Genomic DNA, 208,830 nt, shown 5'->3' on the forward strand with positions numbered 1-208,830 from the left:
CACAGTGTGAGCAGGGAAGGGGTAGAGAGAGGGAGACACAGAATCCAAAGCAGGTTCCAGTCTCTGAGCTGTTAGCACAGAGCCCAACACGGAGCTCGAACCCACGCACCCACCAACCGTGAGATCATAACCTGATCTGGTGTGACACGTAACTAAGCCACCCAGGTGCCTCTGTCACAAACCCACCAACCGTGAGATCATGACCTGATCCGAAGTCTGACGCTTAACTAAGCCATCCAGGTGCCCCTGAAGTTCCCTTTTAAATTTCTTAATTGTCCCATCATTTCACATATCTCACTGTCTCCTTATCTAGTATAGTTTACAAAGCCTTAAAGTATCCCATGATAAACGCTTCTGGCTCGTGCTTCTAATTTGCTCCTAGAGAGAGGGTCGACTCAAACTGCAAAGATCCACAGTTCTAGAGGCGGCTTCTGCGAGTCTCTGGAGGAGGCAACTAGACTCCCCGGTCCCGAGCTACCACGCTGGGTGCCGTTTCGGAGTTGTAGGAAGTTATCTCGGTTCGCTGGAGCAAAACGCAAAGCAAGCTGCCGTAGCGGGTACACGAGCGGCTCGCGCTTAGCTGCTTTCGGGCGAGCCCGGGCCAGGTGGGCGCCCGGGGGCCCGGGAAGGGGCGGGGCGGCCGTGGGCGGTGGGAGGAGCCTGACGGCGGCCCGTGCCGCCAATGAGCTCCCGAGCCGGCGCGGGCCGTGCGCGTGACGCTGCGTAGCGGGCCGCTAGGCTGGGGGCGGAGGGGCCGGGGAGTGAGGAGCTTTATCTTCGCTTGCGGCGGGGCTGATTGCGCTGCCGGTCTTGGACCCCGGGAGAGCTGCCCGTAGCCCACCTTCCCGCCAGCCTCGCTGCGAGGGCTTCCCGGCTTTGGCGTTCTCGCCCGCTGTCGGGCTCCGGCCCCAGGTAATGCAGATGCTTCCCCATCCCCTCCTCACTTCCCGCCCGGGTCCACCCGCGTCAGCCGGAGAGGAAGGGGAAAGAGGTGGCGGCTGCACCTCGGCCGAACGGGCCTGGCCTTGCCCTGGGCCAGAGGACGGAGAAGGCGGCCCGGAGCCGAGGGAGGGGGAAGCCGCCGCGAGTCGTGGCGAGTTTGGGAGGGTGGGGAGGGCGCGAAAGTTACGGTGGGCGCCCGCGTGGCTGGCAGCCCTTTGAACCTCGGAGGTTTGTTGCGTGCCTCCCAGATCCCGTGGCATCCCTCGAGCTGGTAGTAAAGAAAGTTATGAATTAGAAGACATTTTATTCTGTAAGAAGCGAAACCAAAAATGAGCTCAGGAAGTTAGCTTTTCATTGATTTAGGATAAAAGTAGATGGCGGGCACTTCAAGATTCGAAATCTGGGCACCAAAGCCTTTCATCAAGCTCCTATTTTATTTTCAAATATTAAGGTGTAATTTTCTGTCACTGAAATGTTAACAGCCATTCGGTTATATTTAGAAGTCATTTGTAACCGAGAAACAAATCTAAATGCTATTTTTCATATTTATGTATAGATTAAGTTCATTGGTCACTTTCTAGGTCGCTGCCATCGTTTAAACTATTTTTTCAGAGAACCTCCCTTTGACATAGAATTCAACTTGAATCCACCCCCACCCCCTCATGTGTGTAATATCCATGAATGACTTGTTAGGGAAATTTGTGTGTTGTCTAGGCTTGAGAGTGGCATTTGTTAGGAGCTCTGATGTAGTCAAGAGTAATTCTTTCAAAATGCACCTGTCCCAGTGCATCACGTGATTGGGACTCTCAAACCTTTCGCATTCTCTTAGGATAAAGACCAAAATACTGCTGCCATTCTTTCCATCCATCTCCATTTCTTTTTGGCCACTTCCCTCCTGGTTCTCTAGGCTCCAGCCACATGGGTTTTATTTTTGTTCCAAGAAAGCCTCTTTCTCTTTACTGTCTTCTAGTCTTTAGGGGTTTTCTTCACCTCTAATGTGCCATTCTCTCCTTTCCCCAAATCCAACATATTTCTCAAGTGTCATTTCAGAAAACCTATCTCTATTAAGCTGTCATACTACTCTGTTTTCCTTAGCAGTTAATCATCAATTGTAATATGTTTGTTACTTAGATACTTTAATTGTTTCCTCTCGTAGCATGTACATTTCATGAAGCCTGGGCTAGTGTATCTTGTTTATGTCTGAATTATCAGAGTCTGGTCTAGCACCTGTGGCACAATGAAAGAACAAATGAGCTGGAGAACAGAGGAAGGAAGTTTTCAATGGGAAATATTAACTACATAAAAGTGCTTGTTTCCTTAGGGAAGGAAATAGGAAAAGTTTTTTTTTAAAAAAGGCCAGTTAACAACTTTTTTTTCCTCTGAAATTTATCAACATAGGATAAATGATTATATTGACCATACAAGTGTGAATGAGAATTTATGTGGGTTCCTTAGTGTAGCCAACTGGCTTAATGACGTAGTTCTTTGCTATAGAAGTGTTGTAAGGGGGGCGCCTGGGTGGCTCAGTCGGTTAAGCGTCCGACTTCGGCTCAGGTCATGATCTCACGACTTCGGCTCAGGTCATGATCTCACGACTTCGGCTCAGGTCATGATCTCACGGTCTGTGAGTTTGAGCCCCGCGTCGGGCTCTGTGCTGACAGCTCAGAGCCTGGAGCCTGTTTCAGTCTGTGTCTCCCTCTCTCTCTGACCCTCCCCCGTTCACGCTCTGTCTCTCCCTGTCTCAAAAATAAATAAAATGTTAAAAAAGCATAAAAAAAAAAAAAAGAAGTGTTGTAAGGTTGTACTTGGGTAAACCTTTGCTTGGAGGGAAGGGGGAGAAACTTTAAGTTTTGAATTGTAAATTTATCTGCAATTGTTCTCTTTTCCTCCATTGAATGTGAGAGTGACATAGCAAAGTTGGTCACGTTCTATTTGTTTTATAGATTTATAGCTTCTTTTGAAAGCCTTATTTATTAAAAAAAATAATGTTTATTTATTTTAAGAGGGACAAAGAGTGAGCATGGGAGGGACAGACAGAGAGGGAGAGAGAATCCCAAGCAGGCTCTGTACTGTCAGTGCAGAGCTGGATGCGGGGGTTTGACCTCAGCAACCATGAGATCATGACCTGAGGAGAAATCAAGAGTCAGACACTTAACCCACTGAGCCACCCAGGTGCCCCTGAAAGCTGTATAATAGGAACACTGCAGGCAGGCTAAAGTTGACATTCTTTCCAACATGGTTCATTTGTTTCTTAAATCAATTTTTTTTCTGTTTTCCTTTCTTAAGGCAAATGAGATATGATGACACTGAACATTATGAAATCAATGCACAGATTGGATTCTTAAGAAATAGTGTCTAGTCTCTGTGTGGTATTTTGAAACAGCTATCTGGTCAGCTCTTTGTCACCTCAGTGTAAATGTTTCCATTGACACTTACTGGTGGTGTGACTTTGAACAAGTTTCATAGGGTTTCTGAATCTTCTGTATCTTTTAAAATGCAAGTGTTCAATGAGATGAGATGAGGTTCATCGCACCTGCCCTGCTACCCAGCACTAAATGTTACTGGCTTAGTAAACATTAGTTCCTGGTTCCTTTATGGCCAGACCTCTTGAGAGACTAGTCTTGTGATCACTGCCTTTACTTCCTCAACTCATTTTGCAGCCCAACCCAATAGATTTCTTTGTCCTTGAAATGAACCATACAAGTAAATTGTAGCTATTAATGTCCCCAAATTGTGAAATTTCCTGTGTCCAACCCTCCTTTTTTTATTTCCTTCTTCTTTTTTTTTTTCTTTTTTTTGGGTCTTACTTGAAGTTTCCATGATATTGATCAGATTACTTCTTGAATCTTCTAACTGGGTTTCTAATATTACTTGCTTCTGGTTCTCTAATCTCTCTTAGGCCTTTTCACTGTTCTTTAGGTACCTTATAATATTGGGAAAATGGCTTAATCACCGGGAAAATGGCTTAATCACCTGTAAAATGGGATAATAGTATCTACTGCATAGATTGTTGTGAGGATTAAAGGAACCATAGTAAGTGTTAGGTAAATGTTAGCTTTGATGTTTCCTGGGTAATTTCTTATTTTTTTTTAAGTTTATTACTAATTTTTTTTTTTTTTTTTTTTTTTTTTTTTTTTTTTTTTTTTAAGAATCTCTGCACCCAGCGTGGAGCTTGAACCCACGACCTGGAGATCAAGAGTTGCACACTCTTCTGACTGAGCCTGCTAGGTGTCTCCTCCTAGGTAACTTGATTTATGGTCTCTCCCTGGGTGATTTCCTTCCTGTGCTTTGGCCATAGCTGCTGCCACCGATGAATCCAGATCTCTGTCTCCAGTCTCGACTTGTATGTTCACCTGCCTGCTTTTCATTGTCACTGGGCTGACCCACAGGCACATCATGCTGAACTTACCCTCTCCTTTCTCTTCTGTAGTCACATATCTCAATGGTACACCCATAACCTTAGCCGAATTACAAAACTCTGGGTCTACATTTCTGGATGCCTTCTGGATGTAGCCACCTGGATATCATCAGTGCCTCAGCTTAATGTTTGTAGATTTATCTCCTTATCTCTAATTTCTTCATGAAATCATTTGTTCATTTAATCATTACCTGCCGTTTGAGCCTTATTTCAGGCCTTTATCTTTTTGTGTGTATGTGTACTAATTGTTCTCTCTGCCAGTCTCTCATCTTCTACATTGGTGTCTGAATTATCTTACTGAAAGACAAATATGAAGTCACCTTCCTGTTTCTTTTTTATGTATATATTTTAAATATTTTAAAAAAAGTAATCTCTGCATGCAACCAGGGGCTTGCACTCACAATCCCGAGGTCAAGAGTGACATGCTTCGCTAGCTGAGCCTGCCAGCCTCCCCACCCAGTTGTTTAAAAACCCCTGCAGCTCCTTGTTTTTGTAAGTTGGAAACTCTTTCTAATCAGCCCTAAGGGCCCTTGACCTTTTGTTCTTGTCCTTTCATGCTCCGGCATTAATCCTTCTCTTCCTTTAAGATTTAACCTAGATTTTCCTTTTTTCAGGAGACCTTTCCTGATGGCCCCTAAGTCCTGTTGGGCGCCAGGCCTGTATTTCCTTAATACTCTGTGCATCTCAGCTACTGCTGTTCTATAATATCACTGGGTGTTATAATTATGTTATAATTATATTATGTTATAATTTAAAAATAGCTAGATTTTTAGTCCTTGAGGGCACAGGCTGTTAGAGTCATCTTTGTATCCCAGGGCTTGGTACTGCAGTAGACCTCAATAAAATACTTGAAATAGTGAATCTGTCACCAAGGTCTCTACTTGTCCATGCTTATCGTAGAATGCTCTCTTCTTCCCATCCTGTTTTGATACATTGGAACTTCTGTTTTTTCTTTCAACTCTGGCTTTGATATCATTTCCTCTGTGAGGATTTGTTTGACTTCCCTAAATGGTTTGTTATACCTTTTCGTGTGTGTGTGTGTGTGTGTGTGTGTGTGTGTGTGTGTGTACATACACAGGGTAATGGGGTAGACCTCTGTATTATTGCAACACATTTATCTACCATCACTGTAGAAAGAGATACTTAATCTACATGAATTTTCACATAGTTGGTATATACTTTCAAGTGTCAGAAACACATTTTTTTCCTTTTTCTATCTTTTTTAACACATTTTTTTCAATGCAAATTAAAAAGCTTTCTTCTTGCCTTCTGTGTTTAAACTAACATAGCCTTTTTAAGGTGCACCAGGGTCATTAGAGCATGAACTTGAAGGTCTGCTTTGACACAGTGATGATTTATGGGACTTATTAGTAACCTAACCCGTTTGATCCTACACTGAAAGACCTGTTCTTGCTCTCATTTTTAATGTTCATTCCTTAAAAACTTTTAAAAGTTTTTTTTTTTTTTTCTTTACTGTCATCTATAGTTATGCTTCCAGCAGTCACTGCCCTTTTCTGGTTGAGGATGCCGCCAGGATTACCTATTTCCTAGGGTTATTGTTAGGATTAAAGGAGGTAATGTACAAAAAGTCTTATCAGGGAGCATAGCAGATAGTAACTACCCACTAAAGGAAACTTACTAACCATTATTAATAATATTTTTCTAATTATTTGAATCACTTCAGGAGGATAATCTCAAGTTTAAGAGATTTTCCAGTGGAGCAAAGGGCATGGCATTTGTCAGCAAATTGTTTCTTAGACAACCTGAGTGTAGAATTGGGTCCTGAATAGCACTTGCTGATGAAGAATCCTGAGCTCTAGAACAGATCATTTTTATGTATGTTTATTTTTATTTATTTATTTAATTAAAAAAATTTTTTTAAAATGTTTATTCATTTTTGAAAGAGAGACAGAGCACAAGCAGGGGTGGGGCGGAAAGAGAGAGGGACACAGAATCCAAAGCAGGCTCCAGGCTCTGAGCTGTCAGCACAGAGCCTGATGTGGGGCTCAAACCCACAAACTGTGAGATCATGACCCGAGCCGGAGTCGGATGCTTAACCGACCGAGCCACCCAGGTGCCCCATTTTTATGTATATTTATATGTAAATACATAATTTAAATCCCAAGCTAGGTAAATGCCCTCATTAACTTTTATATTTATCTTTTGGTGTTCATAGGTAAAGTTAGAGATAAAAGTGAACACCATTTCAGCTTTCTTGCTGTTTGTTTAATGATCACTTCAGGACATAGGAAGTGGACGTTTGTTTCAGTTCCTTCATTTCCTCTTTATTTTTTTAAGTAGTATTTATTTATTCAGCACTTTTTTTGTGTGTTTTTAAGTAGGCTCCATGCCCAGTGTGGGGCTTAAACTCACGACCCTGACATTAAGAGTCCCGTGCTCCACTGACTGATCCAGCCAGGTGCACCAGTTATTTCATTTCGTTAACACATGTGAAAATACTTGGTAACACTTTATTCACTTAAAAAATGTGTATTAAGTGCAGTGTATGTGCCAGGCATGGTTCTAGATACTTGGATAAAATAGTGAACAAGACAAAATTCTTTTCATGGGGATTGTCGTCTTGTGGGTTGATAGACAATAAACACTATAATGCGTTGGGCAGTAAGTGCTCTGAAGGAAAGTAAAGGAAGGTAAGGGATAAGAGTAATACGGTGCAAGAGCGTTTAGTTAAGGTAGACAGGGGAGACCCCAGGGAGGGGATGTTTGAGCAGAGAACTTAAATGAAGTGAAGGAGAAAGCCTTGTATTTGAGGGAGATAGTCCAGGCAAAGGAAATAGCAAAGGCCTGTGAGTAGGAATGCTGTGGCTTATTACGGGAACAGCAAAAGGCCAGAGTCACTAGAGCAGAGCAAGTGAAAGGGTTGTGGGAAGTTGAGGGTGCAGGGGAGGGGCAGGGAGTGAGTGGCAGATCATGGAAGAGTTATCAGACAATGGTGAGGAGTTGGAACAAAATTCAGTGTTTGAAGGGTTTTGATCAGGGGAGTGACTTGCTCTGACTTAACCTTAAAAGGATTAATCTGGGTACTATGTTAAAAAAAAATAGACCAGAAAGGAGAAAACGGAGAAAGACCAGTTAGGAGGCTACAGTGAGATGAGACAGTGACTTCGACTCTGGTAGAGGTGGGGGATGTGGTGAGAAGACATCGGAGTTGGGTATTTATTTTTTGAGGGCAGCCTGAAATGGACTTGCGGCTGGATTGGGTAAGGGAAAGTAAGGAATTGAGGATGGCTCCTAGGCTTTGTTTAAAATCTGGGCAAAGACTAAAATGGGGAAGACCATTAACCATTCACTGAGATAGGTAAGGCCGTGAGAAGAATGGCATTGGAGGGAACATCAGTAGTTCACCTGCTGGAAATCAGAATTATGGACATGGTACAGTTGTTGGTTAACAGTGAGGTCAAGGGGAAGGTATGACTGGAACATGAGAACAGCTTGTTGGAGACGGGAGGAAGTCAGGGCGCTGGCGGCCCAGGGTATTGGATGGATCTGTGTACGTGGATGTTGAAGTTAAAGAAGTGTGGAAAAATCAGCGGTGGGGAGAGATGGGGGGAGTGAGTGAGATTCAGATATCCCCTCATAATCTTATGATTTACATGATCTGAGGATTTGATCAACGTTGAGGTGAGCCATTTTAAGTGATTTATCTTTCCTAACATCTGTATGTATGACAGTAATACGATTTGTTAATGTTTTCTTAGAAGCCACACGTACTTGAGCTGCATTTGAGAAGGTAGATAAATATGGCCCTTTGTTTACCCTCATCTGGTACATCATAAAAGCAAACACTAGAATTTGAGGGATGATGTGGCTTAATGTTTGACTGCCATTTAGCATACAGGAGGTAGATATGTGCATATCAGATTACTTAGTTAATTTTTCAAACGTGGTTGTGAATAATGATGGCACTTTAGTGTGTATTATCTTCTTTTGTTATCGCTCTGTGCAGTAGTATTTATCTTCATTTTCTAGATGAAGAAACAGGTTCCAGAGAGGTTGGAGGATTTAGCGAGGATACCGTGATATGACGGAGCTGGAGTGTAAAGTACTTCTTGGGGCACAGATGTCAAATCCTGTGCCTTCGTAGTTGTCACTTCCTGCTAAGTAGGGGAAATCAAGGCCAAAGAAGTTCGTGTGGATTAGGATACAAAGATTTTGTTATGTAAACACTTTTCTTCTTGGGCTCACTTCTAAAATAAGTATTTATTTTAATACTTTAATAAGTATTAATATTTTAATAAGATTTAAATTGTGGCACAATAATTGTACAGACTTCGTACCTGTGCTTTCGCTTTTGAAGTAAAGCTTTCTTCTCTAGTAACCTGGAAGAACAACCTAATGGTTGTTGGCCCCTGGTCTCCTTACCAAGAACTCTTGTAGTAATGTTTTCATTATTCTGTAGGGTATCCGGGCTTAAGTTTTTTGTTTTTTGTTTTGGCTTTTTAAGCAGCATTTATTTGTCAACTTGTTTTAGTATTTTTTTCACCTCTTATTTAGTGCTTTTAATCAGCTTGAGAATTGATTTCTCAGTGAATTGATAGTCTCGGCCAAAAGCAAAGTAGCATTGTTTTAGCCATCCTGTACAGCTTGCTTTATGTAATAAAATGTGTAATTATTTATTTCAGTTATTGAAATAATTGAAGTTTTTGCATACCCTAGAAATCTAGGGCACCCCTCCCTAGTCTCGATTAAGAACAGTTGTCATAGATCTTGCTGAGTAGGATACATAAAGGTGTTTATTTTCTTTAATTTTTTTTTAAGTTTATTTATTTTAAGAGAGAGCAAATGAAGGAGGGGCAGAGAGAGAGGGAGAGAGAATCCCAAACAGGCACCGCACTGTCAGTACAGAGCCTGATGTGGGACTCAAACTCACGAACCATGAGATCATGACCTGAGCTGAAACCAAGAATTAGACCCTTAACTGACTGAGCCACCCAGGTGCCCCTTGGATCTTTCTATCTGTGTTGTTTTCTTCCCTGATTTCTTTTCTCCCTGCCCCCCACCCCCCACCCTTTTGTAAGGTTATTTATTTATTTTGAGAGAGACAGAGACAGCATGAGCAGGGGAGGGCAGAGAAAGAGGGAGAATCCTGAGCAGACTCTGCACTGTCATCACAGATACGGGGCTCAAACCCACGAAACCATGAGATGACCTGAACTGAAGCCAAGAGTCGGATGTTTAACTGACTGAGCCGCCTAAATGCCCACTGATTTCTTTTCTACTTCCTGATGTCTCACTCTGAGGGCATCCCCCAGTGGTCAGTTCTTCTCTGATCTTTCTGTTGGAGAGTTGGATGCCCTTCTGGCTTCCTCTGTCACTGTTAACACAAAGCACTTTTAATTAAATTCATCAGTTGCCCTGACCTCTTTCCTAGGTTCCTCTGAATTGGCTCTTAGGGGTCTCCTAAAATTTCTACTTCATGTATTCATCTGCTGTTCCATAATTTTGTTTCATTTATTTGATTTCTGAAAAAATTAGAAAGAAATTGATCTAGATTAGCCAGATTTTTACGTTGCTGAGCAGTGATATTTAAGGAAACAATCAAACTCTCCATGTACTGCATTTTGTACGGGAAAGGACATGGTAACATAAAAGTTTAGAAAGGCCATAATATTAGAATTTAAAAATATAAGGCTTTAAAAATAAGTACTTTGTTTTTCTTTTTGCTTCACATTAAGGAAAACACAGTAAAATACTGCTTTAGAGTTAACCCTGTACTGTGTTGATCTGCCTCAAATTTGACTTTGATCATATTTTTCAGTGTTTAGAATGGGCTTACCACTGCCTAACTGAAAAATAAGTGCTCGTTTCTTAGGCCTTTATAGTTTAGCTCTCCTTTCTAGTCTTTTCCCTCATCACATTTCTCTGTTACCGACTTAAAAAAACCATGCAGATAGTTAATGATGTTTGTGGTTTGCATCTGACCCAGGTTAAAATCTGGCCCTGTGTGGTCCTGGGCAAGTTACTGGGAAGAGAAGGAAAGCCTTGGCATCCCAGAGCTGTGCTGATACTGTCAACGAGGCCGCGATGTTGTGGGCAAGCCTGGCATTTACCATCTGGGTCTTCTTGGTGTCCTTCTGTTGACCACAATTTCACTGAATGTCAGCATCAGACAAGGCTACTCTGTGATCGTGGTGGATCAAGACAGAAACAACATGCTATAATCATGTCTTAACCTAGACAAAATGTGAACATCGTCCAAGTCATAAAATTTCTACCACCCCCCTCTCCAGGCTAATGTGAATGATTGTTGCTGCTCTACTGGTTATAGCTTTAGCCTCTCTGTGGAGAAGATTTGTTATGCCCTTCTCCACAGAGAGATCTACTGATCATAACATTGTTCTGCTTTCTGACTGCACCCAAGCCAGAGTCAACCCCTACTTCTTTGGACTTTTCCAAAAATCATCTAGCCAAGTCCCAAATCTTAAGTCATTTCTGGTATTCTGAGATTCCCCACAGTTTCCCTTCGTGCACATTGTTAATAAACTCAACTTGTTCTACTATAGGTATGTTTCTGGTGTATGCACAGAGGGCATTGACAGGACTACTCTGAGCCTTATTTTTTCTTATGTGAACTGCGATTAATAATATCTTTTTTGCAGAGCTATGAAGATTGGATGAAAAAACTTAAAGCACCCAGCAGAGTCCTTGAACTTTTAGATACTCAACAAGAGCTTGTTTCCTGTCCTCTAGTAAAGTAGTCTGATCAATTTATGATCTCTAACACATCTTATAAGGACCTTGTTTTAATCCTTTCCCACTTGTTCTCATCCTTTAGGACTCCGTTCAAATACCTTTTCTGTGAAAACTTTGCATCTCTTAGTGATCTCTTCTGTCTCTGAATTTCAAGTATTGTTTTTACCATTGACTTGACTTTTTTTTTATGTTTATTTATTTTTGAGAAAGAGAGAGCAGGGGAGGGACTGAGAGAGAGAGAGAGAGTGTCCTAAACAGACTACACGCTGTTCAGCACAGAGCCTGATGTAGGGCTCAATCTCATGAATCATGAGATCGTGACCTGAGCTGAAATCAAGAATCAGACGCCTAACCTACTAAGCCACCCAGGCGCCCCTTGATGTTAAGTGTACCCTACTTTGTGGTGTCTGTGTACTTACCTTCTGTTATTTAATTCTTAATTTTTCATATGCATCTGCCTTGTTCAACTAAATTGTTCTTTACAGATGGGGTTTTTGTGGGGCACCTGGCTGGCTCATCTAGTTTAGCATCCATCTCTTGATTTTGGCCTAGGTCATGATCTTGTGGTTTGTGGGTTCGAGCCCCGAGTTAGGCCCTGTGCTGACAGCTCAGAGCCTGGAGCCTGCTTCAGATTCTGTGTCTCCCTTGCTTTCTGCCCCTCCCCTGCTCGCTCGCGCTCTCGCTCTCCAAAAAAAAAAAAAAAAAAAAAAAAAAAATGGGGCTTTGTTTAAATAAGGGCCTTTGAAACCTATTATTTTTTTAAGGACTAATTTCTTTAAAATTTTTATAATATGTTGTACTCAGAAAATGCTTACCCAGGATGAAGGTAAAACCAAAAGAAGAGAATGTCATTTTCCACCTCTCCTAAATATGGTGATACTGTGACATTTGCTTAAGCCAGATACTTTAAAGTGAAGGGGAGCAAATATGCCACCCCAGAATGTGCCACTTTGGCATATTGATTATTTTGAATTAAAGTTACTTAACATCCAGTGCAAGGAAGACACTCCAACCCTCTTTTGTCTGCCTGAAAACAGACCTCTGAAAACAGAGGATACCATGTGAAAGGTATCCTCCCTGTACTAGGAGGGTAGAAGGCATCCCTATCACCAAGGAATTTAGGGCTGAGAAGGCTGTTTTTTTTTTAAGTTTATTTATTTTTTAATTTAATTTAATTTTTTTATTAATTTTATTTTTTTTAGTTTACATCCAAATTAGTTAGCATATAGTGCAACAATGATTTCAGGAGTAGATTCCTTAACGCTCCTTACCCATTTAGCCCATCCCCCCTCCCACACCCCCTCCAGTAACCCTCTGTTTGTTCTCCATATTTATGAGTCTCTTCTGTTTTGTCTCCCTCCCTGTTTTTATATTATTTTTGTTTCCCTTCCCTTATGTTCGTCTGTTTTCTCTCTTAAAGTCCTCATATGAGTGAAGTCATAGGATATTTATCTTTCTCTGACTAATTTCACTTAGCATAATCCCCTCCAGTTCATCCATGTAGTTGCAAATGGCAAGATTTCATTCTTTTGATTGCCGAGTAATCCACCGTTGTATATATATATTACATCTTCTTTATCCATTCATCCATCGATGGACATTTGGGCTCTTTCCATTCTTTGGCTACTGTTGATAGTGTTGCTATAAACATGGGGGTGCATGTGTCCCTTCAAAACAGCGTATCTGTATCCCTTGGATAAATACCTGGTAGTGCAATTGCTGGTCGTAGGGTAGTTCTGTTTTTAATTTTTTGAGGAACCTCCGTGCTGTTCTCAGAGTGGCTGCACCAGCTTGCATTGCCACCAACAATGCAAAAGAGATCCTCTTTCTCTGCATCCTCACCAACATGTGTTGTTGCCTGAGTTGTTAATGTTAGCCATTCTGACAGGGGTGAGGTGGTATCTCATTGTGGTTTTGATTTGTATTTCCTTGATGATGAGTGATGTGGAGCATTTTTTCATGTGTCGGTTGGCCATCTGGATGTCTTTTTTGAAGAAGTGTCTATTCATGTCTTTTGCCCATTTCTTCACTGGACTATTTGTTTTTTGAGTTTGGTAAGTTCTTTATAGATTTTGGATACTAACCCTTTATCTGATATGTTGTTTGCAAATATCCTCTCCCATTCTGTCGGTTGCCTTTTAGTGTTGCTGATTGTTTACTTCGCTGTGCAGAAGCTTTTTATGTTGATGGGGTCCCAGTAGTTCATTTTTGCTTTTGTTTCCCTTGCCTCTGGAGACGTGTTGAGTAAGAAGTTGCTGTGGCCAAGATGAAAGAGGTTTTTGCCTGCTTTCTCCTCGAGGATATTGATGGCTTTCTGTCTTACATTTAGGTCTTTCATCCATTTTGAGTTTATTTTTGTGTGGGGTGTAAGAAAGTAGTCCAGATTCATTCTTCTGCATGTTGCTGTCCAGTTTTCCCAGCACCACTTGCTGAAGAGACTGCCTTTATTCCATTGGATATTCTTTCCTGCTTTGTCAGAGATTAGTTGGCCATAGGTTTGTGGGCCCATTTCTGGGTTCTCTGTTCTGTTCCATTGATCTGAGTGTCTCTTCTTGTGCCAGTACCATAATGTCTTGATTATAGCTTTGTAGTATAGCTTGAAGTCTGGGATTGTGATGCCACCTGCTTTGGTTTTCTTATTCAAGATTGCTTTGGCTATTCGGGGTCTTTTCTGGTTCTATACAAATTTTAGGATTGTTTGTTCTAGTTCTGTGAAGAATGCTGGTGTTATTTTGATAGGGATTGCATTGAATATGTAGATTGCTTTGGGTAATATTGACATTTTAACAATATTTGTTCTTTCTATCCTGGAGCATGGAATCTTTTTCCATTTTTTTGTGTCTTCAATTTCTTTCATCAGCTTTCTATAGTTTTCAATGTATAGATTTTTCACCTTGTTGGTTCTATTTATTCCTAGGTATTTTATGGTTTTTGGTGCAACTGTAAATGGGATCGATTTCTTGATTTCTCTTTCTGTTGTTGCTTCATTATTGGTGTATAGGAATGCAACCGATTTCTGTGCGTTGATTTTATATCCTGCAACTTTGCTGAATTCATGAATCAATTCTAGCAATTTTTTGGTGGAATCTTTAGGGTTTTCCACGTAGAGTATCATGTCATCTGTGAGGAGTGAAAGTTTGACCTCCTCCTGGCCGATTTGGATGCCTTTTATTTCTTTGTGTTGTCTGATTGCAGAGGCTAAGACTTCCAATACTATGTTGAATAACAGTGGTGAGAGTGGACATCCCTGTCTTGTTCCTGCCCTTAGGGGGAAAGCTCCCAGTTTTTCCCCATTGAGGATGATGTTAGCTTTGAGTCGTTCATATATGGCTTTTGTAATCTCGAGGTATGATCCTTCTATCCCTACTTTCTTGAGGGGTTTTATCAAGAAAGGATGCTGTATTTTGTCACATGCTTTCTCTGCATCTATTGAGAGGATCATATGGTTCTTGTCCTTTGTTTAATTGATGTGATGAATCACGTTGTTTTGCAGATACTGAACCATCCCTGCATCCCAGGTATAAATCCCACTTGGTCGTGGTGAATAATTGTTGGAGCTGGTTGGCTAATATCTTGTTGAGGATTTTTGCATCCATGTTCATCATGGAAATTGGTCTATAGTTCTCCTTTTTAGTGGGGTCTCTGTCTCGTTTTGGAATGAAGGTAATGCTGGCTTCATAGAAAGAGTTTGAAAGTTTTCCTTCCTTTTCTATTTTTTGGAACAGTTTCAAGAGAATAGGTGTTAACTCTTCCTTAAATGTTTGGTAGAATTCCCCTGGAAAGCCACCTGGTCCTAGACTCTTGTTTTTTGGGAGATTTTTGATTACTAACTCAATTTCCTTACTGGTTATGGGTCTGTTCAAATTTTCTATTTCTTCCTGTTTCAGTTTTGGTAGTGTATATGTTTCTAGAAATTTGTCCATTTCTTCCATATTGCCCATTTTATTGGCATATAATTGCTCATAATATTCTCTTATTATTGTTTTTATTTCTGCTGTGTTGTGATCTCTCCTCTTTCATTCTTGATTTTATTTATTTGGGTCCTTTCCTTTTTCTTTTTGATCAAACTGAGAAGGCTGTTTAACAAACCTTGTTACTTCACTAATTTACTACCTCAAGTCCAAGCCCTTTTGTCTTGTCAGTTCTTCACACATTGTTTCTTTGTCTAAAAAGGTACAGGGTTGCCTGCTTTGTTCACTTCTTTTGTCCCCAATTTTTATGGGCTCCTGTACATACAGATTTAAATTTGTATTTTTCCTGTTAATCTGTCTTATGTCAATTTAATTATCAGACCACCCCAGAAACCTGGAAGGGAAGAAAGGAAGTTTTCCTCCCCTACAAAAGCTTTTCATGTCTTCCTAGACATTACAATGGTGGGTGAAGAGACGACATCTCTCAGAAAACGGCCGTCAAGGTCCGGGGAAAATTTTGAAGAAAAGGAAGATGAGAGAAAGCCTTCAGAAGAGTCCCTAGGGATATCTAGTAATGGTAAGGTCTTTACTTTTGTTTTGTTTTGTTTTTTTCCTGGCTACTTAAGTTTTATTAATCTTCCTCAGTAAATACATAGACTGTTAAGTAATTTTTATTATTTTATTTTATTTTATTTTTTTTCTGATTCTGCTTTCTGTTTATTCATTTTTTTAGGGATTCCACACGAGTGACATCATGTGTATTTTGTCTTTCTCTGTCTGACTTATTTCACTTAACATAATACCTTCTGGGTCCATCCATGTTGTCACAGTGTGTCTTTTTATGGCTGTATAATATTCCATTATAGATATGTATTACACCTTTCTTGTCTGTCCATCATGGACACTTAGGTTGATTTTATATCTTGGCTATTGTAAATAATGCTGCAATAAACATAGGGGTGTGTATATCTTCTTGAATTGGTGTTTTTATTTTCTTTGGGTAAATACTTAGTAGTGGAATTATTGGATCATATGGTAGTTCTGTTTTTACTGTTTTGAGGAAATTCCATACTGTTTTCCCCAGTGGTTGTACCAATTTACATTCCCACCAACAGCACATGAGGGTTCCTTTTTTTTTGCTTCCTTACCAATACTTGTCATTTCTTATCTGTTTAATTTTAGCCATTCTGATAGGTATAAGATGATATCTCATTGTGATTTTGATTTGCATTTTCCTGATGATTATTGATTGTGACCATTTTTTCATATGTTTGTTGGCCATTTGTATGTCCTCTTTGGATTAATGTCTATTCAGGTCTTCTGCCCATTTTTCAATCAGATTATTTGTTTTTTGGATGTTGAGTCGTATCAGTCCTTTATACACTGTTTTTTTTTTTTTTTCAATATATGAAGTTTATTGTCAAATTGGTTTCCATACAACACCCAGTGCTCATCCCAAAAGGTGCCCTCCTCAATACCCATCACCCACCCTCCCCTCCCTCCCACCCCCCATCAACCCTCAGTTCTCAGTTTTTAAGAGTCTTGTTAAGTAATTTTTATAGTGAAGATTGCTTAGGACACTGAAGAGGACATTCTTCGTTACCATTGATTCTGGGACCTTGCTGGCAGGGGATGACTTCTTATCTATTGCCTTGATAACTTCAAGGGCCACTATTTGTCTCATGTCCCTAATGGCCTAGTGGCGGGTACTCAGAGAAGGTCTCCACACTCAAGGCCTTGCTGGGGACTGTTTGCACAGTGGCTGCATCACCAGGCTTCAGGGCTTTCAGTTGTCTTCTGTCTTCTTGCCCAAGTGTTGGTCAGTCTTTTCCCTCAGTTCAGGAGATGTGAGCTGTATGGCTGTCCAGCACCGGGGTTTGGCCAGCACGGATCTGCCTAGGGTGGTTTAAGACAATCACCTGTGCCACAACATTGCCACCTTCCATGGGGGGAGTTGTTCCTGCTGTTTTCACCTACTTTTCTATGAGGAATGTCTTTCACAGACACATTCTTCATGTTGAAACCCACGTCGTCACCAGGCAGGGCCTTAGACAGGCCTCGTGGTGCTTCTCCACAGACCTCTGGTGAGGGTTGGTGGAGACGAGGGTGACCACTGTCCCAGATTTCAGGAAGCCAGTCTCCACTGGCCCCTTGGCACAATGCCTGATCTTTTTCTTTCTTTCTTTTTTTTTTTTTTTAAGTTTATTTATTTAATATGAGAGAGTACACATGAGCCAGTTAGGGAGAGGCAGAGAGAGGGAGAGAGAATCCCAAGCAGGCTCCATGCTGTCAGTGTGGAGCCTGATGTGGGACTTGAACCCATGAACCGTGAGATCATTACCTGAGCTGAAATGAAGAGTCAGACCCTTAACTGACTGAGCCCCCCAGGTGCCTGCAGTGCCTCTAATCTTGTACATGTCTCGCAGAGGCAGCCTTAGGACTTATTGACTGGGTTAGTGGGTGGGAGGGTAGAATCCGGAGACTTCTAGCTGTCACCGGGTGGTGTTTTCATCTGTCCTACTGACCTTCCAGCCAGGGCATGTTGTCGCTGTGCCAGCCCGAGATGGGCACAAAGGCCATGCGGCTGGATTGTAGCTGATCTTCTTGAGGTAGGTGCTCACTTCTAAAGCGACCTGGAAGCGCACAGTGCTATAGGTAGGCCTCGTGGAGTCCCTCTTATTAGTGGCCATCCCGAGCCACGGGCTGCTTCAGGCCCAGCATGTAGGCCACAGCATGAGCTCGAAGGTCTGCCCTTCTTGGAGATGCCCACTTCAAACTCCTGCAGGACACTGCCATGATGAACACGGCGCATTGGCTTCAGATGTCCAGTGATCACATTCTTGATGAAGTCCCTATGGCCTGGGACATTGATGATGGTGATGTATCAGACTTCCATAGGGATGGGAGTGGTGATGCCATACTCTCCCTCCACCTTAGGCTTGTGTAGCACCTGGGCATATTTGAAGGAGCCCTTATCTGCTGCCTCCACTTCTTGATGGTTCTCCTGTTAGTGCCCCCGCCCCCGCTTGTAGATGAGATGCGTGGCATTGTTGGGCTTGCTGGAGTCCACATGGCCCATGCCGATGATCTTGATGAGGGTCTTCTCTTTGCCCATGGCAGTGGGTTCATTAGTCGCTGCTCTAAAGAAAAAGAAGCAAACCTGATCTGGAGATCAAGAGCTACAGCAGCTTTGAGACAGGCTTTTAATTTTTTTGAGGTGATTTAATGAAATAAGAACAAATTCAGCGTTTTAGAATAGGGATTGCCCCCCCCCCCCCCGTCTTTAAGTTTTTACCATTTTTAGTAACCTCTACACCCAACACAGGGCTTGAACCCACAACCTTGAGATCAAGAGTCACATGCTGTTCCTACTGAGCCCCCTGGGCACCCTGGGATTGCGGTCTTTTTAGCTCTCTTTATAAGTGGGTGTGCTGGTAGGCAGTGTGAAGGTACACAAGTGAAAAATAAATTGATAAAGAGAGTAGAAAGGAACGCTTGATTTAAGTGCCAGTCACAGCCACCTGTACTGGTGACGCTGGTGTGCAAATTGCTTCATATGTCATACAGGTGAGCCTTATTGATACAAGTGGAGTTTGGTGTGTCTAATTTAGGATTTATATTACATGGAGTTTTCTATATCTGGGAACAAAAAATTAGAAAATAAGCCCTTGTTAATTACTTCAGTGAACATTTTTTGGGCATCTACCGTGTTTTAGACACCATTCATCCATTTATTCATTCCTTCAGCCCCCAACCCATCAGTAATTAGTGGTGCCTGGTGAGGTGCTGGGCCTGCAGCAGTGATCAGTACATGTGTTTGCCCTCATGGAGCTCCACATTAAGTGAATGAGAACTCCTCCCCCAGTTGCATAATTAGATTACTGCAAATAAGTGCTACTCATTACTCTTAACAGATGTAATGAGCATAGAGTAACTAGCAGAGTACCTAACCTGATTCAGCACAGGGTTATAACGCTTGGGGGAGAGAGAGATTAGGGAGCTCTTTTACTTCTTCTATCCAGGTTTGCTTAACACACAAATACAAAGAGTATGATGCTGGGCTTGTTGTTAAGGTCAAGGCCTATGCTTTAGATGGATAGACCTGTAAACACAACTCCAGCTGATGTCATCTGTTGCATCAGCGTATTTAGTTTCACAGTGACATTTGTATGGGTTTGACTTCTATAAGGATATGAAATTTGAGCCTTGTTTGGTTAACAGATAGGGATGGAACTTTCTGAGACAGTTGTCTTGGGCATCGTGAGACTTCTTTCATAAAAGAACGTTCTTTTGCTTTTCCTCCTTAAATTTAATTGTAAATACAGCAAGTGGATCTCACCAGGAATATAAATGTCGCTGCTTAAGTTTGCATAATGACATTTATTGATTGTTAGGCTCTTAATTAGCCATTTATGAAATATCTCTATTACACATGGCTAGTTTTAGTGTGATATAAAATGTGAAATTTGTACACAGGGATGAGCCAACATGGAGTAGAAACGTTCCCCTTCTGTGATTTCAGAATTTCGGATAATGCATGTTGTCTGTCTTAGAGACAGAAAAATCACTTTTTATTGCAACATTCTGTCACCAGATAAAATTTTCTCTTTGTGTCCCAATTTGTAAAAAGCTTTTAAATGACTCTAATTTCTATATGTTTTCGGTATTCTCTATTGTCAGTTCATTAAGGTTTAAAATTCTGGGTTCTAGGGGCGCTTGGGTGGCTCAGTCAGTTGAGCGGCTGACTTCAGCTCAGGTCATGATCTCACGGTCTGAGAGTTTAAGCCCCACGTCAGGCTCTGTGCTGACAGCTCAGAGCCTGGAGCCTGCGTTGGATTCTGTGTCTCCCTATCTCTGACCCTCCCCTGTTCGTGTTCTGTCTCTCTCTGTCTCAAAAATAAACAAACATTAAAACAAATTAACAAAAAAGAATTATTTATTACATTTTAAATTTCTAATTGTGGTAAGAATATATCTAACAATATTTATCGTTTTAATCATTTTTAAGTGCATAGTTTGGTAGCATTCAGTATATTCACATTGCTGTGCAACAGATCTCCAAAAGTTCTTCATCTTGTAAAACTGAAACTATATCCATTAAAGAACTCCTCATTTCCCTCAGTTCCTGCCACCATTCTCTCTTTTCTGTTTTTGTGAATTTGACTACTAGATGTCTTTTCGTTTATTTAGATTGTCTTTAATTTCTTTCAACAGTGTTTTATATTTTTCAGAGTAGAAGTTTTGCACTTTTTTGTTACGTTTATTCCTAAGTATATTGTTCTTTTTGATGCTGTTGTAAATGGAGTTGTTTTTGTTTTCTGGAAGTAAATGGAATTCATTTTCTGAGTGTTGCTGCTGTAGACAAATGTAGCTGGTTTTGTATATTGATGCTGCATCCTGCAGCCTTGCTGAATTCCTTTATTGGCTCTAATAGTTTTTGCCTGCATGGTTTTTGTAGTATTTTCGAATGTACAAGATGATGCTATCTGCCAAGAGTTAGTTTTACTTCTTTATTTCCAGTCTGCATACCTTTTCATTTTGTTGCCTAATTGTACTTGCTAGAACTCCAGTACAGTAGTGAATAAAAAGAATTGGCAAGAGTGAACAAACTTGTCCTCGTTCTGATGTTAGGGAGTAAGCTTTCAGTTTTTCCATTAATTATGATAGCTGTGGGCTTCTTGAAATCAGGTTGAGGAAGTTCTCTACCTTTCTTCTAATTTACAGATAGTGCTTATTCTTCACTACCTTTGATTTTGCTGTTTTGTTCCCTTTTATAACTAATTAATCTACTACTACGAGCCACTGACATTGGTTTCATCACGTGCCAGGCACTGTTTTAAGTGTTTTACAAATAAGAGCTCAGTGGATATATTTTAGTTCTCAGTTTCAGTATTTTTGATATATGTCTGAACATTGGAGAGCATGCCTGTCGTAACAAGTTTTGAGAATCCTTTGGCAAAAATATATGAAAAAAAGTTTTAAATATTGTTGTTCTGTAATCATTCCCCTTTGTCCAGTAGATGTATCTAATCATAAAACTGGCCAGTCCACACAGAGTTTTGATCAACTGAGTAGGTTGAGAGCACATTTTGTTGTTGCTGTTAAGATAAAAGCAAAACATGTTTACTTTAGAAAGTGCAGATAAGCAAAAGCTCAAGTGTGTGCGATTTTTCCTTGGGTGCGTTCCTAGAAATTGTTTCAGGTCAAAGGAATACATTTTTCTGAGGTTCGTGTGGTAGGTATTGCAAAATTGTTCCCTGAAAATAATGTACTCCTAGTAGCAATCTGTGAGTGCCTGTTAGCAACTTTTTTCAGTCATAGATGATACGAACTTTGGAATAAATTATATGGATTTTGAGAGATGAAAAATTCCACTTGAAAAATGCTTTGATGAGACATAACAATTGCCATCAGCAATAAGTTTATTGAATCTTAATTAGTACTTTTTTAAATAGCTTTTAAGGTCAAAGGAGTAAGTTTGAAAGCCTTAATTCATTACATGAAGATTAGGCAAAAGAAATGGAAAATACTAGCTGAGACTTTCTCTGACAGCTTTTTAACTTAAAAAAAGAAAATCATGCTAAACATAGTCCTGAAAAGGTTTCAGATTCTAAGAGGGCAAACAAAATATTGTTAATGATTATTCTTTTCTGAATTATAATGTATTTGAGGCAAATTTGTGTTTGAGAAGAATTGCTAAACATCATTTGAATTACAGTTTTGCCTAGGTATGATAGTACATAAATTTTTAAATAACAGGATATGAAGTATAACTTGACTATTTTGAAAGAAAAGGCGGTCAATAATTGTCTTTTGCTTCTAATGAGGTAGTCTTCCTGGTTCTACCTCTATATGTTGCCGACCCTGAAACTGGAATAGAATTGCAAATTGTAACAGTGTACTGATGGGGAAAATATACAGTCAACAGTTTTGTTAATTTTTTTTAATGTTTAGTTTTGAAGGAGAGAGAGAGAGAGAGAGAGAGAGAGAGGGAGGGGGAGGGGCAGAGAGAGAAGGAGACACAGAATCTGAAGCGGGCTCCAGCCTCTGAACTGTCAGCACAGAACCCGACACGGGGGCTTGAACTCACAGGCTGAGAGATCATGACCTGAGCCAAAGTCGGACGCTTAACCGACTGAGCCACCCAGGTGCCCCTACAATCAACAGGTTTTTTAGGCTGTGGTTGCTAGAGATGTGTAAAGTTGAAAAGTTTGTGGGAAGAGCTTGCATTTTCAAATCTTTGTTCTATGAAGAACATTCTGGTATATAGATTGTTTTAATAATATTATTAAAAGTTTCAGTCTTGAAATTCTAGGTTCTTAGAATAAGAATTGCTCTTAGCAGTTATTTATTTATTTTTATTTTTTTAATTAAAATTTTTAGTAGCCTCTAATCCAACATGGGGCTTGAACTCATAGCCCCGAGATCAAGAGTCGCATGCTCTTCCCACTGAGCCAGCCAGTGGCCTCAGCAGTCATTTGATTATGCCCTCCTATGTAACATACATCTCAGATTAAAGTCTGGTTTACTGCCTTTTAGTCAACAGGTTAATCAAATGTTAGTTTTGATTTCAAAGTACCTTTGATCTAAAAATAAGGCATTATACCAGGTTTGCTAATTAGGGGAGTTTGGGTGAATAAGATACTAAAACAGAAAACAGTCCTGTGTTGTAAATAATAATTAAGTAAATTAGTAGTAACTAAGTGGTGTAGGAGACTGACGGAGTTGGGGACGAGGCTTGGTTTAGAATGGAGGGAAGTGTCTCACAGAAGTAGAATTTGAGTTTGGTCTTTGAAGAAGAGACTGGAGGAGGGCTTTCAAGCCAGAAGGAAGGTGTGAGTTTGCAAAGGCATGGGGTTGAAGACCGTACAGTGTTAGGTGCTTGGTGTTTGGATTGGTCGGGCAAGGTGGGGAGGTAGTATAGATGGATTTGTGGTTTGTTTTCATGGATAGGAAGCCAAATGGAAAGGCAGGAGGAAGTAAGAAAATGTGGCTTGAAGTCTTGCTGTGTAGTCATTGACTGACTACCTATGTGGATGATTTCTAGCCTGTCAGTACTTAGATTTCCCCTTACTGCAAAACCAAGGAGAGCAAATAGTACTAGGTTTGTTAAGGTATTTTATCTTCTCATTGATGCTGTGGACTCTTCGGTCCCAGATACTAAGGAAACCTGGTAATTCCCTGTGATGTAATATATAAACTGAGAATTGTAATCTGGATGAAATCTTGTATTTTTATTTATTTATTTTTTTTACCAGAAAGTATCTACTGATTTTAAAATAAGGTCATATGGAGTTGTGAAAATTTAATGATAAACAGGCTAATTCTCTTACTGGGTGTGGCAGTCCACCCACACAATTGATAACAGGTGTGGTGATAAAAGAAAAATAAACCAAAGTTAACTCTAGCTGAGTAATCAGTTTTTAGGTTGTTTTGATTATAGAATAGAAGCCTGTTTATAACTATAGAGGCGCCAGGTGGCTCAGTTGGTTAAACGTCTGATTTTACAAAACTACACTCAGATATCACCTCTCGTCAGTCAGAGTGGCCAAAATGAACAAATCAGGAGACTATAGATGCTGGAGAGGATGTGGAGAAACAGGAACCCTCTTGCACTGTTGGTGGGAATGCAAATTGGTGCGGCCACTCTGGAAAACAGTGTGGAGGTTCCTCAGAAAATTAAAAATAGACCTCCCCTATGACCCAACAATAGCACTGCTAGGAATTTACCCAAGGGATACAGGAGTGCTGATGCATAGGGGCAATTGTACCCCAATGTTTATAGCAGCACTCTCAACAATAGCCAAATTATGGAAAGAGCCTAAATGTCCATCAACTGATGAATGGATAAAGAAATTGTGGTTTATATACACAATGGAGTACTACATGGCAATGAGAAAGAATGAAATATGGCCCTTTGTAGCAACGTGGATGGAACTGGAGAGTGTGATGCTAAGTGAAATAAGCCATACAGAGAAAGACAGATACCGTATGTTTTCACTCTTATGTGGATCCTGAGAAACTTAACAGAAACCCATGGGGGAGGGGAAGGAAAAAAAAAAAAAAGAGCTTAGAGTGGAAGAGAGCCAAAGCATAAGAGACTCTTAAAAACTGAGAACAAGCTGAGGGTTGATGGGGGGTGGAAGGGAGGGGAGGGTGGGTGATGGGTATTGAGGAAGGCACCTTTTGGGATGAGCACTGGGTGTTGTATGGAAACCAATTTGATGATACATTTCATATATTGAAAAAAAATTTTAAAAAGTGAATTATGAATAAAAAAATAAAAATAAACGTCTGATTTTAGTTCAGGTCATGATCTGATGGTTTGTGAGGTTGAGCCTGGCATTGGGCTCACTGCTGTCAGCATGGAACTGGCTTCAGATCCTCTGTCTCCCTCTCTCTGCCCTTCCCCTGTTCACTGTATCTCAAAAATAAATAAACATTAAAAAAAAAAAAAGAAACCCGTTTATAGCTTTAAAAAAATTATAGACCAGTTGTGATTGGTATGTCCATTTATTGCTTTTGTAGATCACCCATAATACACCTTGAAAATCTCAATCTTCTGTTCTCATGCTAAATAATTTGGGGCTATTAGTCTTTCATTAGAAATACAAGATAGTCTAGGGGCACCTGGGTGGCTCAGTCGGTTAAGTGTCCGACTTCAGCTCAAGTCATGATCTCCTGGTTCATGAGTTCAAGCCCTCCGTCAGGCTCTGTGCTGACAGCTCAGAGCCTGGAGCCTGATTTGGATTCTGTGTTTCCTTCTCTCTCTGTCCCTCCCCTGTTCAGGTGCTCTTTCAAAAATAAATAAACATTAAAAAAAATTTAAGTACAAGATAGTCTGGTTTCATTAAAAAACAAATTGTTGGAATATGCTTGTAAATATTTAAATTTATAGTGTGTTCTCATGGGAAAAAATCAAACACTGGAGATGGTTATAAAGTAATAACTCTCTTTCCCCTAGGTAATCATTTTCATTTCCCTACATGTAGGATCACATTTGGGATCTCTCCTGTAATTTGCCTTTTCTAAAGTTAGTAAATATTAGATGTTTTTTTATTCAGAATATGTAATACTTTTATTTAAGTGTAATAAATACTTCTAAAAGTATTTATGTGAGTATTTCTGTTGTACAAATGCTTGGTAATTTATTTAACTTACCCTTTATTGACTGGCATTTAAGTTGTATCTAGCATTTCAGTATTGTAAACAGTGCTGCAGAGAGCATTCTTAAAACAGTGTCATTGCTTACTTGTGCTAGTATGCTTATAGGATATTTAAAAGTGAAATTACTAGATCAAAGAGTTTTTTATTCAAAATTTAGATATTACTGAGTTTTCTTTTAAAAATGTTACATCAGTTTACACTCCCACATACGTTGTTTCCCCATACAGTTACCAGTATGTCTCACCAATCTTTTAAATTTTGCTAGTTTGCTTGTTGGGATGTTCACTGGGTGCTGTATGGAAACCAATTTGACAATAACTTATATTTAAAAAAAATAAATTTTGCTAGTTTGATGGGTGAAAAATGGGAAAAGCGTGAATTTGTTCTTATAAATTATAAGTGAGGTAGGGAGCTTTTTTCATACATTTGTTGACTTTTTATTTTTTCCTTAAAAACCCTATTCATATTCTCTGCCCATTTGTTGTTGCCTACCTAGGTGGCTATATTTTTCTTCTTTTAAAGAATTCTTTCTGTATTAAGGAAATCTTTTTTTTTTTTTTTGGTGCCAATTTTAAACACAGTTTTATTTAAGACATTGCGTTTTCCACTTAACAATACAGCGCTTATAAAGTGCAGTGTTGTATTTCCTTTCCTGGTGCACATATTCCATATTCAAGTATCGAGAATCCTCAGTTGATTAACTGCAGCAGCTCAACTTTAAAACTGCCATGGAATTTGCTACCGATTCGGGTCCTTCAGATGTTTTGTGTGGAACAGTGCTAGACCTATTCTCGGGTTGGCTTAATCAACCTCTTCAGTGGTGGGCCCAGAGGAGGCACCACCAGAGGGAGGAGCTCCACCGCCAGGGAAGCCTTCAGGCGTGCCTCCTGCACTCTGGTACAGCTTTGTAATGATGGGATGGCAGACCTTCTCCAGCTCTTTCTGCTGATGTTCAAATTCTTCTTTTTCTGCGGTCTGGTTCTTATCCAGCCAGTTGATGATTTCATTACATTTGTCCAGAATCTTCTGTTTGTCCTTGTTGTTGATTTTACCCTGAAGCTTTTCATCTTCAGCAGTTGCTTTCATGTTGAATGCATAAGATTCAAGGGAATTCTTGGAGGACACCTTGTCTTGCCACTTCTCATCCTCAGCTTTGTACTTCTCAGCTTCCTGGACCGTGCGCTCAATGTCTTCCTTGCTCAGGCGACCTTTGTCGTTGGTGATGGTGATCTTGATCTCTTTTTCTGTACTCCTATCCACAGCGGAGACATTGAGAATGCCATTAGTATCAATATCAAAGGTGACCTCAATCTGAGGAACGCCATGGGGGCAGGACATATGCCTGTGAGTTCAAACTTGCCAAGTAGGTTGTTATTCTTGGTCATGGCATGCTCACCTTCATAAACCCAAGTGAGCACACCAGGCTGATTGTCAGAGTAGGTAGTGAAGGTTTGGGTCTGTTTGGTAGGAATGGTAGTATTGCGCTTGATGAGAACAGGCATGACTCCACCAGCGGTTTCAATGCCAAGAGAAAGACGGGTGACATCCAACAGCAGCAAACCTTGAACATTTTCATATTTGTCTCCAGAAAGGATGGCTGCCTGGACAGCTGCACCATAAGTGACAGCCTCATCAGGGTTGATGCTCTTATTCAGTTCCTTCACGCTGGAAATGTCTTGTAGAAGTTTCTGAACCTTGGGGATATGTGTAGAACCACCCACCAAGACAATAGTGTGGACCTGAGACTTGTCTAGCTTGGCATCCTGAAGGGCTTTCTCTACAGGGTCCTGGGTGCCACGGAACAGTTCAGCATTTAATTCTTCAAACCGGGCATGAGTAATAGAGGTATAGAAGTCGGTTCCTTCATATAGAGAATCAATCTCAATACTGGCCTGGGTGCTGGAAGGAGGCGTGCGCTTGTTGCGCTCCCAAGCAGTATGGAGGTGACAGACCGCCCTGTGGTTCTCGCTGAGGTCCTTCTTAGGTTTGCGTTTGAATGCTGCAATAAAATGGTTTACCATTCGGGTGTCAAAGTTTTCTCCACCTAAGTAGGTGTCTTTAGCAGTAGATTTGACCTCAAAGATCCCATCTTCGGTAGTGAGGATTGACACATCAGAAGTGCCACCTCCCAAGTCAAAGATCAGCACATTCCTTTCGGCTCCAACCTTTTTGTCTAAGCCATAAGCAAAGTAGCAGCAGTGGGCTCAGTGATGATTCAAAGTACATTAAGACCAGCAGTAGTTCCAGCATCTTTGGTAGCCTGACACTGAGAATCGTTAAAATAGGCAGGTACTGTGACTACAGCATTGGTAACAGTCCTCCCAAGGTAAGCCTCTGCGATTTCCTTCATCTTTGTCAAAACCATAGAAGACACCTCCTCTGGATAGAAACTTTTGGTCTCTCCCTTGTATTCTACTTGGACCTTGGGCCTGCCAGCATCATTCACCGCCATGAAGGGCCAATGCTTCATATCAGATTGGACAGCAGCATCATCAAATCTACGTCCAGTCAGGCGTTTGGCATCAAAAACTGTGTTGGTGGGGTTCATTGCAGCATCACCAATCAATCGTTCCGTGTCAGTAAAGGTGACATAACTTGGGGTGGTTTGGTTTCCCTGATTGTTGGCAATTATTTCCACTTTCCTGTGCTGGAAGACACCCACACAGGAGTAGGTGGTGCCAAGATCAATGCCAACTGCAGGTCCCTTAGACATAGTTGCTTCAATGTGGGCCCGGCCTGGCTTGTAAAGAAGACAGCTACCTGGAGAGCTAATGCCATGTTCAATGAGTGGAAATTGATCCTTTGAATGCAGTGTGAATATTAAAAAAAAAAATTTTAATGTTCATTTTTGAGAGAGCGCACACGTGAGAGGAAGAGGGGCAGAGAAAGAGGGAGACGCAGAATCTGAAGCAGACTCCAGGCTCTGAGCTGTCAGCACAGAGCCTGATGTGGGGCTCAAACTCATGTACTGTGAGATCATGAGCTGAAATCAGATGCTCAACTGACTGAGCCACCCAGGTGCCCCACTGTGAATATTTTGTAAACTAGCTGTTTGTTTTTTGACTTTGCTTATGGTGTGCCTTGCCATACTTAGTTTTTATATTATCAAATATTCTTTTATTGCTTTAAGATTTCTTGTCATGCTTAGGGATTTTCCAAGATGATGAAAAAGGAAAACAGAAGAAATTTTTTGCAATAATTACTCTTTAGGTTTTATAATTTATTTAAATATTTTATCCGCCTGAAATTTATTTTGAATGAGGGATCTAACTGTGTAGTTTTCCAAAATGGCTAGTCAGGTTTTTCAACATTATCTATTAAATCACCTTTTCTATATGAATATATACCGATTCTCATTTCTAGTTCATATTCCATTTTTGTGAAGTTAGTACAGACCTGTAATAATTGGTAGTTCTAGAAGATTTTTGAGGTCAGTGGAGCAGTAGCAGGTGATAGGTGGATTATACTATCTTATCTCCCCTTTTGCTTTTAAGATTGATAAATGATTGATTCTCTCAAGGGATGCTAACCACAGCCATCCTATGGACTTAAAGTGACTCTTAGATTACTTCTGTCTCTGTGGAGAAGGAAGTGAAGCTGCGATGAAGATCTTCTAAGTCATGGTCAGTGAGAGTTTTTTTTAGAAAATAATCAGGATTTTATTTTATTTTTTAATTTAATTTAATTTTTAATTATTTACTTTTTGTTTATTTTTTTATTTTTGAGAGAGAGAGAGAGAGAGAGTGAGCAGGGGAGGGGCAGATAGAGAGGGAGAGAGAATCCCAAGCATGGAACCTGATGTGGGGCTCAAACCCAGGAAACCGTGAGATCGTGACCTGAGCAAAAACCAAGAGTCAGATAAGCTTAACTGACTGAGCCACCCAGGTGCCCCTAATTTAATTTAATTTTTAAAGTTTTATTTATTTGAGTAATCTCTACACCCCATGTGGGGCTTGGACCCATGACCCCCAGATCAAGAGTGGCACGTTCTTCTGACTGAATCAGCCAGGAGCCCCATGATTGGGATTTTAAAATGAGTTGAATTTCTCTAGGCAATAAAACCCTGCTAGTCAGTGCCTGTCCGTTAGCTAATTCTGCACTTGCCTCAAGGAGGCAAAGAAAATGTTTATTAAAAGAATTACAACTTGAAAAAATGGTTTAGTCATTGCTTATTGCTTAGAACTCTACTTTTAATGTAGTCACTATAAGTAGGCCTTGATTTCTTTTCTTTTTTTTTTTTTTTTTTAAATTTAAATTTTATTTTTTGTGCTGCTTGTTGCGTGGCTAGGGGTTAGAAGACAGGTATTCGTTCGGGCTTAGTTACTTACTGGCCAGGCCATGTGACTGTGGGCCAGATATTTAATTGCTTTGAATCTTATTTTAAAAATAAAATAACCATCTTGCTTATCATACAGGGCTGTAAAGAATATATATTGTTTAATGTGGTGCCTGGGTGGCTCAGTTGGTTAACCAACTGACTCTTGATCTCAGCACAGGTCTTGATCTCAGCCCTGTGTTGAACCTGCTTAAACACGCACACACACATTATTAAATAAATATGTAACACTTGACGAATGTTGGTAAAACCCCAGATTTAATTTTGTGTACCACTGGGGACATCCATATCATAATTTCAGAAACAATTTTTAGGGAGTAGGTTGGCTCTGAATGTAAATGTGGACAATATAAATGATTTACTGTGTTGAGAGCAATTTGAACAGTCTCTCTAAGGATATGGAATGATCAAGGCAATAGTTTGAAGAGTTACTATTGAAAAAGAGATGGCCTTTGCCGTCCTCTGACATGGGAACAATGGAGAAGAGGGTTGAAGATTGTGAAAAGTAAGAAAGAGAAAACATTTAAGGACTTTGTACCCAAGGGATCAACTGGAGGTTGCTTGGTACGGCTGGACTTGAGGAAGGTAGAAAATGTTGAGAGCTATGGTTGTGAGGGCTGTTAAATTCATCAAGAGGTCAAGAAAAGATTTCATTATTCTTTTGCGGGGCTGGTTAGGACTTGACAGCATCAGTTTAGAGCGGGCCCATTTTCTTAATACTCTCTGTAGTGCATGACCATTTGGAATCGGAGAGAGCAGATAGCAGACAGTATCTGGGTTTGGAATATGGCGTGGTGGGTCCAGGAAATTGGTGGCATTGAGGAGAGAAGAGTGGAAATAATGACAGAGGATTAGTAACTCCAGGGTGGGTAAGAAAACTGGTGACGCAAACAAACTAAAAAACAAAACAGTCTCAGTCAGAAGAAGAGAAACGATTTCCCTAGGTTTCTCTTTAGAGCAATGAAACTTAACTAGAAATTCCCCAGCAAACTTCTTATGTCTCATTGGCCATAATTAGATTACAGGTTATGCTGGATATCTTCCTTTTGTCTCTCTACTCTTTTCTACCCTATTTTGTGTTCTGGGAGGCTGACCTTACTGGACTGTATCCATAGGTTCCCATGCCCTATGGTTTCTGGTAGAGTTTGGTCATGGGGGTTGGGGTCCGGCTGATGGGGAGGGAACTGACAGATCCAAGGGCAGAGAGAGGAAGGTGAGTGTGTTTATAACTTTCGTTATAAAGTTTTCCCTTTATTTAAAGTTACTTTCCTCCGTCTGGGTAACCGTCACTCCTGTCTGATAGTTCTCTTAGAAATTCTCTTTGGGTTTCCTTAACCATTTCCCTCCTTTGCCCTTTGAAGCCTAAGGATAGCTTCCCTGGTATTTGTTACTAGCCCTAGAATTCCACACTATCCTTTGTTGCTTTTCTTTAACTCTGCCCGCACATGTATAAAAGGGCCCTCTTTGAACTCCTCTCAGTAAACTAGCTTGAGTGAGTCATTTTTATGCTGTCCTTGCTCTGACAGATACTCATGCCCAGTCTTAAATCAGTCTGGCAAGGGGAATGAAACACATGCCCTTATTGGGGAAGCAGCCAACAGCATTTGCCATAGTTAGGTTAACTTAACAAAAAGTCGTGTACATACCTATCAGTTTTGTCAGCCAGATTTACAGTAAATTAGCCATCTAGAACAGGAGTTGGCAAACACAGCCATGTTTGTGTGTGGAGTGAATGGACCATATGGCTCGCAAAGCCTGAAATACTTGCTCTCTGGCCCATTGCAGAAAAAGATGTGCTGACCCCTCATTTAGAGCTACACCATTCATGGGACACCTGAGTGGCTCATTAGGTTAAGTGTCTTGACTCTGGATTTTGGCTTAGGTCATGATCTCACGGTTTGTGGGGTTCCTTGTAAGAACAGCAGAGCCTGCCTGAGATTCTCTCTTTTTCTGCCCCTCTTCCTCTGTCTCTCTCAAAACAAATAAACTTGAAAAAGAGCCATGCTGTTCAGTATGGGAGCTAGTAGACCTACATTTCAGTATCGTCTAGTTTAGCACTGGAAATGTGACTAGTCTGAATTGAGATAACACTGTAATTATAAAATACCACATTTCAAGGACTCATTTATACCTGTTGTGGCTCCTAGAAAAGTTAAAGTTACGTATGTGGTTCACATTATATTTCTGTTGGACAGCACTCATCTGGAAAGTTGGTCATTTAGCAAGTAAGTAGATAAAAAGCTACCCTTAGGCAAAAAGCTTATTAAAATCAGTTTTATAAAGCAAAGCAAGCATGGCACCCAGAGAGACATTTGACCCAGGTTCAAGTCCCAAAAAACCCAAGTTTTTATAAGTCTGTATGCTCACTCTTTCCTCTATAATAATCTGTCTAGCACCTGTTCACTATGATTTTTCTTTATCATCTGGGACTCAGCTCAAATATTGACTTCCTCTGCAAAAGCTCACTCCACCCCACAGTCATCTGTATGTTGAAATTATCTACATTCGCACATTTCTCCTGAGATTCTAAAGGAAGGGTTTAGGATATGTGTGTACTACCCTTTATATATTGGGTACTCACTGGGTTTTTACTTAATGAATTGAATATATAATTGAATGAATAAATGAGTTACCTATTTAACGAGCTTGGTTATGTGTCTTTTCCTTCTGGGTAACCTTGGCAATGGATTTGGCATAGCAGTGTAAACATAGGATTGTTAGAGGAAGCGGATTTGATACAAAGCCATGAAGAGACCGCCCCATCGAAAGGCACAGCTCCTTGGAGTTGTTTGGTATAGTCCTGATTGCTCTCATTTCAGTTTTACTGTAGGTATTGATAGCATAGTACAATAAATGATCTCTTTTACTGGACATAAAAAGTATGTAGGATACAGTTGGGTTTTTTTTTTTAAGGTGGTATATGATAAGGTGGCATGTGATAATTTTAGAAAGCTCTTCATCACAACTGGTTAAAATAAGATTTTTGATATTTCAGGGAATAAATTTTAAGTATTCCCATTAAATAAATATAGACTTCACAAGGGTTAAGTAGCGCTCACAAAGGTAAATGTTGCAAACCTGGTTTATTTGTTGGAGATGAGAGTGCTAGGAGAAAACAAAATGTACAGTAGTTTGTTTGTTTTTTTTAAGGGATTTATCCTTGGGTCTGTTAATTAGATGTTACCAGTTAATGATCAGTTTTCAAGGATATTAATGTTACAAGTTAGTGATATCAGTAGACCTAAGAAGATCTTACAGAAATTGCATGATCAATGTTTTAGAAACCTAGAAACCTTGAGTTGAGTTATATGGTTGGAAGTCTGTACTTTAAATCATTGCATGTTAGAAGGGCACCTGGGTGGCTCAGTTAAACATCTGACTTCGGCTCAGGTCATGATCTCATAGTTCGTGAGTTTGAGCCCCCTTGTTGGGCTCTGTGCTGACAGCTCAGAGCCTGGAGCCTGCTTGTGGATTCTGTGTCTCCCTCTCTCTGCCTGTCCGCCATTCGTACTTTGTCTCTCTCAAAAATAAATAAATAAATGTTAAAAAATTTTTAAGAAATCATTGCATGTTAGCTTTAAGGGCATTCTTCTTCTGGATTTTTTGACATTTAATTTTTTAATTTTTTGGTAATAAGAAAGTAAATCTTTTGAATATGTGTGAAATTAATTTTAAGGTGAAGGAACATGAGTAGAATTGGCTTTTTAATATATTTTTCTTCCACTGTGTAGTTTTAATGTCATTGAGGGAGGCTTTCAGAGGCTAGTCTAGCTGTGAGCAAAAATACTCCCTATTTTCCAGTTCCCAACTAGTCAAAACCAGTTTGTAATGGTGGTTATGTTATTTATGGATAAATAGATGCCTTTTGGAAGTGATGTACAGGTAGTGAGAATTAATCTTTTACAATGATTCTCTCCCCATTCCCCCATGGTAATTGAATTAGTTGAAGGGAAGAAGCTTCAGTATTCATTTATTTATGAAATAGATTATTTATGAAACCATGGTCCGATCGTAGATGGTAGAGAACTAAATAAAAAAGGTGTTATAATTGACAGAAAAATCAAATTAATATTTGTCTTAGTCATATTTCTTGCCTATTTAAAGTTTGTGACTATCTTCAAAATTTATCTTCTCCTACCTACCCTCATTGCCATTTGTTTTGGTTTATGACCTCATTTCTTGTCTGAATTTATTGCATTTCTCTCTTCTGTGGTCCTTTTCATTCTGCCAGAGTGGACTTGCCCATATCAAATCAGTTATTTTCCTGCTTAAAATTCTTAGTTTCCTCATAGCCCTTGTTAAAATACACCCAGGCTCTTCATGACATGATCTCTAGCCTCCTTCCCAGTTACAAACTCCACCACTGTCAAAGGTTGAAGATACTGATCCACTGTCTGGTGGCTTCTGTTGTTGGCATTGGTAAGTCAGGCATAACTGCAATTCTTTCATAGGTGGTACTTGCTTTCTGGCTGCTTTTAAGAGGTGTTTTTTAAAATAAACCTGTGTGTTACAGTTTCACTATGATAGATCTTTTTTTTTTGAGCATGTAATTTATTTTATTTTATTTTATTATTTTTTTAATATGAAATTTGTTGTCAGGTTGGTTTCCATACAACACCCAGTGTTCATCCCAGCAGGTGCCCTCCTCAATGCCCATCACCCACTTTCCCTTCCCTCCCATCAATGTTCAGTTTTTTTTTCATTTTTTAAGAGTCTCTTATGGTTTGCCTCCTTCCCTCTCTAACTCTTTTTTTCCCCTTCCTCTCACCCATGGTTTTTGTTAACTTTCTCAGGATCCACATAAGAGTGAAAACATATGGTATCTATCTTTCTCTGCTTGACTTATTTCACTTAGCATAACACTCTCCAGTTCCATCCACGTTGCTACAAAGGGCCATATTTCATTCTTTCTCATTGCCACGTAGTATTCCATTGTATATATAAACCACAATTTCTTTATCCATTCGTCAGTTGATGGACATTTAGGCTCCTTCCGTAATTTGGCTATTGTTGAGAGTGCTGCTATAAACATTGGGGTACAAGTTTGCCCTATGCATCAGTACTCCTTTATCCCTTGGGTAAATTCCTAGCAGTGCTATTGTTGGGTCATAGGGTAGGTCTATTTTTAATTTTCTGAGGAACCTCCACACTGTTTTCCACAGCGGCTGCACCAGTTTGCATTCCTACCAACAGTGCAAGAGGGTTCCCGTTTCCCCACATCCTCTCCAGCATCTGTAATCTCCTGATTTGTTCATTTTAGCCACTCTGACTGGTGTGAGGTGATGTCTCAGTGTGGTTTTGATTTGTATTTCCCTGATGAGGAGTGACGTTGAGCATCTTTTCATGTGCCTGTTGGCCATCTGGATGTCTTCTTTAGAGAAGTGTCTATTCATGTCTTCTGCCCATTTCTTCCCTGGATTATTTGTTTTTCAGGTGTGGAGTTTGGTAAGCTCTTCATAATGGATTTTGGATACTGGCCCTTTGTCTGATATGTCATTTGCAAATATCTTTTCCCATTCCATCGGTTGCCTTTTAGTTTTGTTGATTATTTCCTTTGCAGTGCAGAAGCTTTTTATCGTGATGAAATCCCAATAGCTCATTTTTGCTTTTAATTCCCTTGCCTTTGGGGATGTGTCAAGTAAGAAATTGCTGCGGCTGAGGTCAGAGAGGTTTTTTCCTGCTTTCTCCTCTAGGGTTTTGATGGTTTCCTGTCTCACATTCAGGTCTTTTATCCATTTTGAGTTTATTTTTGTGCATGGTGTAAGAAAGTGGTCTAGTTTTATTCTTCTGCATGTTGCTGTCCAGTTCTCCCAGCACCATTTGCTAAAGAGACTGTCTTTTTTCCATTGGATATTCTTTCCTGCTTTGTCAAAGATTAGTCGGCCATACTTTTGTGGGTCCAATTCTGGAGTCTCTATCTAAGTGTAGATTTTTATTTATCCTGCTTGGGATTCTTTGACCTTATTTCATTTGAGGATTGGTCTCTTTCCACAATTCTGGAAAGTTCTCCGCCATTATTACTTATTTTTTTGTCTCTCATTATAGACCTTTGATGGGGTGCATTTTGGACCTTCTCATTCTCCATGCCTTTTTTCCAAGTGAAGTATTGTAAAAGGGTATAAATAATCTAAATTTCCAATGGGGGATTAAATATAGTAAGTTTCAGCCATAAAAACAGAATAATAGGCAAATAAAAATGATACAGAGGCATATGTAGTGACATGGAAAGATATTCACAATATATTAAGTGAAAAAAGCAAGTTCCAAAACTATGCATGAGTCCACTTTTATAGTATGTATATTTGCCAAAGTAGAAGGACGAATGGTATCTACCAAAGTATTAATATTAGTTACTTGAACACTATAGGACATAGGGTAGTTTTGTTAGAGCTCTTTTGGGAGAGAGCATTTGGGATTTTAATTTCCTGTAATGAAGATTACTTTTAGAATAGGGAGAGAGAGTTATTAAATTTAAATTAGCCCAAATATGGGGTGCCTGGGTGGCTCAGTCAGTTAAGCATAGGCTCAGGTCACAGTCTCATGGTTCGTGGGTTCGAGCCCTGTTTTGGGCTCTGTGCTGACAGCTCGGAGTCTGGAGCCTGCTTCAGATTCTGTGTCTCCCTCTCTCTCTCAGCCCCATGCACGCTCTCTCTCAAAAATAAACATTAAAGAAAAAAAAATTAGCCCAAATTTGCCCTCAACATTCATTCTGGTGTTAAAGAACAAAAATTCAACTGGGTGAATTTGAGGATCTAATTGGCTTTATTAATTGATTCATGAATCGGACATCAACCCATCAGGCAAGTAGAGGGGAGCTCAGAGGAGCTGTACAAACTGGAAAGATTTTATAGGCAGAAACTGGGCAGGACGATTAGTAAAAGAAAGGGCAGGAGTCTTATTGGGTGGATTACCTTCTCTTCCTTTGGGAGGGGGTGGGATGTAGAAGGCCATGTGACTGACGACCTCATTGATACTGACCAGAGAATTCCTGATTGGGTAAAACTGCATTTCAGGAAGTGGTAGAAACTTTAATTAGGTTAGGTTCCTAACCTAATGACTTGGCCTGGCATATGTGACTCCCATTTTTGGCCTGCGGTTTTCTTTTTTAACCTGCAAAGTAAGTATTTCTGGGAAATTACTTAGAATGCCCTTCACTCCTTCTTTTAAGTAGAATATACAGTAGCAATTGTTGATTCTGAAACAAAAATACTCAGGTAAATTTTGCCAAGGAAAATAGGTAAGAAAATGTAAATTCTCATTAAAAGATACTACTAAAATGATACAAAGTTACATTATAGGTTTTTACAAAGACAGCAAAGAGAAGTGGTGGTCTTCCTATGTTTCAGCTCGCATTCTGTTCTGTTCTATCCATTTATTTGTGTGGAAAATCTCTCTACACATGATGATGTCTGATATTATTGGTTCCTATAGTAGAGTAGACACCTTGACATTTCAATTAAAAAGATAAAATAGGAGCGCCTGGGTGGCTCTGTCCATTGAGTGTCCGACTTTGGCTCAGGTCATGATCTCATGGTTTGTGAGTTCGAGCCCCGCGTCAGGCTCTGTGCTGATAGCTCGGAGCCTGGAGCCTGCTTCGGATTCTGTGTCTCCTTCTTTCTCTTCGTCTCCCCACTCATGCTCTGTCTCTTTCTGTCTCTCTCAAAAAATATAAATAAACATTAAAAAAATTTAAAAAAGATGAAATAGCATTTAGTATCAGATTATAAAATTCCTTTTCTGGAAGAAGATACTATAATATCTGAAGGTATACTTTGAAAAAAATACAAAAATGAAAAAGGTACCATTTCAAGATCACTAAGTCTATGTTGAACTTAAGTGAATTTCAGTAAAACTCTAACTCAAAGGAAAATCTAACGTTAACAAGAGGTTCCAATAACATTATTTTAGTAAGCAAAATGAGCAGTATATGCAACTGTTAATGGGCACCAAGTTCAATAGAGTAGACATTAGCTTCTGCATTGACATTTAATTTTTCAAGTTATGTTAAAAGTGTTGCTTTAAGCTGTGAATCTTTTGCCAAAGAAAAACTTAAAAAAATTTTTTATTTAAATAATTTTGTTTTCTTTCTGTAGATAGGAAGGATGCAAGTTAGAAATTTTACCAAGAAAACTTAAATGTTTAATAAAGATATCAAAAGCTAAAACTTGGCTAAGCTATTATGCAAGATACTATGTGTAAAGACAGACTCATGAATGGAGGCAAATTTCATTCAAAATGAACTCTACCCTTATTCTATTAAAAGGGCAGACAGGTGCCTGGGTGGCTCAGGCGGTTAAGTGAGTGACTCTTGGTTTTCGTCTCAGGACACGATCTCATGAGGTTGTGAGTTTGAGCCCCACGTTGGGCTCTGTAGCTAGTAGCACGGAGCCTGCTTGGGATTCTCATTCTCTCCCTCTCTCTCTGCCCCTCCCCTACTCACAATGTCTCTTTCTCAAATAAATGAACTTTAAAATAAAATATAAAGAATAAAAGAGCAGACAGTCTGCCTGCTTGCTTAAATTATAGTAGTACTGTGATTCACTGTGAAGTTAAGGAACTGTCTTTGAGTCCATGACAGTCATAAATCACAATGTACAGTGGGTATGGGAGTCATAAAGAACAACAGGTTCTCATAAAAAACAAATATTTTAAGACCTTGAAAATCAACTTTTCTTGAAAATCATGAAGAAGGTGCTCAGGTTAGATTAATTAATAATAGACTAATAACCTCAGTTAAATTAAACATTAGGGAGCTACATTAATGCGACTTAATATACAGAAAGGAATCTTTCAGAATAAGGAGTTTAGAATGAAATGAATTTTAGATTATTTTCTTCCCCCCCCCCCAAAAAAAAAAACCCCAAAACAACCGTGTGCGCATTATGCAGGCATTCCCTATTCCTCACCCTCCTGCCCCTGACGCCTGGACAACCACAAACCTTCTGTCTCTGTAGAATTGTCTCTGCTGGATTTCATGTAATGGAGTCCTACAACGTGTAAGTCTTTTGTGACTGACTTTCATTCAGCATGTTTTCAAGTTTCATCCATATTGAAGTGTGTATGAGTGTTTCTCCTGTTATTGCTGGGTGATATCCCATTCTGTGGCTCGACCACATTCTGTTAATCAGTTAATGGATATTTGAGTTGTTTCACTTTCTGTTAATATGAATAATGCTTCTATAAACATTCATATACCAGTTTTTGGCTGGGCATCAGATTGTGACCTGAGCTGAGACCAAGAGTTTGGACATTTAACCTACCGAGCCACCCAGGCGCCCTGTTACGGGTGTTTATAGACACTTCTCTAATTGTATCATAGAAGAGCTGTCACATCCAGTCCTTAAGTAATACTGTTCTCAGAATTTCCTACATGTACAGCTCTTTTTTCCCCACCAGCATGATTGAGATAAAACTGACGCATTAACATTGTATAAGCTTATGGTATACAATGGCCAGCACTTGCTATTTTTGATGATAGCCCCCTGGTGGGTATGAAGTGGTATTTCTTCATGTTTTGATTTGCGTTTCCTTGGTGGCCAATGATGTGGAGCATCTTTTCATGTGATATTGGCTATTTGTGTATCTTTCAGGGAGCAATGGTTGTTCAGATACTTTGCCCATGTTTAAATTGAATCACTTGTCTTTTTATTATAGAGTTGTAAGAGTTCTTTATATATTTTATTTTTTTTTTTGAATGTTTATTTTTGAGAGAGAGCGAGCAAGTAGGAGAGGGCAGAGAGAGAAAGTGAGAGAGAATCCGAAGCAGGCTTTGCACTGTCAGCGCAGTCTGACGTGGGGCTCAATCTCACAAACCCATGAGATCATGGCCTAAGCTGAAATGAAGAGTCGGCACTTAACCGACTGAGCCACCCAGGTGCCCCAATATATATACTTTAGAGTGCTCTATACATACGAGTTCCTGATCAGATTTGCAGATTTTTTTTGTCTTATTTTGTGTGTTGTCTTTCTGCTTTTCTCATGTTGTCCTTTACAGCAAAAAAAATTTAAAAAATTTTTGATGAAGTCCAATGTATCTAATTTTTCTATGGTTGCTTGTGCATTTTAGTAGTTACAGTTGCAAGATCCATTCACAGAGTCTAACTTCTCGTACTGTCAGTATTGGATCTTATAGCATCATATGATTAATGTTGTGAACGTTGTATGTACATACAGTAATTTTTTTTTTTCGAGAAACACGAGGGAGGGGCGGAGGGAGAGAGAACCTTTAAAAAAATTTTTTTAATGTTTATTTTTTTTATTAAAAAAAAATTTTTTTTAACGTTTATTTACTTTTGAGACAGAGTCAGAGCATGAACAGGGGAGGGGCAGAGAGAGAGGGAGACACAGAATCGGAAGCAGGCTCCAGGCTCCAAGCCATCAGCCCAGAGCCCAATGCGGGGCTCGAACTCATGGACCGCGAGATCGTGACCTGAGTCGAAGTTGGACGCTTAACCGACTGAGCCACCCAGGCGCCCCTTAATGTTTATTTTTGAGAGAGAGAGAGAGACAGAACATGAGTGAGGGAGGGGCGGAGAGAGGGGGAGACACAGAATCCGAAGCAGGCTCCAGGCTCTGAGCTGTCAGCACACAGCCTGATGTGGGGCTAGAACTCAAACTGCAAGATCATGACCTCAGCTGAAGTCGGACACATAACTGACTAAGTCACCCAGGTCCAGAGAGAGAGAGGGAGAGGGAGAGAGGGAGACTCTTAAGCAGACTCCACTGTCAGCGCAGATCCTGATGCAGGGCTCGATCCCATGACCCTGGGATCATGACCTGAGCTGAAATCAAGAGTTGTATGCTCAACTGACTAAGCCACTCAGGCACCTGTCTTCTTATATATAAATTATGTATAAATTTCCTTCTACTGATAGTGCCCATGCTTCATTTTTTAAGAGTTGTCACGTTTTGTGGTTTTACCGTAATTTACATAGTCATCCTCTTCTGCTTGATTTTTCAACTTCATGATTTAAATAGTACTGGTTAGGGGCGCCTGGGAGGCTCAGTCAGTTAAGAGTCTCACTTTGGCCCAGGTCATGATTTCATGGTTTGAGAGTTTGAGCCCTGTGTTGGGCTCTGCACTGACAGTATGGAGTCTGCTTGGGGTTCTCCCTCTCCCTGCCTCCCCTCCCCAAAATGAATAAATAAACTTAAAAAAAAAGAAAAGAAATTGTGCTGGTTAGCTGTATCCGTCAACTTAAAAGTTACCTTTTTTTCTTTCTTTAGGTAGGATTGACATAAAACAGTTGATGGCAAAGAAGCTACGGTTGACAGCAGAGGCAGAGGTAAGTAGCTCCATGTTTTAGAAACAAGAGTGTAGAGTTAGGGTAGGGAGCTCTGTTTCCTAAAGTTTTTAATGCTCACTTGCTTAAGGATTAATTTACCTTTCTTATCAGTTGACACTGTCCTGCTGTGGAACAGGAAGGTAAGGTCTGCCACTTTGCATCCTACATTTAAAAACCAGATTGCTTTTTTCTCTTCCATCCTGTCCATCACTCTCACTTCGTGGCTTTTGCCAGCAGAACTTGATTTTTGTGAACCACAATACAGTTGAATGTGTGAATGTCTGTGCAGGTACTTTATGAAAGGATCTATTGTGGTTCATAGTAAATAATAAGTCTCCAGTAAGATTCCTTATTAGGGATAAAGAAGAAATACCAAGTCAAAAACAACATGGAGCCATTTCAAGTGAGGCAGACTGTTCTACAATTCAGAATTCAGTGGTGCCCTCAGGAAATGCTAGAAGACAAAGAACATTTTTTTTTTTTTTTACTCTGAACTAATACTGTATGTGCCTAAATGTAATGTGACTTCGAATCCAAGGCAGTCTTTTTTCCAATGAGAAGATCACTTCCAAACCTTACTGGGTCACCTTGAGTGTGTACACATCCATTAATGATGAAATAAGCCTGCTTTTATTTATTAATTTAGTGTGCATATGTGCCTTTATATAGGATAATTTAAATTTAGATAATTTTGTAATCATATTTCATAAAACACTATGTGCAAGATTATTTACATCCGCTTTGGTATTAGTGTCTTGTAATTATAAGTGCTCGTTTTCCAGTTGTTCTCTAGTCCGGGACAGAAAGCTTTTCCTTTTGTCTAATCTTTTGGAAGTACAGCACTTTTTCAGTCCAGGGATGATGCTGGCACTGGAAGTTTTAGTACAAGTACCTATTTGCTTAACATTAACAGACCTCTCTCTACCCCCACTCATCCGTTCAGTGTATTTGTGATTTCTACAGTGTAATGACTCACTGTATTTTTTGTTTGTTTGTTTACTCATTTTTTGAGAGAGCGAGCGAGTGAGTGGGGGTGCAGAGAGAGAGAGGGAGAATCCAAAGCAGGGTTTAGGCTCTCAGCTGTTGGCACAGCCCAACACAGGGCTCAAATTCACGATCTGTGAGATCATGACCTGAGCCTAAGTCGGGCACTTAACTGACTCAGCCACCCAGGCGCCCCTGACTCATTGTATTTTTATAAAGTAGTATTCAGTGGTGTATTTACTATGCTTGAAACCGTGAGTCTAGACTTCGAGCTAACAGTGTGTTAAGTTTTTATTTATTTTTTCTGATTTTATTGGGTTACCTGTATAAGCCTTCACGACTGCAGTGATCAAGATCATTTCTGGTGCATGTCTTTTCCATTTAATAATTTGTTCCATTGTGAGTGACTGTTTAAAGAGTTGATTATTAGGTAACCTTCACTTATCTAAGGGATAATTTATAATTTTGGCTAGCAAAAGAAAAATCTTTAAGGGCGCATGTGCTGTTTTTAAGGGCTTATTCTTGCAAATATAGTGATAAAAGAAATTTTGTTTTTGTGGCAGGCTAGACTATTTCTGACCCTTATTCCTGTAGACTGGCTGGACACACCTGGGTTTATGTTCTGTTACTTTTCTGATTCCCCTTCTGTTCCTCTTGTTCCTTCTCCACCTCCCAGCAAGAACACAAAGCCCTTATCTGTTCTGTTTGTGAGGGAAATTTTCAAATAAGTGAACCGGCTTTCGTTACTGTTTGTTTAAAAAAAAAAATCTGAAGTGGGAGAGGAATTCTTTTTGAATGCAGAATCTCAAATCCAAAGAGGAAAGGGAGGGAGTATGGAGTGGGAAGCAGAGGTCAGGGGAAAGCCACATGGTGGGCAGAGGGGGGATGTTTCAAGGATTTAAAGTTGCAAGCTTTGTTATGAAGAGAATATCCTACTTATCCGCTTTACATATTAATCAGTGAATAAAAGAATTACGTTTTTAGTTTGGTCAGTTAGGAGGATCTGAAGGAGAAAGAAATGAATGAAAGAATGGAAAAGAAACTGAGGGGAAAGGGAAGGTGGATATTGGTTAATCTAGTATTTATTACTCTGTGTTGTACAAGTGCGGGTGACGTAGTGGAGCAAGATTCGCTCCCTGTTGTTGGGGAGGACGTAGCTCGAGCACAAGTGTGGAGGTAAGAGGCTCACGCCGTCTCTCAGAAATGACACTTGATCAGCATCTGCGCCCCTGTTGGGGCATGATAGAAAGAAAAATACAGTTGCAAAATTGTAGAGCTAGATTGTAAAACATTTGCTTCTCTGCCTTCATGCCCTGTTCGGAAAGCTCCTTCCACTTGAAACTTTCTTTAACTTCCTGTTTCACCAGTCAGAATACTGTCTGTCCTTGAAGTTGTAGTTCCTGTTGCCGCTTCCACAGTTTTCTAAGTACCAGCTTGAAACGATGTCCTCCCTCCTTTATACTTTATACTATACACCTAGTGTATACCCTGAGTCTGTACTCTGCCTTTATTACACAGTGCTTTCTAAATGAAATCACTAAAATTCTTTTGGTGAACTTTTGGTGATTTGACTTAGGAATGTTTTTATTGGCAATTTGATATCTAAAGAGATAGAACATCTTGCATTGTTTATTAATTGGAATGCTTTTGAGGGAGATGTATTAAGAATGCAGTGCTGATCTGAAGTTGAAGATGATGTATAGAGTTTGGAGACAAAAGATAGGAAGCTATTGTGATACTTTAGTATTACTGAGTAAACAGGCAGGGAGGAGAAGGGAACTACATCTAGATGTCTTGTTATGGGCCACAACTTGTTGTACTAGGTGTTTTACGTTTTACGTACATAATTTCATTAAATTATCCCACTTACAAGAGCGATTTCTTAACTGCTTATATTTTGTTGTTTTGTTTTGTGACTTGATATTTACTAATGTGAAATGGCCATTGAGGTGACAGGTATGTGAATATTGTTTGGAGCCATAAAATTGACTTCTTTTCTCTTTTGGGTTTTTAGAAATAATTTTTAAAACAAACGAAAATCAAGAATCTTTGTAGTTATTTGTAATTTGGAGTCCTGCTCTAACCCATTTGGTCACTCGACTACATTGGACCATCTTCCCCTAATCTTTAAGGTGAGGACATGGGGCTAGCTACCACCAGGGCCCCCTTCAGCTCCAATAGTCTGTGCCATTGTGTCGCTCACTTAAACTTTTGTTCCTAATTCACTGTTTTTGTGGTGTGAAGGGACTGGGTAGTCTGTAGATTTTATGGGGCGACTCTTTCAGCTCCACAGAACTGGAGTTGTCAGATAAAGTACAGTAGGCTTACGTTTATTTGTTGTTTGTTTATCCCAGATAAACGACAAATAGTTTTTTAGTCATCATGCAATATTTGAGACATAATTAGGCCAAAAAAGTCCTTTGTGTCAAGTTCACATTTAACTGGGTGTACTGTATGCTCATTTGCTAAATATGACCGACATGGAAGAGCTCATGTTAAAGAAAGGTGTGCAAAGGGTTGTCAAGTACTGAGCAAGCTCTTCAGTCTGAAGGGAAGAGGAACAAGAGATGATGAAACTAGTGGCTGAACTGATTGAATCTCTTAAGGTCACATCTAGGTCCAAGTGCTGTCATCAGAAAGTTTTAAGTACTTAATTACAAAAAAAAAAAAAAAAAATCCGGTGCTGGTGGGATCATACAACATTGTGTAACCCCGAGTCGTGACCTTTTGAAATGCTCAGAATTGTGTTGTAATCAGACTTAAAAGCGCTTGGACTAGTCCAAGAGAAATTCAAGTGATGAAGTCCCAACCAACTTAGGTTAATAAATCAGCTTCGTTTTAACATTGTGTTAGTGAAACGATCAAATTATTTCTTTGGTTGCAAGTAGAAGAAACCTACTTTGGCTTATTTAAGGAAAAGAAAATACATTTGAAAGATATTAATGTATCTCTGGGAATCCTAGAAGTTGAACACTTTAGCTTTTGAAAATGGGAAAGGGCTTTAGTAGCAAGAGTTCAGATATTTCTGAATTTTTCAGTTAGTAAGGTTTTTGTCCCTCTTTTTAAGCTCAGAGTTGTAGATCTTTGAGAGAGAGAATTGGGATTTTGGCCAGAAGGGCAGGGCTGTATGGTACAGCCCTGGCCTAGACACTCAGTTCCTGTCTTTACCCTTGAGGACAGTTTCCAGAGAAAAGAGGATGAGAAGAGTTAAAAAGGGAGTGCCTTGATGCCGTTGATTATCGTGGAGCTTTTATTAACGTAGACAGCTTTGTAGAGGGAATGCTAGGTCTCATGTGAGGGGATGAAAAATTACTTCCTGTTTCTATTTCTTAAAAACACATATTGCAACATATTTCATTTCCTTCTGTTGTAGCATTTCCAATATTATTTTACACATCAATATCTTATGCTATTGCCTAACTATTACAAATGAGCAAACTGTCATGAGTAAGGCTGGGATGGCATGTCTGCAAATGAGGACTTCCTCTCATGGTTTATTGCTCATCCAAGTAACCTCTTCCAAAAAAGTTTTTGGAGAGTGCCAGTCTATTTGATATATTGGCAAGACTGCTGGAGACGTAAGTAAGTCTGAGTCTTTTCGGCCTAGAAATTCTTTGATTATTGTATACTTTGAGGTTAGGTTGTGCTCACCCAAGATAAACACAAGAGAAACACAAATAATTGTGGCTTAAACAAGATAGATGTGTATTGCCCTCTCATGTAAATGATCTAGAGGTGGGAAGTCTAGGACGGTTATGGTGACTCTGTGGCCCTCCAGGACCCTGGTCCCTTCTACCTCTGTGCTGTACCATTGTAGGCTGTGATCCTCTTTTTTGTTGTCCAAATGATTCCAGCCATTTCATCTAAGTTTCACGGAGCAGGATCGAGTTAGGAAGAAAAGTAGGTTGACACCTAACAGCCTCTACTACAACTGTCCATTCTACTTTCCTTCCCTTGACCTTCTGGTCAAATCTTTTGGCTGTGTGACTGTAGCCTTCTGGTATTTCCCTTTCTCATTTTGCCTAAATGCGTAGATGAGTCAGTCTCTAGTCTCCTTTGATGAACCTTGGGAAAATCAGTTTATTGTTCTTAGGATTTCGTCGGTTATAAAATGCAGATAGGTGCCTGTTATATTGCCCTCTCAGGGAATGTTCAGTAATCTAGCTCCTTGAATTACCAACTAGTCGGTTCCTTTGTCAGGCAATATGTTAGGTGCTGGGATTCTGAAGAAGTCATGTTTTCTGTCCTCATGCTGGCTCAGAACGCTCTGTATAGAATAGGTTAACAGAGGAACAACAACTGAATCAGATACTTTAAAAATGCTCTTTGGAAGCTATAAAGTGGTGTCAGTGTAAGTTGCTATTTATGGTAAGAAGTTACATAATTTTAGAGCTTTATTGAAAACCTTATAGGTGGTAGTTACTCCTTATTTTACATTAGTGAGAATCCAAAGCATCGAAACTAGTCAGATGGTAATGTTCTGCATATCACCGAACATTCTGGTTCTGCTCTACCCCCCAGTATTTTGTTTTCTTTCTTCCATCATACACACAGATCCATGCAGACAGTGTAGACACATGTAGGCGTGTACATCATAGATACATCGGCAAATAAGCAACAATTTATATGTTCAGTTATATATTTTTAAACATTTTGTGGGGTTTTTTTTGTGTGTTAAAATGTTCTTTGACAATATGATATAAAATGATTTCATGATAGTCATTCGTATGAATGTATCATTGGTTAACTATGACACTTCCTGGTTTTCTAGCGTTTAACGATGGCTTAGGAAGTTGGTAAAGATGATGAGAAATAGCAAAATACATCATTTGGATAAGATGAGGGAGCTGCTTAAGCAGATGAAGATAAATAAATGTGTTTCACCTCAGTTTAGATTGATAAAAATAAGATATCAGGAATATCATGGTCTGACTTAAGTTGGGAGACAGCTCAGGATGAATTTTATTTTAAATAAAAGGGATTATAATTTAGAGCTCTAATTTCATTAGCCACTGGGTTATCTTGAACCTTCGGCTTCTTGTTTTAAGGATTATGCAGTAGTTACACTCAAGACTTAACTCGCAAACAAGTGTTTCTTTTTAAATATGGAGGAGGAATTTATTATAATACACTATGACTGTAAACCTCTTTTACGTTAGTGCGTTGAAATGAAATGCAAATTTCATGAAATTTTGTGATGGGACTAATTTATTAAATTACCTACTATTTTCAGGCTACATGTACATTGTTCCCTTTTTTTTAGGTTTTTGCTTTTTTGGTTTATGGTGCTAATCATAAAGAAAATATTTTAGCTCCAGTATGGTAGAAAGTGATATAATGTTATATGATGTCTAAGGTCATCTAGACCGGGGGTTCTAATCCTGGTTCTCTAGTTTACAAGGTCTGTGACCTTGGGCAAGTCACATTACTTGATTTGTTCGAGCTTAGATCTCTCCTATGTAAAGTAGGAATTATGTTGCCGATTTTACGAAGATTGTTTTAAGACTAATATATAAAGGCCCCTAACACAGTATCACCAGACATTAAGTCACAGCCATTACTAACAATAGCAACAGTAGTGATTTTTAGTCCCTTTTCCTTCATAGCTTTTAATAAGAAATCAGGGTGAGGGAATTCTTCTAGACAAGTACTTTCTGCTTTGTAATAGACATTGAGTAGTCAGCAGTGGTATGAGTAGGAGTTTCACTGCTAGGGGTTGGTTTCCAAAGCTGTTTGGAAATACACTTAACACGTAAACAGTCTTGCAAGTTGCTTTGCTGAGAGCTAGATGTACAGTGGTTAACAAGAAGACATACTGTTTAAAGTCAGGTGGGGGAGGCAGACATTAAGACACCAAAAAATAGAAATGTATATAATGTTAGATGATATTAAGTGCTATGAAGGAAACGAATAAAGTAGTGTAGCTTTAGTGTGAACTGTTAGGAGAAACCTCTCTTGAGGAGTTAGTTTAGTTTAAGACCCAAACATTATATTACCTGTACTATTGTCTTATCTGTTTTGTTCAGAAAGGTCAGGTTTCTGGTTCCATGCCACTGTGAGGTTAAAAGTTCTCTGTGCAAAGCCGGGCATTGAGTCAGAGACATAAGTTCATGGACTAGCAATGTGACCTTGGAGTCAGGGTGTAATTTTTTACACACCGTCCTCAGTATGTATTTGTACTTTGTATTTCTTTCTCTGTTTACTTTTTTATTTTTTCCATGCCTCTGTGCCTTTGAAGGGGTGATTTTATCTATCCATAACTGACCCTGCTCTTGTCTCGTTTTAAAACTCAGTTCAGGGTAACCTGTACTTGGAAGGCTTTTTAGAAGAATTATTTCTCTAAAATGCAAATCGGAACATGCTTATAAAATGTGTTTAAAACCTCATTGTGGGTCACCTGGTTAAGCGCCCAAGGCTTGATTTCTGCTCGGGTCATGATCTCATAGTTGTGAGATTGAGCCCTGCCCGTCCAGCTCGGTGCTGAGCCCAGATCCTGCTTGGGCTTCTCTCTCCCCTTCTCTCTCTGCCACCCCCCCCCCCCCCCCACACCACATGCACTCTCAAAATATATAGACATTAAAAAAAAAAATCATTGGTTTCCTGTTGCCTTTATGATAAAACGAACAATTCTTATAATGGCCTGAAGGTCTGTCACAGTCTGGCCCCTTTGCTTCTTCAGCCTCATCTCTGATCGCTCATGCGCGCCTTCACTAAGCGTTTGGACCATAGGATCTTTGCTTCATGATGGTTGTTCCCCATTGTTAGAATCTTAGAGGTTGTCCAGTTCAGCTGCTTATTTTTAAAAATGAGGTTTCTTTCAGAGGGGGTCTGGTGGGGGGATGGGCAAAATGGATGAAAGGGAGTGGGAGATACAGGCTTCAGTTAATGGAATGCGGAAGTCATGGGAATTAAAGGCACAGGTTAGGGAATATAGTCAATGGTATATTGTAAAAGTGTTGTATGGTGACAGATAGTAGCTACCTTTGTGGGCACAGCATCACGTATAGAGTTGTCGAGTTACTGTGTTGTACACCTGAAACTAATGTAACATTGTGTGTGAACTCCACTCAAAAATCGTTTTTAAAAAATGAAGTTTCTTGGGGCTCTTAAAATACGGTGATTCTGTTTAAATAGATGAAGCACGCTGCTTTTCTAGTTTCTCATTAACTGCCTGCCTCCTTCCTTTGGTCGTCCTTCCGTCTGTCTGTCATCATGCTGGGACAATCATGGGCCATGGGCCGGGTGAAATTAATGTTAATAGAGATGAAATTGAGAACATAAGCAAGTTAGGAAGCCTGTAACACCCCAACCTCCTTTTCAGGTTGCTGATACCAGCTATTCAGATTTCTAGTGATCACACTGTGAAGTTCTGTAATTAGTGACAGTCTCCTGTTCTGGACGAACTCCAAAGGCAGAAGTGGAGCACTGTTCTGTATTTTTCTATATTTGCTCTTATAAGGGGAGTGACAGTAACAAGCAGTCACTATTTTCATCAGTATTTGGATCCATGAAATGAGGAGGCTGAGGAAACTCCGTGTCCACAACAGAGTTCTTCCTTGTGTCTGGGTGGCCCCAGCTTCTGTTAACTTTGATTCCTCAGAAAAAGGACAAATCTGGGCACTAAGTAATGAATATTAGACATCTTGTGGATACGGTGCTGTGTATAGGAACGTGGTAGATTTGAACCTTTTAATAGTTACAGTGCAATGACGTGGATACGGCTAGAGGGTATGATGCTAAGTGAAATAAGTCAGAGAGACATTGCACTCATGTGGAATTTTAGAAACGAAACAAATGAGCCAAGGGGGAGAAAGAGCGGGAGAGGCCAACCAAGAAATGGACTCAACCTTAGGGAACAAACTGCTGGTTACCAGATGGGGGGTGGGGTGGGGTCGGTGTAAATAGGCCATGGGGAATTAAGGAGGGCACTTGATGTGCCGAGCACCGGGTAACGTTGAAACACTATATTGTATACCTAAAACGAATATTACCCTGTATGTGAGCTAATTGGAATTTAAATAAAAAATGATAAATCATTACAGCACGATTTTTATTTTACATTGGTTTTGTTTGTCTGTTTGTTTTTCCTTCACTGGTTAGCTCTGACTGGGTCGGAGCAGCAGATGTCGGTCTGTAGGGTGGTAACTATGTCAGATCCTGTGCTGGGCATTTTTTGCAGGGGCTTTTGTTTCGGGACTTTTTTTTTTTTTTCACACCACAGTTTAGCAAGTTAGATGTTTTTTGTCTGAGTTTTGCACATGAGTAACTGTGGTAAAAGTGAAATAGCTTGCCTGAGGCCACACTCAAATGGTGGAGGTAGAATTTGAACCCAGGTCTGCCTAGCTGAAAGCGTGTGTTTTTCTACTTTATTACTCAACACTAAAGATATCTTTTTCCTACCTGCATATAAATTCTACCTCAGGAAAAGGAGACATAAGTTAACCATATTAAAATAGTACCTTTTGGGGGCGCCTGGGTGGCTCAGTCGGTTAAGCACCCGACTTCGGCTCAGGTCATGATCTCATGGCTCATGTGTTCGAGCCCCGCGCCGGGCTTTGTGCTGACAAACTCAGAGCCTGGAGCCTGCTTCGGATTCTGTGTCTCCCTCTTTCTCTGCCCTCCCCTGCTGACGTGCTCACTGTCTCTCAAAAATAAATAAACATTAAAAAAAAAAAAAGGTACCTTTTTAGCTCAGCATCCCCAAGAAGTGTTCTGTCCTGTCCAGGGTATGAGTGGTTGAGGCCATATGTGGGGGGGAGGGGATTGTGAAAGCAAGTTACAAGGAGGCTTGACATCTGTCACCACCTTCTACTGGCCCTCACGCTATTGGGATGACTGATTTAATTCTTTTACCTTGTCTCTTCTCTTTCTGTTTCTCATCACTCTCAATGCCACTTTGTGGTATTCCCTGCACCATTAATAATTTATGTTGTTCCTCTTTAGACGGTGAGCTCAGTGAGAGCAGGGCTGTGTCTGTCTTGTTTATCACCCTAGGTGCTGAGTAAAGTGCTCTTTGTCCTCCAACTGGGTTTGGTTCTGGGGATTGGATAGTGGGTTGGGAGAGCAAGGGGACGCTCTTATTTGTGGAGCGACTGGAAAAGAAGAAAAGGTAGGAGTTTTGGAGTATGGAGAAAAAAGGGAGAGAAGGAAGGGGAAAAGAAGAGGGTACAGTTGATGAAGAGGGTGAGGGTTGGGAGATTGTACTTTGCTCACTACAGGACCAGAGGCTGCAAGGTCTTTGGAGTGTAAGGCAAAGGCTTGTCTGGGGGGTTGTAGTGTGTAAGGCCAAGAGCTTGTGACAAAAGAAGCTGGCTCTGTACCCTATTCACCTTGAGTTGGGTGGGTTAGGACCTGATTTTAACGATTCTTACTGACATTTATGTAACATTATGATTTTTTTTTTTTCTTGATTCTGGTCTACTTAAGCCAGTACTTAATTGGGAAGGGGACTGGTTCCAGAATATGAGGAATCCTAGCTAAAAGGAACAGCTTGACTCCCTTTGCCACATTTCAAGATTCCAGGCTTTTTTTTTTTTCTTTAATTTTTTTTTTAAGTTTATTTATTTATATTTGAGGGAGAGAGGGAGAGAGAATCCCAAGCAGGCTCCTCACTAGCGAGGCTCGAACTCATCCATGAACTGTGAGATCATGACCTGAGCTGAAACCAAGAGTTGGATGCTTAATGCACTGAGGCACCCAGGTGCCCCCGCCTGACTTTTTAAGTTTTTTTTTTTTTTTTTTGAAGTTTATTTATTTTGTTTGAGCATGCAACTCTTGATCTCAACGGTTGTGAGTTCAAGCCCCACATTGGGTGTAGAGCCTACTTAAACAAAGGAGCTGTTCTAACAAGGGCCGCACAGCATCCTGAATTTAAATGGACAGCCCGTGTGCTCGCTTTGGCAGCACATATACTAAAATTGGCACGATGCGGACACCAGCATGGCCCCTGCGCAAGGATGACCTGCGGACTCAGTGGACAGCCACATTGTAGCAGGCGTCTGCATACCCTGCTGCAGGTTTGACTCTCTAAGGAAAGTCCTTGCAGAGCCCTGCCTGGGGCTCATTCCCACGAACCACGAGAACCCTGAGAACCTGAGCTGAAATCAAGAATCCAACACGGAACTGTAACCGACTGAGCCTCCCAGGCGCCCCGCAGGTTTCTTTTTTTAATGCTGAGCAAAATTTCAGTGGTCTGATTTGAATAGGGAGCAGAGTATTAAGACCTTATGCTGGGTAGCCCCCCGCCCCCGTCCTGCTTCCCTCTCCTCCTTTTCTTGTTTCAGGTAGGCTCTGCGTCCTACTTTGGGCTTGAACTCATGACCCTGAGATCAGGAGTCACGTGCTCGACCATCTGAGCCAGCCCCACCGCTCCTTCTTTCTGACCTCAACTCTTATCACTCCTCTTCAGCTGTGACATTCTGCTTCCTTAATATTTCTCACATTAGCTCAGGGTGTTCCCGCCTCAGGGTTTTTTTGCAATGATCCTTTTTTCTTCCTGATACTTTTCCCACAGATACTCACTAACTTGTCCTCTTACCTCCTTCACATCTTCTCCAGTGTACTACTATCTTTGAGGCGAAATTTCCTTGACCTCTGTGAAAAACACCTTCCCCTGCCCACCCCCCATCCCCAATACCTTTGCATTATTTCTTTCCGAAACACCTGGCCTGCATTCTGTTATGTCCTGTGTACCCTCGTTGGAATTTTAAGCTCCATGAAGACAGGGACTTGGTTTTGTTCATTTTATCTCTAGTGCCTGGAACTGCATGGGACAACATTTTCATACGAGCCGGAAAAAAAAAAAATCTTTATTAATCAGTCCAACTCTAGAGATTAAATGAGAACGCACCTTTTTTGTTTGTCACTTTTTTTTGGTTTTGTTTTGTTTGTTGGGGAAACATTCTATTGAAAAATTTCAAAATATGAGGATGGACATATAATTGAAATGGAACAGGCAAAAGAACTAAAATAAAATACTAGGAGGTAACCTTCATATGAAAAAATAATTCTATAAAGCGTTTTATTCTTTCTTCCAGGGAACATAGGTCCTTAATAATACTTTGTTCTTAAAAGCAGCCTGTGTGGTTCACTTCTGCTGTTTTGGCTCATACTTTCCTATCTCTCTCCATTTCATCACATCGTCTCCTTCTGGCACTTTTCCTTTTTTTATTTTATTTTATGTTATGTTATGTTATGTTATGTTATGTTATGTTATGTTATGTTTTATGTTATGTTATGTTATGTTATGTTATGTTATGGTTGAGGTTTCAGCTCCCAGTTCAAAAAAGACACTTCCAGTCATCTCCTACTTGCTTTCTTTGCTGATATCCTGTATGTTGCTCAGGTGACACTTAGGTGGTCCACTGTGTATTGTTTATATGTGTATATCTTGTATTTTCCATCTCTGTCTGCTGTCTTGCGGCAGCTGGGATTTTAGTGTAATCTCACTGCTCAGGACCCAAAAGGCATTTGGGAATTGCGGGAGCAGTTTTGATGCAGATGGACTGGGTCTGAGGACCCAGAGAGAGGGGGTGTCCCACAGGACCAGCCAGGAGGGTCCTTGGCTTTGTGCAAGATGGAAATCCAACACCCACTGAGAGGAAGTGAGAACAGAGTTTATTGAACACCAAGAGTGAAGATAAAGGAGTGTCTGGGAAACTTGGAAAGAGGAGTGAGACTTGTCTTTCCTTGCAGTCCAGGTTTTTTATTGAGGATTGTGGTCTGGTGACATGGAAAATCTGTCATGACCACCCCACCTGGTCACTTTTAGGTGTTATCTCTTGTGCTGCAAGACTCCAAAGAAATCACTAACTCCTTGACCTTTCTAGGGAGGGCTTACATTATCTGATCTGTAAGGTGTATCTAAGGCAGGGGTATGAGTCCTAGTAAGAATAGAAGTAGGAAAAGGAACAGAAAAGCAGTATTTCATGGGATCCCTTTAGTTTCCCTGTCACAGTTTGAAAGACCTTCATGTGCTTCCATTAGATACATTGATATTTTTAGGCTTACTTTTAAAGACTTAGTCAAACTCTTAGTGTAACACAACCTAGAAAAATGCTACTTGTGATATTTTAGGCTCAACCTAAACAGTTTAGTTAGGGGAATGAGCATTTATTTCTTGAAACAATTGTAAGACTTTTTCCTTTATGTGTATGAGTCCTACCAATTTAAAAAAGCACAAATTTACAATTTGAATACCTATAATAGGTGGCCCGTTATAACCTGAAGAAAATGTTTTTGGTTCATACTTTTTAAAAACTGTGGATATGTAAGTTTTAAGATGGCAAAAATAGTTTGAGAGCAAAATATATAACAATTTTATGTTGTGAAAGTGTGCGTGTGTTACGGTTAGGTAAATATATAGTTGTGGAGGTAGTAACAAATATTATCGTATAAATGTTGATATCCTGTGGAAATGACATGACCTAAAATATAAACAATGGGTCTTTGTGGGTGTAGGGGTGGCTTGAGAGGAAGAGGGACTTAAATTATATAACGATGCCATAAAACTGACTTTTTACTTTCTGTTATTTTGCACATAAAAATTGGAAGAGAAATAGATTGTCATTTTTATCATTTCTGTTATTTTGTTCTTATACATCTTTTGTAGAAGTTCGTTTAGTAGGGGATTACTTTGATACTTTGATGCATAAAAGGGTTAAATTTTTAAAAAGACATAAATTAGCATGTTGCTTTTTCAATAGCCATTTCTGCATCTGCAGCTTGGCTGTGGAAATCAGTTTTCTGTTTTTACTTCTGTGAGCTCACTGAACATGGATTTCTTTTCTTTTCTTTTTCTTTTTAATAATTTATTGTCAAATTGGTTCCCATACAACACCCACTGCTCATCCCAACAGGTGCCCTCCTCAATGCCCATCACCTACGTTCCCCTCTCCCCCACCCCCCATCAACCCTCAGTTTGTTTTCAGTATTTAAGAGTCTCTTAGGGTTTGCCTCCTTCCCTCCCTATAACTTTTTTCCCCTTCCCTTCCCCTCCCCCATGGTCTTCTGTTAAGTTTCTCAGGATCCTCATAGGAGTGAGAACATACAGTATCTGTCTTTCTCTGCCTGACTTATTTCACTTAGCATAATACTCTCCAGTTCCATCCACGTTGCTACAAATGGCCAGATTTCATTCTTTCTCGTTGCCAAATAGTATTCCATTGTATACATAAACCACAATTTCTTTATCCATTTGTCAGTTGATGGACATTTAGGCTCTTTCCATAATTTGGCTATTGTTGAAAATGCTGCTATAAACATTGGGGTACAAGTGTCCCTATGCATCAGTACTCCTGTATCCCTCGGGTAAATTCGTAGCAGTGCTATTGCTGGGTCATAGGGTAGGTCTACTTTTAATTTTTTGAGGAACCTCCACACTGTTTTCCAGAGCAGCCGCACCAGTTTGTATTCCCACCAACAGTGCAAGAGGGTTCCCATTCTCCACATCCTCGCCAGCATCTATAGTCTCCTGATTTGTTCGTTTTAGCCACTCTGACGGGCATGAGGTGATATCTCAGTGTGGTTTTGATTTGTATTTCCCTGATGAGGAGTGACGTTGAGCATCTTTTCATGTGCCTGTTGGCCATCTGGATGTCTTCTTTAGAGAAGTGTCTATTCATGTCTTCTGCCCATTTCTTCCCTGGATTATTTGTTTTTCAGGTGTGGAGTTTGGTGAGCTCTTCATAGATTTTGAATACTAGCCCTTTGTCTGATATGTCATTTGCAAATATCTTTTCCCATTCCATCGGTTGCCTTTTAGTTTTGTTGATTATTTCCTTTGCAGTGCAGAAGCTTTTTATCTTGATGAGGTCCCAATTGTTCATTTTTGCTTTTAATTCCCTTGCATTTGGATATGTGTCGGGTAAGAAATTGCTGCGGCTGAGGTCAGAGAGGTTTTTTCCTGCTTTCTCCTCTAGGGTTTTGATGGTTTCCTGTCTCACATTCAGGTCTTTTATCCATTTTGAGTTTATTTTTGTGAACGGTGTAAGAAAGTGGTCTAGTTTTATTCTTCTGCATGTTGCTGTCCAGTTCTCCCAGCACCATTTGCTAAAGAGACTGTCTTTTTTCCATTGGATATTCTTTCCTGCTTTGTCAAAGATGAGTTGGCCATACATTTGTGGGTCCAATCCTGGAGTCTCTGTTCTATTCCATTGGTCTATGTGTTTTTGTGCCAATACCATGCTGTCTTGATGATTACAGCTTTGTAGTAGAGGCTAAAGTCTGGGATTGTGATGCCTCCCGCTTTGGTCTTCAATGTTACTTTGGCTATTCGGAGTCTTTTGTAGTTCCATGCAAATTTTAGGATTGCTTGTTCTAGCTTCGAGAAGAATGCTGGTGCAATTTTGATTGGGATTGCCCTGAATGTGTAGATTGCTTTGGGTAGCATTGACATTTTAACAATATTTATTCTTCTAATCCATGAGCACGGAATGTTTTTCCATTTCTTTGTACTTCTTTAATTTCCTTCATAAGCTTTCTATAGTTTTCAGCATACAGATCTTTTACATCTTTGGTTAGGTTTATTCCTAGGTATTTTATGATTCTTGGTGCAGTTGTGAATGGGATCAGTTTCTTTGTCTTTCTGTTGCTTCATTATTGGTGTATAAAAATGCAACTGATTTCTGTACATTAATTTTGTATCCTGCAACTTTGCTGAATTCATGTATCAGTTCTAGCAGACTTTTGGTGGAGTGTGTCGGGTTTTCCATGTATAATATCATGTATGTCATCTGCAAAAAGTGAAAGCTTGACTTCATCTTTGCCAATTTTGATGCCTTTGATTTCCTTTTGTTGTCTGATTGCTGATGCTAGAACTTCCAACAGTATGTTCAACACCAGTGGTGAGAATGGACATCCCTGTCGTGTTCATGATCTCAGGGGAAAGCTCTCAGTTTTTCCCCATTGAGGATGGTAGTATTAGCTGTGGGCTTTTCATGTATGGTTTTTATGATGTTTAAGTATGTTCCTTCTATCCCGACTTTCTTGAGGGTTCTTATTCAGAAAGGATGCTGTATTTTGTCAAATGCTTTTTCTGCATCTATTGACAGGATCATGTGGTTCTTACCCTTTCTTTTATTAATGTGATGTATCACATTAATTGATTTGTGAATATTGAACCAGCCCTGTAGTCCAGGAATGAATTCTGTTTAATCATGGTGAATAATTCTTTTTATATGTTGTTGAATTTGATTTGCTAGTATCTTGTTGAGAATTTTTGCATCCATGTTCATCAGGGATATTGGCCTGTAGTTGTCTTTTTTTGCTGGGTCTCTGTCTGGTTTGGGAATCAGAGTAATGCTGGCTTCATAGAATGAGTCTGGAAACATGGATTTCTTTTGATCTAGCTCTGTTTAAGAGAATCCTTTGGAAAAATGTTAATAACCTGCAAGCATGTGCTAGTTCCTAATGTGTTTTTTTTTTAATTTGTTTTAAAATTTAGGAATTGAAGCCATTTTTTATGAAGGAAGTTGGCAGTCACTTTGATGATTTTGTGAACAATCTCATTGAGAAATCAACATCATTAGACAGTGGTGGGTGTGCCATCACAAGCTTTTCTGTTCTTGAAGGAGATAAAAACCATAGAGCTAAGTAAGTATGAATATTAGTTTCTTTTAGTGCAAACATGTACTCTGATCATGCTCAGTAGTCAGAATATGGACTGCAGGAAAAATGCCTGGATTCACATGCTAATACCACTTTTTATTAGCTCTGTGTTGTCTTGGGCAAATGAACCACTTGAAGGGTGGGTTTCTTCATCTTAATATGAGGATTATAACCAACATGTACCTCATTTAAGACCATGCCTTTTTTTTTTTTTTTTTTTTGAGGGAGAGAGGGCGCAAGTGAGCAAGGGGCAGAGAGAGAGAAGCTGGGCTCACCCAAAGTGGGGCTTCTGTTTTTTTGTTTTGTTTTTACCCAAAGTGGGGCTCATGCTCACCTGAAGTGGGGCCTGCGGTCGCCCAAAGTGGGGCTCAAAATCGCAAAATGTGAGATCATGACCGGAGCCGAAATCAAGAGTCAGATGCTTAGCCAATAAGCCACCCAGGTGCCCTGGCATCATAAATTTCACTGCAGTTTCAGAGGACAGGCCAGTAACAGCGTGTGAACTGGAGCAGGGCTAGAGGCCTGTTAGGAGAAGAGAGTGGCTGTCTGTGTGATGGCAGGCATGCATTTCCATAGGGGCTGGGCTATGGAGAGCCTTTGAACCCTGCTCTAGTGACATCTCTTCTTTCCTAACCAGATAGGCCTGTGTATAGCTCACAGCATTGTTCAACATTAAATGATACAACATGCATAAAACCCTTAACATGGTGCCTGGGTCATAGTGAGAAGCTGCTTTATTAATGTTATATGCTATAGTTTCTCTTATCTATAGGTTTACATGTCTTAAAATACTTGCTGTGTTTATATTTTAATTTAATTTTTTGCTCTTTCCAGAGATCTCAGAGCACCTCCAGAACATGGAAAGATTTTTGTTGTAAGGCGGTCTCTCTTAGAGTGAGTATTTTTAGTTGCTTTTATTAAATTCTTAGTTTGAATTAAAAGTGTTCTGATTATTAAAATCACTGCTTAATCTACACATGTTTAGTGAGTTTGTTCTGTATTCATATAAATCATTGGTTTTGATACTTCTTGTACACTTGCTGTCTCTTTTCCTCCTCTGTGATCTTCTGGTTCTATGTCTAGTTTTAAAGGAGGAGTTAGCGGTAACAATGGTTAACTGTCCTCTGATAAATTCCTTGAAGTTGTGATGCAGAGAACCTATTACTTAAAAAGCTAGAACAAAAGTTTTCTGATTAGGTAAACCCCATTATGAGAGTTCTGGTGTTGCTGCCTTCTTGGAATATTTTTCATGTCTTTGGCTAGCCAGCCCAGAGACTTGATAGTTTTCTCAGATTTAACTTAGTTTAGGATCCTGATTATGCGAATTTTATGGAAAAAAAAAAAATCAAGCAATGTGTATTAATCGTGGCGACCTCATTTGTGAACTGCAAATTAAAGGTGTACTTTGGGTAGGTAATGATTGTTTCTTTTATAGTATTCTCTGAGTAGATCATTTATTTATTTACTCAGTCATATATTCATTAACAGACTACTATAATTTCACCTGCATTAGTACAGGTCATCTGAAATAGTTGGGCTGGTGAAAAATTACCTTGAGTGTCTTAATGTGCTTTTTAAAACCAATACATCTTCAGGGTGCCTGTGGCTCAGTTGGTTAAAGCATCTGATTCTTGATTTCAGCTCAGGTTATGGTCTTGGAGTTGTGGGATTGAGCCCTGCATTGGCCTCTGAGCTGGGCGTGGAGCCTGCGTGAGATTCTCTCCCTCTCCCTCTGCCCCCCCTCCACATACACCACATCCCACGCACGCACTCTCGCTCTCTCTCAAAACAGAAAAAAATAACCATCTTCTACTTACCAAAATTTGCTTTCTGTGAGCCAACTTGATCTGTATTACTTAATTTTGATGAGAAGAAAAGAGGGGTACAGAGGATCTGAAGCAGGCTCTGTGCTAACAGCAGAGAGAGCCCCACGGAGGGCTTGAGCTCACGAACTGTGACATCATGACCTGAGCCAAAGTCGGACACTTACCCAACTGATCCATCTAGGCACCCCAAGAAGGCCAGTTTTCTGGACCTGTTATGTTATATAGAATACAGTTTCAGTGTTTGCCACACTGTTGTTTGAAGAAATTTATCTTTTAAAATCTGTGTCTGGGGGAAATGCAGGCTTTTCACATAAAAGGGAAAATAAATGATTTTGAACATTGTAATGAAGGTTTTAATGATAGAATTGTGCTATATAAAAAAAGAACATTCAAGTATCTGATAATTATAAAACATTTTTCTTTAAGTTTATTTATTTTTGAGAGAGAGACAGAGTGTGAGTTGGGGAGGGGCAGAGAGAGAGGGAGACACAGAATCTGAAGCAGGCTCCAGGCTCTGAGCTGTCAGCACAGAGCCTGACGCGGGGCTCGAACTCACAGACTGTGAGATCATGACCTGAGCCGAGGTTGGACGCCCAACCGACTGAGCCACCCAGGTGCCCTTATAAAACATTTTTGTAACCAAGGAAATATTTTATGGCTCAGGTGGGTTTTTATTAGAATTTGAAGATTCCTAATCCAGGGCAATCTAAAATATCATCGAAAAGTTGTTTAGATGATGAGCATACATCTTTGCAAAAACAAAGCTAAACAAACTTGTTTTAGTCAAATATAAAAAATACCTATTTAAGAAGGTGTCATCTAGAAAGTCATTGCTGTATTTTAAAAGTAGCCCTATATTAAATGAAAAGATCAATGAGGATAGAAAATAAAAACATTTGTAAATGGTTAAGTTTATAGATATGTAGGGTAGGGGTTGATTATCATCGTTATAGAAATGCATACATATGAATTTTTTTTATGTTTTTTAAAAATGTTAGAGAGAGAGTGCAAGCAGGGAAGGGGCAGTGAGAGGGGGGACAGAGGATCCAAAGCAGTCTCTGCATGACAGCAGCGAGCCCCATGTGGGGCTCGAACTCACAAATGGTGAGATCACAACCTGAGCCAAAGTTGGACGCTCAACAGACTGAGCCACCCAGGCTCCCCACATGTATGTGAATCTTAACATGTTGGAAATAGATAGCACTTAATGTAAGTTAAGTGTAGGGAGTGGAATGTAAGAATAAGATTAAAAAAAAAACTTGTAATCTTTGGAATAGCTTTTGTGTTTCCTGTTTTCATTGCCTTTTGCCTACTTACAAAACAGCCACTTCTGGCAGGTTTTCAAGAATGCCCATCATTTGTTTTAAATGTTTGATATCCATGCTATTTCTAGAAGGCAGTATCATTTTATTAGAAAGAACTTTATGCTAAGCTTTTACATTAAGTTTTTACCTTGGTCATGTCATTGACTATCTCTGCTTCAGATTTAATATTCTGTGATTACTACTGGAGATGTTTGCTCATGATTACTATTCAAGGGTAGATTAAACCCCTGCCGAACTGCCTTAAGTGTTTAATATGTGGTGTTTTAAAATTAAATATAGATAATTAATTTATTGGTTTGAACTGCATTTACAGCGAGCTGTTTGAGGTGGACCACATCAGAACAATATATCACATGTTTATTGCCCTGCTCATTCTCTTTATCCTCAGCACACTCGTAGTAGATTACATTGATGAAGGAAGGTAAGGCAAGAAAACGAATGTTTGGCTAGTTCCTGCATGGGGTATTGGGAGCTTTTGTGACATTTAAATTTTGGTAAATTTTGGTGATTTGGTTAAGTTTGCTTCAGGAAATCCCAGAGCAGCTCACTGGAGGATGAGATTCCTCTCTTTCAAGAGCACAACTAAATGGAATATTGGAAGTTTCATTAGTTTTATTTTTCAAATGGTCTTTTTTAGTACATTTTAGCAGTTTCTAAATAATTTTCCTAAATGGGAAAATTGTGTATATACTGTTTATCAATTTTCTACTACGGTATGCATTTCAGGTTGTTACTAAAAATAAGTAGCTTATTGGAATTATGCTTGAAAAACATTTCTTTTTAATGTAAAAATGAAATTATAACTTTAAAAATGACAGGGTGGTAATCATACATTGAATTATGTGCATTATTAGAAAGTCACATTTTGACATAATGGTTTAATAGTATATTAGTAGAGTTTTGAATTATTCCTATTCTTAAAAATCATCTTTTGGACGTAACAGTGATTGCTATTTCAATACTTTAGATATTCACTTTATAATATCTTAGAACTGAAAATTTATGAATGTTAGAATCTAATCACAGGAAGTTTAAAGTTTTATTCTTTTAGGTTATCTTGGGTACCTTATGTTCAAAAACTGTATTATATTAGGGCTTTTAGAAAATTTGTTGTTGGGATACATTGTGAAGCAGAGGCTTTGGAGCAGTTCTCTCTCTAGCACAGCTCTTACCTCCACAACTAGAGTAGATTAATGTTGTTGTGTTTCCTAAGGTTCAGAGTTTTAGGTCTGAAAGTTTGGGATTCTGTGAGTCAACGCACATTAAAAATTTGTGTTCTTTCTCTGTGCTTCTTCTCCCTAGGCTGGTGCTTGAGTTCAATCTCATATCTTACGCTTTTGGCAAATTTCCTATTGCCATGTGGACGTGGTGGACCATGTTCTTGAGTACACTTTCAATTCCCTATTTCCTCTTTCAACATTGGGCCAGAGGCTACAGCCAGAGTTCTCATCCAGTGGTCCATTGTCTCATCCATGGCTTCCTTTTCATGGGCTTCCTGATAGGAGTTCTAGGTTTGGGACCAACATATGTTGCATTAGCTTACACGCTCCCACCAGCTTCCCGGAGCATTGTCATACTTGAACAGGTAAGGTTTTGAATGTTGTCCAGTGCAGTGCAACTTAGTTATTTTAACTTAGTTAAAATAATACTGATGTTCTGTTATTTTTAGTTGTATTAGTTGGATACATCTTTCTATCTGGTTCTTTGTGCTATTATTTATAAAATTAAAGTGGTAAACTAGATCATCTCCTATCTTAAAATTCATACTAGTTTCAGTATCCTCTGATTCTTGGTAATTATATTGAACTGTGCTGGGTGAATTCAAATTTTGTTCTTGAACACGTGTAGAAATCATTTAAAGTATAAAATATTTTTGTAATTAAAAACTCTACCTTTGAGGTGTCCGATTCATTGTTCTGTCATATAAACGGTTCCCATCTGAATAAAGGATTTATTTTGTTCATACACCCTTTAGAATTTTCTGACTTACATTGGCTGTCTGTAATGTTCTGTGTGACTAATGGGAAGGACTATTTCAGGAAACTTTGTTTGAATAGGTTTTTTGTTTCTTACAGTAATACGGTTGTAATAGATAAAATGCTGTTAGATGCAAAATAATTTGAGTAATAACATGTCCTTCCTTAGAGTTTGTTTTTCATTTGTTTTATTCCATAAAAGTGAACTTGAGTTGGTGTATGCAAAATTAGGAAGTTCTTTATATGATTACAATCTAGTGATGTTCTGGGGTTGCTTGTGGAGACAAGACGATGGTAGAAAATTCATCTTTTCCCCCCCCTCCTTTTGTAGATTCGTTTCATAATGAAGGCCTATTCATTTGTCAGAGAGAATGTGCCTCGGGTACTAAATTCAGCTAAGGAGAAATCAAGTATGTAATTTCATTAGGTCAAGGATTATTCAATAGAATATTTCAACCTTTGGTATTTAGTGGGATGGCTTATTACATTCTGTAGACGTTATGTTCGATTTCAGATATGTAGGATCCATACTGATTCGGAAGACTGTCTTACTGTTTCCTGATTGTTCCCGTTTTGCCTTCGTACCTACAATTGAAAAACATTGATCACCAGCCTCTTACACTTGGTCTTATTTTTATAGGATGTTAATAGACTCATTACACCCACGTGTGCTTCCCTTTGAATTGCTGCTTCAAACTCTAGAAGGTATTTCTAAGTCACAGGAATAACTTAGTTTAGACAGATCGGTAACATTGAATCCGTATAAGAATAAGAAGTCTTCATCTGGGGAGATCAGGAAGAAGTGACGTGGGCTAAGAGAAGTCATTTTATTCTTCCCTATTGTGTGCTTTCTTCTCCCTTTTAGTTTTGCCAGGAGAAGTTGAAGAGTGTCTGATCTAACCACAATTTTCCTTTTCCAGAGACTGTTCCAGTACCCACAGTCAACCAGTATCTGTACTTCCTGTTTGCTCCTACCCTCATCTACCGTGACAACTATCCCAGGTAATGGTAGCGTGAGGTTCGAAGAGTGTCGAGCACCAGAAGTGTAGCCTGAGTGAGGTGGGATAGTAAGCAGGGGCCAGTTCATACAGGATTATAAAGAGTATAGGATGAGTTTTAATTCTCATGCTGGCATGGGAAAGCCCCAAATGGTGATTCTGGCAATCCGATTCGATTGCAGTAATTCTGGACAGAATTATACAGGCATTTCCTATGCCAGAAATGATGTTCTGTGTTCATTAGCTTTCTTTAGAAAACTTACTTTGTTTCTTCCTTTTTAGGACTCCCACTGTAAGATGGGGTTATGTCGCTATGCAGTTTTTACAGGTGAATTTTTTCTTTAACCACCTAAGGTTTGTTGATTGGTGGGAGATGGGGATTCAAATTTATAATACTAATTTAATCTATTGAAGCTCTTGGTAAATTCTTGTCATCTGGGGACTCTGGAACGCTTTTTGAAGTCTTTTAAAATGTTACCAGTACAGTAAATGGTATTTGTTTTGTCAACATCAGAAGTCATTTCTTTCAGTAAAAGAATTTATTTTAATTAAGTCATTTCATTTGGTAACTTTAGTAAGCCTTTACATTTATTTCTCCCTCCCCTTATGGTTTTTTATTTTGGGAAATATACGTGTGGGTATAGTTTGAATGATAAGAATCATAAATCCCAGAAGTTTCCATTTTAAAATCTTGTCTCAACCAAATACCCATTTATGAAATAAGTTCCTCTGTTCTGGGTTTTATGTAGCAGGATAAGCAGGTTCCAAGGGTTTGGTATGTCATTTGGTAAAGGCTTGAAAGAAGGTATGATAGAAACTAGGCTTGAGTAATATCTGTGAAGGATTGTAGGTTGGCAACTTTATGTAGTAGCACTAAATGGAACACAGATGGAAACATCAGTCTGAGGGTCACATTTCTCTTCTATTGAAGGAAAAAAATCCCCGTCTTTCCTTATCAAGCCATGATTAGTATGTCCTTTTATTTTCCAGGTTTTTGGTTGCCTTTTTTATATGTACTACATCTTTGAAAGGCTCTGCACCCCCTTGTTTCGGAATATCAAACAGGAGCCCTTCAGCGCTCGCGTTCTGGTCCTATGTGTATTTAATTCCATCTTGCCAGGTAACATGGGTACTAGTTAATGTGGCTATTGATGCAGGAAAAAGAGGGCTATGGAATATGCACTTTTTTGATTTACCTGCTTTTTGCTATGAGCTCATCTGTACATCTGTACCCATGTCACCCTCTTTCTGTCTGTCTCCTAAGTAAGTATACTTCCAGTTTCAGCCCAGTCTTCCCATTTGTCTTCTGACTTCCACTCAAGTTTTGCTTTCTGTGACTGTGGATAGTCCATATTTACACCTGATCTTCCCGTTCACTGTCCACTTCACTGTAATCTTCCTCCGACTCTATCCAGGCCGCAGACATGGCCTTTATTGAAATCACTGGTTTAGCCTTTATCCTGTTTCCTCTCCAGGAAGCATTTGTTGGATGCTGTCGACCACGTTTGGAAACCTCTCGCCGCCTGTTCTTACCCTCCTGTCTTTCTGGCCATACCTCTATCTCCTAACTTCATTCATTCCACTTAGTTCTTTTTTTAGAGATGTAGGAGTACCTATTATGTGCCAGGTGCTGTGGACCTAGTAGTGAACTGGACACACATACTCTACTCTCTGGAAGCTTGCAGTTTAATTATATTTACAGTTTCCTTTACTTACTTTCTTTTTTCTCTACCTCTTAAATGTTGGTTATGTCTTTTATTACCTTCCTTCTTCCTTTCCCTCTCCCATGCTCCTAGGTAACCCTTTATGATTGTCCCCCGAGATTTACTCCAATAAATTATTTTATCTGTCCCTCTAATAGAATATGTATTAAATGCATATCTTCCTCACTAGGCTGCAAATTCCTTGAGATCAAGGATTGTGTCTTACAGCCCGTCAGCCAATCACAGTCTTTCCGATATTGTCTAATACATAATAGATGCTCCATAAATATGTTTTGATATTTTTTGAATAAACAGGTGAATGAAAGGGGTAGGCATATAAACAGATATTTCACGATATAATGTATAATATAGGTTACAACGTAATATATATTAACTGGGATGAACAAGGTGCTGATGAACTTCGCATCACATCGGACATGACATTTGATACTGAGTATTGAAAAACAGCTAGATGTTCGGCAGAGAACTGGTGGAAATGTGCTTTTAGGTGGTGGGATGGAAGCAGAGGCATACGGAGGATTTTAGGACGGCAGGAGTCCAGTCATGGACCATGTTTACAGCAGTGCGAGTAGAGTCAGATTGGTTAACTTGGTCACTTTGGACATTTTGCTGGATAACTCCGTTTGGGGAGGCTATCTTGTGTATTGTAGGATATTTAGCAGCATCCCCACCTCTCTAATTAGATACCAGTAGTACAGCCCCTATCCCTTGAGTCGTGACAATGACATGTGTCCAGAATTGTCAGATGTTCTCTGAGGAGCAAGATCTCCCTCCGTTTTTGTTTTTGTTTTTTTTTATCTTTATTTATTTTTGAGAGAGACAGAGTGTGAGCAGGGGAGGAGTAGAAAGAGAGGGAGATACAGAATCCAAAGCACGCTCCAGGCTCTGAGCTGTCAGCACAGAGCCCGATGCAGGGCTCGAGCTCGTGAACCGTGAGATCATGACCTGAGCTGAAGTCGGATGCTCAACCCACTGAGCTACCCAGGTGCCCCAAAATCTCCCACAGGTTTAAGCAGTTGGTTTAGAGGAATGCATGAGGGCCAGATTTTAAAAGGCCTTGGGTACCAAGTTAAGCCGTACATTTAGGCATTTCTTTTTTTCTTTTAAAATTTTTTTAATTTTTATTTTTGAGAGAGAGAGAGAGAGTGTGTGTGTGTGAGCAGGAGAGGGGCAGAGAGAGAGGGAGACACAGAGTCTGAAGCAGGTTTCATCTAGGCATTTCTATTAAAAACAGGCTGGGTCATGGGGTACCTGGGTGGCTCAGTTGGTGAAGCGTCTGACATTGGCTCATGTCATCATCTCATGGTTTGTGTGAGTTTGAGCCCCGCATCAGGCTCTGCACTGACAGTGTGGAGCCTGCTTGGGATTCTCTCTCTCTCTCCCTGCCCTCCCCCTCCCCCTCCCCCACTAGCATTCCTTCTCTCGCAAATCAGATAAACTTAACAAATGACCTAGGTTGGTTTTTTTTCTTTTTATCTTGAAACCCACTTGGAAGGTAATTATTGCTTTCTAAAATTAAAATCACTTTCAAAAGAACATTCTGTCATCACTTGAATGGGTGAGCTGGAACAGTAACTTTTATTTTACAGAAAAATTACGACTAAGCAAATGGTGACATAAAATTAATTGCTGGGGGGTGCCACGGTGGCTCAGTCCATTAAGCGTCCGACTTTGGCTCAGGTCATGATCCTGTGGTTCGTGAGTTTGAGCCCCACGTTGGACTCTGCTGTGAACGCAGAGTCTGCTTCAGATCGTCTGTCCCCCTCTCTCTCTGCCCCTCTCTCATTTGTGCACGCACTCTTTCAAAAATAAATAAACATTAAAAAAATTAACTGCTAGGTATATGAACTATTTGGAAAGACTCTTAATATTGTTCATCTTATTTTTAGGTGTGCTGATACTGTTCCTTATGTTTTTTGCCTTTTTGCACTGCTGGCTCAATGCCTTTGCTGAGATGTTATGCTTCGGTGACAGGATGTTTTATAGGGTAATGTATACTTGCGCTTCTCTTTCTTTTCCCATTTTTCTTAAGTACTTCCATCTTCGTTGTTAAGTATTTGAACATTGTTGGCTACTAGCTTTTTAACATAAACGTTGTGAAATTTTTTTTCCATAAGTTTTACCAACATTAAGTCCGAAATTCTGATACTGATGCAGTTAGCACAGCCTCACAGCCACATCTTCTGCCTCTAATATCTGCTCCCTTAATAAAGTGTAAAGTTTCTGCTGGTACCTGTGTGGGTGATGAAGTGGGAAAGCAAGTGTCCAGAGGGCATCATGAGACTTTGCTGATCCTTCATCTGAAATTGGCTCTCTGGTGCTGTAGGAGCGATCTTCTTAGCAACTTGTGTAGGATTGTGTAATAGTTCATAAAGGAAATCACTTTTCCCTCCTTTATTTTGAAAGGCCTCAATTATGCTTAAGATAGTATTCTTATACTTGCAAAGTTGGAATTAAGCTTCACACAGGAGCGGGGTTGCTCACAGTGTTCTGTGACCCTGCCTAAAGCCCTCTGGAGGTTTGTTTCTTCGTGGTTCATCTGGCAACACCCAAAGCCTTGCACTCCTTTCTGAAAGAAACTGGGAGTGTGGGTTGTAAATTGTAGCTTTCTGATTCCATTGGTTTGATCTGAAAGTAGGGAGCAAGATATGTATGAAGGCGCACCGGGACTTGCAGGTAGCCATTGTCTCACTCCCTTGTGCAACGTAAATTTTGTCCCTTGTGGTACCAGTGGACGTTTCTTCAGGTTTGCACACTAAGTCTACATGACCTTAGAATTGTCTCCTTGTGTTTTAGCAAGGTAAGGGGATTTGCTGTTTAGATGAACCTTAGATTTAGTAATTCTGTATGTTCTGTATCTTCCATCGTAACTTCTTTAATAATGAGACAAAATGAGCTTAGGGACTTCAGAACCAGAATTCATGTCTTATTGAACACTAATAACCAGAATGCCTTTTAAGTTTTTTCTGACATCAGCGTATGGACTAACAAATTATAACACACTGGATATTATGTTGTGTGTGTGTGCTCTTTAGGAACGTTCAGCGTGTTTTGCTTTGGTTCTCTGTGTGTGTGTGTGTGTGTGTGTGTGTGTGTGTGTGTGTGTATGTAGTTCTGAACCTTTGCTTTTTTTCCCTCAGGATTGGTGGAACTCTACATCATACTCTAACTATTACAGGACCTGGAATGTGGTAGTTCATGACTGGCTGTATTACTATGCTTACAAGGACTTTCTTTGGGTAAGCAGCAAGATTTAGTTGATGTTCAAAAAATGGAGATTCTTTTCCAGAAGGTATTAGTATTGTGCCGCTGGAAGAAGTTATACTTAGTTGTCTTCAGTTTGCTGTGGGCCATTTAGGTCTATATGTCTAAGAAACCTTATGCTTTGAACACTACTCCTTAGAGACTAGTATGTACAATTACTAGATCTAATACCATGGTTTTGCTTTGGGTTTTAGTTTACATGGTTACAGTAAGAACGCATGGAGGCATTTGGAGACGTTGAAATCATCTACCAGTAATGGATCGTTTCTTTGAATCTGATTGCCAACAAATAATCTAGCTTCTTGGTTTTTGTTTTTGTTTTTGTTTTTGTTTTTGTTTTTGTTTCTTTGCGAAAAAAAGGGAAACATTTATGTTTGGTGTATCTCCAGTTGGTGATATGTGTCTTTGAGACCTTCTTTAGAATGGAATCTATTTAGACTGATGAAGTGTAATCTTGAATCTCGTGATTGATTAATGCTGGTATCTCTGGATTGCAGATTTTAGTTGTTAAGTAAGTGACTGTTGGGTTAAGCAATAGCATGATGTGCAAATAGCGCTATAGTCGAGTGAGTGTTCTTTCATTTGTAAATATAGTTTCACTTATGGACAAGGCATGTCGCTTCCTTCCAAATAAATCATAATTTAGTTACCTGTGAAAATGGGGAGGATGCCTGTCCTATCTATCGTACAGTGTTACTCTGAACGTTGAGATTGGATGTGATGTGTCCATCTATATATGAAAACTGTGGTCTGTGGTAGTGAATTACAAATAGAAGTTACAAATAAGTTTTTGAAAATATGCCCAGATCCTTTGACATTAATGGCTTTGACAATGCCTCATTTTACTAAAATAAGGATTCTTAAGCATTAGATGTTTTTTGTAATTATTTCACTACATTTCATTTAATCCAAGGAGTAGATCGGAAAAATCAAATACCAACATAATTAAATAGGTGCCTTTAGCATGTGATAATTTTAAGTCTTATATACAGTTAACTCTTGAACAACACAAGGGTTAAGAGTGCAGACCCTCCCACACAGTCAAAAATTCGCATATAATTTTTTGAGTCCCCCAAAACTTAACTACTAATCACCTACTATTGGCTGGAAGCCTTACTGGTAACAAATAGTTGGTTAACACATGTTTTGCATGTTATATGTATTTATTACATACTATATTCTTACAATAAAGTAGGCTAGAGAAAAGAAAATGTTATAAGAAAATCAAGGGTCAGCTGTGTATAGTTCATGCTTATTACTTTTTAAAAAATGACTTTTTCCTATTCTCCTTTTATCCTAGTTTTTCACAAAGAGATTCAAATGGGCTGCCATGTTAGCTGTCTTTGCTGTGTCTGCTGTAGTGCATGAATATGCCTTGGCTGTTTGCTTGAACTTTTTCTATCCAGTGCTTTTCGTGCTCTTCATGTTCTTTGGAAGTAAGTATCTTGGCACGCTGTGAGTACCGAGTATCAAGGTAAAAGAGAAATTGAGAAAATACAAGGCAGCATAGAGGCAAGGAGTTAAGATGGTGGAGAAGTAGGGGGATCCCTGGGCTTTCCTCATCCCTCAAACATAGCTAGTATTGAGGTCAGATCACTTGAAACACCCGGGAAATTGATCTGCGGAGTGGCGGAAGAATCTCCACAGTTGGAGGAAGAGAGCTTGGCAGATACTAGGCGAGTGGAAGTGAATTAGGGGAGAGGAAAATGGCAATGCCATGGAAGGGAGGGAACCCTTTCTGTGAAGAGACAAAAGGGAGAGAGAGAAAGAGAGAGGGATTTAGGAAGTGTGGCACTGGGTTAGCACAAGAGGAAAAGTTCTCTGGACCATGGACTGGGGAGCGAGAAGCACCGAGTGTCTAGTTCTGTTTTTGTGTTTGTTTGCAAACTGCATTCCGAGCTCAAACTCTTGAGGTTTTGGAAGTGTGCAACCTTCTCTGGATTGGAGCTGTTGGCGTGCGCTCCTGGGGAGGAGGGAGTTGGTCCTGGAGTGTATAGAGTGGTGTAGAGATCTCTGGGGCGCATTGGGAGGGAACATTCTCCTTCCTGGAGTACTCTTGGAAGAGGGTTTCTTGCCTCCCCAAGGACAAAAGACCCAGTAGGTGCCAGCCAAAGGCCTTTCATCATGAAGGTAGAGAGGCTCTACCCCAGAGGAGGGGAGCGGATCTGTATGATGCTGGGTCCTTTTAGACGCTGGGTTTTGGATCCCAGCTGTCTGCAAGGAGAAGGTGCAGGATAGTTGTAGCACAGGGCAAGCTGACTGCCCTCGCTATTCGGTGAGGGCTGCCTGAATACCAAGAGGTATGAGATCCCCGGTCCAGGGTTGAGAGATTGGGATGGCACCATTCCCCCCCCCCCCGCAACATCAACACTGTGGGACTTCAGAGAACAACACAGCTGCCCCCAGTGGAGGCAGGACTTCCTTACACCAAACCCCGCCCTTTCGTGCCTGGCAACTGCTTATTTACTGGAGCAAGACTGGCTGACCCAACTCAACCGCAACTGGCCTCTCCTCCAGACCAGCACAGCCAGCACCCAGCATGCACCAAGTGCACTGAAAATCGAGTGCTTGACAATGACACCTGCAATTCTTTTTTCTTTTTTTCTTTTGGAACCAGGCTTATAGTTTCTTGTTTGTTTTTTTCATTTTCTTTTCTCTTTGTTTTGGAAGGGGCTTTTTTATTTTTTCTTCTTTTTCTTTTTTTTCCCCTTTTTGTTTGGAATCAGCCGTATAGTTTTTTGATTCTCTGTTTGAGAGTTTTTTTGTTGTTATTGTTCCCTTTTGTTTCCTTTTTTTTTTTTCCTTTTTGGTGGTGGGTGGGGGGATCAGGCTTTCCCTCTCTCCTCCTGTTTTCCAGGGTTACTCCAACAAACAAATCAAAACACAGCTAGTTAAAGGTCCAAACACTCCCTCACTGCAGACAAGGAGGAGCTCTGCAGAGGACTGACCAGTGGGAAAGAGCAGCCAGAATGCAACAGCAGGGTGCACACCATATACCAGAAACACTTCCTCGAGTGCCAGGCCCCAGACAGTGTACAGCCCCTTTTTAACAGCATTGCTCTCAGGTCTAGGAAATGTAACAAGATTTTAAAACACACAGAAGACAGAAACTTAGCCAAAGTGACAAGACAGAGGAATTCTCCCCAAAGGAAAGGTCAAGAAGAAATCATGGGTAGGGACTTACTCAAAATAGACAAAAACAATATATCTGAACAAGAATTGAAAACAAGAGTCGTAAGTCTACTAGCTAGTCTTGAAAAAAGCCTGGAAGACACCAGAGAACCCTTGCTGCAGAGATCAAAGACCTAAGAACTAATCAGGCTGAAATAAAAGATCCTATAACTAAGATGCAAAACAAACTGGATACAGTGAAAACGAGGATTGAAGAAGCAGAGGAGAGAATAGGTGATATAGAAGGTAAAATTGTAGAAAATAATGAAGCTGGAAAAGGGAAAGGAAAGTGTTAGATCACAAGGGAAGACTTAGGAAACCCAATGATCCCATGAAACGGAACAATATCTATATCATAAAGTCCCAGAAGAAGAGTGGGAAAGAGGGGCAGAAGGTTTATTTGAACAAATTATAGCTGAGAACTTCCCTGATCTGGGGAAGGAAACAGGCATCCAAGTCCAAGAGGCAAGAGAACTCCCACCGAAGTCAACACAAACAGGCCAACACCATGACATATAGCGAAACTTGCATAATACAAAGATAAAGAGAGAATTCTGAAAGCAGCTAGGGACAAAAGGTCCTTAATCTACAAGGCTAGACACCTAAGGTTAGTAGTAGACCTGTTCACTGAAACTTGGCAGACCAGAAGTGATTCGCAGGAAATATTCAATGTGCTGAATGGGAAAAAATCTGCAGCCGGGAATGCTTTATCCAGCAAGACTGTCATTCAGAATAGAAGGAGAGATGAAGAGTTTCCCAGACCAGGACACCTGGGTGGCTGGCTCAGTTAAGCGTCCGACTTCAAGCCCTGCTTCGGGCTCTGTGTTGACGGTACGGATCCTGACTGGGATTCTCTCTCACTCTCTGCCCCTCCCTACCCCTCTCTCATTAAAAATAAATAAACTTAAAAAGAAAAGCTTTCCCAGACAAAAACTAAGAGTTCATGACCACTAAACCACCCTGCAAGAAATTTAAAGGGGGTCTGAGTGGAGGAAAAAAAGACCAAAGCAACAAAGACTACAAAGGACCAGAGAATGTCACCAGAAACACCCAACTCTACACATAACACAATAGCACTAAACTCCTCTATCTTTCAATAATTACCTGGAATGTAAATGGACTAAATGCTCCAACCAAAAGACATAGGGTATCAGAATGAATTAAAAAACAAGATCCATCTGTATTCTGCCTACAAGAGAGCATTTTAGACCTAAAGACACCTGCAGATTGAAAGTGAGGGGATGGCAAACCATCTGTTATGCTAATGGAGGTCAAAAGAAAGCCGGAAGAGCCATATTTATATCAGACAAACTATTTTAAAGCATAGACTGTAACAAGATGAAGAAGGGCATTATATCATAGTGGGTCTATCCATCAAGAAAATCTAACAACTGTAACAACACTTACAATGTGGGAGCACCCAAATATATAAATCAATTAATAACAACATAAACTCATTGATAATAATGCCATTATAGTAGGGGACATTAATATCCCACTAGTAGCAATGGACAGATGATCTAACAATGGACAGAAAATCAACAGTGGCTTTGAGTGACTCACTGGATGGGTTGGACTTAACACATATATTCAGAACATTTCATCCTAAAGCAGCAGAACATACATTCTTCTTGAGTGCACATGGAACATTTTCTGGAATAGATCACATACTGGGTCACAAATCAGCTCTCAACAGGTAGAAAAAAATCTGTATCATACCATGCAAGTAAACCACAAGAAAAAATTTGGAAAACTTTCAAATACATGGAAGTTAAAGAATGAGTTAACCAGGAAATTAAGAAATAAGAAAAAAACAAAAAAACATGGAAGCTGTTTAAAATGAAAACATGACAGTCCAAACCCTTTGGGTTACAGCAAAGCAGTCAGAAGAGGAAAGTACATGGCAATTCAGGCCTATCTCAAGAGGCAGGGAAGGTCACAAGTACACAACCTAACCTTATACCAAAAGGAGCTGGAAAAGGAGCAGCAAATAAAGCCTAAAGCCAGCAGAAGAAGGGACATAATAAAGACTAGAGCAGAAATAAATGATACAGAAAAACTAACAGATCAATGAAACTAAATGCTGGTTCTTTGAAAGAATAAACAAAATTGGTAACCCCCTAGCCAGACTTACCAAAAAGAATGAGAAAGGACCCAAATAGGTAAAATCATGAATGACAGAGGAAAAATCACAACCAACAGCACAGAAATACAAGCAATTATAAGAGAATACTATGAAAAATTATATACCAACACACTGGGCAATCTGGAAGAAATGGACAAATTCCTAGAAACCCACACACTACCAAAACTGAAACAGGAAGAAATAGAAAATTTGAGCAGGCCTATAACCAACAAAGAAATTGAATCATTTATCAAAAATCTCCCAACAAATAAGAGTCCTTGGCCAGATGGCTTCCCAGGGGAACTCTACCAGACACTTAAAGCAGAGTTAATAACTATTCTTCTCAAACTGTTTCAAAAAATAGAAATGGAGGGAAAGCTTCCAAACTCATTCGATGAAGCCAGCATTACTTTTATTCCAAAACCAGGTAAAGACCCCACTAAAAAGGGGAATTAAAAGGCCAGTATCCCTGATGAACATGGATACAAAAATTTTCATCAAGATACTAGCAAATCAAATTCAACAGTACATTAAAAGGATTATTCACCATGATCAAGTGGGATTTATTCCTGGGCTGCAGGCTGGTTCCATATTTGCAAATCAATCAATATGATATACCACATTAATAGAAGAAAGGATAAGAACCCTATGATCATCTCCATAGATGCAGAAAAAGTATTTGACAAAGTACAGCATCTCTTCTTGATGAAAACCCCCAAGAAAGTAAGGATACAAGGAACTTACCTCAACATCTTAAAGACCATTTATGAAGATCCCACAGCCAATATCACCTTCTATGGGGAAAGACAGAACTTTCCCCTAAGATCAGGAACACAACAGTGATGTCCACTCTCACCACTGTTATGTACTGGAAGTCCTAGCATCAGCAATCAGATAACAAAAAGATAAAAGGCATCCAGATTGGCAACGAAGAAGTCAAACTTTTACATTTTGCAGATGACGTGATACTCTACATGGAAAACCTGAAACACCCCACCAAAAAACCGTTAGAACTGATATATGAATTCAGCAAAGTTGCAGGATATAAAATCAGCGTAGAGAAATTGGTTGCATTTCTATACCCAAATAATAAAGCAGCAGAAAGAGAAATCAAGGAGTCTATCCCATTTACATTTGTGCCAAAAACCATAAGATACCTAGAGATAAATAACCAAAGAGATAAATGATCTGTATGCTGAAAACTATAGAAAGCTTATGGAAGAAATTAAGGAAGACACAAAGAAATGGAAAAACATTCCACGCTCATGGATTGGATGAATAAATATTGTTAAAATGTCTGTACCACCCAAAGCAATGTACATTCAATGTAATCACTATCAAAGTAACACCAGCACTCTTCACAGAGCTAGTACAAACAATTGTAAAATTTGTATGGAACCAGAAAAGACCCTGAATAATCTAATGTTGTAAAAGAAAACCAAAGCTGGAGGCATCAAAATTTTGGCCTTCAAGCTTTATTGTAAAGCTGTAATCATCAAAACAGTATGGTACTAGCACAGAAACAAACACATAGATCAATGGAATAGAATAGGGACCCAGAAATGGACCCACAAATCTATGGTGTACTGATCTTCAACAAAGCAGGAAAGAGTGTCCGATGGAAAAAAGATGGTCTCTTCAGCAAATGGTGCTGGGAAAACTGGACAGTGACATGCAGAAGAATGAAACTGGATCACTTTCTTACACCATATACAAAATTAAATTCAAAATGGATGAAAGACGTAAATGTGAGACAGGAAACCATCAAAATCCTAGAGGAGAAATCAGGCAGTAACCTCTTTGACCTCAGCCTCAGCAGCTTCTTACTAGACGTTTCTCTGGAGGCAAGAAAACAAAAGCAAAAATGAACTATTGGGACCTCATCAAGATAAAAAGCGTCTGCACAGTGAAGGAAACAATCAGCAACCCCAGAGTCAACTGATGAAATGGGAGAGGATATTTGCAAATGATGTATCAGATAAAGGGTTACTATCCAAAATCTATAAAGAGCTTATCAAACTCAACACCTAGAAAAGAAATAATCTGATGAAGAAATGGGCAAAAGACATGAATAGACACTTTTCTAAAGAAGACATCCAGATGGCTGACACATGAAAAGATGTTCAACATCACTCCTCATCAGAGAAATACAAATCAAAACCACAGTAAGATACCACCTTACACCTGTCAGAATGGCTAAAATAACTGAGGAAACAGCAGATGTTGGTGAGGATGCAGAGAAAGGGGAACCCTTTTGTAGTGTTGGTGGGAATGCAAACTGGTGCAGCTACTCTGGAAAACAGTATGAAGGTTCCTCAAAAAATTAAAAATAGAACTACCCTACCAGCCAGCAATTGCGCTACTATGTATTTATCCAAAGGATACAAAAATGGTGATTCAAAGGGGGCACATACACTCCAGTGTTTATAGTAGCGCTATTAACAGTAGCCAATTATGGAAAAAGCCCAGATGTCCATTGACTGATAGATGGATAAAGAAGACATGGTTTACATATACAATGGAATATTACTTAGCGATCAAAAAGAATGAAATCTTGCCATTTGCAACAACATGAGTGGAACTAGAGTGTATTCTAGGCAAAAAGTCTGTCATAGGAAGATAAATATCATTGATTTCACTTGTGGAATTTAAGAAACACAACATGGACATAGAGGAGGGGAAGGAAAAATAAGATAAAAACAGAGAGAGGCAAACCATAAGAAACTCTTAACTACAGAGAAGAAAGAGGGTTGCTGGAGGGTGTTGGGTGGAGAGATGGCCTAAATGGGTGATGGGCATTAAGGAGAGCACTTGCTGGGATGAGCACTGCATGTTATATGTAAGTGATAAATCATTGGGCTCTTCTCCTGAAACCAGTACTACACTGTATGTTAACTGACTTAAATTTAAATAAATTAATTAAAAAAGAAAAAAATCTATAAGGCAGTCTAGAAAACCAGATGTTAGTTAATACCATTTCGAGGCAGTGTTTGTGAGATGCTTACAACATTGATTTTGAGTAATTTAAACACACACTGTTGCAGGGTGCTTAAATTTGAAGTAGAGAAATGGACATAAAGAGCCTTGAAGACTAATGACAACAGTAATTTGGGAGGTCATGAAAACTTTAAACAATTCAGTGTTCTCTCCCTGAAAAACATGGACCCTTTTTTGGGTGGGTGGGTGGAGGGACAAGGTTAAATATGAATGAGTCCATGAAATATATTTTCACCTGTCCTGAATATTATTTTATTTCCAATTAATCACTGATAAATTTTAACTCTGAAGTTTCATTTTCACTTATAAGACCTGTATACCTGTATAAATAAATAAACCTGAATACCCACAGTTGATGCTCATTGTGATGATGATCAGAGCATATATCTGAAGCCACTTATTTCCTGACAGACTGTTACATTTTTTATCATCTTTCTGACTTCAGTGGCTTTCAACTTCATTGTCAATGATAGTCGGAAAAGGCCATTTTGGAATGTTATGGTGTGGACTTCCCTTTTCGCGGGCAACGGAGTCATCCTGTGCTTTTATTCCCAAGAGTGGTATGCACGTCAGCACTGTCCTCTGAAAAATGTGAGTCCTCATTCAGGCTGGAGCGGAAAAGCAATGTTTTCGCCCCCTGGTTGTGAGGGTTCGTGGGCAATATTAAGAAGAGTAGTGGAGATGATGCCAGATTAATGTTAAGGGGAGGGAGGTAAAAGGGTTAGCTTATTGTTTGATCTTACTGCACACTCTTTGAAATTTTTCTTTTCTCTGGTTTTGTTTACACTGAGCACTCCTAGTTTTCGGTTCTCTCTCTCCTTTTTTCTCCCCCTTTCACTGCTTTTTCTGTAGTGTTTTCAGATTTTCTTCCTGAAAATTTTCGTCCTGAAAATGTGGTGTTCTGCAGAGTCTTCTCAATGGCACGTGTGCCCCTCCTGCCACCACGTCATCCCAGAATAGTGAACTGTTTGTGAAAAAGTCCAGCTACACTCATATGCCTAGGATCCCTTTTCCCTTGATTTTGTTGTTGTTGTTTGTAATTATGTACGATTCTCATTTTTAGAGCCTTCACTTTTAGTTGCGTATGGAGAACTCCCGAATATTTAATGGTGCCTCCTTGATCTATCTACTTGAGTATCTCTCACGGGGACCTATGACTGAAGTTGCCTAGAGTCCAGTTAATCAGCTTCTCTCCCAAAGCTTCTCCTACGGCCTTGTTTTTGTTATGCTGCCCCAATGCTCCCTCCTTATTTCCTGTTAACCCCCTTTTTACATCTGAACTAACTGCTTTGGGCTGTCTCTGGTTATGGTACTCTCTGCACTCCAAATCCACCTGTCAGATTTTCTTTTCAAATCCGGTTTGGATGCAACATCTTCCAGCTTTTTCAGATTCTTGCTCCAGTCTTTTCCCATTTCTGACCTTTCACGGTGCTTCATCTGTTCTCATTTAGATAATTTAGTCATTTCAAACCTCATATTATAGTAATTTGTGTATATATTTCATCATCCTCACCCTACCACCATTTAGATTTTAGACCACCAAAAGTAGGCCTGTGCTAAGATAAAATGCAAGATACAGGAAAGAGGTAGTGCCTGTTTGGAATTTGGTCAGAAGCTTTGTGTAAAACTTGTAAATCGGTATAATCTGTATTGCAGATAAAAATCTTTTGAATTAGTGAGCTGCTTACAGCTTAGAGGTTACGGAAGTGCTGGGAGGCATTGTAAAACTGTGCGGTGTGTAGCATTAACACCCCTATCTACCCTGACACCTCGTGCTCACAGTGCCTGCAAATAAGCCACTCTTCCCTTCTTTTTTCCCCATCGAAGCCCACATTTCTGGATTATATCCGTCCGCGTTCCTGGACTTGCCGGTACGTGTTTTAGAAGCTTGGACTCCCGTTTCATTCCTTGACACTGAAGATGGGATTTCTGCCTGATTTGGGGCCAGCATCTGTTTCCAGCTGTTACTGAAGTTATCTGTGCTATTTGGACCACTCCAGGCTTTACAGATGGCTTACTCCATTCCTAGGTCAGCTGAGATGTTGGAAGTTTACTGGAATCTTGTGTACTTGAAGCAGTACTTTTTTTTTTTCCCCCTACCTTTGTGGGAGAAGGGAGACTTATAGCTGACATAATGACAGATTTTTGTTGGCTTTTTGTTTTTTGACTCCATTTAAACATCATGACTAAATATGTTTTCTTGGCCACTGAATTAGCTAAAACACGAAGAAATCATTTAAATATTTTAGGCTTAGAAATTTTTTCATGCACACTGTTGGAATGTATGCTAATTAACTGTGTACTTGGGAAAGAAAAAATAATGTGGAACATCTTGCTGTTTTTAGTAGAGGGGAAATAACTAGTTTCCAAAGATAATCTTGTTATACATCTTAGTTGTATTTTTTTTTTTTTTTTTTTGGAAAGAAGTACAGTTCTATTCAGTTTTTGCCTTGTTTCTCTATAAGGTGTAGGTCATAATTTCTGTGAAGCAAAATTATACCGTTCATTTTGAATTCCTGAGTTTACATCCGAAATATTATAAACTGAGGGGGACAGAAGTAGGAAGGGAAAAAGAAAGAAGTGACACAGGACAAAGAAAAACGCTTCCTTGTACAGTTTCCAAAGCAATTTTTAAAGACTTGCTGCATCAATCGTGTGTTTAAATTATTTTATCATGGAATTTATGTGGAAGGTAACTGCTTTGTTTAAATTTTAAGGTAATAACTTTTTGGAAGTTATTTAGAAGTACCCTTTGGTATACTTATTGTTTAATAAATACTGACTTGAAACATTTTGCACACTAATAAGTCTGTGACATATAAGTATTAATCACCTCCATTAATATTAAAGTGATTTTTAAAGATCCAGAAGCTGGCTTCTGCATTGCTCAATTATGGCATTTTTAATGGTAGTACGCTTTAGGTGAAACAAATTAATATGTGATCATTTTGAAGAAAAGGTACTCTATTATGTGATGTTTCCGTGTTATAAGATGCCCATTGCTGATAAAGTGTGGTGTGCAGGAATTGTTTTGTTCATACGTATGAGGTGTGATTATGTTTGTAAAGACCAAGCACTGAACGGGATACCCGCGAAAATGTAGTTGAAGTTTCCACTCAGTGAAGTGAGACCGAAGGATTACCCAAAAGAGGATTCTTACTTGGAGTAGCCACCTTGAGAAGTTATCTTGCTATTATAACAGCCCTACTTCCATCCAAAAAGTTTTGGGACATCTTTTTGGAATTGTTTTAAAGTCTGCTTGAGTCTCATAAGAAGGTAAATAGACTTTGTTAGTAAACACACCTGAATTTGTACCACAAGTATCCAGCCTCATTACCAATTTTATTCCAATACCTTTGATCCATATGAGTTCAGGCCATTCCCAAACACCAAATCTAGCTTTTTAACAGACAAAAGTGCATGTGAAAGGAGGTTATTTTTTAAAAAGTAACTCCCATGTTCCCAAGCGGTAATTGTCTATACAGTGGTCTGGTAATTGTAATGGAGCCATAACCTCCACAGATTGCTTTAATATAGCTTGTACTTTCTGGCATTTTTATTAAAAATTAAAATGAGTCAATCACTTGAGTTGATAACTCTGTTTTTAATATGACGAGGGAGTTAAGAAAACCAGATTGATCTAAGACTTATTTATGCATAAGTCATCTACTTAAGGAGTGGTAGATCTCTGAGACCATGGAATTCTTAGATCTGTATTTCTGTTAAGTGCTGTGGATGTTACACTCTCATTGACGAGGACTTTGTTGCTTTGTACTGATTCTGAATACTGTATTTGTTGGACTGACCAGTGCTGTTTTTTTTTTAAGCTCTCCTCTTCCTTTTATTGGTGATTTTGTTTTTCTGCCCAAAGACTTGGATGTGACAACAAATAATATGCTTAAAACTAAAGACTCTAGAATGATAAGAATGCTCTAAGAAATTTTCACAAACACTTAAAAAATAGCTGCTTTCCGTGAGAGAAACTAGTTTGGTAGCTGTGGCCTTCCTGCTAGCTGCTTTCAGCAAAAGTCTTTTTCTTTAAATCACTACTGTGGTGCCTGGGTGGCTCAGTCAGTTGAGTGTCTGGCTCTTGATTTCGGCTCATGTCATGATCCCACAGTTTGTGAGATCGAGCCCCGCGTGGGGCTCTGCACTGACAGCATGGAGCCTGCTTCGGATTCTCTCTCCCTCTCTCTCTCTCTCTCTCTGCCCCTGGCTCCCACTCGTGTGTGCACTCTCTTGCTGTGTCGCTGTCTCTCAAAATGAATAAGTAAATGTTAAAAAACAAAACAAAACACTACTTACACTCCTAAATAAATTAAAACCTCTATATGTTTTAGGATGGTTTATTGATTTTTCCTCTTGCTAATAGGGGTCAAAGTTAGTTACAGGACAATACTTTTTTCCTTATGAACAGGAAAGAGTTTCAAATTTTGTTCCTGTAAGAAGTATTTTAAGTTTGTTTATTTACTTTGAGAGAGCAGAGAGGGTGTGTGCATGCATGAGTTGGGGAGGGGCAGAGGGAGAGGGAGAGAGAATCCCAAGCAGGCTCTGCCCTGTCAGCGTGGAGCCCAATACAAGGCTCAATGTCTGGAGGGGGTTTGATCTCACAAACTGAGGTCATGACCTGGGCTGAAATAATCGAGTCTGATGCTAAACCTGCCGAGGCCCCCCAGGCGCCGCTCCTCTTCCTGTGAGACGTATTAATGATAGCAGCCATTTTTGTGTTTTTTTCCCAAAACAACAGCTAAATCTCAACCTTTGTCATATATCTGTTAGATGCTTTCATTTTCAGTTCTGGATAGTGAAGGAAAATGGGTTTTGTTTGTTTTTGGTGGATTAATCTCCTGCAATTGCCTAAATAAAGTTGCTTGCTTTATGTTAGAATTTAATCAGAACACTGAGGCTGCTTGTGACCTTTCAGTAACTACTATTTTTATTTGTTTGATAGTGGACTTTACTGGGAAAAATTAGCGTAAAAAACATTCAAATGCATAAAATTTAAAGAAGACCATAAAAGTATACCTTTTAGCTATGGTAGTCATAATAGCAATCACAAATAAGATAAACCCTAAATTATTGCCTAAGCAGACGCTATTTTGTCAGGCTTCTATTGCAAAGCCCGAGGCAGGAAATACTGTAGTTATTAGAGGTGAGCCCCAATGATGAATTTGCATTTGAAGCTGAAGAAAGGGAAAAAAAACCCAACATGACAGTAACTACTTTTTGCTTTTGGAAGCATAAGGAGTGGGGAAAATGTTGTTTTCCTTTTAGTTGTAGGGTAAAATAGGTGACATTGGCAGGTTAATAAGGTGTAGGGTGTAAATACTCTGTAATTGCAAACACATTATGTTGCACAAGTAATTCATTTAGGATAGGCAGTTTTCATTGAATTTTAAAATTCCACTTGCCTGAAAAATGGAATCCTGAAGTCTTTGTAGAAAGCCTAACAGGGGCGCCTGGGTGGCTCAGTCGGTTAAGCGTCCGACTTCAGCTCAGGTCACGATCTCGCGGTCCGTGAGTTCGAGCCCCGCGTCAGGCTCTGGGCTGATGGCTCAGAGCCTGGAGCCTGCTTCCGATTCTGTGCCTCCCTCTCTCTCTGCCCCTCCCCCGTTCATGCTCTGTCTCTCTCTGTCTCAAAAATAAATAAACGTTAAAAAAAAAAAAATTAAAAAAAAAAAAAAGAAAGCCTAACAGAACAGTGTGTATTTAAAGATTGGTCATGTGGGCCATGTAGCCTAAAAAGATATAATTTATGAATCGTTGAGGCCCTTTATGCAAAAAGATAGGTTTGCTTTGTGTGGCCACAGGTAATTTTGCGTAAAGTTTATTGTTTTGTATGGCGAAAAATAACGAAGATAAACTACTACAACTGTGGTAACCAGAGGCCTGATGTAGCATTTGTTTTAATTATGGAACCATTAAAAAAAGTAAATTGTTACACATAAGCCCAGCATGCAAAACAGATAAAATATAGCTGCTTCTGGTTGAGATTGGGATGGCTGGCTGGAGCCCTGTTCTTTGGTACACCTGTTCTCTCCTACCCAGAATACCCAGTCAGAGCATCACGGGTGCAGCAAAAAAGCGTGCACAGGCATTTGATGCAGACAACCCCATGCTTACTAGCGGCAGGACAGTGGGCACAGTTGCTTCATTTATCAGAGCCACAGTTTTCCTCATCTATAAATGGGGGTGATAACTACCTCATAGGTTTGTTGCAGAGCACTAGTTCTGGCCAAAAAAGGGCCTCGTTATCCTCTTACCCTCCGTAAAGTCTAAATCTGAATCCTTATTATCTTGTTGGAATCTTTTAAAAATGTGAATGTTTCAAATGCTGCACACTCCCGAGAATATGTGCTCTCAAACAGACTCGAGATGATGTCAGTCCCCATCATACCTTGACTGATTTATAAGCTCTCCCAAAATGGAACCGACAAGAATTGAACAAGATTGAGTGGCACTCATGTTTCCGCCTCCAAAATTACTTTCATCTTTATCTTGTTTAGCATAGGGGTAAGCTGCTAAAAAGAAAAGTATGTCCGCTTTTACCTAGGTATTTAAGTCAAGTGTTAGAACTAATGTGTATATTTTATAGTTAAATTTTAGAATTTATGGAGAGGAAGGCAATTAATGAGGCCTTACTTTTGCCAGTGTAAAGAATGCTTATCGTCTTGGAAGGCAAAATTCTTAATGGAAGACATAGTTCATACTTTTGTTAATGTGTAACGGGCTTGCTTACTAATCTTGTGCAAAACTTTGTGACTTATGTAGTTTATATAAGACAGTTTATATATGTATGCGTATATACTATCCGAGAAAGGCCTTAGACATTGCTTTACATATCTTATCTCCAGGCTTTACGTTTATGGCTCAGAAACCGAAGAAACTGGGACATAAAGGTTTTGAGGAATAAAATGAGTATTATTAGTAAAGCTTACATAAGCATTTGAGTAGTTTCTAGCATCACTAAAGTTTCTATCCGGTATATCAGGTAATAGAATGTTGGAACCCAGTTTATGAAGGAGGTAAAACACGGCTTCAACTCTGGTTGAAATAGGGAGAATAAAGGCCTTCCGGCTTGCCACCCCCCAATGATCTTCTCACCATAACTTAATGCTCTGTTTGAACATCAAGAATGATAAAATTGATCGGCTTTACATTAGTAGGAATGCTGTACAATCTATATAATCTACAAAGTTCTCAATAAAGTTTCCATTTTTTGTGTGCGTATAGCATAAAGACTTTTTTTTTTTGAGAGAGAGCGCGTGCAAGCGGGGGAGGAGCAGAGGGAGAGAGAGAGAGAGAGAGAGAACTAACAGGTTCCACGCCCAGCACAGAGCCCAAAGCACGGGGCTCGATCTCATGACCCTGAGATCATGACCTGAGCTGAAATCAAGAGTTGGATGCTAAACTGACTGAGCCACCCAGGCGACCCCATAAACCATCAAGACTTTTAAGTAGCTAATTTGGACTTGAGAAAAAGAAAGGGTTAATCTCAGAAGTAATGTTTTTTTTGTTTTTGTTTTTGTTTTTTTAATTCCAGATTGCCTCTTCTGTATTCCTTCTTTCTAAATGCTTTCTTCTTGCTTCTACATTACAACTTTGCATTCCCATTTCCGCTGTCAGGATGCCCGTCCCGGTGGCGTGCTTTCAAGCTGGCAGAGACTCCACTGTGCTTCGTGGTGGTCATGTTTTAACAAAGTGGCAGATGTACTTTTCTCATTGTTTTAAATAATGCTGAAACAGGAGGAAGTCTGTGCGTCCAGTCGATTAGGGATACAATTCGAATTCCCGTGTGCGAATGTGCCAACTCTTGGGTGAGAGGAGAGAGCTCAGGCCCCAGCCAGCCAGCACTCTGCCGTTTGGCCGGTGCGGCAGCGTCCTTCCTGGGTCTCCACCTGTCCAGCTTGTGCTTTAAATCTGTCATGTTCTGAGCGCAGCAGAAGGGTCATGGAGAACCCGAGGTCTTTTCTAATTCAGTCGTGTTTACTCTTTTTCTGAGTTTCTGATTCAGGAGCCCCATCCCCTCGTCCCCTCCCCTGGTTGTCGAATCACCGGTACCATCACTTTCTTTAGTATGCACGGTCTTAATGTTAACTTAAAATCTACATTCAAAAATGGTAACCTGTTGCATATTTGAAGAGTGTGGGGAATAAATATATTTGGAGTGAAATGCCCAGAGTCTAAGAGACCCCCAAAAACGAACCACCAGAGTCCAGAGTCAAAGCTAAGCAGCAAGGGTCATTTATTGCAAGTTCGAACCTGGACCTCTTCGCCCCCGTTGCCGGTGACGCCAAGAGGCCTTGAGAGAGGTTTTTACACCCCTTTTATAGACAGGTACAAACAAGTCATGGGGAAACCAGGAATTTTCCACAGTTACAGAGCTGCGATTGGTTGGTGTTTAAAGTTGGACACTTAACAGTATTCGATTGGTTCCTGCCTTTAGGTCAGACCACAACCGGGGGTACGGGTATCACAATGATTGATCAGGAGTACACGGATGTGCCAAGTAACAATGGTTGATCAGGAATATACGGATGTGCCAGGCAACAATGATTGATCAGGAATACATGGGCGCGCCAAACAATTGTACAGAAGCGGAACAAGCTGGTTAAGCTTGGTTAGGTTTCAGTTTCCCGTAACTTAAGCTTTTAAGTTTTAATTTTCTCAGGCCTCTCAGGAGAAAACCTAGTCTCTGTTGTTTTCACAGTAACTTCCAAGTTTATTCCATATCATCTATGTATTTCATAATTATAAATGTTTTTCATCTCCATGTCAGGCAGCTTTATGTGAAGATAGCCAGAGAGAAGGCAAAGAACAATTTTCTTATCCAGAATGATAGAGGAGGAGCCAGGTTACAGATGCCAGGTTAATAAATAGCAAGGCCCAGTTGTGACAGTGACACTTGGAGCCTCCTCTTTATTGTGGTCTCTGCTTGTTGCTTGCTTGATTCCTTTTGCTCTTGGCCTCTTAAAACTTGTGAATGGCTGTTTGTGAAAATGCACCTACCCCCTCCCCTAATGGGCAGAAATGGACTTCGTTTTCTAATGAGAGGTGGAAAATCTGTTGGTCAAGAAGTGTGCCTTTTCAGAGAAGACTTGGGGAAACTGATTTTGAAGCGAGAGACATTGCTTTCCTTCCTCCAAAGAGTCTCCTCCTAATAGAAACCTATTACGACCAGGATTGGATATCACAACACTCTTTCCATAAAAGCATTTATCACACGGACAGCCAAGAATTTCTCTAGTCTCCCATGGTCTAGCTCTACCCACCTGCCTCTGCAGGACCAGAGGAGTGGGAAGGGGGAAGTCCCTTCCCCCTTAGGTGTCCCCCTCCCGCCCTGTTTCTTGGACCATGTGAGTACTGATTGGCACTAGGGGCGAAGCCACAGTGTGGTAGTTTTCCTTGATGAACTTACCGAAGTTGAGGGTGCTGACCTTTTAGGCTCAGCTTGCATTTGGACTCAACTACCATGGATCTGGTGAATAAAACTGGCATACCGGTTTGTACATGTACCACGGGAAATCGTACATGGACGGGCACACTCAGCCCAGCACGGTTGCTGACTGAATTTGCTCTGTAGAAGCCCACTTATGGTCTGATGAGAAAGATGAGTTTGTTCTAGACTGCATCAATGCCATGTTCCGGTACTGTGCTCTGCACTGAAGATAATGCTTGTGAACAAAGCCGAAAGCATAGTTCTTCCTGTAGGCACACCCACGGGGAATCGGGAGGAGGGTACTTAAGTGAATTGAATGATGGAACTGAGACCGGCTGAAGTTCCGCTTCCCCTGAGAAGTGCTTGGCTGGGCAGTACTTTTCCTAACGTCTTGATTTCTTTCCCTCACGTCTCTTTCACAACATTTATTGGTAGCTTCGTTCTTTACATTAAGTACAAGCACTGGCCTACTTCCCACTCAAACTCCCTCCTGGAGCCATGCATGCGACATGTAAGTGCCCGCAGGTGGGTGTCCAATCCCTGCCCACACATTTAGAAAATGAATTGGTACAAAGGAGATGGGTGCAAACACGCTCCCTCTGTTTGTAGTTTCTTTTCCCAGTTGAGGGCATGTTTAGTGATCACACTGACTGGTTCTGTTCTGAGATCACGTCCACTCGAAGCCGGAGGACCCTCCTGCTGAGTTGGTGTTAAGCTGCCACCGAAGTCAGCCAATGCCAGCCAGCTCAGTTAGCCCTGCTTCTACCTTGGGCTGACATTTTTACTATTGTGAGGTTTTCTATTTAGGAAAATTATTACCTGCTCATCTTGGATTTTGCTGTGATATTTTCTCCCTTCCCTTCCCTTCCCTTCCCTTCCCTTCCCTTCCCTTCCCTTCCCTTCCCTTCCCTTCCCTTCCCTCTTCCCTTCCCTTCCCTCTTCCCTTCCCTTCCCTTCCCTCTTCCCTTCCCTTCCCTTCCCTTCCCTCTTCCCTTCCCTTCCCTTCCCTCTTCCCTTCCCTCTTCCCTTCCCTTCCCTCTTCCCTTCCCTTCCCTCTTCCCTTCCCTTCCCCCTTCCCTTCCCTCTTCCCTTCCCTTCCCCCTTCCCTTCCCTTCCCTCTTCCCTTCCCCCTTCCCTTCCCTTCCCCCTTCCCTTCCCTTCCCCCTTCCCTTCCCCCTTCCCCTCCCTTCCCTTCCCTTCCCCCTTCCCTTCCCTTCCCCCTTCCCCCTTCCCTTCCCCCTTCCCTTCCCTTCCCTTCCCCCTTCCCTTCCCTTCCCTTCCCTTCCCCCTTCCCTTCCCTTCCCTTCCCCCTTCCCTTCCCTTCCCCTTCCCTTCCCTTCCCTTCCCCTTCCCTTCCCTTTCCTTTCCTTTCCTTAGGTTTATTTACTTGAGAGAGCCAGAGAAGCAAGTGGGGGAAGGGCAGAGAGAGGGAGAGAGAGAATTCCAAGCAGGCTCTGCACTGTCAGCACACAGCCTGATGTGGGGCTCGAACTCATGAAACCGTGAGATTGTGCTCTGTGCCGAAACCAAGAGTCGGACACTTAACCGACTGGGCCACCCAGGCACCCTTTGCCGTGATATTTTCCATCAAAGACCTCAATAATACTTTACCTTTGTCCGCTTTAGGTTCCCTTGCTAGCATTCAAAATTACAAGAGGAATTTCCCAAGAGTAGCAACTGTATTCTTCGATAGCTATGGTCTTACTGTAATTTTTTAAAAAATTTTTTATGTTTGTTTTTGAGAGAGAGAGACAGAGTGAAAGTGGGGGAGGGGCAGAGAGAGAGGGAGACACAATCCAAAGCAGTCTCCAGGCTCTGAGCTGTCAGCACAGAGCCTGACACGGGGCTCGAACCCATGAACGGGCAGATCATGACCTGAGCCCAAGTCGGGTGCTTGACCGACTGAGCCACCCAGGCGCCCCAATTGTGATGTTCTTAAATTCTCATCTGTTCTTATTACTCCATACCCTTCTACAACTTTGCTCAGGAAACAGCCTGTGTAATCACCACACCCCTGCACAGGACAGAAAATGAGAAGTTAAACTTTGCTGTCTTATTTTTCATATTACAGAGCCAATCACTTCTCAAAAACTATAGATTTTACTTGAGAAAAAAAAAAAAGTTTGAGAGAGCGAGTGCATGGAGGAGGAACAGAGACAGAGGGAGAAAGAATCCAAGCAGGCTTCAGGCTGGCAGCCAAGAACCCCAGGCGGGGCTAAATCCCAGGAGCCCTGATAGGACCTGAGCTGAGATCAAGAGTTGGACGCTTAACCCACCGCACCACTTAGGTGCCCCTGGATTATACTTCTATGTATCTCTTGAATCTGTTTGCGGGTCTTCACCTCTTCTATCAATGTCCTACTGCGATTAAAACAACAACAACAACAACAACAGGTTAAGAATATGTAAGATGAATTATTTTGTTCTTCCAGTACCCAAAGGCTTGATAAACCGTATAAGCCGAGAGCTGTAATTTTAGGGCCTCTGAAGTTCAGTCTTCTTATGGTTCCAAACTAGAAATGTATAGTCACAACACCGATGAAGATGGAGAAACACAAATACAATTTGCAGGAAAATTACTGTCCACCTGCTTCTGCCTTGTTTCTGCCCTTAGCCGATTTTGGTGACTGCCAGTTCATGTGTGCTCTACGAGTGCTATGTGTGTATTTTAATTGTTGGAAAATCTAGAGAAAAACTAGGGTGATGGGATAGGGTTAAAGGCTAAAATGCTCAGACAGCCAAGGTGGTTGCCTAGGAGAATTAGAAGGGGCCACAGGCATTGTGCTGGTTTTATTTTCAACACTTGCTCATATTTTTCATTGCTATTCCCCTGAACATCAGAAACCAAATCCGTCAGCACAGGACAGTAGAACGGTCCAGTTGATTTTCAAATACCATGGACTGAAGGTGTTTGGGCCGGGCTTGTACTGTGCTTGGTACTAAGGAATGGGGCTGTTGAACAAGATAAGTTCCCTTTCCTTTTAAAGTTTATTTGCTAGACTGGAGTCATCCAGACACTGGGATTCCAGCCATCATTGTTTGGCATTAAGGCTCCATCTTAACAGAAAATGATCCTTGGGGGCGGTAAGGGGCTGGGATCTCAGTTCCTCCTCTCAGTTCCCCGAGAACAGGTTTTTAAGAAGACCCAACGATGTTACTTGGGTTGGTTTCGCCTTAAGTGTAGTCTCCTTCCCTGCCTCCAGCCACAACAAGCCTAGACCTAAGAATGCTTTCAGTGTGCTGGGCCGGTTATGGGGTGGGGCAGAGGGCTGTGCTTAAGCGCCCAAGAAGACTTGTTGGAGATGTCAAGGCCAGGGGGCAGCATCGGCAAGGAAGCCTCAACTGCTGGGGACCCAGAGCTTTTGATTCCCTAATTTCTCCTTGAATTTGGCTTTTAGAAAAATATGCAGAACAACATAAAAGTGGGAGAGATCGATGGAAAAACAAATCTCTTACGGGAGGCTGGCTCCAACTCATCGATACCTGCTGTCGGGAGCCACTGAGGTCCTTCCCGGGGGAGGGGAAGAGCGACCCTGGCCACTGCTAGCGCCTGCGCACTGGCGACGACCTGCGGGCGGAAGCACCGGGATCTAGACACTTTCGCACTCCGTGAGAACGGCCCGATTAAATATTTCTGTATTCTGTTGCTGCTGAACCTATGCCGCGGTGAAAAACCCCGAATCCCCGAGTGTTGGGATTGTTTGTTAGCTGTCTCTCCGCTCCTCAGGCACCGCCCAAGACAGCCCCCAGTGAGAGTTGCGAAAGCTCGGGGTCCTGGGTTTCTATGACGACACGCAGGCGTTCCGGGAAAGGGCGAAGCGACCAGATGTCTGGCGGGAAACACAATTCACAGGTACCGGCTCCAAGTGCGTGTTTCCCATCACGTCCATTGCCGCCTGGGCGCGCCCCCTGCCCCTCCCAGAGTCCGCGGAGGCGGCGTGCTCAAGGACGCTGCGTGTCGGGAGGCCGGGGACCGGAGCTCCCCACCTGGACCGAGGGGCGCCCTTCGGGTGGGGCCCGCTGTAGGTGGGTGGGCCGAGCGTGCCCTTCCCGGCCTGGACCCAGACCCTGACCCACCCGTAGGCTTCAGTCGCGTCAGGTGATGTGAGAGAACCCAGAAGTCTCCCCAAAGAAGGAAAACCCACTCCAGATGTATTATAAACTCTGATCTTAAGACTCAAAACTCTGATCTTTGCATATTTTTCTAAAATGCATATTTTTCTTAAGCACTTAATGGGACTCCGCCCCCCCCCTTTTTTTTTTGTCTGCAGGACAGTGTGGCAAACCTGCCAAATCCCAGGACGCCGAGGATTTGTTTCTAAGTTAGCTTTTTGGAGGGACGTTCCAAATTACTAAAGAAAGTGGTAGGAGGCATTGTTGATTATGTCTCTTCCAAAAACGCCCTCCACATTGCTAACCTCCGTGTTAACGGCAGAGGGCAAAAAATTAAAAGTCTCTGCATCCAAGGAAGAGACAGGTAAAGTTCTTCATGGATCCCGCAGACATCAGTGATCACGGCCGTAGTCGGAACTCACAATCCACAATCCATTCACCTTTTTCCAGAATCTGAGTTATCAGGCTACCTTAATTAGTTGCATTTTCCAGTGCACTCGTTTCAATAAAATAAAAAAAAACCAAACATTCCTTTTATAGTATTTTTGAGTCAGAGTCCTGCCTCACTACTCCACCTAAAGACTAATTTTTGTTTTCAGATGTTGAGTTTTTTGTTTTATTTATTTATTTTGAGAGAGACAGCACAAGTGGGGAAGGGAGAGAAAGTATCCCAAGGAGGCTCTGCGCTGCCTGTACAGAGCCTGATACAGGGCCAAAACCCAGTAAACTGGGAGATCATGACCTAAGCAGAAACCAAGAGTCCCACGCTTAACTGACTATGCCACCCAGGTGCCCCAAATGATGATGAGCTTTATATTGTGTTATTATTTAAAATTTTTTATATTTATTTATTTTTTAGAGAGAGTGAGTGAACAAGCACAAGGAGGGAGGGACGGGGGGTGGGGGGGGGAACTAAGGATCCATAGCAGGCTATGTGCCGCGATGCCCAGTGAGGGGCTGGAACTCACTGTGAGATGATGCCCTGAGCCCAAGTCTGACGTTTAACCAACTGAGCTGCCCAGACGCCCAGTTTTATATTGTTTTAAATTCACCCATTTTAGGTACCAATAGTTGCATGAAACTACTTTTTTTGGTACCTGGTCTTTGACTTTAAGGAACCAGTTTGTATCGGGTTTTAGTAATTATTCTAAAGACAAGCATTCCTTACTTAAGAATTTTCATTCATATACAGATAATGCAGATCTGTACTAGAATAATAATCACCTAGACTCATTCCTACTCCCATGCTAAACTCCCTCCAACAATTTGATCTTGTTTTTAGGGAAGATTTCGCTAAAGCCCTACCCAGCATTTTTTTTTTCCTGCTGTGATATTCTAACTCCTTTTCAAACATTCAAGAGATAAAGAGATTTGGTCATGTGAACTTGAGAAGTTTTGTTGGTGAACCAGGAAGGTGTGACCTCCTTGTAGAAATTAACAGAAGCCATACTTTGTGAGGGATGCAGATCTGTTAAGAGTGACAGCCCAACCCTCCTTGACTGACTTCATAGGAAGCCTTTTCCTATTTATCCCCCCCCATCCCCCATCTTCACAATCCCTCTGCCCTAGTCAGGCTGAATGGAACATTCGTACTGTTCCTGCTCAGCCCATTTTCTCAGATGATTCCACTCTTCATTGCCGACAGTCCTAATCCTGCTTTTCCTCTTAAACCCGATTCTGATCCCTTCCACTCTACAAATGCCCCAATTCAATGTCGATTATTCTCACCTTTGACTTTACACAGAAATAATTACTCAATAATTTGACAGTTTTGAGGAGAGATCTGTCATTCTCACATCAAAGGGGAAATAGACATTTCCATCATTTTAAGACTATCCCGTTTCATTGAGCAAGTGAAGTGAGTTTAGTTTTCAATTTGGAATGTGGAATAATTGTGCATCAGTTTTTGAAGCTGTGTGTGGTGTAAAAGTGAGGGGGGCAGGCAATTTTTTTTTTCCCCTTGACAAGATGATGTTCAGTGTTTAAAATAGCGTTATGTTTCTGGCAGCTAGAAGCAGTGTTTTCTCTGTTGGAAATATACAGATGGTATTGAGGCAGCGTGGGAACCTCCGAACTAAATCTACAAAAAACTACCGCAGGTTTTTCTTTCCCGTTACTTTCTTAGGACTGCCTGAACTAAAGGAGAAAAAAACTATGGTGGATCGTTCAAAACCCCTTCCTTCATCCCTTCAGAATGAGTTCATCCCTGAGGAAGTTCTTCTTTCTCTGGCCTCTGCAGCCAATGCTGGTCCTTGTCCTGAAAACTTACTGCCTCCTAAGAAGACTAAAACCCCAAAGGTGAACATACACATACATCGAGTACTTGGGAACACCTGTCTTCTTGGTATCCAGCTCATTAAGTATTTATTGAGCGTGTTATTGTTAAAAACCAAAATTCAACTGAGTAAATTTGAAGACCTAATTGGCTTTCTTCAGCAATTCATGAATCGGGCAGCATCCCATATAGGAAGTGGAAAGGAGTTCTGAGGAACTGTACAAAATAGAGGGCTTTTACTGGTAGAAGGGGTCAGGGACAAGGAAGTCATTAACAAAAGAAAGGATTATTTCAGGCAAGGTCATCTTCCCCTTGGGGGAAGGGTGGGAGCCTATCAGGCTGATTACCTCACTTGTGCTGATCAGGAACTTCCAGCTGATGGGCTTAAAACGCCCCTTTGGGAGATGCCAGAACTGCGGTTAGGTAAGATGTTACGGAAATGTTGGTTTGCTGATGTGGGGCTTAGCCCATCTTACTCCATTTTGGGCCTGTTGTTTCTTTTTTTAACACTATGTTATTCTTGATTGTCTTTCAAAATACTTTAAAATTAATTTCCTAGTTTGAAAACTAAAATCGTTTGTACCAGTGTTGCCAAGGAAATGCTTTTTTTTTTTATTGAGAATTACATGTTTATTTTTTTTATTTTATTATTTTTTTAATATATGAAATTTATTGTCAGATTGGTTTCCATACAACACCCAGTGCTCATCCCAAAAGGTGCCCTCCTCAATACCCATCACCCACCCTCCCCTCCCTACCACCCCCCATCAACCCTCAGTTTGTTCTCAGTTTTTAACAGTCTCTTATGCTTTGGCTCTCTCCCACTCTAACCTCTTTTTTTTTTTTTTTTTTTTTCCTTCCCCTCCCCCATGGAAATGCTTTTTTAAATGTGATTTACCTAAGCGAGCATTACTACTCTTAGTCTTGATATTTTCCTTTCACTTTGGAATTGTCCTAGTTTCACTTTTCGTCCACAGTATTGAATGAGAATTCTTTTTCTCCTCAGACTATCCAACTGCCCTTAATGTAAACCTTGGAAAGGATTAAGGATTGATTTCATTTGACTACAGCGCCCTCTGCTGTGTATTCATATATTTGCTTTTTTTATCCCCAGGGCACTCTTCCGCGTCCGACTGACCAAGTCTGGCATCACCCTATTCGAAGAACTAAGTTCAAGTACCTGATTGACCATCCTGTCTCCCTAACGGGTGCTGGAAGGTAAAGAGGCAGATGCAGATGAATTGAGTCATTTTCTCATTTTATCTCATTTCTTTGGGAGCATCACAGTTGGAAAAATCATAGAATCAAAGATTTTAAGTTTAAAGCCTGCAGTATATTTGATGAAGCAGAATACAATCTGAAGAAGGTACAGGACCATCCTTCTGTGTGTCTGGTTATTATCTCTACCTACTTTTGGTTTGTTTAGATTTGCTTTTGCATGCCTTTCTGTGCTTGTCCTCACTCTTCTGTCCCTTGTCGTCCCCTAGTAAAAGAGACCAGATCTGATAGAGTGCCTTTAATGCCTCTTCGCCTGTTCATTTAAGAAGAGTGAGGTAGCATAGCTTCATGAAAACCTTGAAAAGCAAGTGCTTACTCCCTGGTTTTCCTCGGAGTGAAAGCTTAACTTTTACACTGTTTCAGATCAAATCAGCAAGCACTATTTGTTGTTTTTATACCATTCCTAAAAATATTCTAAATGTCACCATTTTCCCTGGGAGGATTGCGACCTGCTCATTTTCTCTGCCTGGTCCATTTATCAGTTGTATGCCCCTCATGAGACCGCTTCATCTGAAAGAAATGTTGCATAGGTTATTTAGTCTGAGTTCCATTTGCTCATTTGTAGGAAGAGAATAGTGGACTTACTCCATTTTGTGTACCTCCCAGGGATATTGTGAAAGAAGGTATTATAAAGGAGATAATGGACAATGCTGTCTAGCTAGCTAGCTAGCTATCAAGCTCTACACCCGACATGGGGCTTGAACTCACGACCCTGAGGTCGGGAGTTGCATGCTCCACCAACTGAACCAGCCAGCTGCCGGTAAATATAAGCTGCTATTACCCAGCTATGTCTCAGTGCTAGAAAAAGTGGCAGGAACTTGGGCTATTAACTTTTATGTCCTGGGGCTTTAGTGTCAAAATATCTATACTTTATACCTTCAGATCATGGTTGTAATTATTAGTAGTAATAATTGGTAGTTACGAGATGTTTGAAGTACTTTGAAAAAAATAATAAGCTATATCTGAATGTGGCAATAACCCGACATTAAAGTTCTAATGTCAAATGGCTTCTGACTTGGAAGTTTTAAACCATGAAGATCCTCACTGTGGTAAAAAGGATAATGGCCTTCCCCCAGATGTTCTCACTGTAGCTCAGGACCTGAGTACATACCTTACATAGCAAAAGACACTCTGCAGATGTGATTGAGGTTAAGGACTTTGCCATGGAGAGATTACCTGGATTCTTGGGATGGCCCAACCTAATTGCCTCAGTCTTCAGAGTGGAGAAAGAAGGAAGTTGAGTGGTTGGAGAGATGAGGTGGAAGGAGGACAGATTCAAAGCGCGAGAGGGAAGGGATTCAGCCTACGGTTGCTGGCTTTGCAGATGGAGGAGGGGAGGATACAAGCTAAGAATTGCTGTTGGCCTCTAGAAGCTGGGTATGGCCCTCAGCTGCCAACTTTCCAGGAAACAGGGACCTCGGTCCTAGTACTGGAAGAAATTTGAGTTAACTCCAGTGGACGTGGAAATGGATCTTCCCCTAGAGCATCCAGAAAGGAGTGCAGCCCTGCAGACACCTTGATTTTACCCCGTGAGACCCATGTTGCGCTTCTGACCCACAGACTGTAAGATAATAAACCTGTGTTGTTTAAGCCGCTAAGTTTGTGGTGATTCATTACGGCGCCAGTAGAAACCTAGTACATGTATGCATGTATGACATGAGAAAGCTTGTACATGTATACATGTATGACATGAGAAAGCTTGTCTAGCAACCTTAAATATTTAGAGCACAGCAGTAAAATAGAAAACAACCCAGCAAATAGCCTCTGAGTAATATTTTTCAACAGCTTTATCAGTCAGAGTAGAGGGCAGAAAATAAAACCTATCTTAGGCAGCAAATCAACTATTTACAAGGGCTAAAGGAGCAGGTGTGAAGCACTACTTTTGGGAATAAGGCTCAGAACAGAATGGAATTCACCCCTGGTGCAGGCTACTTACCTCCAAGGCTGCGAGAAGAGGGCCCCTTGGGGCCCCTGTCAGTTAAGCATCTGATTCTTGATTTTAGTTCCAGTCATGATCCCAGGGTGGTGGAATCGAGCCCTACATCAGGCTCAATGTGAGTGTGGAGACTGCTTGAGATTCTCTCCCTCTCTCTGCCCCTCTCACCTACTCATGCATGCTCTCTCTCTCAAATTAAAAAAAAAGTGTATGCCCCCTTGAACAGACATTTGTCCAAAGAAGATAAAACGAGCCAATATGCACATGAAAAGATGCTCAATATCATCAGCCATAAGGAAATGCAAATCAAACCACGAAGAGATGCTATTTCACACCTGCTAGGATGACCATAGTCAAAAAGCAGACGATAACGGGCATTTATGAGGATGCAGAGACGTTGAAAGTGTCAGACGTTGCTGGTGGGAATGTAAAGTGGAGCAGCCTCTTTGGGAAACAGTTTGGCAGTTCCTCAAAAATGTAAACATAGGCCCCTCATATGACCCAGCAATTCCACTCCTAGCTGTGTACCCAAGAGAATTGACAAGATATGTCTGCACAAAAACTTGCATGAGTGTTCATGGCAGTATTATTCGTGCAGCCAAAACGTGGAAACAAACCAACTGTCCATCAATTGCTGAAAAAATAAACAAAATGTCATCTACCATAGAATATCATTCAGCCATAAAAAGGAATGTAGTACTGATACGGGCTACAACACTGACGAACCTTGAAAACGTGCTACGTGAAGGAAGCCAGTCATAAAAGGGCACATGTGTGTTTCTGTTTCTATGAAATGTCCAAGATAGGCAAATCCGTAGAGACAAAATTAGATAACTGGTTGCTGGGGGTGAGGCTGGGGAGGAGAGTGGGGAATTACTGCTAGTGGGTAAGGATTTTTTGGGGAGATGATAAAAATAGTCTAGAACTAGATTCTGGTGGTCGTTATGCAACTTAATGAATATATTAAAACCTGTAAATTGTGAATATAGTAAAAACTTGTGACTAAACTAAAAACTTGTAAATTGTACTCTTTAAAAAGGTGAATTTTGGGCGCCTGGGTGGCTCAGTCGGTTGAGCGTCCGACTTGGGCTCAGGTCATGATCTCACAGCTTGTGGGTTCGAGCCCCGCGTCGGGCTCTGTGCTGACTGCTCAGAGCCTGGAGCCTGTTTCAGATTCTGTGTCTCCCTCTCTCTGACCCTCCCCCGTTCATGCTCTGTCTCTCTCTGTCTCAAAAATAAACATTAAAAAAAAATTAAAAAAAAAAAAGTGAATTTTATGGTATGTGAATGATACTGCAATAATAAGCAAAAAAAGTCCCCTTAACTGTGATCCAAGGATCAAGAAGCTGAGATCATAGAGCTGTTACTGCTGTCACTGTAATGCCCCTCTGGATCTGGGTAGCTGGAGAGTGGATTCTGGCATGTTGCTTCAGGAAAACCACTTCTCCATGGTGTTGCTGGCAAAATCCACTGAAAGCATGACAAGAAAATGGCTTCTCTCTCACTTCTACCTCTAAAATCTTGCAAAAGTGCATCTACTGTGGAACTTATTTATTTTTAAATACGGAATGCTTCACGAATTTGCATGGCATCATTGCACAGGGGTCATGCTAATCTTCTCTGTATTGTCCCAATTTTAGTATATGTGCTGCCGAAGTGAGCGCTACTTGTGGAGCTTAATTCATGCCCAGAACCCTGGCTGCAGGGGTGTCTGGGAAAGTGCTTTCCAACCCTTCCATCCGAAGAAGGTATCCTCCCTGCCACCCCCCCCACCGACCCCCAACATCAGTGCCTGCCATATTCCGGTACTGACCTAGGTTTCAGAAACATAAACCAGACTGTCCTCAAGACACTTCTAGCTTAAGAAGTCATTACCTGAATCGTCAAGAAAAGATTATATTGAGTTACACATATTCTGTTCAAGAAAGCCACAGAGTTTTAAATACATTTTAGAAAGACAATGTTTTTCAAAAAGCATACCGCAGAGATTTGGAAAATCACTATCTCTGAAATACCTCATTCCCTGACAACTTCAGATAAAAGACATGCTTATTTGTGAACATAACTCAACCAGTGTTGATTTGAAGAAAACATTTGAAGGATGAATTTAGTTTGATAATGTTTTTATCCAGTTTTCATATTGTGGATCAGAATCAAAGTTGTTTTTGTTTTTTGCTTTTTTTCTAAATAAAAATAGGTTTTCCAGAAGAGTGGAAGCAGGTGATTTTCCACAAGAGTTTTATGAGAAATAAAGCATATCTCTATTTTTTAATGAAAAGTTATATTCCAACAAATAGACCAAATGTCTCCCCTAAAAATAAAGATAACCAATAATTTAATAGAAATATAAAGCCTCCTAAAATTACTCTGAGAAAATTTGAATGACATTTACCAAACCAATATTTCCCTTCAAAAGATGTATTTGTGTATGTATGTGAACCATTCATTGTTTTTAGCTAACAAAGTTGTATTGGCCAATTTCTGGCAGTTACTGGTGTAATAATGACTAACGTCCCATCATCCTGAGAGCGTCTTTCTGAAAAAACAACTTTATTGAGATATCTTTGGCACAAAAATTGTGTATATTTAAGGTGTACAATTTGATGTTTTAATAAATGTATACATTGTGAAAAGATCACCATCAAGCTAAATAACTTATCTGTCACCTCTATATAGTTAGCATTTATGTGTGTGTGTGTGGTAAGAAGATTAAATTTAAGATATATTAGCACATTTCAAATGTACAATAGAGTATTGCTAATTAACATCACCATGCTGTACATTAGATCTCCAGAACTCATTCATCTTGCATAACTGAAACTTTGTATTTTTTGACCAACATCTCCTCATTTCTCCCCCTCCCTTTATACCCTCATTTGACATATGAATGAAATCATACAGTGTTTGTTTTTGTCTGGCTTATTTCACTTGGCATAATGTTCTCCAGCTTCACCCATGCTATCACAAATGGCAGGATTTCCTTTTTATTTTTATTTATTTATTTAAATGTTTTATTTATTTAAATGTTTTATTTATTTTTGAAAGAGAGAGAGAGAGTACAAGTGGGGGAGGGGCAGAGAGAGAGGGAGACACAGAATCCGAAGAAGGTTCTAGGCTCTGAGCTGTCATGTCAGCACAGGATTTCCTTTTTAAAGGCTGAATAACATTTCAGTGTGTGTGTGTGTGTGTGTGTGTGTGTGTGTGTGTGTGTGTGTACATTTCTTCATTCATTCGCTAATGGACATTCAAGTTGTTTCCATATGTAGGCTATTGTGAATAATGCAGCAGTGAACATGGAAGTGTAGATATCTTGTCAAGAACCAGGTTATTTTCCTTTGGGTATAAACCCAGAAGTGGGGTTGGTAGATCATATGGTAGTTCTGTTGTTTATTTTTTAAAGGAAGCTCCATACTATTTTTCATAATGGCTATACCAATTATAATTGGAGGGACAGACATGTGAAAATCACGTGCAGTAAGTGACATGATTATAACTGTGCTATAGGACGATGAATCTGGAAGAAGTGTGTAGAATATACTAGAGAGACTTGAGAATCCACATTAAAAAGTATGGACAGCTTGGACTAGTGATTTGGCATTGGCAAGAGACAATAGGATCCAATACTAGAGTGATAATGAGGGTGACTGTAAAATTAATGAGTGTTAGTGATATATGGAAATTAGGGCAATGGATGGGAAGGAATCAACTGTATATGCTGAGATTTTGATGAATGGAGTGGTGGTACTTCCTGACAGAATTAGTGAGGATAGGAGGGTGAAAAGTTAGAATGGAGCGAGAATTATCCAGTGGTATATATATAGAGAGGTAACAAATGTGATAAGGTGAGATTTGATGGCATTGCTTAGAGAGAAAGCATAGGGAAAGAAGACAGAGGGATGAGGTCAGAATGTTGCAGAACATTTCCCTTTAGTAGGCGGGAGGTCATAGAGAAGTCCAAGAAGGAGTAGTTACGGCAAAAGAACAAGGAGAATCCAATAGCACAGAGGATAGAGGAAAGGAGAGTGTTTTTAAAAAGAGAGATGATCAACCCTGGGAAATATTAAAGGGAAATAGTGGAAGGGAAGAACTGATGAGTTAGCAGTGGAAAGTCATCAGCTTTTTAGAGTGGTTTCAAAGAGATGGAGATGGAAATCAAGATTGCAAGGAAATTTCAAGGAATCTGATGTTTAACAGAGTGAGAGATCCATTGATCAATAAATAGGTCGTGATAACATGACAGCAGTGCATGGTCAAGGGAAGATTTTTAGAAGGGGAAGAGACTTGAGTTATAGACCAAAGGGAGTATTCCAAGAGAGGGGGAGACACACAGAAAGCAGACTGATGGAATGAGATCCCAAAGGACGTGGCTAAGGATGAAATCAAGGACATCAATGGAGGAAATAACCCTGGGGAAGAGAATGTATCTTAGCCTGAAGTTGAAGGAGGGGAAAGAATTTGTGAAGTGAATGAGAAATGTGAGGTGGAGAAGAGGAAGAGTGGGATGGGGGTGGGGGTGGTTCATGTCTAATACCTCAGCTGTCTTAGTGACGTATGAGGACAGGAGACTGGTTCTGTGTCCCTTCTCATGCACTAGAAGGACCTTACCTACTCTTATCCAGTAGCCAGACAGAAAATTTATTTTGTGAATATATTTTTCTTATTTTTTAGGGATATTTCTTTTCTGTATGATGTTAAATATGTTAAAGGAGAGACTAGGGAGAGTTCGCTTTGTCCCCCACGTTTGGACCGTTCATTACAGTCAAATGATGGTGTCATTGTGCCTCATAAGGTAAATAGAGTATTTGACAAATAATTTCCTCTTTCTGTACTTAAAAAAATCATTTCCTCAAAATATAAAGCAATGTTGTACTATAACTGTATTGCTTATTAGTTTTTGTAGCACTTTCTAATTATTTCTAGGAAAGGGTATTTAGTGTGAAAAGATCTAGAATACCTTATTTATCTAAGTGGATAACTATATAACTATAGTTATAAATTAGTTATAAACTAGTTATAAACTAGTTATAAACTAGTTTCTAGTTAAATCTAGAAAATACAGTATAGGAGACTGGATTTTTTTAAAATTTACTGTTTAAGGCTGTAGAATTCTTATCTTTGGCATATTGCTAAGGTGAATTTTAGAGTCAGTGGGTTACTGAATGTAGGGACATGTGTAAATAATACTAAAACCAAGGCTCTTTAATTTATGGTTATTTTTTTAATGTGTTCTCTGCTAACAGTTTTTTACTACTTGCCATGATCCATATTAGTTACTGATACTGTTCTCTCTGTAATCAAAATCGCTTAACTTAATAAATAGTATCCCTTTGGGATAGGAGTGTTGATTTATGCAATTCAGTTTTTTCATTTACTAATGTTTTCGTTCTTGTCCATCTTTCTTTTTAAGCCAAAGAAAATAACAGACACTTTGATTCCTGAAGAATTTCATATTGTGTCAAATACAGGAGTTTCAGGTTTGGAGTGTTATGATGAGTGAGTACTGTGATATGCACACACTGCCTATCTGACAGGTGAAACTGTTTCCTCCTTCCCAGACACAGAAGAACCTGAAAACGGTGCACCCATATCTACACTGAAATAGGGAAACATTTGGCTTTCCTTCCTAAATTTAAGAAAGGTGCCAAAAACTAATGAAAAAGTTTTACTGAAAAAAGTTTCGGATTTCACTGGTCAAATTGTTCTGTGTCTTTCCCTACTGTTTAATTTTGAAATAAACAATTGATCTTTAAAAAAAAGAAAAAGGAGCTTTGTTCTGAATGCTTGCCTGTGCCTCTTTAGCAATGGGTTTTGAGCCATGGCCATAGAGACAAAGGAAAGTAGCCCTGTGAGCTGACATCTCATAACTAACACACCCTTGATGGCTTCGCTCCAGCCTGTGCACTTGTCATCTCCAGTTTTCTTTGTCATTCTGCTTATGGGGTGAAAACTGGGATCTTGCTTATATTTGCTGAAACAGTGTGTGAATGTTTCATAGTTTAAACAACAAGAACTTTGGACTAAGGTCTTATAACAAAATCTCCAGAGGCTGTCTTGCCAGTTCATGTTATACGACATGTCCTTATGATAGTGGCTTTCAGAACAATATTTTGCCAAAGAGAACTAAATGGAATTTATTTGGGGGGGGAATTTTTATTTTTATATAATTTCAAAAATTATATAAAAGTTATAAAAATAGGAAGGACAAGGAGCTCTCATGTACTCTATTTTAACTCACTGAGTATTTACATTTTGCCTTATTTGTTTTAAAATACACATATACATAAATACATTAAAACTATTCAAAAGTAAGTTGGAGATGTCCTGACCTGTTATCATCAAATATTTCAGTGTAAATTTCCTAACAACCCACCAGCTGTAGATATTTTTGATGACTTTTTTAGCGTCATCATTTCTCATCTGTTTATTAGTTAGCATTTTACCATATGGACTCAAGGATTTCTTTTTTTTTTTTTTTCCCCCCAGGGAGTTATAATTCTTTACTGCAATTATTTATTTTTATGTTCAAAACTTCTTTGATTTGGCCAGTGTTAGCTCCTTTGATCTGGCTTGTATTCTCTTTGGACATGTCCCCATCATTCTTTGAGTGTTTCCTTATTTTCTGATTCAATAAGATTTCCAGGTTCGCCCTGTATTTCCCAACTCAGGCTGTGGAATGAGCTATGTCGCTTCTCCTGGGAGTACTGATTCCTTTTGGTGGAGAATGGTACTTAGAAATCACGATCTAGATAGTGGGTGTGTCCGTTGCTCCTGGGGTATCATTGCTTCTGGTTTCTCTCGTTCTTGAAACTTTATTTTGAATTTTTATGTTCTCTGGAGATTTTTCAGTGATCTAAATTCTGAAAGTGGACCTTATTAACCAACTTGAGTTCTGGCAAGGGACAGAACCAAAGAAAATGCTTATTAACTAGGGGAAGAAAAAGATACATAAATAATAATGAATTAGATGAATTACCATGTGGTTCTCATTGTGATACTCATTTAAATGTAAATTTAAATGTGACACTCATTTAGATATGGTTGGGAGTTAGGTAGACTGGGTTCTAGTTTCATCCTTGCTTATTTATTTTATAACCTGTTTCATTACTTAACTTTGTTGACTTCGGTGTTCTTAGAACACCCTTCCACCTTTGAAAAGGCATTTAAAAAGAAGAATCAAGAAAGTTTTCATATTTTAACATATGAAGAATGTGATTAAAGTTCCTTTAGTGAAAATATTCCAAATATGATAAATATCATTACATCTGTGTCTGTAGATATGTAGCTATGATCTTGTGTGTAAAATGATGCACTGTTTTGATTGCCTCCGACCTTCTCCATTTGATTAGGTTTTAGGTTCATCACGTTGTCATATGTGATAAACAGGCCAGTTAATTTTCTCCCAATAATATTGACCCGTTTTATTTATTGCAGCAAATATACTACTCTCCTCACAGATAATGAAAACAGGCTATTGCTCTTCCCATCCATGTAAGTATGGTTTATATTTGAAAGTATTTCTTAGAAGGAAAATATGCATATTTTTATTTTTCATAGTACTTTGTTATACAGAAAATATTAAAATTGTAGCAGAAACCCAATAATTGTCCATATAATTTAAATAATTGTCCATATAATTTAAATAATTAAATTCTAGCATTTAATCAGTGTTTTCATTTATCCAATTGCATATTCACCTTTACATATTTATAATATTTAAGTACTGCAAAATATTTTTTTTAGTTTTAAATTTCTTTCTTCTAAAATTTTATTTTACTGTGGAAGGAACACTTAACATGAGATCTATCTTCTTAATTTTTTTTCAATACAGTGTCAATGAGTCTAGGCAACGTTGTACAGCAGACGTCTGCTACTGTTGTCTCCTTTTTCCTTCTTCTTACCTCTCCTTTTCTTCCTATCTTCTCTCTTATCTTTCCTCCCTTTTCTTTTCTTACACTGTGAAGTAACCAGGATTAACAGGTTGGTATTTACCTCTCCACATTTTTCCTCTGTTCTTACAATCCTACACAATAAGTGTAGAGAATTTTTGGAGGGAACTATTATTTTCTTTACAAAAAAGAGGATCATACTGTTTACATTTTCTCTTTCCTTTTTCTTCTTCTTTTTTTAATATTAGTACTGGTATAACCCACTAGATCAGTACAAGCGCTACTAGATGTAGTAGGGCTAATGCTTTAAAATATCACAAATATTCGATACTGTATACGTTTTCTGTATATTATATTCTTTTTGTCAGGTGAGGATGACCTGTTATAACACTAATATCATAAGTCTGCCGCCTTAATCTTTTAGGAAACCTAATAAAAGAGTAGAAGTGGTCCAACTGAATGATGTGATGGACGCCATGCTAGAGAGGGCTGGTGTGGAGAATCAGGAATATACAGGGCCAACCAAGGTAATTGCAAAGATCATTGTAACCTAGTGGTTACGAGCATACATTCTGAGGGGCGCCTGGATGGCTCAGTCAGTTGAGCGGCCGACTTTGGCTCAGGTCATGATCTCACGGCTTGTGAGTTAGAGCCCCGCGTTGGGCCCTGTGCTGACAGCTCGGAGCCTGGAGCCTGCTTCCCATTCTGTGTCTTCCTCTCTCTCTGCCCCTCCCCCTCTCATGCTCTGTCTCTCTCTGTCTCAGAAATAAATAAACATTAAAAAAAAAAAAAGCATGCATTCTGGGAGCCAGAAAGACTGGATTGAAACCCTACCCTGCCATTTATTAGTTAGTGAACTTAGACAAATCATTTAATGTATTTGTGCCTCAATATCGTCATCTTTACATTAGAGGTAATATCTCATGAAGCGAAAAATAGAACTATCCTACGGTTCAGCAGTTGCACTATTAGGTATTTACTGAAAGGATACAAAAATACATATTCAAAAGGGTACATGAACCCCAAGTTTATAGCAGTACTATCAACAATAGCCTAACTATCGAGGGAGCCCAAATAACCATCAACTGATGGATGGATAAAGAAGATGTGGTATATATATACAATAGAATATTACTTAACCATCAAAAAGAATGAAATCTTGCCATTTGCAATGGCATGGATGGAGCTAGAATGTATTACACTAAGTGAAATAAGACAGACAAATATCATATGATTTCACTAATATATGGAATTTAAGAAACAAAACATGATGAACATATGGGAAAAAGGTGGAAAAAAGAAAAGAGGGAAACAAACCACAAGAGACTTTTACCGATAGAGAACAAACTGAGGGTTGATGGAGGGAGGTGGATGGGAGATGGGCTAGATGGGTGTTGGGTATTAAGGAGGACATTTGTTGGGATGAGCACTGGATGTTGAATCACTGAACGGTGCTCCTGAAACCAATATTGTGCTGTATGTTAACTAACTAAAATTTATATAAAATAAAATAAATTACAGGTAATAATAATATCTACTTCATAGGACTGTTGAGATTAAATAGCATATGAATATAAAAGGTTTCGATAGTGCTTGGCATGTAATAGACACTGTATAACTGTTAGTATTATTATTACCGTATTTCATTGACTATAAGGTACCACTGATTATAAGCCCCTTATTATTTTATGTACCATTACCAAACATTGCCAATTAAACCATGCTTTCTTACCACTTAAATTTTTATTTTGTTAATGAAAAGAGCTCTTTCAATCTTACATAATTATAGATATTTTTCTTTATGCAGGCCCTTTCTGTTTTGTAAATTTTTATTTTTACAGAATTTGAAACTTATAGACAAGTTCAGTATAAGACATTTCTATGTAAGCTTTACCCAAATTCTCTAGTAGTTTACATTGTGTCCTACTTGCTTATTCGTTCTCTCTTCCCCCCTTCATACATATCCTTATATGTATATATTTTTTCTGAACTATTTTAGAGTAAGCTGGTGACATCATGCCTCTTTATCACCAAACATTTCAGGGTGTATTTCCTATGGATAAGGACATTCTCTTACATATGCATAATACAGTTGCCAAGTCAGGCGATTTAACATTTATGTGAGAGTATTATCTGTCCATATTCAAATTTCAGATTTTATCAATTCTCCCTATATTGGTTTTTATAGCTATTTACCCCTCTGTTTCAGGATTCCAGGATCACATAGTGCTTTTATTTATTTATTTAAAAACTTTTTTTTTAATGTTTATTCATTTTTGAAAGAGAGAAAGAGAGCACCAGTGGCAGTGGGGCAGAGAGAGAGAGGGGAGACACAGAATCTGAAGCAGGCTCCAGCCTCTGAGCTGTTGGTACAGAGCCTGACGCGGGGCTCAAACCCATGAACCACGAGATCATGACCTGAGCTGAAGTTGGACACTTAACTGACTGAGCCACCCAGGCGCCCCCTCACATTGTGCTTTTAGTTGTTGTGTTCTTTTAGACAATTTATAATCTGAAACAGTTTTTTTGTTTTTCTTGACCATGATATTTGAGCAGATGCCAGTTAATCTGTAGAATGCTCTTCAGGTTTGGTTTGTCTGACATGTACTTATGATTAGATTCAGGTTATATACTCTTGTCAGGGATGATATAGAAGCAAACCGTAACGTCATTGCACCATATAAAGAGGTACATGATTAAACATAGATGTTTAAAAATAATATATCATTTGTGTGTATATATTTATAAGGAAAATATAAGTGACATAAATTATCAAGGTGTGTCTTAAACATTCACATTCAGAGTGTTTACCTCCTAAAATGGGTTTTTACTGACAAGACTGTAATAAACACTGATGATACTCCTTATCTTCTGCCAGATGCACAAACTACTGCATATGCTGAAGAAGGAACAGACTATTTACAATACAGTATTTCATGAACTTATTCGACAAGTCAGTGTGGACTGTGCAGATAGAGGAGAACTACTGTCCAAAATCAGGTTAGAGCTGTTATTGGAGTATCCTGGTTTCCTTTTGAGTTTTATGTTACAATTATGTTTATATCTGTTTTTGAGAAAATCACAGAAGTTCCCTTCTTTATCCTATTGGTAACAAGGAACTGAATTGCATTTCTGTTATTTTTTCTATTGTAAAAATATAATAGTTGAGAACTTCCTTAAAATGATTTCTGTTGGGATGTTTGATACCGTAGTCTTTTATGATTAGGAGTGAAGTGCTATGTGAAATACTAGAAAAAGTATACATTTTGGAGACAGACTGATCTGGTTTAAATCATCACGTAGATGTGTGACTTTGGTAAAAGTGTGAGCCTTAGTTTCCTCATCTGTAAATGCAGGTAATAACTACTGTGAACATATTCTTTGCCCATTTGTTCATTCATCACTCAGTGATGTCTGTTGAGTGTCTGTGTCAAGCCTTAGGATGCTTCATAGGATTGTCACGAGAAGTAGATGCTCAGTACATATAATTATTACAGATGATCGTGATAAATACTATTGTCGTATAATGCTTCTTATGACTGTGGTACTTTACAAAAAGCTGGAAGGAATAGTGGAATTAGAATACTGGGTTCAAATTTTGTATCTACAGTTTACTTGCCATGGAACCACAAGCAAATTATTAGCTCTCTCTGAATGAGAATTAATAACATAAATTTGCCCTATTTGCCTGCTGTCTGATTTATGGAAGCTGAGTCCTCCTATCTGATGGTGCTGAGAAATGAAGAGCAAAGCCGTTAATAAGAGACTGGTCAAGATTAGATACTAAGGAGTAGGTTCTTAGAACACCTCAACAGCTGGAGAATGCAAATTAGAATGAAGAAAGGGACAGCTGAAGTTTGAGTTGTCATTCTAAGAACAAAGCCTGGGATAGATGAGGAAGCACGATAAAGGAGCCTGATGACTCAGGGTGGATCCAGACTTGCCCCTTATCAGCAGTAGGGATGAGTGGGACTCTTCCAGCTGATTTCAGGAGTTAGCTTCTAGGGGCCCAGATCAGGTGGGGTTCTATCCTAGGAAGTCTGACAGAAAGAGACAGGCAGGCAAGCCAAAACCAAAAATCGTTTAAGAAAAGTTGAGTCACCAGGGAGACAAAAACACTAACTTCAGAGTACCAGATTTAGGATTACAGTAGGGCTTCAAAGCCAAGGATTTATAATAAAGTTGGGAATTAAGAATATAAAGTAGGTAATGGGGCACCTGGCTGGCTCAGTCGGTAAGGCCATGTGACTTTTGATCTCGGGGTCAAGAGTTCAAACCCCATGTTGGGGCTTTAAATAAATAAATAAGCAAATATATACATGCATAAATAGAAAGTGTATGTGAGTGTGAAATATTCTTTAAAAAAGGAATACAAAGTAGGGTTGAGGCTAATTGCTGCAAATATTCATGATGTGGCTGTGGAATGGTGAAATACCCAGTAGGTTCAGAACAATCTAGTGGCCAGCATTTTCTTGTGATAGGAGGTCTTTTGAAGTAGGGCTCACCTTCATTGGGGAGGACTCTGGTTGTCCTGAGCCTGGTATCTTAAAAGAGTTTTCCCTGCTTCCTAAGGTTATTGGGAGGATCCAACAGAAGTCCCCAAGGAATGGTAACACCACGCATGCCTTGCAAACACTTGCTGTCAGCCTCTGGCTTCCTCTCTCTGTTTGCATGTTACGGTAGCTCTCTGCCCCTGCTCTCCTTGAGTGCTTTCTGATCGGCTTGTGTGTGTCTCTGCTTTTCATGTAACTGCCTCCAGGCCTGTTGCAGCAGAAGGAAGTTTTCACGTGCAACAGAGTTTCATAATAACATTTTATCTTATAGGGGAGTAATAACTCCCAGATTGGACATGAGCTGAGTAAGATTCTCACATTACTAAGAAATAGAGCTGCTGCTATAATCTTTCTGGTCGACACTATCAATATCTTTAGATGCAGACACCTGCCTTTTTTTTGGTTGCTGTTATTTTTACTTTTACAATATTTTATTATGGAAATTTCCACATATCTGTAAAAATGGAAGTAATTTTCATGTGAGCACACACATACCCATTATCTAGATACTGCCATTTACATTTTACTCTACTTATTTATCACTTGTCTGTCCAGCTAGTCATCCTTCTATCCACCCACCAGTTTCATGTACTTCAAAGTAAATTGCTGACCTCAGTATATTCCCCCTTCTTTGTCATGTATATCATTACCCAGACAGAGTTCATTATTTACTTACCTTTTTTTCCCTTTCGAGTAAAATTTATGTGTATTGAGAAACACAAATCTTATCTGCCTTTGTTGACTTTTGACAAATACATACACTTACATAATCCAAACTCTTATCAAGATATGGAGAATTACCATCACCCCACAAAATTCCCCAAATTTGCTCTTTCTCAGTAAATACCCACCCCTACTTTTCCGGAAGTTCTGACTTCTTTCCCTCTTAGATTAGTTTCACCTATTTAGGAACTGTGTATAAATGGGACCATAGAGCACATATACAGTTAACCCTTGAACAACATGTGATTGGACTGTGCAGGTTCACTTACAGCAGATTTTTTATGGTACAGTACTGTAAATGTATTTTCTCTTCCTTATGATTGTCTTAATGATGTTTTCTTTAGCTTACTTTATTGTAAGAATACAGTGTATAATACACATAACATACAAAATATGTGTTAATTGACTGTTTATGTTACTGGTAAAGCTTCTGGTCAACAGTAGACTATTAGTAGTTAAGTTTTTGGGGAGTCGAAAGTTTTATGTGGGCTCTTTCTGCCGTCTTTCCGTGCTGCCCTAATGGTGCGCATGAATGTCCTGGCAGATGCTCTCAAGAGTATTAACGGTGCTGAAAAGAGAGGCAAACGCCAGGTTCTTATTAGACCATGCTCCAAAGTCATCATCCGCTTTCTGACTGTGATGATGAAGCTTGGTTACATTGGCAAATTTGAAATCATCGATGATCACAGAGCTGGGAAAATTGTTGTGAACCTCACAGGCAGGTTAAAGAAGTGTGGAGTGATCAGCCCCAGGTTTGATGTACAACTCAAAGATCTAGAAAAATGGCAGAATAATCTGCTCCCGTCCCGCCAGTTTGGTTTCATTGTACTGACAACCTCAGCTGGCATCATGGACCATGAAGAAGCAAGACGAAAACACACAGGAGGGAAAATCCTGGGATTCTTTTTCTAGGGATGTAATACATTCATACAAATAAAATGCCTCATTGGAAAAAAAAGTTTTATGTGGATTTTTGACTGTATGGGGGTTAGTGCCCCATAACCTCCACATTGTTTAAGAGTCAACTGTACCTTTTAATGTAAGGCATCTTTCATTTAGCATGTCATCTATGTTGTTGCATATACTGATGGTTCATTCCTTTGTATTGCTGGGTAAACAGTTTATTCATTCTCCTATTGATGGACACTGGGTTCTTTCCAGTTTGAATAAAGCTACCATGAGCATTCTTGTATGAATCTTTTCCTGCAAGTGTATTTTCATTTCTTGGGTAAATATGTAGGATGGGATGAGGTGGGTTTAAGTTTATTTTTATTATTTTTTAAAATTTTTATTTTTTTTAATGTTTATTTTTGAGAGAGAGAGAGACAGAGTGTGAGTGGGGGAGGGACAGAGAGAGGGAGACACAGAATCCAAAACAGGCTCCAGGCTCTGAGCTGTCAGCACAGAGCCCACTGTGGGGCTCAAACTCAGGAATGGCAAGATGTTGACCTGAGCTGAAATCGGATGCTCAACCAACTGAGCACCCAAGGCTCCCCTAAGTTTATTTTTTATAAGAAGTTGTTATACTTTTACTTAAAATGGTTACACCATGATATACTCCCACTAACAATGTATGAGGGTTCTGGTGGTTCTATATTTTTGCCAACATTTAATTTTGTGAGTTTAAAAAATTTTGGCCATTCTGGTGGGTATGTGATAATATATTATTATGGTTTAAACTTGCATTTTCCTGCCAACAAATTGTGTTGAACACATTTTCATGAGCTTATTGACCATATATTATTTTTATAAAATATCTGTTCCAGTATTTTGCCTAATTTTAAATTGGTTTGTCTTTTCATTATTGAGTAGGAGTTCTTTACATATCCTAGAAACTAGTTTTTTGTCATGTATGTATGTGTGTGTGTGTATAATCTCATATTTACATATATTAAGAATATTTGTAAATATATGTACTTAATATGTGCTCCTAGTTTGTTACTTGCCTATTCACTTTTTAAAAAATGTTCTCATCTGACTCTTTTAAAAGATAAAAGTTTTTTCTTGAGAGAGAGATTAAGAGAGAGAGTGTGAGTGTGCAAATGTGTGAGTATGGGAGGTACAGAGGAGGTGGGAAAGAGAGAATCTTAAGCAGGCTCCATGTCAAGCATGGAGCCTTATGTGGGGCTTGATCTCATGACTCTGAAATCATGACCTGAGCCGAAATCAAGAGTCAGACGCTTAACTGACTGAGCCACTCAGCACCCAGCAGGCACCCCTTCTTCTCTCTTCTCTTCTCTTCTCTTCTCTTCTCTTCTCTTCTCTTCTCTTCTCTTCTCTTCTCTCTTTTTCTTTCACAGAGAGAGAGAAGATAAAAGATTTCTTTTTTTTTTTTTAACGTTTATTTATTTTTGAGACAGAGAGAGACAGAGCATGAACGGGGGAGGGTCAGAGAGAGGGAGACACAGAATCTGAAACAGGCTCCAGGCTCTGAGCGGTCAGCACAGAGCCTGACGCAGGGCTCGAACTCACGGACTGTGAGATCATGACCTGAGCTGAAGTCGGACTCTTAACCGACCAAGCCACCCAGGCATCCCTAAAATATTTGAAAATAGCCATTTTTGTCTTCTCTTTTATGCCTTCTTTTATCCAGGCTAAACATCCCCACTTCTTTCAAGTTTTCTTAGTAAAATATACTGTGTGTGGAAAGCACACTAATTAGTCAATATTGATTTCATGCCGTATCACCGCCATTACAATGTCATAGAGAACAATTTCATGCCCCCGAGCCCCCACATGTCACCTATTCATTCCTTCTCCATTCCCATTCCCTTGAACCTGTAGCAACCACTGACCCTTCTACTGTCTCTATACTTTTTTCTCTTGCAGAATGTGACATAGTTGGGATCATGCAGCACGTAGTCTTTTCAGACTGGTTGCTTTACTCACACCTGAATTTTAACTGCTGACATATTTTCTGACCATTATTTTGTGGAATTCATTAAGTTGTGAGCATCGTATCATTGCTTTTGAACAATTTGATTATGATGTGCCTTGGTATAATTTTCTCTATGTTTCTTGTGATTGGTGGTCATTGAGCTTTTTCGATCTGTGTGTATGTTTTTCATCAAATGTGGGAATTTTTTAGCTAGTTTTTCTTCTTCAAGTATTTTTTCTACCCTCCCCCCTTTTCAGGAGAGTCCATTTACTCACATATCAGCCCACTAATAATGACATAGTCCTGATAATGTTTTGAACATTTTTTCTTTTAAAATCTTTTTCTGTTCATTTTATATAGTTGTTCTACTGCTTGATTGCTTGATTTTGGAGAGAGAGAGAGAAGAAAGTGCAAGCAGGGGAGAGGGGCAGAAGAAGAGAGAGAATCTTAAGCAGGCTCCATGCTCAGCACAGAACCTGATGTGGGCTTCTATCCCATGACCATGAGATCATGACCTGCACTGAATCAAGAGTTAGATGCTTAACCAACTGAACCATCCACCCAGGGGCCCCTCATTTTGTATAGTTTCTACTGTTCTATCTTCAAGTTCACTAATCTTTTCTTCTAAAGTATCTAATCTGCTTTAAATCCCATCCAGTGATGTTTCCAACTCAGATATTGTAGTTTTCATCTCTGAAAGCTCAATTTGGGTCATTTCAAAAATATTTGCCATGTCTCTACTTAACATTGCAAACATACAAAATATAGTTATAGGTTTTTTTTTCCCCAAAGCCGATATATCTATTTTATAATGGAAGCGAGTACTTTCAGTATTTTTAGTTGCTGCATTTTAAAAACATCTAAAGCTATTTGTGTGGTTCTTCCCAAACCCTCAATCCTGCCATGGGATCCCAGGCCAGGAGGCTATAGGAAGGACTATTGAATTTCTGAGTGCAAGAAAATGGTGTCCCTTGCCCAAAGTTTCTCCAAGCAGAGCCAACCGCTCCTCCAAACAGGGCTGATGAGGCCGTGTCAACACCCCTAGGAAGTGGTAATCCTGAAGGCAGTACTTGGAGGGGCGCCTGTCGGATGGGGGAGGTTTCAGGCTAGCCTTCCCCAGATCCCTAACCAGGGTGATCATCACTGGCTACTGTAAGGATCAGGCTGTAAAAATATTTTTGTAGCTCAAGTAGGGACCAGAAGTAATGGGAGATGACTTTCTTCTCTTCTCAGCTATGGGCATTTCTGTGTACGTCTACTTATATCCATCAGGCAGGGGTCCTAGCCAAAGTCCTATCAGCCTCAGAGCACCACCATCTGGCCCCAAGCTCTGGCCCCTGAACGGGCACACTGGCCTCCTGGGGTCCCTGATGCTGAGCAGAAATGTGCAGAGCACATGGGCAAAGTCTGTCCTGGAACCCAGCCAGGAGCTGGTTCAGACTTTTAGGCTTTAACTTTTCTGGAAACCACTGTATATAGGGGCCAGGGAGACCCCTGAAAGCGTTGAAGCACAGATTTGTGTCCTCCACCAGTGCAGGCGCCTGTACCTGTAGAGCCGTCTCCTGACACTTCTATATGGAAATCTCATCAGGTCCACCCTGAGACTTTGGCAAGGCAATTTTCTGTGCCACCAAAGTGCATGAAAACTTACCTCCTAGTATCTGAATGACCTCTTCCAGCTTTGAATGTCCTTGTCTGTTAATTCTAACATTTATGCCAGTTCTGGGTGAGTTTTTTCTCCTCATAGGTGTGTTCTCTGCTTTCTTTGCATGCCTGGTAAATTTGATTGGATGGCAGACATTGTGAATTTTAGCTTATTGGATGCTGTGTATTTTTGCATTTCTAAAAATATTCTTGAACTTTGATTTGTGACATGATTAAGCTACTTGAAAACAGTTTGGTGCTTTTGGGCCTTTAGGCAGACCAGAACAGTGCTTAATTTATGGCTAATTGTTTGTAAATACTTTGGCAAGACTTTTCTTTGAATCCTAAGTTTTTCCAGACTGGCTGGTTAGAACCAGCACCATTTCTAGCAGTGTGTGAGTGCTGGGTGCTCTTACCTCCCGATCCTTTCAGATGGTTTCTTCCCCGGCCTCAGGTAGTTTCTTCACATTTATGATCTTTCCTGATCTTGATGATGATCCTGATCTTTCCTTAGCTGATTACTTGAGAAGGACCCTCTGCAGACCTCCAGAGGATCTCTCGGAATAGCTCTTTTCTCTCCAGTACCCTGTCCTCTGAACTTTTGCTGCTTTCCTCTCCCTAGGCTCCTAGCTCTGTCTCCTTAACTCAGAGAGTCCACTGGGCTTCTCCAGCGTTCTCTCTCCTTGTGCTTTGGCCTGGAAACTTTCAAGTCTGCAACTTGGAGCAATCATAAGGCTTTATTTACTTCTAGTCTCTCACTGATTACTCGCTTTCATTGCCTTGTATTCAGTGTCTTGAAAATTTTTGTTTCACATGTATCTTGAAAATTGTTTTACATACTTTGCCTTTGTTGTTGTCGTCGTTGTCATTGAGGTTATTTCAGGCAGAAGAATAAATTTAGTTCCTCTGGATTTATTTTTATTTTTGTATCTATATCTATACCACAATCCTATGTATAGGTTAATATCCTTAATAAGTTTTAGAAAATTATCAGTGGTGATCTCTTTGGTAAATATCTGTTCTCCATTTTCTCTGTTTTCTCTTTTTGGAACTCTGATTAAATTTATATTAGACATTCTCATCTGTGCTTTTTGTCTCTTTATCTCTTTTTCATAATTTCCATCTCCTTGTCTCTGTACTATATTTTGGGTAGTTTTTTCAAAGATATTAATAAGCGCTTTAGCTGCATCTTTTCTGCTAAAACTCATCTTTTGAGTTTTATAATCAATAATTGTATTATCCACCTAAGAGTTCTGTTGTTTGTTTTTGTATCTGTCTCATCATATTTAATATTTTTTATTACTCATTTATTTTTAGATTCAATCTTTCATTTCTCAAACATTTCATGGATGGTTTCATATTCTAAATCTCATATTTCTAATATATGAAACTATTAGTATCTAGAATTACTATTTGTTGTTTCTTCTGGGTCTCATTTATGATGGTTTATTTACATATTTTGCGATATTTGCTTTTTTTTTAAATTTTTTTTAACGTTTATTTATTTTTGAGACAGAGAGAGACAGAGCATGAACGGGGGAGGGTCAGAGAGAGGGAGACACAGAATCCGAAACAGGCTCCAGGCTCTGAGCTGTCAGCACAGAGCCCGACGCGGGGCTCAAACTCACGGACCGTGAGATCATGACCTGAGCCAAAGTCGGACGCTTAACCGACCAAGCCACCCAGGTGCCCCGCGATATTTGCTTTTATAGCTAACATTTGGTTAATCTTAATCATGAAATCCTCAGAATGTAAATCATGGATGCTTCCTGAAGAGAGGATTTGTATTTTCTTCCTTCTGGAATCCTGACCGTATGTGATAGTTCAGTACTCAGGTCTCTTACTTTGAAGCCAGTCCAAGGCTTAGTGTCAGACCCAAAGTTGGTATTTTAAAAAATTTATTTATTTATTTTTAATTGAAGTGTAGTTGACATATAATATTATATTAGTGCCAGGTGTACAACATAGTGATTTGACATTATATACGTTACAAAATACTCACCATGATAAGTCACCATACAAAAGTAATACAATACTTTTTACTGTATTCCCTGTGCTGTACTTTACAGCTTCATAACTTATTTATTTTATAACTGAGAGTTTGTACCTCTTAGTCCCCTTCAACTACTTTGCCAATCCCTTTATCCCCTCTCCTCTGGCAACCACCGGTTCTCTGTACTTGTAAGTCTGCTTCTGTTTTGTTTTCTTTGTTTTGTTTTTGAGATTCCACATATAAGTGAAATCAAAATGGTATTTGTTTTCTTTGTCTAACTTATGTCTCTTAGCATAATACCTTTAGGTCCATATCACAAATGGTGAGATTTTTTTTTTTTTAATTTTTTTTTTCAACGTTTTTTATTTATTTTTGGGACAGAGAGAGACAGAGCATGAACGGGGGAGGGGCAGAGAGAGAGGGAGACACAGAATCGGAAACAGGCTCCAGGCTCCGAGCCATCAGCCCAGAGCCTGACGCGGGGCTCGAACTCACGGACCGCGAGATCGTGACCTGGCTGAAGTCGGACGCCCAACCGACTGCGCCACCCAGGCGCCCCTGGCGAGATTTTTTTTTAATGACTGGCTAATATTCCTTTGTTTATATATACAACCATTTCCTTATCCATTCATCTATTGATGGATACTTACGTTGCTTCCGTATCTTTGTTATTGTAAATAATGCTGCAATAAACACAGGAGTGCACTTTTCTTTTCAAATGAGTTTTTTTGTTTATATATATATTCTTCAGATAAATACTCAGAAGTGGAATTACCGGATCATATGGTATTTTTATTTTTAATTTTTTGAGGAACCTCCGTACTATTTTCATAGTGCTGCACCAATTTACATTCTCACCAATAATGCATGAGGGTTCCTTTTTTTCCACATCCTCACCAACACTTGTTATTTTGGACCACCCCCCCCCTTTTTTTTTAAAGGTTTTATTTGTAAGTAATCTCTACACCCAATGGGGGTCTTGAACTCACAGTCCACAGATCAAGAGTCTTACACTCCACTGACTGAGCTAGGCAGGTGCTATTTTGGGTCTTTCTGATTCTAGCCATTGTGACAGGTATGAGGTGATACCTTATTGTGGTTTTTATGTGTATTTCCTTGATGATTAGTGATGTTGAGCATCTTTTCATGTGCCCGTTGGTCATCTGCATGTATTTTTGGAAAATTATCTATTCACATCTTCTGCCTATTTTTAAATCACACTGTTTCATTGGTGTTAACTTATATGATTTCTTTATCTATTTTGGATATTAGCCCCTTATTGGATGTATCACTTGCAAATATCTCCTTTTCAGTAGATTGCCTTTCGTTTTGTTGATGGTTTTCTTCACTGTGCAAAAGCTTTTTATTTTGGTGTAGTCCCGCTTACTTTTTTTTGCTTTTGTGTGGCCCTTTTCTGAAGAGAGGGATCCAAAAAATATTGCTAAGACCGATGTCAGAGAGATTATGGCCGATGTTTTCTTTTAGAAGTTTTTTGGTTTCAGGGCCCACATTGAAGTCTTTATTCCCTTTTGAGTTTATTTTTGTGTATTATGTGATGTAAGAAAGTGGTCTAATTTCATTCCTTTCATTATGTTCGTCCAGTTTTCTCAATACCATTTATCAAAGAGATTGTCTTTTCCCTATGGTATAGTCTTGCCTCCTTTGTCATAGATTAATTGACTATATAAGTGTGGGTTTATTTCTGGCCCTCTGCTTTACTGCATTGATCTACGTGTCTGTTTTTGTGTGTGTACCACGCTGTTCTGACTACCAATGCGTTGTAGTATAGTTGGAAATCTGGGAGTGTGATACCTTCAGCTTTGTTCTGCTTTCTCAAGATTGGTTTGGCTCTTAGGGTTTTTAAGGTTCCATATGATTTTAGGATTATTTGTTCTAGTTCTGTGAAAATTGTTGTTAGCATTCTGATAGAGATTGCATTGAGTCTGTGGATTGCTTTGGGTAGCAAGGACATTTTAATGATACTAATTTTTCTGATCCATGAGTAGGGTGTATCTTTTCATTTGTTTGTGTTATCTTTAATTTCTTACATCAATCTCTTATAGTTTTCAGAGTATAGGTCTTTCATCTCCTTGGTAAAATGTATTACTAGATATTTTATTATTTTTGGTGTGATTATAAAAGAGATTTTTTTTCCTTTTTTTAATTAAAAAATTGTTTTTGTTACTAAATGGGATTGTTTTCTTTTTTTTTCAGTTTATTCATTTTGAGAGAAAGATCGAGAGCACAAGGGGAGGGGCAGAGAGAGAAGGAGAGAGAGAGAATCCTAAGCAGGCTCTGCTCTTGTCAGTGCAGAGCCGAACATGGGCTTGATCTCACAAACTGTGAGATCATGACCTGAGCTGAAATCAAGAGTCAGAGGCTTAACCGACTGAGCCACCCAGGCACCTCAGATGGGATTGTTTTCTTAATTTCTCTGTCTGCTAGTTTGTTATTAGTATATAGAAATGTAACATTTCTATATATTAATATTGTATCCTGCAAATTTACTGAATTCATTTATTCTAATAGTTTTTTGGGGAAGTCTTTAGGGTTTGCCATATATAATATTATGTCATATGCAAATAGTGACAGTTTTATTTCTTCCTTACCAATTTGAATTCCTTTTATTTTTGTTTCTTGTCTGATTGCTCTGGCTAGAACTTCTAGTACTATGTTGAATACAAGTGGTGAGAGTAAGTATTTTTGTGTTGTTACTGATGTTAGAGAAAATATTTCACCTTTTAACCATTGAGTATGTTAACTGTGAGTTTGTCATAGATAGGCTTTATTATATTGAGTTACGTTCCCTCTGTATCATTTTGTTGAGAGTTTTATCACGAATGGATGTTGAATTTATCAAATACTTTTTCTGCATCTATTGAGATGAGCATATGGTTTTTATCCTCTATTTTGTTAATGTGGTATATCCCACTGATTGATTTGTGGACATTGACTCATTCTTCCATCCCTAGAATAAATCCCGCTTGATTGTGGTCACTGATTCTTTTAATGTGTTGTTGAACTTGGCTTGCTAATATTTTGTTGAGGATTTTGGCATCTATGTTCCTTAAGGATAATTGACTTCTAATTTTCTTTTTTTGTGATGTCTTTGGTCTTGCTATCAGGGTAATGCTGTCTTTAAGAAAACAATTCTTCCTTTTCTATTTTTTGGAATAGTTTGAGAATAGGTGCTAACTCTTCTTTAAATATTTGGTAGAATTCACCTTTGCAGCCATCTCATCCTGGCTTCTGTTGGTTTTGAGGTTTTTGTTTAGTGATTCAATTTAATTACTAGTAATTTGTCTGCTTAGATTTTCTATTTCTTCTTGATTCATTCTGCTAAGGTTGTATGTTTCTAGGAATTTATCCATTTCTTCTAGGTTGTTGGAATTTGTTGGTAAATAATTTTTCCTAGTAGTCTCTTGTAGTCCTTTGTATTTCTGTGGAGTCATTGTACCTTCTATTTCATTTCTGATTTTATTTATTTGAGTACTCTCTCTTCTTTTCTTGATGAGTCTGGCTAAAGGTGTACCAAGGTGTTATTTTCAGAGAAATGCCTTTTAAGTTCACTGATCTTTTTTTTTTTTTTCAGTTTATATTTTCTTTTTTTTAATTAAAAAAAATTTTAAGGTTTATTTATTTTTTGAGAGAGAGAAAGAGAGAGAGAGAGAGAGAGAGAGAGTGATAGAGTGCTAGCAGAGGAAGGGAAGAGAGAGAGGGAGACACAGAACCTGAAGCAGGCTCCAGGCTCCGAGCTGTCAGTACAGGGCCCGACATGGAGCTTGAACTCACGAACCGTGAGATCATGACCTGAGCCGAAGTCAGATGCTTAATCAACTGAGCCACCCAGGCACCCCATATTTTACTTATTTCTGCTCTCTGCTTATTTCTGCTCCCTTTAGTATTTCCTTCCCTCAACTAACTTTGGGCTTTATTCTTCTTTTTTCTAGTTCCTTTAGGTGTAAGATTAGATTATTTGACATTTTTCCTATTTCTTGAGGTAAGCTCGTATCACCATAAACTTCCCTCTTAGGACTGCTTTTGCTGTGTCCTATATATTTGTAAACAATGTGTTCCCATTTTTATTTACCTCAAGGTATTTTTTAATTTTCTGTTTGATTTCTTTGTTAACCCATTTTTTTCTTTTTAGTAGCATGTTGTTTAGCCTCTAGTTTCATACTGTTGTGATCAGAAAAGATGCTTGACATGATTTAAATCTTCTTAAATGTATTAAGACCTGTTTTATGGCCTGATATATGACCTATCTTGAAGTGTTTCAGATATACTTGAAAAAAATGCATTCTGCTGTTTTTGCATGAAATGTTCTCTATATATCTCTTGAGTCCATCTGATCTAATGTCATTCAAAGCCACTGTTTCCTTATTGATTTTCTGTCTGGGATGATCTATCCATTGATGTAAGTGGAGTATTAAAGTCCCCTACTATTTTTGTATTACATCAATTTCTCCCTTTATATCTGTTAATACTTACTTTATAAGTTAGATGCTTCTATATTGGGTGGATAGATATTTACAATTGCTATATCCTTTCGCTCCCGTTAGCATTATGTAATGCTGTTCTTTGTCCCTTGTTATGTTTTTTGTTCTGAAGTCTATTTTGTGTGATATAAATATTGCTACCCCAGCTTTTTTTCATTTCCATTTGTATGGAATATCTTTTTCTATCCCTTCACTGTCAGTCTGTATATGTCTATATGTGAAGTGAGTCTCTTGTAGGCAGCATATAGATGAATCTAGTTTTTTTGGTTTTGTTTAATCACTTAGTCACCTTACATCTTTTGATTGGAGCATTTGGTTCATTTACATTTAAAGTAATTATTGATATTTGTGCTTATTGCCATTTTGTTCATTGTTTTCTGGTTCTTTTTGTAGTTCTTCTCTGTTCCTTTCTTTTCTTGCTTTCTTGTGATTTGATGATTTTCTTTAGTGTTATTCTTGGATTTCTTTGTCTTTAAAATTTCTTGTGTATCTGTTACAAGTTTTTGGTTTGTGGTTACCATGAGGTTTATATAGAACACCCTATGTATTTAATAGTCTGTTTTATTTTATTTTATTTTCAAATTTTTATTTAAATTCTAGTTAGTTAACATATAGTGCAATCTTGGTTTCAGGAGTAGAATTCAGTGATTCATCACTTACATACAACAGCCAGTGCTCATCATAGCAAATGCCTTCCTTAGTACCCATCACTCATCTAGCCCATCCCTCACCCGCCTCCTGTTTGCTCCCTATTTTTGGAGAAGAGACTCTCATGGTTTGTTTCCCTCTCTCTTTCCCTGCTGCCCCATATGCTCATCTGTTTTGTTTCTTAAGTCCCACAAATGAGTGAAATCATATGGCATTTGTCTTATTTTGCTTAGCATAGTACATTCTAGCTCCATCCACATCATCGCAAATGGCAAGATTTCATTCTTTTTTATGGCTAAGTAATATTCCATTGTGTATATATACTGCATCTTCTTTATTCATCCATCAGTTGATGGACATTTGAGCTCTCTCCCTAGTCTGGCTATTGTTGATATTGCTGCTGTAAACATCAAGGTGCATGTACCCCATTGAATCTATATGTTTGTATCCTTTGGGTACCCATTGAATCTATATGGTTGTATCCTTTGGGTAAATGCCTAGAGTGCAATTGCTGGATCATAGGGTAGTTCTATTTTTAACTTTTTGAGGAACCTCCATACTGTTTTCCAGAGTGGCTGCACCTGTTTTCATTCCCATCAATAGTGTAAGAGGGTTTCCCTTTCTCTGCATCCTTGCCAACACCTGTTGTTTCTTATGTTGTTAATTTTAACCATTCTGACAGGTGTGAGGTGGTATCTCATCTTGGTTTTGATTTCTATTTTTTGATGATACGTGATGTTGAGCAGCTTTTCATGTGTCTCATAGCTGTCTGGATGTCTTCTTTGGAAAAGTATCTATTCTTGTCTTCTGCCCATTTCTTCACTGGATTACGTGTTTTTTGGGTGTTGATTTTGGTAAGTTCTTTAGAGATTTTGGATACTAACCCTTCATCTGATATGTCATTTGCAAATATCTTCTCACATTCTGTCAGTTGACTTTTAGTTTTGTTGATTTTTCCTTCACTGTACAGAAGATTTTTGTCTTGATGAGGTCCCAATAGTTCATTTTTGCTTTTGTTTTCCTTGCCTCTGGAGACATGTCTAGTAAGAAATTGCTATGGCTGAGGTCAAAGAGGTTGCTGCCTGTGTTCTCCTTTAGGATTTTGATGGTTTCCTGTCTCACATTTCGGTCTTTTATCCATTTTGAGTTTATTTTTGTGTGTGGTATAAGAAAGTGGTCCATGGGGCACCTGGGTGGCTCAGTCAGTTAAGCATCTAATTCTTGATTTCTGCTCAGGTCATGATCTCATGGTTTCATGAGTTCGAGCTTCGCATTGGGTTTTACACTAACAGTGCAGAGACTGCTTGGGATTCTCCCCCTCTCTTTGCCCCTCCCTCACTTATGTTTCTCTGTCTCTCTCAAAACCAATAAATAAACTAAAAAAAAAAGGAGGCCCAGTTTCATTCTTCTGCATGATGCTGTCCAGCTTTCCCAACACCATTTGTTGAAGAGACTGTCTTTTTCCATTGGATATTCTTTCCTGCTTTGTCAAAGATTACTTGACCATATAGTTGTAGGTCCATTTCTGGGTTTTCTATTCTTTTCCATTTATTTATTTATTTATTTATTTATTATAAATTTTTATTTATTTATTTTTTCTGCTCCACTCTCTTCTGTCCATTGATCTATGTGTCTGTTTTTGTGCCAGTACCCTAGTGTCTTGATGACTGCTGCTTTATAATAGAGCTTGAAATCTGGAATTGTGATGCCTCTAGTTTTGTTTTTCTTTTTCAAAATTGCTTTGGCTCTTTGGGGTCTTTTCTAGTTCCATACAAGTTTTAGGATTGTTTGTTGTAACTCTGTGGGAAATGCTGGCGATATTTTGTTGGGGATTGCATTAAATGTGTAGATCACTTTGGGTAGCATAGACATTTTAACAGTGTTTGTTCTTCCAATCCATGAACATGGAATGCTTTTCCATTTCTTTGTGTCCTCTTCAATTCTTTTCGTAAGTCTTCTATAGTTTTTAGAGTGTAGACCTTTACCTCTTTGTTTAGGTTTATTCCTAGGTATCTAATTGTTTTCGGTGCAATTGTAAATAGGATCGCTTCTTTGATTTCTTCTGCTGCTGCTTCATTATTGGTATATAGAAATGTAATAGATTTCTGTATGTTTATTTCATATCCTGCGACTTCAGCAATTTTTTGGTGGTATCTTTTGGGTTTTCTTCAGAGTATCAAGAAGTCTGCAAATAGTGAAAGTTTGACTTCTTCCTTGCTGATTTGGAGGCCTTTTATTTCTTTTTGTTGTGTGATTGCTGAGGCTAAGACTTCTAGTACTATTTAACAGTCTATTTTAATTTGATGTTTAAGTTTAAATACCCTCTAAAAGTAGTAAATTTTACTCCCCACACAGCATTTTATGTACTTAACATATTTTACATCTTTTTACTTTATGTGTCCCTTAGCTAATTATTGTAGATATAATTGGTTTACTGCTTTTGTATTTTAACCTTTATACTACTTTGTAAGTGATTGATCTATTACCTTTATTACATGTTTGCTTTTACCAGTGAATTTTTTTGTTTCATAAGTTTCTTCTACTGGTGACCTTTCCTTTTCTGCTTAAAGAAGTTCCTTTAACATTTCTTGTTAAGGCCAGGTTAGTGGTGATTAACTCCTTTAACTCTTGTTTGCCTGGGAAACTCAGTTCAATCTGAGTGAACTCCTTTAATTCTGAGTGATAGCCTTGCTGGGTAGAGTATCCTTGGTTGTTGGTTTTTTCCTTTCAGCACTTAGAATATATCATGTCATTCTCTTCTGGCTTGCAAAGTTTCTGCTGAAAAATCAGATGATACTCTTATATGTGTTTTCTTGTACATAACTACTTACTTTTCTCTTGCTATTTTTTTAAACTAGTTTGCTTTCTCTTTTTTTTTAGATTTATTTTTATTTATTTATTTTAGAGAGAGAGAGAACACAACTGGGGGAAAGGAAAATAAGGAGAGAGAATCTTTTTTTTTTAATTTATGTTTATTTTTATTTATTTTGAGAGAGAGATAGAGAGCAAACAGGGGAGGGGCAAAGAGAGAGGGAGACAGAATCCCAAAGCAGGCTCTGCACTGTCAGCACAGAGCCTGATATGGGGCTCAAACTCACAAACTGTGAGATCATGACCTGAGTCAAAGTTAAGAGTCAGACGCTCAACTGACTGAGCCACCCAGGTACCCCTTCTCTTGCTATTTTTAATATTATCTCTTTATTTTTAGTTTTTGGAATTAAAATGCCATTAGGCATTAATATGTGCCTTGATGTGAACATCTTTGGGTTCATCTTGTTTGGAGCTGTCTGTGTTTCCTGGACCTGGATGTTTGTTTCCTTTTTCAGATTAGGGAAAATTTCAACTATTATTTATTCAAATAAATTTTCTACCCCTTTCTTTCTCTCTTTTCCTTCTGAGACCCTATAATATGAATGGTTGTGTACTCAATGTTGCTCTGGTGGTCCATTACCCTATCCTCATTTTAAAAATTCTTTTCTCTTTTTGCTGTTCAGCTTAGATGATTTTCACTACTTTGTCTCTAGATCATTGACCCATTCTGTATCCTCTAATCTTTTTTTTTCTTTTTTGCATCCTCTAATCTGCTATTGATTCCCGTTAGTGTATTTTTCATTTCAGTTATTGTATTCTTCAGCTCTTATTGGTTCTTTCTTACATTTTCTATCTCTTTATTGAAATTCTTACTAAGTTCATCTACTCTTCTCTCAAGTTTGGTCAGTATCTTTATTATCATTACTTTGAACTCTTTATCGGGTAGGTTGCTTATCTCTGTTTCATTTAGTTCTTTTTCTGAGGTTTTGTCTTATTCTTTTATTTGGAACATATTCCTCTGTCTCATTATTTTGTCTAACTTTCTGTGTTTGCTTGTATGTATTAAGTAGGTCAGCTGTGTCTCCTGGCCTTGAAGAAGTGTCTTTGTGGGGCCCAGTAGCACATGGGGCCTGCTGGTCTCCCAAACCACATGATCCAGGGATGACCCTTGTGTGGACTATGTGTACCTTCTTGTTGTGATTGGGCCACGACTGCTGTGGGTGCACTGGTAGGTGGGGCTGGTCCCTGGCACGGCCAGCTCTGAGGCCCAGTTGGACTATTGTAGACATGGCGATGGGTGGGACTGGCTCTCCCTGGAGAAGGAGTCACTTTAAAGGAATGTCTGTGCTGGCTGAGGCTAGCTGCTGGGTGTGACAGAACAGTAGTTGTTTAGGAAGACACTTGTCAGGGTAGGCAGGTTGGGCAGGATGGATCTGGAAGGGGATGCTGGGATGGGTTCAGTGGTGCTAACAAGGTAGATGGAGGGTGCCAGAGCCAGCATCCCCCAGTGTCAGGCCATCTCACCTGAAGGAGTGGGGAAAAAGGCTGCTTTCCAGCACTTCTCTTCCTGGAGAAATTTCTTACAGACCCTTGTCCCTCTATCATATACCCTAAAATTTGTCAATAAATCTTTACTACATTCTAGGTGCTTTTCAAACTGCTGCCTTTGTGTTGGATCCTAGAATGAGTGATATAATGTGGCAGCCCTTTAAGAACAGAGTCTCAGTTCCTATAACCCTCTAGCTCTTCCAGAGTTAAACCCTGCTGATTTTCAAAGCCAGATGTTATGGGGGTTCATTTTGCCAGTGCAGATCCCAGGGCAGGAGTTGCCCAGTGTGGGGCTTGAAGCCCTTGCTCTTCGGTGAGGGGACTTATCACACTTGTGATATCCCGCCTGCCTGTGGGGCTCTGTACCAGGGTTAGTTCCTGATGGCATCTTTGTCCCTCCCACCTGTTTATTTTAATTTTATTTATTTATTTATTTATTTATTTATTTATTTATTTATTTAATTTGTTTCTATTTATTTATTTTAGAGAGAGGGGGGAGGGGAGAGAGAGAAAACAAGCAGGGGAGGGGCAGAGAGAAAGAGAGGGAGACACAGAATCTGAAGCAGGCTCCAGGCTCCAAGCTGTGAATGCAGAGCCTAATGTGGGGCTGGAAGCCATGAACCATGAGATCATGACTTGATCATGATCAAGCACCCCTGTGTGACTTTTTATTTATATCTTTAGCTGTGAAAGTTCTGTTCTGCTGCCTTTCTGGTCTTTCTCAGAGTAGGGTTGCACTGTATGCAGTTGCAGCCTTGGTATGTCTATGGGAGGATGTGAGTTCAGAATCTTCCTACTCTGCCATCTTACCCTCTTCAAGCAGTGTTGTTATTTTTACTGGGGCAACCGTGACTTTGGGTTTGCCTAGTGAATACTCATTACCATCTCCCACTCCATTCTTAGCTTATTTTGTTTATTGTTTTTCTTTGTTGCCCCTCGAGATTTCTATTTTTTTCCTGCAAACCCAATAATGCTTCAGAAAGTATGCTATGTCATGGATGTAGTTGTAATAAGAAGACCCTTCAGGGGTGACTGGGTGGCTCAGTCAGTTAAGTGTTTGACTCTTGATTTCGGCTCAGGTTATGATCTCATGATGGTTCATAGGATTGAGCCCTGTGTTGGGTTCTGTATTGACAGTATAGAGTCTGCTTTGGATTCTCTCTCTCCTTCTCTCTCTGTCCCTTCCCCTCTCATGTGCTCTGTCTCAAAATAAATAAACTTTTTTTTTTTTTTAAAGCAGACCTTTCAGACTATTTGGTCCCTCTATTTCAGGAGGAGAAGTCTTAAAGAAGGTGGTTTTTTTTTTAAATTTTTTAAAATGTTTTTATTTATTTTTGAGAGAGAGAGAGAGAGAGAGACAGAACTAGTGAGGGATGGGCAGAGAGAGACACACACACAGAATCTGAAGCAGGCTCCAGGCTCTGTGTTCTCAGAACAGAGCTTGATGCAGGGCTCGAACTCACAAATTGTGAGATCATGACCTGAGCTGAAGTTGGATGCTTAACCGACTGAGCCACCCAAGCACCCCAAGAAGGTGGTTTTTAAAATAGACACTTCCCTATGTGTGAACTGCATAAGGGTTTAAGCAACGGCTGCATAATTCTTTCTGTTATGGGTGAGAGATTAAATGACCATTCCAACTGAAAGATATAACTCAGTGGTCTCAGGCTTAGGATATAACACCTAGGTCACTTTTTTTTTCTTTCAATATATGAAGTTTATTGTCAAATTGGTTTCCATACAACACCCAGTGCTCATCCCAAAAGGTGCCCTCCTCAATACCCATCACCCACCCTCCCCCCCTCCCACCCCCCATCAACCCTCAGTTTGTTCTCAGTTTTTAAGAGTCTCTTATGCTTTGGCTCTCTTCCACTCTAACCTTTTTTTTTTTTTCCCTTCCCCTCTCCCATGGGTTTCTGTTAAGTTTCTCAGGATCCACATAAGAGTGAAACCATATGGTATCTGTCTTTCTCTGTATGGCTTATTTCACTTAGCATAACACTCTCCAGTTCCATCCATGTTGAAACAAGGGGCCATATTTCATTCTCTCTCATTGCCACGTAGTACTCCATTGTGTATATAAACCACAATTTCTTTATCCATTCATCAGTTGATGGACATTTAGGTTCTTTCCATAATTTGGCTATTGTTGAGAGTGCTGCTATAAACATTGGGGTACAAGTGCCCCTATGCATCAGTACTCCTGTATCCCTTGGGTAAATTCCTAGCAGTGCTATTGCTGGGTCATAGGGTAGGTCTATTTTTAATTTTTTGAGGAACCTCCACACTGTTTTCCAGAGTGGCTGCGCCAATTTGCATTCCCACCAACAGTGCAAGAGGGTTCCCGTTTCTCCACATCCTCTCCAGCATCTATAGTCTCCTGATTTGTTCATTTTGGCCCCTCTGACTGGCGTGAGGTGATATCTGAGTGTGGTTTTGATTTGTATTTCCCTGATGAGGAGCGACGTTGAGCATCTTTTCATGTGCCTGTTGGCCATCTGGATGTCTTCTTTAGAGAAGTGTCTATTCATGTTTTCTGCCCATGTCTTCACTGGATTATTTGTTTTTCGGGTGTGGAGATTGGTGAGCTCTTTATAGATTTTGGATACTAGCCCTTTGTCCGATATGTCATTTGCAAATATCTTTTCCCATTCCATCGGTTGCCTTTTAGTTTTGTTGGTTGTTTCCTTTGCTGTGCAGAAGCTTTTTATCTTCATAAGGTCCCAGTAGTTCATTTTTGCTTTTAATTCCCTTGCCTTTGGGGATGTGTCGAGTAAGAGATTGCTACGGCTGAGGTCAGAGAGGTCTTTTCCTGCTTTCTCCTCTAGGGTTTTGATGGTTTCCTGTCTCACATTCAGGTCCTTTATCCATTTTTATTTATTTTTGTGAATGGTGTAACAAACTGGTCTAGTTTCATTCTTCTGCATGTTACTGTCCAGTTCTCCCAGCACCATTTGTTAAAGAGACTGTCTTTTCCCCATTGGATATTCTTTCCTGCTTTGTCAAAGATGAGTTGGCCATACTTTTGTGAGTCTAGTTCTGGGGTTTCTATTCTATTCCATTGGTCTATGTGTCTCTTTTTGTGCCAATACCATGCTGTCTTGATGATTACAGCTTTGTAGTAGAGGCTAAAGTCTGGGATTGTGATGCCTCCTGCTTTGGTCTTCTTCTTCAAAATTACTTTGGCTATTCGGGGCCTTTTGTGGTTCCATATGAATTTTAGGATTGCTTGTTCTAGTTTCGAGAAGAATGCTGGTGCAATTTTGATTGGGATTGCATTGAATGTGTAGATAGCTTTGGGTAGTATTGACATTTTGACAATATTTATTCTTCCAATCCATGAGCACGGAATGTTTTTCCATTTCTTTGTATCTTCTTCAATTACCTTCATAAGCTTTCTATAGTTTTCAGCATACAGATCTTTTACATCTTTGGTTAGATTTATCCCTAGGTATTTTATGCTTCTTGGTGCAATTGTGAATGGGATCAGTTTCTTTATTTGTCTTTCTGTTGCTTCATTATTAGTGTATAAGAATGCAACTGATTTCTGTACATTGATTTTGTATCCTGCAACTTTGCTGAATTCATGTATCAGTTCTAGCAGACTTCTGGTGGAATCTATCGGATTTTCCATTTATAATATCATGTCGTCTGCAAAAAGTGAAAGCTAGACTTCATCTTTGCCAATTTTGATGCCTTTGATTTCCTTTTGTTGTCTGATTGCTGATGCTAGAACTTCTAATACTGTGTTAAACAACAGTGGTGAGAGTGGGCATCCCTGTCGTGTTCCTGATCTCAGGGAAAAAGCTCTCAGTTTTTCCCCATTGAGGATGATGTTAGCTGTGGGCTTTTCATAAATGGCTTTTATGATCTTTAAGTGTGTTCCTTCTATCCCGACTTTCTCGAGGGTTTTTATTAAGAAAGTTTGCTGAATTTTATCAAATGCCTTTTCTGCATCGATTGACAGGATCATATGGTTCTTATCTTTTCTTTTATTAATGTGATGTATCACATTGATTGATTTGCAAATGTTGAACCAGCCCTGCATCCCAGGAATGAATCCCACTTGATCATGGTGAATAATTCTTTTTATATGCTGTTGAATTCGATTTGCTAGTATCTTATTGAGAATTTTTGCATCCATATTCATCAGGGATATTGGCCTGTCTCTGTCTGGTTTAGGAATCAAAGTAATACTGGCTTCATAGAATGAGTCTGGAAGTTTTCCTTCCCTTTCTATTTTTTGGAATAGCTTGAGAAGGATAGGTATTATCTCTGTTTTAAACGTCTGGTAGAACTCCCCTGGGAAGCCATCTGGTCCTGGACTCTTATTTGTTGGGAGATTTTTGATGACTGATTCAATTTCTTCGCTGGTTATGGGTCTGTTCAAGCTTTCTATTTCCTCCTGATTGAGTTTTGGAAGCTGTGGGTGTTTAGGAATTTGTCCATTTCTTCCAGGTTGTCCAGTTTGTTGGCATATAATTTTTCATAGTATTCCCTGATAATTGCTTGTATCTCTGAGGGATTGGTTGTAATAATTCCATTTTAATTCATGATTTTATCTATTTGGGTCATCTCCCTTTTCTTTTTGAGAAGCCTGGCTAGAGGTTTATCAAATTTGTTTATTTTTTCAAAAAACCAACTCTTGGTTTCATTGATCTGCTCTACAGTTTTTTTAGATTCTATATTGTTTATTTATGCTCTGATCTTTATTATTTCTCTTCTTCTGCTGGATTTAGGCTGTCTTTGCTGCTCTGCTTCTATTTCCTTTAGGTGTGCTGTTAGATTTTGTATTTGGGATTTTTCTTGTTTCTTGAGATAGGCCTGGATTGCAATGTATTTTCCTCTCAGGACTGCCTTCGCTGCATCCCAAAGCGTTTGGATTGTTGTATTTTCATTTTCGTTTGTTTCCATATATTTTTTAATTTCTTCTCTAATTGCCTGGTTGACCCATTCATTCTTTAGTAGGGTGTTTTTTAACCTCCATGCTTTTGGAGGTTTTCCCGACTTTTTCCTGTGGTTGATTTCAAGCTTCATAGCATTGTGGTCTGAAAGTATGCATGGTATGATTTCAATTCTTGTAAACTTATGAAGGGCTGTTTTGTGACCCAGTATGTGATCTATCTTGGAGAATGTTCCATGTGCACTCGAGAAGAAAGTATATTCTGTTGCTTTGGGATGCAGAGTTCTAAATATATCTGTCAAGTCCATCTGATCCAATGTATCATTCAGGGCCCTTGTTTCTTTATTGACCGTGTGTCTAGATGATCTATCCATTTCTGTAAGTGGAGTGTTAAAGTCCCCTGCAATTACCACATTCTTATCAATAAGGTTGCTTATGTTTGTGAGTAATTGTTTTGTATATTTGGGGGCTCCTGTATTCGGCGCATAGACATTTATAATTGTTAGCTCTTCCTGATGGACACACCCTGTGATTATTATATAATGCCCTTCTTCATCTCTTGTTACAGCCTTTAAAGTCTAGTTTGTTTGATATAAGTATGGCTACTCCAGCTTTCTTTTGACTTCCAGTGGCATGATAAATAGTTCTCCATCCCCTCACTCTCAATCTGAAGGTGTCCTCAGGTCTAAAATGAGTCTCTTGTAGACAGCAAATAGATGGGTGGGTCTTGTTTTTTTATCCATTCTGATACCCTCTGTCTTTTGGTTGGCGCATTTAGTCCATTTACATTCAGTGTTATTATAGAAAGATATGGGTTTAGAGTCATTGTGATGTCTGTAGGTTTCATGCTTGTAGCAATGTCTCTGGTACTTTGTTTCACAGGATCCCCCTTAGGATCTCTTGTAGGGCTGGTTTAGTGGTGACAAATTCCTTCAGTTTTTGTTTGTTTGGGAAGACCTTTATCTCTCCTTCTATTCTAAATGACAGACTTGCTGGATAAAGGATTCTCGGCTGCATATTTTTTCTGTTTAGCACACTGAAGATCTCGTGCCAATCCTTTCTGGCCTGCCAAGTTTCAAAAGAGATCAGTCACGAGTCTTATAGGTCTCCTTTTATATGTGAGGGCACGTTTATCCCTTGCTGCTTTCAGAATTTTCTCTTTATCCTTGTATTTTGCCAGTTTCACTATGATATGTCGTGCAGAAGATCGATTCAAGTTACGTCTGAAGGGAGTTCTCTGTGCCTCTTGGATTTCAATGCCTTTTTCCTTTCCCAGATCCGGGAAGTTCTCAGCTATTATTTCTTCAAGTACCCCTTCAGCACCTTTCCCTCTCTCTTCCTCCTCTGGAATACCAATTATGCGTATATTATTTCTCTTTAGTGCATCACTTAGTTCTCTAATTTTCCCCTCCTACTCCTGGATTTTTTTATCTCTCTTTTTCTCAGCTTCTTCTTTTTCCATAATTTTATCTTCTAGTTCACCTATCTCTCCTCTGCCTCTTTAATCCGAGCCGTAGTTGTCTCCATTTTATTTTGCAGCTCATTGATACCATTTTTTAGCTCCTCCTGGCTGTTCCTTAGTCCCTTGATCTCTGTAGCAAGAGATTCTCTGCTGTCCTTTATACTGTTTTCAAGCCCAGCGATTAATTTTATGACTATTATTCTAAATTCACTTTCTGTTATATTGTTTAAATCATTTTTGATCAGTTCGTTAGCTGTTGTTATTTCCTGGACTTTTTTCTGAGGGGAATTCTTCCGCTTCGTCATTTTGGATAGTCCCTGGAGTGGTGCGGGACTGTCGGGCACTTCCCCTGTGCTGTCTTAAATAACTTGCGTTGGTGGGCGGGGCCGCAGTCAGACCTGATGTCTGCCCCCAGCCCACCGTTGGGGCCACAGTCAGACTGGTGTGTGCCTTCTCTTCCCCTCTCCTAGGGGCGGGATTCACTGTGGGGTGGCGTGGCCCGTCTGGGCTACTTGCACACTGCCAGGCTTATGGTGCTGGGGATCTGGCGTATTAGCTGGGGTGGATCGGCAAGGTGCACGGGGGTGGGAGGAGTAGGCTCAGCTCGCTTTTCCTTTGGAGATCTGCTTCAGGAGGGGCCCTGCGGCACCAAGAGGGAGTCCGACCCACCGGAGGGATGGATCCGCAGAAGCACAGCATTGGGTGTTGGCGCGGTGCAAGCAAGTTCCCTGGCAGGAACCGGTTCCCTTTGGGATTTTGGCTGGGGGATGGGCGAGGGAGACAGCGCTGGCGAGCGCTTTTGTTCCCCGCCAAGCTGAGGTCTGTCGTCTGGGGCTCAGCTACTCTCCCTCCCGTTGTCCTCCAGCCCTCCCGTTCTCCAAGCAGAGCTGTTAGCTTATAACCTTCCAGATGTCAAGTCCCGCTTGCTGTCGGAACACACTCTGTCCGGCCCCTCTGCTTTTGCCAGCCAGACTGGGGGGCTCTGCTTGGCCGGCGGGCCGCCCCTCCGCCCGGCTCCCTCCCGATAGTCCGTGGAGCGCGCACCGCCTTGCCGCCCTTCCTACCCTCTTCCGTGCGCCTCTCGTGGGTGCTTGGCTCCGGAGACTCCGTTCTGCTAGTCTTCTGGCGGTTTTCTGGGTTCTTTAGGCAGGTGTAGGTGGAATCTAAGTGATCAGCAGGACTCGCGGTGAGCCCAGCGTCCTCCTACGCCGCCATCTTCCCAGCTGTGCCTAGATCACTTTCAATATAAATAAAGACTGCTCAGCATGGTATTTGAAATTTATCATTTGTAATCCTTCCAAATATTTGGTTTCATTCAAAACTGAGAGAAATGACTTCTTTGTATTTAAGGTCTTTGTTCATTTTTAAACAGTTGGTATATTTTTACATTTATCCAACTTGAGAAAAGTGGTTTTATTCATGAATTCAACTATTTATAAAAACTCCATTGTATATAAATTCATAAGACATGGTTTTTATCCTCATAGAGTTTATAATTTAGAAGAAAAAAGAAGTCCTCATTTTGTTTTATATCTCAGTATGTTCCACATAATTATGACTCTGGTTAAAGTCCTCCACAATTCATTTACTTGTGTGAGCATGGCAGGAAAACACAGGTTAGATCTCTTTCTTTTCCTATCTTGTTCTTTTCACATATCTTTTATGAGTGTCTGCCTATTTCTTTCCCTAACATTACTTTCTCTCTCACATATTTTCTGGCTCTTTTTTTCCTTTTCTTTTGCATGATACCTTGTTTTCTTTCTGTCTCATGCAGAGAGCGGTATGTACAAATGCTTGACCAAATTGCCCGGCAGATGATTGACTTCTACAAAGACATGGTAACTCAGCGAATAATGGACCAGCGCATTTTGGAAGAATTGTACAATTTTAAGAATGTTACTGAAGAACTGACCAGGTAAAATCTGTGATTATCTTAAACACAAAACACAGGCCAAAGCCATGTCTTTAAAGAGAATAAAAAACAGGGAAAGTAGAATGGTTAAAAGTGAGGACTCTTTTTTTTCTTTTGTGGGGTTTAGGAAGAGAACGGAGAGGACTGGATGTAGATGTAGAGACATGGGTTACAAAGGTTAACACAAAACTAGGGCTCTGCGTATGTTTGATAGGGAAAAGACTCCTGTTCTCCTTCCAGGCCTGAGATGTTGAGATCTTAATCATGTTTACAGACAGTGCCATGATTACAGATGATAAGGTTTAAATCCCAAAGAGGAGGATAGGCATTAAGTAGCAGTCAAGGTTAGTGATCATCTAAGCTCGCGTCAAGATGATTAGTGGCAAGAATGAAAAAGATAAGATAGGCATGTCAGAAGGTAGAACGGAGCAGCCCGGTGGCCTGGCCTGTTAGCGTCCGCCTTCTCTCCATTCTGGAGGATCTCCCACATCATCTTTCTGCCCTTTCTAGCCAACCTGATTCCGTTACCAAAGCTGCCCGAATTCCATCCAAATGTATGCTAGATTTCTTGATTTGGTTTCTAAGGAGTGAAAACTAGGGAGAGATGTACACATAACTGAGAAGATTCCTGAGTATACAAATCCGATTTCCTGGAACTCTTCAACTATGAATGTAAACTTTCTTTGCTTTATTTCAGGGAGCTGTGTCTGGTTCGGGCCCATGATATGAAATTAACAAAGGAAGCAGAGAAGATCCATAGGGATTTGGCACAAGCTCTCTTAGATGCTGAAAAGAATGCTAAGTGAGTTACCAAATGTTAACCATTATGTCATCAGGCCTCACAGCTTATTTGAAGGAACAAAATTTTATAGAAACATTTGAAGTTTTTTATTACAACAGTGCTGGGAGGGATTAATATATGTAAGGAACTTTTATGTATATTAACCCCTCCAGGCACCACTTAATACACATCTTGTAAATGTCTTCCTGTGTGAGTTTTCCGGGGCGTAACCCTAGAAGTGGAATTGCTAGGTCACAGGCTACACACAGCCTTGTCTTGCTAAATGTTGCCAAATGCCGTATAAAGTAGTCGTGCCAGTGCACCTTCCTGTCGGTGTAGGAGATTTTCCTTTTGTCCATATTTTTTTTCAGTCTGATGAGTATGAATAAGTGTCTGGTTTTTGTTTTGTTTGCCACTAATTTTCCTAATTAGTAGTGTGAGTCTAGTTCTTTTTTTTAGATTTAAATGAATCCACTACCATCTTAGTGTTTTATCCTATTTCTGGGGTTAGCAAACTTTTTCCATGAAGGGTCAGATGGTGAGATACGGTTTCTGATGCAACTGTGCAATCCACTCCGCCTTTGTAACGTGCACCACCATGGTGAAAAGGCAGGCAAGGACGATGCCAGGACAGGGCTGTGTTCCAATAAAACCGTTTAGTGACACTGAAATTTGGATGAAAATAAAACATTTTCACGTGTCACGAAATACCGTTTTTCTATTGCTTCTTTAACCATTAAACGTATAAAAAGTAAAATAGGTAAAAAATTAACAATCTGAAATTCTTTGCTTATGTTCTATGCAAAATGCACGTGGTGAGCTGTCTTTAACCCACAGGCTCTAGTTTGCTGAGCCTGATAATTATCATTATCAAATGATAATTTGAGTGCGTTTTTAGTTTTTCTTATTTAACCGATTAAAAAGTAATATTATTATACTATCATAGAAGCAGTATTGTGCCCTGTAAGTAAAGTAGAAAATATAAGCAAGCAAAAATGAATAAAAAATATTATAGTTTCACCACCTAATAGATTACCGATATACATATCTTAGTATATATTCTTTTTTTCTATGTATATGTGCACACATGCATTGTTTTAAACCAAAATTGTACTGCATATACTGTTCTACAGCCTGTTTTTTTTTTTTTTTTTTTTTTTTTTAGTCAACAGTCTACCCATTTCAGTAAAGTTTCACTTCTTCAATTACCCAGATAATATTCAAATTTTCCCAGTGTTCCCCAAAACGTATTTTACATTGGATTGTCCAAATCAGTATCCAATCTAGGGCCACACATTGTATCTTGTTTTATATTCCTTTTAATCCAGCATAGTCTTCTGCTTTTTATGTGTGTGTGTGTGTATTGAAGAGTGACTGGCATGTCAGCAAAAACACAAATGTACACAAAATCTAAATTCAAAGGTATATTCTTTCTTTTATTCTATTTTATTCCTTACTAGACTGAGAAGGATACCTTGATCATCTTTTTAGTGTTGATTTATTTATTTTGAGAGAGAGAGAGAGGACATGAGCATGAGTGGGGGAGGGGCAGAAAGAAGCAGAGAGAGAATCTCAAGCAGGCTCCATGCTCTTAGCACGGAGCCTGAAGTGGGGCTCAATCTCACAAACTGTGAGATCATGACCTGAGCCGAAATCAAGAGTCAGACACTTAACCCACTGAGCCACCCAGGTGGCCCACCTTGACCAGTTTTTGCTCACTGAATATACTACTGTTTTCTGTAGCTGATTCACCCTTCTTGTCTTAGGAGATAACTGTTCTATACTTTGTCTTCTGTCCTCATTTGTCTAATAGTATCTCACCATCCTCTTTCTGAGCTGAGGAACTTGCTTTCTAAAAACTAGAAGCAAGCAAGCAAACAATCAAAAAAGTAGATGCAAACAGAAGAGAACTCAAGCTCTCACCCCTACATCTACCCACGCCCTGCAGCTGTGCTCATACATTCTATCTTCCCAGCTTTTCCTGTGGATGAACTGTCTCTTCCCAAGGCAAGTCTTTCCACTTGTGTACTGTTACATCCCCACATATCTACTTGAGATATTTTCAGCAAATATTCCCTCTTTCTTCTCTAGCTTTAATGTTTCCCTCTCTGCCTGTTTAGTCCCATTAGTATACAAATATGCTATAATTAACACCCATCTCAAAAACAACAACCAAAAAACAAAAAGACTCCCATATCTTAAGACGGCACACGTATCCCCTTCTAGCTATGGCCCCGTTACCCTGCCCACCTCCCGTCCTCCCCCCAGCCCCCTGCCATTATACTAATCTTCTTTAAAAAATTGTCATACTCAATATGTCCACTCCTGGTCCTCCCCTTTGTCACTTGTGAACCCACTCCAATCAGGCTTTCACTCCCCCAACCCCACCAAAATGCACTTGTCAAAGTGACCAGTGACTCATGTTGTTGAGTCTGAAGGTCGCTTCTCAATTCTCATTTAACCTGACTTAACAGCAGCATTTGTCACAACTGACCAGCTGCTCTTACTTAAAACAATGTCTTTCAGTAGGTTACACTCTCCTAGTTTTCCTCTGCTTTACTATCTGCTCCTTCTTACTGATACCCCTTGCAGGTTCCTTTTCATCTCACCAATTTCCAACGGGCAAAGTGCTTGTTCCTTATTCTGTAGATCTTTTCTGTGTCCATATTTGCTTCCTAAATTACTCTCTTCATTTTCCTGGCTTCCAATGCCATCACCTGTATATACTCAGCTCACAAATATGTATCTGCAGCTTCACCCTTCTTCGCAAATCTGTACCCCTAGTTTCATTCTTTCTCCTTGAATTCCAGACTTACGTATTCAACAGACTTAACACTCTGCTTAGATGCCTAATGTCCCCAACGTGTTCTTTCCCCCAAACCGACTCCTTCCACATTCTTTTCTCATTTCAGTTAATGGCAACTCCATCCTTCCAGTTTCTGGGGCCAAAATGCTTGGAGTCATTCTCTGTCCCTTTCTTTTTCTCACATCTCACACCTCTCTAGTGGCAGATCCTATCTCCTTTCATGATCTGTGCTGACCCCTCACCTCTTTCGTTTGTGCCCTCTGCATGCCTTGCCTGGGGTGTTGTGGGGACCTCTGAATCTCCTTTTTACATCTGCTGTAGTAAGCCCACCACTGTGGGCCTTTCTTCACATTCCAGCCAGTACTGTTGTCAAAAACCAACTTCTGTGTTCTGTAGCTGAAATATAACTCGAAGACAAAGTTTGGGGATAAAGAGGAGTTTTATTACTTTAAGGCAAAGGAGGTTAGAGCAGGCTACTGCCTTCAAAACTGTAGACCTGCCCGGGGTAAAAGGCTGATCTGGATGGTTTCGCTAGGAATCTGGTATGTGCTGCCAGCCACGTTCCTCATGCCTTCAAGGTGACCTCATGACTAGTGCTGGTGTGGGCCATCTGAGACTTGTGACTAAGTATCAGCGTCGATACCAAGTTCTTGGAACAAAGGATTCTACAGAAAAATAAGTGAAGGGAAAGAGAAGGCTTCAAGAATGAGGAAGAGAAAATTTCATTCAGCTTGAAGTCAAACCTTGCCGAAGCATTAGTGCGTCCATCTGAATTTCCATCCATCTTTACATTTCTATGTGGTGTCAGTATTATCTATTAAAAATTTGACTCAAATAGAATAATGTCATTTCTCTGCTCGAAATTCTGTAGTGGCTCCCCATCTTACGGTAAAAGGCCACATTTTAAAAACATGGCTTACAAGACTCATCCAACCAGAATTTCTCTGACTTCTACTTTATTTCAGTCATGTTGCCTTTGTGCTGTTCTTGAACATACCAGACAGACTCCCCCCTTGGGTCCTGGAACTCTCTTTCCCAGAGAGCTCCCTAGCTTCCTCCTTCCTTCCTTCAGACCTTGTTCCTCCCCCCCCCCCATTTAAAACTGAGAGCATTTTGTGCTCTCAATCCCCTCTCCCTGATTTATTTTTATCTATTGCGCACTATCACTACTTAATATGTTTTCCTTTTTTCTTTATTATCTTTTCCAAATAAACTTTGTAAGGGCAAAGCTTTTGTTTTTGTTTTATTTTGTTTAGTTTTGAATAGCACCTGGCATTTGGTAGGTGCTAAACAGATATTTGTTGAATGAATTTAAAAAATAAGCTAGAACTTCCTTTGTGCTAATGTTCATTATAGGAGCAAAACATCTAAAACCAGAGAGAAAGGGAAGGAGAAGGAGAAAGAAATCTCATTTTCTTTAAAAATTGATGGTTCTGAAGTGGGACTTTTTTTTGTGGTTAGAAATTTTTAGTAATACTTTTTTAAAAATAATAACCATTTGATTGAAGATTAGGAAAAACAGAAACACATAAATAAGGAAGTAAGTATCCATAATTTGTTCTCTGAGTTAAATCACTATTAATATTTTGATATATTTTCTTTTTTCTATTTCTATGTATTTTTTATATAAATGAGATCAAAATGGGTATATAATTTTATCATTTGGGTTTCTCATGTTACAACATGAAAAGTTTTCCCATGTACCAAAGTATTAACAACAGGATCTTTAATTAGCTATATCCTATTTTCATCACAGAGCCATTTATTTGGCCAATCCCTTGTTGTTGGACATTGAGGTTATTTCTGAATTTTTTTCTTTTGCTATTTTAAACAAGGGTCATTAGTTACCTTTTCAAAATCAGTGTCTAACTTTCAGACAGTAAAGTGCATAAATCTTAAGGGGATATAACTTGTTGAATCTTCATATGTATATTCCCCTGTGTGACATCTAGGGTGATTAATTTTTCTTACTTACTTTGAACAAGTGGAAGTCTCCAAACAGAGAGGGCTTTCAAGAACTGATGCTGGTAGTTCCTGGCTTTCATCAAAATTAGAAGAATTCTATGTCATTGGCCTTTAATTCTTGTAGCAAAGTTAATATCCCATAGCAGGTAGTGTCTCAAATGGCCTGTGAAATGCTATCCCTTTACAACTTCTGTGTTTGCATTTAATCTCACAAGTGCTTTTAATTCCAATTTAATTGTAAACTTCGGTGTAAGTTTGGAAGGAAAAGTTATGTTCTGGTAAACATGAAGAAAAAATAGTTAAGAAAAAGGTACTTAACTTGAATATACTTAATCTTTTGGTTGGTTGGTACAGAATTTCTTTAAACCTTATATTAATTATATATAATTTAAAAGTATAGCAGCTCATAATTACTGGGCTTTGTGTTTAAAAAATTTTTTTTAATGTTTATTTATTTTTGAGAGACAGAGAGAGACAGAGAGCGAGCAGTGGAGGGGCAGAGAGAGGGGGAGACACAGAATCTGAAGCAGGCTCCAGCCTCTGAGCTGCCAGCACAGAGCCCGCCGTGGGGCTCTAATCCACGAGCCGTGAGATCATGACCTGAGCCAAAGTCGGACGCTTAACCAACTGAACCACCCAGGCACTCCTGGGCTTTGTGTTTTTAATGAAGAAGCCTGATTCAGGGTGCCTGGGTGGCTCAGTCAGTTAAGCATCAGACTATTGATGTCAACTCAGGTACTGATCTCATGGTCGTCAGATCAAGCCCTGTGTCAAATTGGGCTCCGAGCTGTGCGTGGAGACTGCTTAAGATTCTCTCTCTCCCTATGCTCCTCCCCCATTTGCATGCGTGTGTGCATGTACACGTGGTCTCTCTCTCTCAAAAAAAGAATTCTAATTCTATTCTGTATCCTGAGTTTTTAAATGAGATATAGTGTTGTTATTCTGTTGGAATACCATGTTGTGAAAATTCTAGCAAATAAACAATATGAAGAAAAGTGTTTAGAGCAGGTAAAAGTATGTTGAATTTTTTACTTTAAGACTTTTATAAGCTTTATAAATGTGACTATTTTTTCTTCTATTTCACTGTATATTAGTGTTATTAACGTATCCAGCAATTATACCATAATTACTTTATGATGAGTTTTAAAGGAACAAATTGTCTATTTTAGAACAAAGTTGTTTATTTTATTAAAAAATTTTTTTAAAGTTTATTCATTTATTTTGAGAGAGAGACAGCATGCATGGGGGAGGGACAGAGAGAGAGGGAGAGAGAGACTCCCAAGGAGGCTCCTCGCTGTCAGCACAGAGCCCGACATGGGGCTCGAACTCACAAACCATGAGATTGTGACCTGAGCTGAAATCAAGAGTCAGGTGCTTAACCGACTGATCTACCCACATGCCCCCAAAGTTGTTTTTTTTTAAATGTCCACCATCATAACAATTATTCAATATATGTGAATTCTCAAAAATAAAGTCTGTATATATTTTTTAATTTTTTTTAGGATTGTAGAAGAATACCATGACTTATACACGTTGCAAAGAGGAAGGATGGAGTGTGATATTAAACAGTTAATGTCAGAAAGAGATGTCTGGAGCTCAGCCACATATGAATTGGCCCTAAAGGTTGGTTCATCTGGAATCATAACTCAGACTTCTTTTTTGCTGGATCAGTTTTGCTTTACCATTTTTTTTTTTTTTGCTTTACCATTTTTAATAATCTAGACAAAATTTAAAAAATGAAGATGTGTATTTAATTTATGAATAATGTGGCTATGATTGATGGGCCTTGAGAAAGGAAAGTTACGTTTTTTTCTTTTGTTTCTTGTCTATTGAGTACCTGGCTATTGCCCAGTTAAGGGCTCTTTTTCTCACCAGAATCTAAGAAGTATAAGGAAGAATACTTTTTCTATTGTTTGTGAGCATGTTAAAATTTTCAACTTCTGCTTATACTAATTATAAACTAGGAAGTGTTATTTATATTTTTCACACAGTGTAACCATATTAGGATTATATCACTTTGGTTCTATTACCTTGGCATCTAAGATGACAAATGAATTGAAATATGGCAGTCTGTAGGTCATTACTGTAATACTTTAGGCAAGTACCAAACATCTGGGACTTGTGTTTACTAAGTATTAACCAGAAATTATGACCCTCAACATATTCACACTTTTGTCTCATTTTCCTCTGGAATGGTCAGACCTCATCTAGTATACAATGTTTCATCCTGATGCAGAATTTTTAAATGACACATCAAGAAGAAATAATCATGACAGTAAATATATAAGAATATATAAATCAGGGAGCCAGGCATGTTCAGTAGGAATAAAGAAGACAAGTGAGTTTCTTCACTCTAGTAGTATTTAAACAATAGAGAACTGACCCCTTGTAGTGGCTTCTGTGGAAAAATACCTTGAATTGGTGGAGGCTTTGTGTTAGCTCATCCCTAAAGCCCCTCCCAACAGGAAATGACAGCTAGAATGTCACCTTCCTGAAAATAACGACTTTGTCTCTTTTGTTTGTGTCTGGATGCACAGTGTCTAGAAACAGTCACTCATTGAATGACTGTATAATTGGTTCTGTATACCAGTGGTTCTCAAAGTATGGTCCAAGGACACCCTGCGCCCCCTCCCCGCCTCACCAGGGATCCCTGAGACCCTTCCATGAGGTGAAAACTAGTTTCTTCATTATACTAAGAAGTTATTTGCCTTTTGCAGTCTCCTTTGCACACGAGTTACATTGGCTTTACAATGGGATGTTGCAGCCGACTGAATGCAGAAACAAATATGAAAATCCAGCTCTATTAAGGCAGACATTAAAGAGATTTGTAAAAAAGTAAAACAATGATGTTCCTTTCATTATTTTTTTGTTTTAGAAAATATGGTTATTTTTTCATAAAAATACTATTTATGTTAACATATAATGGATTTATTGTTATGTTTAAGTGAATTAACAAATACATATTTTATTTAAAAAATTTTTTTAAATTTTATTTTTAACTCATTTTATTTTTTATTTTTTTAAATTTACATCCAAATTAGTTAGCATATAGTGCAACAATGATTTCAGGAGTAGATTCCTTAATGCCCCTTACCCCTTATCCATTTAGCCCATGCCCCCTCCCACAACCCCTCCAGTAACACTCAGTTTGTTCTCCATATATAAGAGTCTCTTCTGTTTTGTCCCCCTCCCTGTTTTTATATTATTTTTGTTTCCCTTCCCTTATGTTCATCTGTTTTGTCTCTTAAAGTCCTCATGTGAGTGAAGTCATGTGATTTTTGTCTTTCTCTGACTAATTTTACTTCGCATAATACATTCCAGTTCCATCCACGTAGTTGCAAATGGCAAGATTTCATTCTTTTTGATTGCCGAGGAATACTCCATTGTATGTGTGTGTGTGTGTGTGTGTGTGTGTGTGTGTGTGTGTACCACATCTTCTTTATCCATTCATCCATCGATGGACATTTGGGCTCTTTCCATACTTTGGCTATTGTTGATAGTGCTGCTGTAAACATGGGGGTGCACGTGTCCCTTCGAAATAGCACACCTGTATCCCTTGGATAAATGCCTAGTAGTGCAGTTGCTAGGTTGTAGTTCTATTTTTAATTTTTTGAGGAACCTCCATACTGTTTTCCAGAGTGGCTGTACCAGCTTGCATTCCAAACAAATACATATTTTAAATAAGTTCAGTTTTAATTTCCAAAATGGTAAATAGCAAATAGATATAATGCATATGAACAAAAGCTCTTTGGAATCTTCGCTAATTTGTGAGAGCGTTGCTTGGGAGTCTGTGCTATATGTTATCCTTCAGTTTGGTTCCAGTTCAGTAGTTTTAGAAAACACAAATTTATGATTCAAATTAGCTCATGACTTAAATAACAAACTGTGATGGAGTTAATGATTCGATGGAAAATTGATATGTGAAATTGGTTTGGGTTTAATAAATCACAGTGGTTTATTAATATCTTAGGTTCCTCATTTCAGTACTTTTTTCAAATAGGTAATTGAAAGAAATAGAGTTGTGTTGGCTAAAAGACTTTACCTCAATGAAAAAGGCTGGAATAAATATGCTAAGCATTTCATCATACTGCTGTCAGCCAAGGTAAACATCAGTTCACTTAAGTTATGGGAAAAGAGACTCCGGCCTTTGAGGGTTGAAACTGTAAGACGTGTTTGCTAAGTTTATAGGTTACATTTTAAATATAGTTTTGTATTTGTGCTTTATTGTGGGTGGAATGAAAAATCTAAGGAAATGTAAACAAATGCTTTTTATATAATTGTCTTCTATCCTAATTAAAGCACTGTAAGCAATTTATCTAAGTTAATAATACTGAAAATGTTATTTATAGACTTATCATTCTATTAGTGTTTAAGCTAAAAGTAAAATGTAGGTAGCTGTGCATTTTTTGCAATTTTATGTGAAAATTCAAAGAGCATACTTGGTCGAAAAGGAGAGAAGTGGCATTTAGTGTGTTCTGGGGTCATACCATTTACACTTGTCATTTAATTTAATTCTTTTTTAAAAATTTTTAAACTTTATTTCTTTATTTTTGAGAGAGAGAAAGAGAGACAGACAGACAGAGAAAAGGAGTGCATGCGAGCAGGGGAGGGACAGAGAGAGAGGGAGAGAGAGAATCCCAAGCAGGTTCTACACTGTCAACAAGGAGCCTGATGTGGGGCTTGATCTCATGAACTGTGAGATCATGATCTGAGCCAAAATCAAGAGTCAGACCCACTTAACCCACTGAGCCACTCAGGTGCCCTTTATAGTAGGGTCTTTATTTTTTGGATAAGAAAAATTAACCCCAAATAAATGAAATCGTCTCCCCCAAGGTTACATAGCCAATAACTGGCTAGGATTCACATTTGGTTTTGTTTGGCTTTGAAATTCCTGTTCTTTCCAATGTACCACACTACCTCCCATGAAAGTGGGGAAATTGGGCTCATGTTGCAAAGGAAAAAATCTTGTCCCTAATATTTTATGTACCGTGGAAAATCTACCAGCAAAGGCACTATGTGATGTTACTGATGATATTTTGAAGGAGAACTATCTTCTCAATTTTGATCCATTTTCTATGGATATCTCTAGTATTATAATATCAATACACTAATTAACATTATTAGCATATGCTAATAAGTATCATGTGAATAAGTGAATAAGTGGTTTGATTTTATGCGTATTATCTAGGACACTGCAGACCTTGCACTGTTGCAGAAATTGACACAGAAATGGAGAAACTTAATGAATAAATTCAAAAACGAAGTGGAACAAAATGAAGAATCTGTAAGGGAGAGATTGCAAATTGTTAAGGATGGCCTTACCAAATGGCAGCAGTTTTTCAGAAATAATAGGTGGGTTACAAGAATCTTTTTTTTTTTAAGTGTTTTGTTTTGTGGGTTTGTTTTATTTTAGAGAGAAAGAGGGAGAGAAAGAGTGGGGGGGGGGAGAGAGAGAGAGAGAGAGAGAGAGAGAGAGAGAATGAATCTTAAGCAGGCTCTACCCTGAACGTGGAGCCCAGTGAGGGGCTTGATCCCATGACCCCAGGATCATGACCTGAGCCAAAATCAAGAGTTGGATGCTCAATTGACCGAACCACCCAGTTGCCCTGGGTCTACAAGACTCTTGGTTTTGATTATATTGTGTCATGTCTGGTAACTCAGTCCAGTTCTTTCTTTCTCTCTGGTTCTCTTTTACCATGTAATAACTCTAACATTGATTTTGGTGGGGTAACTAGCAGCCTTTCCAAGGGTGCAGTCCTGCTAGGAGCTTGAGTGGTTTTGTGGTTTCTGGTGCTAACCATCTCTATAGTCCATCCTGACCTCTCTACCCAACTGCTGCCTCTATTTCAGTTCAGCTTCTTTCCTTTTCTTTCCTCCCCTCTTCTTCCCTCCCCTCCCCTCCTCTCCTTCCCCTCCCTCTCCTCCCCTCTCCTCTCCTCTCCTCTCCTCTCCTCTCCTCTCCTCTCCTCTCCTCTCCTCCCCTCCCCTCCCCTCCCCTCCCCTCCCCTCCCCTCTCCTCTCCTCTCCTCTCCTCTCCTCTTCCCTCTCCTCTCCTCCCCTCCCCTCCCCTCTCTCCTCTCCTCTCCTCTCCTCTCCTCTTCTCTCTCCTCTCCTCACCTCACTTCCCCTCCCCTCCCCTCCCCTCTCCTCTCCTCTCCTCTCCTCTCCTCTCCTCCCCTCCCCTCCCCTCCCCTCCCCTCCCCTCTCCTCTCCTCTCCTCTTCCCTCTCCTCTCCTCCCCTCCCCTCCCCTCTCCTCTCCTCCCCTCCCCTCCCCTCTCCTCTCCTCTCCTCTCCTCTCCTCTCCTCTCCTCTCCTCTCCTCTTCCCTCTCCTCTCCTCACCTCACTTCCCCTCCCCTCCCCTCCCCTCTCCTCCCCTCTCCTCCCCTTCCCTTCCCTCCCCTCCCTCTCCTCTCGTTTCCTTTTCTCTCATGTCAACATATGTCATTATTATTGGCAAACCTGAATATCTAGATCCATCTGCATGTGCAGAGAAATAGAACCAGTGGGTGGCAGTTATAAGGAGATTGATTCTGATTGGTGTTATACTTTATAACAATTAGAGAAATCTGACAATGGCTGCCTATAAAGTAGTTAAGTCAAGGTGGGATGATGAAATCACAGCTAAAGTTAGTGGGAATCTGGACTTTGAATCTAGTCTTGACTCAATGATTTCTAAGGTTTTTTAAAACTTTAAGATGCTTGGTTTGTTGAGGAAACACATTTAGGAACCGGTTCCATTTCAGATTGAGGACAATGGTATCGGTTTTTCAGATCCTCTAAGGTTTTCCGGTTAGTAGATTTTTTGGAAGTTCTGGAAGCTGAAGCTTGTACATATCCAAGCTGGTGACTACTGCCATTTCCTGTTTTTGCTGTTTGTTGACTCTTAGCTGGTTAGGGGAGCACGGAGAGCAGGGTTCACTTTTCCCTTTCTCTTCAAGAACTTCTTTATCAAGAGCTTTCGCCTTGTGAGACTTCAGAGATATTAAAAGAAACTCTTTCTTGCCAGAAGTTGGGACTCCTGAACTAAATGTTGAGTCTTAATTATTCATTAGGCTTCCTATTCATTACATATTGTTTTGGCTGCTGTATTTAACAGGAATTATTCTTATGATGATCTAATTTTGGGTGTCAGAGACCCAGACACTGCCCTGTCAGTACTCTTATGGCCTCTGACCTTATAACTTGATTGCTCAGGTCTGATTGGAGCCTGAATTTATGTTTATACTTATATTTACATTTGCAAATTTAAAGATGAATGCCTGTAAGGAAAGGGGCTAACCCTGGAAGGCATGCTTGGAAATCATTCAGGAGAAACATAATGTTATTATGCAGTATACAGATTCATGATTTTCTTTCTTCTTTTTTTTTTTTTTTAATGTTTTTATTTATTTTTGAGACAGAGAGAGACGGAGCATGAGCAGGGGAGGGGCAGAGAGAGAGGGAGACACAGAATCTGAAGCAGGCTCCAGGCTCTGAGCTGTCAGCGCAGAGCCTGACGCAGGGCTCGAACTCACGGACTGCGAGATCATGACCTGAGCTGAAGTCAGACGCTCAACTGACTGAGCCACCCAGGCGCCCCAGATTCATGATTTTCTTTGTTTATATACTGTTCTGAGACCCTGCTCTTATTCTTTTTCCTTCTTCCAGTGAAAAAGACATTTTATCTTCTGATAAAGAAAATATATTTGAATCAGTTATTCCAGATTTCAAGCAGTGGCAAAAGGTAAGACATTCTAATGAACTGTTTGGTAATCAAAGTGCTGTTTGTAAATTGCCACTTTTCACCAATGAATGAGTCACATCTCATCCTTTAAGAATGCCATATGGCATTTTATGAAAGACAGAGAAAATAGCAAGACTCCAGGGACTTTTAAAAATACGCTTAAGTATTTTATTTTCAGTTCTATTTTAGATTCGGGGGCCAAATAAAGTTAGGCTGCCAGAAAAAATTGGGAAAAGATACTTGGGTGGCAGTGAGGGTCATTCTGATTCTCTCTTCTAATCATCAGATAGAAGTAACGTCTGTACCTCTCCCGTACCTGGCTTTTGTCTCAAGAACAACTTGGACTTTTAAAATTCAGAACATCTTTTTAAAAAATTGGAGTCTGATATAGACATACCATAAAATATACCAGTTTAGTGACTTTTAAGTGTGCACTTCAGTGGCATTAAGTGTACTTATTGTTTGTTGTGCACCCGTCACCACCGTCCATGTCCAGACTTGATTCATCTTCCTGAACTGAAACTTTACCCAATAAACACCAAGCCTCCTCTATTTCCTTCTCTCTAGCCGCTGGCAACCACCATGTGCTTTCCGTCTCTATATTTTTGACTACTCTGGGCACTGGAATTACAGTATCTGTCCCTTTGTGACTTATTTCCTTTAGCATAATGTCCTTAAGGTTCATCTGTCTGGTAGCATGTGTCAGAATTTCCTTCCTTTTATAGGCTGAGTAATACTCCACTGCATGTATATACTACACTTTGTTTATTAATAACATACATTTATTTATTTATTTATTTTAGGTTTATTTATTTTGACAGCAAGGTAGAGCATGAGCACGGGAGGGGCAGAGAGGGAGGGAGAGAGAGAATCCCAAGTAGGCTTCAAGCCATCAACACAGAGCCTGACACGGGGCTTGAACTCACAAACTGTGAGAATGTGACCTGAGCCAAAATCAAGAGTCAGTTGCTCAACCGACTGAACCACTGGGGCCCCAATAACATCTTTTTAAAAGAGTTTGAGCTTTGAAAATAGATTTCTTTAATCAAACTACTGTTCTGTCCTAGCAGTCTGACAAAGGAAAATATATAAGATATTGAAATCCTCCAAAGTGAATGTGAGACTCATGGCCTGAAGAAGTCTCATCCAGATCCCAGGAAGCCGTTTTCTTGTCTTATGGAATGACTTGAGCAGAATATTCTCAAAATTGAGGATGTTTTTTGTCCTATTTATCATATAGCTAGTTTAGTGACTTTACTGTTTATCTGGCAATTTTGACATTGAATAGGTAAGATTGAAAAAAAATCATGCTGCTTTATTTAGTAGGAATAATAATTCTCATTCATTAAGCACTTTGTCAGGCTGAAGGTACTTTCCATACATTACCACACGTACCAAGGGATACAGGTTTTATAATCCCTGTGCCAGATGCGGAAGTGAAATTTAGAGATGTTAAGTAATTTACTGAAGTTGTCTATTAAATGGTAACTGGCAGAGTCAGACCAGTCCAGGTCTCTCTAGCTACCAAATCCTTGCCCTTAATTGCTCTGCTACATTGCTTCTTTGTACTAATTCCTCTTTTTGAAGCATGGGTGATTTGTTTGCATTTTCTGAGTCACAAATATGTAAATTGCACTTTTATAGGCTTTGGACTTGGGGTTAGACAAATAGAACACAACAGATACATTCTAGCAACTTTCCCAGTCTAATGGGGATCACGTAAACAGGTCTATTATATCCTCACCAAAGCACATAGTAATTAAACATGCTCAGCTCCCTGGTCCTTCTTTGCCTGTCATTCGTTTTTACTCAAATAGGACTTAATATAATTATTTTCATTTTGGTAAGCTATGGGTTATCTTATGGGGTGTTATAATTAATTTAAATTCACTTAATTTTGAAAATGAAGCTATGTCATATGAAAAAATGGTATGAACAGATAATAATAGGATATATAACTCCAAAATAATTGGTAGATACTGGGAATTAAAGATATGGGTAGACTTTGATGAAATCATTAGGGAATAATAGTCTAATTTCCTTACCCTCTCTCATTCTCTAGATGCTGAATGAAGATAAAGAAAAGTTTACTGGAGATTTTCTGGTGTCGAAATATGATTCTCTCAAGATTATTAAACATTTACAGGAAAACTGGACAGATATTGGGTTTGGGATATTTGGTCGCCATAAAAGTATGGAGGGGGAGCTGCCACCAGAGCAACAGCACATGAAGGAAATTGTGAAAACCATTGGAAGACTCTACAAAGAATTTGAAATAAGAATAAATGGGGATAATGGTAAGGAAAAAACAATGATACAATGCTTGACATTATGACATTATAAAGCATTTTGATAGTAATTATTATTTGTATTACAATTACTATTTAAAATCTAAATAATAGTGATTATATTTATAATACAACTAATATTTAAAATCAAAATAATACATACACATGGTTTTAAAAATTAAGCAAAAGAAAGCACTGAGCACTGCTTTATTGAGATGTAATTCATATGCAATGCAATTCCCTGTTTAAAGTATACAGTTCAGTGATTTTTACTACATTCACAGATGTGAGCCACCATTACCACAGTCAATTATAGAATATTTTTCTCAAAAGAAACCCTGTACCCTTTAGATCTCGCTCTTTTGTCCTCCCATCCCTGATTTTCTGTCTCTGTGGATTTCTCTATTCTGGACTTTCGTGTGAATGGGATCATATAGTACGTGATGTTGTGTAACTGACTTCTTTCATTTAGCGTAATGTTTTAAAGGTTTACCTGTGTTTTAGCATGTGTCAGTACTCTATTCATTTTTATAATGAATACATTCCATTGTATGTGTATATCACATTTTGTATATCATTTATATATAGTTTCTTTTTTTAATGTTTATTTTTGAGAGAGAGAGAGAGAGAGAGCGTACACACAAGTGGGGGAGGAGCAGACAGAGGGGGACAGGGGATCTGAAGCAAGCTCTGCATTGATAGCAGAGATCCTGATGTGGGGGCTTGAACTCACAAACCACAAGATCATGACCTGAGCTGAAGTTGGACACTTAACCAACTGAGCCACCCAGGTGCCCCTTGTGTATCATTTCATACATTGATGGACATTTGGGTTGTTTCTACTTTTTGGCTATTATGAATAATGCTGATACAAATTTTTGTTTACACATTTCTGTGTGGAAATAGTTTTCATTTCTCTTAGGTATATATCTAGGAGTAAAGTTGTTGGTCAACTAGTAACTCTATCTTTAAGTTTTTGAGAACTGTCACACTGTTTTCAAAGACGCTGGATCGTTTTATATGTCCATCCCCAGTATATGAGGGTTCTGGTTTCTCCACATCCTTGCCATCGTTATCTGACTTTTTGATTCTAGCCATACTAGTGAATGTGTAATAGTATCTCATTGTGGTTTTGAGTTATGTTTTTCTGATGATTACTGACGTTGGTATTTTTTTTTTAATTTTTTTTTTTTAACATTTATTTATTTTTTTGAGACAGAGAGAGACAGAGCATGAACGGGGGAGGGGCAGAGAGAGAGGGAGACACAGAATCGGAAGCAGGCTCCAGGCTCTGAGCCATCAGCCCAGAGCCTGACGCGGGGCTCGAACTCACGGAGTGCGAGATCGTGACCTGAGCTGAAGTCGGACGCTTTAACCGACTGAGCCACCCAGGCGCCCCTGACGTTGGTATTTTTTAAGGCTTATTAACCATTTATGTTTCTTCTTTGGAGAACTGTCTATTCAGACAGATCCTTTGTCCATGTTTTAATTGGGTTATTTATTTTTCTGTTATTGAGTTGTAAGAGTTCTTTATAGGTACAAAAGCTTTTTAAGATATATGAATTGTATTTTCTATGATTCTATGGGATGTTTTTTTCATTTTTTTGATGGTGTCCTTTGCAGTGCAAAAATTTTAAATTTTGATGAAGTTCAATTTATCTTTTTTTCTTTTTTTTTTTTTGTTTGTGCTTCCAGTGCCATGTCTGTGAATCCTCTTCCAAATTTAAAGTCATGAAGTTTATCCTTATGTATTCTAAGAGTTTTACGGTTTTTGCTCTTATGTTATGGTATTTGACCATTTCGAGTAATTTTTGTATATTGTGTGAGGTAAAGGTCTAACTTCATTCTCTTGCATGTGAATATCTAATTATCCCACTACCATTTTTTAGAAATGTATTTCCCACATTTAAAGGCCTTGACACCCTTGTCAAAAATTAGTTGATGGTAGTGGTTTATTTCTGGACTCCTAATTCTTTTCCATTGATGTATATGTCTGTCATTGTGTCAGTATCAAACTATCTTAATTCCTCTTGCTTTGTAGTAAGTTTTAAAATTGATAAGTGTGAGGAGTCCTACTTTATGTGTTTTATGATTGTTGTGGCCATTTTGAGTCACTTCCAATTTCATCTGAATTTTAGAAACAGCTTATTAATTTCTATAAGGAGAGGATATGCTTGGATTCTGATAGGGATTTTATTACATCTATGGATCCGTTTGGGCAGGTTTGACATTTTAACAATGTGAAATCTTCCAATCCATGAACATGGGATGTTTTTCCAATTATTTGGATCTTTAGTTTCTTTTAACAGTGTTTTCTACAATTCTGAGAATGTTTTGCACTTCCTCTTCTCCTCCCCCTCCTCCTCCTCCTCCTCCTCCTCCTCTTCTTTCTCCTCTTCCTCCTCTTCCTCCTCCTCCTTCTTCTTCTTCTTCTTCTTCTTCTTCTTTCTTCTTTCTTCTTTCTTCTTTCTTCTTTTTTAGGAGTGGTCAAAAGAACAGATATTAACTTATTTATTTTATGTTTTTGTTTTGTTTTCAGGAATAGAATTTAGTGCTTCATCACTTACATATAACACCCAGTGCTCATCGCAACAAGTGTTTTCCTCAATGCTTCTCATCCCTTTAGCCCTTCCTCCCCCTCCACCCAACACCCCACTAGCAACCTTCAGTTTGTTCTCTGTATTTAAGAGTCTCTTATGGTTTGTCTCCCTCTCTGTTTTTTTTTTTTTTATTAATGTTCATTTATTTTTGAGACAGAGAGAGACAGAGCATGAACGGGGGAGGGTCAGAGAGAGAGGGAGACACAGAATCCGAAACAGGCTCCAGGCTCTGAGCTGTCAGCACGGAGCCCGATGCGGGGCTTGAACTCACAGACTGTGAGATCATGACCTGAGCCGAAGTCGGACGCTCAACCGACTGAGCCACCCAGGCGCCCCTCCCTCTCTGTTTTTTATATTATTTTTGCTTACCTTCCCTTATGTTCATCTGTTTTGTATCTTAAATTCCATATATGAGTGAAATAATAAAAGATTTATCTTTTTCTGAGTGGCTTATTTCACTTAGCCTAATACATTCTAGTTCCATCCGTTATATTACAATATAATTTATTATTTATTGGCATTTTATAATTTAGTATTAAAATGGCAGACTTATGACTACTTTTAAAAGTTATTACTTTTCTCACTTTTCTAGGTATCTCTAAAATTCTTTCAAGTTTGATTAGTTCTCTTGAATTCTGTTCTTTCAAGATGGAAAGTGTCCTGGAGTTTCCTGAAATGTATCTTAAAGAATACGAGGAACTTAATGAAAAAATTAATGAAATAATATCTCAGTTGGATGCCTCATTAAACATTGTTGGTACCATCCCTCCGTATATAGACACGGATTCTGGCTCGTAAGTTCCCATAGCTTTCTACGGGACAGAAGGGAATCCCCACTTCTCCACTGCATTTTCCCAGTACCTAGCCTCAGCGACGGGCAAGGAGTGGGGGTGGGGGTCCGAGGAGAAACCTTGGATGTCCTTTTCCTTCCAGGAAAAAAGCCCTCAACTGGGAACTGGAAGATGAGGGAACTCTGTGTCCATAACTCCAGCAGTCTGGAGTGGAGTGTCTGCCTCACTGAGCACCGAGGGGAAAGAGAGAGAAGAGTCTTGTTTCAAATACCGTAGACTCTCCTTGCCTTTCTTACTGAATTTTCACAGATTGTCTTGTCCACATGTTTCTGCGGTTGCTGTTCGTTCCAGAGGCTTTCAGTCGTTTGGTTTTGTTTTGTTTTTCAAACAGTTCTCACCCAGATTCACTAAGGAGTGGATCAGCTTTGCTCCTCACACTGTCATGTTGGAAACTGATCTCTTGAGAATTTTAAAATTCATTTTTCTCACTTTGTGATCTCACTGCCTAGAAGTGAATGTAAAGGGTAGGAGTGTGAGTTTCTACAGTAGAGAGTTAGCACTGAAGGTAAGATCTACATTGTCCCAAGAGCATCATGCCAGTTGCTACCTGCATGGGGTTAAGAAGGCGATGACAAGGAGTAAGCCATTATACCAGGTGATTTAAGGTTTTGATTCACCTTTCCTGAATTCTCAAACAATTGGCAACACCTAAGTTTACTAGGTCCGGTGAAATAAAACCCTTTCTTTTAGCTGATAGTTTAACTTTTATACTCTATGTGAGTCACTTATCTTTATTTTGTTTGACTTTTCCTTCAGGGTGCTTCAAGCACAAATATTTAACATGATTCAACAATGGCTTTTGAAGATAGGCAATGAGATTAACAATGGTAACATTGAACTTCAGCACCAGGTATATACTTGTAGGGGGTTGTGAAATTATATTTTGCCTTGGCTGGGAGTTTTCTTAAAAGAAAAACTAGGTCATAACTATCCAATTGAAGCAGGAGGTTGGGAGGGCAAAATGGGAACTTATGTGATGTAATTACTCAAATGATTTGTATGGATATTTATTTTTAAATTTTATTTTACTTTATTTTTCTTCTTGAGAGAGTGTGCAGGGGAGAGAGAGAGACAGAAACAGAGAAAGAGATAGAGACAGAGAATCTTAAGCAGGTTCCATGCTGAGTGTGGATCCCACAACCCTGGGATCATGACCTGAGCTGAAGTCAAGAGTCCCAGTGCTTAACCAACTGAGCCACCCAGGTGCCCCTGATTCTAATTTTAAATTCAGCTATGAACCTAAATTCAGCATGCCCTAGATTCTACCATTTAATCTCTACAATACAACTTTGAAATGAAGATAATAATGTTTCTGTTTGTTTATTAGGGATGGTTCAAGGATCAATTAATATTTTATGTAAGCAAAAATGAGTTATTTGAATGAGGGTGTAAATCCAGGCCATTGATATAGGAAAGAACAGTTAGGAATTTATTTACTTTGAGAAGCAGCAGGGGTATAGCTTGTGAATGTGGGGGGAAATATCTTTAACTTGTGAAATCACAAGTCAGGAAGTGTTGCCCTTTTCCTGGTGTGTTAATTAAGTTATAAAAACACATTCATCAACATTCCTTTAGGTCATTAACAACCTTTCCTTCCGAGGTGGGGAGCTTGGGTTTTAGTACCAGCTAGGCTCCCAAGTTTGATTTTTATTTGTCCATTTAACAACATTTATTAAGCACTTAATTCTCTGTCAAGTACTATGTGTGGTTTTGAGGGATAAAATGATGGCCCATGTCTTAAAGAGACGCATAGGCTAATTGAGGTGACAGATGTGCAAACAGTTCTAATAGACATGTGTACAGAACAGTATAGAAACGTGGGGAAAGGATCAAATTAAAGCCAGTGGAAGTTAAAAAGACTTCTCAGAGTAGGTCATGTGTAAGCCTAGAAGAATACTTAGGGACTCATCAGAGAAAGGGGATAGGGCATTTGAAGGGTATGGCATGTTTGACTTTTGCATTTCATGATGTTTTCTGCATTTTATGTCTGGGACCGAGCCTCAGCAAACACCATAATGCAGAACTTCCAAAACTTGACTGGTTCCCACTGCTGCCTGTGCCTCAGTGTTCTCGCACTCCTAAACCAAAAGAAACCCCTCACAGTTCAGTTTATTAAGTAGATAGTTTCGAACAACTTACTAAATATTTGTGTCCTAATAACTTAGTAACTGTTTGGAAAAGCAATACGTGTTAAAATAGTTAAACAAGGAGGCCATTATACTGGGGTAGCTCTGGTCCCTTTGGTAGCCTCTATAAACAAACCAAAGCCAGAGTCAGTACTTGAATCTAAGAAAACAAAACCCAAGGACTGATCATAAACAGGCAACTAGATTTTCTTGAATATGAAAAAATGGAACTCGGGAACATCTGTCACAAGAGCCAAATAACTAAATTTTCCCAAATAAGGCAACATTTGAGTTATAGTCAATTAAATAATTGCATTGCTTTGCTTCAGTGTCTTCTCTATAAAAATCTTTTTCCTGGCCCCTGCCTGCAGAACGCCCCTGACCATTTTTTGGTTTTGACACGGCCTGATTCTAATTGCTTGCTCAAATAAGCTTTGCAAAATTTAATGTCTTAGTTTAACTTTTTAGATATACATATGTTGAAAGAAAAAGAAACCCTTTTATTCTCATTTAATCAACATTATTTACTAATACAATGTATGCACTTAACTACTGGACAACTTCTCTAACCTTGAAACCTGATGGGACGGTGCCACCCTCATTTCTTGTTGAACCTCGATTTTCCCAAAGTACTTTTTTTTTTTTTTTTAACCACACAACCACCAATAAAACCAGCTTTGCCAAGGAAAGATGTCATCAAAAGTGATAGAGTGCATCCAGTGTTGAAACTGTGAACTATGTCAAGTTCATGCTGTGCTGATAGGTGTCACACATCGCTGTTATTTCCCTCAAGAATTTAAAACCCCATGACATCCTTGAGAATTTACTTTAGAGCTCTGCAATGTCTTAGTGCACAATTGGGGAACTGCAGCTTTAATGGGTTAATACCCTTGACCAAACTAAAGAGGAAGAGGGTAGTGTAATGTAGTATAATGAGCGAAAGAAAACAAGGTTATCCTAGCTGAGTAGTGATGATTTGATTTCATTAAGAATGGTAGTGTTCATATGTGGATCTTGAGAAACTTAACAGAAGACCATGGGGGAAGGAAGGGGACAAAAATAGTTACAAACACAGAGAGAGGGAGGCAAACCGTAAGAGACTCTTAAATACAGAGAACAAACTGAGGGTGGATGGGGGGGTCGGGGAGAATGGGTGATGGGCATTGAGGAGGGCACTTGTTGGGATGAGCACTGGGTGTTGTATGTAAGTGGTGAACCATGGGAATCTACCCCCAAAACCAAGAGCACACTTTACATACTGTATGTTAGCCAATTTGACAATAAATTATGTTAAAAAAAAAAAAAAAAAAAGAATGACAGTGTTGTTGGAGCACTTGGGTGACTCAGTCATTTGAACTTCCAGGAAACTCTTGATTTCCCCTCAGGTCATGATCTCAGGGTCATGAGATCGAGCGCCCTGTTTTGGTCTCTGTGCTGGGTGTGGAGGCTATTTCGGATTCTCTCTCTGTTCCTCTCCCTCTGTCCCTACCCCCCTCAAAAAAAAAAAAAAAAAAAAAAGAATGGTAGTGTTGTTGCAAGTTAGAAACAGGTATGCTTTCTATTTTTAAATTTGGTATTGTTTTTACTGTTTGATTTATTTAAAACGAGTCATTTATATTATAATCATGTTTTAACAGATGGATGAGTTGCATATATCTATGATCCAGTGGATGGTAAGCTTGCTGATTTTAATGGTGCCTGACTTTACTGACCAAGACACTCTCCCAAAGTTGGAAAAGGAAAGTGCTGAGAAACATGATGTAAGAGTTGCAAAGTTAGAGCTGGACGCAATCGCACTGGCCAGAAAGTTGTCGCAATACTCCAGCTATTTGAACAGGTGAAACTATCTGATTATTTTATTATTGTCCTTTTGAAGATTAAATGTGACATAAAGCAGAGGAGATAAGGGCGGTGAGGTAGCAGCAATCAGGGATTGTTTTCAAACCTTGAAAGAAATATTAGTTCAGTTTTTAAACCAGCTTCGACACTGCCCGGTTGAAATATGTGATTTTAGTGTTTTCCCATTGGCTTTAGAATTCTTTTGAACACAGTGTTACCATAGGCAAGTTGGGAAGTGTATACTTATACGGGAGAATTAGTAAAAAGAAAACCAAATCAAACCAAAAAGGCCCACTTGTTTGCGTTAATAAGATACATCTTGCATGTTTGCACACACTGCGGGGGCGGGGGGGGCATTTTTGAAGAAGCTTGTAATTCCCTATGTAATTCCATGCAAAACTGAATGTACACTTATATTCACTAAATCTATTTAGTTTCACCAAACACCAACTGAAACGTCTCTTAAGAAAACCCAAATGAAAAAACCCCTATATCTGAAAAGCTAGAAGATTCTTATCAAATACAGATAAGGTCTGAAAAATTATAATTTTTTAACTAGGAAGCATAGGTTAGTACAATTGCTTCAAATTCAGGAAGTAGCTTTTATTTTCATTCAATGTTACCCATGGTCAAGAGTGAGAAGAATGAAGAGGAGGAACAGGACAAGGGTGAGAAACTTGAGAGACAGATTATTTTCCTTCGTGAGTCAATAGTTTAATTATTATGGTAAACTTCCATGGTATCTGAATTTAAAACACTTAGAAGAGGAACCAATAATAAATAGGTCATGCTGTGTGTGTGTGTGCTTTTATTTTATTTTATTTTTTCCAGTTGTTGCAAAGGGATGGTAACAGCTATGGCTCTGAATAAAGCAGGTCACTTAGAAAAAAATCCTACTAAGGATCTTCATGAACTGAATGAGATGAAGGTAACACTATCTTCCCCTTTTGTTTTGTTTGTTTGTTTTAGCAGACTTCTTAGGTTGACTTGTATTACAACAAACTACACGTATTTAAGGTGTACTGTCTGGTAATTTCTAAATTATGGATACACCCATACAATGATTATTATTTAAAAAAAGAGAAAATATCTAACACATTCAAAGTTTCCTTGTACCCCTTTGTAATCTCTCCTTCCAGCGTCATCCTGCCCCCATGCAAGGTCTGATCCATTTTCTAACACCAAAGATTATTTTTATTGTCTAGAATATATAAATAGACCCATTCAGAATGTGTACTTTTTTGATCTGACTTCGTTACTTGGCATAATTATTTTGAGAATCACACATATTGTTGCTTTTATTAAAATTGCATGCTTTTTAGTGCTGAGTAGTATTTCATTATATGGATATACACAATTTATCCATTCTCTGTTGATGGGCATTTGAATGCCAGTTTGGGTTATTACAAAGCTTTAATGCATATTCATGTATATATGCATCTCTTTCATTTCTCTTGAGCAGATATCTAGGAATGGAATGTCTAAGTCACATGGTATGTATGTGTTGAACGTTTTAAGAAACTGTCAAACTATCCTCCAATGTGGTGAAACCATTTTACACTCCCCGCCAGCAGTTTATGAATGTTCCCCATGGCCACTTCCTCACCAATACTCACCGTGGTCTGTCATCCATAGTGGATATTGTTCTAGACATTCTGTTGTGTTCTCTTGATCTGTTTGTTGACATTGTCACCATTATCAAGCGGTCTTGATTACTATGGTCATAGAAGAAGTTTTGAAATCCAGTAGTGTGTATCCTTCAAATTTGTTCTTCTTTTTCAAGATTGATCAAGCCGCCTGGATTAAAATCCAAGTGCTTTGCTTAACTATATATATATGACCTTGAGCAAGATGATCAATTGCTCTGTCCTTCAGTTTCTACATCAAAAAAATGAGAAGAATAATGGTACATATTTCTGTTCTCATCACAAGAAAAAAATTTGTAACTATGTATGGTGACAGATACTAACTAGGCTTATTGTGGTGATCATGTTGCAATATACGCAAATATTGACTCATCAGGTTGTTCACCTCAAACGAATACAATGTTATTTTTTGTGTGTGCATTTGTTTTGGGGTTAATCCATTTTTTAAAATTTTAATTTTTTAAATTAATTACGTTTTTAATTAAATTGCAGTTAACATTACAGTATTATACTAGTTTCAAGTATACAATATAGTGATTCAACAATTCCCTGCACCACAAGTGCCCTCCTTAATCCTCATCGCTTATTTCACCCATCCCCCCAGCCACTTCCACTCTGGTAGCCATCAGTTTGTTCCCAGTGTAATGTTATTTCAATTATACCTCATAAAAAATAATAGCACATATTACATACTGAATGAATTAATATTGCACATGCTTAGAACAGAGTCTGGCATATAATTAAAGCCAATTAAATGTGGGCTATTTCTATTGTTATTGCTATGCAATCACAGTTGACCTGGTCAGCTGCGAAACATTTGTTGGGACCGACCGTTTGCCTGTAGTAAATGCAGCAGCCTTTCTGCATCTGGTTTTATGGCACAGCACAGCTCCTTGCCCCATTGCAACCCAGATCCCCAAATCCTGTTGATAAGAGATGGTATGATTTCAGGTCTGTGTTCATAGAGACTCATTTCTGCACAAATCTTTGAACTGAAGTGATAAAAAGTTAATTGAATGGAGTTGTATTTAGAGTTGTACTTAACAGCTCCTCGATAGAAGGAGTGAATAAATGAGTTGTTACAGTCTGATTTTTTCTGCTTAGTAATTATCTTTGATCTCTTCTCAGAGAGAATGTCATGAGTGGATCACCACATGTTCTCACCTCCTTTCTGGGCTTAAAGGCAGAATAATAAAGTTACTGACACCGGAAGAAAAGGAGTACCTGTTTGGAGAAGAGGTATTTGCCATGTGTTGGCATTGATCATTATTCAGCCTCGTCCTGTATTGCAATAGATAAGGTTTCAGTGACTTTTTCCTATCAGTGTTCTGAGTCCTCACTTATTTACCAGAAGAGAATGTGGTCCCTGACCAAGAGCATTAGTAGTTCTTCTCCCTTCTAAGGGAGAAAATCATCCACCTAAGTATCTCTCCTCACTTTCTTAGCGGATGATTTTGCTTTATCCTTCATAAAGGAAAGGATGGCTTTCAGAGGGGAGCTGCCTGTCACATCCTGAGGCAGGTCCTCAGACTGGTCTGCTTTTGTGTGCACACTTCCTCATCCCCTTCAGGCTCTGTCTTCCATTTAAGGTTATTTCTTCTCTTGAGCACCTAACCCAGCCCATTGGCCTGTCTCTTTTGTGTCTTAAAAAATTTTTTTTAAGTTTATGTTTTATTTTATTTTATTTTTTTTTAGACAGTTAAAAAAAATTTTTTTTTAACGTTTTTTTAATTTACTTTTGAGACAGAGAGAGACAGAGCATGAACAGGGGAGGGTGAGAGAGAGAGAGAGGGAGACACAGAATCTGACACAGGTTCCAGGCTCTGAGCTGTCAGCACAGAGTCCGATGCGGGGCTCGAACTCACAGAGTGAGAGATCATGACCTGAGCTGAAGTCGGACGCTTAACTGACTGAGCCACCCAGGCGCCCCTAAGTTTATTTATTTTTGAGAGAGAGAGATAGCATGTAGGCAAGTGCTGGAGGGGCAGCGAGAGGGGAGTACAGAGGATCTGAAGCAGGCTCTGTGCTGACAGCAGAGAGCCCAGTGCGGGGCTCCAACTCACGAACTTTGAGATCATAACCTGAGCCGAAGTCAGACACTCAACGGATGGAGCCACCCAGGCGCCCTGTGGGACTTGCGTTTTATATTGAAACACCAAAGAAACACCACCTTTCTAAATTATACACCTTTTACGAATGCTTATTTTTCTTTGCTGCCCAATTCTTGGCCAGAATTATTTTGAATTAGCCACTGAATGATTTCAGAAAATTAAGTAACACAGACGTGATCTTGGCTACGCAACAGATCTATGCAAAAATTAAATTCAAGAGCTCTGCACAATCATAGGGAACAGAAAGGATTTTAAAGGTGATTGAATTCAGCCTAACATCAGATGTGTGAAACTTTGCATTACCACCCATCCTTGATCTATGCCTATATTTGAGCATCTGCAGTGGCAGAGACCTACTTTCAGAATTAGCCATGTGTTTTGGTGAGCACTCACTAGTAGAATGTTATTCTTTCTATTGAACTAGATGAAATACATTTCCTTGTAACTTTTTCTACTCACTGGCCCTGTTCAGTCTTTGGGTTGATGTGAACAAGGTGGATTTGTCTTCCACATTATACTGTTTCTAATATTCCATGTTGTAGTGTTTTCTAACATTTGAAAATAGCAATATTCCACCTAAGTCTGTTTCTGGAATTTATTTTCTATTTATCTGTTCATGGGTCATCACCACAATATTTTAATTTTTGAGGCATTATGGTGCATTTTCATATCCGGTAGGGTCAGCTCTCCTCACTGATCTTTTTCATGGGCTTCAGGATTTCACCATTTTTGCTTATTTATTCTTCTATAGAACTCTATAATCTACCTCTAGAAAAAATAGGAATTTTGAAAACTGGGATCATTCTAAATTTATATATTAACTTAGAGCAGAGATACTTATGTTGTTGGGTTGTCATATCCAAAAATGGGGGATACAGGATGTCTACTTTTAATGCTTTTTAATGATGTTTTATGGTTTACTCATTTTGTGCATTTCTTGTGAGGTTTATGTCTGACTGTTTTATTTTACTGCTATTTAAAAAAAATTTTTTTAACGTTTATTTATTTTTGAGACAGAGAGAGACAGAGCATGAACGGGGGAGGGTCACAGAGAGAGGGAGACACAGAATCGGAAACAGGCTCCAGGCTCTGAGCTGTCAGCACAGAGCCCGACGCGGGGCTCGAACCCACGGACCGTGAGATCGTGACCTGAGCCGAAGTCGGACGCTCAACCGACCAAGCCACCCAGGCGCCCCTTTTACTGCTATTTTAAATGGGATCTTCTTTTCCATTGTATCTTATAATTGAGAACTGTGTATATGTTATTGATCTATGTATTTTAATTTTATATTCTGTGACTTTACTGAATTATCTTACTGTTTTCAGTAGTTTTTAATAGATTCTTTTGGGTTCTCCAGATACTTAATCAAATCATCTACAAATAGAGATAATTTGACCTCTTTCTTTCAATTATTATGGCTCTAATCGCTTTTTCTTGTCTGATTTCAATGGGTAATTCGTCCAATTAGGTGTTAAATAGTGGTAGCAATAGCAAGCATCCTCTTCTTTTTAAAAAAATTTAAAAAAAATTATTTTTTTTTTTGGATAGAGAGAGTACAAGCAGGGAAGGGGCAGAAAGAAAGAGGGAGGCATGGAATCGGAAGCAGGCTCCAGGCTCTGAGTTGTCAGCACAGAGCCCAACACAGGGCTTGAACTCACGGACCGTGAGACCATGATCTGAGCCGAATTGGATACCCAGCTGACTGTGCCACCCAGGCGCCCCTTTAATTTCTTTATTGTTCCTTCATACATCCCAGATCTTCTGCCTGAGATCATTTTCTTTCTGCCTTGACCTTTACATTTTTCTTTAGTGAGGATTTACTGGAGGCAAACTTAATTTTTGTTTGCCTAAAAATGTCTTTATTTCACTCACATTCTTAAAATTTTTTTTTGCTGGGCATACAATTCTAGGAGGGTATTATTTTCTCTTAGCCCATTGATGACACTGTTCCTACTGTTTTCTGGATTTTATTGTTACCAAAGTGACAGTTGAGAATTCAGCTGTCAGTTCCTTTGAAGTTAACCCTCTCTTCTCTCTGGCTGCTTTGAAGATCTTTTTATCTTTGGCATTTTGCATTTTCACTCTGATACGTGGTGAATGTGGAGTTCCTTTTCTTTTTAAATTTTGCCGTTAATTCTCTTGGTTTCCTGAATGTTTGAGTTGGTATCTTGAATTAGATATGGAAAATTCTGTTTTTGTCTCTTCAAATATTGTCTCTACTATATTTGCTCTCTCCTTTCTTTCTGGCTGAATGGATATGTATTAGAACCTATGCGCATGTCTTTGAACCTTATTTCATATTTTCTATCTCTCTGTGTCTGCACTGCATCCTGAATAATTTCATCTGGTTTACCTTCCTGTTCGCTAATCTTCTATTAAACCTTTGTGTTCAGTTTTTATTTTATTTTATTTTCTATTTTTTTGACTGGACTAAGTGGCTTTATTGGGGAAAGCCAGGATTACATCAGACGTAAGAGTTGGCATTGGGGCCCTTCTTCTTTCTAAAGGTGGGCACAACGTTGACAAAGTGCCAGTTGTATAGTATCCACCACTTGGCTCTGCCTGTCTTCTTCTTCTTCTCCTTCTCCTTCTCCTGTTTGGCCACCTTAGGAGTCTGCCCTCTTACTTTCCCTGCACGGGTCAGGGAACCATGGACTTTACCTTCAAGCCTGCGGCAAGCTACTTCCAGGGTGGTCAGAGCCTTTTCTCCACACTGACCCAGGGTAGCCTCATCCTCTAGGGGCGTGCCTGCCAGGAGCACGACTTGATCTTCTGGAGCGACGCCCTCCAGAGAGGCTACATGAACCTTGATCTGGGCGACCGTCTCCTGGCCGATCACCTCGAGGGTGTGTAGCTCCTGGGCATGGACAAAAAGCTTCATGTCGGCCACTGGACGACGGCCACTGCAGCCGCGACCACGAAGATGGAGTCGAGAAAGAGCTCTGTTCAGTTTTTAAATTTAATTGTTAAAGTTCTATTTGGTTCTTTTTCGTGTCTGATCATTTTTGTAATCTTTGTCTCTTTATTCATATTTTCAATCTTTTATTTCTTTAGACAGGTTAATATAACTTTGTAGTCTATTTGATAATTCTAATATATGATATATCTGTATAAGAATGTTAATTACAAACTGGACAGCAACATGCAAAAGAATGAAATTGGACCACTTTCTTGCACCATACACAAAAATAAATTCACAATGGATTAAAGACCTAATGTGAGACCTGAAACCATAGAACTCCTAGCAGAGAGCACATAAGATAATTTCTCCAGCATCAGCCATAGCAACGTTTTCCTGGATACATCTCCTAAGGCAAGGGAAACAAAAGCAAAAATAAACTATTGGAACTATTCAAAATAAATAGCTTCTGTGCAGCAGGGCCCCTGGGTGCGGTAGTCGGTTGAGCGTCCAACTCTTCATTTTGGCTCAGGTCATGAATCCTGGGGTTGTGGGACTGAGTCCTGCATTGGGCTTCACAGTGAGCCTGGAGCCTGCTGAGGATTCTCTCCATCTCCTGCTCTGCCCCTTCCACTGCTCACCTGCTCTCTCTCTATAAAAAAGAAGAAAAAAGCTACACAGTGAAAGGGAATAATTAACAAAACTAAAAGAGAAATACCGAGTGGGCAAAGATATTTGCAAATGTCAGCTCTGATAAAGGGGTTAGTATCTGAAATATATAAAGAACCTCTGCGACTCAATACCAAAGAACCAAATAATCCAATTAACAAACGGGCAGAAGACATGAACAGACTTTGCTCCAAAGAAGATGTTCAGATGGCCAACAGATACTTGAAAAGATGCTCAACATCACTCATCATCAGGGAAATGCAAACCAAAACCACAATGAGATATCACTTCACACTTGTCAGAATGGCTAAAATCAAACACACAAGAAGCAAGAAGTGTTGGTGAGGATGTGGAGAAAAAGGAACCCTTATGTACTGTTGGTAGGAATACAAACTGGTGCAGCCATTGTGGAAAACAGTATGGAGGTTCCTCAAAAAATTAAAAATCAGACTACATGTGATCAAGTAATCCTACTACTGGGTATTTAAGCAAAGAATATGAAAACACTAACTCAAAAAGATATATGCACCCCTATGTTTATTGCAGCATTATTTATTATAGACAACCTATGCAAGCAGCCCAGGTGTCCGTCGATAAGTGAATGGATAAAGATGATGTGGTAATACACACTCACGTATGCACGTGTGGATACACACACACACACACAGGAATATTACTCAGCCATAAAAAAGAATGAGATCTTGCCATTTGCAACAACACAGATGGATCTAGAGGGTATAATGCTAAGTGAAATAAGACAGAAATTTCTAGCTTCTGTTTTTTACACATCGTTGCTGTGAACATCTGAAGGACATTTTTCAGTCGATCATTGTGTAGACTTCTTTGAGGTATTCAACACTGTTGACTCCTTCTTTCTCCTCTTTTGGCTTTCCTGGTGGACCTCTCAGACTTCTGACATGACTTCTGGCCTTCTCTGGGGGCTCGTCTTTCTTCCCTAGCCCTTTATGTGACTAGGTTCCTGTCCTAAGGCCTCGTCCCCTAACACTTCACAAGGTCTCCTTTGGTGATGTAATTTACCTTCTTGGCTTCAACTAAATTCAATTAAATAATTGTTAAATGATTATCTTTAGCCCAAATGCCTCCATGTAAACTCTAGATCCGAATATTTCCAGTTGGATATCTTAGTGGTAACTCAAAGTCACATAGCTGAGTCTGAACTCATCTGTCTTCCCATACCTGCTTATGCAACTTTGTTCATTATCTCTGTGAACGGTATTATCATCTATGTAGTGGCCTACACCATACATCAGGTATCATTCAAGATGCTTCCATTCCCTAACTATTCCATATCCATCGAATTACTCAAGCAGTAAGAGTTAACTCGTAAATAACCTCTTGAATCCTTACCCTCCTCTTCATTTCTGAAACCCTGTGTTGTTCATACTCTACTCTCACCTTTTCTCCTTCTTTCTCTTTCTCCCTCCCTCCCTCACTCCTCTCTCTCTCTCTCTCTCTCTCTCTCGCCTCTTTCTCTTTAAATCTACTCTCATGTTGCTAGAGTGATTGTTTTAAAATTAAAACATATCAGCCAATTTATCAATACCTCATTGCCTTCAGGATAAAATTGTTTCCCTGAAAAGCCACTGGAGCCCTTCCTCTATGATTGTGCTCCTGTCCATCTACCCCTAAATTTCTGTCCTACTGAACTACTTTGTCCTCAAGAGCCAATCATGCCCATGCAGCATCCTCTGCCTAGAATACCCCATGCTAACTATCTTTTTCCCTTACTCATCCTTCCAGAAGAAACTCAGACATTACGTCCTCCAGGAAACCTTCCTGACCAACCCTCTCACCCCTATCCACTACCAGATCTGGATTAGGTGTTCCTACCATGTGACTATATGTATCCATAGCATTTTCTTGTCCACTAAATTGTAAGCTTCTTAAGGACAGAGGCCATTCTTATTCACTTTTTTGTCCTTATGCCCAGCACAGTATCCAGTTGGAAGATTAGTACGCATTAAATACTTTTGAATGAATAATTGGTATATACTACTCAATTATTAATATACACTAAGCTATAATTATACTATTGTTTTATCTCACAGGATTTTGTAAAAGAATTAATTGAGCCTGAAACAGACAGGCTTTTTAGAGAAGATGAAGAAGAAAGTATGGAGGATAAGAAACTTGAGAAGGAAAAGGAAGAAGAGAAAGAAGAGGTAAGATGTTTAGTATTATCTTTTCTTTCCCTTTATGTTTTTAAAGAATATGTTTAGAGGTACTAGTGAAAATAGAAATAGATCATCTGGCATAAATCAAGTTGCGTCCTTTCTTCTTGTAGATTTAGCCATACCCGCAGACACCCTTAGCTCTTTGTTTTCCACGGAAGGAACATCCTTTTCCTTTTCAAAATCCACCTACTTCCCATCAGCCTCATTCACACCTGTCCTCCTATTTCCTACACTATCTGCCTTTCACTCTGATGCTGTTTCTTTATCCTTTCATTGCCAGATTTTTCAAACAGTAATGTAAACTCTATGTGTCCACTTCTTCAGCTCCTGTTCTGGGCTGCCTTTCCCCTGCTCCCAGGCCCACACCTTCCTTCTCCTTACCCTGTCCCCACCCCTGCTGAGGCATTAGTAGTAATAACAACCCTTCCTGGGGCACTTATAATAATGATGAAAATGCGACGATAACCACCACTAATTGAGTGCCTACTGTGAGCTACATGTTCTGTACATGTTATCTCTTATCTACACAGTACAACTTCAAGGTAAAAATTATTGTCCCATTTTACAGATAAGAAAATTGAAACTCAGGTTGACCGACTACCCTAAGTCAGATAGCTGTAAGTGGCAGAACCAGCATTCAAACCCAGATTAGTCTGGCAAGAGCCCTTTGCTGATTCCTGGATTGACTATTGTCTTTGGCTCTTAGAACTCGTGATCACCTAACATTCTCTGTACTGTCTTAACTTACTTCCCTGATGTTTCTTCTCTGTGAATAGTTTAAATGTTGGTATGACTCCAGGCTGTGACCTAGGTCCTCTACTCACTGTATATGCTGGACAGCACTACAAAAATATGATAACAACACCCAAGCTTCTTTGGACCAGCATTTTCTGTTTTATTTCTGCTATAGTCCTTGGCATATGGAAGACACAAAATAAATGGAAAACAGTGTTATGTGGCCACTAAATAATGTCATACCCTTTAACTGTATAATGCATTCCCTCCTCTCCACCTCTGAGGCTTTAGTCCTGGCTCTTTCCTCTCTACGGTACAAACTCTTGTTCAACCTTCAGGTATCACTTTCTTTCTCAAACTTACCTGAGTGTCTAGGCAGAATTCAGGGCTCTTTTCTGGATGCACACAGCTTTTGGAACCCACCTCTTTGCTAACAGTAATGTGGCATACCATAATTATTTTCTGGGCCATCTCTCCCACTGTGCTATGAATTCTTGGGGTCTGGAAGAAATCCTCTGTTTTTCTCACATTTTCTTCCCTGGTCTCCGCTTCCCCGTCCCCACTAATTTCTCACACAGTGTTTGCTCTAAAGTCTTCAAAATGCTCGTTGAGTGACTAGAGCAAATGGAAAATTAAAGCTTCAGACACTCCTCCAGGCAACTTGCCCTGTCACTGTGTCCCATACCAGCTCACTAAAGGGACGTTCGTGTTTCTGTGCCCTAGAAGCCTTCAACATCCAGAGAAGAGGAAAGACTCATTCGAATAATTGAAAAAGATGAAAACATTCATACCAAACCTCTATTTGAAACAGATGTATTCTCTTCCTGGGTATGTATCTGAAACCCAAATCGGAGATTCAAAACTAGAGAAAAAAGCCAGGAAATTTAACGGTATGTAAAAATGATATGGATCTGACATAACTTTTAGCTCTAAGAGGACCAGGAGCTCCTACATAATATATTTTTCAGGGTTTTTTTTTCCTCCCAGCGTCATCCCTGGAAAACTCTTGTTTTTCACCGTAACTTTATAAAAACTTCTCATTCTCTTCTTTAAACCTCAGTTTAAAGATTTTTTTTTTTTTTAAGATTTATCTATTTTTGAGAGATAGAGCACAAGCGAGGAAGGGGGAGAGAGAGAGGGGGACAGAAGATCTGAAGCGGGTTCTGTGCTGACAGCAGTGGTGAGATTGATGTGGGGCTTGAACCCATGAGCGGTAACATCATGACCTGAGCCGAAGTAGGACGCTCAACCGACTGAGCCACCCAGGTGCCCCTAAACTTCATTTTAAAATGAGCTTTTCATTGACTTTCTTAATTTAATAATATCTTGGTCAAAACTTGACCTATTTTTTTTTTTTTTTTAGAATATTCATTTAGCAGATTCTATTGAGAACTGTGATCACCATATACTTCCAACCACAAGAATTAATGGGAAACTGGAAATTTTTAGAAACTCAGCAGGTGGGACGCCTGGGTGGCTCGGTCGGTTAAGCATCCGACTTCGGCTCAGGTCATGATCTCACGGTTCGTGAGTTCGAGCCCCACGTCGGGCTCTGTGCTGACAGCTCAGAGTCTGGAGCCTGTTTCGTATTCTGTGTCTCCCTCTCTCTCTGCCCCTCCCCTGTTCATGCTCTGTCTCTCTCTGTCTCAAAAATAAATAAACGTTTAAAAAAAAAAAAAACTCAGCAGGAAAATAGATTAAAAAAATTTTTTTTAATGTTTATTCATTTTTGAGAGAGAGAGAGACAGCGCGCGAGAGAGCATGAGCAGGGGAGGGGCAGAGAGAGAGGGAGATACAGAACTCGAAGCAGGCTCTAGGCTCTGAGCTGTCAGCACAGAGCCCAACGTGGGCCTCCCACTCACAAACCATGAGATCATGACCTGAGCCAAAGTCGGATGCTTAGTCAACTGAGCCACCCAGGCGCCCCAGGAAAATAGATTTAAGATTCCTCCACAGAAAGTTCTAGGACCGTGGTAGACGTAAGTCAGTTCTAGATTGGCGTGTCTCTGTGTACAGGAGGTCATGCCTTCATCCCATTAATCCCCCAAAATGGTATGTAGTGTTTCGTGTGTATGTTTATACTGTGCATTTTCCTGGTGGGGGGTGGTGGTGCCAGAAATCCATATATCGAATCCAGTTTCACCCCCACAGTAATGGACCATTTCACTGTCAGAGGTTTGGTCCATCTGAGCAGGTGGGTGCAGTGGGGCTGTGGTGAGGGTCAGGCTGGGCAGCAGCTGGATGACTAAGGCAGAGGTGTGGCCGATTGCAGGGGTATATGTCCAGGGAGGTTGTGGGAAGTAGGCTCCAAATCTTATAGGAAGAACTGGGGGAAATCACGTGGAGAGTCAGTCAGGAGTCATGTGCCGTGAGACACATACGGAAAGGGCACCACCGTTTGATCTCCTAACCCCACCAATCCCACCCAAGGCCCTCCTGCCTCAGATGGTCTCCCCTGCTGTGCTGTCTAGGCTAGGAGTCAGTGTCAAGTCTCCCAGATACCCAAACCAGGCAGGAAAACAGCCTATAGCCTGGGGCAAAATTGAGGGGCACAGAGCTTGTCTTTGGTGGTGGTGGCGGGAGGACGGGGGGGGGGGGGGACTGCTCCAGGATACCACCTTTCCATCTGACACGGTGCAGTGCCATGTGACTAGCTCATCTGGGACGATGTGGCCCAGAAAGTCTGTCTCCAGGCTCTGGAAGGTTGCTAATGCTGCTACTATAGATCACTGAAGATTGAACCATTTACGTGCTCGTTGACTATAAGGTCTGGGGAATGGAGCAAAATGCCAGCCGGGTATATAATTATTTGCAAGTTCCTGGAGGTAAAGGAGAATCACGTTCATCCTATGTGGTGGTGGCTGGAACACTCGCGGGCGGAAAGGGATCACCAGGTGCTCCAACAGAAGAGACCTAATTGTGCTTGGCCAGCAGAGACAAGGTTGATATTTGGGGCTGTGGGTGCCCAGAGAATGAAGGTTCCTTCAACTGGCTTGTGAGGTCAGAGATTTGGGGCAGGAGGTGGAGCTGGGGGGAGCGCCATCTTGGACTGTGCTGCAGGCCAGGTGGAACAGGTGGGGCCTGGGCTCCGTGTGCCTGTCACTTACAAAAGTACTAGGACTCCCTGAGGGTGCTTTAAGCTTTCAAATCTTCTATTGTAAGTTTTTCTTTTGCTTTTGTTTGCTTGTTTATTTCCCTTATTTATTATTATTATTATTATTTGACAGTCTCTGGTCCTAAGAACATAAATAACCATTTTGTAGGGATACAGGTTCAAGGCACCAGACCTAACAGGCAGCTGCACTCTTTTGCTGGTCTAAAAACACAACTCCCAGGAGGCAGTACATTTGATTAACCCTGGGGAAGGCAAGAAAAAAGGAAGGGATCGGGAAGCAGAAAGCCTGTGGTGTGCAGGTATAACTTGTCATGTCCCTGGGAGTTGAGTTGTAAAACTGGAGAGCTCCAAGAGATCGAGGAGCCCCAGGTTTTTCTAGTGAGAAATAGTGCCAGACCCTTGGGAAGCTAGTGACCTAAGCATGGAGAATTCCAGTTACTCTTAGTATCCCCTCCTGCAGATGACACCAGTGTGGGATTTTCTGAGGGTTGAGATATGAGTGATATCTCAACAGGGGTGGTGATAAGTCACCACCAGCTTGGGGAGGCTGATAGCTTGACCTGGTAAACCAGGGCCTCATTCATACCGTTACCCAATGCCCTAGTGTCTACCACAATGGGGCTGGACCGTCCACTATTCAAACGCTCCTCAATTAGCCAGGAGTTAGGGCTTTGTGGAAATTCGTGAGGACTGTACTCAAAGCAGGCCCTGTGTGCATAACGTGGCCAGCTCCGTCTGAAACAGGCACATCTAATTTGTCACTGTGCCTGATGGACTCGTGAACCAAGCGATCCCTGTAGGCGGTGCTGGCTTTGCTGCCGTCCTTCCTGGGAGAAGGCTCCTCTGCTTTCGGAGGCAGCCCCGTTCAGTCAGTTCTGGTTACTTGCTGCAACGCACCCCTTGTGGCCCTTTCTGAATCAGAATCATTCCAACATTGTTCCTGTAGGACAGGCAGCCGGAATTCTGTAACATCTCAGCTGGCTGGTGGAGACGTGGGATGACTAAATCCGGCAAGCTCCCCCCGAGGCTACCAAAAGTGCTCGGAGCTACCCTGGCCCCCCAGTGCTTCCTCTTGACCGCATGAGTAGGGCTGGCCACAGCTCAGCTACCCCAACAAACAAGATATTGGAAACGATCTCTTTCAGACTCATCTTCACACCGTAGGTTCTGGGTGTCCATAAAGACTTATAAGTGTATGAAGATGATAGGAGATTTTGCTGAATCACCTGTGAACTCCTGCAGAAAGATGAGCAGGCACCAGATTTGGGGGGATCAGCAGTATTTTTAACATAAGATTAGACATTCTGCCCTTCTGTCATTGGCCTGAAGGTGGCCCTTAGAAGTCTGTTTCCCTCTCACAATACCACGTACTCCAGAGCAGTGACTAATTTACGTATTTTATAACCGCAACAGGGAAGGGCCCTTGGATTGGTGGTTCTAGAAATTATGTCCAAAGCTGCTGCGGCGCTATGTCAGTGCTGGGAGTTGGATCCCAAAGAAGTAGGCCTGGAGTAAGATCCTCCCTGAGATAGTGTCAGGCTAGAGCTATTGTCCAATTCAAAGCCCATTAGTGGAGTCAAACCTGAGGAAGACCAAGTCAAAAAGGCCAGAGACAGAATTGGAGTCAGAGACGAAGTGCAAAGCTACAGCAGATTGGCACAAATAAGGAAAGTCCAATGCAATTATTTCCAAGAGCCACGAGGCCCGTGTTTGTCTCTCTTAAACAGGGTGACAGACCACAGAAGCCAGAGGAAGGCTAGGCGTAGGAGAATAGGGTCTAAAGCCATGTCTGTGATTAGCCTTGAGGTGTCAGTATCATTATATGGGTGATGCGGGGGAGGCTGCCACCAGCCATACACAGAGGATGCCACAGGAATTTCCTCTGGAAGGATTTGAAATGGACCACAAAACGTTAATCTGTACTTGCCAGTGTCAAAACAGGGACATTTTCCTCACACACTGTAACTAAATATACGGTGGACTCTTGAAGAGCTCAGGGGTTAGGGACACTGACTCCCTGCACAGTCAAAAATCCGTATGTAACTTTTGACTCTCCAGAAACTTAACTAGTAATAGCCTACTGTTGACTGGAAGTCTCACAGATAACACGGACATTCAACACATATTTTGTATGTCACACGAATTACGTACTGTATCCTTACAATGAAGTAAGCTAGAGGAAAGCAAATGTTATTAAGAAAACGATAAGGAAGCGGAAAGACGTTTACAGTACTGGACTGTGAAAAAAATCCATGTAAAAGTGGGCATGCACTGTTCAAGCCTATGCAGTTCAAGGCTCCGCCGTGTATCCGTTGAATGAATGCGCGTCTGAAGGCTCCGGTGTGCGCAGAGTACGGTACTGGTTTACTTTGGTTTCTACCTACAAAGTTGTTCCGTAGAGCTGTAAACCATGTGAGGAATTCCAGTTCTAGAAGCCTCCGCTCTGAACACCTTTCTTTTGGCCTCACAGAACAAATAAGTTAGTGGCAAGTGCTGTGTGGCCACAGCCAAGTCACATGCTTCTGGTCCAGGCTGGACAATGATAGCATTTACTTTCCAAACAAACTACCCAAGAAAGGGGAGCAAAGCAGAAAGACAAGAGTAGGTGACTGGGACAATAAGAAGAGAGTAAAAGAGCTAGGGTAACAGTGAAAATGTTTCACGTGGTTTTTCTCTGGTTTTCCTTTAGAAAAAGCTAGCATATTGCCATGGGCTGTGTGGGTGAGAATGAAGAGGCCCAGATGAGGGTTTTGCTTTAACCCACTAGATCCTTCTGTGTGGATGGAAGGCTGCCTACCCTCTCAGAGCTCCCTTTCCATCTATAATGTGGGGCTTACCTTTTACTCGCCTCAGGTTCGGAAACATGGATACATGAGACTTTTAACACAGTTGTGGGCAAAAAGGGGCGAAGGGGAGTGGGAGGTACAGGCTTCCAGTTACGGAATGAATAAGTCACGGGGATGAGAGGTACAGCACAGGGAATATAGCCAGTGACGTAGCAATGGCATCGTATGGTGACAGATGGGAGCTACACTTGCGGTGAGCACAGCATAAGGTATAGATTCGTCCAATCAGCATGCGGCACACCTGGAAGTAGTGTAACATCGTGTGTCAACTATCCTTCAATTTTTAAAATGTACAGTTCTGGGAAAATGTCACATTTATTTTAAAATATGCTTACAATTTTTGTTTTCTAAATACCTTCTTTTACCTTTCTTTTGTTTCCTAGAATGTATGTAGAGTCAAGATAAATGAAAGAGGCGGGTTTTTTTTTTCATACTTTCACTGCCTTGATATTTATTGAGTTCCCTAAGGCCCTGAGAGATCTGATTGGATGTTGCAATGTTATGTGCTTGGTGAAGTAAATTCTTAAGAAAAATAGTTAATTTCCTTGATCATCAACTTGATTTATTACAGAAACACATTTAGCCTTCTCTTTATTTTTAAACCTTTTCTTCTTTCCTTGTTTCTTTTTGTTGATATTATTTTCCCTGCTTCTTCACAGTTCTAATCAAATTTATATCCACCTGTAGCGTGAATAATTTGGAAGCTGGTATGCTGTGTGGCCATAGGTAGTCCCTGTTCTTTTTTGGTGTTAAGACTGCTTGATCATTTACTATATAAATATGGAGAGTATAAAAAAATATTCTGGAAGGCTTAGTCCAAAACATTCTGAAGAAGTAGAGTATTGACTTTTGGGATTCTCAGTTCACTCATACTGCTTATTTCCTTTGTCAGAGAGAATCAGCTAGTCAAGGCACACTGGCCCCAAAGTATCTAGAAGCAATGGCTGTAATTGAACGCACACAGGAGAAGCTGATGTAAGTATGAGGCTCCACGATGGTAACAACAAAGATTGCCGGCCAGGAGGTTTAGCTGAGAAATCCACACTTCGTGGCTTACCTGTGTTTCTTCTGCTCCCTTTATCCTCACTAGTTGGTTGGGTATCTCCAAGTCTTCTGCTAATGGCAAGGAAGTACACTGCTTCCACAGGAACATCCGTCCTCGCCCACGGTGGAGATGGAGGGAGGGAACGTGTGTGTATGTGGGGAGTAGGGTATTAGGAGGGTCTATTCAGTGTGTTTCTAAGAGATGAGCTAGAGACGGAGCTGGGAGAAATACTCTGCAAGAAAGAATGCTACATAACCCCAAGAGTAGGAAGGGCGATATAGTCAAGATGGTCGTGAGCGCCAAGAGAAGAGCACAGCCATGTAGACATATAACACGCACTCTAGGAATTAAGAGGCACGTTTCAGATTGGTTTTATTTACTGTCAGATCTGGTTTTAGAGGTACTGGAAAAGAAAGGACACTATTGATTTAGTATGTTGGATCACATCAATGAAGAGGAGCCAAAATTAGCTACTGAAAAAGGGGTTCCTTGGCTGTTGACGAGAAATCCAAATACCCAAAGTCAGATTTCACTAAGAAATTATAAGTATGTTGCATCCTTCTTTTTTTAAGTTTTATGTTATTTTTTGAGAGACAGAGAGAGACAGAGCATGAGCAGGGGAGGGGCAGAGAGAGAGGGAGACACAGAATCCAAAGCAGGCTCCAGGCTCTGAGCTGTCGGCACAAAACCTGACGCAGGGCTCCACCTCACAGACCGCGAGATCATGACCTGAGCTGAAGTCGGACGCTTAACCAACTGAGCCACCCAGGGGCCCCATAAATATGTTGCATTCTTAAATCACAGCATGACTGCCACTCTGATATTGCCATCCAAGTAGCTTCCAGGACCCCAGTTCTGGGTTAACGATTGATGCTGCTGCCTCCCTTCTTTGTACGTTTTGGATGGACATATCTAATTCTACTGCCTCTTCTAGATTATGTGTTCCTATTCATGAAAGATACTTTTTCAAACCTTTCCATTTTGTTGTGTTTTCTCTGGCCTTTGTCCACATCAGAGAGTTTGAAAGCAGAGCCAGACAAGCAGAGGAGAAGTTTGAGGAGGTAAATGAGAAACTTCATCATACCCTCATAAGAAATAAAGAACTAGAGAGGGAAGTAGAGGATATTTTGATAAGGTCTCAAGAGAGGGAGGCTGAAACACGAAGAGAAGAAGAAAATGAAAGAGGAGGAGAAGAAGAAGAAAAAGAAGAAGAGGAAGAAGAAGGAAACAAGGCAGTAGAATGTTCCTCAAAGTCTCTAAAGAAAGGTGAGGCTTGCTTTCTCATTTTGCTTTATTAAGGTTTTACTAATGAAATGAGACTTGTTTGGGTCTCAAATTTGTTTGGGTCACAAATATCTTAGAAGAATATTAACATATTTAGTGATTTACTGGTTCATACTTTTCACAGGAATGCACATACATTTAACCATGTTACTGTCTTATGTGGACAACTCACAAAAAAGAAACCCAAACGACTAACAATTGCCGACAATAAACTAACATGAGATACAATTTTTACTTCTAAAACTGGCAAAGAGTTTTAAAAACAAAAGAACATAATGCTGATCAGAAGGGGCAAAGTAGTTCGTTTTACAGATGATACTCGTGGTTGGATAGACATATAGCTCTTTGAGAAAATAATTTGAAGGTATGTATGGATATGCCTTTAAAACATGCATATACTTTGACCTCTGACTGAGTAATTTTACCCTTGAGAATCTAGTCCAAGGAAATAATCCTAAATATAGAAAAAAAGATTAATGCACAAAGATGTTCAATGTATCATTGTATATAATAGAAACAACCTACCTCCAATCATGGAAGAAGGGTTAATTAATAATGCTATACTAATATGCTTGAATATTATACCACTATTAAAATGGTTTATAATGACATGGGAAGTTCTTATATTTAAATATCAAATGTAAGGAAACAGGATATGACACACTTTTTTACAGCATTATTTAACTCTTATTTAAAGCGTTTTTAAACTCTTTTTTAAAAAAGACCAGAAGGAAATTGTGTCCAAATATTGACACACATTGTCTCTGGTTGATGGAGGTTTATGGGGAATTTTGAGTTTAGTTTTTGATACTTGTTGCATTTCCTATGATGAAAATTATTCTTCTACAGGAATTATTATTATTCTACAGGAAAAGAGTTAACTCTTTATTTTCTGGTCTCTAATTAATGCTATAACCTGCCCTCAAGCAGTTTCCCGTATCCCCAGTTTTGGAGGCTATTTTTTGATTTTTGTCTTCATCTTCCACCTGTGGTCTCATCCCAGGACAGCTGCTAGTATAAGGGATAGCACCGGGAACATAGCTACTTGCTGTTTTCTTTGGTCACTCCTGGCTTCACCTACACCCCCAGCGAAAGCAGTAGGTTAGCCGGTGCCCCACAGCCTCCCGCCCACGTGTGCTGTATCCGTACTGTCACCAGACTGAGCTCAGTTTCTCTCTTTCTGTTAACTGTCCACTAGTAAAACGCTGATTATTCCAAGTGTGACAATCCTTTAGCTTTACGTTTGACTATAAGTGAGATAGTATTCATGGATTAAAAATTTTTCATCTTACACTGTGTAATTTTATCCTGACGGCTTGCAAACTAGACTTTTTCCAGATTACGGAATAATAAATATGCAAACCATGCCAAAGGCTTTCGCGTTAACCTGGAGAGGTTACCTCAGTATGGAATGAGTGACTTTGTTTCTCTCGATTTCCATAAAGATCGTGGGGATGAGGTTAAATCCAGAATAGAAAAAGTATTAATAGTTTTAAGTAGAGGATGACTGTATACAGTGTATCCCCAACCTATAAACAATTACCTACACAAACATAGCCACCCTGCCCCTTCCTTCCAAATACCCCTTCAGAGTCATTGTCAGGGGGGCTCAAAAGTGGAGGATGAGAAGCTTTGCAAGGCTTAGGAGAGTTGGCTCCTAAGCCTGGCAGTCCGCACACCATGCGGGAGACCTGACCACTTTCCCCGGAAAATCCATAAATTGGACATTCCTTAGGGTGAGCAGACAGCTCCTTTGAAAAATGCAATGAGACCAATGTGGGACTTGTATGGCACATGCAGTGTCATATTTGTGTTAGATGGAGCATGAGATCACCTTCCCCAAGAGATGGGCTGCGAAGGGACGCTTACACACGGTAAAAGGACGAGGCTTGTGCACGCTGGGTATGGGGAAGATCTGGACGGAGTAGGAGACACATTTGTTTTTGTTTTATGTCAGTATTTTTCATATTTGGCAAATCATTGTGCTCTGAGCTGTGAATGAAGACAGGAATCGAGAGGGAAGTTGACAAAGATGAATGGTGGCTTAGTCTCTGATCTCAGCGAGGCCTGCCTCGGTTAGGAGCTGGGAGCTGGGAGCCGGGAGATACACTAGGAGCAAGACGAGGGCGTGAACAAGAGGACCGAATGCAGGATGAGGTGGCAGCAGCCAGTCGGAAGGATCTGAAGTGAGAAGCCTGGTGTCATGGAGCAGCCAGGGAGAGCCGGCTTGATGGCAGGAGGCCCCCTGCACCCGTCCCGAGGGCGGCGCTGGAGTAGGGTCTGTGTGCAGGAGGCGGGGAGACAGCAGTGCAGCGATGGATGGGGATTCTGGATCCTGGCTCTATTTGAATTTTTTTTTTTCCCTGCCAGTCTCGGGATATGTATAGGAAGGAAGAGGAAATCCCTCTCCTTGACCACATAGTCCTCTTTTCCGGGACCCAGAACTCAGGTGACTAGCTGGCTGCACTTTAACTTTGGGAAAATGTGCTCTGAATCCCAGTAACCAACTTAGAGTCAAATTTGGGGTAGGTACATTGCCTGTTTGTAGCTTGGGAGGTACTCAGGCAGAATGGAATTTTTTAAACACTGTGTGAAGTTAAAAGTCCTCCGTAAATATTAGATGTCGTTACTACAGTATTCTAATTGTTTTTGTCTTTTCAGAAGCGCAGCGCAAGGAGGGTCTTCTCAACCCTAAGTCCAGGACCCGGACTAAACCCAACTATAAGACCAAACCCAAGTAACATCCTCAGGGTGCTGGGCTTCAGCATGGCTGCCCTCACCGATACCCGTGTGCTACCGAGCTGACAGTGTGGCTCGATCCGAGGGACTTCCTGCGCAACAGCTACTGCAAAGGCCGCGAATATTTTGTTTTTCCAAGTCGCAGCAGTGGCTGGAGGGAATAAGTGCATTAGCTTATTTCCCAGATTAAAAATAGCTGGTGCGAAAGTTTGCTAGCCTCTTCAGCTGAGTTCCTAACAGAGGTCCGTGAAAAGTATCAGTTACTGTCAAGAAAATAATGCTTTTTGAAGACTCTGAACTCTGCAAAGAAGAGTGGCAAATAAAAAGCATTATTTTTTCGATTTAAAAGAGGGGAGCCTGACAAGGCTCTCAGGTTTCTGCAGCATTTTCAGATTTCTTATGATTTCGGGCATCCTTATGATTTATTTGATTTTCACAACACCACCACAAAGTAGGTCGGGGAGATACTATTATCCCCATTCCTCAGAAGATGAAACTGAGGCCCCAAAGGGTTATACGACTCCCCACGGTCACAGAACTGATCGGTGTCAGGGCCCCCAGCTTACTGGACCTGTGTCCAGATGTTTGACAATGGTGATGGAACACCAGGCCATTGTTCAGGTGGTTTCCTTCACAGGGAAAGGACGGAAGGTCGTTACTGAAATTTAAGAATATTGCTGAAGATTCACCCAGAATCTCCATTTTGTGCTTCAATCGCCTCACATATCTGATCTGTTCATGACCCTGGATCCACATAGGCACTAGAGATGGACTAACTTGCAAAAATGAGTTGCAAGTGACAAATGGACATTCTGGGCGGTCACTCAGCAAGGACTCCCTCCTACCTCACTGCTCCTGGTACGCTCGCACTTGCTCTGATCTCGGGCCCCAAACACCTGTGCTGAGATTTCTGTACCTGCTTTGGCTCCGCGTATTTGGTGTTCCTTTGGATTCATCTCCTGGAATTTTGGACCTTTGCCTGTTCCTTACTCCTCAGAAACCCCGTGACCCAGAGTCCCCAGCCTTTGTCAGCCCAGTCGCTGGCCAGGCCTACGTCTGGCCACCATCAAAGTGTGGGTAGGATGAGTTTCAAGAATGCGTGGGGTCTACCGAAGCCTGCGGGATGGCTCTAAGTCTGAGGGAAGAAAACGGGACTTCAGACAGTTGGCTGTGTTTGTGGCTCAGCCGAAAGCCAAAGCTGATGTTCCCACTTACAGCTCATTTGCTGGGGCAGAGCCAGCCCTACCCTTTTGCTTTCCCAGAGATTCTAGATGATTCTAGCAAATTTGGAGGCTTCTTGGTGGGATTTCAGAATACTTTTTAATTAAGTTCCCACTTTGCAGCAATGAGTGGTCATTTCCGTGCAAATCAGCAGCCCCCATCCCTGAACACGAGAGCCTTGCCCCTCAGAACACGGCAGCTCCATCAGGTGCAAGGCTCCATCTCTAAAGGCCAGAGTTATGGCTGCTGCCACAATTAGAATGAGACGTTTGGCACCATGCACCTAGCTGGGTGGTTTGCTTGCGAGCCACAGAAACCCACTCTTGCAAACACACGAAAGTGTGTTGGGGAGCCCAGGGGGTAGAGGGAAGTCTTAAAGAGCCAGGCCAGGAACAGATGGGACCAGACAGTTTTAGATTTCAGGAGCAAGAACTGCTTCACCATGTGCCCCAGTTGCTGTCACCAAACAAACTCCAGTCGTTTCTTCCGTCTTTAAATGATTGTGCTAAAGTCTGAGTGAGAGAAAGGCTACCCTGTGGTCACAAACCACCCCGTGGATGTACCAGTGGTGGCAAGAGGATGTCTGGGATCTCTAGCTGCCTTAAAGGGAAGGGAGGACACCTTGCTCTACTCTTCCACCAAAACAGATCACAGTATGGGGAAAGGAAATGCCCAGAAGACAATGAGGTTGGTGGTAAGAGGGCATAAGGGATGTGAAGTGGGTTAAAGAACAAAACGTGTGCTACAGGAAAGGCGTCTGCACCGGTGCTCCCTAACAGCCTGGGCAGCTCCGTTTTCCCAAAGAGCTGACTTGTGGGCAGTTTGAGATAGTCCTCAAGACCTTGCCACACCTTCTCAGAGTGACCTTTGAGATAGTCCTCAAGACCTTGCCACACCTTCTCAGAGCTGGGCTCCCGAGAGGCCAGCCGCTCTGCTCGGATGTCCAGACAAAGGCGTGCTGACCTCAGCTCCAGAGAGCTGGCCTGACCCTCCCGGAGAGGAAACTGGATGGGCCTCATCGTACTCCTCTGTGTTCCCCCTACCCCCCAATCTCAGTGCCTCTGTACACCTTGACAACAAATGCTTGAAATCTTGAGGTGGGATTCTAATACAAGAGACCCCGTGCGTTAAGTTCTTCAGCTGGTCCCGTCCAAGAACCACCGCCCTGGGGGCGGGAGCTACTGGCCGTCAGGGCTACCTTTGAAGCATGGGGGCAACCTATGTAGGGGGCCAGTCTTCTGTTTGTGTACAGCTTGGTCACTGTCATTTAGAGCTGCTGGGGTAAAACCAGAAAACAGTAATAGCCGTTTGCTGAGGATTTACTTGGCGTCATCACTGTGCCAAGCACTTCGTATATTATCTCATTTAATCACAACACTTCTGTGATGTGGGTCATACTTTTATCCTCATTCCTGTCAGGACAAGTAGCGTGTTTAAAGCTAAACATCTAGTGAGTGACCAAATCTGGTACGTCTAACAGCCGAGCACAGGCTCTCAGCTACAGTGCTATACTGCCTCTCCACATCAGAAAAGGCTGCAAGTGCAGTTGATGGCCCCTCTTGTTAAAAAAAAAATTAAAAACATTTTTTTTAACGTTTTATTTATTTTTGAGACAGGGAGAGACAGAGCACGAACAGGAGAGGGTCAGAGAGAGGGACACACAGAATCTGAAACAGGCTCCAGGCTCTGAGCAGTCAGCACAGAGCCCGACGCGGGGCTCGAACTCACGGACCGTGAGATCATGACCTGAGTCGAAGTCGGCCACTTAACCGACTGAGCCACCCAGGCCCCCCGCCCAAAAAAAATTTTTTTATGTTCATTCTTGAGAGAGAGAGAGAGAAAGAGAGAAGGAGAGAGAGAGAGACAGAGTGCAAGTGTGTGTGTGGGGGGGGGGAGGGACAGAGGGAGAGGGAGACACAGAATCTCAAGCAGGCTCCAGGCTCTGAGCTGTCAGCACAGAGCCCGATGCGGGGCTCAAATCCATGAACTGCGAGATCATGACCTGAGCCAAAGTCGGACGCTTAACCGACTGAGCCACCCAGGGGCCCCGATGACCGCTCTTTTTAGAGGGTTTGATTTCCATACCCTCTACTTGTTGCTCAGCTCAACCGCAGAGCAAATGCACTGACACAAAATTCTAGAGGACATCAGAACCTTTGTAGACCCAGTAGACTCTGCCAGAGAACACGGTAGCCACCAGGAACAATGTGACAAGGGGAACTATACTTACTCAGCCATCCAGAAATGGCCCTCAAAGAAACAGGATGCAAGGCATAGGCAGAATGACCCGGCGGGCCTCCCAGATTTAGGGGAGTCCAAACTGCAGGCCTCCAGCACCTTCCTGCTACTACTGGTGAGCTAGGGTGGCCCTTGAAGTTTTTAAGGAGAGCCTGCAAAGCCTCCTTAAAGATGACTTCTTTCTGGTGGAGACCAACAACCTGTAGTACACCAGCCATTAAGTCACATGCCTGCACAATAAATTCAGGTCTAGACAGACTAAAGAGTCATTGCCAAGCGCCAGATGCCCTGGAATAGCACTGGCACAGAACTTGTCATGGACTTGTCCCGCTCTCACAGCCATGTTGTATTGGTCACAGTGGACTCCAGCTCCAGACTGGAACATCTCCCCTTCTATCAGCTTGCTGCCTACAATGGGCTCAATTCGTGTGTCGCCCCAGAATTCCTACATTGAAATCCTAGCCTCCGATGCGATGGTGTTAGCAGGCGGGCCTTTGGCAGATGATTAGGTCACGGGGTGGAGCCCTCACGAGTGGGATTCGCGCCCTTATAACAAAGACCCCAGAGAGCTCCCCTCTTATGCCATGAGAGGACACGGCGAGAAGACAGCTGTCTGTGAACCAAGAATTGGGCCCTCGCCGGGTCGACTGGCATCTTCATTTCAGACTCCCCAGCCTCAAATGAGAAATTTCTGCTGTTTGGAAGCCACCTTATGGTATTGTGTTATAGAGCAGCCTGAACTAACTAAGGCACTGCTGCTCTGTTAATGTGAAATTTCCAGAGAAAAACTCTTCCCTAGCGCATATCTTGGTTTTGGATTGTACTGTCCAGCTTGTCCTCCAGCCATCAGCTCAAGATCAGTAACCAGCTGGAACGCAGCACCTGGGTGTCAAGAGAAGACTGCTGCTGGGACTCGCAGGAGGCACTGAAGCCTCACCAGCCCTGAAGAACTTCCCCTTGACCATCACTAGACCCTTTCCCGCAGGGCAGTTTCGTAGCAACTTAGCCTTGGCATTTCCCACCGTCAAGCACTCCCATCCCATCCCAACAGCCAACGAATAGTGGAAGGTAAGTCACAGGCTGTTCGAGCAGACCCGGAAGGTGCCCTCTGGTGAACTAGTGAGAAATTTAAATGTTGACTAGAGCCAGACAGCAGAGGCGACCAACCAGGGGCTGGTGGCACAGGCACTCCCCAGACATGTAGGTAAATCTGGCTTTGCCAAGAGGAACCACGCTGCAGGGAATTCTTACGGGTCATAAAAGCCATTATCGCATTATTACCCTGGAACTCCCTCCTCATTGTTCTGTTCCTGGCTCTGGTTATACCTGAATCAGCACGACCCTGCCTCCTCCTTCGTTACTTATGCCAACATCTGCCAGCCTGAGATCAGGAGCCATGTGTATGTGGTGAAAAGTGACCAACTGCCCTCGATGCCATCTTCTTTGCAAGAACCAGTAGTTGGGATGGGTGTGGGCCAACACAATGGTAATGAGAAATATTTCCCACTTCAGGGGTGCTCTCATTGCCATTGGTCCTGTAAATGGGCTGGACCGTCAATGACCGCGCCCTGGCTGGTCCACAAAAGCAAACTGCAAACCCTCAATGGTTAGGTACTCTCGGAAATCATGCAGAACGTCCCTCAACTCTCATCCTATCTATTGCCTCCTCAGTGCTTGCTTTCCTCTCTCTGGCACCATACCTTAGGCCCTGACGTATTTCATGACCTGCTTTTGGCTTACTTGGATTTGACGGCCTCTTGGATTCCATATTTTATATCTTGGCACTTCTGCTGGTTTAAAGTTTTGCCTGTTCCTTTGGCTTTCAGAATCTTCCATTGACTCTAGTCGAGACTAGTCAATCTGTGGCTTTCAGTACTGCCACTCCCCCACAACCAAGTATGGTCACTGGGAGTAGGGAGGGACACTTCTTTTGAGAAGATGTGGAAATATTTTTCAGATGCATAGGGGCACTTGTACCCCAATGTTTCTAGCAGCACTCTCAACAATAGCCAAATTATGGAAAGAGCCTAAATGTCCATCAACTGATGAATGGATAAAGAAATTGTGGTTTATATACACAATGGAGTACTACGTGGCAATGAGAAAGAATGAAATCTGGCCCTTTGTAGCAACATGGATGGAACTGGAGAGTGTTATGCTAAGTGAAATAAGCCATACTGAGAAAGACAGAGACCATATGGTTTCACTCTTATGTGGATCCTGAGAAACTTAACAGAAGTCTATGGGGGAGGGGAAGAAAAAAAAAAGAGGTTAGAGTGGGAGAGAGCCAAAGCATAAGAGACTCTTAAAAACTGAGAACAAACTGAGGGCTGATGAGGGGTGGGAGGGAGGGGAGGGTGGGTGATGGGTATTGAGGAGGGCACCTTTTGGGATGAGCACTGGGTGTTGTATGGAAACCAATTTGACAATAAACTTCATATATTGAAAAAAAATATTTTTCAGAACTGGATGAAATAGCCTTTTGAAACAAAATTCAAAGTTACCATCTCAGTATAGAGTGATCACATAAGCTGTTAAAATAATAAATGAATTGGGCATGGTTGCATGAATATTTAGGTCGTTTGGGGTTTTTCTGAGAGAGAGTGCACACATGTGCGCAGTGTGCTGGGGAAGGGCAGAGGGAGAGGGAGAGAACCTTAAGCTTGTTGAACATGGGGCCCAACGTGGGGCTCAGTCTCACCACCGTGAGATCACGACCTGAGCCAAAGTTAAGAGTGGGACACTCAACCAGCTGAGCCACCCAGGCACCCGTGCATGTGTAGGTTTTGAAATGATCTCACAGTTCTGGGGCTCCTGGGTGGCTCAGCTGGTTAATCGTGCAACTCTTGATCTTGGCTCGGGTCACAATCTTGTGGGTCCGTGAGTTCGAGCACCACGTCGGGCTCCCTGCTGACAGTGCGAAGCCTCCTTGGGATTCTCTCTCTCTGCCCCGCCCCTTCTCACTCTCTCTCTCTCTCAAAATAAATAAAAACTAAAAACAAATCATCTAACGGTTCTGCCTAATTTTGGGAAGACGCATTGCTTGGCTAAAGCCCTCGGGCACACAGGCTTGGGCTAGAGTGTGTGCTTTCCCAGCTGTGGATGGAGGTGAGGAGGCAGCTTAGAGGTGTATAACCCAGACGACCCTAGGTTGGCATCATTGCAACTGCCATATAATAAGGTACTGCTAGGGAGTTTCTGGTCTTTTGTTTTTGGAGGACAGGAGGATTGGTGGAGAGGGCAGAAATGTAGAAGTGATTGAGAGAACAGAAAAGGTAAAGCATCCTTGATCCTGGGCCTTGTTTCTGTTACTTAAACATAGTGGGGAAACAGCCTGTCCCTGATGGACAAAATGCTATAAAAGTTTCTAGGTCCATTCCTATTTCATTCATATTTTCATATTTCTAGGTCCATTCCTATTCTATTCACGATACATTTTCTCTGTGAAATAATGCTCGGTTGGGTTTTATGGGCTAACTTCATAAACAAAAACCCTTTACAGGTGTGTTTACTAAAATGTTTAAAGTTCTCAGGGATGGCAGGAACACATCTCCAAGGTAAAGTAATAACCTTGGATTAACATGAAGAGGAAACAGGTGGTCTGAAGGACAGAGCAGTCACCAAATAGTTACCATTTCTTTCCATACTAGCAACATGGAAGTTCCCATTATAAGTAGCATTTTACTAACATGCACGATTTTAATAGTATTTTTGTAGTGTAAGATTTTATAATATTATTGATTTTTTTAAGTCTTTAGAGGGTTTGCCATATACCTCAGCACGCTTTCTTATTTACTTGGCTAATTCTTTTCTGTAGCCACATATTTCTAATTGTGTAAGACAAGCACACAGGAGAAGCTTACACTAATTGTGTAAGACGAGTTAGTAGACACTAAGACTTACAAGAATATATTCATATTTAAGATTATCTGTACTAGAAGAGAATACTTCAGAGCATGTATGGATCACATAATGTCATTGCTGTTTGAGAAATAAGCAAGCTGGTAAATTCTATACTGAGAATACATCAGCCCCATGTTTACAGAGATGCTTCTTCAGATTTGAAGCAACATCTATCAGGTAAATGCTTTTGTCCTTTTATTTCTCTATTTTATTTTTTTATTAAAATTTTTTTTAATGTTTGTTTATTTTTGAGAGAGAGAAACAGAGACAGAGAGTGAATGGGGGAGGGGCAGAGAGAGAGGGAGACACAGAATCCAAAGTAGGCTCCAGGCTCTGAGCTGTCAGCACAGAGCCCGATGCGGCCTGACGCGGGGCTCAAATTCATGAACTGTGAGATCATGACCTGAGATGAAGTTGGATGCTTAACCAACTGATCTATCCAGGCACCCCTATTCCTCTATTTTAAAGAGGTCTCCAGGGGTGCCTCGGTGGCTCAGTCAGGTAAGCATCTGACTCTTGGTTTCTGTTCAGGTCATGATCTCACGGTTCATGAGACTGAGCCCCATGATGGGCTCTGCACTGACAGCATGGAGCCTACTTGGGATTCTCTCTCTCCCTCTCTCTACCTCTCCGCCCCCCCACCATAAACTTTTTTTTTTTTTTTAAAGGAGACTCCATAAAAAGAAATCCTTTTAAATTCTTTAATTAGGTGTAAACTTTATATCCAGACCAAGTGTATCTTATTTTTTTTCTTTTACTCAGGAACATTCAAGTGTCACTATGGTGCAATTATCAAGGTTAGATGTGAATATAGGGTAGAACATACAAGGTTGAGTGTGGTCAGGGAGAAAATGACCAAGACGTGCCTGTGAGGAGTTCATAGTATGGTTGGAGAGAAGCCTGAATCTTAAGTACAAGATTACAGTAAAGTGTGATGAACACAATAATAGGGGCAGGTAGAAAGGGCTACGGAGCACATTTGACCTACATCTTCGGAAGTCAAAATTTAGCCCTGTACAGACGCAAAATTCTTTCCAAAGTCGAATGTTGGCTAAAGCTCTTTCCCATAATTACTCTGATTCAATGATCCATCTAAACCTGTTAGATGGTTTCTCTGTCATTACATCATCTCATTGTCTTCTCATGCAGATTCCTGAATTGTGACTGTGTGCATTCCAAGGGCATTCCATATGGCAACCAAAGAAAGGGCAGGAGGTGAGGACAGAGTGCCTCACTCAGGGATGTGGCTGTTATAAGTCAGGCCCCTTCCAGTCACATTACCCTTGGCTCTTCCTATAACATGGGAGAGTCTTTCTTTTTAGGATTTGGTGGCTCAACAGGTCTGGAAGGATTTGGTAAGGGGAGGCTTCCTTGAGCTCTGTTGCTGGGAGAAGACAGGAAATTCAGCAAGTCAAACGGCAAAGGCAAAACCACTGTGGAAGGTTTGTCTGTGGACAAGGACTGGAGCGTGTGGAGGTATCGCAGCTGAGCGGCAGCCGGAGTGCCCGCTAGGATCTCAGCTGCTGTTCTCAGGGACTCGGAGGCGGCCTTCTCCCCTTCCGCAGCGATCACCTAGAGAACGGATGTGCAGAGAAGCAAAGTGACTTTTCCTCCTGTTCCTCCAAGGCTTTCCTCACTATTCAGGGTTCCTCAGCAAACATGGAGCATGGAGCACCTAGTAGGTGACGGGCACTGTCAGGCACAGAGCAGGCTGCCCTGTTTCTCAAGGATCTGGTCCAGGGGAGACAGGTGATACTACTGGTGTAATTTAGGGCAGAATCTGTCAAGGGCCCTGACAAGCAGAGTGAAGTGTTGAGGGAGTTGTTGTGTCTGCTGGGCCTTGAAAGATTAGTAGGATTTTGCCATATTGAGAAAAAGTTGGCCGGCATTCTAGGCAAGGTCGTGGAAGCCTGAAAGGGAGACTCCTAACTGGGGCAAAATGAACGGTAAGCACTTCAGAAGAAAAAGCACCCAGCTCACCATCCAAATGCCACCGTCCAATGGACAAAGAGGACGACCCAGAGATCGGGAAGGTACTCTGCCCAGAGGACCACTTCCTTCCCTCCCTCCTCCTCCTCTCCACACTCTGGGGTTACTGACCTCTTCTGTGGTAGGGTTTTCTCCACGTGCTTTCTGTTCTTTAAGAGACGTCTGTCTCTCCTTCTGTCCTCATTTTCCTTTTCCTGACACCCGTCCCCCCACCCCCACCTCGGTCCTCGGGAGCTGCCGGCAGCCACATCCGTGCCACTCACTGGCGTGGCCGCGTGGAGGCTGCGAGCCGCGCAGCCTTCCCTCGGCTCTGGCATTGTGGGAACCGAGCCCTCATCACGGTCACCCCTGCACAGCTCGCACAGAGGTAGGGACACAGGTCTGGTGTCATTCACATAGAGGTGACGGGTGACTGGCATTCCCTAGGGAAAGGCGGCAGCACAAGAGAAGAGGGATGAAGGGTGGAGAGACGCCCTTAAGGAGAGGGAAGGCAAGACTCCAGAAGGAGGAGGTGGTCACTGTTACCAGTAGCTTCAGAGAGAGGGCGTAAGAGAGATGGTTTTAATAGAGTGGGGTGGGGGGCACAAGCCAGCGTCCTCCCAGCTCCTGCACGGATGGGAGGTGAGGAAGCAAAGGGGACATGTTCTGCAGGAGCAGGCCTGGAGAGCGGGCGCGGCGCTGGCTCACCCGCGCTCTGGCCTGTCTCTGCGCTTCGGCTTCCATAGCCAGTGAGTGCTGGAGCCCGGCCGGCAGCCTCACATCCTTACTGGAAGAGAGAGACAGTGGGCACGTGGGTATGCAGCACTGCTTGCAGCAGCCGGGGCTTCCTACAGGCTGGCCACCTGCGCAGCAAATTCGGACCGCTCCACGGGGTGTGCTGTCCCTAGACTCTGAGGTAGACAGTGGCGGGGGAGAGCATCTCAAAAGTCAGCGCCTCAAATGCAGACTGCTGTTGTCGCTGATGTTACCGTAGAGCTGTGGCTTTTTCTCGACAAGTAGAACACGTTTTTTGGTTGATGGGTTGTTACGATCTTTCCCACTTACAGTTTAGGCTAAATCCCAGCTATTAAATTTGAATACTGAAAACAGTCTTGGGGCACCTGGGTGGCTCGGTCGGTTAAGTGTCTGACTCTTGATTTCGGCCCAGGTCATGATCTCATGGTTTGTGAGACTGAGCCCTACGTAGAGCTCTGTGCTGACAGCATGGAGCCTGCTTGGGATTCTCTCCCTCTCTGCCCCTCCTCCACTCACGTGCTCTCTCTCAAATAAATAAAAGATAAAAAGCACATAACCTTTAAGAAAAAACACGGCCTTGAAGGGCCATACTATTAAGAATAAGGGAACTCATCTAAGTTTATAAAGGAATTGATTTTGAAAAGAGTAGAACTGACCAGACAAGAGTAATACTTAATGTATTACATAAAAGATACAAAATTGTATTTTTACCCTATCTGAAACTATGAAAATCACACAGAAAACAATTTGGCAGTTCCAGGCAAAGTTAAACACAGAGTGACCGTACGGTCCAGTAATTCTATTCCTGGTTGTATCTGAAAACGTGTTTGCACAAAAACTTGCACCTGAGCGGTCACTGCAGTGTTGTTCATAATAGTCCTAAAGTGGAGACAACCCAAATGTCCGTGACTAAATGAGTAGATAAGCCAGATGTGGAGGATTATCTGACCATAAAAAGGAATGACGTGCTGATACCTGCTTCACCATGGAGGAACCTTAAAAACAATATGTTAAGTGAAAGAAGCCAAACGCCAAGGGCCATATAATATATGACTACCTTTGCATGAAATGTCCAGGACCGCCAAATCCAGAGAGGAGACCCGTGCTGTCAGGCTGAGGGGGTAAGTGAGCAGTGAGGGGTTCCTGCCTAATGGGTGTGGGTTTTCTCTTTGGGCTGATGAAAATATTCTGGAATTAGATGGTAGTGATGGTTACACCACTCTGTGAAAATATAACTCTTGATTGTACTTTAAAACGGTTATAATGGTCCATTTTTATGTTATGTGAATTTTATCTCAAAAAAATTTTTTTTAATCCATGAAAGGAATTTGCCTAAATGTTACAGTGGTTCTGTTATGGCTATGAGTACTGGGTAATTTTTTCCTTTTTCCAAATTTATGCTAATGTGGCAATAATACTCAACTCACTGAAAATAATTTTTGAAATTATTAAAAAAAAACCCCAACACATTTCCTTTTATCATATTATCTTTCCTGGTTAATTTCCTACCCACATTTCTGTTCTCTCCACTTTGATTCCCCAGATACAGGTCACTGAATCCAAGGCCACCTGTGGAGGGAAGAGTTGAGATGTCAGTGAGAACCTCCAGGTGAGGGGAGCACCTCTACGCCCTCATGGCCCTTGTTCTGTACTGAGGAAGTACATTTCCTCTGAAAGGACTTTGTGTTAGCATTGCCGTACCTTGCAAAGAGTTGCTTAACTTTGCACGGTGCCACTCAACAAATATTTGTGGAATTAAAGATGGTGTGGTAGGCTGAATAGTGGCTTCCAAAGACAACCGTGTCCTAATGCCCAGAGCCTGTGAATGTTACCCCAGAAGAGCCCTTGCAGATGGGATTAAGTTAGAGGATCTGAAAATGGGGAGAGTATCTTGGGTCTTCCCAGTGGGCCCCAAATGCAGTCACAAGTGTCCTGTTAAGAGGAAAGCAGAGGGAGGTGTGACTACAGGAGAGGAGAAGGTGACGTGATTCTGGGGGCAGAGATTGGAGTGATGGGTTGTGAACACGGAGGAAGGGGCCGCAAGCCGGGGAAGGTGGGGGAGAGGGGGCTGAGAGAAGCTGGAAAATGCAAGGAAACGAATTCTCCCCTCAGAACTTCCAGAAGGAAGTGGCCCTGCTGACTGACACCTTGACTTTGGCCCCAGTGAAGCTGATCTGGCACTTCTGGCCTTCGGAAGTGTAACAGACTAGACCGGCATCATTTGAAGTCCCTGAGTTTGTGGTAATTTGTTACAGAAGCCGTGGGAAACCGATACAGATGGTGTAGTTGTTAAAATCTGTTTTAAGATGCATCTGTTAGAGAAACCAGAGTCTACTGTCTCCCAAATGGCTGTCATTTAAATACAGGTGCCTCCTTCCTGCCAGTGGCACCCACTTCCCAGACCCACAAGGCAGGAGAAAGGCAACTGTGGGCTCTGGAAAGGAGGGGAGGGGACGGAGCTCCGCATGTGGACCCACACTTTTCCTTTTAAATGACTTCTGATGATTTCTTAGTGGCTACACAGTCAGCTAGCTTCGTGCATGGAGGGCCCTGAGGAGGCTGGCTAATCTGCGGGGGGAGGGTTGGGGTGATGAGAGGAAGGGATGTTGAAAAGAGGAGGTGGCGTCTTAAAGGACAAAGAGGGTTTTGCCTGCGGGGAGAAGGGAAGCAGCCCAAGAGGATGCGTGCAAGTATGAAGTGTTGCATGCGGGCCAGGCGCCGAGTGCACGGGGTTAGCTGCCCAGGTGGAGTAGAGGGAGTAACAGTGGGGTCACTCATTCACTCATCCAAAGCACACTATCTGACTGCTGTGGGACAAGCCCGGTGACAGGTGCTGAGAACAGAGAGATGGATAAAATATGACCCCTGCCCTTATGGCGTCCATAATCCAGGAAGACAAATGTGTGAATACATAAAAATTCAGTGTAACAAAGGCAAGCTTGTGTGTCCAGAGTCTGGACCCTTTCCTTTACCCTTTAGAGGGGAGGGATGAATAGGAAGAAAGGCTGAGGGGGACGAGGGGGAACACGCTGGAGTGGTTTTATTTTATTTTTTTTAAATGTTCATTTTTGAGAGAGAGAGAGAGAGAGAGAGAGTGTGAGTGATCGCGGATGAGGGGCAGATAGAGGCAGAGAGAGAGAATCCCAAGCAGGCTCTATGATGTCAGCGTAGAGCCCGACGGGGGGACTCGATACCATGAACTGTGAGACCATGACCTGAGCCGAAATCAAGAGTGGACACTCAACTGATGGAGCCCCCCGGCGCCCCCATGCTAGAGTGGTTTTGAAATCCCAGAGCAGCAACTACCTGTGTTCTTCTTATTCTAACTTTTTTCTTTTTTGGTTCTCTTGTTTTCTTAATTTTCGCCTTTTCCACCAAGATGCTAATCTCAGTTTTATGAGTAACAAGTTGGACAAATCACAGACACCTGGGTACTTCACCTTCTAAGATTAGTGACCGCTCAGGGCCCATCAGACGCAATCGTTACCAACGCCTTTGACCCTGAGGCTCTGCTGTTGGAGGTCCTCCGTTCGACTAGACAACGTTCGTACTCTCCTAACTCAATCATGGGCTCAAGGCCTCAATGACAGGGTCCCTCACTGGTCGTAACTGCCATGTGACTGGCCGGCTGCCCGGAATCCTGCTTTGTTTTCACTCTCAACACCTTTGCCAACTCGTCTCGGTAAGAATCAAAGATGTCCAGCCTGGCCGCGGGCGTGTTTGCTGAGCGTGCTGTGCTGTCTGCGGGCTGGATGGGGCTGCTTGTGAGGTGGTTCTTGCTCCCCAGTTCCTGCCCTAATCCCCAATCAATTAAATGCAGATGACTGGTCAGGAGATTAACCACTAAGGGTCTGTGACATCTTACCTCTTTGGATCTGAAAGTCTTATTTGAACTTAATATTTAACTTTGCTGTTTTCCCAACTAGGCCGTAAGCTCCCAGGAACCATTCCTGATCATCTCTGTATAACCACCACCCTGTCCTGTCCAGCCCCGCCATGCCTGTCAGCTCTTCGCAGTGAGTCCAAAGCCACTGGGGCAGGGTTAAGAGCAGAACCTATGGCAGCGACTGACTAGTCATCACCAGATTGACTCAGGGTCAAATTTGGCGGCCTCTTCCTTAGCGGTCAGCTTAGCAGTGAAGGTCTGGCACATGCTTCCATAGCACATGCTTCAATAAGTGGCTAACGAAGAAATGAATAAAAGAGCTTTTTCAATATACTTGATGTTAAATTTATCTAAGTACCTTTATATCTTGGGCAATGCTCTTCCTCTCTAGAAGAATCTCAGTGAGGGAGCGATGTGCTAGGAGACGCTTCATGGTGGTTTGCACAAGAAACTGGACAGCTTTGGACACGTGAGCAAGACTGCTCAGGAGAAGAGAGGCATTTTCCATTCGGTAGTAGCAGATGGCATCTATCTCCATTATAAACATGTCTTTGGTCACAACCTGGGCAGAAAAAAGAGTTTGGATAACAGGCCTTATGTTAGGGCTCCTTTCCCAGGTGGGGATAGAGAAGCTAAATGTGTTCAAAGGAAAGCTTCTCAGTAAGATTATATCAAGAAAAAAAAAAGTCATTGGCCCACGCTTTATTCAAAATAGATGTTTTTGAAGATTACAGTTTTTATTAAATACAATAAAGAACTCACAATTTAAAGGAATCCTGTTGTAAATGGCTTTGTAAAAATATCAGGAATACTTTTCTTAGGCGAAAACATCCAGTTAATTGTATACCAGACCTTTTTAACCTGAGGCCGAAAGAACCCTGATGCTGAAAGAGAAGCACGTTCTGGGAAACGAGCACTCTGATGAGTTGCTTGCTGGGAGTACGAACGCTAGAGGGCAGACTGGCGACGCACACCAAGAGCCCTATACGCTGCACATTCTCAACATTTCCGTCTTAGACGCTTACCACAAGGACATATTTTAAGGATTTAGCTGCAAAGATGTCATTCACAGCGTTGCTTATTATCATAAAAAATGAGAACTAAATAGTCACCATAGGGAATTGGGAATTGTGGTGTATCCATATGCTATGTGTCCACTGAACACAAAGGGGTAGAAACATAGCTAATATATGCAAACGTGATCACAACAGTGTTGAGTGAAAAAGGCATGTTATGAAGCAGTATGGTATGTATACCTGTCTGTAAATATAACAACACACATAGAAAAATCTGAAAAGATACACTCCAAAATAACAATACCTATAGGTATATATAGAATGGGGCGCCTGAGTGGCTTAGTTGGTTAAGCGTCCAACTCTTGATTTTGGCTCAGGTCATAACTGGGTTCATGGGATCCAGCCCCACATCAGACTCTGTGCTGACAGTGCAGAGCCTGCTTGGGATTTTCTCTCTCTCTCAAAATAAATGGATAAACATTAGAAAAAAGAATTTAGATATGTGTAGGATATAAATATAAATATGTATATATATATACATATATATACCATGTATGTGTATATATATGATATATATAGGATTAGGGGTAAGTTTTATTTCTTCCCTTTTTACCTTTAATTATCCAAATATAAACCTCTTAAAAATTTATGTATTATTTGTATTTACCAAAAGATGGAATGAGAAAGAACTTCAAATGGAAAGTGGGAGACAATTTAGGAAAAGTTCACAAATCTAAATTACTAATACAAAAATCTGGATATTTACTTTTAGTTTTTGTTTTTGTTTTTTTTAGTTTTTTTTTCAACGTTTTTAATTTATTTTTGGGACAGAGAGAGACAGAGCATGAACGGGGGAGGGGCAGAGAGAGAGGGAGACACAGAATCGGAAACAGGCTCCAGGCTCCGAGCCATCAGCCCAGAGCCTGACGCGGGGCTCGAACTCACGGACCGCGAGATCGTGACCTGGCTGAAGTCGGACGCTTAACCGACTGCGCCACCCAGGCGCCCCTACTTTTAGTTTTTAATTGTGGCAAAATACATGTAACATCCAATTTACCATTTTAACTTTTTTTTTTTTTTTTTTTTTTTTTTTAGGGAGAGAGAGTGTGAGCTGGGGAGAGGGGTAGAGGGGAGACAGAGAGACAGAGAGTGAGGAAGAGATTCTCAAGCAGGCTCCATACCCAGCATGGAACCCAATGCAGGGCTCAATCCCATGACCCCAGGGTCATGACCCGAGCTGAAATCAACAAATGCCCAACCGACTGAGTCACCCAGGTGCCCCCTCTCTTTTAACCATTTTTAAGCATACAATTCAGTAGTAGTATGTTATACAAGTCACACTGTGGTACAACCAGTCTCCAGAACTCTCTTTTATCTTGCAGAAGTGAAATCCATTAAACAACTCCCCACTCCTTTCCCCCAACCTCTTCAACCACCATTCTACCTTCTGTCTCTATGAATCTGACTACTCTAGGTACCTCATATAAATGTAATCCTAAGAATATTTGTCTTTTTGTGATGGCTTAATTCACTTAGCTCAATGATCTGAAGGTTCATCCATGATGTACCATATGTCAGAATTTCCTTCCTTTTAAAGGCTGTATAATATTCCATTGTATGTACCACATTTTGTTTTCCAGTCAGTCATCAGTGGACACTAGGATTATTTTCATCTTTGGCTATTGCGAATAATGTTGCCATGAACATAGGGATGCAAATATGTCTTCAAGACCTCGCTTTCAATTCTTTGGGGTATGTACCCAGAAGTGGAATTGCTGGATCAAATGGTTAATTCTATTTTTGATTTTTTGAGGAATTGTTTTCTATAGCAGCTGCACCATTTTACTTTCCCACAAACAGTGCACAACACAATTTCTCTACATCTTTGCTAACCCTTGTTATTTTGTTGCTGCTGTTATTGTTTGTTTTTATAGTAGTGATTCCAACAGGTGTGAGGTGGTATCTCATTGTGGTTTTGATTTGCCTTTCTCTAATGATTAGTCTGTTGAGCATGTGTTCATGTGTTTGTTGGCCATTTGTGTATCTTCTTTGGAGAAATATCTGTTCAAGTCTGTATTAGTTAGGGCTCTCCAGAGAAATAGAATCATTAAATCATTAGGGTGTGTGTGTGTGTGTGTGTGTGTGAGAGAGAGAGAGAGAGAGAGAGAGAGAGAGAGAGAGAGAGAGAGAAACAGTAATTGGCTTACACAATTGTAGAGGCTGATTAGTCCAAAATCTTCAGGGCAGGCCAACAGGCTGAAGACCCAAGGAAGAGTGACATTCCAGCTCGAGGCTGAGAGCAGTCTGCTGGCAGAATTCCCTCCTCCCAATGGGAGGTTAGTCTTATGGCCTTCAACTCATTGGATGAGGCCCACCTACATTATGGAAGGTAATCTACTCAAAATCTACTGATTTAAATATTAGCCTTATCTAAAAAATACCTTCACAACAATACTCAGATATGTTTGACCAAGTTTGGGTGCCATAGCTTAGCTAAGCCAACACGTAAAATTAACCATCACAAAGTCCTTTGCCCATTTTTAATTGAGTTGTTTGCTTTCTTGTTGAGTTATAAGATTTCTTTATATATTCTGAATATTATCAGGTATATTATTTGCAAATATTTTCTTCCATTCCATAGATTACCTGTTCATTCTTTTGATCATGTCCTTTGAAACACAGAAGTTCTTAATTTGATATAGTCCATATCTTTCCTTTTCTACTTTTGAGCTTAAATATTATTTTGCCTTGGATCAGACCTGGTAGCTCAGCCATATGAAATGTAGAAAGAAAGCAAAATCCGTCATTTGGCTTACCTCATGAAAGGGTATCTCCAAGGTTTGGAGACGAAGGTCGACCTTGTGGTAGGTATCCAGGCAGGGCAGAAAGAAGAAAAGGCCTAGAAGAGGGGGCAGGGAAATTAACAGGTGAATCGTCAGTAGGGAGACTGCTTGGGGTTCACCTCTTTGGTGTCAGGTTGCATATTGCATTGTTTTTCTTAGCCTCCAAATACACACAGATCATTGGGCAATCCCACCTCCACCCCTATAATGTGTTTATGGTTGCTAAGGTGACCATATAAATTTTTTTGTTCAATCTAGGACACTTCTGAGGATGAAAGGAGAGCACTGTTACAATGTACTCCAGGAAACTGGCATTAACAGGGATTAACCCCAGCAAAATGGGCTGTATGGTTACCTCGGTCATGGTGCTGACCCCTCCAGATCTTGAGTAACATGTCTGTCCTCTTCCCTAGATTTGAACTCCCTAGCAAGAGTGTCTTATGCACTATTACTAGCTTTAGTGCCTGATGTAGTGACTTTTAGGTGCTCTGTAAAATTATTTTTGAATGCATGCACGTACCAAGATGACAAACTTTAGAGCCAGCAAACTCCCTGTGGTACTTCTTAAAATGTGAGCCCCCGAGGTAGCACAATAGCAATATCATGATACCAGCCATTGAGTTGGCTCATTATTCCTTATGTACTTAATGTAATGTACAGGGTTAATGGGCCATAAATAGTTTTAGATTGATTTATCGAGATTTTCTGAGAGCCAGTGGGCAATGTGGGCTCCAGCAATCGCCAAAGCCTTACTGGAGCCAGCAGCACCTCACAGAGCCCAGGACCTCTCTGAGGAGCAGCCCAGCTACTGGCCCTTTCTAGCCCCAATAAAGAAGGAGGCCGACAATTAGAACCAGAACAAGATGGTCGCTGTCCTAGGCTACAGGGTCTGGTTCTACTTTTATGTAGACCCATCTGCTTGTCCTGAATCGTCAAACTCTGATTTGTGTCCTCTAGTCTAGTCTCTCTTCTCTGCTGTTTCTGTTTTCCTGGCTTAGCACTTGGACCCTTTCCAATATATGCACAGTGGGACTTTGTTCCTTCCTATGACTTCCTGGCTGGCTTGGATCTCTAAACCCCAATGACTAGACTTTATAGACTAACCATGCTTCTATCTGTGTACCATAATCAGCTCGGACCTCTGGAGAGCAACTCTACTAAACTGTAAGGTCCTAGAGATCAGAAACCATGTCTCATTTATCCACCTTCATCTCCCTGGTAGTTTTTTTTTTTTTTTTTTTTTTTTTTTTAATGTTTATTTATTTTTGAGAGAGAGAGAGAGAGGGAGAGAGAGGAAATGAATGAGTCGGGGAGGGGCAGAGAGAGAGGGAGACACAGAATCTGAAGCAGGATCCAGGCTCTGAGCTGTCAGCACAGAGCCTGATGCAGGCTCAAACTCACGGAACAGTGAGATCATGACCTGAGCCAAAGTCTGCCGCTTAACCAACTGAGCCACCCAGGTGCCCCCATCTCCCTGGTAGTTATATAGTATCTAAAACACAGGAGGTGCTCAGTCTATGTTTTCTAAGTTCCATGAACCAAAGGCCAATTTTCCACTTGGATGCTAGACTTTGCCTATCTCCCATGGTTTGGTCTGACCCCTAGATTCTGAACTAGCTCAGCTTTGCTCTGAGAATTGACAGCACTCTAACCAAATACACGTTCTGCTCAAACCAGTGCCCAGCCATGGGCCCTAAGCCTACTAGCTACTCCAGCCAGCCTGGCCCTGGCATTTGACTTTCTGCACCCATCCTCTCTCTTGGTCACTGTGACCTGGTGGTAATGCTCTCTGACTAATCTTTCATAACCTGTGCTACAAATAACAGAGGGGTGCCTGGGTGGCTCAGTCGGCTAAGCATCCAGCTCCTAGTTTTGGTTCAGGTCATGATCTTACGGCTCTTGAGTTTGAGCCCCACATTGGGCTCTGTGCTGATGGCACAGAGCCTGCTTGGATTCTCTCTTTCTTCCTCACTGCCCCTCACCTGCTCTCTCTCTCTCTCTCAAAATAAATAAACTTAAAAACTTTAAAAAGATTAGAAAATGCAAATACCATGGATCAAGTTATTTCATATAATCTGGGGTCCATATGACAAATATGCATGGATTGAAGAAATTGGCAAGTCAATGGGGGATAAAAATGTGTTTCGTACCAGGGCCTTTGGCTCTTCCAGGAAGTAGATGTCCCAGTCGGAATATTATTACTCTCTCATACTCCTGTACAACCTAAAGGGAAAGATTATACTTTTGAAACATTCCAAGAAAGAAAAATAAAGTCTTCAAAAGGCCTTGGCAAGAGAGTGATCCTAAATATCAGAAAACTTTAGTTCTGAGAACCAAGAAGAAATTTCTATTAATATTTACATTTCCAAAATCTACACTTAGCAAGTGTAGAATTTCAGACATGTTATTTTTTTGAACCCATGAACAGAATTTTGTTTAAAGAGTCATGATTATTTAAAAAAATACTTCTACTATGTCCAACATATCTAAGTCAAGAAAATCACAGCATGTTTTATCTTGTATTTTCCTGGGACTTCTGCATTATTAGCTTTTATATGTATCATGCATTAGCTATTTAATAGAGAGGGTATATTTTAATACCACTTGTGATATTTTGTTTCAAACTGCAATTTTTCTGAGGTTGCTTCAAAATCATTCAATTGGCTTTTAATTTGTCTATTCTCATTGGTGATGTATCTAGAAAAATTAAGTGCACCCTGAAAATGTGTAGTTATTTTGTAAATGGCAAAAGGGGAGACTCTCTGTGTAGAAATGTCTGTATTAGAAGAGAGACAGGAAAGTTAATGAACACTACTTCAAAAATAAACTTCATTTTCTGGCCCAGTATCAAGATTTGGGTCCTAATGCTTGCTTATCATTAGCTTACATGGTCTGTTGTTTTGTATATATGCCCCCACCTGTGAACTGTTGAATGAACAAACGATCATTTGTGACTGAGCCATATCTATTTTCGTTCTTCATTCTCTTTCCGCTTTAGAAAGCTCCACTGAGGGGTGCGGGTGGCTCATTCTGTTAAGCGTTCAACTCTTGGTTTCAGCTCAGGTCATGATCTCAGAGTTCATGAGTTCAAGCCCCACGTCAGGTTCTGTGCTGGCAGCGCAGAGCCTCCGTGGGATTCTCTCTCACTCTCTCTCTGTTCCTCTCAAAACAAAATAGTCAATTATTAAAATGTAACAAAGAGACCAAAAGTAACACATGTTGAAGTGTTCTTCTTAGGGTAACAGGCTCCACTTCCCCACTATAAGTCCCTTGGGGTCAAGAACCATGTCTTGTTGATCCTGCTGAGTCTTATAGCTCCTGTGCCTGAACGCTGCCTTGCTTGGTGAAACAACGAATGAGAATGAATGTCTAGATTTGGTTTCCAGAGCAGGCCCCAGGCGCCCACAATTTCTTAGCTCTCTAGCATTACTTATTTCTTTTCTGCTTTTATTGGAAGAAACAAATTCTTCCTAGAGACGAAGAGGAGTCTCACTCCTTCAAGACCTTGCTCAAATGTAATACCTCATTCTGCTTCAGTATGCTCTTCTTAATTGGCTTTTAGGGTTTACCATCTTAAGTGGCCGGACCTGAGAGCCTTCGCCACAATGCGTGGCTGAGTTAGTGTTGGACTCTATGGCAGCCATACAGGTGCTCAGATCCCCCTTCAAAAGAACCTGCTACCCACTATCTGCTGTCTATAGAAGACACATTTTGGATTAAACGTTACACGTAGATGGAAAGCAAAAGGATAGGAAAGACATACCACACAAACAGCAACCAAAAGAAAGCAGAAGCAGCTATACTGATACCAGACAAAATGGAATTTAAAACAAACACACAAAAATGTTATAGGTGATAAAGAGGGACACTACATAACAATAAAAGGGTTGATGCATTAGGAAAGTATAACAATGATAAACATGTATGCACCTAAAAACAGAGATCTAAAATATAAGAAGCAAACACCAAGAGAACTGAAAACAGAAATAGACAATTCAAGCAACCCTAATAGTTGGAGATTTTAATATTCCACTTCCCTTTTTTTTAAGTTTATTAATTTATTTTGAGAGAGACAGAAAGAGTGTGAGCAAGTAGAGGAGGGGCACAGAAAGAGAGGGAGAGTGAGAGAATCCCAATCAGGCTCTGCACTGACAGTGCAGAGCCTGATATGGGGCTCGAACTCATGAACCGTGAGATCATGACTGTAACCGAAGTCGGACACTTAACCAAATGAGCCACCGAGGCACCCCTTTAACATTCCACTTTCAATCATGGACAGAACAACTAGACAGAAGACAAAAAAGGAAACGAGACTTGAACAACACGATACACAAATTAGACCTAACAGATGCTGACACACAACTCCACCCAACAACAGCGAAGTACGCTTTCTTCTCAAGAATGCAGGAAATCTCTCGAGGATAGACTAAATGCTAGCCATAAAATAAACCTCGATAAATTTAAAACTACTGAAATTACACACAAAGTATATTATCTGACTACAAAGGAATGAAGTTAGACATCATTAACAAGGAAATTTGGGGAATTTGCAAATATATAGAAGCTGAACAACACACTCTAAAATAACTAATGGATCAAAGAAGAACTCAAAAGAGAAATTAGAAAATATTTTGACTGAGTGAAAACAATAACACAAGATACCAAAACATATGGGATGCAGCTAAAGCAGCGCTGAGAGGAAAATTTACAGCTGTAGATGCCTATAATAAAAAAGAAGAAATATCTCAAAATAAAACCCTAATTGTCTACCTTAAGACACTGGAAATAGAAGAGCAAACTAAACCTAAAAAAAGCACAAAGAAGAAAATAACGAAGATTAGAGTGGAAATAAATGCAATTGAAATTAGAAAACCAATAGAGAAAATCAACTAAGCCAAAAGTTGGTTCTTCAAAAAGATCAACAAAATTGTCAAATATTTAGCTAACCTGACCAAGAAAAAAAAAGAAGACTCAAATTTCCAAAAACAGGAATGAAAAGGAATGACAGGAACATCACTTCGGTCCTTATAGGGGGAAAAAAAAAGATTATAAAAGAAAATACTATGAACAACTATATGCCCCAAATTAGATAATTGAGGTGAAATGGACAAATTCCTATATAGACACAGTGACCAAAACTGACTTGAGAAAAAAGAAACCTGAAAAGACCTAGAAGTAAATGACTGAATTAGTAGTTTTAAAATTTCTCATAGAGAAAAGTCCAGGACCAGAGGCTTCACTGGTAAATTGTGTCATCCATTTGACAAGGAAGTAATATCAGTTCTTCACAGATTCTCCCAAAAACAGAAGAGGAGGAAAATATGTCCAACTCATTCTCTGAGGCCAGTGTTGTCCTGGTCCCAAAACAAGAGTGAGACATCACAGGAAAAGAAAACTGCAGACCAGTATCTCCTATGAACATAGATGTGAAATCCTCAACAAACTGCCAGCAGCCTGAATCCAGAAACCGGTGAAAAGGATTTTACACAACAACCAAGTGGGATTTATGTTAGGAATACGCAGTTGATATAACATTCAAAATTCAGTGAATGTAATACACCGTATCAATGGAATAAAGGGCAAATACCACGTGATCATCTCAATGGGTGCAGAAAAGGTGTGGGACAATATTCAACACCCTTTCCTGAAGAGAGAGGAGGCGGAGGAGGAGGAAGAGAAGGTCTTAACGTGAGGAGTATAATCAGCAATGGCCCCAGCAGCACGTGTAGCATTCCAGCCAAGGACATGCTCTTCCCCAGCAGCTCCAGACACTGGTAACAATGGCAGGGGTCTTAGGGCCTGGCTGTTTCTGCCCATCATGAAGCAAACTTAGCTCTGGAGTTCCCTTTCAGGCCAACACGACCTTGGGGCCGTGCCACAGTCTGAGGCTCTTTCTGTCCAATCCTCCCTTCACTTCTTACAGCACAGGTATCAGAACCGCATCATTGTCTGAAGGCTTTCTTTGCCTACTCTTATTCTCTCTCCCCTTAGTCTTTCATAGAAAATGCCTCCCAATAAACCCCTTGCACTTATGTTCCTGTCTTGGCACGTGCTTCCTGAATAGACATGGTCTTTGGTCTTCATTTACTTTGAGGACAGGCACGTGGGCCAAAGAGAATCATCGTTCATAGTACAGAAGCTGCCTGAGAAGTTTCCTGGAGGTGCCAGAAGTGGACATCATGATCTATTCTGGGTTGATCTTTGTGTCGCAGAGTGCAGATGACCTAGACAGAGCCCCTGACCTGAGGGCTCTCAGTCTAACGGGAGAGACTGGGTGCCAACAAAGATTATACACGTGCTAAGTGCTAGAATGGATGTGAAAGCAGAGAGACACGAGAGCACCGGGAAGGAAATGACAGTCTTGGGGAGTCCGGGAAGGCTTCGCAGTTACATTTGAGCAAGGTCTGAAAGGAGTAAGAGCTCTCCTGGCAGACAAGTGGGCGGAAGGCCATTCCATGCAGAGCAGATGGCACATACCAAACCGCAGAAACGTGGACGTGTGGTCAGTGAGAGGCACCGGGAGATTACGTATTGGGTCCTCACGGAATCTCACCTTTATGCAGAACCAGATAGAAAAAGGGAAGGTCACAATGACGAAGAGCAGGGATGTGAGGACGAGAAGCCATTCACAGGCCCCTAAACCTGAAGACTTGGTACCTAAAAAAAAGTCAGGGAATAATTATATTAGAACTTTACCATATTCACTGACTAGCACTTGTTGGTCAGTCCTTGGTATTAGGGGCAGGGCAGACTTTGCTGGAAATTTAGAGTGAGGTGGATGTCAGTGGTCAGTTCCCATGATAGGGCGTGTCTGTGAAGGGCTATGCGGGCCTGTGGAAGGTGGAGAAGATTCCTGGAAAGGGGCGGGGGGTGCCTCAAATAAGTACAGAATCTGGGCGGAAGGTCTGGGTTCGAGTTCTGGCTCCACCATTTTCTGTCAAATGACCTTAAGCAAGGCACGTGATCTTTCTGAACCTGATTTCTCATCTATGCAATGGGGAGGCTAACTATGCTATATCTGTTATATAGACATAACACTATCTCATAAAATCTCATACCAACACTCTCATGAGACATTTTTCATAGTATCGATGTATGAAATGGCATAGATGTACAAAAAGTACTGAAGTATGCTTCTCATGTACCACGTGTTGAATCCGAGGAGACCGGACCTCTGGTCCAGTGCAAAGGCTCATCTTCCCTGAGCTTACTTCCCCCTCCACTCCTGCCCCAAATGTCCGGATTCCTCCATTGGAGTCCCTTCTTTGGATCAGGGTGTGGATCTCCAGACAGTCGTTACCAAAGTAATGATGAACTGGACTGCAGAACATCCGGGTTACTTGGGTGATAAAGGAAAATGTATGAGGGAAAGTTAATCTCAAGAACACAAGCTTCTTGGGGCCTTGTCTTGGTTACATTGTATCCTCAGGGCCTACAATAGTGTCTGACACAACATAGGTGCTCCATAAATATTTGTTGAATCATAAGACTGAAGAAGTGGAGAGTGAAAATTAGTTAAATGTAATAGTTATGGAAATCTCAAGAATTTTAATCTCCAAGGTACCGTGACACTGGCCGAAGGGATATGATTTGTGAGTTTAAAAACCTCGTAGAGGACTAGAAGGTGACTAATCATTAGGAAGGGTGAAAAGTCTATTTTTGAGGGATGGAAAAAAGAGGACAATGAATCGGTAGGCTTGAATATTTGATTTCCACGTCTGTAAAATAGTTGGAAAGGTCATCACCAAATTGATCACTTGAAGAAAACAGATGCAAATCTATACTAGCACAAAACTAGTGTCGGCACTAAATGCTATAGTACATAGTTCCCCAGGTCTGTCCCATGGAACACTAATCCCACAGGGTGCCCCACAAACCAAGAGTTCCCTGGCTAAACAAGTTTAGGAAATACTGTGTACTGTATCCCAGTGTTCACCTGCATACTGAAGCTACGAGTGTCCCTGCAGTAAAGAAGCATTCTTAGCTTTGTTTAACCTAGGATTTCCCAGACACTTGGCCAGGCAAGTTTTCTCCAAGGAAATTCATGTTCTATAAAATTTATTTCCTTTGCAATCTATTTTGGGAAATGCTACTCTAGCAACATCATATTAATTTCTTTTTTTTTTTCTTTTTTTTCAACGTTTTTTTTTTTTTTTTTTTTTTTTTTTTTTATTTATTTTTGGGACAGGGAGAGACAGAGCATGAACGGGGAAGGGGCAGAGAGAGAGGGAGACACAGAATCGGAAACAGGCTCCAGGCTCCGAGCCATCAGCCCAGAGCCTGACGCGGGGCTCGAACTCACGGACCGCGAGATCGTGACCTGGCTGAAGTCGGACGCTTAACCGACTGCGCCACCCAGGCGCCCCAACATCATATTAATTTCTACAGCATTCTTTCTTAGGGGCAGTAAGGGTGTTATTGCCATGTTTAATTAGTTTATAAATATATTTCATTTGCCAGTGGTAACCGTGCAAGTAAAAATAAATAAAAGTACATACAGACAAAATAACATCTTAGGAGGGAAGGAAGGCCTCAAAATGCCTTCCTACAGTAGTTAGGGATGTGAACAGAAAACTAACAGTTATATTCCAAATCTAGCTTATAGCTTTACTCACAAAATATTATTCTGTTGGAATGAGTTCCTTGTATACTCAATTTGGTTTAAGTGAATGGTGAAATATTAAATGTTAAGGCAGAAGGAGCCTTAGATATGACATAATCTAAGAATCTCCAACATTTCGGTAAGGTGAAGCTCTACTCACGTCCGAAGCAGCCTGGCCATGGGAGTGTGGCTCTAGGTGAGAAGGGGATGTTGTTTCTCTTGCTCCCTGTCCCCTGGAAGCCACAGAAAGTTCAGACAAGGGCTCAGCAAGGCCGACTCACCTTCAGTGAGACTTCTCATCTATTGCTTGGAGTCTTGGGCTCCAGTCATTTAATAGCTGGAGAAACTGAGTGAAGCCCACGAAGGCGACGTTACTTGCCTGAGGCCACATAGCCGGTTGGTGGCAGTGCCGGGACCACGACCACAAAGCAGGAGTGGTACCACGCAAGGATGGGCTTTTCAGTCAGACCACCTTACTCTGGAATTCTGGCTCCTCCACTTCCCAGCTGTAGGTTTTTGGTAAGTTATTTAATTTCTCACCATGCTTCCTCATCAGTGATATGGGAATGATAATACTCAGTAAAATACCCAGTGTGTGCCTGGCACAGAGTTAAAACTCCATACGGGGCAGGGGGCGGGGGCTTTCTCCCTTGACTATCCTGCCAATGTGGTCTGAGGCATAATACTTACCTCTAACCTCATCCATACTGTGGCATTGACCCAACAAACCTTTAATGACCAGAAGTTTCTGACTGATGAAAGGGCTCAGTTGGGCAAAACAGAATTAACACGGTCCGTATAAACTGCATCCCAGCTGCAGGAATCTTTCATAAGTCATAGCTTTCAACGTTCCAGCATACACTGTTTTGCTGGTAACCAGGAAATTATGTTAAAATTTTATTGCCAGCAGGAAGCAGTACAACACACTATTCCTTATTTACTATCCTCTAGACCCTTGTCATTCTACACTGAAGGTGTAATGATTTTTTTCTCTTCCATTCATTATGAAAAGGACTGGAAGCAGATATATTTGTTCCTAAGAGTGGCTTCACCCCCAGAAGCCAAAAATATCTATTTCCCTATGATTCCCTCCTTCAGTCTAACTTTCCTCTCTCTTCCAAGGAATCTGTGCAAATTTGGTATATTCTCTGCTCCAAGCTTTGTGCAAAGTGCTTTGGATGGCATATCTCCTTGTACCCTCACCTCTTTCCTCCAAGGTACCTATTGTTGTTGTCCCTGGTGCTTAGGTGGTTAAGGCCCTGCCTCTGATCACATGGCTAGTTAGCTGAGTTGGAATCCAGGTCTGACTCTTCTCTCCTTGGCTCTGCTGTCAAATGATCATCCCAAAGAAAGTTTAAAATACTTTTAGGTAAGACTGGGGATGAGGAGAGAATAATAAGCTACATAGTCGGGTAGAACCACCAACTCAAGAATGTCTTCACTTAAATTAGGTGCCCATATACTCATTAGCCACGAAAACCAGCTGCACATTCCTTTGCCATGTTCACTGGTGCCCAACCTGGACCACACTCCCCTCCGCTTCCCACCCATGGCTGGCCTCTAAGACCAACGGTATTCAGTTGATGTTATTTGTATTTCTTATGTATTTTGGTCCCCACCACTTGGTGGAGGGTTGGTGGGTCCTAACCAATTTAGGCCTTTCATTCCCTGGGAATCTGAGCAGGACCCGGAGGTTGCTCTGGCGTCGGTGGCTCTCGGTGCCATGACTCGTTCCACTTGATGTGACATCCCGTGGTACCACCTGGAGAGATACCCCCCCACCTTCCTGCCCATATCCCCCGTCCTCCCCTACCTTCCTCGGGCCGCTCGCTCTCCAGCAGCGCCGCCACCTCTGTGCCCTCCTCACCGGAGCCGCGGACCTCATCCACGTCCACCACGGTGGCTGCGGGCGCTGGGGGCTCCCCCCGGCTCCCCGCCCGCTCCCGCCCGGCGTCCGGGCGCCCACGGCCACCGCCGCCCCTCTCGGTCTTCGCCCTCCTGTTCTCCCTGTGGGGGGATCCGGCGCCTCTCCCGCGGGCCTCTCTGGAGGAGCTCCGAGCCCTCCTCTCCATCGTCGGAAGCTGGCCCGGGATCGCGGTCCCTGCAGAGTGGCGCGCCGGCGGGACCAGGGACCATCTTGACCGTGGGCGGGCCCGGGCGGTGCGCGGGGCGGGGCTCTGCTCGCCCGGAGGCGGGACGGCGATTCCCCGAGGCACGCCCGCCCGCCCAGCCCGGCGACTCGCGCGACCTTGGCCACGAGGCGTTTGTGAGAAGCCCGCGTGCCGCTTGCTGTGGCATCAACATGCGTTTCTACGGACGACGATTTGAGCTGTAAGGCAGGTTCGGTTGCCTGACCCACCGCGGAGGCTCGCAGATCGCCGAAGGGGCGGTGGCGCTCTGCGCGGTCTAGGAACTAGGGACGTGGTCCTCGAGGGGGCGCTAGACAGCTTAAGGGAACAGAATATAGGTCGTCAAATTAGGGTAACCCTAAAGTAAAATGAGAAACTTCTCCCAAGCGTCCCCTTACCCCCTGGAGGCTGCCGCAGGGCGCCTTTCCCCTCTCGCCCTCATTTATTTTATATCCTGGCCCTGCTCTTGCAAGTGCTTTCAAAGTGGAATTAGTGTCGTCGGACTACTTTTGGGAGGATCCACATTTCAAAAGGTGGGGGGATTAGGGAAACTCTTTAGGCCTCTCTCTCTCTCTCTTTCTTATTTACATTTATATTTCTTTTTTTTATTAACTTATTATTGTGTTTACTAATGCTTAAGCCTGTTGATGATGTAATGCTTCTTGAAGAATCATAGAGGGGAAGGGATCTGATTTTTTTTTTAAGGATGCTTTTGTCCTTTGCTAGGCTCCGTTCCCATGTTTCCTTGATGAAGGCAGGACTGTCACTTTTTCAGGTTCCTGGCCATGCTCCATCCAGCAACAAACTGGGGGAGCTGACCCACTCACTTCTGAGGAACTTGAAACATTGAATAAATTTATTTCTCTTTTACTATTAATCATTTCTCACTGAATGGGTAACGCTTCAAACTCAAGATTGAGGATTCTGCTCCAATACCGCAGATCACGATGGCAGAAATGTTTTTTATTTTCCAATAGTTACTGAGTTCACACAGGTTTTCCTGTCAAAAACCTTATTAAAGAATGTGGACCCGAAGTAACTCCCATGGCTCTGGAAAAACCACTCCAGTACTTTCTTCCATATATTCTAAATTAGGTCACTGGGAATAAAATAAAGGATTAGTAATAAAGTAACTTAAATAGATTTAGCTTTTACTCTCTAAACCTGATTCTTGCATGGTAGTAATGTAAGAGAGGCAAATGTTTCTTTCGAGTGCCTGCCTCAATTTATAGTTCCTGCCTAGAGCAGGACACTGAGAAAAATTCTGAAGCTTCATTTGGTCCATAGAGGGAAAAGTATCATGATTACCTAATATTCACTCAAATTAATAGTTGCTATTAAACACAGTTTATCATCCTGTAAATATTTTCCTGTTCAGAAAAGCCTGAAACCGATGATAGTATTTGTTTTTCTTCTCAGCCTTTGATTCTGTTACAAATTAATTGGACCTGGGGTCCTAGCTATAGATTCTTAAAGTAAACTTGGCTCTCAATTTTTACTCCAGGAATTGGCAGGCTATCTGGCCAAATGATAATCTCAAAATCGCACCCTGTCTGCCAAGAAGATAGAGGGATTTCTGGCCGGAGAAAAATTGATGAGAAAAGGCCCTACTTGGCATTGGAGCCCATGTAGGGTGCCTGTTGTCAGTCTCCTTTGCTGTAGGGATGATGGAGAAGTTACATGATCTGACTTCATTTTCAGTATCCACATATAACAGTAACACACGCACCTGCTTACAACACAAGGCTGTTGAGATTATGGATGGCAATGACAATAGCTGAGAAAGAGCATCACGTTGCATGGTAGAAAGGTCAACCCAGCATCTCTGAAAGGTGTGGGGTGGGGGGGTTGGGGAGTGCTGAGGCAGCAGAATGCACCTCAGGCTGGCTGTACTTACAAGGATGTTGCTGTTTTCTTTCTAGATTCCTTTTTAATTGAAAGTATTGGTCATCCCTTTGTTGAAAGTATATGTGCACATTTTTGTACTCTTAATAGTTTACTCCTTGTTTGGATTTGTTATGAGACTGGCATCTGTGAGGGTTTACTAGGAAGGGAGGACCAATTACAGTTGTTGACTTTTGAGTTTGTTTCCAAGGTCAAAAGCCAAAGGTCTTGGACGATTTCAAGGCTTTCTAAATTATTATAGTTATTATTTAGTATTTTGAAATTGTATATCCATTTGCTAAGTGGAGTGAATATTGGTTTATATGAATTATTTAATAGAAAGCCTGGACTTCCTTGTCACTAGATAAAGTTGCAAATCTTATCATTTTAGAGCTGGAGGAGACTACAGGGACTTAAATTTGACTTTCTCAATTTGTAGATGGCAGAGAGGCCAACCGGGAGGGCATAGCAGAGGTCTAGAAAAGTGGTGCTGTTGAGAGCTGGACCTGGGCTGTGGCAGTGGGAATGGCCAGGAGGCAGAAGCTGCTTCTCAGGCGGAGAATCAACAGAATTTGGTGACCACCTGCGTTAATGAGGGGGGCAGTGAGGAGATAGAAGACTTGGGAAGGGTGGGTATTTTAACCTTAATAGGCTGGGCAGTTGGTCACAACCGTAGACATCTCTGGCAGACCCACTTCCCCTAACTATACTGATCTGGAACATCTATGTTCCTTCCCACCTTCTTCACTGGCGATGCACTTGTCCCCTTGTCAGGTCCAGTGGTGAGGTAAGACTGACCTTTCTCTCATTAATTCACTTCACAGATACTTAGCACCTGCTATGTGTTT

At 40.6% G+C, this 208,830-nt stretch overlaps 6 protein-coding genes, 1 long non-coding RNA gene, 2 other non-coding genes and 1 pseudogene across 20 annotated transcripts; 5 read left to right on the forward strand and 5 right to left on the reverse strand.

The window, feature by feature from the left end:
• The first annotated feature begins 739 nt into the window (after window positions 1-739).
• SOAT1 (sterol O-acyltransferase 1) lies at window positions 740-79,186 on the forward strand. Of its 2 annotated transcripts, XM_042975794.1 has the most exons (17): window positions 740-912; window positions 4,092-4,184; window positions 15,437-15,562; window positions 40,715-40,773; window positions 57,200-57,348; window positions 58,198-58,257; window positions 60,828-60,935; window positions 61,817-62,099; window positions 62,822-62,900; window positions 63,411-63,492; window positions 63,771-63,816; window positions 64,479-64,608; window positions 67,102-67,199; window positions 68,353-68,451; window positions 69,777-69,912; window positions 77,215-77,360; window positions 78,597-79,186. In XM_042975794.1, the coding sequence occupies exons 3-17, from the start codon at window positions 15,445-15,447 to the stop codon at window positions 78,651-78,653; spliced, it is 1,650 nt and encodes a 549-aa protein (XP_042831728.1). In that variant the 5' UTR covers window positions 740-912; window positions 4,092-4,184; window positions 15,437-15,444; the 3' UTR covers window positions 78,654-79,186. The 2 variants fall into 2 exon arrangements, with proteins under 2 accessions (XP_042831728.1, XP_042831729.1); XM_042975795.1 differs by lacking the exons at window positions 740-912; window positions 4,092-4,184; window positions 15,437-15,562; window positions 40,715-40,773 and adding an exon at window positions 43,819-43,889.
• LOC102951341 (heat shock cognate 71 kDa protein-like) lies at window positions 25,799-27,954 on the reverse strand. The gene is given in 3 exon segments (XM_042975793.1): window positions 25,799-26,477; window positions 26,480-27,343; window positions 27,346-27,954. Coding segments are annotated over 3 exon segments (1,908 nt in total). The 5' UTR covers window positions 27,866-27,954; the 3' UTR covers window positions 25,799-25,953.
• Window positions 51,645-51,747, forward strand: LOC122236043. The gene has a single exon (XR_006214250.1). It is a non-coding gene; the product is annotated as a U6 spliceosomal RNA (small nuclear RNA).
• Window positions 79,187-89,509: 10,323 nt separating the features above from the next.
• AXDND1 (axonemal dynein light chain domain containing 1) lies at window positions 89,510-177,747 on the forward strand. 3 transcript variants are annotated; one of them, XM_042976478.1, is made up of 26 exons: window positions 89,510-90,074; window positions 90,480-90,685; window positions 92,447-92,619; window positions 93,711-93,814; window positions 100,479-100,599; window positions 101,218-101,303; window positions 103,242-103,298; window positions 104,121-104,223; window positions 106,575-106,696; window positions 133,133-133,273; window positions 133,968-134,072; window positions 140,325-140,445; window positions 142,823-142,924; window positions 144,011-144,174; window positions 146,472-146,547; window positions 148,610-148,844; window positions 152,028-152,229; window positions 153,043-153,136; window positions 156,050-156,249; window positions 157,083-157,179; window positions 159,026-159,136; window positions 165,647-165,760; window positions 167,231-167,335; window positions 173,361-173,443; window positions 174,529-174,779; window positions 177,459-177,747. In XM_042976478.1, exons 2-26 carry the CDS (start codon window positions 90,592-90,594, stop codon window positions 177,536-177,538), a joined length of 3,141 nt encoding a protein of 1,046 aa, XP_042832412.1. In that variant the 5' UTR covers window positions 89,510-90,074; window positions 90,480-90,591; the 3' UTR covers window positions 177,539-177,747. The 3 variants fall into 3 exon arrangements, with proteins under 3 accessions (XP_042832412.1, XP_007096306.2, XP_042832413.1); XM_007096244.3 differs by having other exon boundaries at window positions 89,510-90,061; XM_042976479.1 differs by lacking the exon at window positions 90,480-90,685 and having other exon boundaries at window positions 89,510-90,061.
• On the reverse strand, window positions 97,368-97,474 carry LOC122236087. The gene has a single exon (XR_006214286.1). It is a non-coding gene; the product is annotated as a U6 spliceosomal RNA (small nuclear RNA).
• On the forward strand, window positions 109,489-109,930 carry LOC102950436 (40S ribosomal protein S15a-like). The gene has a single exon (XM_042976480.1). The coding sequence runs from the start codon at window positions 109,492-109,494 to the stop codon at window positions 109,882-109,884; it is 393 nt and encodes a 130-aa protein (XP_042832414.1). The 5' UTR covers window positions 109,489-109,491; the 3' UTR covers window positions 109,885-109,930.
• Window positions 112,957-113,595, reverse strand: LOC122235997 (annotated as a pseudogene).
• Window positions 162,474-162,890, reverse strand: LOC102950735 (ubiquitin-like protein FUBI). Its single transcript, XM_042976842.1, has one exon. The coding sequence runs from the start codon at window positions 162,888-162,890 to the stop codon at window positions 162,474-162,476; it is 417 nt and encodes a 138-aa protein (XP_042832776.1).
• Window positions 177,748-181,518: 3,771 nt separating the features above from the next.
• LOC122235806 lies at window positions 181,519-192,236 on the forward strand. 7 transcript variants are annotated; one of them, XR_006213857.1, is made up of 6 exons: window positions 186,467-186,931; window positions 189,166-189,231; window positions 189,735-189,863; window positions 191,002-191,304; window positions 191,549-191,638; window positions 191,900-192,236. It is a non-coding gene; the product is annotated as an uncharacterized LOC122235806 (long non-coding RNA). The 7 variants fall into 7 exon arrangements; XR_006213858.1 differs by having other exon boundaries at window positions 191,903-192,236; XR_006213859.1 differs by lacking the exons at window positions 186,467-186,931; window positions 191,900-192,236 and adding an exon at window positions 181,519-182,063 and having other exon boundaries at window positions 191,549-191,841.
• On the reverse strand, window positions 186,192-206,169 carry NPHS2 (NPHS2 stomatin family member, podocin). Of its 3 annotated transcripts, XM_042975988.1 has the most exons (9): window positions 205,783-205,937; window positions 204,130-204,202; window positions 201,921-202,024; window positions 197,518-197,590; window positions 195,341-195,423; window positions 191,867-192,070; window positions 189,136-189,191; window positions 187,575-187,653; window positions 186,192-186,470 (listed from the first exon to the last, which is right to left on the reverse strand). In XM_042975988.1, exons 1-9 carry the CDS (start codon window positions 205,852-205,854, stop codon window positions 186,192-186,194), a joined length of 1,023 nt encoding a protein of 340 aa, XP_042831922.1. In that variant the 5' UTR covers window positions 205,855-205,937. The 3 variants fall into 3 exon arrangements, with proteins under 3 accessions (XP_042831922.1, XP_042831920.1, XP_042831921.1); XM_042975986.1 differs by lacking the exon at window positions 204,130-204,202 and having other exon boundaries at window positions 205,783-206,169; XM_042975987.1 differs by lacking the exons at window positions 187,575-187,653; window positions 204,130-204,202 and having other exon boundaries at window positions 189,132-189,191; window positions 205,783-206,168.
• Between the last annotated feature and the right edge of the window lie 2,661 nt (window positions 206,170-208,830).

Source organism: Panthera tigris, chromosome F3 (assembly GCF_018350195.1).
Source record: "Panthera tigris isolate Pti1 chromosome F3, P.tigris_Pti1_mat1.1, whole genome shotgun sequence".
NCBI classification, from domain to species: Eukaryota; Metazoa; Chordata; class Mammalia; order Carnivora; family Felidae; genus Panthera; species Panthera tigris.

Excerpts from the sequence above, each read along its gene's own strand:
- LOC102950436 (XM_042976480.1), top strand. The coding sequence starts at position 109,492 with ATGGTGCGCATGAATGTCCTGGCAGATGCTCTCAAGAGTATTAACGGT.
- NPHS2 (XM_042975986.1), bottom strand. The coding sequence starts at position 206,041 with ATGGAGAGGAGGGCTCGGAGCTCCTCCAGAGAGGCCCGCGGGAGAGGC. Across the intron at positions 202,025-205,782 it reads GAGCGAGCGGCCCGAGGAAG|GTACCAAGTCTTCAGGTTTA; the intron begins GTAGGGGAGGAC and ends ACTTTTTTTTAG. Across the intron at positions 187,654-189,135 it reads AAAGTGGAGAGAACAGAAAT|TAAGGATGTGAGGCTGCCGG; the intron begins GTGGGTAGGAAA and ends TCTCTCTTCCAG.
- SOAT1 (XM_042975794.1), top strand. The coding sequence starts at position 15,445 with ATGGTGGGTGAAGAGACGACATCTCTCAGAAAACGGCCGTCAAGGTCC. Across the intron at positions 64,609-67,101 it reads ATTTAATTCCATCTTGCCAG|GTGTGCTGATACTGTTCCTT; the intron begins GTAACATGGGTA and ends TCTTATTTTTAG. Across the intron at positions 77,361-78,596 it reads AGCACTGTCCTCTGAAAAAT|CCCACATTTCTGGATTATAT; the intron begins GTGAGTCCTCAT and ends TCCCCATCGAAG.
- AXDND1 (XM_042976478.1), top strand. The coding sequence starts at position 90,592 with ATGTCTCTTCCAAAAACGCCCTCCACATTGCTAACCTCCGTGTTAACG. Across the intron at positions 159,137-165,646 it reads AGTACCTGTTTGGAGAAGAG|GATTTTGTAAAAGAATTAAT; the intron begins GTATTTGCCATG and ends TTTATCTCACAG. Across the intron at positions 165,761-167,230 it reads AGGAAGAAGAGAAAGAAGAG|AAGCCTTCAACATCCAGAGA; the intron begins GTAAGATGTTTA and ends TCTGTGCCCTAG.
- LOC102950735 (XM_042976842.1), bottom strand. The coding sequence starts at position 162,890 with ATGAAGCTTTTTGTCCATGCCCAGGAGCTACACACCCTCGAGGTGATC.